This window comes from Misgurnus anguillicaudatus, chromosome 2 (genome assembly GCF_027580225.2).
Source record: "Misgurnus anguillicaudatus chromosome 2, ASM2758022v2, whole genome shotgun sequence".
Taxonomy (NCBI): Eukaryota; Metazoa; Chordata; class Actinopteri; order Cypriniformes; family Cobitidae; genus Misgurnus; species Misgurnus anguillicaudatus.
The window spans coordinates 15,141,381-15,429,738 of record NC_073338.2 but is presented as its reverse complement, the minus strand read 5'-3'; the positions used below and the strand labels follow the sequence as shown (position 1 = coordinate 15,429,738).

The following is a 288,358-nucleotide window of genomic DNA, read 5'->3' as shown; positions in this document are numbered from 1 at the left end:
GTCGCACCACGGTGCGCACCAACATATGTGAAAACACCCTTAGATGCAGAGTGTGTCTCCTCTGATTGATTGTGCTGAATAAGGGCATCTATATAATGTATTTAAGGCGGAGTACATGTCTGAGGGCATCACATGGCACACTGTTGACTATCCTGACAACATTGGCTGCATTAGTCTCTTCAGCAAGAAGCCCACTGGACTCTTTTATCTGCTGGATGAGGAAAGCAAGTAAGTTTGGGATGTATTATTATATGCTGTCCGTTTTCATCGATTGTGGGTAAAAGTTATTCATCAGATTGAGTTTTAATGGAAATGGGCTTGATGCAGCCAAAACTGCACTACACTGCAAAAATGACTTTCATACTTAGTATTTTTTCTTGTTTTTCATAAAATAATTTTCACACATTGTTGTTATTATTTAAATTCAATATTTTGCAAGGTTTACCTGGCAGTAAATATTAATATACATAACATATATATATTATGTTATGTGTATTAACATATATTAAATAATTACTTTTAAATCTTTAAAAAACTGAAAATTCTTCATAAGAAATAAACACAATAAAGTGTCTGAAAAATAACTGAAAATAAAAATGCTATCAAAATAAACAGACTATACCAGAACAGTCCTTAAATAGTAGCCAATCCTACTAAAGGTCAAATTAGTACTGGACCACATGTCTGTAGTGGCTGAAAAAAAAAATAATTCCTTACAGATCTTTAAGAATTGCATCCTTCACTTCCCTAAAAAATGAAATTGTGTTTGTAAATGTATGTTTTACCTGGCAGTTCATATTGAGGAGCACCATCTGATACTGTCCTATACAGGTGCTGCAGCTCCCCCTTGTGTTTTTTAGAGATGTGTGCAATCATTGCGGTGATCTGAAATAATTATGGTGATGTCAAACAATCACGATGAGACGATTATGTAATCATTGTGACAGCCCTAAGCCTATCGTGTGTTTTTTTTTTTAATATGTGTTCAGTGCGTCGATGGATCCTATGTGCGTCACGTGTCTTTCAAAATAAGTGCCTGCTGCTGACGCGTCGAAAGGTTTAATGATAAAAGAGACGCTCACGTTTGGCAGATACTCACATAATCTCATTCGTAATCAGAGTTTACTGTTAAGTTAGTGTCTTGCGTGTATTTTGTGAACGTGAGCGTCTCTTTAATCATAAACGGTTTTGACGCGTGTGCAGCAGGCACTTATTTTGACAAAACACGTGATGAACATGGTTCACATGACGCAACAAACACGAGCAACAGGCATTACACTCCAAACACATATTTTGAATTTGTGCCACTCGGAAGAGCAGTCATGAGCCGCCACTGAAAAAATATAAACTTTAAGTAAATTAATGCTTAAAACAAGCAAAAAAATTTTCTTGAAATAAGTTTACTTTTTTCATAAACGCTTAATTAAAGAAATTTTTTGCTTGTTTTAAGCACAAATTCGCTTACATTTAATTTATTTTTTGTCTAAAAACTAGACTTCTTTTCCTAGGTCATTTTGCTCATCAAGGAAATACATCTTAATTTAAGAATTCTTAGATATTTTTACTGAAAACAAGTAAAAGTAAAAAAATGATTGAGTCATTTTTTGCAGTTTAATAAACTGCATTAAAAAATTTTGAGCATGTCTGTTTAGGCAATGAAGTATATACTTCACTGGTAATAAAATAGCAACCAAACCTGTATGTTGGACACATTTGTGCATAATTGTATTATGACCCTACCAACCTACCTGTCAAATACTGTTTGCATGACCCTAAATCGTATTGTTACTTTCTTTTTAGGTTGATGTATTTAAAGATAATATCAAGATAAAGATAATTTACAAGATAATGGGTTTGTTCGACTTCATGCGTTGTTGCGCAGACCGATCGGCGGCTGACTTGAAGCAGTGCATTCCGGTTAGTAATTTTGTTCGATTTGTGCTGGCGCTGCAGGCATGTGACTGTGATGTATGGTTTTAAAGTACCGCGAGAGCGATTCGAGAGTAGCCTGCTTGCTCAGCCCATGCAGCCTCTCCAAAGCGGTTGCACAGAGTTGTGATGACGACACAGCTCTTCGTGATTGGTCGCCTCACTGATGACAACGATCACGTGCATTTCAAGTTTAATCCAACCTTCAGTTCCACTAATAAACATTATAAATTCATGTTTTTCTAACAGGTAAAACACGTTTATATGCATACATATGTTATATTGTGTCGTGTAATAAAATAAAAAGGACAATACCAAAGTCTATTGGTATTTTAATAATATAGGCTTGTTTCCCGTTATTTTCCGGGCATACAGTGTAAACAGCAATTAAAATATTTGATATAAAATGTTTCTGGTTGCAACTTTTTATTAAAAGGTTTGTTTTTTTAACAAATTCACCATCTAATTCACTTTGTTCGCAATAAAAAAAAAGGAAACACGGCGCACACATCACTACTGCAAGCTGCAAACTTCGCTGATCGGTCTGTGCAGCGTCGCATGAACTCGAACACACCTGTTATGTTAAGTAATATAAGTCTAAGGTGTGACTAGAATGTGTCTGCGGGGATTTCAAAATACCCCATAGATCATTTGTTATAGCATGTCCAAATCCCCCCTATTTGGGTGGGAGCAAAAAGTGCTATTTTGGGGGGTGTATCTTTTAAATCCCTTACCAACAGACAATGAGCGCTTTTGGTTAAAAACAGATTTGATTACTGCGAATGCAGCCTGTGACAATAGTATATTTAGTGGCGTTAATGCTACAGTTTGCTAAAAACACATTTAGAAAAGCTTTAGAGTAAAGTTAACCAGTCAGTCAGTGGATATGGGCGGGGCTTTATCAGTGTGACATCGCATTAGCAAGAGAATCAAAACAGAATGTCAAATGAGACTGCTCTGGTTTAACAGGGATTAAATAAGGAGGAGAGGGTGAATTTTTTTCCAGTGTAGGATGGTTGTGTTCACACATTGCCAACACGCACTTATATCCAAACACCTTGTAAAAGCGGATTTTGCATAATATGTGCCCTTTAATACTTGTAAAATGTTTTGAAATGTGGTAAGAGAACCGTCATCAACTTTTCCTTTGCATCGTAGCCAAAGTTATGGGCAATATTAGTCAAAAAGCAATGCATGGATGCAAATTTTGGAAATCCACCAGAAATCCTCTATCATCCTTTTTTCAGCAGACTAATTCTACACTTTAATACTTTATCTGTTATGAACATTTTCTGGGTTATGTAGTTTTCCTCAAGCCACAGATAGCACCCTACTGGAGAAATTTAAACAGCAGCACCAGGAAAACCCATTCTTCGTCCAGACCCCGGTGCGGGAGCCTGCCTTTGTGATTCTGCATTTTGCCGGCAAGGTCAAATACCAAATAAAGGTAAGAAGACGAACCCCAGAACAGAAATTATAACCAGTTGCACAAACAGTCCGAGTTAAAAAATTAGTCATCTGCGGTGGGAAATCAGTATTTAAGATGTTATTGCTTTACAGGACTTCAGGGAGAAGAACACGGACCACATGAGGCCGGATATTGTTGCCTTGCTGCGGAGCAGTGAGTGCAGTTACCTGAGGCAGCTGATCGGTACCGATCCAGTGGCTGTGTTCAGATGGGGTATACTCAGGGCCACCATACGCACTTTGGCCGTGTTTAATGAGGCCGGACGACGCTGGGCACAAAAACATCCAGGTAATGACTGATATTAACTCTTAATGTGCACAGAAGTGGATGTGCAGCCACTAATGATTGTTTTTTTTTAAATATCAGATCAGATCAAGCGCTACACCAGACGTTCACTTGGACAAATTAGAAAACCCAGCACGGCGGTAGAGATGCTGAAGACGTAAGTCAGATGGGTCGGTTCGAGAATCGTTTAAATGTAATTCGTACAAATAAGACTTTTAACTGCTTTTCTTCATCTAAACAGCCAAAAATCTGTGATTGAGTTTTCATTCGATCGATCTGAAGACGGTCCACTTGAAGTGTTTGAGGACATTTTTGCTTCATTTGAAAATAAGAAGTAAGCTTAGCTTTACCGTCGATGTAGCTCGGAGATCTTTGTGTTGCATAATTTGTGTCTTTGGGTTCCTCTTCATTTGATGATTTTTTTTCCTGTGAATTAACATGAGGTTCTTTTTCTGTGAATCGGTGATTGATTCATTTTAGCTGTGTACTTCATAATGTTATTGTATACATCTCTCCACACTTTTCTACATTTGGTGTTGGGTTGAATCAGGGAATTGCATGCCAAAGTCATCCACACCATTCAGCAATCTGGTGGTGAAGTTCCTCACAAGCTGCGTCTGTCCACAATTTCTTTGAGGAAGTCTCGTCTCTTCTGTCAGTGAGTGTTCTGTCACCAGCTTTGTGTGGCTGCGTCACTACTTTCTGTTTCACTTTGTGTTTGTTATCTGTAAATGAAAAATGAAACCTAACAGGTTATATTTGTTATTTTGCACAATGTTTCGTCCAGTCTTCTAACTTTTATCTTACCAATGTTTAGGAAGAACAGGCCAAACAAACACAAGCAACTAATTCCTAAGGTAAATACAAGCATCAGATTGTTGATTCAAAGGTGCAAGCCAAGGCAAACATTGTTACTATTGCTCAGATTTGGTTTAAACACATTGTCATGCAGTTTACATTTGCATACATGCTCTTATCCAAAGTGACTTCAAGCCTTCAAGGTACATTTTATCAGTATATGTGATACATTGGGACTGAACCCATAACCTTCAGGCTGCTAATGCAATGCTCTACAAAGAATTGCAACCGAAAGGAGCACCTTGGGAACCCCCTAATATTGTGCTAGCATAGAAATCTGCTATCAACCACTTTGAACACCTTAGGAACTGCATAGCAACGTGCTTTGCCATGTGCTAACAACCCCTTTTAAAAATCTTGGGAACCACATAGCAACATGTTAGCAACCGTTCGGAAATCCATGGGAACTACATAGCATTGTGCTAGCATAGCAGCGTGCTAATGACCACTCTAAACACCTAAGAAACCCCTTAACAATGTGTTATTAGCACGTCTGTGTGCTAACAACCACTTTAAACAACTTGGTATTGTGCTAGCATAGAAATCTGTTAACAACCACTTGGAACCACATAGAACCCAACCTTAGGAACTGCATAGCAACGTGCTAGCAACCGCCAGGAAGACACAGGGAACAATATAGCAGCATGCTAGCAACCATTTGGAACACCATAGAAACCGTGTTGCTTTGTGCTAACAACCCCTTTAAAAGTGTAGGGAACCACATAGAAACATGTTAGCAACCGTTCGGAAAACTATGGGAACTACATAGTATTGTGTTAGCATAGCAACGTGCTAATTACCACCCTAAACACCTAAGAAACCCCTTAGCAATGTGTTAACAACCCCTCTACCAAAGGTACCACATAGCAGCATGCTAACAACTGTTCAGAACACCTTGGGAATGGCATAGCAACGTTTTAGCAACCACTCGGAACACCTCGAGAACCACATAGTATTGTGCTAGCATAGAAATCTGTTAACCACTTGTAACACCTTAGGAACAGCATAGCAATGTGTTAACAACCCCTCTAAAAACCTAGGGAACCACATATCAGCATCCTAGCAACCGTTCAGAACACCTTGGGAACCGTATAGCAACATGTTAACAACCGCTCTAAAAACCTGAGTTACCACATAGCAGCAGATTTGCAACCATTTTGAACACTTTGGGAACTGCATGGCTGTGTGCTGACAACCACTTTGAACACCTTAGGAACTGCATAGCGACGTGCTTGCAACCGCCAGGAACACACAGGGAACGACATAGCAACATGTTAGCAACCATTTGGAACACCATAGGAACTGTTTTGTCATGTGCTAACAACTCCTTTAAATATCTAGGGAACCACATAGCAACATATTAGCAACCGTTCTGAAAACCATGGGAACTACATAGCATTGTGCTAGCATAGCAGCGTGGTAATGACCACTCTAAACACCTAAGAAACCCCTTAACAATGTGTTATTAGCACGTCTGTGTGTTAACAACCACTTTGAACAACTAAGGAAACCCATAGTATTGTGCTAGCAAAGAAATCTGTTAATCACTTTGAACACCTTAGGAACTGCATAGCGACGTGCTTGCAACCGCCAGGAACACACAGGGAACGACATAGCAACATGTTAGCAACCATTTGGAACACCATTGGAACCGTGTTGCCATGTGCTAACAACCCATTTAAAAGTGTAGGGAACCACATAGCAACACGTAAGAAAACCGTTCAGAAACCATGGGAACTACATAGCATTGTGGTAGCATAGCAACGTGCTAACGACCACTCTAAACACCTAAGAAACCCCTTAGCAATGTGTTAACAACCCCTCTAAAAACCTAAGGTACCACATAGCAGCATGCTAACAACTGTTCAGAACACCTTGGGAACCGCATAGCAACGTTTTAACAACCACTTGAAACACCTTAGGAACTGCATAGCAACGTGCTAGCAACTGTTCGAAACACCTTAAGGCCGGGGTATACCTTTTTTGCATCTTTCCGAGTGTACTCCCCATGGCTACATGCGGATGGCCGCGTTCGACACTATACGCAATACAAATGATTTCTTATTCAAATTATTAGTCTAACAGGCCGTCAGGGCAGCACTGATTTGGCAACATTTACATTACATTAAAACATTACGATAGGTGAAGAAAAGTAACTGATCCATCACTGCAACCAAGTTCAGAACAACCAACAAGACAAAAAAGAACAGGAATCAAACACCACGGTAACGGACATGCTCCACAGCTCTCCGTTCCCGGAAGAAGTAAAAATTAAAGAAAAACGATGGTGTGTGTGCAAATGCTGTCTATTTCCTTTGTAAAATTGTTTGTAGTGGAGTGTCCTGTCTAAATATTTTCACGCGCATGCGCCGTCGTATGCGGACTGTACGCGCACTGTCTGCGCGGTCTTAAATTTTGGGCTGCACGCGGACGGTCCGCGTGGCCGACCGCGAACCCTCCTGATGATGAAAATGATGTCATGCGGATGGGGCGCATACGCGGACGTCCCTAATATACTTTCGGCTTTAGGAACCACATTGCAACATGCTAACAACACTTCTGAAAACCTATGGAACCACATAGCAGCAGTTTAGCAACCACTCGGAACACTTTGAGAACCGCATAGTATTGTGCTAGCATAGCAATGTGCTAACAACCACTCTTAGGAACCCCATAGTATTTTGCTAGCAACGGCTCTGAGCACATTAGGCACTTTGTTGCAACATGTTAACAACCATTCTGAAAACTTAGGGAACCACATAGCAGTTCGCTACCAACCACTTGGAACACCTTGGGAACTGCATAGTATTGTACTAGCATAGCTGTGTGCTAACAACCACTCTGGTTGAACCCCTAAGCAACGTGCTAAGAACCACTCTGGTTGAACCACTAAGGAACATGCTAACAACCAATCAGAACACGTTAGGAAATCATTTAGCAACATGCTAACTGCCACTCTGTTTCGGAAACTGTGTAGCAACATGCTAATAATAATAACCAGTGAGAACACCGTAGGAACCATAAAGCAACATTGTCAACTACACAGAAAGCCCTAACATCATGTCAGCCAGCTATACACAAACAAGCACCATTCTCAGTCTCATTTGTATATTTTAAAATGTGCAGTTGCCCTAAATGTTACTCTTTTTCACTTTCTGAGCAGAATCTCGTAGATTCGCGATCTTTGAAGCTCATCATGGGCCTTACCCAGCACAATCGCGTGACCAGGTCCCTGCTTCACCTGCACACCAAGAAGAAACCTCCAAGCATCAGCGCCCAGTTCCAGGTTCAATATAATTTTCTTAAGTGTTGAAAACAAACGCTCACGCATCACTTGTTCCATCTCTGTGTGAAAGCCTCTTGCGGTGACTGTAAATGAGATAAAAGCTTGGAACCGTAAGCTGTGGGGAGGTTTTGATATGATTATAAGGGTTTAATGGACGCTGATGGACAAAACAATGAGTCACATCCTTTGATACAATTTGTGATGTACAGGCATCTCTAAGCAAGCTGTTGGAAACGCTCAGGAAAGCAGAACCGTTCTTTGTTCGCTGCATCAGATCTAATGCTGATAAGGTATAGCAGATAGGTGTTATAGTTTCAAATTATATTAATGTGTGGAAGGACAAGTGAATAATTTGGGTTGTCTTTTTGGTGGGTTTACTTGTGCTTGCAGAGGGAGATGCACTTTGATGATGCCCTGGTTCTGCAGCAGTTGAGGTACACAGGCATGTTACAAACAGTTCGGATACGGAGGTCTGGGTATGGAGCCAAATTCACCTTCAAGGTAATCAATAAATTATTTGATTGATTAAATTGAGCAATATTATAAAGTAATAATACAATTAATTTTGTATTAAGTGTATTCGTTTTTTTTTCTTGATTTCTAATCTTGCACAAAATTAAAAACAGCAATACACAATCCAACATGTCTTTCTAGTAAATATGCATTGTGATTGTCTTTTATTAGTAGATTTATAATAAATGTATTGGTTTGTCCTGTACATGAAGGAGTTTATAGATCAGTTCAGAGTGCTGCTGCCAAAGGAAATATCATCACCTCAGGAGGAAATCGCTAACCTGCTGAGAAAAATGGGATTACCAAGCTCCAGTTTTCAGATCGGCCAGACTAAGGTTTTCACTCTTCACTAAACAAGGACTCCAAATGTGTAATTCAGATGCAGTTTTCCATTAATAATACGAGTCTATCTGTCTGCACAGGTCTTCTTGAAAGAAACCGAGAGGCAAAAACTCCAGGAAACGCTTCATAAGGAAGTGATGCAACGCATTATCATTTTGCAAAGGTGGTTTCGTGCTTGTTTGACAAGGAAGCACTACCTGCAAGAGAGGAAAGGAATTATAACTATACAGGTAACTGATTTGGTTTGGCTGAATTTGGTTGGGGACTTTCCCCTTGTCATGCAATCAAATGCAACCTTTTGTGAAAGGAAATCAACAGTGTGTTCCAGTTTTAAATGTAATTTGAATTAAGGATTTAATGCTGATTTTTTTCAGTCAAATTTTATGATCAGAAGTTTAATTTAATATTGTAACATTGACTCCTCAAAATATGAAGAGCTCAGATGCAAAAACCCTTTTAAGTGCATCTGACATGTTTTTTTTTACATGATTAAGTATTTGATGCATGCCGAGAGCATTTGGTTAATATCATTGGGTCGCATTTACTAATAATTGTGTACGTTTTTCGTATTATACGCACACTTCTCACAAAAACTTTCTTCCTAATTCACAACACGTGCCTACGCACATGAATTTGTTCTTATACTTGTTCTTATGTTAGGTTGGTAATTGGCATAAATCACGCCCAAACCAGCTTAATATAAGGGTTTTGCGCAGCGCTGGTCCAAAGAAAATATTAGAGCAGTTTGTCATAGAAGCAAAAGAGCTTGAAAAGAAATCCATGATCATTATTATCGGTAAAGTTCTGTTTTGCATTACATTCTTTATTTGGGAGGTTTTGGAAGCCAGTGCTGTTCACCAACCGGAGTAACATTTAATAAGTATTGGATGCGTTAACAAATATGACATTTAATTAATATGACAGAGACGCGCAACTGTATCTGAAATAAAACAGACAGGCGATCAAGTGATTGATGTTTAGACTTCATTATATGAAAGTGTCTGCTTAATGTTTAGAGATTTAAAAAGTGAGGAAGAAAAGCGTGAAGATTTTTCATTACGTGCATCTTCTTTATATGTTCACAAAAAAAATAAGTAGGCTATAATAATGTATAATATAATGTATACATTAATAGATCAATACAGGAAATATTATTATAATATAAAATATAATCATGTAAATTTTATATATCAACATTATCATACACATTATAATTATAGTATTATAATTTTTTGCGTACATTTAGAAGACATTTTGATATGAAAGTTTTTGTTGTAGCACGATTTGCGTGAAAACATACGTAAGCACATCTCACGCACAAATTAGTGTTAATAAGTGAGACCCATTGTCTTATTTTTGACAGAGGTTGTGTTTAGCGGCCTTTGCATCTGAGCTTCTTGTATGATAATTGGTTTTATATCTGTCTTGCTGTAACTGTATCAATCTAAATTAGTTGGTCTCGCCTCCGAACTTATACCATTGGTTGTTATCAAACCGAACAATTAGGGCTGTGCAAAAATATTGATACAGCTAACTATCGTGATACATTTTTCCACGATAGTGTATCGATATTTCACTCTCTACTATCAATATTTTTTTTAAAAACATCAAATCCCTCTGTGTGCGTCAAACGACCTCTTCCGCCGCTGTAGTTGTCGCTGTCCAGTTGTCTATCATATATACGGCCATTTGGCCAATGTCTCAGAAGTTAACGGGAGTGAGAAAATGGCAGAAAATTTAAAAACACCTGCAGCTTTCAAAGCCGACATGTGGAAGCACTTTGGCTTTAAAAAAAAGTAAAAAAAATCAGCTCTATTGCAATGTATTGCAACATGCAATGTATACACATGATCCATGTATCATGCTATGTATCGTGAGGCCCTTGCCAATACCCAGCCCTACGAACAATGGGTCTCATTTACTAATAATTGCGTACGTTTTCACATTTCACGTTTCCATGATCATATTTATTATCGGTAATGTTCTGTTTTGTTTATATTTATTTTCAAGCGGTGGAGGAATCCAAATATGCTGTGTGTAACATTAGTTAAAAAGAAGTATGGGATGCGATAACAAAGACATTTAATATGACTTGACCAGAGATGTGCATCTGTATCATAAATAAAACAAACAGGACATTAAGTGATTGATGTTTGTACTTCTCATAACATTTACATAACGTTTACATTAGCATTAAGCAGACGCTTTCATATATAGAGATTTAAAAAGTGAGGAAGCAAAGCATGAAGATTTCTCATTACGCGCATCTTCTTTATATGTGTAGAAAAAATAATTAGGCTATAATAATGTATAATATACTGTATATAATAATATATATATGTAATAACAAAAATATTATAATATAAAATATAATAATGTATATTTTATATATCAACATTATAATTATAGCCTAGTATTTGATTATAGCGTACTTGATATTTGTATACATGTGGCATTATTTGTTCTTTTATACATTTAGAAGACATTTTAAAACAAAGATTTTGCTAAATCATTTGTTTGTGAAAACGTCCATCTCGCACACAAATCTGTGTTTACGCATGCTTAGTGAATGAGACCAAAGGCAGTTTCCCGGACAGGTTTTAGGTTAGTCCAGGACTAGGCCTTATTAATATTCGTCATTTAAGACGTTTTTATAAACAAATGTTATGAGCTGGGAAAGAAGAAAGTATTATATCAAAAAATGACACACTTTAGTAAAATGAAACATTTTTGTCCTTTTTTTAAGTTTACTTGTACATTTCTGTAAAGCTGTGTTGCAACAATGCTAAATTGTGAAAAGTGCTAAAATGTAATTGAATTTGTATGCCAATCGCATAAATCCGATGCATTTGCTTAGTTGGGAATCCCTGCATTAGCTCATATTCGATCTGAACAAATGTTTTACCCTCTTACCCCTCAGCGATCCTGGCGTAGTTTCCGGGACACGACCCGATGCAGGGCAGCTACTGTGATCCAGGCCGCATGGCGAAAGTCCCAAGAGAGAGCCGACTATCTGAAGAGGAGAGAAACACTCAAAGGACAGATGTGCGTCCAAGTTACAATCATTACTGACACTTGAATATGTTTATTTGCTTTAGGATAAAACAGTGGTATTGCTCTTAATTTCAGATCTTCTCAAGAAATTGGCCGTTTGAACAAGAAGGAAACGACCCAAGAGAAGACGAAAGAACCAGAACCAAGTCCCCAGAGAAGCAAGACTAAACCGCTGCCTCCACTGCCAGATGTAACCCGCACAACTCAAGGGGAGAAGGAACTGGTGCCGTCATTAAACACAGACACCAGGCCTAAGGTCACCATACAAATTAATCCTGACTGGGCAGAGCGACCCAACATCAACAATGAGGACCAGACGGGTCGACAGAACAGAGACAAGAGCGACAACAATAGTGAAAGTAAAGGATCTCATCCTGGCCTCTCTCGGCCTGTCTCGCTTCCACTGAACATGATCCAGAGTGGATCCAATGCTGCACAACTTCAGCGCCACAACAAGACAAACCGGTTAATAGAGAAGCCGGTCAAATGGAAGGAAATTAGCAGCGAAATACAGCTGGAGAAAATCGATTCTGAGATTATACGACTTCAGAATCAAAGGGCAATGGGATTACGGTAAGAGTTGGGTCTTTTCCAGATGTCCTTTGATCATTGTCTAAAATAAGGTGAAAGTATTGGTATCTTTTCCTAAGCCTCGTAATGCTTCGTTCTCACCAGCCGCGGTAGAGGCGTCAAGCGCGAGTGATTTCAATGTTAAGTCAATGTGCGGCGCGAATGAGGCGTTTAGCCCAATATGGTAGATGTGATTCCGCTTCATTCGCACGTCTAGTTTGCGCGAAAGGCGCGAAATGAGCGTTACCGCGGCAAACACGCGAGTTGGAAAATTTGAATTTTGGCAAAAAAATTCGCCACGTTAACCAATCAGGAGCTTGCTCTAGTAGTGGCGTGATTACAGGAAGCTAGTGGAGTCGCAGAAGCCCCTCCCATGATGCAAATTTCCTCATGAATACCTCGATGACTAGAATTTCACGCACGACTTTCACGCGCTAAAGAAGCGAGTAAACTCAAAATGTTCATGCGGCAAACTAGACGCGGTAGACGCGATTTTGACGCCTCAAACGCAGCTGGTGTGAACCCACGGTAAGAGACTTTTAAAAATTAAGGAGTGCAATTAAGATTTGTTTAGTACATGTATGAAGTCAAGTGTAGTTCATTTATTTAAATATAGGCGATGTTTAATGTTTGACAGCAGATTCCAGATAAATTGTTTGATGACATTTTACAATAAGGTTGTATTTGTAAATACATTAGATAACATGAACTAACAATGAACAATATATTTTTTAATCATTTATTAATCTTTGGTAATGTTAGTAATGTTATGTGCCAGTACAATTGTTCATGTTAGTTCATCGTGCATTAAAGGTATAGCGGAAGAATTTTAGAAAAGAACCACCCTCTCCACTTAAAAAAAAAAAAATGCGATTGCGCAACACTACCTGCTCCCAAGAGGGAACGCCTATTAAACGTGTGCACGAGCCTAGTTCTTCTTATGCACACTCTGTTTACAAGTTGCTGTCGGCATGGCTCATACATTGAGATGTTTACCGTGTCTGCGCGGTTCGTGACTTGTGCCAGGGCTAGAATCGCTAATCATAGCTTAAATCAACTTTTACTTGCAGTGATTTTAAATGGATTTCTCCAAATAGCATGACAAACTTTACCTGTCAACTGTGTCAAGTAGAAACTTCCCGACTGAGGCATCAGTGGGAAGCCCAACCTGTGCTTTTAGCGCACACCAGCGTGTGAAAAATTCCCCAAAAAAACACTCTGGTCTTGTTTCTTTCTTCAGAGGCCTTTCTGTTCTTGTCATGCAATTCGTAAACACTTTCTCTCTTGCTACCCTCAGACATTTTGAAAAAACACGGTGAGAACGGCACGCTTCAATGAGTGGCTGTAACCGTAGCCCACCACACCTATATACTAGGGCTGGGCAAAAAAATATATTTTTTATTAATCGTTTCTTTTCTGTGGTTGATTCAAAATCGATTCTCACAGGCCACGAATCAATTTTTTTCCCATTTTATTTCCGCAAACATTGAACGTAAGATTAACGTTAATCTAATTACTAGTCTTCTACACCTTTTTTTGCCAAGGAGCTAGAGGCGAGCCTGTCATTCATTCATTCAGTCTATATTCTAATATATTCTAATATAATATTCTATATAATCTATATTCATTGAGTTGAATCGAGAATCGGGTATAAAAATCAAGTCGAGAATCGGAATTGAAAATCAGATCGAGAATCGAAATTGAATCAATTTGATAGCTTGTGAATCGAAATCAAATCGATCTGAAACATCTGAATCGATACCCAGCCCTAATATACACCTCAAAGTGTGCATGTGCAGAAAGCGAACCTAGGGACGAGCACATATGACGCCCTTACGTAAACATATCACCAGAATGATTGACAACTAGGATGACCAAATAGTCTTGATGATCCACCCGGAAAAAGAAAATCCTCCGCAATACCTTTAACTAATGTTAACAGTTACTTTTGATTTTAAAAATGCATTAGTAAATGCTACATGAACCAAGATTAATATACGAGGAGTTCAGATGCGAAACCCTTGTCTTACATGTTTTCTTGAAAATGAGCATTTTTTATCAAGCTCTTTTGTTTAGGTTCAGTAATTTCACTTTTATGGCAATGACAAGGTTAATAGTCAGTAATTGACATACCTTATTTTCCCAAATGTCACTTTAGTCATTAAAGGCAGGGTGCATGATCTTTGAACGAAGCCAATGTTGATATTTGAAATCACCTAAACAAACATGCCCCTACCGCAATAGAATCTGGACCTACTTTTGATAGACCCGCCCCACACATACGCGTTGGCAACAATGTCGGTTAGTAGACATGCCCCTAACTGCTGACTCGACCCGACTCCCTTTTCCAAAGTGTTTTTCAAAAATCATCCACCCCGCCTTTAAATTTGACTCTTTCGCTTCAGAACCCTCTAAGTGCATGCAAGATCTGTTGGCAAAAACCAGCAACCTCTACAAAAATCCACTTTTTTGGACAAGACATAGTAAACAGGTGAAAAATCACTAAGGATGCAACTAGAAACATTGCAAATTATGAAATTTAGAATTTAAAAAGTAGAAACTGAATCGCACTTTAGGGTGTCACTGCCACATTTGGGTTGCATTCAGTTCTAATGGACACAAGTTTGAATGTGATCCACAGTTGTTTTGCGCGGCCATTGTTTATCCAATTTATCTTTTGTACACCCGTTGGGGGGTTAGCAGGTTATGCCAATGAAGCAGTATTTCTGAATGGCCTAAGGCCAGGATTAAGCGCTTTTGAAGGTATTTGATGAACGTATAATACGTGTTGAGTGCATTCTGTCAATATCATTATCTTAGTCTTGACAGAGGTGAAGTTTAATGACTTTTGCATCTGAGCTCCTTATTTGTAACATTTACTTCGTTTAATACTTTGTTTTATAATGCGCTTTAAAATGCGGCTTAAATGTCCGAATGCTTTCGGAGCCACTGGAGTTTTGTTGCTTAAATGATCTTTTATATTAATTTTCCTTACCTGTTTTATTAAATATTAGGAAAAGTGGCATGTCTCAGTCCTTGGAAAATGTCTACAGAATGAGTTCTTCAGAGTCGGACAGCTCCACGTCATCTTCCAGAAATGAGGTACCGTGTACAAAACCCAGCTGTAATCTGTCCGCTCATAAAATCACAAACGCCTCAAAAACGTCTGTTTACAAAAGCACACTTTTTTGTTCCCAGCAACAGATAATAAATTCATTAAATTGTACAGATTTTGTGGTGTCTATAGATAACTGGATCAACAGGTACAGGTTGAACTCTCTTTATCACCTAAACCGGTTCACGTATCGTAGGTTAATGATCGGGGCCGTAAGCGTTTCAGACACAAGCGCAGGCTAGCACGTCCCCGCAGCGGACTGCATCTGGAGCATCAGGATCTAGATGACATGGAGTTCTGGAGTTTTCCCTTACCTCCCATAAGTCCCTCAACGCCCATGTCCAGCATGAAACTGGAGCCTTTGGTAAAAGACCAAGCCGGTCAAAATCACAAGGTCCGTAAGAGCTGCAGTAGTGGGCCTTGCTTTTGCACGCGGCAGTCAATCAGAATCAGCTTCACGATTTATTTCGACCGTTTCAAAGACCTCTCTTTGGAAACCGAGCTGATCCTGTTTTCAGATGTTTCTGACTGGAAGCTGGTTTCTGACCTTTTTTGTTTGCTAATTTATTGTAACGGTGTACCGTACATACCGATGCTGTCGCTAGTAAGGGTAATGTTTTCTGAATGTTGATGTTTAAAGTCAGGCCACTGCAGTCAGTGGACACAGGTCTGGTTTAAATGTAGGACAGTTTATAACTAAAACCAATGCTTTTGATGTCTCTTCATAATATAACTAATGTAACTGTTTATGATTGTATAACTTGGGTCTAATTATCATGATCCTAATACTAGAATATAATAACCATATACACATCCTGTTTTATAATAACAACTTGGTAGTTTCTTGTTTATAACACTCACTCATAATTGGTTCCAGCTTTGAACAGCTGCAGTATCTGTTTTTTGTGAAGTATATTTCTTTTTTTAAACTCATGTGATTTCACATTGATAGATACTGTGGCTCCGAAAAGCTGTGCTATTTATCTTAGATTTAGAATTAGTTCACCCCCAAATGAAAATTTTGTCTTACTCGCCCTCATGTCGTTTCATACCCGTAAGACCTTTGTTCATCTTTGGAACGCAAATTAAGGCATTTTTGATTTTATTAATATATGTTCACATTTCGCATGTGCAGAAAACGTGACCGCGTGACACTAAAATAACAAGTTGCACAGCATTTGCATTGCTCCTCATTTGAACGCGCTCATTGAGCGTCTATTAGGGATGGGATGAAAATTTCATATCACGATTATAGTGACCGACGTTATCACGGTTATCAATATTATCATGGTTTTGTTAAAATGAGATGGAAATGTTCAAAAAGAACTTATACACACACTGAAAACATTTGAACAAGTTTTATTTTTGAAAATCAAAATTTAATATTTCACGTCCCTGAAATTATTTCTATGGTAAAAAATAAATAAATCTGCCTTAATAAGTTTACAATGAATGAATAAAATACATTATCCCTTAAATGCTTTCTTGTGCAAAAAACTATGTTGCATGTGCGCCTGCATCAAACTGATTCTGGCTGGACAGGATTTACCGCAAGTTTTCAAAATCACGGCAATCAAACATGGTTGTAATGATAATTAAATTTTAAACGATAATACTAACCGTCAGGACATTTTATCGTGATTAATCGTAAAACCGGTAATTGTCCCACCCCTAGCATCTATATTTCAAATAACGTACATACTTGGGTGATTCTCACGAAAACTTGGTTTTAAAAATGTCAAGCATGAAAATGTAAAAATTGCTTAAATTTACTTTTTTTCCCACCAGACATTGAAAAACAAAATCTGGAGTAAATGGGAGCATTAATTTAAAACTTTTACTTATCATTTAACACTTTTTGTAACATAATTAAAAAAATTTGTCCTAAAAAATCTCATTACCGCAACAGTCAGAAAACATCAACACTGACATATTTTCAAAATGACATGACAAACCTGAAAGAACATAATTTGGAGATTCTGCACATGCATTTAAAATCAAAGTATTATGCTTCTATTAATTAAATTAACATTTAATAAGCATCTGTTGCGGTAATGATAATCAAAATGTCGTGTAAGCATTCTGACAAGACAATATTTCAAATTAACTGTAAAAAAATGATCTTACCTGGTAGCCATCTTGAAGTAACTGGTCCATGTGCTTGGTCATTCAAAATCAAACTTTATTAAAATTCTGTATGTGTGCTTAAACTGTTCTCAAAAAGTGTTGCGGAGGATGAGAACATCAGGCATGGACACATCATTTTCCAAATTTTTCTTCATTATTATTATACATGAATATTCAGTAAATTTTTTCTGTCATCTAAAGTAGTCTAGCAAAACATCCATTAATTTTTTTTCTTAATATTTTTGTGTTAATTTGATTAAATTACAACATAACGCATGTTCAAACACAGCCAAACACATTGCGGTAATGAGAATTTCAGCAGAAAATGAGATAAAATGTACAATTATAAATTCTTATGTTGAAATCACACATTGTGCAAGGTAGAACACAGTATTGTGTTAATTCTGATGCTTTTTAATGTTACTATATTACACGTTTTAAAGCTAAAATCATTAGTGCCGTGGTGTTTCAATGGTTTCGTGAGAATCACCCACTTACGCAAAAGGCTCGAAATGTGTGAATGTCACCTTTTTGAGTACCAAAAAAAAATCTTGTCGCTTCTTGATAAGAAGATTGGACCACTGTATTGACATTGACTATTTTAATGATGCTTTTACTGCCTTTTTGAACCTTGAAAGTTGTGAGTTGCATTGCGTTGCTGTCTATGGGGCTCAGAAAGCTAGCAGATTTCATCTGAAATATCTTTTTGATAATTTCATCAGAAATATCGAATCATTTGTGTTGCGAAGATGAACGTAATGAGGGCAATTAATGACAAAGTGTTCATTACGCAGTGAACTAATGCTTTAAAATGAATTATTTAACGTTGCTCATTATTTAACATTATTTAATTATTGCTCACATTTTTTTCGTAACCCATAGCAAAAAAGGTCAACAGGGATTTTGTTACGCCATGTGGGCGAACTAATGATGGTGGTGGCACTAATTTAAAAAAATTATATGCGGAGCTTCTTTCTGATTTACTAATGAACTGTGACAAAAAGATCCTTTGCTACATGATTGTCATCCTCAGCTAACTAGTTGTTTTGTTTCTGCTTGACTATGGCCTTCTTCCTCCAGAGCTGTGTTTTGATTGGTTGGTTGGTTGCAGTGCATGCTGGGGCTGTTGGTACAGATTCATTATTGTTATGTACAGGTTTAATTGGACTGGATTTGGCCAAGTGAACTTCCCTTTTTATGTAATCCGATGATAATCCTCCTCTATTTTGTTGGTGTGACTTGAACACGCTTTGGGTTTTTCAGATTCACTCCCCTGTAGATGGGTCAGTTATAAGTACAAACAAGACACCAAGTGAGGAGATACCTGTACCAGCTACTACACAAGAAAGGTGATCATTCTTGCTATTACTTTATAATGTTTAAATAATGTGATTTTATAGGATGAATTCTTGCTAATTTATAACATATTTATACCACAATATATTCAAGCATCTAATCTGCTGGATTTTAAAAACAAATGGCAACAAATGGTTTTGTTAGTATCGCAAAGCGTGTTTACATTGTGATATATTTGTGTGCTCCAGACGAGGATTCCTACAACGTTTTAAGAGGCGTCTGTCGCCCCAGGATGGAAATGCTACTACCATGATAAAACCACAGGCAGAAAGAGAAGAACTAGGTGAATTTTACAAAGACGAACCCAAGATGTAATAGATCGAGGGGTTCAGCCTTAATAAAAAAATCCTTATATTCCATGAACAAATTTACATATATTGAATTTTGTGTTAAATCGCCCCCTCTTTTCTCTCTCTTACTCTCTCAATCCCTCTTTCTCTCTTTTGGCTAGTAGATAGTGGCACTCAGTCTTCTCCACGAGCCAAAGGCTCGGCAGCCACTGTACCTCCTGGAGCCCGTCGCAATCCCACCATTAAGATCAGCAGAGCCACTCGTGTTCAGGAGAAGTGGAACGCCTCACTTGACCGAGAGATCAATGACACTAATGAACTTCGTCATCTGGATGAGTTCTTGGGCAACCAGGTTTGTGTTGATCTTCATATTTCTCCATCATGTTTGAGGGACGCTTTCACATCCTGTACTTCTGAGCTCTAAGTCGCATTTTTAGTTATCACTGCGGTGATTCCTGTCCACTTGTATAGTTATTGATTTATACTTTTTCTGGGTCCAAGTCTCCACTCGTTTCAATCTCATTAGCTCTTTATAAGCCCAATTTTTTTCACATAACAGATGGAAGGGTGAATATATAATCGCCACATGTTTGATGTCCAAAGTTATTTAGGGCTGGCAAAACGTGTGATGTCACATGCTCCCGCACCACTGTCAGACAGCTCAGACACGCTTTCGCTTCATACAACGCCAGCTGTGCGATTATAATTAAAGTCAGGGGCTGCTTCTTCATTGCGCTTATATAAAAGCAAGGCAGTGTTGCCAGGTCCTCTGCCTTTCGGCGCAGTTTTGAATTGGGCTACTTTAAAACTGTTTCGGCAGGTTTATGTTTTTCTTTGGGTTAGAAATGAAAGGAATTGGTTCATTAGTTGTTGATATTTAGGCTTTGAATAGTCATCGAGATGCTTTTGGAATGGCCATTTGGCTGGTTTTGTTATGCAGATCTGGCAACCCTAATAGGACAATGATGAAAGCTAAAGTGCAAACGAACGCTGATTAATAAAGGTTTAATTTTGTCATTTAATATAGGTGAGTTTTTATTTGTTTAATTGTTGTTGGGTTTTCATAAAAATATGAACCACAAACTAAGCATCAGTTTTGAAGTAAGAGAAAACCAGGTTTTTATTACTGCAACATAGAGGTCTTCACGGGTCCACTTAGATCCAAAAACCCGAGGTCCGACCCGAGTCGCACACGGGTCAGGTACAAAAATAGCGGCATTGGGTCTCGGGTAATTTAAAATGAATGTGTTTTTGCCGAATGGACCCAAGAAGACCCAAACTCTCTTGCGTGTGTGCGTCAATGTCCTTTTCAAACCTCTCATCTGTTTGCCAAGAGCGCTTGTGACATTGTGTGGCTGGCGGTAGGTTAAGTTTTGTTTAGACAGACATGTCAGTCAATTTTAAATATACATTTTAGCGGTTACCTTGGTGTCGGCGTCAGATAACAAAGTAAAACAAATAGGGCAGCTCGACAAATTGGTTGCGAGGCCACCGGAGTCTCTTTCTGTCTGACTGCTGCGTGTGGGGCTGAAGAATGCACACACGTCAGTGCCGTTTACATTCAGGTCCAGTCGGGTAAAAAAGGCCACTAGTTCAGGTCGGACTCGGGTCTGATTTTCTCGGGTTTGTCTCGGGTTGGGTCTTTCTTTAAAAAAAAGATTTATGCACGTCGGGTTCGGGTATAAAGTGATTCGGGTAATTTCTATTACTTTTATATCATAATGGCTTATTTATTTAGTTAATTATGAAAAATGTTAATATTCATCAAGGTCTAAAGTTGAGATTAAAATGAGTTTATTAATCTGTGGCACAATTTCCTCATCTGCACCATCTGCACATCCTTGAAGACTCGATTTGTTTGGTTTATTTATATTTTGACATTTAAAGATGTTTTACTTCTAAAGCTGCACAAACTTTTTTAGAAGTCACAAACAAACTGATTAATCCAGGTGTGACTGACCTCAGTTATCACAACAGCAATAATCAGACACACCTGGATTAATCAGTTTGTCCAATAATGGCAGACAGGAAACAAGGAGCTGGCTGAGGTTCGGGAGGTGGTGCAGCTGGGCATAAAGCCTATTATATCAGTAAAACTCTATAGTAGTGTGTGGCTTTTGCACTTTTTAAAGTACACTTCTACATGTGAATACCCCAATTTAGTCCCTAATGGCTATGATAAGTAAAAAATGTATTGAGTAAATATTTCTGTTTTTAATCGAAAAATTAATCGCATGATTAATGAAAATTATCGTTAGTTGCCGTCTTATTTTTTACTCTACCTTGATGACAAAGTTTGACAGTGACAGAATTGAGACTAATTCAAACAACAGGAAATCATGATTTTCAGCTAAGACACTTTATACCAAATTAGCTTTTATAAACTTGCGGTGTACACCACAGCCTTGGGCGGCACAGTTGCTCAGTGGATAGCACTGTTGCCTCACAGCAAAGAAGGTCCCCCGTTCAAGCTTCGGCTAGGTCAAGTGGCCTTTCTTTGTGGAGTTCTTCCTGAGTAAGCGTGGGTTTACTCCGGGTACTCCGGTTTCCTCCCACAGGCCAAAACATGCAGGTTAGGTGAATTGGAGATGCCAAATTGCCCCTTTCACAGTGTGTGTATGAATTAACCGGTTCTCCCCATGAATAGAGTCTTAGATGCTGCAGTGGCGTTAAGAATGAAAAACAAACAAACAATTTTGGCTTAAAAGATCTTTCACTGTCTGACCATCTGGGATTTCAGTATGGAGATAAAAAGTAGGAATGTGATTTTTAAGTAGTTTTACAGCACACTGTTGAAGATATATTTATAACCTGGCTCTCTAAAATGCTAGTTTCTGATTTGCCAATCGCAACATTCCAAGGTTCGTTCTTTTCAGATAACTAGCCCTTAAAACTAACACATGGCAACCCGGATGCTGCAAATCATTTTGACGGGTACAGTTTATGTTACACAAAATTAAATATAAATTTGTCTTTTAATAACATATCGACATTATATTTAATAATGATTAATCCGAATTGCCTGTTTGTGACATTTTGTCTTATCTTAAAACAATATTTAATGTACCTTACCTTACTTATAAGGTAAATAGCTGTGTAATAAGTGGGATAATGTACAGGCAGCAGGTTGTTATCACGAAATAAGCCTCTTCAGTGTGATACAAGACCCTTTACTTCGGTGTGATTCAAGACCTAAAGCCAGATTTACTAACAGCTTGCGCCAGCGCAAACCATCATTTTGTTGTTAAGTAACGAATGTCGGGATTTACTAAAGACACGTAGTGGATAATAGCGCTGTAAAGGTGTGGTCTAGTTATTTTTTGCAACTGACCCTATTGCATATGCATTTCTAGGAGTTCACTTTCAGACGAAAAATTTATGGGATGATGTTATTTAAATGATTCACGCAACGTGATTTACTAATGTTTGTGCATGTGTTATGACTGATATTTGAACCATTATTTAATGCCGAAAAAAGCATGCCTTAAATCATTTTGAACTTGAAATGGCTGCAATTGTTGCTGATAAGAGGAGGCTTGGCAGACAGAGTACAAGGCAGAGGATTTTTTCACACGTAAGAATTTATTTGTACTGCCAGAACCTATTATTCAAATATTGTTTGCCAAGTCATGCTATTTTTTGAGTCACAGAAGAAGTCACACAATACCAGTTGTTTCAAAACTTCTTGTAAACCTTCATTTTTTTGTCCTTTGGTTCTTTTCTGTGTACTTTGGCATCATTGGCTGGGATTTCACACCTCGAATTTTCATCTGTGATATCCGTGGAGCTGAACTCAAGCGCATCAGACATTAGTAGATCACCTGCACCTCATCAGCTTTGCTTATTTGCGACCCTGAACTAATTTGCGCTGCTCTTAGTAGATTGCATTGGTCATTATCGAAATCAGCTGTTGTGCCTTTTTAGTAAATACCCCACATGTTCCCCGTTTAATGTTCCCCGTTTAGTAAATCTGGCCCCTAGATGCTCAAAGCAAACTTATTGTTGCTTTGGCTTCTAAAAGAGCCTTTAGACCCAGAAGTGCATGATGTTAGATGTTAGACAAGCTGATAGTTTCTGTTTGTTGAAATGAATCCTGCTTTGTACTTTTGAAATGCCTAATAAGTTGTTGTGATGCTGAATCCAGATGAATGATCTAAGCACGCGCTCCAAGGAACTCTCAGAGACTGAAAAGATTTTCTTCACGGCCACCACGCAGTTCAGAGACACCATCAAGAGCATGTACTCCATCTCAGTAAGTGTCATTATTGACCCTACCCAGGGACCAGCGGCGTGCCGTGACTTCTCTTTGGAGGAAGCAGGAATTCAAAATATGTGTTCAAGGTGTCACATGTGGCTTGTCATGTCAGAATATGTGTTTGTCGCGTCATTTGAACCATGTGCATCACGCGTCTTGTCAAAGTACATGCCTGCTGCAGGCGCGTCAAAAGGGTTTATGATAAAAGAGACGCTCGCGTTCATGCGATACTCGCCCGACACTCAAATCCAGATAATTTACTCACCACCATGTCATCCAAAATGTTGATGTCTTTCTTTGTTCAGTCAAGGAGAAATTATGTTTTTTGAGGAAAACATTGCAGGATTTTTCTCATTATAATGGACTTTAATAGACACCAACAATTAACACTTAACTCAACACTTAACAGTTTTTTTCAACGGAGTTTCAAAGGACTATAAACGATCCCAAACGAGGCATAAGGGTCTTATCTAGCGAAACGATTGTGATTTTTGACATGAAAAATAAAAAATATGCACTTTTAAACCACAACTTCTCGTCTAGATCCGGTCCAGCGCGACCTAACGCGTAGTGACGTAGGGAGGTCACGTGTTACATATATAAAACGCACATTTGCGGACCATTTTAAACAATTAACTGACACAAAGACATTAATTAGTATCAGTTGACACACAACAACGTAGGAACGGTCCTCTTTCAACACACTTGTAAACACTGGGGCGGAGTTTCGCGTTCGCCTTCTGTGACCTCTTAATGTGATGACGTATTGCGTGGGGTCGCGCTGGCACATCACGACCGGATCTAGACGAGAAGTTGTGCTTTAAAAGTGTATGTTTGTTATTTTTCTTGTCAAAAATGACAATCGTTTCGCTAGATAAGACCCTTATGCCTCGTTTGGGATCGTTTATAGTCCTTTGAAACTTCGTTGAAAAAAACTGTTACGTGTTGAGTTAAGTGTTAATTGTTGGTGTCTATTAAAGTCCATTAAAATGAGAAAAATCCTGCAATGTTTTCCTCAAAAAACATAATTTCTTCTCGACTGAACAAAAAAAGACATCGACATTTTGGAGGACATGGTGGTGGGTGACTTGTCTGGATTTTTCTTTTGGGAAAATGGAATATTCCTTTAACACTTAACTCTGATGAGTTTAAGCGAATATCTATAGCAAACGCAAGCGTCTTTTTTTACCGTAAAAAATGTTAACATGATGCAGCAAACACCTTTTCACATGACGGGCCACACACATGACAGGTTACATACATGTTTTGATGCGTTTTGCATTCCAGCCTCCTGGAAGAGCACATTACTGCCTGGGACCTGTCATCCCACATTTCACTGTAGTGTCATGTTACCTGGTTTTGAGAAAAATGTCTCAACCTGGCACCACTTTTTTGTTTTTATGCCCACCATAGTTCTACAAAGAGCTGTTTAAAGGTTAATAAACGGTATGTCATTTTTAGCAAAGGATTTTGTTGCATTGTTTTGTTGTAAAACTCAATATTTTGTGTGTCCAAAAGAATCCCAGTATTGGTTACAAGACACTGATGTCAGGCTATCAGGCGAAGGTGTCCAGTCTGGCAGGTATGAAGAAAGCCTCTGAGGTACCGCTGGTGGTAAATCTTTTCCAGTCGGTTCTGGATGGGTTTATCAGGGGTGAGCTCAAACGATTGGAAGGAGCTGACACTTGTAAGGTAACTAATGAAGCTAGTTTTTTGAAATGCAAGGCCCACGTGAAATTTTGTCAAACATTCAACCTGCAACGTTTTATACATCGCCTATCCTTTATATCTCTATAAATCCCAGTTATGTTTAACAAGTTGTCATATTTAAAATCCCATTATCCCTTTAAATGTCTTTATCAATAGCTCCATTTCCATTGCAGACTTGCGAAAACATTAGCGTTATTTTCAAAAGTCGACAAATGACTATTGAAAATGAGGGCGTTTCTATTAAAGGCGGGGTGCATGATTTTTGAAAAACGCTCTGGAAAAGGGAGTCGGGCCGAGTACAACACACTTGTAGCCAATCAGCAGTAAGGGGCGTGTCTACTAACCGATATCCTTGCCGGGTTGCGTATGTGTGGGGCGGGTCTATCAAAAGAAGGTCCAGATTCTATTGGGGTAGGGGCGTGTTTGTTTAGGTGATTTCAAATGTCTACATTGGCATTCAGAGATCATGCACCCCACCTTAAAACGATGATATACGCCTGAAACATTTTTTTTCTCACGACAAGTCATTACAAACATCACATCGACTGATCCATTGCACTAGGCCTTATTTTTAAGCGAAGGAGAAGTAACAGAATTATCCAAACATTAATACCTAAGAAAGCCCCTTATACTTAGGAGCCGCAATGTATAGGTTTTTCTTGGAGGTAATGGTGTATTATTTTAAATCAAAAGAGATGTAAAAGGAAAGCCTTTAATACTACACTTAGGAGCAGCCACGTATTGAGGTGTTCATCTTCAAATAATAATTATGTGACTTCAGTTGACCTGAAAATGCGAATAAACTGTTTCCATTCCAGCTTTGCGAAATACACCTTTTCTGCCCAAAAAGAAGTCCTCATGCGAGCGTAAAAACTTTTTGCGAAACCTTGCATATTTTCAATTCGCATTGGCAGTTTGCGCAATTTAAAGGTTAATGGAAACACAGCTTGTGACTAGTGTTGGGCGATGTGCCCCATTTTGAGATCGTCCTGTCGTCAGCCTGTGAAATTGCTGTTAAATCATTTATTTATGTGTTAATTTTTTACTCATTTATGACAAGTCACTCGATTAACGGACAAAAGAAGCAAGTACAACACTGTTATGATCGCAACCTGCTTAAAACTGATACCAATAATCAGAGCAAGGAAAGTCCAGGTGCTTTAAAATTTCCTGCCGTCCAGGGAGCGAGAACAAAACACTCGCTGGGTTTAACCCTCTGCACGCCTAACAACCTCTCTACTACAAGGAAATGTCAGAGCTGCGCGTATTACAAGCTCATGTGCGAGGAAGAGTCAGAATCATGCGCATTACAGAAGGAGTCCATGCCGTGCGCATTCAGATCTTAAAGGTGCAGTGTGTACATTTTAGCGGCATCTAGTGGTGAGGTAGCGAAGTGCAACCAACGGCTTAGTCCGCGGCTCACCCCCTCGCTTTTGAAACACATAGAGAAGCTACGGTAGCCGCCACCGGACAAACATGGCATCATCGGAGACAACTTAGTAAAAAAAATTGTCCGTTAAGGGCCTCCGTAGAAAAATGGCAGCACAAAATGGCGACTTCCATGTAAGGGGACCCTCTGTGTATGTAGATAAAAAGGTCTCGTTCTAAGGTAATAAACACGTAACGGTTCATTGTAAAAGGTCTTTTATACCCCTGATAATATAGTTTTGTATATTATTATTTTGCATTTCTGTCAAAAGATCCTTAATTACACACTGCAACTTTAAGTCCAGGTGTGTGCGAGAAGGAATCTGCGTGCGTTACAAGCTCTCTCGTGCAAAGTGAAGCCCATAAACCCTCTATCATGCGAGGAAAAGCATGTAATGTGCATGCTAATGTGAAACTAAGATGATAATAATAACAATTGCCATGAAAGCCTGCTATTGGTGATAAATCTGACGATCGTTGATAAACGATACTATCGTCTATCAGCACAACCCTACTAGTAACTCATGCGTTTGAATTTTTCAGATTAAGGAAAGAAGCCGAAGAAAATCTACTAAAGGAGATGGGAAATATGTAAGTTGTCTTAGTGATACTGCAAAACATACATTTATGATATATATTTATTGCACCTTTTTAATGAAAGTTGTTTTTGCTTTGTCTCTCTCTCTTAGCCTAACAGCCCACTGAATCACTTATTTAGCACATATCAAGTGACCATCATGCAGTCATGTGACCAGTGCACTTCATACATATGGGGAATGGAAAAAGCCTTCATGTGCAGCTGTAAGCATTCAACATGACCTCCTAAACAGTGCACTGCGCTGAGGAGTCAATGATAATTTGACTTATTTAAACAATTTTTTAGTTTCAAATAAGGTATTATGTATTTCTACCAGTTATTAAGTACATGTATGTGTATATAGTGTGACAAATGTGTGCTACATATGTGTCTATGATAAATGTCTGTTTAGGAAATTGACAATAAAGTGAAGTAAACAATTTTTCTGTTTCAGCTTGTAAAATGGTGTGTCATAAAAAGTGTATCAGCAAGATAACAATAAATTGCACATCTCCCTGTGGTAGGAAGGTGAGTACTGCTACACTGTACTACACTGTGTTGACCTTTGTCACATTATAGCTGTTTTTTAAACCATCTACAGTCAGTGAAACCCTCAATGTAGATATTGCATACAATATTATTTCATTAAAACCAAAAGAGTCCAGTCTGTACCATGAAAGTTGAAGTTGTTCATACAACTGAGCAATTACATCAATATAGTTTTATATGATCCCAGCAAACCAACATAATCGATGTTTCACTGTATGCTTGCATTCTTTAGAAAGAGGGTGACCAAAGCGCTCTTCACTTTGGTGTGCCTTTGTGCATACTGGTCCGCACCGCTGACTCCGTGCCTTTTGTCATGGACAAGATGCTGGTGCACGTTGAAATGAATGGACTGTACACGGAGGGCATCTACCGCAAGTCGGGTTTAGCCAGCAAAGCTAAAGAGCTTCACCAGATATTGGAAAAAGGTAATTGTTGTTAGCGTATGAACACCTCACGAGCAGAGATTGAAGGATACAATCATAGTGGCTGATTGACAAGTTGGTAGGCGGTACTTCACTGTAGTCCAAAATGTAACGCTACATGTGTAATTTGGTTGTGATGTGTTTTCTACTACCACACATTTGAAGTGGATCAAAAAAAGTTAATCATAGTTGTCTTAAGATGAGAATGGGTATTTTGTTTAAAATCTCAAGACAACTGTTATGAAAGGTTTTAAATATATTTTAAAGAGCATGTCTTATGCTATTGCGAAAATGACCTTTCATGCAGCGTGTCATGCGGTTCATTTTGACCTCCAGAGGAGGAGGCTGTGAACAATCAGTGGTTAAAAATCATCTACGTTACCACAACAGTCACTGATGACTGCTTCTCTAATCTGTAAGCCGGGTTAACCATGATGGATGGGTTAGTGCCTAGTTTATTTGGAACAGATTGCTCCTTCGAATCACAACATTACGATTAATAATTGTTGCTTTCAGGTTCTGTTAAGCGTGCTAAATATGTAGTTTTGTACATTTGTGTTGTGTGCAATCAAGCTAACCGGCTTACTCTGCCTTAAAGGAATATTCTCTGGATTTTTTTAAAAAGAAAAATCCAGATGGTTTGCTCACCACCATGTCATCCAAAGTGTTGATGTCTTCCTTTGTTCAGTCGTGAAGAAATAATGTTTTTTTTTTGAGGAGAGCATTGCAGGATTTTTCTCATTTTAATGGACTTTAATAGAGCCCGACAATTAATACTTAACTCAACACGTAACAGTTTTTTTCAAAGGACTATAAACAATCCCAAACGAGGCATAAGGGTCTTATCTAGCAAAACGATTGTCATTTTTGACAAGAAAAATAAAAAATATGCTCTTTTAAACCACAACTTTTCGTAAATGCGTAGGGACGTAGGGAGGTCACGTGTTACATATATAAAACGCACATTTGCGGACTATTGTAAACAATAAACTGACACAAAGACATTAATTAGTATCAGTTGACATACAACAAAGTAGGAACGGTCCTCTTTGAAGACGCTTGTAAACACTGGGGTGGAGTTTCGCGTTCGTCCTCTGTGACCTCTTGACGTCATGACGTATTGCGTGGGGTCAGCTGGCGCATCACGACCCAATGTAGACGAGAAGTTGTGCTTTAAAAGTGTATATTTTTTATTTTTCTTGTCAAAAATGACAATCGTTTCGCTAGATAAGACCCTTATGCCTCGTTTGGGATCGTTTATAGTCCTTTAAAAACGCAGTTGAAAAAAACTGTTAAGTGTTGAGTTAAGTATTAAATGTTGGGCTCTATTAAAGTCCATTAAAATGAGAAAAATCCTGGAATGTTTTCCTCAAAAAACATAATTTCTTCTCGACTGAACAAAGAAAGACATCAACCTTTTGGATGACATGGTGGTGAGTAAATTATCTGGATTTTTTTCTTTTAAGAAAATGGAATATTCCTTTAACCTAAGCCGTTAACTCACATTTAGGGGGCGTGCATACCAAAGCTTTTAAACGCAGCTGAAAACGGACGCTGACTCCTCTTTTTTTAGCCGACTGCCAGCTTTTTTCAGCTGAGCATTTTGGTTGCTGAAAGATCAGTCGTTGAACGATGTGCCGGTTGGTTGTTGTGATGTTTATCCCGACCTTCCTCCACTGTGATTGGACGGCCGTGTGAGACGTGATATTAAAGAGCCGAGCTTTTCACCCAAAGTTGAATATTTTTCAACTCTTAGGGGATGTGCACATAGATATGTATAACGGCTAGACGTGTTACGGTTAGTCTCTAACGTCCTCGCCCGGCGGCCACCTCACCACAGGCAGCTCGCCCACCCGCAGCCTGGAGCCCCAATGGTGCATGTACTTCCAACTGACCATAACTTGCTCAATTTTCTATCAAACGGTTTGGTTTCTTACAAACGTTATTAACATGGCTATAATTCTGGATGTTTTAACATGTTTCATGAAAAAAAATTTAGTATAAGTATGCAGTGTCATGAGTACATATTTGACGTTTATAACAAACCAAACCGTTTGAAAATCAGATTGTAAACAACTTCAAAAACATTGCAATAAATAAATTGTTTTATTTAAGAACAATATTAGGCTTTTTTGTCTACACATATCCCTAAAAGTACATTTTTGGCTGTATTATTTGTGTCTCCTTCAAAAATTGCTCTGGAGAAATGTCATGTTTATTGTCCCCCCACTATTAGATAAAATGTATGCCTGTGAATAAATACAACCACTTTATTCTAATTATTTTTCTACTTTTAAAATAAATAAAATAATTAAGTTTGAGTTAGTGAGTTAAATCTTGCATTATAATGACTCTTTAAGTTTTCTTTTTTTTTACTTGGCCCCAATCCTCCTTCATACAAATCAACTTAAACCTTTTTAATATTGCTAAAAAGTTATGTTGTTTGTTTTTCTCAGATCCACAGACTGTCGCTCTTGACAATTACCCCATCCACACCATCACCGGTCTGGTCAAACAGTGGTTACGGGAGCTACCTGACCCGCTCATGACATACAGTCTCTACAATGACTTCCTATATGCTGCTGGTGGGTTATTAACTATAGTATGAAATACACTAAAATCCAGAGCCTTTGTTGCTGTGACAAACTATTAGTTGAAAAACGCAGACTATTGCTAAGTGACGACATCTATTTGATTATACCCATCTTCTTTTTCAAAGGCTAAACATTTGTATAACATATCTTATATCTTTGCTTTCAGATTTGCCAGAACAATCCGAGCGGTTACGTGCCGTCTACAAAAAGTTAGATGAACTACCTCCCTCAAATTTCTCCCTTCTCGAAAGGCTTATTTTTCATCTTGTGAAGTAAGAACTCAAAAAGGATCAATTGCATATGACTGTGTTGAATATTTGACATTGCCTCACCATTGCCCCATTTCTTTTAGAGTGGCAAAAGAGGAAGCCCACAATCGGATGTCAGCCAACTCTCTGGCTATCGTCTTTGCACCCTGCATTTTACGCTGCCCAGATTCATCTGATCCTCTCCTCAGTATGAGAGATATAAACAAGACCACCCTGTGAGAATCATTGCTTTCTTGATTTCCTCGTGACTTACGATTAGCTTGTTATTCTGGTTTTTCTTAATACTAGTGATTGATAGTCGAGAAAGGATGTAAAGATAACTTTTGTTTCGCAAGTATGATTTTGTATGAGCATTGCTGATAACATCAGAATACAAGACAAACATTTTGGCAGTTTTATTCTATTGCATTTGTGTACACGTGGATCTCAAAGCCAGCGTTTATGTGTACAGCTGTGTGGAGATTCTGATTAATGAGCAAACAAGGCGATACAATCAGATAATGGAAGAAATTCAGCAGCTGGAAAATGTAGAAGCTATGGCCGTTAAACAGCTCAAGCTCAGGAGACAAAACACGGTAAGAGAGTCTTTATGTAAGCAATAAGGTACGAGAGGCTGTGCTGTATCGTGAATAAGTAACGGCTGAGGGGCGTTGTTAGGCACGACGCGAAGCGGAGTGCCTGCAACCCCTTCGGCCGTTACTTATTCACAATACAGCACTTGCCTCGAGTACCTTATTGCTTTTATAAAACGGTTACCACACAATATTAAAGTAAAAAAAATATTAGTGCAACTTTAATGAAGTTAAATCAATAAAAGCATTCCTTCCGCTAGAAAAAATAGTCCCTGACTGCGAACAACAACATGAAAGCTCAAATAAAAACAACAAACTGTTCTCAGACTTTGTCTCATTATATGTTTATGTGTTGCTAAGGGTGTTGCTAAGGGCGCAGTGATATTAAATAGAACTGTTGGGTAAAGCGGTCATAGCAGTGTTTTATCGTGAATAAAGCACACCTGTTGACCAATCAGAATCAAGGATTGGAACTAGCCGTTTTATAAAAACTGGGTTAAAATAAATGTTTCACCCATGCTTACATCTACTACAAAAGTAGTTACAGCTATGACAAGAAACATTGGTACGTATGTCTAGCTACGGTGGTGTAATCTTCTTGGCAAAATTTATGTTGGAGGCCCCTCGCACCCCTCTTATTTTCAGAATAATGTAAGAATAATTATTTTTTTATCAAGTTAACCAATGGATTAAATTTATGTTAATTAGAAATTATGCAAAAAAAAATTTTGCTTTTTGACTTTAAATACAAACTTTTTTAACTTTACTATTTTGGTAGTCAGCTCCCCACGCGATGCGAACAGTCTAAACAGAGTCAACATCACTCAAATTTGATCCGTCCTGAAATGATGTTGATACACAGAACAAAGCCAAGTTTATTTTTTACAATGCATTACAATAATTTTAAAATACCTGCATCATGTCTTTGCATACCAGCTTCGCGTAGCAGGAAACAAAGGACCGCTTTCAGCGTGACTTAAATATCGGTCAGCTGCAGTGTTTTGAATGATGTTCATCATATATTTTAACTAGACTTCCATCTGGTAGACTCTGTGTAATACAAGCCAGCACAAATAGACTAAAACACAGCTTTTTTCGCAATGGCGGTGAAGGGACTGCTGAACCATGAACATACACTACAAAAAATGATTTTCAAGAAAAAAATTCAAAGTATTTTGTCTGGTTTTCAGTAAAAAATCTAAAAATTCTTAAATTAGGATGCTTTTTCTTGTTGAGCAAAACGACCCAAGAAAATAAGTCTAGTTTTTAGACCAAAAATATTTAATTTAAGTGATTTTGTGCATAAAACAAGCAAAAAAAGAATTTGGCAAATTTTTTGCTTGTTTTATGCACAAAATCAGTTAAATTAAATATTTTTGGTCTAAAAACTAGACTTATTTTCTTAGGTAATATTGCTCATGAAGAAAATACATCTTTATTTAAGAATTTTTAGATATTTCTACTATAAACAAGACAAAAATACTAAGTTAGAAAGTCATATTTTACAGTGTAGGCATTTGGCGACTCTGCCTATAGGTAGCACTGGAGATAATTCAGCGCAGCATCCATTATTGGATGTGACTTTATTGGCAGCATACCATGGCCTTTTATATTATTTAGCTGTTTTGGTGCTGTGAAATGCTTATGCTTCCTATTTTACGTGATTTTCATCAGGTATTTGATGGGGGGAAATTGAAATCCTCTTCGATGGAGACTGCTGAACTTAAAATTGAAAATGACCTGCTTGAGCGGATAAGGTCCATAAAGAAGGATAAGTGAGTAGAAATGCATGCTTAACATTTTATGTCTTTATTCATTAATTCTTACTTCAGTAAAAGGTTGAATTTTATTTCCCCCAAAATGATAATGGACTTGTTTTCCTTTTTTTGGGAACCAATCCTTTAACAAAAACGTGACCCTATCTCTAAAAGCTCAGCTAAAGTCATTTTTTGTGGTTTTACTGTTTTCTACATAACATCATCCTACATAATGTAAAGAACATTATGTAAAATATAACCTTAATATTTTTAATATTGACTGTGTAAGGTCATCATACTTTGATGCTCCTAATCTGATCATGTAATTTGATTGCGAAACTTTAGCCTCAATTAATAATGTTTTTAGTTAACCTTTGAATTTTGCTTAGATCTGTTTAAACCTCAACCAATTGTCCCCAAGGGGTGGTTTCCCGGACAGGGATTAGCTTAAACCAGGACTAGGCCTTAGTTTAATTGGGAAATATAACTAGTTTTAACAAACATGCCTACTAAAAACATTACTTGTGGGCATTTTAAGGCAAAACAAAGGGCACTGATGTGTTTGAAGATGTCAGTGCAAGTTGTTTTTAGTTTGGACAGCTCTTAAATTTATTTTAGTCTAGGACTAGTCTAATCCCTGTCCGGAAAACCGCCCCAAGAGTTTGTGTATGTCTCAATGACAGCATTGTTCAGTTCATAACTCGTCCTGTTTATGGTTCAGGAGTGATTTGGCCTGCAGACTGCCTGAGCTCTTCCAGGACAGCTCGGATGGTGAGAACCTTGACAGCGAGTCATTGGTCAGTTCAGAGAGTCTTCTGGAAGATCATTTTGTGAGTTTGGACTCGGAAGGTCAGTACTGAGGTATAGACCCTTTAAAATACCTTGCAAGTCTTGCATGCTGTGCTTCAGAAGGCTTGGATCTGCTGGTCTTGCAAGTTTATTGCTAAAGCAGCCATCTCTCTAACCATGTGTGCACTTGCCTGCTTTAACATTTGAATATATTAACATTCATTTAAAATTAAAGTCCCCCTGTAGTCGATAATCTTATCCCTTAAAACTCATCTTTGAGCATCAAAATGGCATATGTAATGCATATTTCTTTTAAATAGTGTGAATTTAGCTCTACATCCTTGCCTCATTTAGTACGCGTATCTATGAATATGCAAATGAGTTCCAAGTCGCTAAGCCTTGTTTCACACCATGCACATGTGAATTGCGTGTTTGCAGCATTAAAATGAGCATCGCAGACGTAGAGCTGAAGCAGCTGTTATGCTATCGTTTTAGCGCTGTGTCAATTCAGCATCCATACATAATATTTATATGGCTCGAACTTGGTTGACGTGATTGGTTTGTGATGTAGGAAACCGACTCTCTTTTGGAAAATAATGTTTCATCTGAAAGCATATTAAAAACGACACGGGGGACTTTTATGTTTTTAGATGCTGTTGTTGACAAGCAGTAAAAGCATACACTCACCTAAAGAATTATTAGGAACACCTGTTCAATTTCTCATTGGTGTAATGGTGTGGGGGATGTTTTCTTGGCACACTTAAGGCCCCTTAGTGCCAATTGGGCATCGTTTAAATGCCACGTCCTACCTGAGCATTGTTTCTGACCATGTCCTTCCCTTTATGACCACCATGTCCCCATCCTCTGATGGCTACTTCCAGCAGGATAATGCACCATGTCACAAAGCTCGAATCATTTCAAATTTGTTTCTTGGACATGATAATGAGTTCACTGTACTAAATTGCCCCCACAGTCACCAGATCTCAACCCAATAGAGCATCTTCGGGATGTGGTGGAACGGGAGCTGCGTGCCCTGGATGTGCATCCCACAAATCTCCATCAACTGCAAGATGCTATCCTATCAATATGGGCCAACATTTCTAAAGAATGCTTTCAGCACCTTGTTGAATCAATGCCACGTAAAATTAAGACAGTTCTGAAGGCGAAAGGGGGTCAAACACAGTATTAGTATGGTGTTCCTAATAATCCTTTAGGTGAGTGTAGGTTGTCCACCTGTTTTGGGGGTCACCAGTTGCTAATTCGATGCATCTATTTCAGTGAGCACTGCCTTGAAGACCTCAAGCAGGCCAGGAGAACCTGCCAAACCTCCTGTTCCAACACATCCTCCTCCAGCTGGGAACTGGAACCAAAACCACTCTGCCTCACGCCGAGATGGAGTCCAGTCCATGTGTATCATTGGAAACCAAGATCTCTCAAAATCCCCCTCACCAGGCAGTCAGGCCAAAAGAAGATTTTCTGAACTTGACATTCCTTTTATAGATGAGGAGGACATTTAGTTATTAGTCTTTCCGGTTGCCGTTCAAGCAAAAGTCAGTATCCGTTCAGATCATATGAACACTCGTTGTTTTGAGTAATAAATTAAATGCTAGATTAATTCTGTCCAAAAACTGCTGTTGACCTTTGTGTTTATAAAATACTTTTGTAAAACATTTGAATGCTTTAAAAAAAAACTTTAAAGCCATTGTGAATTGTGTATAGTACTGTTCTATGTTTATTTAAAATGTTCTCCTGATCTTGGACTTTTAAATATTTTAACAGCATTTCTACTCGCATGCTTTTGTTTTTTGTCTACTGCAACTTTTCTATGAACGATATGCAATCATTTAGACCTGGTTAATATTACTGTCTGCTGCAGCAGCTTGAGGAAATCAAATTATCATTGATCTTATTTTCTCAAACCAGAAATCTGATTTTTTTACATGATAAACGCATGCATTTGCTGACTATCACAAGCATCATTCCCTTCATGTATTTTTTAGTCAAATTTCTGTATAGTAAATGCAAAGTAAAAAAATATATAATTTGACAACTGTTTAGGATTCACACAATGTGTGAATATTTATATATTTGTTTTAAAGAATATTATTTTAAGCCGGTTGGAGGTTTTTACATAATTGTTTTGCTTGTATGTTTGAAGTAAACTGTGAAGCTGCTGCAAGGTACATTTATGTCAAACAGTCTTTGATTTAAAAAGCAGGTCTCGTAAATCACCATTATCAAAAGCAGATTCCATAATATGTTATATCATCAAATTTACATGCAAAGCTTTATATACAGATATTGATGTTTTTTTGTTTTTTTTAGAGAGGGAGATCGGTAACACTTAACGTTATAGGGTTCATTAGTTAACATTAATGTATTAACTAACATGAGCAAACCATGAGCAGTACACTTGTTACAGTATTTATTAACCTTTGTTGATGTTAGTTAATAGAAATAAAGCTTTTAATTGTTTGTTCATGTTAGTTCACAGTGCATTAACTAACATTATCAAGATTTTAATAATTGTTGACATTAACAAAGATTAATAAATGCTGTATAAGTGCAGTTCATGTTAACTAATGAACCTTATTCTGTGAAATCTGTGATAACATGTCAGTGTCATATAACAGTAACATTAGAAAGACACTTCAGATATGTTTTACTGTAGAAAGGAGACATTGTTACAGCAGGTGTATTGTATATCATTACTAAATATTGTAAAGCTGCCGATTATAAACTAGTTATAAGAAATAAAACGCACATGTTGTGCATGAATTCTGTACATGTTGACTGATCTCTACCTGAAAGACCCGTTTTCGTGAAATTTTAATATGATTTTTTGCTGTTGTCATTCCCTGCTTGAATCATTTCTTCATGTAAAGTTTTTTTTCCACTTGGATAACACAATAAAAACAACACAACTGTCAGCGCTTTGACAGGATTCCTCATTGTTTTGTGTACCCGATTATGGTAATCACGTCGGGCATGCTCACACGGATAATGTACTCGGCCAATCAAATCACGAGGCAGGCCGCTCCCTTACGCGTTTGACCAATCAGCCGCCTGTTTGGGCGGGAATACTGCCTCGAAGAGGGCGGTTATTACCGAAGAGGGTTGACAGGAAGTGTCGGTCGCGTAGCTTAGCGTGGATGCTAACGGTAAACTGTAAGATTTAGCCACACCTCGCAGGTCCAGCTCACACAAACAAGAATGGATATAAGTTAACAATGACTGGAGAGAAGAAGAAGAAAAAGCGGCTGAACCGCAGCATTCTTCTGGCTAAGAAAATCATCATTAAAGATGGAGGCACTGTGAGTAAAGCATTTCAACATTAGCAATATGCTAATCAATGCTAGCAAGCGTAAACATTATTTTTTACACGTTGAGCTTTTAAGAACTGTAAAATATGCTTAATTTTAGACCGGTCTTGATTATATTATCTGTTGGGTGATTTTTAACTATTCACTAGGAGGGATTTGAATTAACAGTGGTTTATGAAAGGCAACAGTTGCATTAGACAGCCAACAGTAATAACAAGGCAGCTGGTGAGAAATCCAACCAGATCGATCAATTTTTGCGTTATTTTACATACAGCAAAATTAGAAAAGTTGGGAATATGGAAAGCATTGCTATAAATCGCTGATGTTTAATGTCAGATGTTATCACGTGTAACATATGTTCATGAAAGTGGATGCTTCAACCAGAAATAGATGTATGTCCTGACATATGTTCAGTCTGACGTGTGTGTTAAAATAATGTGTTCTCAATAAAGATCCAGTTTGGTCCTAACATGTAGTTTTGGTTGTGGGCTACTTAAAAAGCTTAAATTATGTCAAACAGCTGCTTAACAGGCTGTCAGATGAAACTTTTAGCATATGTGTTCACATACACAGATGTACAGTGTGTGCGAGTCTATGGCATCAGTATGTATTTAGGAAAAAAAGCATTGTGGTCAATGTACAAAATTCTCAGTGGTCAGTTGCTTTGCATACAAGCTCCAAAGGTTAACGTAACAGGAAGAATAAGGACATTGCATTGCACTTGTCATATTTTGATATTCCCTTTTTCTATCTACAATTCATTATAATTTATGTGATTTTTGATATAAAAGGTTTATTTACAAAATAGCCAAAATTAACCGTTGTCTTCTGGTGTCAACAGCAGCTTCTGAATTTTACATTTTATAATATTAAAGTGAACATTTTACAAGACTTTTTCTAGCTCAAAATATCATATAGATAATTTATTATAGCATGTAAAAATTGCCCACTTTGTAGGTGTGAGCAAAAATGTGTCGTTTTAGGGTGTGTCATTTAAAATCCAAATGAGCTGATCTCTGCACTAAATGGCAGTGCCGTGGTTGGATACTGCAGATTATAGGTCAGTATTCTCCCCTTCTGACATCACAGGGGGAGCCAAATTTCAGTGACCTATTTTTGACCTAGTTTACCAAAACTTAGTTACTGAGTTGATATTTCTCACATTTTCTAGGTTGATAGAAGCACTGGGGACCCATTTATAGCACTTAAAGATGGAAAAAGTCTGATTTTCATGATATGTCCCCTTTAAGTATTTTCAGCTTAATATGGGAAGACCTGTAATAACCTTTCATGTTTGTTTAACCTGCCAAGCTCTCTCTGGCTTGTTTGTTCTTTCTCTACAAAGCTGTACTGCACAGTTAACCAATTAAACACAGGCCAGCAGTCTTTCTCTATTCATTACCAATGGTCCATAGTAGTGAGCTCAGTCCGTTGGCTGTTAAACACGAGTGAGGGTCTGTCTGCAAATTGGCGTTCATAATACAAACCCATCACAGGCTCATAGTTGTAATCGTGAGTTAACGCATCAATCTGCAAAACATCAGTTTTAGGCTACAAATTTTTTCCATTGCGCTTTGGAAAAATATCATGTACACACAGTGACACGGTTATTAAAAAGATCTGCGTTTACACAGATCCACGAAATGACTAAAAAACGCGTATTTAACGTGCTGTGCCAGTAGATGGCCTTGAATTTTGTAAAGACACACTACGCATCTTTGCACACATTCATTTTTCTTTACAAAGCGATAAATACAAACAATCAAGTTGGCAAAAGCATCAAACAGTTTTGATTCGACAGAAAATAGCTTTTTTACTAAGTGACTAAAGCGCTAATAAATTCTTGAGTAGCACAAGCACAGTTCACAACAATAACAATAATGGTGTCCTACTGTCCTTATTGTTATTGTTGTGAAGTGTGTGCGCATGCGTGTAGACTAAACACGTAGTAGGTTTTTTTTAAAACTTGCAAACTTTTAAAAATGGGTTTCAAAGTGCATTTTCAGGACATGAAATTACAATTTTTATTTAAACGGACTGCCAAAATTCACACAAACTTTCTATTTTTTGGTTAAAAATAGTAATGACCCGAAATGAAAATTCTTGGCCGAAACCAAGGCCGAAAACCCGAAACCGAAACACCGAAATAAATTATTATGCCAATTATTAGTACAAATGCATTTATGGCTATCACTGTGTACTAACTTTACTAGGCGTGTGTGACGGATCACAAAACTCACGGTTTGGATCACATTATAGTTTTTGAGGCACGGATTGGATTATTTTTCAAATCAGCAAAAAGGGGGTGGGGAAAATCTAATAACAAATAAAGACATTGCAAACATTTATAAAAAAGAACAAAGTTGCACATTAATAAGGGCTAACATTAGCATTAGGTACAGAAATCGAATTAAATGAATCATAACACGTCTTTATTGTATAAATTAAATATATGATTATTTTTAGAGCTACAGAAGTGATTTTCTCTTTGTTTGATTAACAATGATGACACAGACTTAAGGAGGTTAATTGAGGTTACTGTCCCTTTAAGACCAATTGGGGCAGAGACTGGTTTCTGACTGTAATCTATACATACTCTTAAGGCATTAACAAATGTTTTTATTATAAAAAGAATACTGTGGAGATAATTTTGTTTATATGTGTCCTGTCAATAATAGAAAGATTTTATGTTCGCTTGTTTGCGTCTCACTCGTGTGTGCACTATTGAGGGCACTTAAACAGAGACCGATGGCGAATTTCAAACAGCCCAGCATGAAAACGTTACGTTGTTTTTCATTGCTGTATTCGGCAAATGTATGTTAATGGACTACAGTATGAGACACATTTGTACGACACACCAAGAGTTCTGATGTTTGAAAGGCATACCGTGATGATCACGTCTGGACCAGACACAGTCAACCGCATGTATCTCTGTGCGTACAGACAACTGCTCACTTAGCGCCTTTTGTGGATACCGCATACATGTTGCTTCAGACAAGCACGTGCAGGTCGCGGTTTCTGTTTGCGTCATCACAACATATCGGCCGTATTGTTTCGTGATAAATGTATTTCGGCCGAAAATTTTCGGTGGCCGAGTATTCGGTGCATCCCTAGTTAAAAACAATGTTGTGTAAACGGACCCTTAATGTGAAAGCTTATGCAGTTCAATAGATGTAAAAGAAAGCAGTCAGGCCTGTAGATAAGCCTGGGTGCATATTATATACTTTGTACCCTGTTATTGCACAGTATTATGCTGTTTATCTAATGATAATAAAACATGAGGTCTGAATATTGATATTTGTCTTTTTGGCTATAGGGTGTGTTGTGTGTGCTCTCATTTGTCTTGTCTAATCATCCACCATATTGCTTCCGTGGTTCATGCTGATACTTCCTGTAATTGGTTTGTTTATGGTAGCATTATTTGTAATGTAATTTCTCCTCTATTAGCCACAGGGGATTGGGGACCCCAGTGTTTACCATGCCGTGGTGGTTATCTTCCTGGAGTTCTTCGCCTGGGGACTACTCACCACTCCGATGCTTACGGTAAACCAGTTTTACATCTCCACCCTCTTTTAAATTGTTACATATAAACAAATTATGGAAAGCTTCAGACATGAATGTTTGGGTTTATCCAGACGCCCTCTTTTTTCCCTTCCTTTTGAGCTTATAACAAAGAGTGACATTTCCTATTGACTGGACTCAAGCAGGCTGCATGCATTTATTAATAAATTAATCCTGATCAAATAGAAAGGCCAGGATGACGCACTCTGTCTTGGGTGATGAGTGATGAATTGTGTTGGCAAAGGCCTTGAAGATGGATAATGGAGTGTTACATTAACACAACATCAAATAGCGTCTTGCTAAAAATGATCTTTATCAATTCTAAACGCTAACTGAAGGGTTTGCCAGGCCGCACGGTTGCAAATGAGGCTAAACCTGGGATTTTGTTTGTAGTTTGGTCCTTTGTCATGTCCTTATTTGTTTTATTGTTGACACTGTATCCAGTATAGTCACATGATAAATCTAAATTTTAAGTCAACTGTGGTTCTGAGAGTAACCAGCATCTACTTAAGATGAGGTTGTAACATGCAAAGTGGCATTGCATTTTCTTTGTTTGAATAATTCATGAATTGAAAGCAATGTGACAACTGTTGGTTTTGGCGTTCACTGCAGGTCAGCCGCCCCTCAGAGCTGTTTTAGATAAATCAGGTTCTTGTGTTTTTGATTCTGAGAATCGTTTACTCATTTACAGACTGGTTTGTGTTCATGAAAGAGCTAAGAACAAACGTTAAATGAATGCAGTAGCAGCTAGTTTACTAAATTTTGTTTGATGGGTTCTTTCTAACGAAATTCCCCTTAACTGCGTTTTGTTAGTCTTACAACAAATGGAATTGGCTTTGGAAAATGGAAATGTTGGTAGTTGTTGGACCGTTGTGAATTGGCCATAACACTTCAAAATGCTTCCACACTGCCTTCATGTTGGCTGCATTTATAAAGCTTTTAAAATATGTTTTGCAAAATGTATTCAGTCTTTTCACTTTATTTGGCCGAAACCCAAAATGCTTTTTTTAGATTCAGCTGCCGAACATGTGGTGCATTCCTAAAACATTGTAAAATGTGTTAAAGGGATAGTTCACCCAAAAATGAAAATTCTGTCATCATTTACTCTCTCCTGTTGTTACAAACCTGCATACATTTCTTTTTTTTTTTGATAAACACAAAAGAAGGTATGTTTGTAACCAAACCGTTTGTGGACCCCATTCACCTCCATACTAGGCAAAAATAATACTATGAAAGTGAATGGGGTCCACGAACGGTTTGGTTACAAACATTTCTCAAAATATCTCCCTTTGTGTTCATCAGAACAAATGTTTCCGGGTTTGTAAGAACATGAGAGAGTAAATGATGACAGAATTTGCATTTTTGGGTGAACTGTCCCTTTAAGCTGAGTTTACAGGACTCAGCTTACAGGAATTACATTACTAATAATGCTACCATAAACAAACCAATAGGAAGATATAGGAAAATACTAATAACATAATAATTGTTACCACCATCTCTTTTGCAAGGTTAAAATATTACTGAATCTGTGATTTTTCTCTTTGCTGGTTGAAAACCATTATCAAACTAGAGTTTATGAACCCCTTGTACATTTTGGAAGGAGTCTGATGAGTGGAATCAGGTGTTTCATATCAGGTGATATCTAAAACATTCTGGGAGGGGGGCCCGAGGGCTGGAGTTGAGAACCACTGCTCTAGACAATGGCTTAATATCCCGAGTATGGTATGTTATTAACACAGCAGGTGTGAATGATGCTTGTTCACTTACCTCCTTCATTTCCCAAAAGACCCAGAGAACAACCTGTTTACAGCATTCGGGTAGGTTAGATAGTGGGTATAGGCTAACTATCTTGTACCGTGGATAGTCGCATGCGGGCAAATTGTTGTGCAAATAGTATTCTGTTCAAAATTCACCCACAGATTGGTCAAACATTTTAAGAAGGAAAAACACTTCATTTTCTTAATGTAGCTACTAGATCTCGCTTCTGGTTCCTCTTTTTATTTATTTCAGTTAAACCGTTTCTTCATGGGAATGTTATGGGCTGTTTATATTCCCATGGTGATAACAGTGAGAGATAGTGGTGTTATAGTGTCAGGTTTTCTTTTTTACACACTGCTGCTGTTATAATCATGGGACAGTTGAGTAAAGGTAGGTTAAATCATTTACAGTAAGTTTAATGAGGTTTAGTTTAACGGGAGTGAGTGGGAACTGAATACAGAATGAGCCCACGCAATCTGCTGGACTTCAGTCCTTTGTGTATTGTTGACCTCTTGAAGCTGAAACCTTTGACTTTGTTATGCACCTGTCCTGGATGTTTTTGGGTTTGTACTAGGGGTGGAACGGTTCACATTTCTCATGGTTCGGTTCGTATCACGTTTTTATGGTCACGGTTTTGGTGCGGTTCGGTAAACAGACAAAATTATTTTTCCACAGGCAAAATTATAAAGTATGTGATGTATTGTACTGTATGTTTCTAATCCATGCGTCATGTTTTAAACCAATTTGAGATATTTTAATAGGAATAAAACTGAAACTCACCATTTTGTTTTTGAAAATATGTTGAACTGCGTTTGCCTTGAAACATATTTATACCCTTTTATTTATTTTTTTAATAGCCAGCATGCAGCATAGATTCAAAGCGGCTTCTTTCATGAGTATTGCCACATAGTAAATCTACAAAATGCAGATAATCATTAACCATACAGTGGTAATACTGTAACTGTACCTGGCCTGGAGATTATCTGTTTACAGTCTGCAATGATGGTTCATTTGTTTTTTCTGCCAGGTTTTACGTGAGACATTCCCACAGCACACATTCCTGATGAACGGCCTCATTCATGGGGTCAAGGTAAGAAGAGTACTCTTTACTCTCCTCCCTCTCTAATGTGAGATAACACCTGACTATGGCTTGCTGCTCCTCCGGTTGCCATGTTTATTCACGAAAACACCCCACTTTGATACCCTTAAATAAAGTAAACAGGGAACAAAACGTACCCTTTTGTACCATGCTGTGTGGCTTGCAAGGGCATTGAACCAAAACGTGTTCCTTACTGATAAACAAGCAAATCAATTTGACCCAACTAGTACGGTCATTGAGAGTTTGCCTGGTCACACTGAGACCTCCATAATCCCACTGTTGGAGGGCTGTTGCATGCCTTCGATCCAACCCAAATGAAACGCGCCTAAACCAGCTGATCAAGGTCTTCAGGATGACTTGAATATTACAGGCAGGTGTGTTTGATTGGGTTGGATCTAAACTCCAGGATCTTCGGGAGCAGGATTGAAGAGATCTAGTCTGTGGGTCTGTTTTAGTAACTGTTCAAGAAGTTTATTTTGGTCATTCTTGTCATTTCAGGGTCTGCTGTCTTTCCTGAGCGCTCCATTAATCGGTGCTCTGTCAGATGTGTGGGGCCGAAAGTCTTTCCTGCTGCTCACTGTGTTCTTCACATGCGCACCCATACCTCTCATGAAGATCAGCCCATGGTACGTCATCTGCGTGAATGAAGATCCACAACCATTAAATGTGCCACTTTGATTTAACTTTGTTGTTATTCTGCAGGTGGTACTTTGCAGTGATCTCCATGTCTGGTGTCTTTGCGGTCACCTTTTCTGTGATATTTGCATACGTGGCTGATATCACCCAGGAGCATGAGAGGAGCACAGCATATGGCCTGGTGAGCATTAGACATGACTCGAAACTTCCTCTTGATGTTGTGCTGTTGCATATTGCAACTCTGAAATCTGGTTTCCTGTACTTTTGACAACTTCCTGCGGCCCTACATGAATATGTTGATTGTCTCATTTTCCTTTGTGGTCACCATAGCCTGTGAATCACAGGACTGCTACAGATATTTCAGATGTGTTATGTTGCCTAACTCGAGTCATCTTCTGTGCTGAAGGTGTCAGCCACTTTCGCGGCCAGTCTGGTGACGAGCCCAGCGATTGGTGCGTACTTGTCCCAGGCGTATGGAGATACTCTGGTGGTGATCCTTGCCACGGCCATAGCCCTTCTGGACATCTGTTTCATCCTGGTGGCGGTTCCCGAATCCTTGCCTGAGAAGATGAGACCGGCTTCCTGGGGCGCCCCCATATCCTGGGAGCAGGCGGATCCTTTTGCTGTAAGTCACTGATGACAATGCAAACGCAAGGTCATGTGATGCCACTTGTCTCATTTAACGCCCAAAATACACTGCAGGATTTTTGCACTCCTATAAGATCGTTACCTCATCACACTTTGCGACATGGGTCGTTTAAACTTGGATATGACAAGGATGTAGACTGTACGACTATTCACCAGCATGTGCTAGTGGTAAACAAATACCGGTACGCAGGTCATAGCAGCAAACACACTGTGCATTGATCTTTGGATGCAAAACGACTGTCTTTGAACCTCTCTCACTGTACGACATAGGACCACCGATTAAGAGCCATGATCACAGAAATTGCGACCATTGTTTCACGATGGCAATCTTTCATCTGGGACAGCCAAAAATCGTGCAGTGTATCTCGGGCTTAAGATGAATCATGAGAACCGGATGACAGTTGGATAGTTGATCATTGTACAATAATGCACGACACTGAAGGTCACCACCTACTCGACTGCTTTATTCAACTGTCTTAGGTTGTGTGTGAGCGTTGCTGTTTGCATTCCCGTTAGTAAAAAATGCTTTTTTGTAAAAGATAAAAAGAATCACTTTAAATGAGTTGGCGTTTTTGGAATTTGAAGAATGGCTGCAGTGCCGCCCACTTTGTCCTTTCAATGTCATTGCATCACACTCTCTTTTTGTATCTCTTTTAAACACGCAGTCCCTGCGGAAGGTGGGTCAAGACTCCACAGTCCTCCTGATCTGCATCACAGTCTTCCTGTCGTACCTGCCTGAGGCTGGCCAGTACTCCAGCTTCTTCCTGTATCTCAGACAGGTACACTAAACACCTACATATCGCCATTCAACCATTGCATGACAGGTCTGAGCTTTCGGATGCTAACTTTGATGCCAGGATGTTTATCCAAAAAGGGATTTTTTTGTGGTAGCTTAAGTGAGTCATGCTTTACGTATGTCTGTTTACGTCCTCTTGAGTAAACTGAAATAAACGTGGCACACTACATCATATGAAAGCAAAGTGCAGATTTGTGGATTTCCTTTTGCAACATATTTTGAATGTGTGGTTTTGTGTTATGCATGCTTACTTTGCAACAGGTCTGCTATATCCCTTCTACTGTCAGACTGAAAGTAATTGTGTGACACAGTATGAACAGCATTGTATGCTGAAAATGTTAATGGCTTTTATTGAGGAACATGAAAGATTCAGTACAGATGTGATTAGGTTTCAATTATGATTCCTAAAATGCGTTTACATTTATTTATTTAGAAGACACTTTTATCCAAAGCAATACAACAAGCTTAAAAATGCAAAAAAATACGAGAGGGGCCAATAATACAGCGTTTCAGTCACAATGTTCAGAGTGTCAGCCAGTACACGGAGAGATTAACTCTTTCCCCACAACTTTTTTTTTTTAAACAATTTGCCAGCCAGCGTCAGCATTTTTGATTTTCACAAAAATTTAATGGCTCCCAAAAAACTTTTATTTTTTAAATATATAAACATATAATATATCAAATGAAATAACAGACCCTCTGCTTACAAAACAAAACCTTTATCCTATCTTTATTTCAACTTTTTATCACCTCTCAAATGTGGATAGGTTTCTATAAAAATATTTTTTTTTTAGCAAAAAGCTGAGATAATTGCCTTTTTATGAAGGACTTTGATCAAACAATGATCAGAACTTACACAGACTTTTTGCTGTTTTGGATCAGTGGATGCTTCAATGTTTTATAAGTTGGATAAGAGCACCATCTAGTGGATAGTAGTGGAAAAAAACTCTTCATTGACAGGGAAGTGTTTTCTCTTAAAGAGCACCTATTGTCCGATTCACGTTTTTACATTTCCTTTGTGTATGTGTGTATTAGTCATAGACTGTAAAAAAAAGATGGACGTTGTGTCCGTGACATCACCCATTGGTTTTTGAAGATTAAAGTAGGCGTTGCCTGCCATTGCCATCTTGGCCGTGCGTGGGTAAAGAGGCGGGACGTGGGTGAAGCTGAGGTGTCTGGCTGCTGAAACCACGCCCACATAGCTCGATTCTAGTGACCGCAGTGGCTGTTCACCCCTCACTCAATTAGCCACGCCCTTAATTATGCAGAACTTTAAGGCTTAATATAATTTAAACGGAGGAGTTTAGGAGTTTAATTTCACCCCCCTCACAGTTGTCATGAAGGGCAAACTTAGCTATACAGACCATAAACTGTTTTTGTACCAGGCTGTTTACGTTATTTTCTGCTGTAAAGTTGGGCATTTTAACATGGGGGTATATGGGAATTGACTTCCTTTTTGAGACTGCCTCTAGCGGCCAGTCGATGAATTGCAGTTTAAGTCACTTTTGTAATGGCTTTATCAGAGAGATTGAAAGGTTGCCCCTCGGTATTAGTTCATGTTAAAGATATGCAAAAGGTACATACCCCAAAGAAAACGATGACGTAAGTTATCGTCTCCAACGTAAATCTCTTTTCTTGGACTACAATAAACACACAGATTGTAGGCAACAGTTTATTTCCTGGGATTGGTGATGTAGTAAAGACTGACATTATCATAATACCTCTTGCATCGGAGTCAGTCTGTAAGTTAACTCCTGTTAGCATTGCGTTGTGAGCGAATCTTTCAAACATGGTAAGGAGCGTCACATTTCCTGCTGAGGTAGTCGACCAATCACAACGTACAGATTAGCTTGCCAATCAGGGACACAGTGCGTTTCAAATCTGTGCGTTTCAGGAAGAGAGTGAAATTTAGAGCTACAAAAATGTACAGTATGTGAAAAATAATGTTATATATTATAATAATTAAAATAATTCCTTACATTTATATAGCGCTTTTCTCAGTACTCAAAGCGCTTTACATATGAACGGGGGAATCTCCTCAACCACCACCAATGTACAGCATCCAACTGGATGATGCAACGGCAGCCATATTGCGCCAGAACGCCCACCACACACCAGCTTATTAGTGGAGAGGAGACAGAGTGATGTAGCCAATTAGTATGAGGGGATGATTAGTAGGACAATGGGCAAGTTTGGCCAGAATGCCGGGGCACACCCCTACTCTTTTTCGAAGGACATCCTGGGATTTTTAATGACCACATAGAGTCAGGACCTCGGTTTAACGTCTCATCCGAAGGACTATACTGGGGTGTTAGGACCCCCTGCTGGTCTCACTAACACCACTACCAGCAGCAACCTGGTTTTTCCCTGGTGGTCTCCCATCCAAGTACTGACCAGGCTCAGCCCTGCTTAGCTTCAGTGGGCAAGCTGTCTTGGGCTACAGGGTGATTTTTTTTATTATCATAAACCACATAAACGCGTTGTATTATACCAAATACACAAAATAATGTTGTTTAGCAATGAAATGGGTGCACTTTAATTGACAAGATGACTCTGACAAGGAAAGAGACATAATCTCTCCAAAGAAGGAGAGGCGTGGTCATATTAAAAAATATCGGAACATGGTGGTGCGGCTCTGTAAAAACACAAGGGAAACGGCTGCTCAATGTGGTAAAATTACACTTTTTAAAGGGGCCTTGGCATGAAAATTTGACTTTCCATGTTTAAGTGCTATAATTGGGTCCACAGTGCTTCTATCAACCTAGAAAATGTGAAAAAGATCAACCCAGTAATTTAGTTTTGGTAAACCATTTTCTACAAGCACATGAAAAAATAGGTTGTTGCAATTTGGCTCTCCTTATGATGTCATAAGGAGCTCTTATTATAATAATACCACCCCTTAATATGCACTATCCAACCACAGCACTACCATTTAGTGCAGAGGAAAGCACATTTGAGTTTTAATTGTAACAAACCACCATCATTGTGATCAGTGTTTGAATTTCATCAGCTCATTTGCATTTTAAAGGACACACCCAAAACGGCACATTTTGCACACCTACAAAGTGTCAATCTAACATGTTGTAATAAATTATCTATATGGTATTTTGAGCCAAAACTTCACATATGTGTTCTGGGGACACTAAAGATTTATTTGACATCTTAAAGTCTTGTGACATGGCCCCTTTAAACAAAATCTAAAGCTGGGCTCACACAACAGGATTATCAATCCAGAATGTACCCCAATTTTCACCTGTGATGACCCCCCCATTTTTTGCAGTCCTGTGAGCAGAAATATGTACAGATTTTTGTCACATGCCTTGTGTCTTCTCGAGTAGATACAGATTAACTTTTGTCTTGTCAACCCTCAGGTCATTGGTTTCACATCAGAAACAGTTGCTGCTTTTATTGCAGTGGTGGGAATCCTCTCCATCTTGGCTCAGGTTTGTTTTTCCTTCCTGCTCACTGTGAGTTTGTGTCATCTGACTCCGAGCAGCACAGCATGTGTCTGCTCGATACACATCAGGTGTTGTAGATCGATTAATGCTTCGTCTCTCTGTGCAGACGGTTGTCCTGGGAATCCTGATGCGGTCGATAGGGAATAAGAACACTATCTTATTAGGCCTCGGCTTTCAGATCCTGCAGCTGGCTTGGTACGGCTTTGGCTCCCAGCCTTGGTGAGTATTCATTTTATGTCAGTAGGAGGCAGCAAAGTCTTCATTAGATATGGTGTGTTTGTGATTCATTTCTCTCTTAGTCACCATGTTTTGTTCAATGCATATGAATGAGATGCTTTACAAGTGTTTTCGAAAAATAGATAAAGAGGATTTCACACTTATGTAAGCTTTTATATCCTGCGTTTGTAAAATGTTCACATCACTGGTCGCATGACGTTATCTTGTGTTTCTTGGCTGTGCTCTCGTGTGTGTGTTATAGATCAGTGTTGTGCCATCACTTTAAGATACAGACTGAGAGAGACCATGATAAAATAAAGAGTAACAGATACCCATCTATGAAGATTAATACTGAACAGACGTTTATGTTTTAGTGGATAAATATCCTGGAAAACCCATTACAGCTGACTTTAAAGCGTAGGAATACCTGTGTGTGTGAATTTAATGTTTAATTCTTCTTTAAGGATGATGTGGGCCGCTGGAGCTGTGGCTGCCATGTCCAGCATCACCTTCCCAGCGATAAGTGCCATAGTGTCCCGCAACGCAGACCCCGACCAACAGGGTGAGACACATAGCTTCACATTACTTAGTACTTAATTTTAGCACTTTTTATGTATCGTTCGGTATGTGTTTTTAAAGTAGACATATCACGAAAATTTAGAAAACATGAAAGAGATCAACCCAGTAACTTAGTTTTGGTAAACCATTCTCTGCAAGCATGTGAAAAAATAGCTAATAAAAATTTCACTCCCCTTATCTTATTAGAATAATACCGCCCCTTAATCTGCACTATCCAATCACAGCACTGCCATTTAGTGCAGAGAGAGAGAAATAATAAGTTACTGCACAATTAAGTTTCAATTTCAACAAACACCATTATGGTGATCAGTGTTTGCATTTCATCAGCTCATTTGCATTTTAAAGGACACACCCAAGAACGGCACATTTTTGCTCACACCTACAAAGTGTCAGTTTTAACATGTTATAATAAATTATCTGTGGGGTATTATGAGCTAAAACTTCACATATGTTCTTTGGGGACAACTAAGATTTATTTGACATCTTAAAAAATCTTGTGAATGTCCCCTTTAAGGCTAAACCATGAATATGGAGATCTCGTCTGGTGTCAGTCAGTGTTTGCATTATTCTCCAATCACTTTGTGTGTTTGTGTATCAGGTGTGGTGCAGGGGATGATCACAGGAATCAGAGGATTGTGTAACGGTCTCGGTCCAGCACTCTATGGCTTTGTCTTCTACCTGTTTCACGTGGAGCTCAATGAAATGGACCCTGCAGATAACCCAGTAAAGGGTGCCAAACTCAACATGGCCAACCCCACTGATGAGGTAATGATTTAAAGTCTTATTGGCTCTGTTCAGAAACCTTGTAAGATGTCTGTTCATTCCCTACGGCAGAATGAAACTAGAAAAAGTGACTGATGTGGACGCTGTGCGTTGGTCAGTGCATCACAGGGGACTCTTAGTTAATGATAAAGCAATGATGTGATACACCGTGCATAAACTTAAAAAAATGTGCATGTTTTGGGTTAATAGATTTTAGTTTATATAAACATCATATTATACGTCTCATTAGAATGCTTGATTCTGTTTGGCCAGTCGGAACATTTGCAAGTTGTTTTATTCCCAGACAACAACCACTTAAAACTAATAACACACGATAAACTGGACACCGCAAATCATTTTGACGGGTACAGTTTAATATTACACAAAAATTAAATAGAAATATGTCTTTTAATGACATATATGACATTATATTTAAACCCCAAATAGTGTTTTTGTGACATTTGAATGTTTTGAGTTATCTTAAAACCAAAAGTAAGCCTGTGTTCCTCGTGGAAGGTTTGCATTCATAAAAAATTAGAAAATAAAATATTTAAATTAATATTTAATGTTCCCACCCTAGGTAAATAGCTTTGTAATAAGCGGTATAATGTACAGGGAGCAGGTGGTTAATGCGAAATAAGCCCCTTCAACGTGACCCTCCCAATCACACTGTCTGGTCTTATTTCTGCCATTAACAGATGGCTACCCATACATTATTCCTTACTTGGTATTCAATAAATATATAATACACTTGTCATTTTGTTTGAAAATATCAGCCAAATTGGATATATATTACAGACAGCTTTTGCATTACAGTCTGGGATTGGATTTGCTGCAGAAAGTCCTATGCGATGCCCTGTAAGTCCATATCAAAAACAAGCTATCTTAGGAAGCAGAATAATAAAGATTCGTACCTTTTTGTGCATGTCTGTGATCGCTTATAGGCTGTGAATTAGAGGTCTTCACAGGTCCACTTAAATCCAAAAACCTGAGGTTGGGTAAACATAAAATTGCCCTTGGGTTCGTCTTTGGTCTTTCTAAATAAAAAAATGCATGTCAGGTTTAAGTAAAAAGTGATTCAGGTCGGGAACATTTCTTTAGACTTCTGCTGTGAACGGAGGCAGCTTGCTAGGTTTTGGAACAGGAACATTCTTGCACATGTCTGTTAATAAATTTGTCTTTATCTGTTTGATCAGAGTGCCATCATCCCCGGTCCTCCTTTCTTGTTCGGAGCGTGTTCAGTGCTGCTGTCCCTTCTGGTTGCTCTCTTCATACCGGAGCACAACGCCCTCAACATGCGACCCGGCAGCTACAAAAAGCACAACAATGGCGCGCAGAGCCACTCGCACAGCTCGCAGGGCGGACCCTGTGAGGGCAAAGAGCCTCTCCTGGAGGACAGCAGCGTATAACCCTACCGACGAGGGGGTCTGGCAAAGACCCCAAACCCCCTCGCGCTCACTAACCCCACCTCCCCAGGCGCACGCGAGCAGTGCACCTTTTGCAGAGTCTTAAGGAAGATGACATCTTGTTCCCCGCAGCTCGGCGAAGGCCTGCCGGATCGGCTTCAGGCAGAACAGTGCGGGCACGTGAGGAACCGGTGTGGAGCTAAGGACGTTTTCCATGCTCGTGCGAGGAGAACGCAAGCAGACGCAGCTCTGTGCCGACAAGGCAGTTTTTTTCTTGTTACATAGTCTTTGTGTTTCTTTCAATAGTCCTCGTCCAAAGAAACCTGGTAACTGTAACAGTAGAGATATATATCTGTTGTGAGATGTTACAGGGTAAGTTTCCATGTGCTGCTTTCTACTGGTTGTTGTGGGTTTTGTATTTAACCGGGGTGAAAGATGCTTTGGGAGAGAGCCTTTCCAGCACCTCAGACTGCCTCCTGTAACCAAGAAACGGAGGTCATCATCATCACTGAATCACCTGCAGTTCTGAAATTGTTCATGCTTCTTGACTTTTACTATAAAGAGGAATTAAAAAGTGACTTTTCATTGCTGTTAGCAAACCCACATGAAGACAACGCTCTGAGAAGGGTCAGTAATCGCATTGCTCCCGTGTGAGGCCGTGCATGTTAGGTTTTGTTTGTTGTCCGCTTCACCTCCAGACCTCTCTGTGAAAATCAGCACTGCCACATTACACCAGGCCAGCAGGGGTCTTACTGACAACATTCACTCGCATACTTGGTTTTTCTATTACTGCAAGCACCGATGTGGGGGAATAGCTTAAATGTGATTGGATGATCCAGTGAATTAATATCTCACATGCTGCTATTTTAGGAAGTCCTGTGGTATAATACTAGACTCTAAATGTGGTATTATAATTAGAACTGAGAGTATGTTATTGTCATTTAAGACCCTGATTTTCCTCTTTCTATTTGTGGTGCATTTTTTATCAGTTCTCAACAGGTGTTATTTTTTGCGTAAACCTTAAGTGCATTCAGATCACTTATTTAATTTAGAAACTATTTTTAATTAAGCTCTGGGTTTTTTTTGTTTCGTTTTAGGTGCCATACCTATAACTATTTCTGTTTTTAAGTTTAAATGCGTGTTTCACTTTTTCTGGTATTTGTAGTTTTTTTTTTTTAAAGATAAATCTACAAGAGTATCTACAGGCTTTGTCGTTATAACAGATTTTTAATGTTTTGGACCATTTCTGTTTAAATGTCGTCACTGCTGATCTGTATGACCAAACTTGAATTTATGATCTTTTTAAAATATCCCAATAATGGTTATCGTGCTGTTTCGTACCTGCATAATGACTCTTACTAGCCACTAATCTGTAAAGAAATCTGGTGTTTGCCTCAGAAAAAAAGCCAATTAATTTGTGCCTAAAATGTGCTTGAAATGAATACAAACAGTGTGTGTGTGGATTGTGAGCTGGCTGTAAATATTAGGAACTAATGAGACCCTATTTATTAAAAGTTTATTGATATTGAAGTCACTGTGTCTGTCTTTACTTAGATTATGCTTAAAGAAGATATATTTACTTCTGTCTTGTAGGGAGATTTTAAAAATGTGCTCACACATTTACCCAAAATACGGAGCCCCTAAAGGGACATGGAGAAAAAATAAAGTTTTTAAATTCTGAACGCGAAGGTTTATTGTATGTATGGCGGAAGAGCACTTAGTTTGCAGCACTTCGACCTCGGTGCGCAGTAACATCCTCACTCCTGACTAGTCCCCCTTTCGCTCAAACCTCCATTAATAAAGCAATAAGCCCCAAGAAGCAGTGGGTTACCAGTGCATTTTATAACGGCTAAGGGGCGTTGTTAGGCACGACGCGAAGCGGAGTGCCTAAAACCCCCTTAGCCGTTACAAAATGCACCGGCAACCCACCGCTTCGCGGGGCCCACTGCGTTTATAAAACGGTTGCTTCAAATTATGTATAGCAGGATTTCATATAATAAAACACAGCAAATAAGTTGTAATTATATTAGTACAGATATTAGTCTTCCGCCAAACAAAGTAGTTCCTCAGACTCAAGTGTGTCTGCAACAGAGCGGTTCCCAAGCAAAACAGACGGAGCAAAGACACAATGAAAATATGATTCATTAAGACTGTGGTGTTTATTTTCATAAATTAACATTCATCTAATTTATACATTAACATTTATACCGTGCAACTGTTGACGTGTGGATCAAATGTGCTTGGAAGCATGCTTAACACTTTCCCTGCCAGCGTTTTTAAAAGAGTTGCCACCCAGCTTTAGTTAAACATTAATGCCTTTCAGAAAAATGTTCTTCTTTAGATATATAAACATACAATATATCAAATGAAAGAACAGACCCTCTGCTTTCAAACAACAAAATAAAAACGTTTCACCCTACCTTCAATTGTTCTTTTATCCTCTCAAATTTTGAGCAAAATGTTGGGATAATTCCATTTCTGTGAATGACTTTTGTTAGAGATCCGATTCAGATCGCTGATCAAAAAAGACACTTGAGTTTTAAAGTGTTGAGTGAAAGCATCAGTGTTTATGTTGTGTAAGATCGCCACCACTGATCAGTGATCGCCACCCAGTGGATAATATACGGTACAACTAAAGTTACTCCTCACGGAAGCATTAACAAGAAAACTCAACAATATTTATTGACACTTATCTGGATATCGCCATTAATTGTTCAATTGTTGAGGATTATAATTAATACAATATAATATAATTAGCCCACCCAATAAATCAAAATTGACAACAAAATCCGACATTTTGACAGTTATTTTCTACAGTACACAACAACAGTGGCGCAGTGATACAAGCTATGTAATACGGTTTGAGCCGTGGGTTTACCGGTGAGTTTTATCACAGCTGAGAACGCGTTTCAACCAATCAGAATGAAGAACCAGAACTGGCCGTTTTATAATATTAATTACCTATGTGTACGCTCACCTAAAGGATTATTAGGAACACCATACTAATACTGTGTTTGACCTCCCCCCCATTTCGCCTTCAGAACTGCCTTAATTCTATGTGGCATTGATTTAATAAGGTGCTGAAAGCATTCTTATTGATAGGATAGCATCTTGCAGGAGATTTGTGGAATGCACATCCAGGGCATGAAGCTCCCATTCCACCACATCCAAAAGATGCTCTATTGGGTTAAGATCTGGTGACTCTGGGGGCCATTTTAGTACAGTGAACTCAGTGGCTATGTTTACATGCACAACATTTTGTCAATCCGACTGTATGTAATACGATTGAAGGTTATGACGATAGAGTTTACATGCACCCTAAACATTGCGATCTGATTAAAATGTACATGTAAACAAACATTCTATGGAATCCGAACCGAACATTTGCGAAAGCGCACAGACAGGGTTGCCAGATTCGCATATCACAACCATCTTAATGGACATTCAAAACTAGCCCAAAAGCATCTCAATGACTATTCACAGACGAAATATTAATAACTAATCAACAAAACATTTAATCTTTAACCCGAAGAAAAACAACAACTGGTGGAAACAGTTTAAACAGAAGCCCAAATCTAATCTCAAAAAAACAACGCTATGCTGCGGACAGCATCTCTCCTCAAGTTAACGTTTTATCTCTGTATAAAAGTCAAAACTGAGTTGCAGAAAGTTGTTCTTAAGTTTTCAGCTATAAGTAATGAAAACACACTTTTCAAAAAGCACAACGCTATTTTATTGCTTTAAGAAGCCTAATATTTTGAAAGTACACATAAACGCTGCAGACATCACGTGTACATGACCCCATAACATTACCTTAATAATGCGTGTTACTATTGCATGTTCCTGTAATGAGAATCATGTGATATAAGAGGTAATTATAAGATGTGAAGCTGAGCACAAATGTTCTGCGCATGTGCACAATGTATTTTTGCATCTGATTTAGAAAATACTACGATTGAGGCGTTTACATGCATACTTTTCTCCTGCTGATCGGATCACACATCAGAGTACACCACCCCCTTCAATACGATCCAAATTTGCATCCGATCGTCCTCAATCGTGTTGATTAAGGTGTTTATATGAAGGCTTTTCAATATGATTGAGCCATCAATACGATTACAAACTGATTATTTAGTTGCATGTAAAGTACCTACTGTAATGTTCAAGAACCAATTTGAAATAATTCTCGCTTTGTGACATGGTGCATTATCCTGCTGGAAGTAGCCATCAGAGGATGGGTACATGGTGGTCATAAAGGGATGGACATGGTCAGAAACAATGCTCAGGTAGGCCGTGGCATTTAAACGATGCCCAATTGGCACTAAGGGGCCTAAAGTGTGCCAAGAAAACATCCCCCACACCATTAAACCACCACCACCAGCCTGCACAGTGGTAACAAGGCATGATGGATCCATGTTCTCATTCTGTTTACGCCAAATTCTGACTCTACCATCTGAATGTCTCAACAGAAATTGAGACTCATCAGACCAGGCAACATTTTTCCAGTTTTCAACTGTCCAATTTTGGTGAGCTCGTGTAAACTGTAGCCTCTTTTATCTATTTGTAGTGGAGATGAGAGGTACCCGGTGGGGTCTTCTGCTGTTGTTGCCCATCCACCTCAAGGTTGTGCGTGTTGTGGCTTCACAAATGCTTTGCTGCATACCTCGGTTGTAACGAGTGGTTATTTCAGTCAAAGTTGCTCTTCTATCAGCTTGAATCATTCTCCTCTGACCTCTAGCATCAACAAGGCTTTTTTCGCCCACTGGACTGTAGCATACTGGATGTTTTTCCCTTTTCACACAATTCTTTGTAAACCCTAAAAATTGGTTGTGCGTGAAAATCCCAGTAACTGAGCAGATTGTGAAATACTCAGACCGGCCCGTCTGGCACCAACAACCATGCCACACTCAAAATGGCTTAAATCACCTTCCTTTCCCATTCTGACATTCAGTTTGGAGTTCAGGAGATTGTCTTGACCAGGACCACACCCCTAAATGCATTGAAGCAACTGCCATGTGATTGGTTGATTAGATAATTGCATTAATGAGAAATTGAACTAGTGTTCCTAATAATCCTTTAGGCGAGTGTATATATTGCCCTAGTGTTTCAGTTGTCTTTTTTCAGTTGTTGTTGGATGTGCTTTCTCTGTTCTGTCTTGTTAAGTGTTATGTTACATAAATTAACTGCGTTTGGATCCTCTGCTTTCCAACAAGTAAAGTTTGTTGGAGCTTAACATTTACTTTCATTTTTAGATACTTGCATTTTTATAAAGTTTTAATGTACAAGTTATAATAGTCATGTTCAAATGACTTCAAATAAACTTCAAGTGTGAACCCAGCATCAGCCCATCTGGGCTAGCACATGTGGGGCCACGATGGAAACTAAGGACAAAATGAGCTGGGTCTCAGTTGAGTAGCCCATGTGGGCCCCACATATCAGCTCAGGTGCAACCCCCTTTGGCCCAAACATGGGAGTGTTGGCTGGGACACGACCTTTAAGTGTTTGTCCAAAAAAACAGTAGGTAAATTTTACGCGGTTGGTCGGAGAAAAACACTGAAATTCTTGATTCAGGCAGCAATATCACTGACTGCCCTCTGTAAATGATGAAAATACCCACATTAAATGCATTGAAAAAGATGAGACATGCTTAATCTAATTTAGACTAATATTTAGGTTTTTTTTATTCTTTGAAGCTCAAAACAATGTAGGCTACAGCCCAGCTAACAATTTTTGGTTCTCAAAACGTTCCTCTAACGTTAGCTTTTGGTTTTCAAAACCTTATTTTGGTTTTGGTTAGCCAGGAAAGTTTTCTTTACTAAAACAGAACGTTATTTTTAGGTTAATTTAACGTTCACCGTTACGTTAGAATAACGTTCTCCTAACGTTAAAATAACCTTCACCAAAGTTAGAATAACTTTTTATAGGTTAGTTCAACCATATTCTAATGTTAGGGAACATTAAGCTAATCAAAAAAAAAACGTTATATTTTCGTGAAAAAATCTTTCCTGGCTAACCAAAAACAAACCGTGGAAATACGTACGTTCTGGAAACCAAAAATCTCATGCGTAATCAGAGTTTAGTGTTAAGTGAGTGTCTTGTGTGTATTTTGTGAATGTGAGCGTCTCTTTTATCATAAGCGGTTTTGACGTGTGTGCAGCAGGCACTTATTTTGACAAAACACGTGATGCACATGGTTCACATGACGCAGGAAACACACATTTTGAAAACGCAAGCAACACACATGACACTCCGAACACTTATTTTGAATTTGCGCCCCTCGGATGAGCAGTCACGAGCCACCACTGCTTTTACTGTTTGTACACAATGATGACGTGGCAGCGTATGCGCGCGCATTTAGGCAACGGAAGTATGGCTAGAATAAGCAGTGAAGCAACACAGACAGAGAAAGTTATAAAGTTGACTTTATCAACTTTTTCAACACAGCTACCAGATCCGTGTACTATAGTGGATAGAAGAGGTTAGCAGATGGCCAAATACAAAGTTGCCAGATACATATATACGTATATTAGTATATTATATTAGTGCAACCAAACGCAACAACCAGACATTTTGATGCTGGGAAACCGTTTTAATCAACTTTCTGAGTTGATAACACGTTAGAACCAATGGGGAATAACACCACTTCTGTTGCCAAAATGCACACGCAGGCTATTTCATCAAGTGAGCTGTAAAAATAGAATTGCTGAGATATAGATTTAATATTGATCACAATAATTGTACTTTCTGTGATTCTGAGATTGAAACAACAGTACATTTGTTTTATATTTGTTCACATAGTAGTGTTTTTTGGATTGCCATGTATGAGTGGCTTAAACGAACGATTGCTCCCATATCTCAATTTTCTAAAAATGATATTATTTTTGGTACATTAATGAAAGATAATCAAATTCAATTTCTAGTGAACAATTTGTTTATAATGGGAAAATTTTACATTCATAAATGTAAATATATGAAAATGAAGCCTTCCTTTTCTGTTTTTCAAAAAGAATTTTGGATTTACTGCAAATCTTTAAAAAGAGTAAAACTGAAAAGTGGAATAAGATTACTTAACCTGTTGAAGGACTTTAAACTTTTAGAAGACCCTGATGTCTGAGCTTTTATTTATTAATTTATTTTATTTTATTTTTTTAGTATTTTATTTTTTATCTGTCTTTTAGTTATTTATTTTAAATTATGTGCTTGGTTTGTTGAGAATGTTAATGTACAATATATGTTTGCCTTATTGTAATTGTATGTTAATGCAGAATAAATAAAAAAACGTGAGCTGTAAAATGAGGCCTACTGATAATATGCGAATTGCGACGCCTGTACCCGGATGTGTACGTCATGTAAACATTCAGATATGGTCCCTGTAACATCGGTGAAAGATGAAACTATAGAATAATAGAGAAGACTGCTTTTGTGATGTTTTAGCATCATTCATCCACTAGAGGGCAGCAGTGTAACATTATTCACTACTCAACTAACAGCTCCATAGCACAACGTTCATACATTTAAAACTGTTATAAAGCTGCTTTTATACCAAAGTACTTTGATACCAATAAAAAATAAAAAAAACATTTGTAATCGTTAAGTAATTTTCATTTGTCACACTGTATTGTCTCTAATAAAACAAAACACAAAATGACTTATTTTCAAAATTAAAAGTGATTGTGGAATGTGGACTAGATTTTTTTTAACCTTTTATCACAGTCTTGGGCATGTCAAAGATTAGTAACAACATTGGCTTTGATGCATTGTTATTTTTTGCAGCGTCAGATTTTTTTTTTTCTCCCTCATTTACTGTTCGTGGTGATTGATCAGGTTTTGATTTTTTATCTGTTGGTATTTCATAGAATCCATGATGCCATGGATCTGATCAAGATGTCCAGAAAAATAGGCCCAAAGTAATGTTGAGTGTTTGCTGCTAAAAAGCAATTTTTTTGCTTAATCATAACATTTGAAAAGTAACTTCACTACTGGAACTTCAAACAGGACGGGTTATATGGTCAAATGAAACAAAAAAAAATGCTTTTTAGAAATCATATAATGGGCCATGGTTTGATCTTCCATCAGGGCAATGATCCAACAAACAAACATCAAAAATGAGTCACTGAGCACAAAATGAAGCTTTAGCCATGACAATCCCAGTCCCCTGACCTGAACCCTAAAGAAAATTAATGGGATGAACTGAAGAGAAGAAGCACCAACATGAAGCTGGAATCTGAAGGATCTGGAGAGATTCTGCATGAAGGAATTCTCCAAACTCATCAGGTATTATATGTGAAGACTCAGAGCTGTTCTCTTGGGAAAAGGAGGTTGCCTAAAAGTATTGAATAAAAGGGTATGATTAATTGTGAGCAGTGTGTATTAGAAAAAAATATTTCTCTCATAATGAGATTTTCCCCCATTTAAAATTATTATTCTCCAATGAAAGGTTGGATTTTTGTAGATTTTTTAAATAAAAGATCAAAGTATTAACGATGCAGATTTATTTTCACAGCCTTCTTTGGTCATATTTACAAAGGGTATGAATAATTTTGAGCTCGACTGTATATACTGTGAGATATAAAGTAGCAGCCTCAGCACATGTATTCCTATTAGTCCAATTACACTGTAAAAAGTAAAGATTGGATCAACTTAATAAGTTTAATAAACATTTTTCGCTTAAAGTAACACATTTTTAGGCATTACCAATTGATGTAATTTTTTAAACTGGATCCAACTTTTAATTTTTACAGTGTAGAGGGCTAAGCGGGTTAGAAAAAGGATACATTCTGTTTTCAGGACGACACTGCTGTAATACATACATATATATATTAAAGATATAGTAACTTATGGAGGACCTTAAGTGTGAATTTCCAGTTTGGGACTCTGCCCTTTGTCTCCTTCTGTTCTGTGTCCTTTCCTGTTCTTTTAGCAGATATGTATAGATTTCTACCCTTTCCCTTTAGTTGACCATTAACCCTTGATTGTCTGCTTGACAGTGGAAGTCAGAGCTCATGAGACTGTTCTTTTAGGTCATGTTTGGGTCTCCATCTGCTTTATAAATTGTTCACTAATTTGATTTATGTGGATTGAAATTTCTTCACTTTGCATGTTTTGAAATACATTTGCATTCATGCATTTGACAGATGTATCCAAAGCAATATCAGTATGTGTGTTTTCTGGGTTCGAACCAATGAGCTTTGCATTGCTAATGCAATGGGTTATTTAATGGATGCCAAGTTAAACAATCATGAAATGTAAAAAAAGACATATAGAACAGAATGAATTAACAATAAGTTGAATATTAAAAAAGTCGAAGAGTGAGGTGTGCAGCGTTTCAAATATTCTAACAACATGACTGACAGGTTATGTGAGCAAGATCCTTTGAATTTAAATTTGGGACTTACATTTGTGTAAAATAATATATATATATATTAAAAAAAGTGATAACTTGCATTAAATGTATGTTTACAGTAGTACTTTTGTTGTAGGTAATTATTATATAATACAACTGTTGACTCTCCTCAATACATCCTGGTGTAGTTTTATTTTGCTTACCACTTCTATTAAAATATTATTACAATAAGACAATGTTAAGACGGAAACTGCATTTTTAAAGGGATAGTTCACCCAAAAATTTAAATTCTGTCATCATTTTCTCAATCTCATGTTGTTACAAACCTGTATAAATGTCTTTGTTCTGATGAACACAAAAGAAGATATTTTGAGGAATGCTTGAAACCAAACCAATCATGAGCCCCATTCACTTCCAAAGTATAGGAAAAATAATACTATGGAAGTGAATAGGGCTCATGATCCGGGTGAACTATCCCTTTAAAACAAATTAACTGCCAGAGAAAACAAGTATTTATGCTATAGTGTACTTCTGATATATGGCCCCTCGTGACAACTCTCTGTTGATCTGTTTCTGTATATCACTGATAATGTTATGAATTAAGGTCTGAGAGATCTTGTTCATCTATTAAAACTTAGATCTGAATTCAGGCATGTAAAAGTTTAAATGTCAAAAAATACATTTTACATTTATATATCATTTAGGCATTTAGCAGACACTTTTATCCAAAGCGACTTACAACGATTAGGAAACAATTAAACAATTCGTTATATGGAGGCAATAAGAGGTTATACCAAGTTACACGTTTTCACTATTCCGAAAACAATTCCTGTTGAGAGAGAAAGAGAGAGTTCGTTTAAAAAAAAAAAGATAGAACAGATAGAAATTGCAATCAATATCTATGTCAAGTAGAGATGGTTTTTTTTTTTATTGTTTTTTGATTGTTGCAAGAGACCGAATTGCAATAGGAAGATTATTCCACCAGCTGGAAGAAGTGAAGAAAAATAAGCAAGAACGTGATTTACTGTAGGTAACACAAGGCGCCACTCATTTGGTGGATGTAAGGTTCTGGTGTAAGAATGTATGAAGGTGTGAAAGTATGCAGTGTGCAGTGCCAGGTGTAAGTGAGTAGTAGTGACTTATATACCTGACACGCGCTTCAATTGGTAGCCAGTGGAGAGATATAAAGAGCAGGGTTACATAAGTCCTTTTGGACTCCTGAAAGATGAGCCGAGCTGCTGCGTTCTGAACCAATTGGAGTGGTTTAATAGACCGTACCAGAGGGCCAGCAATGAGAGCATTGCAGTCCAGCCTAGAAACTACAAAAACCTGGATCAGGAGTTGTGCAGCATGCTCAGCGAGGTAAGGCCGTATCTTCCTAATATTGTACTGAATAATCGTCATAATCACGCTGATAATTTTGCAATGTTATCAGTGAAGGACGGTTCGTCATCAGTGAGGTTTCTGGCAGTTTTGGAAGGACTAATAGTTGTGTTGCCCAGCTGAATGGATAGGTCATGCCGGAAATACAAGCAGGTTTGTCCTCGCTAGGTTCAACTGGAGGTGATGCAATTCTTCATCCAAACTGAGATGTCGGCTCAGCAGACTGTAATGCGTGCTGCTATGGTGGGATTATCTGGGTAAAATGAGAAGAAGATCTGGGTGTCATCAGCATAGGAGTGGTAGGAGAAGCCTTGTGCCTGTATGATAGGTCCTTAGAATGTTGTGTAAGTGGAGAACAGGAGTGGACCAAGCACTGATCCCTGAGGGACCCCAGTGACCAACTTGTGAGGTGTGGACAGCGCACCCTTCCACGACACCCTAAAGAATCTATCTGAGAGATTTAAATCATTTAAGAGGAGTACCTGTGATCCCTAGCGACGATAGGGTGGCTAGTAGGATCTGAAGATTGACTTTGTCAAAGGCTGATGACAGGTCTAGCAGAATCAGAACAGAGGATTTGAATTCTGCCTTAGCTAGCCGTAATGCAGTGACCAATAGCAGTGAGTGGTTGCATTTGAAGCCTGAATGCTTGTCATCTAGTAGATTGTTCATAGATAAAAAATAAGATACCTCCCTTCAGTGTTTGGAAAGAAGTTTAATAACATCAGTGTCAGTCAGCAGAAAGAAAGAGAAGAAATGGATGTCGGATGTAAAAGTAGTGTATCCTGGGGTTTGTGGTGAAGACCATTGGTTGCTGATGGATGATGTTTTCGATGTTTTTTTTAAACATGAATGATTCTTCTTAATATCATTTTGATAATATTTAATGTTCTCTTTTCAACCAGAAAAGTAAAAAGGAAGAAATTTAATAAAGCATAATAAAAAATGACCAGAGAAACAACATCCTTTCCTATTTGAGGTTCATTTATAGACCAATCCCAAAATGTATTTTCACCAACCCTTGCCTGCACATGTTCAACATCATTTATTCATCCCACCAACCCTCCAAAAGTAGCCGGACACAAATTTGTTGCCATGGAGACAATACACCAGATATACCAAATAGACGATTAGTCAGCTTTAGCTATTTAATTTCACTATTCTTCTCTATGCTTTTTTGCTTCTAACATAAATGTTTATAAGAGAGAGTCATTTAAGAGGAAATGATGATTTTAAACCTTATATAATAACTTGGCTGGCAAACACTATACACAATCCAATAACTGTCCACCAATTCTTGTATGATGTTCAACAAGAATTTGTCACAAGACCACGGTCATCGTAATGACTCTGGTGCATTGTGTCTTACCGGCAAATTCATTACGCTCCTAAAGGCACATATTATGCCCATTTTTACAAATTGTAATATGAGTCTCAGGTGTGCCCAGCATGTGTCTGTGAAGTTATATCTCAAAATATCCCACAGATCATTTGTTATAGCATGTCCAAAATGCCCCTATTTAGGTGGGAGCAAAAAAGCACTGTTTTCGTGTGTGTGTGTGTGTGTGTGTGTGTGTGTGTGTGTGTGTGTGTGTGTACCTTTAAAGACAAATAAAACAAAAATAAGACAAATGTCTCCCTTACCGAAGAGACATTGAGAGCTTACAGTTAAAATAGATCTGATTTCTGTGAATACAGTCTGAGACAACACCATCTCATTATTGAGAAATGGCAGACAGTGCACAACTTGCTGAGGGCGAAAATTATGGTAATGCAGGAATTTCCGTAAGTGGTCATGGGCGGGGCTTTATCAGTGTGACGTCACATAATGAGCCTGCATTGGTTTAATGGGGATTAAAAACAGAATAGTGTGGTTGTGTTCACACACTGACAACACACATCTATGTTCAAACACCTTGTAAAAATGAATTTTGTAAGAGGGACCCTTTAAACAATAATCACAATAATTACAAATATTGATTGGTCAGCAGAGTGTTAATTATGTCATGCAAGCAGCTTTTCCACAGCATCATCATTAGTACACCGGACTATGGATCCTTGGATCCTTATATACGTAATAAGAGCTCCTGTTATGGGCTTAGAGACACAGTCATCATCCCACCCTGTCTGCAAGATCTATTAATATCATAAATTAAATAGCTTGAATGATTTCCTGAATAACAATTTGATTATTTCAATTTTCAGTAAATACATTTTCCATTTCATGCTGGACGTTGACCGAATCGAATAATTCACTTGTATTTCAAACCATTATATCCTACAATTTCTGAAAGCCTTCATTGGTTCAGATGTAATGGCCTTGTCTTTTTTCCACTACAGCCGGTGACGAAGATAGGTGTTTTTTTCTGCCGTGTACCTGACATTTGGTAAGGCTTAACACGCTGTTCCCACACATAATGGTGTGCATTCTAAGAACAGAGGATGTAAACAGGTTGTAGGGCAGAGAGGATTGGGGTTGTTATTGTCCTTCTACACAGCATCATGTTCATTACGAAGGGAAGACATCAGCCAGTAGAATGTGTCATTTCTTTTTTTGCAGATCTTGTACGCAGAAATGATAACAACTTGATCTTCGATGCCTGAACAGGATGTTATTTTTAAAGCAAAATTGCAAAGATTCAAATTTACTGAGGTTACATATGTTTACATGACCTACAAGACTGAATTATAAGACTTTTAAAGAGCACCTATTGTCCGATTCACGTTTTTACATTTCCTTTGATGTGTATGTGTGTATTAGTACATGTTAATGATATGCAAAAGGTACAAATCCCAAAGTAAACGATGACGCGAGTAATCATCTCCAACATAAATCTCTTTTCTTGGACTACAACAAACACACGGATTAGGCAACAATTTACTTCCTGTGATTGGTGATGAAGAGAAGACCGACATTATCATAATTCCTCCCGCTTTGGATTTACTGTCTGTAAGTTAACTCCTGTTAGCATTGCATTGTGAGCGAATCATTCAAACATGGTGCGTCACATTTCCGGCTGACGTCAGAGGTATTCAGAGCAATCACAACGTACAGATTAGCTGGCCAATCAGAGACAGAGCTTTTTAAATCTGTGCGTTTCAGGAAGAGAGTGAAATCTGGAGCTACAAAAATGTACGGTGTGTGAAAAATAATGTGTTTTTTTTAAACCATAAACCACGCAAACACATTGCATTTTACCAAATATACAAAATAACATTGTTTTTTTTAGCAATGAAATAGGTGCTCTTTAAAGACCCTAGGACACCCAGACTCTTGATTTAAACTTTTTAGTGTTCTTAATTAATATAACATTTATAATTAGAATTAATAAACAGAATTAATTCATTAATATAATTCTGAATTACCAGTAACAGCATGAAGTTAAAACAGCTTGGTTATGCAAGTCGATTCAACCCACTATTTTAAGTTTTGACTTCTGATAAGTTGACATAAAAATGCTGCATTTTATTGTAAAACAATTACAATATACAATTGCTAAGATATGATGCTCATTCAAACATTTTAAAAATGTAATTTAAAAATGATACGTTTATATATGCCACTGACCATCTGGACCTCAGGCATTTTTGGCTATAGGAAAAAAATATGTGCTTGAAGGAACCCAGATAGCATGCAACCATTGAAATAATGTTAAAAATTGTTGATTTGTCAATGTTAATACAATTGAATCAATATCACGTTTGCACCCTCCATTAATATTAAAAAAATAGTGAAATTTCAACAAATCACCATTATCGTGATCAGTGTTTGCTTTAGTTGGGCCCTTTACTCTTGTGTTTTAATGGTAAGTTTTCATTGGCTGCTGAAGCAGTGTTTTAAAATACATCTGCTATTGCAAAGAAAACAAAGATCTAATGTTATCAAGTAGATATACCTAAATAATATTAATGAAATACTGTTAAAGTTATGCAAAAAACAAGATTTTACAGTACTAGTTGGAAACAGTGTCAGGTCCGTTATTTTGAGGATTACAAAAACACATTTAAAAAGTTAAACTACTGAATCTATCTCTGACATCATGAATCGGTCTATGAATCTCATCAATGGTGACGATCAACAAAAGAAAGCTTCACGCTGCAATGCATGCTGGGTATCATCATAGTACTAAACTAATTTATAACTCCCAGCATGCATTGCAGTTGATCGTTTAATCTGAATTTGTTTGATGATTGTCACCATTGTTGAGATTTGTAGGATGAATAATGATGTCTGAATGTGTCAGCAATTTTTCTGTTTGTCTTGTATTTCAACCAAAACAATTATAAATGTCAAAAAATGGATCAACATCATCACATAAAGCAGCTTAATTTTATATCATCTTGACATCTTCATAAAAAGAAATATTTTTCAACGTAACTTTGAAACACATTTTTCTTTTCCAATGCACATGCGTTTGTACATAAACACATACAAACACTAAAAAAAGTAAAAGAAAGATTTAACTTAGTGAATAAGAGTCCGGGACCAAAGCAAACACTGATCACAATAATGGTGGTTTGTTGAAATCTCAATATTTTTTCAATATTAATGGAGGGTGCAAACCTGATATTGATTCAATGCAGTTAACATTGACAAATCAACTGTTTTTAACATTGTTTCAATGGTTTGCATGCTATTTGGGAAATAGAGACAGAAAAAACAATGCTTTCCTAGAAATCCTTGGTGCAAATTTACAGCAATTGTTTAGACTATCTACACACACTATTCACACTATAACGGCACAGTGATACAGACAATAAATAAACACAGTGGACACAAAATACAGACAATAGCGATAATAGATAAGAGCAAGACAACATCATGTACAAATGGTGTGTCTGTGACTGACAAATTACTATGATGTGATGATTTGTGTATGCCGTGCCCGTGATTAACTGAATGACTGATCAAATTTGTTAATATTCATGTATGATTATCTACATGGACCACAGGTTCACAGAACACCATACACCAATTATTGTACCAAAATGTATAGCACTTAAATAAATACCATTGTACTTTGTTAATGTTCATTTATCTTGAAGAGATAAACTAACTAATGTCCTATCATTTACGTCGGGACATACTTGTGGGTCGCACATTGGGGCATGTAGGGCCGTGCAAAGTCATTTTGCTGTTGTGATAATTGACATAAACTAGTTTAGCTCCATGACGAGGTTTAATATCCATTTATAAAATGACAAGAAAAATAAAAACTACTCAACTAAAAGAGAACGAATGTGCATATTCTCCACAATGTTTACATTTAATTTGTTTGATGTTGGTAAAGGTTATACCTGTCTAAGTGGGTCCTGAGATGAAAAGCTTTGGGAACCTCTGACTTTTCGATTGTATTTATTGTTTGTCTTAAATTTTTAAGATTCTAAATGAAAAAGAACTGTATTATTTAAAATGTTTTATAATTTAAAAAGTCATCAGGGCATGTAGTTCACCCAAAAATTTAAATTCTGTCATCATTAACTCTCATATGAAGGAGGATTAGGGCCAAGCTAAAATAAAATAATAAAACCATCTCGGAATTAAAATCATTAAAATGCGAGAATAAAGTCATTATTTAACGAAAAAAAAGTCAGAATAAATTTTCACAGAAACTAGGCAAAATCACGTTCATAATCGTAGAAGATCGTCTTCGATTATGAACGCGATTTTAGCTTCTTGGTGAAATACAGCTCTGTGTAATATATGCTGCTCCATCTGAAAGCAGCTGAGGGCGATTTACTACTAATCACCGAACCGGCTTTACTGATGAGACGCGCATGAGAATCGCAGGCGATTTTTTTTGCCAGCTCTACTATAATACACCCATTGTAGAGGTAGGAGGTGATAGAACAAACAACCGAAAATTCTCGGGCCAGCATCATATGTCCAAATTTCAGTTAAAACTGTTCTATTTCAACATAAACAATCTGAAAACAGGGCTTTAAGTGTAAAATACCGAACTTGTCCTTTAAATAGCCTTTCTAAGCGCATCTCGCTCATATTGTTTTATTAATAAGACAGCTATGTAATTTGGTATCTGCTTTGCAGATATGCTTGTTCACATCACTCCACACACATTAATGTAAAAATATGACATTATTATCAAAATATTACAACTTTATTCTCGTTATATTATGACTTTTCTCTTGTTTAATAACGACTTTATTCTGAAAATTATATTTATTCTGACTTTTTTCTCATTAAATAATTACTTTATTCTCGCATTTTAATGACTTTAATCTCGAGATTTTTTTTGGCCTGGCCCTAATCTTCATTCGTACTCTCATGTTGTTACAAACCAGTATAAATGTATTTGTTCTCATAAACACGAAGGAAGATATTTTGAGGAATGTTTGTAACCAAACCGTTTGTGAGCCCCATTCACTTCAATGGTATTTTTTTTTCTTACTATGGAAGGCAATGTTAATGGGGATCATGAACGGTTTGGTTACAAACATTCCTAAAAATATCTTCTTTCGTGTTCATTAGAACAAAGAAATTTATACAGATTTGTAACAACACGAGAGTCAATAAACGATGCCAGAATTTCATTTTTGGACGAACTATCCCTTTAATCTTTTTACAGATCGCGCCAACAGTATGTAAAAGTTCAATCCGCTGTTCCAGTCCACGTTTCGGTGCGCGCTCTCTATCAGCTCTTGTTTACTGGCGCGCGCACACACACAGGATCCTCACAGAGACGGGAATATATCTATTGAGTAGCTAGCTACAACCATCGTCAGAAAAACTTTTTTCTTGCATTTTACTTGTACGTTCCCCGCAGTGATCCACGAGTAACCGAATATTGAAGACGAGCGAGTGACTTGTGCTGAATCAGCGAGACTCAACACAACTGTTTGAGCCAGCTCAGAAAGACCCGCGTGTCTGTGGAGTACCTGGACTGAAATCTCGCCTAAATCTCAGTGTCTGGCTGCAGTTTTTTTAGGAGACGCCTCCATAACCTCAGACGTCTCGGAAGTTGTTGTACAAATGACTCAACTGTTGTTAGGATCCAAAACGTGTGACCGAAAGGAAACAACTTGCGCGTGAAGAAGCCAGGTGACCCGTAAACGGCAAAAGCTCGCTGTCAGCAGGGACATAGCAGAGTAAATTCAGCCCAAAGTGCGAGACCGCTATTTTGGCAAAGCACAATTCTTTAAGCAGTTGTTTAGAAAAGAGGAGAAGCACTAAAAAAGTTCCCGAAGCTTTTGTGCAAGCGCTCAGTAGAGTATTTCGGCCTGCGCTTGTGCGCGCGGCCGTGCTTCTCCAGTTTTTCCTTTTTTCAACGCTTAACGCAATCTGCGCAAGGCTTTCCGAATCTATGCAATCGATCGGAAATGAAGATTCGTCTGCACGTCGTACGCGATGCTATGTGCATACATTGTTGCTCTTGTAGACTGTTTTACTTTGAATGAAAGTCGCGACACGCGCTGTCTTTAGCTCGGTGCGCGTTCATAGCATAGTAGCATCGATTGGCAGCAGCGTTCTGTGCGCGCGGCCGCAGCGCAGCAGCTCGAGCGGATTGAACACGTTGGACTTTCCTCTCCGCCCATTTTTCAAAGGGGGTGACAGAAGGATTTTTCCCTTTTCTTTTTTAATTGTATCTTTCAAAACAACACCGGTGTATTTAAACCGATCGTTCCCCGAACGGAGACGCATTTGTAGGGGACTTTGGACGGATTTTGCCTTCCCCTGAGGTCAAAATGCGGCTGCGGACTTTGATTGTTTTGGTCGCGTCTGTCTACACTGTTTGCAACTGTCAACAAACAAATGGAGAAAGTGAGTGTAACTTAACTGCTTTGTTTTCTGTCTCATGTGCATGCGGATTTAATATTGTTGAAGTGTTTTTTTCTGCAGTGTAAATGATCAAAATTGGGTAGTGTGAAATGGAAATAAGATCGCAGATCTTGACCACTGTGACACATTTGGTAAAACAGCGAGGCAGAACAGAAGGACATTGCAGGGCAAGGGCCGAATGAATCAAACATCGGGTCGTTTTGATTCAGATAAATCGATAGAGATAGGCTGTAATGGCACAGAGTGTGTGCCTTGTACCCCAAAGGCAGATAAGCGATCGTTTGTGAACAGTATTGATCCATTTGTAGCTCAAACTGCTAGTGAGGCTCGGTAATGGTTTTCAAGTTCAGCCAGGCCCGTTTGATGCAGCCATTTGCAGCGTTGACATAAGCACACGAGTGTTTTAGTCACAATTACATTCATCCAAACCTGTAAGTGTGTTTATTGATAAAGGAAGCAATGAAAGCTACATCATGCTGACCGGAAACCAGCTATCCGATCTTTATTGGCTGAAAAACTTTATTACTTTGGCAAAGAAACTAGTCGTGGAAGACTTGCGTGTCCTTTTAAAGTTTTGCATCCAGCACAGTAAACCTATTGTGTTTTTTTTTTAATATCACCAGGTCACAACTTGTGGCAGATTTACAAATGAGTCAAAAATATTTTACACGTGTCATTTATTTTATGTAAAGGTGTTAATGCAGTTTGCTTCTTATTTTAAATGCAAAATTTACCCTTTATGACAGTTTATTACCTTTTTTACTGTTTGGCTGTTTTGAATTTATGACGCATACATCCTGGTTATTTGTTGGTTTTAATTAGTTAGTTAGTAATTTACATGCTTGTGCAATCAAGTAGCACTTGTTTTGTTTCTTGGTGGTCTTGGAAGATTTCCTTCAACAGCTAAATAAATACAACCTTGCTTTTGACACACTTGGCTGTGTCGAACTCCAAACAAAACATTGGGTTTAGTCCAGTTTAAAATCAATTTGAAACCTTTTTCGACGGTTGAGAAATGCCGTAGTATTTTTGGAACCATTTTGTAAAATATAAACAAGAAATTCACAAAGTCGTATGCTATTATAAGAATTGTTTCACGTGATTGTGGGACTTATTTGTTGACAAGGGAACTATGTTAAAGACCAAGCACAGTTTGCTTATCTTGTTGCTTTGCAGACTGCTAAATATAGCCTTGGTTTGGATGAAATTTATGCATTCAAAGTTCTGCCAGTTTCCATTTTGGGACTCTGTTACATGTGTCTGAAGGTTGGGCTACTGTATGATACAGTTTGCAATAATGCAAAGCACTACGTAAGGTCTTACAGATATTTGGTGGGGGGGACTGAAAAAAATAATAATAAAAGTTTCAAGTGATTAGTTTGTATTAATTTGGTGTTTATGCAATTAGCAGATATGTTACTTGAATATTTTTTTAACACATTTAAGCGACAATATATGCACAAGTTGTTTCCAACTGTCCAGAACTTATACCGAGCAGCATGTCACTATACTTTGTCGTTACAGCGTAGTTTATTAACAGATAGCAGACACCTGATGGGGGAACGTATGGCAGCTTTTATTGAAACTGGAAAAAAAAGATTGAGTAATAATGTTAAACCAGTCTGTGCGAGATTCAGAGGGCTTATTGAACATAAACAAGTTGTGTAATTGCTAAGTTGGCCCCCTTCTTGTTCCTCTCTGACTTGTAGTGCAGGGAAGAGTGAAACTATTTTGGGTCTTCTATTCAGCCTTGTAAGTACTCCGAATGTTTATTAACACAGAGCTCAATAATTTCCAAGAAATAAAACCTATTTTTGATTATTGCTTTAAATGTAGCTCTTTAAGTACTTCAATTATTTTATGTGCTTTTAGTGAATCACGGTGTAAAATGGCCCATAAATACTCTCTTAAGCATTGCTAAGCTCAGGAAGTTTGGTAATATTCAAAGTTGAAAAGTTAAGGAATTAAAGCAAACTGTTTGTGAATTTTAAGAAATTTATGCAAACCGTATCACATTCAAACATAAGCTTCCTCGACATCAGACTCCTCTTCATACGTGTGCCACAATTCCCATTACTGTAAAAAATGTGCAGGTTTATTTTTGTCAAATAAACACAAATTTAATTATTTCTTTAACTTAAAAAATGAAGTTAAACAATTTCAACTTGAATTTATAAGCCTAAAAGTAAAATAGTAAGTTGAATTGACTTGCAAAACCAAGTTGTTTTAACTTCGTGCTGCTTTTTTTTACAGTGCATCCTGTGTAATTTTGATGGAAATATCCATAATTCCCAGAATTTTGCAACTCTTAACTAACAAAACGAATTGTCTAGTCATGCTATCAGTACAATTATTCACTATTTAACCTTTTATCCTATTTAACTATTTTATTTATCTACTTATTTAACTTTATATTCAACAAGTCCAGTTTATCAATAACCCATTTTACACATTGCGTTGATCCCAAAAAAATTGCCTTTTGTGTGAATGCAAAAACATCCTAATTCTGTGATCACTACTGTGAAGGGGACCTGGTAACATCGCTGTAACACTTCCATAGGTCTGTGAGGTATATACATTTCCACAATATCACAAATGTGCATAGCAATACACATTTGCAGATTTGCAGTAACTGAATAAAATGTATGTTTTGGCAAAGTTTTGGGTCGATGCAGATTTATTTTAAGTTTTTTAATATGTTAGCTATTTAGATTGATTTTGCAAACTTAAAGGAACAGTATGTAGGATTGTGGCCAAAACTGGTATTGCAATCAGAAAACTTGTGGCTAAAACTGGTACTGCAATCACACAACTGGTGGCCAATACACTACATGACAACATAAACATCAGTTGAGGGCTGCAACTCCACTTTTTAAATGACAATATCCTGGCCAGACCACTTTTGTCAGTGATATAAGTATTTGAAATGAAAATGATTTCTTAATGTCTAGGGACATATCAGGGCCATTTTATGATTAATTGATATAAATTTCTTACATACTGTTCCTTTAAAGGTGCAGTGTGTAAATTTTAGCGACATCTAGTGGTGAGGTTGTGAATTGGAACCAACGGCTCAGTCCACTGCTTACCCCTCGCTTTTGAAACACATAGAGAAGCTACTGTAGCCACCACTGGACAAACATGGCATCATCGGAGAAAACTTAGTAAAAAAAGTTTGTCCGTTAAGGGCTTCTGTAGAAACATGGCGGCACAAAATGACGACATCCATTTAAGGGGACCCTCGGTGTATGTAGATAAAAAGTCTCATTCTAAGGTAATAAACACATAAAGGTTCATTATGAAAGGTCTTTATACACCCCTGATAATATAGTTTTATATATTATTTTGCATTTCTGTCAAAAAGATCTTTCTAAAAATTACACACTGCATCTTTAAAGCATTATCGCATATTTTATATTCATTATTTAGAAAGTTTTTGCATTTTTCCTTTAAGATCATGGCACACTAATTGCCGCAACACATTCTGTTGTGTGAAAAAAACGGGAAAAGTAAACTGGAATAAAGCAAAGATCGGGGAGTTCCTTACTATCCATCTGAAACTGAGATCGTTGGCCAGCATAAAAAAAAACAGTAAGCCATACGTTAGTTTATGATCAAATCACGTTAAAAAAAATTGCACAAATACATTGCACGTCACATCACATATCTTTACGGGATGTGTGTGAAAATCATTGACTGTGTGAATGAACCAAAATCACCCGGACACATTTTCTGTGTATTTTCCGTAATCTCTGTTTGAAAAGGGCTAATGCAGCGTCATTCGATTAAACCAACAAAGCGACTCTTGCCTTTAACATTCATTTGTCACTCTTGTACGCAGACAGCACGACAACATAATTTCTACCTTTGCAGACTAAACTATTTGTCTCAATCACCAGCCCTGTTATACTGTTAATATCCGAAAGCAGGTTGTACATAATTTAGTAATTGCTACTTTCCATTTCAAGTCCTGGTTGACACGAGCATTACAACTGTGAGAAATCGTTTCATATGCATCTTCCACACCCTGTAGCTACAACACTGCGTGCGACACATTGTCGCAGATCGCGCCCCATTTGGATTCATTCAGAATTATGATTATAACCTTGCCTTCAAAAGCAGTCGTCAGTTTAAAGTACACCTGTTATTTGTACTGCTTTGAAGTCTGACACGACTATTCAGGTGGTCTGATTGTCCGTGTAAAGGTTACTAAGTCATGCATACAGGTTTTGCTTTGTCATTGTGATTGTTTTACAGGATATTTCTTAACAATGAATACCGCATCCATATAATCGTATGTGTGTTTTGGTTATGACGCTTTTGCTTTTAAAATAATTATTGATGTTCACTCATACTTAAATATGATTAAGAATCTGTTACAGGTTTTGTTGTCTCTGTATTACGTTAATATATTGTCTCTCTTAGAGCAGTCGTGCATATAAGTTTGTCGTTTTTATCGCATTAATGCAAGCTCATCAGATCAAATCAGGTTACACCTACAAGCGAGTGTGATTTCACACATTTGATTTGTCTCTCAAGTTTAAAAATAAATGCAGTCTCAAATCAAAACTTTATCTACTCGAGCAAATTTTTGTGCAGTGTCCATTTGCATGTTTTCTGCTGATTTCATGTGTGTGGGCACATAAGAGGTAAAAACCCCAGCAGTAACATTTTTCCCCCTTCTGTGAGAGCAGCTGGTGTGCAGGTGAATCTTTAAATCATCCTATGTCTAGACTCTCCACCGACTGTTATTGGTTGCCCAATATTATCCTGTGTGCTAAATTTATTCCCTGTAACCCCTGCTGCCATTTTTCCTGAAGGGGAGGGGAAGGAAGTTGTCAACTCGTCACTATGGTGTCACTTATATGCCCCGAAAGTAAAACCCATATATCAAGAAAATTTGCTTTTGAGTGGTCTTATAAAATTGGATTATAGTCATGCTTTGGTCCAATGTGCAAAGCTTTTCAGGTAGAAATGCAATTATTATTGAAGTTTACGAGCTTGTTGTATCTTCTTGTATATGTAAGTTACAAACGATTGCTTAATCAGCCTTATTGATCCATTACAATTCGGTTTAATTATTATGAAAAAAAATTATACAAACTGAAGTCTCAAAGAGGAAGTGGGGAAAGATGTGTGTAGACACCCCCCCTCTGAAGACTTCTGTTTTTATGTGCTCACACACACTTTTCCCTGTGTCCGGTTGCAAATGTTTGTTATCAATCAGATTGCACAATTTGTGTGGCTTGACCTTTAGTCACGTTTAATTTTTCCATCCAGCAACATTTACATTACAAATCTTGCGACACAAGATTTATATTGATATTTTCTCATGGTTGCGCACCATCATGCTCACACTGAATACAGATTTCAATCGATACATTTGTCTAAATACTATTTGTCAGGTCTGTAATGAAATAGGATTATCGGATTAAACTGTGCAGAGATGGGCTGTAGAGATGTTATAGCATTATTGCAAGAAATCATTACTCTAATTGTAAACCATTTGTGACACTGGACCACAAAACCAGTCACGAGGGTCAATTTTTTAAATTGAGATTTATAGGTTTCATCGGACGCACGTGCATTATTGCGACTAAGCGCCAAAGTGAACTTGAATTTGTATTTATTTATCGCCTTGGCCTAGTGGCTAAACTGATCTCTGAAACAAAAACCCTTTTGAAAATAAAATGTTTTGGTTTGCTAAAGATGAGGGGAGCCGGCAATCACGTGCAGTTTATCGTGCAGCATTACTTAGTGTGTTTACTTGCGGGTTGTGAATTTAAGGTCGGAGCCAACAAAGTAAAGACTGCAACCAGCATTGAACTGCCACACTGAAGCAGTCACTTGAGAAATGTTTAAAACAGACGGTTAAAGACAAACTAATTGTTGAGGAATTTCGGAATAAATGAACATTGTATATAAATGTTTTTCAGAAGTAGGTATCGACCGATATGGATTTTTTTTAGTGCCGATGCTGATACCGATTTTTGTTTCCTCAGCCTTAGCCGATGACCGATACAGGCTGACGATTTTATTGAGCCGATATTTGGAGCCGATACTGGTTTTGCTCACTCAATTTATATCATAAAAATGACACAATGATGCCAAATGTTACAAGTCTCAAGTAACATTTATTGAACTTAAAAAAACTATATTTAACAAACAGTGCTATGGAACCATGAACTGCACTCTCCACAATGACGAGGAACTATCAGCAAAAATATTGATTTCTAGCACTTTACTACTACAAATATATATATATAGAGATGAGAAAAAAACGCTTTTTGCCGCTATGATCAGCTGTTAGGCCGAGATTTCGATGTTGTCATGGAAAGGTTGGTTGTTTTTAGTCACATGGCCTGCAATCGCTTGCGGCTTCCAGCACTCTGTCTCTAAATAATGACGGAAAAAATTGGCGAACACAGCAGCCACATATCGGCCGAGGCCGATACACATAAAACTCGCAAAAATCAGCCCGATATGTCGGCCGGACGATATATCGGTCTATCACTATTCAGAAGCCTGTGCAATGATTTAGTTTCCTGACATCCATCGATTAAACATCTTTTTCTTACATGGTGTGATATTCCTTTAGGGGTTTGTTTGGCAAAAAGGGGGTGGGGCGGTGGATGGTGACAATGCTCGGGGGGGGGGGGGGGGGGGGGTGGGGGGTAGACTGGAGGAGGCGACTGTGTATTCCTGACATCACGATTTTACGGAAGTACAAACAAACCGTTTCAGATCACAGCTACTTCAAGCAGGCTGTGTGCATTTGATTGTTAAATGACTGTTTTGAAACTTATATTGTACTTGCATTGCCCCTAGACCTTAGTTATCATGAAAAAGCCACAAAATTTCAGTTTTGACAATATGTAACCTTTAAAGATGTCCAAATAGTTGTCCCGCTACTGCATATACATAAAGTTTTGAGATATTTATGTTAGGAAATGTATAAAATATCTTGATGGGAAATTATCTTAATATCCTAATGATTTTTGGCATAAAAGAGAAATCGATAATTTTGACCGATACAATGTATTGTTGGCTATTGCTACAAATATGCAAGTGCTTTTTTGGTTTTGTGGTAGGGTTGCCGCGGTGACAGAATTTTCCCACCGGTTAATCGGCGCGTCACAAACCCGGTGATCCATCAAACCCAGCCTGCCTCGCACACTTAGAAATAAATGAAATCTGACACCTGCTGCTCTGTGACATGACGCGTGTTCAGCTCCGCTGAATTCAGGCAGCAGACACATTCAGTTGTGTGTTTGCTCTCTCTAACAAAACTAAATGATTTAATTACACGAAAATATCAAAACAACGGTGAAAGACGGTGTCGCGGTGGGCAAGTGATCTAACAGGTGAGAGGCTGAAGCACCGGTTATCACCGTTTCACTGACTATCGCGGCAAGCCTATTTTGTGGTCCAGGGTCACATTGAGTAAAAATGTTACGATTTGAAGTAAACAAATTTGTGCCCACTTATTATTTTTACACAATAGATCAGCTTTCTAGAAAAATGTCAGTTTCATTAAAAAAAAATATATATACATATATATACCCCTTTTTGTATATAAATAGTTTTGTGATGATCTCTGCAGATGAATCTTGCATGGATGTTTTATGAACATCTAAGAACAGCAACCCCTAAATTTAATGCTTACTTTCATTACACATCATTATGGTGTGTGCACCAAAAGCGAATTTGTGCGAGCAAAAACAAAGTCAATGCAAACTGCAAGGATGTGATTGCCCGCAAATTTTTGCCAGGCAACGTGAATCAAGCATATTAGGCAATGCAATTGCTGCAAACATGCACTACCTTTTTATCACGTATTCCACGCAACGTTACAGTGCAAGACAATCAGCAAAGAGCTTATTGAGATGCCTGATTTGTATCCGAAAATGGAGAAAAGCATTGTTTTTATTTACACAAATGAAGCAAAAAAACAAGCGCGAGTAATGCGATAAGCATATTTGCTTCGCTTTTGGTGTGCACACACTATTAGATGTTCAGGGTTGAACAGTGGCTCCAGTGTCATTCAAGGATTCCTGTAGTTCCTGTTGCTTAATTAGCAGAGCATTCCGTTAGCAGCGCAAATGGTTGTGGGTTTGATTTCCAGGGAACACACGCTGGTAAAATGCATAGCTCATATGCACAATATGTCACTTTGGATATGCCAAATGCATAAGTGTCACTATACACCGCTGCAGCCTTACTGCACCGTTCTAGTTTGTAAGTTGCAGGGAAGTCATTTCATACATGGTGTATTGGTTTCTCGATTGCGAGTGCTCAGTGCTAAAAATAAGGTTGTGGCTGAAAGCGGTGAGGTATCGCAGATTGGATTTGTGTGATGGGGTTCACAAACACACACAAGTCAGTAGGTTTACACTACATGGTTTAGCTTCCTCATGCTCCAAAACCTGCCACATGTATGATTCCCTGTGGTGGGGCTGAGTGTGTTAGAACGAGAGTAAACTTGTATTCAGCACAGCGGACTTTCAACCTTTCTGGTTCCTCTTGTTGGTATGCATCGGCTGCTTTTAGTCTAACAGATCTCTGGGGATCGCATCAGAGTGCACGTATGCATGTAATTCATGAATCCCGTCGTGGTCATGTGCAGCAGGGGCCATTTTCCATTTAAAGGGAACGCATGCACTCACAAGAGAACGAGTGCAGTTGTTCAGAAGACATTCAGCAGAAATATAATAATAATAATAGTAGTAGTAGTAGAAAGGATAATTTAACTTAAAAATGTTTTACTGATTATGTTGCCTTTGCTCTAGTTAAGGGATCATACATATTTTGTTATTTATTTACATTAACTCATTCCCAACAAGCCTTTTTTCTTTTAAGTTGGCCGCCAGCATTTTTGGTGATTTTCACAAAATACCTTCCAGGAAAATTTTCTTCTATAAATATATAAACATACAAATATATAAAAAACAGAACAGACCCCAAACAAATTGGGGAATAAAAACGTTTCATCCTATCTTTGGCTCCCCTTGTGATACCCAAAACGGCACATTTTTGCACACATCTACAAAGTGGCAATTTCAACATGCTATAATAAATTATTTATATGGTATTTTGAGCTAAAATTTCACATATGTGCTCTGGGGACGGCAAAGATTTCTTTGACATCTTAAAAAAATCTTGTGACATGGCCCCTTTAATTGACGAGATAACTCATCAATGGCAGGGAAAGAGTTAATAAGAATGCATATTAAAGAGAGAGTTAACCCAAAAATGAAAAATCTGTCATCATTCGCTCACTCTTATGTTGTTTCAAACCTGTATGAGTTTCTTCATTCTGTTAAACACATGAGAGGATATTTTGATAAATGATGGTAAGCACACAGTTGACGGTAGGGCTGTCACAATTATAAAATTTGGCTGACGGTTAATTGTTTAATAAATTGTGACAATTATCAGGGGTGCAAACTTGTCACCTTTCGGCGAAATTCGCCGTTTTTTGATACGAAATAGGTCATTCTTGTGATTCGTCTAGATCCGATGAGTTTTTGAAAATGAGGGGTGAGGGGGGTCTGCGACATGGTAGCAGTAAATGAAATTATGAAAATCATGTCCAGCTATTGTGGTAACGATGTCAAATTACTAGCCAGTTTGGCGGGTTATGTTTTACAATTTATAGCCACCTCATTTGCTGCCGAAGTTTAAGCAGTCTGCAGATTGAGTGCACATACTTAACTCGTAGTATTTTCTCATTTGAGGTTACGCGCCCACGTCACGTTGCTGTGCGCGTGGTCATAAAGCTTAACATTTGTTCACGCACCGCAGTTTTAAGTTAAGTGATTTTAAGCCGTTGACAACAGTGCTATATGCGCTATATACCTGTTTCTGTTTAAGAGGAGCGTGCAAGCCGCGTATCCGCTTATATAAGAGTGCTTGTGTCTTGTCACCTTTTTCACCCCTGATGAGTTTGCACCCCTGAATTATGACGATTAATTGCCTGTTTATTGCTTTGACATTTAATTCTCATACATTTTTTTTGTTTATGATATAATTTCCACAGATGGTTGTGGTTATTTAAATCTTTTGCAAGGTTTATCTGGCAGTAAATATTTATACACGTAACACATTTTTAAAAGTAATCTGATACTGTCTCGTTTATACAGGCGCTGCAGCCCCCCTTGTGTTTTTTAGAGAGATGGGCAATCATTGCGGTGATCTGAAATCATTGCAATGAGGTCAAACAATTGCGATGAGACAATTATTTAATTATTATGACAGCCCTAGGTAACTGTACCATAGACTGTAAAAAATATGGACGTAGCGTCCATGACGTTACCCATAGGTTTGTGAAGAGCTTTTTTGAAGCCAGTAGTTGGGAGGTTTGCTGTCGCCATCTTGATATTGCATCATTCGCGGATAAACTGGGTAAAGAGGCGGGACGTGGGTAAAGCTAAAGTGGCTGGTTGCCGAAACCACACCCTTCTAGCTCGATGGTAGTGGCAGTTCAGTGACTTTGGATAAAAGCATCTATAATAACTGTGAAAAAGACGGGACTGTTTAAGCCAAAATAGATATAATGAAGAGTGAATCTTGATATTCACAGGCCTTGCCTTATACTTTAGACACAGCATTTCTCCCTTCTCACGTCTCTTGATAGTTATGTTTTGGTTTTCCTCTCGGCGATAGGCAAACTCAGACAGCATCTGGCCAGCTGAAGTACTTTTGCTCTTGTAAACCAGGACTGAAATGCCAAAAGCTGCAGGAAGAGTTTTTATTGTCTTCATTAGCCATGTAATGTCATATGGAAGACATCATCTTAAAGAGTGAAAACAGCGCAACTCTGAACTTTTACTTTATATAGTTCTTATATATATTTTTTATTTCTGTATATGTTCTACTTTATTGTTTTTTATAGAATACATATTTGCATTTGTTTGTTTTATGTTTGTTACAGCCTAAACTATGAATCTTAATTTAAAGGTCATCATCTGTAAACAATCTGTAACGTTTTGTGATCTTTTTTCTCAATTCTAGTTTGCTCGAGTAAAAACATCAAAAATAATGTGACCAACCTGCGGGTGCTGGAGAACTGCACCGTGATCGAAGGCCACCTAAAGATCCTGCTCATGTTCAGCACTAAACCGGACGATTTCCGCGGCCTGTCTTTTCCCAAACTGACGGTGGTGACGGACTACCTGCTCCTTTTCCGTGTCTACGGGCTGGAGAGCCTCAGCGACCTGTTTCCTAATCTCGCTGTGATCCGGGGCAACAACCTCTTCTTCAACTACGCCCTGGTGCTGTTCGAGATGCTCCAGCTGAAGGAGATAGGCCTTCACAGCCTGATGAACGTCACACGAGGAGCCGTGCGTGTAGAGAAGAACCCCGACCTCTGCTACCTCTCCACCCTCGACTGGTCCAAGATCCTTGACTCCATGGAGGACAACTACATCGAGGCCAATAAAAACGACAGGGAGTGTGGAGACGTCTGTCCCGGCACAGCTCAGGGCAAGACTACCTGCCCCCTCACCACCATCAATGGGGACTTTGGCGAGCGTTGCTGGAACCAGAAGCACTGCCAGAGAAGTACGTAATGTGAAGTGCTTTGTTGTTTTTTGTTATTTTAGCTGTGCTTCTTTAAGGCATAACACAGAATGACGTCACACCCTATGGGTATCATTTCGAATCTCCGTTTTCACATTAGGGCATTAGGTTAATATATACATTACCGTAGAGCCCGGATATGTTTTGAGAAGTAAAGTGGAAAGTTGTCAGGGTCGTGTGTCGTGAATATTGGCAGCACTTTCACTGGGTTCCTTTAGCAATAGGAGCGAGCTACGTCAATCAAGCTGGAAGCAAACAGTTGATCCTCTGCGGTTACGTAAGCCAATTTTCTGTGTCAAAGCTTGAACCGTGCTCCAGAGTGTATGACGCAATAGTCCTGTTTGTGCAGTTGTTGGAGGTGGGCGTTTGTGTGCGACCGTGTTTTTATGTTTTTACCTGACTAATATAGCTGGAGTCAGGTGGTCATGCAGCTGAATAGCCACCATGATGAGGCCGTCTGTGCAAGTCGGCTGTAAAATTACAAATGCATAAAAGTCGTTGAGCATATGGAAGAATTTTGCATATTAGCGCAAAGCCCTAGAGCACAATTACGCAATGCATGGTATGCATGTAGCTTCTGTTTTTTGAACCAATCATATGGCTTCATGTGTGTGTGTGGAGTTGGATAGTGTCCTTTCTTCATCCCCTTTTTAAAAAGAAGTAGTTTATTAGATTTCTCATATTTGGGTATGTAAACAAACCCCTAACCCAAAGCATTCAATTCCGTTGCTTTGCACGGCGTGATCATAAGTGTCTCTCAAGAGCGAAGATTATTCACAGCTTCTTGATTTCTACATCTAACGCTATTAATTTCTAAATTAAATATATACGTATCAGCTTTCAGCAACAGCAGCAGTTGCTTTTCATAATGTTTTTGAAATCTATTTATAGGCAGTTAAGAGGTAAAATCTCCTAGAGCTGATTACTGTATGTAGGAAGAAGCCCTTGCTAAGCGTCTTGATGAAATCCTCGTTCTGGCCATGTTTGGTAGGTAGCAATAGAGAATGAGGATTGAGTTTTTGACCAGAGGCAGAAATGAAAAATTCATTACCAGCGATTGAATCAGCCATGGCCTGGTATTGGTTTTTTGGTAAAAGACTTGTGGTTTGGGGTCAAATGTTGCTGAGAGTTTGCAGCAAGTTAGGAAACCGCAGAGCACGTGTTTAGAGATACTGCAAGTTTTTATCAAACAGCTTTAATGTGTACATGTTGTGAAGACCTAGTTTTGTTTACAGTTGAAAATACATTCTTGATAGGGATGCACCGAAATGGAAATTTTGCCCGATACCGATAGCCGATAACTCTTTATATTTGGGGGCTGATAACCGATATATGTAGGCCGATAAATATTCATATTATTTTCACAATGAAAAACTCCCAGGCCGCGGACATCTTGTCTTTGCGCTAGACTAGCATACTCTTCTTGAGCCCGCAACACGTGTCATCTTCGTGCTATGTCACAGAAAGCACCAATCAATACTCCACATGGCCAGCAATGAGCAAGTGAAGTGTTTCAACAAACCAAAATAATCCATCATTTATCGGCTTTCATTTATCGGCCTAATTTTGCTAACAGACCGATAACCGATAATATTAAAATAAGCAGTTATCGGCCGATAACGATATGTCGATGTGATGCATAAACGGAAATTATTTTGCGCAGATTTGTTTAGGAGTTTTTATATTATTTGATGAAATCAGTCTTGTTGAAATCCTGTTTAAGTATTGTATTTAGGCCTTTTTTGTTTTTTCCTTAGAGATACCTAAATGTTTGATGTTACCTTGTAGGGATACTTATTTTGAATCTATTTCATGACCCACTGCCGACGTTCATTAATCGATCATTAAAGAAAAACACCACAGTTTTTCAATATTTTATTATGTTCTTACCTCAACTTAGACGAATTAATACATTCCAGGGATCCAGACTAACTTTTTTCACTAGGAGCACAGTAGCCCCCAACTGAAAATTTTTAGGGACGCAACCAGAAAATTTAGAGGCACACACCGTAAATCAACATGCTAACCAAATATTCACATTTTTACTAATTTACACTGTATTACTAATAAATACTTTGATGATGGATGCAGAAAGTACAACGTGCTGTTTAAAATTCAGTGTCACATCACAAAAAAAGGTCAAATTTACTAAAATTCAGTGGCACACTCTCAAATTTTGGGGGCAAAATGCCACCATTTGGTGACAGTCTGGAGCCCTATCATTTTTCAATGCGTGCACTTTGTACAGCGCGTCATGAGTGTGTTAGCATTTAGCCTAGCCCCATTCATTCCTTGGGATCCAAACAGGGATGAATTTAGAAGCCACCAAACACTTCCATGTTTTCCCCATTTAAATACTGTTACATGAGTAGTTACACGAGTAAGTATGGTGCCACAAAATAAAACATGACGAATTTTTTAAGCGGATAAAAAAATGAGAACTATATTGTAATCATACTATAATTTTACATCATAATTACAAATAGCAGTATAAACAACAACAGAACCATCGGTGCGAACTGTACGTCACTTCAAGGTCCCTACTGGCAGTGCGAATGCAAACAGAAAAACATTCATGTATTTATATATCTATGGTTATATCTTCTAATACTTTAATAAAGCAACAAACATGCGTTGCTTGCGATGCTGCTTTCACGAGGAAACTGGATCTGTTCTTCACCTCTCGCTATTTCTGTTTAGTTCATGTTTGCTGTTGACCCCTGGCTGATGCAGCCAACATAACAGGCTTATTTGAACAACAGTAGTTGATATGTGTGCTTTACATGCTTATTTTAATGAATTTATTAAATGGCCGGTTAAAATTTTAGCTGACAGTATTAATCAAATCAAATTTCACACTAATGGTTTAAAAGTTTATGATGTTCATACCTATTACTCTATTTTTTTTTTTTAACTATTGCTGTTATTAGTCAACCATTGCAAAATATTAAAAAAAAACTTTGAAATTGCTAAAACAGTTTCTTATACCATCTAATGGAAAATTAAACTCCTGTTAATGTGGATATTTGTCATTACCTTTCATTGCTTGTACAGTAAGTGTTAGCATGTTTGCTGTGCAATTATTTAGTCAGGCAGGCCTCTAATGATGCTAATACTGTTGCCAGGTGTTGTCATTTGCTCATTTAATCAAGTCAACATGTGATACGTAATCCGGCTCAAATAATACTCTTCAGTTTTTTTCAGAGTTTTAGTCACGTTACTCAGAGCAGCACTTTATAGGTTAACTCTTGAACTTTTGCATTTAATGTCCAATTAACAGATGGAGCATATATTGTGTAGACAGAATCAACCTTAGGTTTGCTATGGTTTGTCATTATTGTGAGCTTTCCACGTAAAAGGGTTAGTTCATCCAAAATTGAAAATGTCAAAATTATTTACTCACAGGTGTGTCATTCAAATATTAAAATATTCAATATTTGATGTCAGTCTTGACTTTTTGCTCTTTTCGAGGCCTGACATGCATAGTCATTGCAGTTTAGGAAGTTTGCATTCAAATAATGTGGAAGTTGACATAAACACTATCCACAATACGAGAATAGAGGAGTAAAGTGCGTTGCTTGCATGGATCACAAGGCTTTTACAAAATGTTATTGTTGTTTAATATTATTGATTATATTATGTGTATGCCTTCAGAACAGTTGGAAAAAATGTCACAACGGTCCGTGGAGTCATTTAATGAAGATTTTGTGTTCTTTTGAAGCTTTAAAAAAGGAAATACCAAAATGGTTTTAGTTCTAAAGAACAAAGGAAGACATTGAGGATTTGAATGACCTAAGGCTGCACAGTTATTTAAAAAACTAATTGGGATTACGAGGATGTTACTTAGGCCACTTCCGCAAGAGGCCAGAGCTCTACCTATCCAATCTTTTTTCCTCATTCTAAAAAAGTCTTTAAACACGATGTTGTCTCAAGAAATATTTGCGCACACACAAAACCACTGAAATCGATTCGAATCAGTGTAGTAAATATGCCACACCAGTATGTGGCGCTGTAATTTTGCCACTGACACTAAAAACTCTTAAGATGACTTGGAGCATGTGCCTAAACGATTAATCGCGATTAATTTATAGCAGAATAATTGTTTACACAATATGTGTGTGTGTGAACTGTGTATAATAATCATGTATAAATAAATTCACACGCATGCATGTGTACATTTAAGAAATGTTTACATGTGTATATACATTTGTATATTTATGTATACTTTATATTATATATAAATATAAATACTTAATATATAAATATATTATTTTCTTGCATGTATGTGTATTTATATATACATAATTATTATACACAGTTCACACACACACACACACATATATATATATATGATGTAAACAAAAACTTTTATTCTACTATAGATTACAGGGTTCCCATGGGTCCTTGAAATCCTTGAAAGTTTGTGAATCCAGGGAAAAATTCAAGGCCCTGGGAAGTTTTTGAAAATATACATACTGACCAAATGCCATAGTATACGCACAAGCTGTGCATGAAACAAAGAATCGCAGCCTTGCGATTCAGAATCGATTTCAGACAGACATTTTTAATGGGACACACGGTTGAATCGTTACATCCCTAATACATACATAGATACAGGTCATTGAAAGTGCTTGAATCTATTTTGAAACCATATTATTCCCTGTGTAGTGTAGAATAATATCATAAAAATTCTAGACTTTTTAAGCACACGTGCTAAACTGTTTGCTTTAAATGCTTATATCTTCTGTAAGCGAATGTTGATTCATACAAAAATGCTGTAGTTGCGTTTGACACATGAAAACGTCTCTGGTTACGTATGTAACTGTTGTTCCCTGAGAAGGGAACGAGACGCTGCATCTCCCCTGCCGTACTCCTGCATCCCTGTAACAACGTCTTTGGCAATATTTCAGATAGCGATATACTTCCTGGCTCCCGTATCACCCTGTCTTTGTCGTTAAGCCTCACCATTGGTTGAATTAGATATACAGATTCAGACGCACTTATCCCTGGAGGCGTCTTCAAAGTGTCACCGCAGTGACTCAGCGTGAGTTCCCTCAAAAGGGAACTGTAACAATGTATCTCAAAAGGGAACACAATGTTACCTTGCTGTCACTTGAAATGTGTCCCAACATTTAGTCCTTGAATTTTAGTGTATTGGACCTGGAAAGTCCTTGAAAGTTTCTTGAAGTTGAAGTTAACAAAGGGGTTGGAACCCTGAGATTAATCGTGAATAATCGTTATGCATCCCTATCCTAACCCTTGCATTAGTAAAGCGAATAAGTTAATTGCTTTCAGCCCCGCGAACACAAGCATGTAGTCAGCCATTTTTGTTGTTGTTGCTGTTACGTGACTATTTATTTTAATTGTAAGTGGAAATACCAAAACAGTTTTAGTTCTGAACAACAAAGGAAGACATTGAGGATTTGAATGACCTAGGGCAGCACACTTAATCGAAAAACTAATCAGGATTACTAATATGGGTGAAACAATTTCATAATCACCAAAAGCCTGATTTACAGCTGTCTATTTGTGTATTTCGCCAGTATGTTTGGGCACCAAATACAGTGGCGAATCAGAGATTTTAAAATTGATAAGTTGACATGTCCTTTAGTCGTTTTGTACTAACAACATAACTCCCATAATTATTAATTATTTGCATTATATTATTTAGTTTTGAATGTTTAGAATTTGCCATGCAGCTGCTTCACAGAAAGTTATAAAACATTTCAAAAGTCTATTAATCGTCAATAATAATCCCAATTACAATATCAAGGTAAACAACAGACAATTATGATTATGAATCGTGCAGCTCTAGAATGGCCCAAGTGTGAGTAAATAATGGGGGAAAAAAAAATATATTATTGGGTGAAATACCCCTTTAAGAAACTTACATGAGATTTACTGAAAGTGTGAGTTTGATGAACACTAATCCCTGTGAGAATAAACTGTTAGTGAAGTTTGTGTTATCACTCCCTCTGCATGGAGAATATCACACAATCTGCCTGTATCTTTTGATGTTTTCTTTTACTTAACATGCATGCTTGGTTATGTCTGTCCAGCTGTTGTATTTTAACAGGGATCCAAGCTGTCCCCCACCCTCCTGATCCACATTGAGGAAGTTGCAGGGTTGTTTAATTCTGTCTCTAGGTGATCAGTTTGTGAGCGGTCGGCCACAGCCCTGATCCAGAAAGAGAGGAAAGTTACCGAGTGCAGTCAGATCAGCAGGCCTTTCAGAAAGAGCAGCTGCCAAAGAGAGCAGATAGCGAGGAAAATAAGCCTAACTGCACAGAGAAACACTGCCAAAATCTCTTTCGCAGATTTCCGTGGTTTAATTGGCAGCTGTACAAAAGAGGTTTTGTTTCATATTTGGAATACTTTCGGAAGTATTGGCACAGTTTTTTTCTAAGCAGATTGCGCAGGAAGCCTGTTATGGCCAATGGAAAGGGTAACACTCATTTAAAATCATCACCGTTGAAGAATTAATCTGTTGATCAGGTCCTTTTTTGGTATTTTTTTGATGTATGATGTTCACTCATCCCAACTCATCTGACTGAATAACTGAGCTCCGTCCTGTACAGTGACGCAGAGATGCGCCTGAATTCTTGGCACTCCCCAGCTGCCCTGTTGGGAACTGAGGCATTAAATAAGGAAATAGTAGGTAACGCTGATATTTAAAGGCGCTTGTATCGTACGCTTGCATAACAAGCAGAACATCGCTACTCTGGGAACAGTTTCTCCCAGCTTCCTCTTGACCTGTGAAGTCTCCTGTCAGTGTAAAGTCCATGTTTTGTGTTAAATCTGTTAGCAGAGCTTCTGGGCTTCCCTAGGCTCAAAGTATTTTACAAACCATATAAAATGAACTTCGTCATCTGTCATCAGAAGGGGGTTAGAAACACAGCTTAGGTGGAGAAGGAGCATTTTGACTGAGCAGAGATGGTGAGTGTGTCTGGACATGACAAGCATTGAAAAAATGTTACAGAATAAGACTTAATATTCACCTTATTGACATATACTGTATAGCACTTTGTGCTCCTCGTATATCATGGATGGAGCTCAGTGTGGGTTTCTGCATACATTGCAGTAATGGGAAAGTCATTTAAAAACTCATTAATTAAAATGGTTATGCACTTACACTACAGTTGCTTTAAAAAGTAGTTCACTACAGTACAGTACGCTACACTACAAGCTACTAACAAAAAGTAGCTAAAACCATTGTTGCTACACTGTAAAAAATTCCTGGTTTCCTTAAGCCTCATTCACATTAGCAGTGACTAGCAATAGCAGAGCGACGTCATCTCATTGATTTCAATAATAGCTTGGCAACTTCCGGCGACAGTGACCATTGGCGACCGGATGGGATGTGTCCAGTCGCTCAACAAAGTTAAGGAAAGTTTAAAATTATGCAAATGATAAGCAACTTTATGGAGCGACTACCAATGAGAGTGAAGCAGTGGCGTTCACGTCATCCATCTCATGTCCGTTACAGGAGTGGACGTTAGATTTAGAAATGCCTCGTAACCATCTCTTTGAAAGAGACGAGCGACAAACAGTGGCAAAGTCGCTTGTAATGTGAATGTAACTTTAAGCCACATTCAGACCACCGGCAACTAGCAATAGCAGACCGACGTGATCTTTTTCTTTTAAATGGAAGCTTGCCGACTTTCGGCGACACGAGTGAAAGTAACCGTTGGCGATCGAATGGGCATGTCCAGCGTTGTGAGAAAGATGAGCGATTTTGGGACCGACTACCAATGAGAGCTGATTTAGAAATGGCTTATTGAGAGAGATGAGGGCGATACACAGCGAGAACAAGGGGAAAGGCCACATCCACAAAATGCCAAATCTACTGAAATTGACTCAAATCAATACAGTATACGTGCCACACCAGTATGTGGTGCTGTAATTTTGCCACAGAGATGCACTTAAAACTCAGAAAAATGGCGCTTTTCCATTGCATAGTACCCCACGGTTTGGTTTGGGTCAGGTCGGGTCAGCTCACCACACTTTAGCTTGGTTAGCTTTTCCATCGAGTTTAGTAACACTTTGAAATGGAAGGGATTATAGGCGTGTCGTTATATTTGTGCTTCCTACTGCTGTGACATCATACAAGTGAGAGCGTACATTCATTTATTTCTCAGTCCACCACAAAATTTCACGTTTATCACTACCTCTCTGTCACCTTTCTGTCAGTCGACGCGCTTCGCTGAGCCTCATTTAAGTTGCAGATACACACATAATGCACACGTGCGTTGCGAATGTGCCGCTACAAACTGCAAGTCTGGAAAAAAACTGGTATTGTGTTCCTGGTTCACAACCTGTGGATGTTTTTCATCACAAACAATGGAGTTTGGGGAACTTATAGCAGAGCATAGATGACAACAGGTTTACTCGAGACAGCGCAAGCTAGAATGAGAGTAAAGCTAATCTTTTACATTATAGCGATGACACTGGTAGTGATGATTCTTTCAGACCAATCAGTGATCTACAGTGTTTTCGCGTCCAGTTTGGTATTAGCTCTGATCGCTTGGAACCCCAACCGAGGTTGTACTAAAAAAAGTATTGGGTGCTATGCACCCAATGGAAAAGCTCCCAAAAGTTAGCTGACCCAAACTAAACCAAACGGTGGGGTACTATGCAATGGAAAAGCGCCAAAATATTGCAAAGGGACCATGGGTTTAAACCTTGTTGTTGGACCTAATCATTTGTTGCCTACCGTAGTATCAAAGCAGAAGATTTAGCTTTAGTTAAGCTAATTGCTTCACTATCTTCTGCAACACAAGCGTGTAGTCCACCATTGTTGTTGCTGTTAAGTGACATAGTGATGTCTGACTAGGGTCGAGATATGGGGTGATGACATCATCGTATCACAAAAAAATACAGATTGGCTGTACATCTGAAACCGCAAGGGTTGTCGTATTAAGATTTATTCACTTTGGGACCAGTTAAAAAAAAATCTTTCAGCCTTCTAAAACGCAGAATCCGTTTGGATGAAATGCCTGTACAGTACAAAATTTTTACGTGTACCGCTAAGCACGTCTCTGCGTTGACAGGCTTTTAAAGTTTTACATTTTTCAACTTGGATTTACAATTAATTTCTACTTCCTATTTTGTATATATTCCTTATTAATGATTAGTCAATGTAATTTAAAAAATAAATTTGAACTTGCTTAACTTATTTTAACTTTACTACAGTACAGCAATTACCTTCTGGTCAAGATAAAAAATAGTATGTTGACATGACTTAAAATCCATGTTGATTAAAATAAAAAGCAATCAGGATTTTTTTTTACTGTGCAAAGCTAACAGATGATAAATATATTTTAAATTCTGCTATAGTAGCAGTGTTTATATGGCACAAAACATTACAAGTAATTTAATGTCAGCATGAAATGTAACAATGTCGACCACAGTGGTCAATATTTATGACGTAAAAGACAACTCATGGAGTTGAATCTATGAATTGTTTGTTTGAACTGATTTATTTACATAAACCATTTAAACAAATCGATTCACCAAATTGATTCAAACTTCTCAGCATTACCAAAGGGAGAGAGACAAATTAGTTATTTCTAGTGAGTAACTGTTGCTAATTTTGCGAGTGTTGTCTAAAGGGTAAAAGCAAGACAAACTCATCATCACGTGACGTCTTTCACTGTGAGAACAAGTTAAATGTATTAATAGCTTGAGAAACAATGATAGAGGAAGTGTTTTAATGGAGCTGTTTATTTTTATCGCTGTTTATTAAGTGTAGACCTTGAGGAACATTCTTCCAGTGTTTTCCATGTGAGACGTCTCCAAATTTACACACGTCTACATCCTTCATGTCTCTATCCGTTTCAATCTCTAAGGGGCAATTTTGTCACCCGATAGCTAGACGCCAAACACGGAAGTTGAAAATAATTCACACAATCTTTTGTTGTATGCTATGGAAAGTATATGTTCGGAAATATAGTTTATAAAGTACAGTATGTATTTATATTCTCAGTGTGGTTGGGTGGTGTAAGTAACTCAGGGGTGAAAGTGTATTTAAAGTGACACAGGGGTGTATTTCAGAGGAAGGACAGGACGTTGCAGGATGGTCCACTATCAACTCCCCCGTTTCCCCCTCCGTAGCCCGACAGTCCGGTACTACAGGATACACTGGCGCCAATTCAATCTCAGCATGGAACAATAGATGTCACTGAACTTCACAGAATGTTCGGCCCAATTGTTTCCGGCCATTGTTAGATGGTTTCCTACTGGGAGGTTATGAATGGTCCCAAGGGCAGAACTCCCAAAACTTCTGACCTTAACACCACTGCTATTAGACAGGAACCACGGCAGCTGACCTGGAGACGCTCTGTATAATGTAAACAAAAACATTCAGATCTTTCCAGCCAAATGCTCCATCATAGGGTGGATGAGATTGTTTTCTCCTGTTTCCAATTGAGATTAAGGCACGTGTTAGAATATGTACTTATGGAAATGTGATTTATATATGTAGAGTTGGTGTAGTCCATTTATTTCATGAGTTTCCATCTGTGTTGAAGATTTTACCTCATTTATTTTGTCTACTGATCAATCAGACGGTTATTTGTTCTCATACAAATAGTATAACATACATTAATTGCCAAAAGTGATGTATTTGGGGGTGTGTGTACAATATTTGTTTTCAGTGCCCTCTTAAAGGTGCAGTGTGTAACTTTTAGAAGGATCTAAAGACAGAAATGCAATATAATATACATAACTATATTATCAGTGGTGTATAAAGACCTTACAAAATGAACTGTTATGTGTTTATTTCCTTTCAGTGAGCCATTTTTATCTACATATACTGCGGGTCCCCTTACATGGAAGTCGCCATTTTGTGCCACCGTGTTTCTAGTAGCCCTAAACGGACAAACTGTTGTACAGAGCGCGTTTTATCACTACTGTACAACAGCATGTTTGTCCTTTGGCGGCTACTGTAGCTGCTTTATGCGTTTTGGTGAATGGTGGACTGAGCCGTTGGTTGCAATTCACAATCTCACTGCTAGATGCCGCTAAAATCTACACACTGCACCTTTAAAGTTAGATTAAACCTTAAAACACGAGGTGTAGGGTACAAAACACTGAACTTTTAATGTATTTGTTGGACGAAATAATTTTGCAAAAAGGCAAAACCACGGCATACTAGAGAATATGGGTTGTATTTGAACATAAAAAAAATGCATCAAAAAATAAAGGTCACGGGTAATAAGCATACATTGACTACAATTTTATCTGTTATTAATATTTATTTATCCTCTTTTGTGGTAATATTGCGTAGTCGTTGTTAGGGGTGTAAATCGGAGAGTTCATTACGATTTGATCCAAAATCGATTTTCTCTCCAGCGATGTTTTTTTTTTTCCGATACATCGCCCGTTTCTTTGGTGCAATTACGATCTGATTTGATTCATTTACCGATATTTTTATATTAGGTGCCTGATTAAGAAGTTACATTTCTACTTACAAATGCAACCAAAATATATTACATGAACATTTAATTAAACTCTTTGAAAATGCCACAATCTCTGTCCCAATTGGAACATTTACAATAACAAACTAACAAAAAATACACTTTTTTTAATAATAAAAAAAAAGAATAATGAGTGGGCAAAATGTTACATAAAATCAAGATTATGATTGCAACAGCCAAAGTCTTTCGATATTTTGTGCCAAAATGTGCAATAGTGACAAACACTGAGGTAGTTTTAGAAAAAATATTAAATAAAAAAAATAAATGAATATAAAAAATAAAGCTGTTAAACTTAAGCATTTTATCTGTCACACAACATGAGATCTAACAGTCAAACAAGTGCTGCAGTGATCTCTCTTGAGAAATTTGTCTTTAAAAAATGAACTGATCAACATGTTTAGGAAAGAGGACAATGTGTTTTGCATGGACAATATCACCTGTGGTGCTAAACACACATTCATCTTCTGTCTCGTTCTTTGTGTTTTTGCTGCTACAACCACTTTGTTGTTGCATTGCATTCACTTGCTGACGCTAGCAGATGAAAATAAACATGCACACTTTGGCGGAAATGCGTAGATGGACGTTACGTCAAGGACGTGGGTAGTGTCAAAATAAAGGTACCTCAAATCGATTTTTTACGTGTAGCATCGAGGCGACGGATAGTTAGAATTAAAATTGATCTATTGTTACACCCCTAGTCATTTTCTTGGGCTATGTCTTTATAAACTTTGCACGTGTTGCGTGTCATTTTTTGCAAAGCCTCCTTACATACTCAGTGCTTCAGATTATACTCAATACACCAATGCAATATGCATGCTAAATGTTTAATACATCTTTAATAAAACACTTGAATATAGAGCAAAGATGTCAGTTGATTAAAGTTGTACATCACTTTTGGCAATTGATACCTTTGAAATAAGAATTTCATACGTTTTTTGTCTTCTACAGCAGTGGTTCCCAAACTTTTTCAGCGTGCGGCCCTCTTGTGTACAGTGCATTTTTTCGCGGCCCCCCGAAAGAAAATTTATGACAAAAACAGTTTTAAAATGTAATATTTTAATTAAACAAAACATATAAAATTATACCTAGTAGTGCTGTTGGTTACTTGGCTTATTATTTTTTAGGTTTAATTACACAGAATTCATGATAATGAATGTATTTTATAAAATGTCATAAAACTGGGCCCCCCCGGCACCATCTCGCGGCCCCCAGTTTGAAAACCACTGGTCTACAGTACGTACTACTTTGATAGTAAAATGCTGTAAAATACTTTGTCCTAATTTTTTGGTATTAAAGTTGTTTTTAAAGTGCATTCAACATGCAGAACTTCGGCACACGCCAGTTTCCATAGCCTTGTGTAACAAGTTAAACCGTGTATCCTCTCAAAACACAACACGTGTCAGAGCGCTCAGCCAGATGAACTTCAATGCCACTAAATGATTCACTTTTTCTCTTTATCTGTCTTTCTTCAGCTTCAGTCTTTTACCCACTAAAATATTTTTCTCCTTTGTGAATATCACATCGATCCTCTTTAAAGTGCTTGAACGTGGCTTTCGAGTAAACTTCCCTAGAAGTGCCTCCTAAAAATAGTCTTTCTGTATCATCACTGGATTAATCATGCTAGATGTCCAGAATTAATGCACTGTAATTAAATGGGCCGTGAATGGTTTTGTGGACGAAAGTAAGGTGGAGCCCTCGTTTGAGCAGAAACCCCAAAACCCATTTAGAAGGTTTTATCTTCCTACTTATTATTAGGTCACTAAGTTTTTGAACAGAGGCGGAGGGGGGGGGGTTCTTATGTTCTCACAAGCTAATAATCAAGTCTGTATACTCTAGCGGAGCCCCTCCTTTTGGGTTGAGACAAGCCCACCAAGTGCCAAAGGTATTAACTCAGTCTAAAGCTGAACTGCTCGAGTCCGTCTTCTGGAATCTCAGATATCTGAAGCATTCATTAAACCTCCGCAGACAACCATTTCATCACTGTTTCTTATTCGGAGCTCTTTTGTAAAGAGACCTTTGACTGGGCTTCTTAAATCCCTTTTATACAGAATGAATAGTGTTTAAACTTAATTGTGGCAGTCAGATTTGGTTTGTTGAGTTTTGGGAAAGATTGGCGAAGGGAGTAGGCAGTGTTTTTGCATGTTTTGTACGTTCCTACCTAAGAGCGTGGAAAAAAAGTGATACGTGGTTGTAATCCCATCTCTTCCAGAATAAATGCGGTATCTCTAGGTTTTCAGGAGAGATCAAAGCCTTCGCAGAAAGGTATTTGTATCTGCAGCTTCTGCTGGGTTGTTGAGGTTAACTACGGGGTGGATGAGTTTACAATATCTCCGGTTTAGTAACTTAAAAAAAGATTAAATGCAAAACAGCAGTAACCAAATTCTTTTGCACTAACCAAATATTTCTGCTTCCTCTCTCGTCTATAAATGTACCAGCGCTCTATCACATGTGGATCTTGTCTTTGTATCACATGCATGATCGCTTATAGTAAATGCTTTAGTTGTATACTAACAGTGTTACTGTTTGTTCTTCATGCAATTGCACAAATTGTGGTGTAATATCTGCAGAATTTAAATACAGTAAACCCAAAATGAAAAATGTGTTATTGTGCACTTGCATGTCATTCCAAGCCCATGTGAACTTCTTTCTTCCCGTAGGCTGGAACGGGATGAACAGATGAAATGTTGAATTGTACTGAAGGGGCTGGGGAATTTTATGAATGACAGGCGTTCAAAAGCATGGAAATCTGCAGAGCTTCCTAAAGACTTCTGCGGATGCAGATACTGTGATGTTTTAGTTGTTGTAAATATAACTTCTTCTGTATCCAATCATTTCCTAAACTAGCCCCCTAGCCTCTCTTGGCTCTCTTTGTACCAATGAAAGTATATTTTACTAGTTCAGATCATTGGTGCACACTTAGGGAGAGTGCTATTGTTTCAGTAGCCTTAGGGGAGTGTTGTCCCAACTGATCTGCACGCTGGATTTTGGGGTGTGGTAGACATGGTCGATGTAACATTCCTTTCCGCCGTTTAAAAAAAAAAGAGAAACTGATGCCTCACATGCAGTGATAAGGTTTCCCGTTTATCAATTATTTTCGTGTTTTTGCACACGCAATACATCAAGGACACAGAATAAATAAATAAATAAATAAATAATCATTCATCAGGAAGTCAGTACGGAGGACGCAGTGCTGTTTATCATCCTCGCGTCATGTCATGCCTTAATTTGATTTCCCGTCAATCATCGCAGGCCTCGACTAGGTGGCAATGAAATAAAGTGAGCGTGGGAGATCGTGATATTGGACTGTTTGTCCTCCATTACAAGTGGCTGGCTGCCTAATGAAACTGTTTACATCGTCTGTCTCTACTCACCCCTTTGCCACCGCTAACAAGCGTTAGTCCACCGGTGGCGTACCACGGCGCTCTTCAAACCATCATTAACACCAAAACACGAATTGATGGCCATCCTTCCAGCATCTCATTACTGTCTTGTTCATCCAGTCATAGCAGGAGCTCTTGTCTCTGATTTGATACATTAACAGATCTCTGATTTGGCCTTCCGGTCACCCAAACATGCTCTTACGTGCTCATCGAATGCGTTGCTTTGTTTTGCCCTTGACCTGCAGTCCACCGGTGACGTTGACATTAACAGGGGTTTGATTTATAAGTGAATTACAAGTAAAGACACGGAGCATACTGTCAGGTGTGTGTGTGTGATAAGACCAAGAGACCTGACTGACCAATTAGTAAGTTAACCAGATGTGTCATGCCCTGACGCTTAGTTTAAGGTTATTTCACTATTAAGCTTGCAGTGTTGCTGAACACATCAGATATGTAGAACATCGGCTGTGGCTCATTACAAACCGACACCAGGCTTGTTTGATCTTGTATGTTGACAATATGTCAGGGATGGGTTTCTCTTAAATAGACTAAAGTTCCCTATCAAGTGAATTTACTGCTCTTTATTATATGGGTGCACCGATATATCAGCCGATGATGCTTGCTATGCTCCTCAATGAATTACGGTGAAAAAAGCCAGAGGGCGCTCCCGTGCAGAAACTCAATATGCGCTGCAGACGAAGAACTATACACCCGCAGCTTTGACCGTGGATATGTATAGTAAAGGCTAGATGTGTTACGGCGGAGTCTCTGACGTCATCACCTGGCGGCCATCTTACCACAGGCAGCTCGCTCACTCTCGTAGCATTGAGTTTTAATGGTGCAGGTACTTTTAAATAACCATAACTTGCTCAATTTTCTACCAATTTTCAAACGATTTGCTTTCTTACAAACGTTACTAATGTGGCTATATTTCTGGATGCTTTAACATCTTTTATGAATTTTTTTAGTATAAGTATGCAGTGTCATAGGTACATCTTTGACGTTTATAACAAACCAAACCGTTCGGTAGAAAATGAAGCAAATGATGGTCATTTGAAAGTAGCTGCACCATTAAAACTCAATACTACGAGTGAGCGCTGCCTGTGGTAAGATGGCCGCCAAATGCGGACGTTCCACTCCATTGGCCAGCAGCACAGGCGAGACATCTAGCCTTTATACATGTCTATGGCTATGACACGCAGCTCCAGGAAATGGCTTGAGGATATATTTATATTGCTGTTCTTCAAACTATTTCAGGTATTTTCATGATATTAAAGAATATGTATAATGATTATGTTTGACGAGGGTTGCTTTTCCAATAAATGACTCAAACTAACAGGGATTTTAGATCGATAAGGACTTATTGATCAAAAGCCATAGTATATAAAATAGCTGTGAATAATATAAAATCAGCTGTGCAATTCAGAAGAGTAATCGGCCACGCATTATTAGTAGGAATGTTACGATACTTCGCCGTACGATACTTCGCAAAACAAACAAGAAAATGCCACGATGTTGCATCAAAGCATGATGGGGATATTTTTACAATGACGTTCTTTTAATTTTATTCGTTGATCTACTCTGCGCCAGCGTCACTAAGTCAGCAACATGACTTCGTTATATACATTATTTTACAAAAGTAAGTAAATACATTTCTTAATCATATCTTTAATAACTAAGGTCTACTAAAACCTTGCACTAAACTAGCAAAGTAAATTTCTGTATACATTTATAAACCCTTTGGTTATTTTCAATAGCAGGGGACTATTTTCGGGCAGTGCGTAATATCACTACGCCTGCTGCAGCAATGTTACGGCAGCAAAGTCCTTGATTATTACGCCAGAATGAGAGTATACTTTTAATTTTCCGTCAGTCTTCGTACACGATGTAACTACAGAAGAGTCCAGTTTTTAAGAGTCCAGTTCCCAAGATCATTTGAAGCTGTTCTCATACAGTGGTAAAAGGATCCAAATTAGTTTTTCTTTTAAAATAGATGTTCTGTGATGTATCTACTGCAGAGGCGCACATTGTGATGCTGAAATAATAGTGCAGCTCCAATTTAAACATATGCACATTTTATTTACGGTTTGCTCAGTCATCCAAACACTACTGTAATTCCTCTTTACTGTCTTTTTAAAACATTTAAATGAGTCTCTTCATCGGACAGCCGAGGAAATATTACAGCCAAAGAAGTACAGAACATCCACTGTGATCCAACGCCTTACTCTGGAATTATAGATTATTTGGACAGGAGGTGTTCTTCAGTCTCGGGTTGCTATGACAGTGAGGCCCATAAGAAAGGAATTAGTCTTGTTGACACATGTGAGGTATACTCCAGGTCTGTGTTTACTGTATATATGCGTGAGTGCTGTAATTCACCTTACATGAAAAAGCCCCTTGCATTCCTTAAACAATTTAGGAGAACTGCATTTGATCTTGCATCATTTGCATAAATCACATGAGCAGAGGGGAGTTACCCATCTTTGTTAAAGTGACCATAAACATCGGTGGGAGGGAGACACTGACATGGTTGATGTTGTGAAGAGGTCAATTGCAATACATCTTTCTCTATGTTTAGACTTACTCTGTGAACAGATAGCTTTATATATATCGACCAGGGCCATTAATCAGCCATTAATGAGATTATATGCAGTGGCTTATGTCTGCACCTGATTGGCCCATTAACACAAGTTGTGTTTTCCCTCGAGTTAGTTTTATTATAAAAATGAAGGGGGGGGGTATTTATTTTAAGAAATTGTGTAAAATAAGACATGAATTACGTGCATGAGAGAGAGCCACCAAGATGCAGCGGGTTATATTTTAAACAAAAGGTATAGTTTGCCTCAGCTCGCATGAAACGCATAAAACTGAACAAATACGTAAGGATTATTACTTTAGTTTATGTTTAGACTTTGGACAGATGCGAGAGCGCGTGCACCTGAGACAGAGAGAAGCGCAGCTGCTTATGACGCACCGGTTTTATTTCAGATAATAGGAGTCCAAGACGCGCGCACTAAGTCTATCTGCGTGCAAGAAGGAATTCTCTCTCTACAAGCTCTCTCGCGTAAAGTAAAGCCCACAAACCCCCATGCGAGGAAAGCACGCAATGTGCATGTTAATGTGAAACTATAATAATTATAATAATAATAATAAAGGCATATAATTTTTTGTCTTAAAAAATTATTTTAAAAATCGAGAATCGAATTGAATCGTGACATCAGAATCGAAAATGTAATCGATTCGAGGATTTGGAGAATCGTGACACCCCTACTATGCATGCTTTTATATTTTATAATATAAGCTAAAGGTGTCACGATTCGATTTTAAATTAAGCCACACCCTCGGACTTCGAATTAAAAATGGGATTGTCGATGCTGTCACGTCTGGTTGGCTTGCCAAGCGGGCAAAAAAACTCACAGAGATTTATATTTTAAGCACGAGGGATGTATTGCTACAACTCCTTGAAATGCATATCATAAACAGGATTACTACCAAGTGATTTAAATAATAATAAATAATAATAGCATAGCATTTTTTGTCTTAAAAAAAAGTGAAAATCGAGAATCGAACTGAACCGTGACATTAGAATCGAAAATTTAATCGAACCCCTACGTGACACCCCTACTATAAGCATCCATGTTGCCGGCTAACGATTACTCGCGATTAATCTATAGCAGAATAAAAAAAAAATTCACAAATCATATACGTGTGTGAACTGTGTGTATAATACTTGTGTATATATAAATATGCACACATGCATGAATAATTTTAGGAAAACATATGTATTTTTATAATAAGTATTTATATATAATATGAATTATTAACTCTTTCCCCGCCAGCGTTTTTTAAAAAAAGTTGCCAGCCAGCGCCAGCATTTTTCATGATTTTCACAAAAGTTTAATGCCTTCCAGAAAATGTTCTTCTTTAAATATATAAACAAACAATATATCAGATGAAAGAACAGACCCTCTGCTTTCAATCAAAAAAAATGTTTCATCCTACCTTCATTAGTTCTCTTGTAATCACCTCTCAAACATGGGTAGGTTTCTTCAAAAATACCCAATTTTGAGCAAAAAGCTGAGATAATTCAATTTTTGCGAAGGACTTTTGATAGAGATCAGATGCAGAGCGATCTTTAAAACATATACGGAGTTCTTTCACGTGAGGCGCTACTTCCGGGTTGTATAAGTTGCGGAAGTGCGCCACCTGGTGGATAATAGCGGTATTGCGGAAAGACGGAAAATCTCTTCATTGGCGGGGAAGCGTTTTCTCTAAATTGACAAGATATCTCGTCAATGGCGGCGAAAGAGTTAAATAAATATATAAATGTATATACACATGTAAACATTTCTTAAATATGTACATGCATGTGTGTGCATTTATCTATACAAAGTTATTATTCATAGTTCACACACACACATATGAATAAACAAAATCATTTATTCTGCTATAGATTAATCGTTAGCCATCCCTAGTTTTTACTTGCTTTTTTTTGCTGTTATAAGTTATTGACAATAGTTGTAATTCCATTACCCATTATATTGTGCAAATTTTATATTGCGAATTGAAAATACGGTCAATGGAAACTTCGCAAATGGTCAATTTCGCAAATAATCCCTTATATCGCAAAATATCACGTTTTTATGCTTGCATGAGGTGTTTTTTTAGCCAATTTGTATTTTGCAAAACTTGCATTTTCAGGTCACCTGATACAAGTCACATAATCATTATTTGAAGATGACGTGGTACGTAATAAAACTTGATATAAACACCTCAATACGCATCTGCTCCCAAGTATAAGAGGCTTTTCTTGCCAATAATGTTAGGATAACACTCCTACATCTCTTTTGATTTAAAATAATGTAGTATTACCTCCAAGAAACACCTATACGTTGCTATAACAAGTTCACAATGTTATGTTACTTTCATAAAAGGAGCTTTTTGCGTCATTTACATGTTATTGATAACATGTAAAGTGTGGGTTTGTTTAAACCAACCAGTGCAAACATCACTGAATATTATTCTTGTTGGATAACATGTATCTCACACATTAGCCTATGGCCCACTTTAGCTACAAATAATTTTGAGATTAGCTTGTTTGTTTTTCCTTCAGGAGTTGTTAAGGTGTCTGTTTCCCTTGTTTTAATGTTTTCCTGTGCCTAATTTTCCTCTGCGCCTAGTAGAGAAAAAAATTGACGTCTGGTTTGCAGCACATTTCCTATCCAAATCTGTTGTTTCTGACTAATGACAGAGAACAAGGTGTGAAAGAAGTACATTCCCATTTCGCTGTTGTTTTTGTGGTTTACCCAAGGCAAATATGTAGGGTGCGTACTGTAATCTGCCTTAGTTTTGAATAACCAGATGGCAATAAGGAGATCGTGAGAGTGACAATAGCTGAACCCTTTATTATGGCATATCCTTCCTGCAATACAGTTGTGTGTTTTTACACCGATCTCTACGTGACCCGTGTCCAACGAGAGGATGTTGCATTTGCTTGAGGTCAGATTTTGTATCTCGGCGCCGAAGGTAAATGCTTGCTTCCTTTCACACACCTTTCCCTCTTTCACACACAAACATGCATCACGCGCAGGTTTCCCGCGTGGAAGCTGATCTTCTCGTGTCAGGTGTTGTAAGCTTTAATACAGTGAATCTGCTCGTGTTGAACTAAACTCCTGTTTAGTGTGCCGATTTCTGATTAATGAGTCACGTGCGACCTGATGTTGAAATGTGACCCAGATCCTGCAGAACATGAATGAATGAAAGCTAATGAGCAGTGAGTCACTTGTGTACCAGTCCTACACATAAAAAGATGGGACATCAACAAAACTAGATTTGTACGTTTACTGAATTAACAACAAGCTATTTATAGACCCATATATTGGCCAGACTGATTAATCTACTGATGTGTGACCCAGTCTGTGAAAAAAAACATAGTCATTGTTTGTGATTTGCTACATAAAATCATCCTATATAGAAAATTCTGTGAAAATATTACATTGATATCTTTAATATTGACTGATTACGGGATTCGTTTTATGGGGGTAGATGGCGTAATGTAAGTGTACCACAGGACGTCTATAATATCAATTCGGATGGGATTAGAAATCTCAGTAAAACATTTAGAAGTGGGAGGGGTAACTGGATTGCGCAGCGCGTCACCTCTCGTTGTCACGTCCACATTACCTTGCTTCCTGATATCACATGTGCAAACAATATGACACAGACGAGGAAAACTTGAAACGTTGTTTAATTTCAGTTTGTGGAGAACGTCAGTTTCAGAAACAGTTCCGTGCCTCTGAGAAGTAAATTGTACTTTTTTTTTAAGTTTGTGTCGTGTTATTCAGGAACTGACTTGGCACTGACTTGTTTTTTCTGCCTAGAATGCAAAATTAACAAGAAATGACACAATTTGCGTGTATATTTGGACTTGATTAGTATTACCTTAGGTAATTTTTGCGGACCTTTTTAAAGAAGGTAAAAGTCGGCGTAATCTTTACTGACATTGTCCGTAATGATTACTGGCATGGAGCATTCGGACGGGACTAAAATCACTGAGAAGCTCTGATAAAAATTGCTTTAGCCACCTCCCTATGTAAAACTAATCCCGTCCGAATAGTACTATAGTTCATATTGTTGATCTTATAGTCCCTCGGAAAAACACAAAATCATTTCCCAAGTAATTTTTCTTTTTTTCTGCCGTTTTCTGTTCGTGGGTGTGGTGTGTGTTCCTTCACATGCGTCCCCCGCTCTTGACAGACATGAGGAAAAAGCGAGACCGGCACGTGCGTGTCCTCCGCAATACAAATTGCAAACAGCGCTTTTCTCGGCTAAAGTAAAAATCGGCTAAAGTATTAAAAATTAATATGAGGTTAATTTTACAAGCCGTACACACGCCGCAATCAAATGTGCTGCTACATCATGCACTGAAAGCTCATGCAAATTAAATTTGTGGGCACTGAAGACTGGTTTTGAAAAGCAAGTGATATACTCGAATTTGCACATCGTTAAAATGACAACAGCAATATTATCGGAAAGATATATCGCGCACCCCCCCAGTTTAGAACAATTTGCAAGATTGACATTGCAGAGACTTTAAAAACCGATTATATGACTTCAGCCTGGATTTCACAGACATCATTCAACTAGTGTCAGATTTAACATCTGTTGAAAGCCTTCTGTAGATTTTTACGTTTATGCAAAAATATATATATCTTTTAGTAATCTTTTGTGACTATGGTATTAAATAGGTGTTTATATCAATGCAGTTTATTTCCAAGTAATATAATATATTTGCGTTATACGCAATATGCTTAGATTGGTTAGCTGACCCAGTGTGTTTTCACGTGGGTTAATGGGCGTTTGTCAGTATGAATTAGCATTTAGTTAACTGGCTAGAGGAGCCAAACAGCATTGTCGTTTGTTTACATTTTTGCTACAACATAAAAATCCACCCCCTTTGTTGTGTGTTCATGGGAGGATTTGTGTAAATTTTGGGGTATCACTAACCCAGGAAGAAGCTCACAGTAGTTTATCCAGTTGTTTGTTTGAACATTATAAAAAGTGATTTTCTGTTAAAGAAAATATCTCTCATTGCACTGAACTTTAAGCGTTGTAACTTTGCAGATGTTGCTTATGCTCAAGCAGAAACATTACACACTAACTGAAGTTAATAAAGTGAAATCATAATCAAGGACACCTTTAAAAAAGCCACTTGAAAAACTATATGAGAGGTTTGTAATGTACTGCTATGCGGTTGCTAGGTTGTTCTGGGTTGTTGTTTGTATATTGCTACTTGGTTGCTTACTGGGCTAAGTCTAAAGAGCCCACCCCAAAGCTTCAGTGATATTCTGGTCACTAAATGTGGCTCTGGTCTATCTTTCAAAGCAAATTTGCATTCATATAGATAGTGCTGCTAGAAACAGAGCATTTAAGCACTCATTTTATTGTCCACATTTTTATATAACTCAGTTTTACATTGCATTGTTTGAAAACAGCTTTAAATTTGATATAATTGATATAATAAATGTTTTATGAGATATTAATATGAGTTTTTGTAGCTCAGTTGGCAGTGCAAAAGGTCTCTCTTTCTCTCTCTCTCTCTCTCTCTCTCTCTCTCTCTCTCTCTCTCTCTCTCTCTCTCTCTCTCTCTCTCTCTACGCGTGCAGAGGTGTCTCAAGACTGTTAATAACACTGTTTGCAACACTGTTTGCAAAGACCACAAACAAAAAAAGCGAAAAAGAGTTAAACTGCCCAACTAAAGGAAACACTGATCATCATAATGGGGACCAAACACTTTTAACTTTTAATTCTGGAAAAACATAGACAAATGTTGACAAATCAAGGTTTTTCCTAATTCAAAATGATGTGGAGGTGGTGCTATACTGATGCACACATATACTGTTATTGTGTACTGTGGCTCAACCACTCATTTTACATGCAACATATTTTTTGTTTAATAATAAAATGATTTAAAAACACTCTTTTATTTTATATACCAATAGCAGCAGTGTGCATTTACAGTCAGCAAACAGCAAAGCTGTTTAAAATCAAATGAAATATAACTTTTGCAATGTTTTGCAGTCTTTGGTGATTGCTGATTTGTACATGGTCATAAACATCATCTGTCACCTCTGTCATCCTTTACTCTTAACAAAGGAATTTTTTTCTGCCTTCATTGCTTATATATATATATATATATATATATATATATATATATATATATAAAGTTAAGATCCTAATCTAAAGCTCTTTCACGTCTTCTGTTATGCGTTCCACTCACTGATCTCTGATTGATTCGCTTGGCGACTGAATTATTTCAATTGTTCATTAAAACGAATCAGTTTAAAAGAATTTACATTTAGGAACCATTACTGCATCAGCTTGTGTCTGTACTGATTCACATGCAAAACATGAACGCGCAAGTTGAAAAATTTCCAATCAGGAGCTTGCTCTAGTAGTGACGTGATTACAGGAAGCGACCAGAGTCACAGAAGCCTCTCCGGTGATGTGAATTTTCACGTGAATGTCTCGATGACTAGAATTTCACGCTTGAATGAAGCGAGTAAACTCAAAATGTTCAATCGGCAAACTAGACACGAATTTGAACCAATAGTGATCGAGTCAAAGTAAGATTATTATTTAGTAACTTCCTTTTAGTTTTGTTATGTTTTCATGAGATAACTCAATCGCATGCAGTGTTTCCCACAGGATTTTGAGAGACTGTGGTGGTGATGACGTCACCCGCTAATTAGCATATATGTGACGTCATCATGTCGTGTTTGCGTTTGATTTAGTTCTGGCACCTGAAATATGTTTCACTTCTACTCTTTGATCTGTATCTGTATTTGATCTGTATTATATATCAAATTATATTTTAAGCCGAATTAAGCTGTTTTAAATAGTGAAATAAAAATGTAAATGGTAATCATGAAAATTCTCTTTGTGGGGGCCAGTGTTGATTCTGTGGTGGGCCACCACAAATAAATCAATGTATGGGAAACACTGGCATGGCGTCACCTGGACGTTTTGCGCGGCTGAACTCACAAAGCGCGAGGACATGGATTTGTCCTTGCATGCGTCTGTGCGACTGAATATAAGATTCCTAATTCCCTTCAGATCCCCATCGAAAACCAAAATGCTGCCAGACTTAAAAGGTGACGGGGCATCATCTATTTTAATTTTTGTTTCTCCAGTTCAAGCTGCTGGTGATTCAAGCGATGTCTGCGGTGAAGCACAGGTGACGCTGGCGCAGAGTAGATCGCATGTTGACGGTCAATGAATAAAATTAACAGAACGGCATATCGTATAAATATCCCCATCATGCTACGATACACATCGTGTCATTTTTGTATCACGAACTATCATACTGCGAACTATCGTTACATCCCTATAATCCACTGAGTGCAGGATGTTGGTGTCCGTGAAGACACATAACAGAGAAACCTGTCAAAAGAGCCGGAGGCGGCACAAAATTGGTCAAGGTCCAAAATCTCTATTCAGGAAAAACCTGAATTTATTTAATATAGTTTTTTTATTGCTTATCTAAGGCAGTGGCTAAAAGTCAGTTGCAATTCTTGTGTTTCTCTTTCATTCAGGGATTCTGCTCATCTTCGTCATCATCAGGTGTCTTTAATAATCAAATAATCCTCACTTAATTAATCACTTAAGTAACACTGCTTTAGTGTTACGTTTAACACCCTGCTGGTATTTCCCATATGAACACCAAGCAGTGTTAATTTAACACAGGGGACTTTACTGAGAGCATGTGTGGTACTTAACAACTTTATATGATATGAAGTATTACTCATTGAGTTACAAAACGAGTTATAGGGTTTGATTTACACTAATAATAGTGAAACGGAAGCACTCCAATCTTCAAAGGACACATTTACATTTATTCTTACAGCAGACACTTTTATCCAAAGTGACTTACAAATGAGAAAGCATTCATACATTTTGTTATATTTCAAAGTGACGGTGCAAGAGCTCGTTTTTCTGATTGTTGTAGCTGTGCTACCTCTCCTTTCCTTGTCTTTCTGCCAAAGGTTGCAGACACCAGAGCATTAAAGGGTTAACACACACAGTGACTCTGCCTCACAGACGGTAAAGGCCATTGAATGGTTACCTTCCACAGGCAGCAAACACATTGGTTAATGTCGAGGGTGGATCTCCGGTTAGGGCTGTAAAGCGAAACGGACTCTCTGGATCAGGACTCTACACACGCGGCACGCACGTATTCGCTCACGTCCACGTTCAGCAGAAAAGCGAGAGAGAGGGAGAGTGAGGCGCAGGGGCGGTAGGGGTTTTTGAAGAATTCGAGGAAAATGGATTTTCATGGAAAGAGATTTTCAAAGTCAACATGATTTGTTTTTTGTTCAATAGATGAGGTTTCTCTCTTTTGTGTTTGTTGTACTGACAATAGACAAGATTTACAGCATGTGGCTTGTTTTTCACTTGAACACCTCCATTGTTATCGAACCCACACCCCTTCTCTCGTTTGGTCATGGGCGGTCAGGTGGCCCTGCCTGAATTGTGCTTTAGAAAGGGACAGAGGGTAATGTTGTTTTTGCTCTTGAGCAAAACAACAACAGTTATTCACCCACCTGATGACCAGTGCTTTGTGGTTACGTGCAATAACATTCACGGGACCGTTTGAGTTCAAGGTTGTCTTGTGTGAAGAGCAATTTTGTTTTTACACCTTTTATCATTTCAGAGAAATGCATTGAGCAGCTGCAGTGGAAAAACAAAGTTCTTCTGAACCTGCGTATGATTTGAGTTTGAGCTCGGTTCACCGCCAGCATTCCCTTTTTTCAAGACAGCTTTTTCTCTGTTTTCCTTTCGTATTTGAAGTCTCTTCATTTTTCAGAAGCTCGACATAAATTCATGTCTTCGGTTTCGCACAATCCCTGGTTTTGTCAGAGCTTGTCAGGGTGCTTTGGAAATTTAAGCAAAGCCTTTCAGAACCTTCTTTACATGGATCTGAACATTTGTCAGAGCATTGTTAAAAAACAACTGTTCGTGTTTTTTCTGTCAGATGAGGACTTGATTGTTATGCAGAAGTTTGGAGATGTCATGATAGTGTCGGCATTGAGGCAGAAGTGGGTTTTGTGGGCCAAATTAACTCCAGGATTGTGAATATTCCTGTAAGAGATGGACTGGATTGTCCCCTGGGCAATTTAATATTAGTTCTGATAACATCTCTTGTTTACGCCTGTGTCTGTTTTTGTCTGGACATAGACTGGCATTGCAGTAATATTGCATTGGTAAATTACTGCGATACCTTAAGATATAGATTTTTTGAACACTCATATACATTGAAATACTAAATTAATAAAGAAACCGGTTATCTAAATATTTCTGTAACAAGAATAAATGAAACCTCTGTTATTAGATCTTTTATTAAAAAAAACACAACTGCTACCTGAAATGTTTAAAGTAAACAGCATTTGATTTTGATGATTATCAGTCATGTCATTCCAGTTGCCTGACGCCATCTTGAGTACCTTCCGAGTACTGTCTATAGCTAGCTTGCTACGATTACATCATATTTCCTGCCACATATCTTATTTTCTTGCTTTTAGTTTGTATATTCTATGCATTAGATTCATATAACCATAAATATGATGCATTTACATGTCATGTCATAGAAAAATGAGCCCACGTGTCTCGTGTCTTAGTCATCTCCACTGTTATTTTATAATCAAAAACAGCTAACATGAAAAAACTGTAAATATATGATGAACATAACAATACAAATTTACCAGGGCTTGACATTAACTTTTTGAGCAACTTGTCCTTCGGACAAGTAAATTTGTGTTTCACTTGTCCATGCACAAAAGTCACTTGTCTGGGTAAAGTTTTATAATATAATGTATTTTTTGTGTTTTGCTAATCAGTGGCGGAGCAAGGGATTTTTCATAGGGGTGGCCAGGCAGGGGCCAGCAGTTACTCTGGGGTGGCACATAAAATCTCTATCATCCAACCTTAAAATACTTTTTTAACTATTATAGGTGCGTTAAACACAATGATGTATAACATATAATTGCTTCAATACTTTAATTTTAATTCGTTACGGCAGACCTACAATCCAATCAGAGCCAGCTATGCTGCAGTATTTACGACAGTGGTAATGAACAATTACACTTCTAACCTGTAGGGGGAGCAAAGAGCAATAAGTCTTTAGTGTTGCTTTAAACAAGATTTTAAGCCCATTATGTGTTTTTACCGAACTTTAGAAGAGGAAAAAATACAGCTTAAAATAAGACTTAAATCGGCTTTTTTGACAAACAGTGATGAAAACGTGGTTGAAGTGCCTGTCATTTATATATTCACGCCTGAGCCTGAAGAAACATCACTCTCCACTCCATGCCGTCCTGCCCCTCCGTGTTTGGCAATCAGGTTTCATGCACGCGCAGCTTGTTTAGTAACAATAAACAGTAAGGTGTAAACCTGTGTGTGTGTGTGTCGGTGCGCTGCGCTCTCTGTTCAATATTCCGCTCGGTGTTTGCGCTACGGGTTCGTTAACAGCACATAACCTTAAGTAACATTGTTTGAAATTTAAGTTCAAGTTGTTGCCCAGCATAAGACTTTTGCAGAGTACTGCATATTGCTTTATATCAGCTGTATCAGCTTATATCTGATGTGACATCTATTTACAGAAAATAAAACTCTTAAAATTATTTTGAAACAGATTTTACTTGTTTATCTTAAATTTGGGACCTGATTTTGTTGGCTTTATATCATAGTTAGGCAAAATTATAATAAAATCAAATGTGCTGTCTTTGGTACAGAGCTGTTGCTAAAAATAATATTTTATATAAAAATATAACATTTATATTTCACCTTGGTACTGTACAAAAGTGAAGCGGAGAGAGATAAAATACAGGATATCTTTATAATACATCATAGAAGTCCAGGCTAAAGTCTGTAATTGAGTAATGGGATTTGGATGGAAGTAGTCAGGAAGTTGGGTTCCTGAACACTGATCCCTACTCAGTTAATATTAAAGATTTTAAGTTTATATTTTCACAGATTTTTTTTTTTTACATGATTTAGGATGATTTTATGTAGTAAACAGTAAATCACACAAAAAAACTGACTTTAGGAAAAGTCTGGGAAAGTTATGATAATGTGATGCATCGCAATGTATAGTATTGTGACACTCTGTATTGTCAATTGTATGTATTATGTCATCAGATGCCTTGTGGACGCAAGCCCGTCTTCCTCTCTTTGAAGTGATTTATTCTGGTTTTGACCACATCTAATGCTTCAGAGAGGAACTAATATGGGGATCCTAAAGCCAGCAACAAAACCACCACAACCAGGCTTACTTTGCAATTGAACTTTACTAATCTGTGTGTATTTGTATGAGGGATGTTGTTCGCGTGTTCAAATCAAGCTCATTCATATGTGCATTGAGGGACGCGTATGCTTCGTGGTTTATTTTTAACAGACTGTCTCAGAGACTCGCTCGCGGGTCACGTTGTTAGAAAGAGGCCAGTGAAGTCAGAAGAACTCATGTTGTTTACACGGTGGCTGTTCGACAGATGAAGGTCACAATATATATATTCTCTTCCCTTTGCCACATTTGTCTACATAAGGACTTCTGTGACCTCCTGATCTCGCTGTATTTATCTGTAGGGTTTTTTGCTTTGTGTATCGTATGTCACATATGGCCTTCTTCACGTCCGCCTTTTCGTAGGGGTGTTGGGATAAAGAAATATGTAAACACTTGTGAGTTTTCCTGACTTCAGTGGGAGAGAAAGACTTACAAGACTCTTGTCAAACAACTGGAAGCCGTGTCCTGCTCGCTGTACATTTTGTGGGTTTATAGGTTTTTGTGTGGGAACGTAAGTGAGAGAGCGCGCATTAAAGGCAGAGGAATGTGGTTACACCATTTTAGGAGCTGCTTATCAAGAGTAAGCCATTTTGTCAAAGTTTTAAGGTTTAGAAATGTATACTGGTGTTTCTAGCAGGTATAAAAACAGTGGTTGCTGTTGTGGGACCATACAGGCAATGCGTGTCTAAAGTTACTTTGAACGGAAAGCACTTGTTATATGATATTCGTGTTACAATTACATTTGAGGAGCTCGGATACAAAAGCCTTTTAAATGTCTCCCTTGTCAAAAATGAGATAATGATATTAACCGAATCCTTTCGCCGCATAATATTCATTCATTAAATACTTTTGCTTCACATCCGCTTAATCACGGCCTCAGGCGTTTTAGGCAGAGTCCATTAAGAGTCTGATAAAAAAAAAATTATTTACAGGAAAGCATTTTAGATGGACTAAGAGGTTTTTGCATATGAGCTCTTTATTTTATTTATTTATCAGATACTCTGATCCCCAGCGGGTGTAAAATACTATAACACAAGCCATTGGAGAAGTTAAAACTTAAGGAATATTTCAGCCAAATATGAAAATTCTCTTATTTACTGTATGTATATGACTCTTTTCTTCAGTTGAACAAATTTTTTAATTAAAATTCTGGTATGTTTTTCAATTTGGGCTCAACATGGCAAAGTTTGGTTTTCAAATGCATTTTTTTCTGCTTTTTCGATTTTTATTTTTTAAATTGTTGTCTTTGTCATTGTCACAAGAAAAGTGTCATTCGCACATGATTAGTCACAACTAGTCTGGGGTCACAACTAATTGTTTGCAGAATATATGTAGGTGTACTGTGTATAATAATTATGTTTATATAAATACACACACATACATGTATAATTTGAATAGAAAAAATTATATAATCAATATTTATATATAAAAACATGTATATACACATGCAAATATTTATATACGCGCGTGTGTGTGTGTGTGTCTGTGTGTGTGTGTCTGTGTGTGTGTGTGTGTGTGTGTGTGTGTGTGTGTGTGTGTGTGAGTGTGTGTGTGCGTTTACTAGACCTGGGCATAGATTAATCTAAATTAATCTCATACAAAATAAAAGTATTTTTTGCATAATATATGAGTTTGTGATGTGTGTAAATATTATGTATATTTAAACACACACACACACACACACACACACACACACACACACACACACACACACACACACACACACACACACACACACACACACACACACACACACACACACACACACACACACACACACACACATACATATATATATATATATATATATATGAAGAGTTTAGTTGCAAACCATTTTTTAACATTTTTCTCAAAACATGTTTATTATTACGTTATCATGTTATTATTTTGTTTTATGGTGCTTCTTAGCTGTATTTATTAAGTTATGAAGGTTTAAATCAAAACAAACCAACTGCAGTTGCATTGAAATTAATTGGAATGCACAACCAAAAAACGAGATTTCTGAACAATTAAAAAAACGGTGGTTATCTGGTTTTGCAACGAAACTCTTCATATATAAGAGATGTTTTATTTAAATATCGTTTTTATTTATATATAATTTAGAATATATAAAAATATAAATAAATATATACACATGTTAATGTTTCTTAAATACATACATAAATGTGTGTGTATTTATATATACATAATAATTAATATGTATATATAAATAAATTATATACAAATATTAATAAAAATTCATATTTATGTATGCAAAAAATTACTTTTATTTTGTATGAGATTAATCTATGCCCAGCCCTAGTTTTTACATAATTTTTATACACCATACATTGTTATTTTAACAAAGACTTTATTTTTATTCAAAGACTTTATGCCTACTAATCCCTAGGCATACCTAATCTGGGGGCATTCTGTGATTTACAAATTACCCCCACATCAAAATTGTTCTGTGAATTATGGTAGGTCATTGGCGGGGAACTTTTACTTTACAAATTACAGACATTGCTGATTCACACGGGATTACGACCGCAGCCTCCACGATTATTACAAAGGACTAGAGGTCACAAGTAGAGATGCATCGATATTAGGGGTGTCACGATTCTCCAAATCCTCGATTTCGATTACATTATGCTTCGATTCTATTCTCGATTTTTACTTTTTTTGAAAGCACAAAAAATGCTATGGCATTTATAGACTAGATTTTATGAAATATAATATCTGACCTTGAACCCAGAGATGCCCTGCCATGTAAGTTGTGCTGCCAGTGGAAAAATATGGTACACTCATATACCTGATAAAATTAAACTTCCTGTCAGTACTTTGCACCTTGTCATTTAAACGTGAGTGGGAGTAATGCCGACTTTACAATTGATGAAATAAGATTGCGCAACTTTCACACGCTTGCAAAATGAAACTGCGGAGATTAGCCGCTTTAGTTTTATCAATGAAAGCTAAAAATAAAGCTGTACACCGTGTGTTCACACCAGAAGTCAGAAAAGACGTAAAACTTTGTTTGGGTTTCCAATAATGTTCGTTTGGGAAATCAAATCGTATAAAGTCTGAGACGCGTTGTGATTGTCTGTTGATCATACATGTTTAGTGTCTCAGTCAGGAGATTAAACCCTTATCTGAGTTTACATGATTTAATGTGCATGCTCTTGCTCAAGAATGACAGTGGGTGTATCATTTCTAGTGTAAAGAATTGGACAAATATTAAAGATTCAAATGAATTTACACGTTGGCTAAAAATAAGCATTTCTCCATCTAAAGTGAAAGTGTAGATGACATCTGCGAGACGAGTCCTCTAGCACCCTCTGCAGGCATTTGTTATAATACATAATGCTGGTTTATTACACAGCAGGGGGGTAGGCAGAAATTGTCAAATGAAATGAAAATAGCTAAAGTTCTCCCATTATATAAAGAAGGTGATAAGCATTTGTTTTCTAATTATAGACCCATTTCTTTGCTTTCTCAATTCTCTAAAATATTAGAAAAGTTATTTGTTAAAAGGATGGATAACTATATAGAATTAAACAACATTTTAACGGAACAACAATTTGGTTTTAGAGAAAATAGGTCCACAACAATGGCAGTTATTAATTTAGTTGAAAATATTACACAAGCAATGAATAAAAAAACAGTATACAGTTGGAATTTTTTTAGATTTACAGAAAGCTTTTGACACAATAGACCATAACATCTTATTATATAAATTGCAAAAGTATGGTTTCAGGGGGATAGCACAGTCTTGGGTTGAAAATTATCTAACAAATAGGCTTCAGTACGTACACATAAATGGTGTAGATTCTAATTTGCAGAGAATAAGTTGTGGAGTTCCCCAAGGCTCGGTGTTGGGACCTAAGTTATTTTTGCTTTATATTAATGATATTTGTAAGGTGTCTGATGTACTCAATTATGTTTTATTTGCTGATGACACCAATGTTTATTGCTCGGGTCAAAATCTGGAAGAGTTGGTAATGGTAGTGGAGAGGGAACTGTACAAATTAAAGAGTTGGTTTGACTTAAATAAATTATCTTTGAATTTATCTAAAACAAAATTTATGGTATTTAATAATAAATTGATAGAAAATGATATTAATATTAAAATTGAAAATCATTTGTTAGAAAGAGTTAATTACATTAAGTTTTTAGGAGTGATTATTGATCATAAAATGGCATGGACATACCATATACAAAATGTTCAAAAGAAAATATCAAAAATAATTGCTATTTTATATAAATTGCAATATATTTTGAATAAAAGTGCATTATATATATTGTACAGTTCTCTCATCACTCCATATTTAACATATGGAATAGAAATCTGGGGGAATACTTATAAAGTTAGAACTACTCCAGTTTTTCTACTACAAAAAAAGGCTATCAGAATAATTACACATTCTTCATATAATACTCCAACGAATTCTTTGTTTATTCAGTTAAAAACATTAAAATTCTATGATTTGGTAGATTTGTATACAGCTAAATTTGTGTATAAGGCAAGACAACATACTCTCCCTCAGTCCTTGCAAGCTATGTTTAGCTTGAGAGACAGTATTTATGATCTAAGAGGGGCTTATATGTTTAATATACCGTATTGTAGAACAAATTTAAGAAGACACTGTCCATCAAATAAAGGTGTTCAGCTTTGGAATAGCTTCCCAGATGAGTTAAAAAAGGTCAGGTCATTAATACAATTTAAAATACTTTATAAAGGATTGGTATTAAAAAGATATATTGAATAGCAATGATAAAATTAATAGTGAAAATAATAACAATAATAATAATGCATGTACTTCTAAATATATATTGAAAATATTTTATTTCGCCATATTAAATAATGAAAATTACTGCTGCTTGTATGGAGTTAAGGGTGGGCTTAATAAGCTTTTGCTTCAGCCTACACCTTTTGGTCAATAAAAGTGTAATGGAATTTTTATTTTTATTTTTTATTTTTATTAATATTCTTCTTTTTTTTCTCTTTTTGAATGATTTTGTATGTGTATATCCATAACTGTATGTACTTACACGTTTTTATGTTTCATGTGCAAAATGATGCAAATGGAATTTTCTTTTGTTGACCAAAAAAAATCTAATAAATAAAATAAATAAAAAAATATTTTGGGCGGGCCGGGGCAAAAGTGAGTGGGCCAATAGTTTATTCTAGAATAAAATGACTTAAATAATAATAAAACCTTAGAGTAGAAAAAAGAATAGACAATCTGCAAAAACAGTGACATCTTTCCTTTGCAATCATCAGCCTGGTGGAAATTAAGCTTTTGTGCCAAAAAATAGCAACTCGTTTAAATAAACAATGTAACTTAACCTATAAGGCATACATCTATACACAACACAACACTTAGTTAAATCACTTCCCGAGCAAAAATTGAGGAAATGAGTTAAACAACATGCTTACCTTTGTTGTTTTCATTCTACAAAACAAGACGTAAACGCCTGGGTTTAATGTTGAAAACAGAAATGATATCATTATAGTCCAAAGAGTCACAGAGTTATTTTTCAAAAAACAAAAGGCACAGGTTTTTGAGGCGAGTAGTACTCATGGATTCAAATTGGGTTGTACGTGGTTCATCAATTGCCGTTAGATCGGCGGGTTAACCTGTGTCAGTCTGACCGGAGAGCGCACTGGAACTGCCGCCAGGGAGCAAGCGGCAACCGGCGTCACCAGCGCGCCTGACTAGCCGCCTTGTGGGTTGATGAGTCTGAAGAACTGGGCTGGTATGACTCGGCAGATGGAGGCAGTGGCGTATCGTCTTCCTCAATTCTTGCTTTTTTAAATAACACATTAAAGAAACTTTAGCCATTATTGTGGCAATTTTAATATTAGCTAAAAAAGCAGTTAGCAAAGTTAGCTGGCTGGCTGCCAGAGCCCGTCGCTCCCCACAGAGTCTACCTGTCAGAACCCCTAGCAACCAATTACGTTCCGGACCGGAGGCTTCCTGCAACTTGCTTTAACAACTCCATTTTATTTAGAAAGCAAATTATACACACACCGGTCAACAATAAATCAGGATTATATTAATATATTTTCTTAAATACATTTGAATAATAAAAATAAACAAAAAAATTATTTTGATTAAACTTGCCTGGGCGGGCCAGGGAGTTATGTGGGCGGGCCAGTGCCGCCCTGGCCCATTACTGGCTACGCCCCTGTTACACAGGCTACATATAAATGTGATGTGTTTGTTATTGTAATGTTGTTTAATGTAACTTTATTTGCAATTATTATTGGATCGTAATTATTATGTCATTTTAAAGGTTATTGCTCACTTGAGTCTATTTTTATTACCAAAAATATCAAATTACTTCACTATCAATTAGCAAAATAATTGTCAGTGACATAGCTTTATATGCACAAAGTGATTGATTTTGTTCAGTCTGATGGTTTACTTTGGGGCATATAGTAAATGATGATAAAAAAGTTAAACAATTTTTGTGTTTGCACCATATTTTAGTGAAATATATTTTGAGTAACCTTTCTTTTGTATTGGTGTTTCAAATAGCCCATCATAATCTGTAGTTTAAGCTTGTCAAGTGTTAATGGCAGATACGTTACTAGGTAGTTTCAACAATGTTTTCAACAATGCGTCCGCCCCTGGAAAAAGTTCAGGCTCAGGATTTTTTTTGCTTTAACCCCTGTGGAAGTCATACAGAGAAACACAGGTTAATGGTTAATGTACCTGCAATTATATAATCACCCACATCCATCTTTTATCCATCATAAGACCAATGCGGTTGATGCAACAAACAAAAATATGCCCTGATGTATGATTACTGCTTAAAAACCTCTACTTATCTTGTATGCAATGCTTTCATTGTAAGTAGGCATGCCTTTTTGTAAGTGTACTTATGTTGAGTCAACATTATTTTATGATGTCATTGATAGCACTTGATAAGTGATAATGCTTTTTGCGAGATGTAAGCAAAACTGGTCCAGAAGCACTTTTAACACTACATAGATGTTTGGATAAAATATTCAATATAATTAAATAAATTAAATATTCAGCTTGGATAAGTAATCGTTTTTCTCTCCCCTACAGTGTGTCCGTCCTCATGCAAGCACCGTTCCTGCACTAAAGACAACCGCTGCTGTCATGAACAGTGTCTGGGTGGCTGCTTGGAGCCAAACTCCACTAGCAAATGCGTGGCCTGTCGCAACTACATGCACAATAACACGTGCGTTGAGAGATGCCCGCCTGGCTTCTTCACCTTCAAGGGCTGGCGCTGCGTCAACTTCAGCTTTTGCCAGGAGCTCCACAACAAGTGCAAGCAGAGCAAAGGTGACTGCCACGAGTACGTCATCCACGACGGTGCCTGCATCCCAGAGTGTCCTTCAGGGTACACCACTGTAAACTCTACCACGTAAGTAACCTACTAACGTACGCTTTTACATCAATGCATTGCACATCTCACCGACGTGTCTTGAATGATACTTCTCTGTGCAAGGCCTAACAGCGAAGTAGTGCGTAAGAAAAGCTTTTGTGTATTCGGCGTGACTTGTCAAAAGAAAGATGCTCAAGCGGTTGTGCGTCATGTTGGGTTGATGGAGCTTTAATGGTTATGCTAAATAAATAATTTTACGACACAACAGACAACACAAGAATTTCCTGACAAATCATGCCCGCCTCTGCGATAGCCCTGTAAATAGCAAAAAAGGCTGCGCTTTTTAGGCACATGGCGTCTCGACTTTTGGAAAGAGGGTGTGCGGTTAGCAAAATGGCAGAATGGTTGAAATCACTTACATGACCTTTATTTACTTAAGTATATCTCTTCGTTAAATGTTTCTTTAGATTCAGGCTTACAGTGTTTACAGTTTCTATATAAAATGCAGCAAGACCAGAGGCTTGGCATCTCTCTCTCTCTCTCTCAGATTTACAGCTAAGTGGAAATAACTGAGAAAACATGTTTATAACAAGCTTAGACGATGCTGAGGATGGTTGATGGTTGTTCGGCTCAAGTGATGCATTCTTACTGTTTGTATTGTACCACTTTGTGAACAAGTGAAGATGGCTTAGGGTGATCAGGGTGCCACCGACCGCAAAAAATTGGTTGGACACTCAAAAGATCACTTTGGAGAAAGAAATCTATTGTATGATGATGAGTTTAAGTGTGGGTATGTGTTTTAAAGTGCTGACCCAATGTAAGGTTTGGCAGTGGACCTTAAGTCTATTTAAAGAAGATCAAGAGGAATTGGACTTTCACAGACCGCCTCTATTTTATAGATTTTTCAGGACACTGTTTTGTATTGTTTGTTTGTGGTAGAAATACAGGATGACCAATGTCTCGTTCTTGCTATTTCTATACCCACATGCATATCTGTATGCGGAAGGACGATTGGCCACATAAGTGTTGGGTTTCTCAGATTCATCGACATAATGGTCACTATGATTTCCAGACATTGCTTTGGTCCAGATGTGGGCAGACACCAGCAAAACCCTTTAAAGAAAAAGCAAAGCATACAATCGAGATATTTAGATATAATATAAATATCTTATTTGATATGTGACCCTGGACCACAAAACCAGTTTTAAGTTACACTGGTGTATTTGTAGCAATAGCAATAACATTGTATGGGTCAAAATTATTTATTTTTATGTTATGCCTAAAATCATTAGTATATTATGTAAAGATGATGTTTGGTGAAGATCTTTTGAGAATTTCCTACTGTAAATATATTACAAACTTTGTTTTTGTGAGTGTATGCAGTTGCTAAGGACTTCATTTGGACAACTTTAAAAGCAGTTTTCTCAATATTGTCCTATCCTAACAAACCATACATCAATCAAAAGCTTATTTATTCAACTTTCAATTGATGTAGAAGTCTAAATTTAAACAAAAATGACCCTTATAACTGATTTTGTAGTCCAGGTTCACACACATCATGGATGGATGGATGAATATATGCATGGATGAATATATGCATGGATGATATATGGATAGATATATGGATGGATGGTTGGCACAGAGGCTGGACAGACATTGCACAGATATATGGATGGATATATAGATAGATAGATGGATGGATATATAGATAGATGGAGTGATATATGGATGGATGTGTGGATAATGAATGGATTGATGGATGGATGAATATATGCATGGATGATATATGGATGAATAGTTGGCACAGAGGCTGGACAGACATTGCACAGATATATGGATAGATGGATGGACATATAGATAGATGGAGGGATATATGGATGGATGTGTGGATGATGAATGGATTGATGGATGGATGAATATGGGTGATTCTCACAAAAACTTTGTTTTAAACATGTCAAGCATGAAAATGTAAAAATTGCTTAAATTTACTTTTTTCCCACCAGACATTGAAAAACAAAGTCTGGAGTAAATGGGAACATTAATTTAAAAACTTTTACTTATCATTTAACACTTTTTGTAACATAATTTAAAAAATTACCGCAACAGGCAGAAAACATCAACACTGACATATTTTCAAAATGACATGACAAACCTGAAAGAACATAATTTGGAGATTCTGCACATGCATTTAAAATCAAAGTATTATGCTTCTATTAATTAAATTAACATTTAATAAGCATCTGTTGCGGTAATGATAATCAAAATGTCGTGTAAGCATTCTGACAAGACAATATTTCAAATTAACTGTAAAAAAATGATCTTACCTGGTAGCCATCTTGAAGTAACTGGTCCATGTGCTTGGTCACTCAAAATCAAACTTTATTAAAATTCTGTATGTGTGCTTAAACTGTTCTCAAAAAGTGTTGCGGAGGATGAGAACACCAGGCATGGACACATCATTTTCCTAATTTTTCTTCATTATTATTATACATGAATATTCAGTAAACATTTTTTCTGTCATCTAAAGTAGTCTAGCAAAACATCCATTTATTTTTTTTCTTAATATTTTTATGTTAATTTGATTAAATTACAACATAACGCATGTTCAAACACAGCCGGACACATTGCGGTAATGAGAATTTCAGCAGAAAATTAGATAAAATTTACAATTATAAATTCTTATGTTGAAATCACACATTGTGCAAAGTAGAACACAGTATTGTGTTAATTCTGATGCTTTTTAATGTTACTATATTACACATTTTAAAGCTAAAATCATTAGTGCCGTGGTGTTTCAATGGTTTCGTGAGAATCACCCATATATGCATGGATGATATATGGATGGATATATGGATGGATGGTTGGCACAGAGACTGGACAGACATTGCACAGATATATGGATAAATGGATGTATGGATATAAAGATAGATGGATGGATATATAGATTGATGGATGGATGAATATATGCATGGATGATATATGGATTGATATATGGATGGATGATTGGCACAGAGCCTGGACAGACATTGCACAGATTAGGGCTGCACGATAATGAGAAAATATGCGATAGTTCTGTTGGTGGGTGCGATGGCGATATGCCTTGCGATATGTCTTACTTAGAGAAATTCTTTTTTTATTTGCTTTTATTTTAGCATTTAGATATGTAATGAAATAAAGAGGTAATGCATATTCTAAAGATGTAATTAAAATATGCTATACATGTGACAAAAAACTAGTAATGTGTGACCATAATGCAATACTTTGATTTATTGAATATTTATATTAATTTCATAAATCCAACCACTCCAAACTCTCTTTCCTTTCTCTTTGACATGAACAAAGCTGAATGAACTTGTGGATATGACCCCCTTTAAATGGATTTATTAACATTGTGAAAGGTGTAGAAAGACTAACTTTATACAATAAAATGTATAGTACAGTGTTTCCTCTAGGATATTTTCCAGCTGTGGCGGCAGGGGGCGCCCATGATGATTATAAATGTACATTTTTTTTTAATGTAGAATATAGGCTACAGTAAACTAACATGTATTTTTTTATAATTTTCATGCTGTCATTTACTTTTCCTTATATTTATAGCATATTGCTTTTCTATGTTTAATCTAAACTGTATTTTCTTAAAAAATACGTAAGTTTTATATTTTATAGCTTCATACGGATCTTTCATTGTAGTTTTAATGTGTGCAAGTTCGTGCTCATGTTTAGCGTTACAGAGCTGTTGCAAAGTCACGCACAGTCCTGTTTGATAATTCGCACCGCTGTGATTTGACAGAACACCTGACCAGTTATCCGACATCAGCAGCAATTTATTCCAGCATTCCACACTCGGCCTGTTTGACATAAAGAGCCCGACCCGGTCACACCGCAAATCGCGCAGCTAAATATAAACCTTTAACGTTCTTCAGACAGAGCTTAAACACAAATAAGCCATTTAAAAACTGCTACCTATCGGAATCGAGTCGAATTTTGGTCTTGGATGTTAGACCTGCAGTTTAGCATACTCTTTATTGAGTCCCGACCTGCATCTACAACGCAAATGACACTTTAATATTATTACACCCGTTACATCAAATATTATGCGGTTCACCCGCGGGTACCCCGATCCTGTTGTCTGAAAACATATATGAAACCGTCTCACCGTCTGCCTCAAGTTTTTATTACCAACGTCCGTCTCGTCCACGGGAATAATGTAAGTTTCCTTCCAAACAGATTTGACTATTAATGTCTTGCAGTCCCATAAGTAGTATTCAGTGTTTAGCCTTTTGTTTTTGGACAAACATCTTATCATTTAATGTGAAACTTTGTGAGGGTCGATCTGAAGCTCAGAAGATTGACTGACAGCTGAGTGGTCAGCAGCGCGCTGCGCTTATAGTCTATATTCTGAATAACTAATGGCCTGATAAGTTGATAATATGAGTACAGTGATTACAAATGAATGTCCAAAAAACTTGTAATATGTTAAATCGAAAGTTTAATCATGTCTTTTCTCGCAGCCCAGCGCTGAGTCCGTGTATATGCGCATGTGAAAAGCATACGCGTGATGACCTTGCAACTTAAATTACCCTTAATTTATTGCCATACAGATAAAAGTAAAATAACATTCGAAACTAAAAATTGTTTTTTTTTTATTTGTGTAAACTCACAATAAGGAGAAAACCTTGTGCTTATTTAAAATCATTAAAAACATGACGTGCTTTCTGCTGCTTTGGTTTAACAGCGCTTCACAAAAAAAGAACAGCAACTCTTAAAATACTTTTTTATTCGTTTTGTCAATCTGATAATTATAACATATTTCGTGTAGGCTTATTTATTTTATTATTATTTTTCAAAACAGAGACGTAGCCTAATCATCATCTGTTGATTTAAATCTATTTGTTCATGAAACTAAACCCATGGGGGAAATGATGATATTTTAGGAGATTTATTTATTATAAATGAGTGAACAACGCAAATCCAGAAAGGAATTTATTTCTTTAAAACAGCCAGTCTGGCAGGGCGGACATTTCGGTAACTTTATTTATTTTGCGAGCTGCCGCCGTGGGTTTTGTCTAGAAGGTATACAGAAAATGCAGAAAAGTTTAGGATTAGATTTGGAGGTAGGATTTTTAGGATGAAAACAGCGGCTCTGCCTAAATGAGAGACAAATACATTCTACAATCCTGTAAAATTTTGTGTTTAGAGTTGGGTTTGGGTGAAGGATTAGGAAAAAACAGTGCTCATCCGGCGAGATTTCGTTTGCTGTATCCCTTCTATCCTCAACCACAGACGTGGCGGGGATGTTTTAGGCGTGGCGGCCCGCCACGATTGAATGTATATAGCGGAAACACTGTAGTATATTAATGATAGACAATGCAGGTCTATGGATTATAAATAGGTCTAAAGATTATAAAGTTGATAGGTTTGTGTAGAAGCAGTAAAACTGCCTCTCTTTCTATTCCTCTGTTGCAGATTAAAAGAGCTTAATCCTTAATTATTTTAGATTCAAAAGTATACTCTATATAAAGTATGTAGATTCAGCTTACATAATGACTGTTTGACAGTTTGAGCTGCTCGTTCAGTACATGGGCTTGGCATTAACATTGGTTATTTGCTACCATCTTTGTAGCAAACCTTTTAGATATAAAAAGACGGTTCATTGATAATAATACTATAAACATGGGAGAAAGAAAGTGCAGCGTGTGGCCGTGACTTTATATAAACAAGAGTCAGTTTGCATCGCCATAGAAACCGGAGGTACGCTTGACACTGCACATGCGCTATAGTGCGTTAGCGCTGACTGACTCTTCACGGCCGTCTCTGATCGACTTGGGTTGAAACAGACCCGGTACCTGAAGTAATTAAAACGGGACCGACTCGGACCCAACTGACCTTTCAAAATATAGACTCGTGTCCTTCCGTGAAGACCTCTAATGGATACAACTATGATCAAGTTCAGGAACATGGAAGGATACAATGATTCAATGTGACACTAAGCTTTGCGTCGCACCTAATTCATCGAGAAACAGAAAGCACGCGAACGCACAGCGAACTCATCAGAAAAGTCACGACGTGCTCGCACGCATAATGTCATTATCACGGACAAAAAAAGACAAAATTTGATGCTAAATATACGTGGGCAGTTGTTAATATACTTGAGAGAGCCGCCCAAGTAAAGTAAGTGTGTGGGAACCACCTTCTGATAGGTGTAATTTGGACGATCTAAGCATGCAACACCCAAATGATAGACACGTAAAATAAATGCAAGTTATCGCAGCTCCCTGCGATACGCATATCGCATATACAGTTATCGCGATGGCGATACATTTTCGATATATCGTGCAGCCCTAGCACAGATATATGGATGGATGGATGGATGGATATATAGATAGATGGATGGGTATATAGATAGATGGAGGGATATATGGATGGATATATGGATGGATGAATATATGCATGGATGGTATATGGATGGATGGTTGACACAGAGACTGGACAGACATTGCACAGATATATGGATAGATGGATGGATATAAAGATAGATGGAGGGGTATATGGATGGAAGTGTGGATGATGAATGGATTGGATGGATGGATGGATAAATGAATGAATATATGCCTGTGTGATATATGGATGGATATACGGATAGATGGAGGGGTATATGGATGGATGTGTGGATGATGAATTGATATATGGATGGATGAATATATGCATGAGTGATATGTGGACGGATATATGGATGGCACAAAGACTGGACAGACATTGGGCAGATATATGGATTGATGGATGGATTTATAGATGGATGGATGCGTGGATGATAAATGAATGGATGGATGCGTGGATTAGTGATGGGTCGTTCGCGAACGAGCTGGCTCTAGGAGCTGATTCTTTGTAGTGAACGAGCAGAGCCGAATCTTCAGACGCAGGCAGGGGTGGGACCGTAAGAGCCGGCTCTTCTAAGGGAGCCGAGCAAGAAGAGCCGAATCTATGAAAAGAGCCAAACTGCCATCACTAAAATGTAGAGCCGGAGCTTGAGCCGAAAGATCCGAATCTATGGAAAGAGCCGGACTGCCCATCACTAGCGTGGATGATAAATGGATGAATGGATGGATGGATGGATTGATATAGATGGGTAGGTAGATAGATGGTAGGTAGATGGGTAGATAAGTAGATGGGTAGATGGATGGATGGATGGATATGTGCATGCATATATGGATGAATGAATGCGCAGAAGCTGGACAGACATTGGGCAGATATGGATGGATGGATGCGTGGATGATGAATGCATGGAGGATGGATATTAATATGGATGGATGGATGAATGGATATAATATATATGGATGGATGTTTTTTTATTCTGCACCCTATTTATGACCTCTGGGTTGGGCAGAGAGGGAGTGAAGTCTGCAGGCACAAATCACAGAGACTGGACAGACTGCGCAGAGGTCACGTCTCTCGTCCCGTGCTGACACCCGAGGTTACCGTATCTGTGTGTTAGCTAATCTCCAATGCGATATCATGAGTTTCAACACTCCATTCCCTTTTGTTTCCCCCGCTGCCTGTCTCTCCCTGTCTGTTAGCTGCGTAGACAGGGAGCGCCGTCTGGCCACTGACAGATAAACGACTCTGAGTTGCATCCTTGCTGCGGGGAGACACGGCACTCTGGACTCTGATGTGTCTGCAATACGAATTTCACCCACGCACCAGCTTTTCTTCAGATTAGCTGGATATGGCTCAGCACATTCTGTCCTTTTTGGCAGGTGTCACAAACTAGGAAAAGACAGCAAATCACTGCGACAAAGGAATTAACAATATTGGCCAATGGATGTTTTCTGCCACATTCTTGGCACGGATACAAATTTGATAAAAGCGTTCGTTTCTGTTTTGACACTGGTTTGGTTATAAACAGCACCTGTAGGTATAGGTTAACGCTTACTGCAGTCAAAGAAATATGCAAAAAACTTCACAGGAACCGGTGGTGCGGGAAGCACAGAGCACAAATTCTTCCTCGGCCAGTCCCGGCGCATTCACAAAAACAATGGGTCATTAAGTTGTGTCTCTGGCACGTCTGAGAGAATGTCTCATTCGTCTTTGATTTCACCCTCGCCCTGCCCCGCGAGGTCACTGCTGCAAAACAGCACTGGCATTTGCGCAACAGGATCCGCGTCCTTGACAGGAACCGTTCATTATTGTCCTAATTCCACAAATCTGCCTACACGTCAGCGAAAATAGAAACACTCCATCATATTTGAATTTCTTTGTTTGTTTCCACATTCTGTTGGCATTGTGACTAATTGATTCCTATATATTGTATGGGTTGGTGTACATGTGACCTTTTGTCCTGTGCCACAGGTTAAACTGCTCGCCCTGCGCTGGCCTCTGCCCTAAAGTGTGTATGGGACAGAAGACGGTGGACTCGGTCACAGCGGCTCAGGCTCTGAGAGGATGCACCGTGCTTAACGGCAGTTTGCTGATTAACGTCCGCGGAGGGACTAAGAACATTTTTTTTTCGATTCTGATTGGTTGACTGTTGTTACAAGGTGTCCTGGGATTGTTGACAGTATTGCACTTAATATCAGTAGCTTTGGTTGTTTTAAACAAAATATAAAAAGTTGTCACATGCAAAATTTTATCAGATGGACCATGCTTATGCAGAATGATAGACTTTGGACAGTAAAAATAACAAAAAAAATTGTGACCCAAATCAGATTTTAAATAAATCAATGAACAGTCTATCATCTCTTATTTAATGTGTAACAAATTGAAAAATAAATAATAAAGAGCATAGAATATATTTTATTAGTGCATATTGTATTTATATAATGTAATTAACATATAGCTATTGCAGTATACTGAGCAGATAGTTACAAGCCACACATAAATTGTGACAATCCAGATTTTACGCAAAACTAAAGCTTAGTTTCCTCCTCCTCTTCTCAGATAACATAGCAGCAGAGCTGGAAGCCAACCTGGGTCAACTGGAGGAGATCACAGGTTACCTTACAGTGCGACGCTCCTACGCCCTTGTCTCGCTCTCCTTCCTCCGCAAGCTCCGGATCATCCGCGGAGAGACACGGGAATCCACGTATGAGTCTCATTATAAAATAATAAAATGTTGGTTGGATTTTATTCGAGTTTTCTAATCAACATCCAACCCTCTCCTCATTTTCTCATCTTTCACATCAGGAATTATTCGTTCTACGCCTTTGATAACCAGAACTTGCGTCAGCTGTGGGACTGGTCCAAACACAACCTGACCATCCTGCAGGGTCGCATGTTCTTCCAACACAACTCCAAGCTCTGCATGTCCGAGATCCTGAAAATGGAAGAGGTGACGGGCACCAAGGGCCGGCAGATAAACACTGACATCACTTCTAAAACCAATGGAGATCAGGCATCATGTGAGGAAACTAAAAACATTTGACATCATGCGCTGTAAAATATGATTTGTTGTTTCTACTTAAAATAAGTTACCTGGTTGCCTTAAAATTTGAGCTGATTAAAAAAAAATATTGTCAACTTATATTTTTGTGTTGAAATAACTCAGAATTGTAAGGAAACCAGGTAACAAAATTTTTTTTACAGTGTACCTTACATGTTGATGACGACAGTTCCTAGACTATTGTTTGTTTTTTCTAGGTGAGAGCAAGGTGTTGAATTTCACTCAGATTCGCACCCTTTCAGACAAGATCATGATTAAATGGGAGCCTTTCTGGCCGCCAGATTTTCGGGACCTGCTGGGGTTCATGGTTTTGTATAAGGAGGCGTAAGTTTAATCTCTCACACACAGGTCACTTCGGTCTTGATCAAACACATGGTAGTGTGAACGACTGCAGTGGCGTTTGCATTTTCGTTTTTATTTACGCAGACAGCTTTTTTATAATATCAAACTTCCAGTTTGAGTCAACTGCATTTGTAGCGTAATGGTTCTTGTTAAAGGAATATTCCATTTTCTTAAAAGAAAAATCCAGATCATTTACTCACCACCATGTCATCCAAAATGTTGATGTCTTTCTTTGTTCAGTCGAGAAGAAATTATGTTTTTTGAGGAAAACATTGCAGGATTTTTCTCATTTTAATGGACTTAAATAGAGCCCAACATTTAATACTTAACTCAACACTTTTTTTTGAGTTTCAAAGGACTATAAACAATCCCAAACGAGGCATAAGGGTCTTATCTAGTGAAACGATTGTCATTTTTGACAGGAAAGGTAAAGGATGTGCACTTTTAAACCACAATTTCTCGTCTAGATCCGGTCCAGCGTGACCTAACGTAAATGCGTAGTGATGTAGGGAGGTCACGTGTTACATATATGAAACGCACATTTGCGGAGCATTGTAAACAATAAACTGACACAAAGACATTAATTAGTATCATTTGACATACAACAACGTCGGAACGGTCCTCTTTCAACACACTTGTAAACGCTGGGGCGGAGTTTCACGTTCGTCCTCTGTGACCTCTTGACGTCATGACATATTGTGCGGGGTCACGCTGGCGCATCACGACCGGATCTAGGCGAGAAGTTGTGCTTTAAAAGTGGATATTTTTTATTTTCCTTGTCAAAAATGACAATCGTTTCGCTAGATAAGACCCTTATGCCTCGTTTGGGATCGTTTATAGTCCTTTGAAACTCCGTTGAAAAAACTGTTACGTGTTGAGTTAAGTATTAATTGTTGGTGTCTATTAAAGTCCATTAAAATGAGAAAAATCCTGCAATGTTTTCCTCAAAAAACATAATTTCTTCTCGATGGATCAAAGAAAGACATAAACATTTTGGATGACATGGTGGTGAGTAAATTATCTGGATTTTTCTTTTAAGAAAATTGAATATTCCTTTAAGTTTCTCATATAGGGCCAGTACATAGATGTTAAAATAAACTTTAAATATATAGACAGACACAAGATGTAAACATTTCACATACGATTCTAATGTTGTTCATGTAGTGCTTAATCTAACCTGCTGTTATAATTTTACTAACTTCACTGTGGCTAAATTTCTGTGTAGTTATATCCAATATCTCTGTTGTCATGACAACATAACATTGGTCAGCCAATACATGATATAACTTCACAAACATATGGTTAGGAAGTAATTTGATCAAACGAAAGATGCGTCAACACATTTGTGTCTTTTGGCTGTACACCTGATTTAATCTTTATGAATTTACTTTCCTTGTAAGTGTCCTCCTGTAAGCGTAATTTTAAATAAATAAGGGGCATCAAAGTACAAATGCTGATATTTGAGCTTAACTTTAAATCAAAGGAACATGCCTGATTCAATAATTCAAAGGAATAGTAAAATAATCATGGCAGTCTGTTTGTCATGACGCATATGATGAATAGTCACGAGAACCGCGAGATCCATTGATCGTCTTACATACCGATGTTAAGCCTGTATGCCGCCAGTTTAGATCATACACAACTTACAGTGTAGTTTACATTAAAACGCAACTTATTGATTTCTAAATAAGCTAATAGCTTTTTCTCCCAAAACCTAATGTTTCACTTTAAAAGGCATATAAAACAACTGGAGTCCTTTTGCTAATGGGTTACAAAGCTTAGAAAAGTCAGGATAACATTTGCTTGTTAAAGGGATAGTTCGGCCAAAAACGATATTAAACCCATGATTTACTCACCCCCAAGCTGTCCAAGTTGCATATGTCCATCGTTTTTCAGAAAAACACATTTTCTGATATTTTAGAAAATATTTTTGATCTTTCTGTTGATTAAATGTAATGTTACGGGGTCCAGCAATAGTCCACGACCTTCAAGTCCAAATAAAAAGGGCGTCCATCCTTCACAAATTAAATCCAAACGGCTCCAGGATGATAAACAAAGGTCTTCTGAGGGTAATCCATGCGGTGTTGTTGTAGAAATATCCATATTTAAAATGTTATTAACGTTATTAACTACCTTCCGGTAGCGGAAATATGGATATTTCTACAACAACACCGCACGAATTACCCTCAGAAGACCTTTGTTTATCATCCTGGAGCCGTTTGGATTTAATTTGTGAAGGATGGACGCACTTTTTTTGGACTTGAAGGTCGTGGACTATTGCTGGACCCCGTAACATTACATTTAATCAACAGAAAGATCTAAAATATTTTCTAAAATATCCGAAAATGTGTTTGTCTGAAAAACGATGGACATATGCAACTCGGACAGCTTGGGGGTGAGTAAATCATGGGTTTAATATCGTTTTTGGCCGAACTATCCCTTTAAGTCTGACGTCACACGGCACTGCTTCCGGATCCAAGTGCTCTATCACGTGCTTAAGCAAACAACCAAAAATACTGATATTCACTCACACGGTGCTTTAAAATTATGAAAAAAAAATCCTGATCTCCAATTCCATGCTGAAATCCCAGATGACCAGACAGCGGTTCGTCTTTTCTGAATTTGTAAAATATTAAAGTCCGGGATGACGGGTGCATGGAGAATGTTGTGCCCCTGTGAGTTTATAAAGCTTAGCTTAAAAAAAAAAAAAGAGTAAACGGTGCTCATAAATGGCTGTTGAGATGTCGTGCTTAAAATAAGCCAAGGCTTTAACCCAGAAACGGTACTCCTTAACAAGTGGATATAAAAATAAATGTGTTTGGATGAAGAAAAGAGGTCATATACTGCTAGTAAAGGTGACTAAATTATGCACTGAGTGTGCAACGCATTGAAATGTTGTACCTTTTGGGGTAAAATGTAATAGCCTAAGGACCAATTGTGTACCTTGAGGAACAATTTTGTACCAATTAAATTGTAGGGGTAGTAAAAAGTAAACTGTACCTACTACAATAGACGGTAAAGTAATGTCTCCGAAAAGACACAACATTGTATTATGTTTTGTATACATGTAAGGGTACGAAACAGAACCTTATGGCGCTTTTCCATTGCATAGTACCCCACGGTTTGGTTTGGGTCAGGTCATGTCAGCTCACCTCACTTTGGCGTGGTTAGCTTTTCCATCGAGTTTACTAACACTTCTGAGTGGGAAGGATTTTATAGGCGTGCTGTTATATTTGCGCTGCCTACTGCTGTGACATCATACAAGTGAGAGCGTCCTTGTACATTCCCATACATTTATTTATTTCTCAGTCCGCCACAAAATTAAAAATGACCACCACAAATAGATGTTTGCACATCGCGTTTACGCATTTTTGTACAAATACCCGTGGTGTCAGTTGACCTGCTCTGCTGAGCCTTATTTAAGTTGCATTTAAGCATATTTGCGGACGTGCGCGTCGCAAATGTGCCGCCACAAACTGCAAGTCTGGGAAAAAAATTTGTATGGTGTTCTTGATTCTCAACTTGTGGATTTTTTTAATCGCTAAAAGGGAGTTTGGGAACTTGTAGCAGAGCACAGATGACAACATGTTTGCTCGATAGAGCACAAGCTAGCATGAGGGTAAAGCTAATCTTTACATTATAGCGATGACGCTGGTAGTCATGATTCTCTCAGACCAATCAGTGATTTACAGTATTTTCATGTTTTGGTATCAACTTGGGTTGCTTGGAACCCTGAACCCTGACAAAAAAAGTTTTGGGTACTACGTACTGCACCCAGTGGAAAAGCTCCCAAAAGTAAGCTGACCCAAACCGTGGGGTACTATGCAATGGAAAAGCGCCATAAGGGTACCACACCAGAGACAGAAAGGGTACAGTTTTGTACCTTCTTCTGACAGTGTGTTCTTTAACTGTTGGAACTTTTAAATGCACACGTAAGTAAATACATAATAAAAATCATGATCTAAAGTGCTTATGTAGTATGGTGTAAAATCATACACTGATAAATGAATGTATTGGCACAGCTTTACTGTCAGTTTATCTTATCATTAGTGTATTTTGTCTCTGTACAACAATTTCTGTGTATTAAATTCGTATCTGCTGCCATCTCTTCTTTTCTAGGCCATACAAGAACGTGACCGAGTTTGACGGTCAGGACGCGTGTGGCACTAACAGTTGGGTCATAGCAGACGTGGATCCTCCGTCTCGCGCCACGGACGGAAAGGATCAGCAGGAGCCCGGACACCTCATCTTCCCTCTAAAGCCGTGGACGCAGTACGCCATCATGGTGAAGACCCAGCTGTCTGCTTCTGACGAGCATCAGGTCCACGGAGCGAAGAGCGAGATCATCTACGTCCGCACCAATGCTACCAGTAAGAGTCTCAGAACAGGGGCAACCAAGAGGGGGGCATGGGTTACCCAACTCTCAAAATATATGGGTATACCAACAAAAAGATTATTGCACTATTACTGCAGTATGACTTATCCATGGTGGCACCTGATTTACATGAGGATTACTGATGGGAAATATAATTATATTGTTGCCTACAGCAGGCAAAGTAAATCAATTTTCTTCATTTGAATACTGTTTTTATTAGAAGTTGGTGTGGAAAGAGTACTTGAGTTGTATTAATACGTGATGTGGCATTCTTCCATTAGTCTTGACTAACAGATTGTAAGACAAATGTTGACAAGGAGGATAGCCATAGATTTTGGTTTATGAATGGTTGTTTATTGTGTCAGAGCCTCAATCTACGTTCAGCTTAAGCCTCATTTCTTCGTGAGTGTATTTCTGTTCCAGTGTTTCCTATGCAGGATCGGCCCAGGAGATGAATAAGTAAGGGTGGAAGGCTGCTAAAATAGGTCACTGGTCAGTCCCTCCAAAAAAAAAAACGCGATTATGCAATCGCATGATTCAATGCATAATCAGCCAAAGTCTGCATATTTATGTGGGGGGGGGCATTTTTTTTAAATACGACGCACTTTTGCTGCATAAAATATGCGGGGCTTACATGATTTCATAATGCCCGCATTTTCATAGCAAAAAGTCACATGTCTTAGCAGAAAGTTGAAACCGTTGCATTTACTTCACACAAGTGCAGCCATGTCCCTGTTGCTATGGGAACGTTATGAAGTGACGCAATTATGCGACATTAACATCATTGAAAAGCTGCCGCAACCGCAGTTTTTTTGAGTTCTTGCCGTTTTTGCGAGTTCCCGGCTGTTCTGCGGGTTCCCGGCAGTTTTTGCGAGTTCCCGGCAGTTTTTGCGAGTTCGTGCAGTTTTGCAAGTTCCCGAAAGTTTTTGTGAGTTCCCGGCAGTTTTTGTGAGTTCTCTGCAGTTTTTGTGAGTTCCCGGCAGTGTTCGCGAGTTCCCGGCAGTTTTTGCGAGTTCTTGCAGTTTTGCGAGTTCTTAATGTTTTTGCGGGATCTCTACATTTTTGCGAGTTCCCGGCAGTGTTTGCGAGTTCCCGGCAGTGTTTGCGAGTTCCCGGCAGTGTTTGCGAGTTCCCGGCAGTGTTTGCGAGTTCCCGGCAGTGTTTGCGAGTTCCCGGCAGTGTTTGCGAGTTCCCGGCAGTGTTTGCGAGTTCCCGGCAGTGTTTGCGAGTTCCCGGCAGTGTTTGCGAGTTCCCGGCAGTGTTTGCGAGTTCCCGGCAGTGTTTGCGAGTTCCCGGCAGTGTTTGCGAGTTCTTGATGTTTTTGCGGGATCTCTACGTTTTTGCGAGTTCCCGACATTTTTGCGAGTTCCCAACGTTTTTGCGAGTTCCCAACAGTTTTTGGGAGTTTTTGCAGTTGACATTTTTGTGAGTTCCCAACAGTTTTTGTGAGTTCCCGGCAGTTTTTGAGAGTTCCCGGCAGTTTTTGCGAGTTCTTAATGTTTTCGCGGGATCTCTACGTTTTTGCGAGTTCCCGACAGTTTTAGCGAGTTCTCAACAATTTTTGCGAGTTCCCAACGTTTTTGCGAGTTCTTGACAGTTTTGCGAGTTTTTGCAATTTACGTTTTGCGAGTTCCCGACAGTTTTGCGAGTTCCCGGCAGTTTTTGCGAGTTCTTGATGTTTTTGCGGGATCTCTACGTTTTAGCGAGTTCCCGACAGTTTTAGCGAGTTCCCGACAGTTTTAGCGAGTTCCCGACAGTTTTAGCGAGTTCCCGACAGTTTTAGCGAGTTCCCGACAGTTTTTGCGAGTTCCCGACAGTTTTTGCGAGTTCCCGACAGTTTTTGCGAGTTCTCGACAATTTTTGCGAGTTCCCAACAATTTTGCGAGTTCCCAACAGTTTTGGGGAGTTTTTGCAATTCCATCACATAAAATTGCATAAATATCCCGCATATTCCATCACATTTTTTAAGAAAACATGCCACAATCACAAAAAAACATTTCATCCAGCCTTGAGCTGCAGGTCAAATTGTGATTGTGGTTTAGTGTCAGTCCAGGTGCGCGTCTATCCTCGTTTAGAGCTTGTTTTGTCTTTCCTTCCTGATAAACCACACAAGCGTTCACTAAACTGAGACGTTGTTCGGCAGCTGGTTGGCAAGGCCTGAAAGCAACGCTTTAGGGTTTTGCTTTTTCATTCTGGTTTGGCAGAGGGTTGGGTTCGCACGCTGTGACATCGGTGCCCTACACTCCTTCGCTGACAGGAGGAAGCTGTCATTATCCCTGTCGTCTCATCTGTGACCCGGTCTGACAATGTGGTCTAACCAGAACTGTGTTCATGTGCATATTTCTACACAAATAATTAAAGGGGCCCGTAGACATGAGAACTTGTTTTTCACTTTGTTCTATTTTTTCACAGGAATTATTTCCTTCATGTACTTTGTATTTATTTTGCGTGTTTGATTTTTCTATCCAGAACCCTCTGTGCCCTTGGACCCCATATCTTCATCTAACTCCTCATCTCAGATCATACTCAAGTGGAAGCCCCCTAATGACCCAAACGGAAACATCACACACTATCTGGTCTTCTGCCAGCAGAAACCCGAGGCCAGCGAGCTTTATAAGTTCGACTACTGCCAGAAAGGTTCGGAAACGCACCCGAGTGCACATACACATGCTCTCACATTTATCAATTTTAAAGCACAAAATGTGGTGATCGGTCTGTCAGGACTTCATCACTTACAGTAGGTCTGAGTATCATCAACTACCATAATAAATACATCTCAATGCATAAGAAAATACCATAAACTTGCTTTACTGGCAGTGCATGACACTAGTCAATGAATGCATGTATAGGTTGAATGCATGTTGGATAAAAGCATCTGCTAGATGCATAAGTAAGGTGTAATGTACACTGTAAAAAACTTACAGTATTACTGGGTATTACTGGCAACTAACTGCCAGTAACTTACTGTAGATTTTACATTTATGTTACTTACTGGCAACAGTTTGTTCAAAGTTAACTGAACATGAAATGTTTCAGTATTTATCCTCTACAGTAAGTTACTGGCAACCAGCTGCATAATTACAGAAAATGTTTTACAGTGTATAGGCAGCAAAGGGTCTTGAATCACACAAGAGGGGGTTATTTCACGATAACAACCTGCTTGCCTGTACATTATCACGCTTATTACACGGCTATTTACCTCATAAGGTATATTGTTTTTTAAACGAAACGAAAAACACGCTTACTTTCGGTTTTAAGACAAGTGAAGACGTTCAAATGTCACGAACATGGTACTTGGTTTAATCACTGGTAAATATAAGGTCATATGTTATTTAAAGACATATTTATATTTAATTTTTGCGTAATATTAAACTATACCTGTTAAAATAATTAGCAGCATCCAGTTTACCATGTGTTATTCGTTTTAAGCGCTAGTTATCTGAAAAAGACACACCTTGGAATGTTGCGACTGGCCAATCAGAATCCAGCATTTCAACATCCGTGTAATCAATGTAAATAACTGTTTGCAATCGAGATGTTGTGATTTGTAGGCAGCTCACTAGTTTTTATACACACAGCAGTAATGATGCCAAGATGCCAGAATAAAATAAAGCTGTATGTCGTATTGTTTAGGTATGAAGCTGCCCACCAGAGCCCCTACACAGTTGGATAATGAAGAGGAACAGAAGTGGAACCAGACGGAGGAGCAGGGTCAGGCCAAACTCTGCTGCGCGTGTCCCAAAACAGAGAAACAGCTGAAGAAAGAGGCGGAGGAGTCTGAATACCGCAAAACCTTTGAAAACTACCTTCATAATGAAGTGTTTGAGCTCAGGTAACTTCATAGTTCCTTTATAGTGTAGATTACTAAACACACATGCTTTTCATCTGAAATATTTGAGAATCAGCTGTCACATTCTTCACCTGACATGACCCTCTAGGTGGGGATTCTCAAGTGTTTTTCACCTCAGCTCAGGGTTGAATGTCTCAGCAGCGGTCAAGCCGCGGGTTGTTTTTGACTCCGCCAAGACCTTGAGAGCATGTTTTTCATAGGTGCGTTTCCACTGTTTTTTGTTTCGTTGGCCTTCAGAAACTCACAGCTAGTTCTTAGATCCCATTCCACTCCTACACGCATCCACACAAATGCTCTTGTACCTTTCACAGACCTTGGATTAGTCTATGTTTTGGGGGGAGATGTTGTTTGCTTTGGTGTTGACAAGTGCCTTTCCGAGGATGTACAGACTTTTACATGGACCGTTTGTCTTCCTACCCGTTATTGTTCTAAATATTATTGTCGCAGCTGCTTCGGCAGTTTTTATTTGAGATGGTGAAGTTCACATGAGGATATTAAAGTTTGGCTTTAGTGTATAGCAGGAGTGCTGAATCTTGTGTGCTCTTACATTTGAGGAAATAACTGAACGCTGTGCTCCTCTGGTGGTGGTTTACCACTGGAATGGTTATAATCAACCGCACAAATGCTCTTCTGCTCCCTCTTGTGATGACTTTAGTAATGACATTGCTAAAAAATGAAGTTGTTTAGTGGTGTAGTCACTTTTATTCCATTAGACTTGAAATATTTCCTAAACCATAATTTGCCACAGTTATGCAATCATTTGTGGTCTCTGTACCACAATGTGATGTTGGGAAATGTTCATTTTCTGAGTAGTAGTTAGTTTACACTTCAGTCACAAAACCAATGAAGAAGAAAAGCCTGTTACGTTAGCCACTGATGTCATATCCGTTTTGATTGCAAAATTGAGAGATTGAAAACTTTAACTCTTTTCCACCAGCGTTTAAAAAAAATTGCCAGCCAGCCAGCACAAGCATTTATTTTATGATTTTCACAACAGTGTAATGCCTTCGAGGAAAAGTTATTCTACAAATGAAGAGTTTCGTTGCAAAACGAGATAATGTTTTTTTATTTTTCAGATCTCGTTTTTTGGTTGTGAATTCCAATTAATATCAATTTTACTGCAGTTGGTTTGTTTTGATTTAAACCTTCATAACTTAAAAAATACAGCTAAGTAGCACCATAAAACAAAATAATAACATGATAACATAATAATAAACATGTTTCGACAAAAATGTTAAAAACTCAGTAATCTCGTTTTGCAACGAAACTCTTCAAATATATATAAAAACATTTTAACAAAATTTATTTTAACACCACCAATTTTATTAGCCTGGCATATATATAAAAATCACATGATCATTCTTTAAAGATGTGAAATTGCGCAATGCTTGGATGACACATCTGTATCTCCTTTGATTAAAAATTATTGCTAGTGCGGTGGCTATGAAATATGTAAACTAGGGATGTTAACGATTACTCGATCAATTAATTGTCGATGAGAAATCTATAAAACGATTGTCGAAAAAGCAAGCACGTGTGTGCAGCGCCTGCGCAAAGCACATACAGCCGGTGAAAAAAAAGAAAGAAGCGCGCAGAAGTTAAACATGATCACAATGATGCTCAATGCCAAACACACACCTGGGCTTTTTAACGTCATGCGAGACAAGACTGGCTGCTAACGCAACAAAATGGCATTCACAGTGGATCTGTGAAAATGCAAATACGGTTAGGTTACTGAAGGCAAAGACCCTCTTCAGGGAAGCCTGTAAGATTAGCATAGCAATGCTGCTAACGCTGCTATACACAGGGAAGGAGACCAGATGCCGTCTTTAATGAACAGATTAAAATGCAATCTTAAATTTTGGCAAGAAACTGGAACCAATTTGCGTGTTTTGTAGTGGACGGTTGAAATCTTCATAATATAAGCATCTTTGCTGAAAGTACGCCACAGGTCTAAGCAGAGGTGACAACGTAAAAAGTGCCCTTCGTGTGCTTCTTGGATATAATTGTAACAAGAAATGTATCAACGACTCAGAATGCGAGGTGAATAACTAGAAAAATAACACTTGATGATAATTAAACTTTTTTTTGTCATGGACGCACAGACTTTCATGACGACTCAGCAGATATGAGGCGGAGTTATACACTGTGTCTATTAGTCATTATATTTCATTACGAGATTAGTTTAAATTGATGATTTTATCAAAACACCAACTACATTAACTCATTTTACATTTCCACTAGCATGTTATTTAGACAAAATCTAATCTTTTAATTCGCGTGAGGAAGCTGGCGTTTTTATACACACTTTTATGTCATTGGCTATATGCCACTGTAGTAAGGCTAAGTTATTGCACTATTACTTTTAACGATTATTCGATTGATTGATCGTTAATTTAAACGATCATTGAATCATTGCATAAATTGACATCCCTAATGTAAACCTTTCAACCTCTGTCGGCATGATTATTGAAATGAACCATTCTATCAAAAGGGGAAAGATTGTTTTACTTGCATAACAGCTGTCATTTTGCGATATTTTTTATTCGATATTAGAAATTATTGCAAAGGTTTTGTGCATAATAGAAACCTCATTTCATGTTGTTTGATCTTTGCATGATGCTGATCATGTCATCTGGTATCGCAACAAATGCACGCTTGCACGACTAGTTTTTAAACACCTAATATAAACACAGAAACCGAAGCGAAGAACAGTGAGACAAATAACCAGTGAGTGGTCACATGCTTTAATTCAAGATCAAGGAAACTCTCAGTTTGCTTTCGGATAAATTGTGTCCCTGGTGTGTTTCTCCATGCTTAAAAGAGCACATATATACATGGCAAGTCATTACTCTGTATATGAATAGGACCAATTGTCTCTCTCTGTCTTTGCGCAGACCATCAAGACAACGCAGATCTCTAGTGGGCGTGGCCAATAAGACTTCCTCTCTTTTCACCACGCCCTCTTCGCTGCCCAATGGCTCGGCCACACGTAGCCCAGAGGAGGAAGCGGAGGCCAACAAGATCTCGTTTAGGGTCATCGGGAAGGAGTCCACTGTCATCTCCAATCTGCGGCATTTCACCAGCTACAAGATAGAAATCCACGCCTGTAACCATCCGACTGAGCCCACTCGCTGCAGCATGGCGGCATACGTCAGCGCCCGCACCATGCCTGAAGGTATGACATTGTTTTGTGTCTTTATTAGGTGTTGGATTTGGCAGCCGTCGTGTCGCGATTAAAGGGCTCGTTATAGTCGTGCGTAGGTCCTACTGCGTAGGTTCCGCGTCAGTTTTCATTTATACTTTTGCGTCGACGTGCAAACACACGCGCAGACCGCTGGTAGGCAGTATCCACGCGTGTAACCACAGTAGCAGCGCGACCGTGAGAGAAGAAGAAGCTTAGCAAGTTAACCCACAAACGAAGAAGAAATAGCAACTTGTTGTGTATGATTTGAGAAGACCAGCAATGATGCAAGTAAATAGACAGCGACTTTTGATGCAGTTTGAGTTAAATCACTCCTCAACTTTGCTCATCTTTGTTTTCACCGTCGCAAACGGAAATACCTATGACGCAGCTTTTTTACCTGACGGGAGGGGTTCTGGTGGACCAATTACAGCGCTTGCGGTCCGCGTAGATCTGACGCGCTGTTAACATTTTTGCGAGGTGCACGTCAGGCTACGGCTACGGATAGCCTACGCCGTAGCAACGGCGTAGAACTTACGCACGACTATAAATCGCCCTTAACTCATTCACCGCCAGCCTTTTTGAGAAAAGTTGCCCATCTGCATTTTTGTGATTTTAACAAAATTTTCACGAAATTCCTTGCAGGAAAAATTATTTTCTATAAATATATAAACATACAAATTATATCAAATTAAAGAACACACCCTCTGCTTTCAAACAAACAATAAACAAACAAACAAAATGGGGAAAAAACGTTTCATTATATATTTACTTTTTCTACTTAATTTAACCACTGAAATATGGATATTTCTCTTCAAAAATACAAAATTTTGAGCAAAAAGCTTGAAAAATTGCGTTTTTGTAAAGGAATTTATGTTAGAGATCAGACTCAGAATGACTATCAAACATAAAGGCAGTTAAAATAAATCATTAAATCTTTTTAACTTCCGTTTTTGATCAATTCGGTTTGGCCATCTGGTGGATAAAAGCGGTATTACACTTTCACTTTGAAATTCGTCCAGAAAGGCATATTTATTAGTTAAATATGAACTCATAAATGACGAGATAACTCGTCAATGGCGGTGAATGAGTTAATAACTTTGCCATTCATGCCTTCGGTTTGGTGTTTTACAGAAAAGGCAGATGATATCGTGGAGCCGATAACATATGAAGTGTCCGAATACTCCGTACACATCAGGTGGAAAGAACCTAACGATCCCAACGGCCTGATCATCCTTTATGAAGTCCACTACAAGAGACTGGGAGATACAGAGGTGAGACAACACGCGGTCGCTTTCCTCCAGTGAACGCTGGCTGCACTTCAAATCAGATTTCTATCAATCCTGCTGAAATCAACATGTGTTAGCGCTAAATCAACAAGCTTTTTTAGCATCATTGCCTCATTGTGCGTTGTGTTTCCGTAACCATGGAGAAATCCTCCTGGAGACAGCGAAAATGTCCCTGATGTTGTTTTTGAAAAGCCTCCGATAAACAAGGGTTGATTATATAAAGGTTGATATAAGCAAAACATGATGTTTTTGCACTCTTAGTTTCATTAAAGCCTGATGAGTAATGTTTAGGTGTATTTGTTCAAGATGGATTTTGTGCAACATAATAACACGATAAAAGCCACTGTCTAATGGATGTCTATTTCGCATATTCTGCCTTGGACATTGCGTACAACAACAGCGTTTCTCTGTGTCTTAGGAGCTGCACCATTGCGTGTCCAGGAAGAATTACATTGCAGACGGAGGCTGCAAGCTGAGAGTGGTGCATCCTGGGAATTACACGGTGCGAATCCGAGCCACCTCTCTGGCGGGCAATGGATCGTGGACGGAGCAAACACACTTCTACGTGCAGGACCTACGTAAGGCACATTGCACACGAACACGTCCTTCATGCTTGTGAACTTAATTTTCAGTTTTCCAGTTCCTCAGTTAATGCATAAAGTCAAACAAGTCAGACTTTGACATCATAGGCTGTAAGTAGTTTTTGTGGAACGTGTCATTTGATCCTTAATAATTTATTTCATCGCTAAATAATTGCAAAAATTAAAACAGTCGCATTATTTTTATCTAATATTCTGTCATGATACAGAGTGGACAACTTGGTGAACATTTCTGGTTTTATTTTACTAACGGACATAAACAGTTTCTCTCTCCATCACGCTGCACACATATCACTACATTATCTCTTCTTTAATACTAAAGTTTTTATTTGTAAGCTAGTTTAATTCATTATTTTCATGAGGATCTACAGTACTGTGCAAAAGTCTTAAGCCACCGTGTTACCATTAGATTTGTTGTTTTTGCAATTCTATAGTGATCATATATAATTATTTCTCAGTCTCTTTATTAGAATACAACCAGAAAATACAGGAAATGTGTGTGCAGTATTAAAAACCGTGTAAAAGTATAAGCTGAAGTGTCAAAGTATTTAGGATAAACTCCACTTGAGCAATAGACCATTTCAAAAGATGTAAACAACACTGGTCCAGAAACACTTCCTGTTTCAGTTTGTGACTGTTTTTTATTCATTTCACATATATCATTATCTTTAAGATGTCTGTTTAACTTTTTGCTTCATTTCTATATGTTCTGTTGGTTGTATTTTATCCCAACATTTATCTAGTGTTAAAAACTGAAACAGGAAGTGCTTCTGGACCAGTGTTGTTTACATCTTGTGAAATGGTCTATAGCAGGCAGCTGCAGGATCTCTTAAACCTAAATGAAATTAAATCCTAATGTCTAATTCTAATCAAATGACTTCAGTCTCCTCAAAAAAGCTCAAGATGTGTTTCGTGCCAAGAGAGGTCACACTAAATACAGACTGATGCCTGAAGAAGACATTTAGTTCTGAAAATTTATTTGTTTTTAATTTTGTATACATATTTCCTGTATTTTCTGTTTGTATCTTTAAAAAAGAGTAATAGTTATGGCTGGACATTGGAGCTTTGCTAAAACAACAAAGCTGGTGATGGTGGCCTAAGACTTTTGCACAGTACTGAATACGTGAAGGTCTGTGTGAAACCTGCTGTCTCACATAAATGCGATATGACATTGCTTCCGCCGGTTTTTGGCATTACAATTTACTGTTTTGTAGTCCTTATATCAAATTGTTGTGAACTTGGGACACAAAAGAAAGGTATCTGTCCACAATCATCTCAGCGTGAACAAACGTGCGCTTGCCGCCTGTAAGCGCGTGAGGATCGAATTGTTCTCCTTTTTGGACTTTGCACTTGAACGCTCACATACATGCATAATAATAACACACAAGTAAACGCACAGTTTAGGGAAAAGGTAGTTTTGGTCTTGTGGCTATTGTGCATTATTGTAGGTTAGTCATTTTCAAACTTTTAAAAAGCGACCCTACAAAAAAACAAGATTACACAATGCACTTCTCTCAGTGTTGGCAATCAGGATGGATTCATATGTTCTTATTAATATCAAACATTTATGCGGCAATTAAGTGGTTAATTATTTTAATAACGTTTGCAGTATAAAAGTTTTTGTTTACATTGTATGTTTGTGTGTGTGTACTGTGTATTGTGTATCTTGTACAATAATTATGCAATTATAAATGCACACAGATGCAAGAATATATTTAAGAAATATTTACGTGTGTGTGTGTTTACATATATATATATATATATATATATATATATATATATATATATATATATAACGCACAAACACACACACATAAATTATGCGAAAAAAATATTTTATATGCAGTTTATCAGCATGCATGATGTAAACAAAAACTTTTATTCGTTGTACAGCCCTACAAAAAACAAAGAGTGTATATGTAGTTGTATTTATTTGTCATATTTACTTAATTATTTAATTACTTGAGAACTTTTAATAATAATTTAATATATTTTTAATAATTAGAGGGAAAAAAAATCATATGTTTTGGACAAATTTCACAGAATCACAAAAATGTTTTTTCCAAAACACAATACACTGAACTAAATTGAATTGAATTAACAGAAGTCTGTGATTTGATTTTTTTTAAGGTGTGGACCCGTCAAACATGCTGAAAATTGTGATTGGCCCAGTAATCTGTGTGTTCCTGCTGCTGCTAATGGGAGGGGCGGGCTTTTTCATGTTCAAAAAGAAGCAAGTTTCAACTTGGCTGAATATCCTTCAAAGCACTCTCTATGGATTTTATTTAGTTTGTTCGTTCATCTAAACAGGCAAACAGAGGGGCCGACAGGACGCCTTTACACCTCACCCAATCCTGAATATTTCAGCCCAGATGAGGGTGAGCTTTTCTGTTATTTTCCTGTGTGCTAGAAAAGGCTGCAATCGATGAAGAATTGATTCAGTTTGTTTGAATATAACTATAATTAGCTTGGTCATAGCAAGCAAAATTTATCACATTGACAGCCATATCGATTCGGGAAGATGATAACATTTAAAAAGACTTTCTCAAGTTCTGCTCAATCTCAAATGAGACTGTGTAACAATATTATAATAGTATTAAGGATGTAAATTATACCCGTGTGTCGTGTTTGTGCAGTGTATGAGCCAGATGAATGGGAAGTGCCTCGTGAAAAGATCAATCTGTTGCGTGAGCTGGGCCAGGGATCTTTCGGCATGGTGTACGAGGGCATCGGAAAAGACATAGTTAAAGGTGAACCGCAGACCAGCGTGGCGGTGAAGACCGTTAATGAGTCGGCCAGCCTCAGGGAGAGGATCGAGTTCCTCAATGAAGCTTCTGTGATGAAGGCTTTCAGCTGCCATCATGTGGTGAGACACAACTCATACAGGATTTCATAGGAGAAAAATATTGTACTGACACACTTTAAAATAAGACAGAGACGTTTTATATCAAGATACATACCAGTAACGTCGTTTTTAAGCAGATTAAAGGTGCAGTGTGTAATTTTTTGAAGGATCTCTTGACAGAAATGCAAAGTAATATACAAAACTATATTATCAGGGGTGTAAGACATTTCATAATGAACCGTTATGTGTTTATTACCTTATAATGAGATGTTTTTATCTACATACACCGAGGGTCCCCTTACATGGAAGCCGCCATTTTGGGCAGCCATGTTTCTACAGAAGCCCTTAACGGACAAACTTTTTTCACTAAGTTGTCTCCGACGATGACCTGTTTGTCCGGTGGTGGCTACAGTAGCTTCTCTATTTGTTTCAAAAGCGAGGGGTGAACAGTGGACTGAGCCATTAGTTGCAATTCACAACCTCACTATTAGATGCCGCTAAAATTTACACACTGCACCTTTAATAAAAGATGCTTAATCATCTTAATTTAACTGAGGCATAGTCCTGGCTTTAGCTAAGCCTTGACAGTGAAACCAGGATTTAAAGAAAAACAAATCTATAAGCATTTTTACTCTATAGCTATCACAAGCCCTTTCTTTTTTGTAAATTTAATCGTGAAATTAATATATTAACGTAAGGATACAATCACTAGCGGCATAGGAAATTTGTCAGACTTTTGAGCTAAAATTATTTCCTCAAATTTTATGAATATTTAATTTTGAATCAACATTTTGTCCAGCTATTATTGTCTATATGCATTAAAGTACTTGTATATGCATTAAATCATGTACCTAACGTAATGTTGTTGGTTAGGTGAGGCTGCTGGGTGTGGTTTCTAAAGGCCAGCCCACACTGGTGGTGATGGAGCTCATGACACATGGAGATTTAAAGAGTTACCTGCGTTCCCTCAGACCAGACTCAGAGGTAACAAAGCATACAAAAGAGTCAATGTGAACATCCCTACTAGACGGCTAGATTTAGTTGACATTACTTACATTGTTGAAAAATACCTTCTTTAAAATTCTAGTTTCTGCTCTTACGGGTTTGTGTTTATTTGTGGTGTTGTTGGCTTTGTTGCAGAATAACCCAGGTCGGCCTCCTCCGACACTGAAGGAGATGATTCAGATGGCAGCGGAGATAGCAGATGGCATCGCTTACTTGAACGCTAAGAAGTTTGTGCACCGAGACCTCGCTGCCAGGAACTGCATGGTGGCCGAAGACCTTACTGTAAAAATCGGAGGTATTATACTGTGATATACAGTAGGGGAGAGCGGGGCACAACCTAACACTTTTTGGCTTAATCATTCCAAAAATATTTGAGTTTGATTAATTATATTTTTACACGAGCAACACACACATCTCTGCTACAAATGAATACTTAACGTTTGTTTCTAGTACTTACCATTCTTGGACAATTACACCAAACGGGACAGAAGTGCAAACGTTACAACTTACCCCATAGGTGGGGTTAATTGTAACAGGCAGGGGGTTAGTTGGAACACTTGCTAAAAATTAAGTTTGCAGGCAAATATTTCAATACTATTTTGTCTATATACTTGAAGTGGATATTGTTTATAGATGGATTTCAGTCATGTGACCTTTTACGTCATGCCGCCATCCTGAGGACCTACTGAGTACCAGTAGGCTATTGACAAGCATTGGCTACCTTGCTACGATTCACGGATTTCTTATCTTTTAGTGTCTATGATTCTTACGGATACAGTAAATGGCTACGAAAGAAAACATGTCGCACCTCGACTATCATGAAAAGAAACGCTACTTAAAAATTATATATCTTGGTTAGGGTGTGATGCCTACTCTATCACTGATGCATTCTTCCAGCCGCTGTTCACTGCTACCGAACTACCAATATTTTACAACATAAGAAGGCGTGACACAACATAAAAAACTTTGCTCGAAGAATCACCTGGATCTCTACACAGTTTACTAAAAAGAAAGGTTTTGTACAACTGACTTTGGCAGTTATGGTGTCCGCTCGTCATCTCTGCCAGACGTAAATAATCGATTTCCGAATGCGAATGAATGAATCTCATATGAGGCTCCTTTTTCAACGAGAAGGTCAATATTGTTTTTCACTGATTAATGTGACATAGCATTGGATTTGGTATCTTACACACCAACTTAGAAACCGAAAAAAAAACCATGATGAAATTATAATTACTTGCATGCCACCAAAACACTCCTTCATCAATAACTCTCTGGAAAAACATTATACACTTCCAAAAATTTGGGAGATCGTCTTTTGGCAGTGTGAAAAAAACACCGGAAAAACAAAACACTCAACCTTGTGCAACAATGTAAACAGTCCGTGTTACAACTAACCCTGCATTAGTTTTTGCCCCGCGCACCCCTACTAGAGTCTATAACAGTCAAAGAGATTTAATATCACCAAGATCCATCACTGGTGTTGGTATGAATGGAGGAGATTGCAGCGATCAGTATGGCCGCTCTAGTCCCGCCTGCCAATAAAAAGAGCCAATCGTTAAACGTTTAGTTAAGAAATTAACTGCATTTCATTTAGCAAGTGCCTGCATGTTATCCAAAACATCACGGTTTTAGTGAGCGACCAAAAGGTCAAGCTGCTAAAACATTGTTGTGATAAAAAATGTGAAAGTGTTCGTGAAGTACAGGATGGGCTGTAGTCCATCATGAAGCGATTGTGTAATCTGTTATTGTAAGAGCCTTGATGATGTTTTCTTTCCTGTGTTCCTTGGCAGATTTTGGCATGACAAGAGACATTTACGAGACCGATTACTACAGGAAGGGCGGGAAGGGTCTGCTTCCTGTGAGATGGATGGCCCCCGAGTCGCTGAAGGACGGGGTGTTCACAGTTCACTCGGACTGCTGGTGAGCCGACCGTGCGCATAGACATAAACAACGCACGCGCAGACATGTGCCGTTGTTTAAGGATTCGTTGCCAAATTGATGTGGAGATTTCAACAGCTTGTCCGAATTGCTCATGGCCCGTGCTGTGTCTTCGTTTAGGTCGTTTGGAGTGGTGTTGTGGGAGATCAGTACTCTGGCTGAGCAGCCCTACCAGGGGCTGTCCAATGAGCAGGTCCTAAAGTTCGTGATGGATGGTGGATACCTTGACAGACCAGACAACTGCGCAGACAGATTGTGAGTATATCACTTGCAATATCCCTGATCTGGAAGTTGGGGTTGTTTACTACAATGTAGATTGGGAGCATTTGCCTCCAAAAATTAGTAATGGATAAAGGTACAACGTGTACCCAAATGATGATTCGATCGATTTCTTTGTCTTCCAGGCATACTCTGATGCAAATGTGCTGGCATTACAATCCCAAAATGAGGCCCAGTTTCCAGGAAATCATCGAGATGCTCCGTGATGATCTGCATCCCTCGTTTCAGGAGGTCTCTTTCTACTACAGCGAGGAGAACAAACCGCCCGAGACCGAAGAGTTTGACATGGACATGGAGAACATGGAAAGCATCCCATTGGACCCGTCCTCATACTCTCAAAGGGAGAGCTGTCTAGACGGTGACGAGGGCTCCTCCGTGGGCTTGCGAGGGAGTTACGAGGAGCACGTGCCGTACACGCACATGAACGGCAAGAAAAACGGACGCATCTTATCGTTACCCCGATCTAACCCCTCCTAATATTACCTTGAACCCCTGCAAGCAAGATTAGATTTTTGTTCAAACGTTTATACCGTAGACTCATTTTTATCATGCTCTAGATCAGAAGCCCCTCAGAAAGCAAACTCAGGACTTCGGTTTTCTTCTGGCCGCCTCCGTGCGACGACGATACGGGGTGCAGGCGTCGATTTGTATTTAAAGAAGAAAACGTACTTCATCTGCTTCTTTTCTGTCATCTTTTTTACTTGTTTGTAATTGCCAAGTTTCAATGACTGGTCAAATGGAACAAACTGTGAAATTAACCTCATACAACCAGAAGGCTGCTTGTTATCTCCTCACCCGCCAACCAGTTCTCTGACTCTCTCCAATAACCTAGAAGAAATTAAGAAAAAAAAGTGACCTTACTTGGTTTTTGGCCTGTGTCAGTACAACGTGGAGTCATGTCCGAGTCTATGGGCGTTTGTGGCAAAACTTGGGAACTGTAGGATGACCCGGATTGTCCTTCCAAGAACAAACTCTCTATAGGGGAGGACACTGCTTTTCTACCTGCTACTCAGTATTCTTGACTGCACACAGATTTTTGGACTCATTTTTTTATTTATTTGCTTACCTGTGCTTTGTTTTCCTCTTTTTGTTTTACACATTTACAGCTGAAGGATATTTAAACTGTTTCAGGACTAAAAAGAGAGTTCCTCAGATTGACCAATAGTTGCTGCTTTGATATATTTTAGTGGGTATAGATGATGATGAGGAGGAGGATGATAAAAGTATATATATATATAAATATATTAATGTTTTTGTACATAGCTGTCATTCGAGAGTTATTGCTGGTTGTAGAAATGTTTTTACATGTTTGTCTTGAATCTTTATTTTTTCTAATCCAAAAAAATCATACTAATCCTGGACCTCTGATCAGCCAGCAGCTCCTAGGTGCACAGGAGTATTGTAGATGTTATGGGCTTCAGATGTCAAATCTTGATATCGATTGAAATAGCTGCTGTAAATAAAGCAGTGAGGTGCATTCAACGAATGGACAGATGTGTTTCTCTGTCGTTTTTTTTATTATTGGTCCGTCACGCGGCAAAACAGAGACTCTTAAGTGACGTTTCTTTGGGAAGTATTTGCGGGAGTGCACGGGTGTCGACACTAGCAGTCATTAAAATATCACAGCACAGTTGTCAGGAACTGACCGGGAAATGTACAATATTTACTGTATATGGATCACAAAAGATGACTTTATCATAGATAAAGTGTTTCACATGCATTGCATTTACACAACATTTGTGGTGATAAACTGTACAGATACATAGCAAAAATACTGTACCTGCAATTCCAGCATTACTAATGTGACGGTTTCAGTCAAAATTAAAACTTTATATTTTCCTGAACCCTTAAAGAGTCCAGACGTCAGAAGAATATCAGTCTGTACTCGTGTTTTCTGTTTTAGACAAGGGAAATATATACATGTGTTATGTATGTGCCAAATAAAGGACACGTTTTTTTTTTTTTGGAGACAACTTTGTAGGAATTCTGTGAATTAAAGGTGCCAAAGAATGCATGGGTACGATATGTTAAATTGCTCTCTGATATCTGGGTATATAACTTTTACAACCCTAGGATTTTTCCCCAAAATGAAATGTTCTACTATTACCTTATTTGGAAAGGTTGTGAATATTAATGTTGAGCTCTGCTCTGATTGGCTGTTTCTCAGAGCAGCTCATTTCAGTAGCTCTGTGTGTACAAACATATGTTTGAGCCTGTCTCAGACGAAGATACGGATTTTAAAGGAAAATCAATTATTCCAAGATTGTTAAAGGATGTTTCTAAGTGGCAAGTTTTTTCAGTATGGCCCTGCAAAACATAACTGTAACGTCAATAGTAGAACTTCAGCCTAAACATTAGCATATAGACCGTTTCAGCAGTAACAACATAAACAAGCGGCTGTCGCGGTCCACACGTAACTTCCGGTAAACTCTGCAAAGAATAAATAATAACAAAGTTCTTTAAACGTAGTTTATTTATATAACAAGCAAAAAACAACACATAGATTACCTAGAAAACCAAAACATTTGTTATTTTCGACGAGGCATGTGTTCAAGAGATCAGTTTAGCAACTAGTCAGACCATTAAAATAAACAAAACCGGAAGTAAGGTTCGGATCCAGACGTGTATCACGTGCGTCCGATGAAACCGTCTATAGCATCAACTAGCATAAAGTTCTAACTCAGCAGTCACAACTGTGTTTGTAGCATACCAACATTGTTTTGATTTTAAGGAACAACCAATTGTTCGGAGATTGGAAATCTAAGTGGCAGGTTTATTTGTGTTTTTTTTATGTATGAATTTGCAAAACGTAACTTCAGCCTAAATGTTAGCATATATCTCAGCAGTCACAACTCAAACAACAAATTATATTTTAATTTTTGTGTGTGATGAAGAAACCGTTCTGAAAGCTGCATTTACTTAACTTTTTTTAAACTTAAACTTTATTTAAAAAAAAAGCAGCTTGATAAAATGACAAGAGTAGGGGAGAGCGGGGCACAACCTAACGCTTTTTGACTTTGGCTCTATCATTAAAAAATATTTAAGTTAGATTAATCATCTTTTTTACACATATTCACACATTCATCCATTCATGATCCTTCATCTAACCATCCTTGTATTATGCATCAATGCATACAAATAGATTTTTTTGAAAGGGCTTCACAATTAAGACAAAAAAATGAAAATTGTGAGTTATTTCCCCTGATATTGTATTAACCTTTTGATTAATAGTATTTAAATTGTTTTCATTTAATTATCATGACATATGTATACTGTATACTGGAGGATTAATTGTAACACTGTGTTACAACTAACCCCACTGTGTAAAAATGTTTTCAATCCCAGCTATCAGTTAGGAGTTGTTGACATGTTTCAAAATAGTGTTATGTTTTAGGTAACAAGACAGTGATTAAAATAATATAAGGTTGGATTTGGTGACTTACACACCCAACTCAGAAATCCAAAACTCCAAAACACACTTTGTTCAATATCTTAACCAAAACTTTTCACAAATTCACTGGAGATCATCTTCTGATAGTAAAAGAAAAAGACCAAAAGCACAGATTGCTCGGCCTTGTATAAATATGTAAAGTAGCTGCGTTACAATTAACCCCGCGTTAGTTTGTGCCCCGCTCACCCCTACATTTCTGCAAAGGTTTAACGTAAATTAACTTTACGTTAATTTGCTGTTTCTCAATGGTCGCATTTTTCAATTCAATTTTATTTTTATACCGCTTTTCACAATTGTTTAATTGTTTCAAAACAGCTTTACATTAAAAGATGCAGGAGAAAAACTGGTGGACAACATAAGAAGCAGAGTACAGCGGCAAAGATTAAACTAATAGCGAGAGTAGTAATAAGGTAACATTAAGGGGTGGTTTCCCGGACAGGGATTAGACTAGTCCAAGACTAAAATAAATCTAAGAGCCGTCCAAACTGAAAACAACTTGCACTGACATATCTTAAAATACATCAGTGCCCTTTGTTTTGCTTCAAAATGCACACAAGTAATGTTTTTATTAAGGCATGTTTGTTAAAACTAGTTATATTTTCTAATTAAACTAAGGCCTAGTCTTGGCTTAAACTAATCTCTGTCCGGGAACCTACCCTTATAGAAGAGGGTGCTAAATTAAGCCAATGTCAGATGACTACCTTAAGGGTTGAAAAAACTCTTAGAAGAAAAAACCCTAATTTAATCAGGAGGAAAAAGTCCTATGAAGAAAAAACCCTTTGAGAGAGAGAAAGAAAGCTGATTATATATTGGATATACTATATTTTAGATACTATAATCTAAAATTGTATGTGAATTAAAACATTTAATATATAGATTAGATCCCGGTAGATTAAATGGGAGGCGGTCGGTGTGCGTGGGTCAGACATCGACTGGGCATAACGTTGCAGGAATGCCAGTAGATCAGTGGTGTGATGAGCTTCACGGGTTTGAGGACGATACAGGGAAAAAGAAACAAAATCCTAAGGACCGTTCCCATGTAATGCAAGTGACATCACATTAACAAGAGATTCAGAAGAGCATGTCTATTGAGACTGCACTGATTTAATGAGGATTTAAAATGGAGGAGAGCTGTATTTATTTTTATTTTTCATTGTAAGATGGTTGTGTTAGGGTTTTCTGATAAGATTAAGGCAAAACAAAAGCAAAGGTGTTCACATTACCTTCACATGAACTTTAAAAGCAAAAGTGCTGACAAGTATTATAAAGGAGTGTTGAAGGTTCAAGTGAATGTAAAATGTACACAGTAAAACTTGTTCTTCAGCTAAATGTAAAGCCAGTTTGAGCTGTTGTTGTCATATTGGCATGACATGACTTAAAGGATGAAGGAGGACTTACTGTACAATATGTGGTAGTTCTTTTTTGTGTGTGTTTTACCCTTAACACATTTATTGATGTACTGAACAAGAAAAACATACAAATGACTCTAAACACAAAAGAACATGTAGATCTCGTCTGATTTAAATACTTAACAGAAAGATACTGTAAATCCAAAATTAAGAAAGAAATCATACTGTACACGTTCAAATCAAGATTCATTATATGCAGACGGTCATACTGCAGATGTTAGCAGCTTACGAGGAGAGCCAGGAACGCCAGGAATGCTTTTCGACTGAGATCACAGCTCATTGACCAGTTTATTAACCTCAATCATTAAACCAAAAGAAATTTGAAACTATTAACCCAACATTTTTTGAGCATTTTAAAGGTGGTGCAAATGGATATCATGAATCAAGAGTGTTCACAATCTTCAATTCCACAGTCCGTGGTAGTTCTTAAAGGGATAGTTCCACAAAAATCTGTCGTAATTTACCCACCCTTATGTTGTTCTATACCTGTACGAGTTTCTTTAGTCTGTTGAACACGAAATAATTTGATAAATAAGCACACATTTGACGGTACACAGTGACTTCTGTAGTAGGATAAACAAATACCATAAGTCAATGGGTACTGTCAACTGTGCTTAACATCATTTATCAATCTTCTATTGTTACAGGTTTAGAACATGAGGGAGGGTTAAGGATGACAGAATTTTCATTTTTTGGGTGAACTATCCCTAAATTCATTTTAGAATTATTAATAATACAGAAATCCTATTAATCCTAATTGGGGTTTATAGGAAAACTGAAGAAAACTGAGCGTCTGCTGCCATCTGCTGTGCAATATCGACAGAAAACCTTTTACACTTAATTGTTTTGCAATATGTAGCATTTTGAAGAAAGTTAAAGCTTGAATCTTCCTTTAAACAGAAACGTAACTGTTCAGTAAAAAAGCGCAATGACGTCATCGCAATGTTTACATATTACACTTCGACTGACGTCCTCTGACTGTGGGCTATGATGACGCTAAAACCTACAGTGTTTGACTTTAACAATCTCTCTCTCTCTCTCTCTCTCTCTCTCTCTCTCTCTCTCTCTCTCTCTCTCCCTCTCTCTCTCTCCCTCTCTCTCTCTCTCTCTCTCTCTCACTCTCTCTCTATCTATCTTTCTCTCCTTAAAGGGGCCATTTCACAAGACTTCTCTAAAGATGTCAAATATCCCAGAGTACGCATGTGACGTTTTAGCTCAAAATACCATATAGATCATTTATGGAAGTTTGTAGGTGTGAACAAATTTTTTTGCCATTTTGGGTGTGTCGTTTTAAATGCAAATGAGCTGATCTCTGCACTAAATGACAGTGCCGTGGTTGGATAGTGGAGATTAAGGGGCGGTATTATCCCCTTCTGACATCACAATAGGAGCCAAATTTCAAGGACCTTTTTTCACATGCTTGCAGAGATTGTTTTACCAAAACTAAGTTCCTGGGTTGATCTTTTTCACATTTTCTAGATTGATAGAAGCACCGCGGACCCGATTATAGCACTTAAACATAGAAAAAAAATCTGATTTTCATGATATGATTTATGTTTAATTTAAATACACCTTGTACTCTTGTACATATATCAGTGCCATTGATTTGCCTCAAGATGCACACCAGTATTATTTTTGGGTAAGGTTTGTTTGTAAAAACTGCTTAAATGTCCTAATATAACTAACTATAACTAACATGTTCATGAATGCTGTAAAAGCTCTTATTTTTGTAAGATATTGTTAGCCTTTTTATTGTATGTTACGTATTGTAATGTGTAACTAACTCTGTGCTGTTGAAGTTCTTGATAGTGTTGTTCCCTATGCCTCCACGGGGACGCGCACAGGACTGCTTCACTCTCAGCACCCGTGTGCACGGGGACGCGCGCACTCAAGACTTCTACACTTTCAGCACCCGCGTCTGTGTGTGTGCACTTGTTGTTACCGGTGTGTTGCGGATGCTAATTTAAACAAACTCTGTCGAAAAAGCTGGCCTGTATTGTGACAATTAGATCTCAAACGGTCTGAAGCTTGAATAATGTGATTTATCTTCAAACCGGTGAGTAGAAACGCTAGAGCTGAAGTTTGTGGGAATGTGCTTTGTGTTTAAACTTTCTCATCGAGGCCTTGTGTTATTTCATCTAACGTTGTATAGCTCTTTATAACTTACTAAACGTTGGTAAACATTCCAATTTTTATGTCGTTCAGAGACAAACTATGTCTTTTATTGGCTACTTTGGGAGTTTTTTTGTTTCGTATCATTCATTCATCGCTGCGGGTGATACGAAGTGTGACGTATGAGGTAAGTAACTGGGAAGGTTTCGCTAGGATTGAGTTCAACGTAGCATAACTAATGACGATTTTTAAACAACCGCAACTATTTTGTGGTTTTGTTTGTGTCGGTGGCCAGTGTTTGAATATATTTTATATCCGTTCGGTGTATTTATTTACACTTGTCCTCTGGTGTCACGCTGAGGAATGCGGGCTGGTTTATCGCGTGGCCGTTGCATTCCTCGCATTCTGTCTTTGATTTATGTCTGATTCACGGGCGATCGGATGTAATGCGTATCTTTTAAGTTTCGCTGCTCTCAGATAAGAGTCGGTTGTGGTTGGTTTGTGTTAAATATGAGTTTAATACTTGCTGGAGGTCATGACTTGGTTTCACAGCTAAGTTTCTAGAAACTGGGACCAGTTTCAAAGCCATTAAAGTTAAGAAAAACACTAGTTTTACAAAGATATGTTGAGCCCAATCTTATCTACTGCATTCACGCAACGTGTTTAAAGGGATAGTTCACCCAAAAATTACAATTCTGTCAACATTTTCTCATCTTCATGTTGTTGTAAACCTGTATGATTTTCTTTTTCTGATGAACACAAAAGAAGATATTTTGATAAATGATGGTAAGCGCACAGCTGATTGTAACCATAGTAGGAAAACAAATGCTATGGAATTCAATGGGTACCGTCAACTGTTAGCTTACCATCATTTATCAATATATCTTCTTCATCATTTATCACAATACTTCCATAATATTTATTTTCCTTTCAATGGTTACAATAAAAGAAGAAATTCATACAGATTTAGACAAACTGAAGATGCAAAAATGATAACAAAATGTAATTTTTTGGGTGAACTATCCCTTTAAAAGCGTACTGCTACTGTACTGCTTCATACAAATATTCTTGTTGTTGCAGTGGGCCCCTAATTAAGTTAAAACCCTTCAAGAGCCTATCAAAATCTTAAACCTACAGATGGACCAATACAAAATGTCTGTGCCGACACCAATATTTAGTTACATAAAAAGACATCTACCAATGCAGGTTATAGGCTATACATTGGTGCATCCCTACTTAAATCGATAGTTCACTCCAGAATGAAAATTTAATCATAGATCCAATCATAAATCCGAAGACGATCGAAGGACTAACTGCGGGTTCAAACCAGACGCGAGTTCAAAGGTTTGCATGAGTAGATGCAAAGACGTGTGGGACGATGCGAATGACGCTATATGGGCAGCATGTTTGCCACGAAAACACGCGCTATTCGCCTCAAACGTGTCTTCGCCCAAGTTGAAAATATTCAACTTGAGTGAAAAATTTGCATGACACGAGTTAAATCACACGAGTAATTTAGAGCGAGTAACGTGATGCCCCGCGTTTGGTGTGTACGTAGCATAACGGGTTCCAAACATGGAAGTCCTTCGATTGTCTTCGGAATACATTTTTAGATATTATTGATGAAAACCGGGAGGCTTGTGACTTGTCCCGTAGACAAAGTGTTTTTTGTCGCTTCATATTATTCTATATTATATTTTTAGTGACTTTCTTCCATTTCTTGCAGTTTACAGAAGTGGTTCTCAAACCGGGGGCCGAGATTGTGTTGGGGGCCCACAGTCTTAAGACATTTTATAAAATACATTATTTATCATAAATTCTGTGCAATTAAACCGCAGCAAATAAGACTACTAGGGCTGGGATAAACGATTATTTTTTTAAACGATTAATCTAGCGATTATTTTTCCGATGCATCAATTAATCTAATGATTCATTTTATCAGTCCGATCTGACTTCTTTTCGATTCTCGATTATCTCCCCATTAATTAACTTAATAGCAATTTATACACGTTGATTTACATATCTGAATGGAAACATTTCAATATATGTTTATTGCTCTTAAAGCAACACTATGTAGTTTTTTTACCTTTAGATAATGTCTCTAAAATTATTTCAGTGATAGAACAACTTTTAACTAGACAAATTGTACTGTTGCTGCAACCTGAGCAGCCTCCTAGCAGCTACAAGCGCACACTGAAAGTGGCGGTGGAGGGTAGGAAACACAGCCCTGCCCCTCCCCCTGCCTGCAGAAGAGTGTCTGATACCAGCCACTGTTGCGCTTTTCAACCACATGGGGGAGCTGTAAGTCATTTTTACATGGAAACTACATAGTGTTTCTTTAAAATTTCAAAATAAAAAACGACTATACAAGTGCAAAATAATGCATTCTTAGTCAGAGGTAGCATTCTTTAAAGCGTTTGCAGAGCTTGAGCTGCTCATGCGGCGGGGTGCATGCTTGTTAACATGCACATGCGCCGCTTACGCACTGCTCACACTTGCTGTGTGAAACCGGCGTGGACTGGAGGCACTTGCGTTGTTACTACGGCTCCGCCATTTCGGGACAAATCAATGCACATAATTTGCGTCTACGTATTTTTTCCGTTGACATTGTCGATGATGTCGACGCGTTGTCCCAACGCTAAAGGCTACTAATCAGCATCACTGCATTGTATTATTTAATGTTTTGTTTCATTCAAATCAAGTTTTTGATTATTTTATGTGATACATTTTCTTTGGGGGGCCACATAGAGATGCACTTAACACAAAGGGGGCCGTACCTCGAAAAAGTTTTGAGAACCACTGGTCTACGGGACAGTCATAAACCTCACGGTTTTTATCAAAAACATCAAAAAATGTATTTTGAAGATGATCGAAGGGTTTGGAACGTCATAAGTGATAAGTATATGATTTATGATAAAGTTTTCATTTTCGAGTGAACTACCCCTTTAAATTCGAAGGAAATTAGAGTATCACAAAATCTTGTTTTAGACTGCAACAGCTACTTTTTAGTAGACGTGTAATCTTATCTAATCTTTTTAAGAAAAAGGGAGGTTTTCTGTGTATTATCTTCAGTGTTGATGTGAAAGAGGGGGAGGTATCATGGTCACAGGCAGTCTGCAAGCCAGGAGTGTATTTACACCATAACAGGACTAGTAAATCAGTTACAGCATGTGTAAACAAAACTTTCACATCGTACAGCCATTCTGCTTCATTATTGTGCAAGTAAACCAGCACAAACCAGTATAACGTAATGCGACCAATGCCCTTCGTCCGGGTGTGTTTTAACTGCAGAATGGAGGTTTTTAGTTTATAAGAAACACAAAGGTGGACGGAGAATCACATTTAATGTGTCTTATGTTTAGCGTCGCATGTCCAGGGGAAGCAGGGCGTCTGTTTTTCTACCCTGTGCTTCTGACTGGTGCAGCCTGCTTTTCTTGTTTGGCTGATAAGTGTGAATCATAGCTACACTACGTATATGTTCGTCTTGATCCATCGTGGGAAGGTGCAGCCTTGAGCCAAAACTGTCACAGAGTAAGAACCACCTGTAGGAAGCATTACATAACCTCGCATTGGGTAGGTCTGACTATCAAGCAGTGGTGCTTTAAATTGCTTTATTTTTGCCATTTATGAGAGGATTTGGGTATGAAATGTGCATCCTAGTCTGTATCCTCCTCATAACACACCACAAGCCATTTGTTTACATAGCGTGTGATAGGTTTACTCTGGTTTGTCTGCTATTTATATACAGACCTTTATGTCCCCTTTTATGTTGTCATCTTAATGAATGAATGCTTTATGAATGTTTGGATAGCAGGGCACATGTTGTACTGTTTAGCAGTGTTTGTGTAGAGGCAAGGTGTAATGAAGGGCAGACTGTAACAGATGAGTTGTTTGTGTCATACACCTGTATTGGGGTATATAAAAAGTTTGCATAGTAACAAAAATAGCACCAAGATAAATACTTTTATCCATCCACTCACAGTCATTCTACACAACAAACATTACTATACACTATTTGGCAGTATATACAATTAGACATTTTTAAAGGTATAGTTCACCTAAAAACCTAAAGTTGTAACAGACCTGTATAAATGTCTTCGTTTTGCTAAACGCAAAGGAAGATGTTAGTAATCATGCAGGAAGCAAGAGCACCACTGACTTTAACAGTAGGCAAAAATAATACATGTCAATGTGTTAAAAAACGGTTTGGTTACTAATATCTTCCTTTGTGTTCAGCAAAACAAAGAAATGTAGGTCTGTAACAACACATGTTGTAATGTTGCATGTAAGTAACTATTCTAGGCCGTGCTGCACGTAAATCTTCTTGCATGTCAATGATAGTTTGCGGGTGTTTTTTTACTGTTCAATTAAGTACAGTTATAGCTTTAGGATATTTTTTGATAGACCTGTTGTGTTTTCCAGACGACAACAGTTTAAACAGGTGATGGGCAGGGTAAGATATGGGTCCTTCAAAGGAGGTCAACCAAGCAGGAAGCTGTTGGTTTGTGATGTCTAAGGGCGCACTTATACTATCCCAAACAAACCGCACCCATGCCCATTTGACCTCCAAAGCCTGGTTGGTTTGACTAGGCCTGGCCCGGTTTGGTTAATGGCGCACTGGCCTGGATTGGTTAATGGTGCCGTGGCCCGGTTTGGTTAATGGCGCTCTGGCCCGGTTTGTTTAATGGCGCCCTGGCCCGGTTTGGTTAATGGCGCCCTGGCCCAGTTTGGTTAATGGCGCACTGGCTCGGTTTGGTTAATTGCGCCATGGCCCGGTTTGGTTAATGTATCCCTAACAATCGTATCCTAGTGACAAAAGTGTGCTCGGATCGATAAAAGTACAGTGTGAGTGCAACCTTTGGGGTAGTGGAGACAATTGTGCTCGGGCACAGTTCAAGGCAATCGTGCCTAATATGAGTGCGCCATAATACATAACAAAGTTGAATGTATTGTTACGCCACATTTAAATGTTTTTATCAAATCATCCTATTGGCCAGCGAGGTTTGTGAGACTATGGGGGCTTAATGTACTTTCCTCTAGGGGGGTCCGAAGAAAATTTTGCATATTTTAATGGGTAAATGCTGCAATCTGGAGCATTTAAGAGAAAAAATAAACGAAATTAATCTATACAGAATACAGTAGCTATAGTAGTAATTTAATCATCAGCTACATAGATATAAATGATGATAATAGAGCACAACACGCAATAAATGGGAGTTCACAGTCAAAACATATAGAGCATGAGATTGATGTTGAAACAACCCAGCAGTTGGGTTAAAATAACCCAGCAGTTGGGTCATTTTAACCTGGCAGTGTGTTCTGTCCAATACCCAGCCCTGGGCTAAAAACAACCCAGCATTTTTTAGAGTGTACAGTGCCGAATGATCATCATTTTAATGTCATGGATGGGTCGTGCGTAGTTGCGTACAGCTCTATTGTGTAGATGACTAGACGTGCTGCTCACTTTAATTGACAGAAATGGTCAAATGTCCCTAATGCAGATTGCTATTTTAGCTGGAACATAATGATGAATAAGCTGAATAAGATTAGGTAATGCCATCAGTTTGCTCTATTGTACAGTGCATCCTTTGGAGGTCGCATTTGTAGACTGCATACTTCATAAAGACTGTTTATTACAGAATATATAGTTTAATTAGTTAATCGTAAATTGTTGTAATATGCTTATGACTTGCGAATGTGATGCTCAGTTAACTGAAATAAACCAGGCTTGATGACGTATGCAGCCTGCACATGCGACCTCCGGAGGATGCAGCTTTCTGTTTGAGAAACGGCCACTGTCCTAATATCAGCATAAAGTTTCTGGCTAAACCTTTTACAGTGCAATGTGCACGCATTATATTCTGTCTTTAACTGCGTGTGATTTTTGTTTTTGTTTGTTTGGGTTTCCAATAATGTTCGTCATGCGTTGCGATTGTCTGTTGATCAGTGTCAGATGTGAAGTGTCTCAGCAGATTAAACCCTGACTCTCTTACATGATTTTATCTTTGCACGTTCTTGCTCAAGAATGACAGTGGCTGTATCATTTCTATTGTAAAGAATTGGACAAATCTTAAAGATTTAAATGGATTAAAACGTTGTTTGGCTAAAAGTAAGCTTCTAAAGTGAAAGTAACATGGGCCTCATTAATAAAGCGTGAGTACGCACAAAACGGGTCTGGAAACGTGTGTACGCTAGTTCCCACGCAAAGGTTGTGATCTATAAAAAACAAACTAGACGGGAAAATGGGCTTGCGGGGTGGCATCTGTGTATGCACACTTCCAGGTGATCTGTGATTTATAAAGGGAACATTACTTTGTTTTATAAGTCTTAATATTTTTTGGTGTATGCTATTTTTGGCTTTCGTGCATACATAGACTTTTAGTAAGGATCCTACGCACAATTTTATAAATGAGCCCCCCGATGCGGGTCCGTTAGCACCCCTGCAGGCATTTGTTGATATACATAATGCTGGTTTTTATTACAAAGGCTACTTATCACTGTAATGTGTTTACTTGGTTTTGACAATTTTTACCAATTATTATTGCATCGTCATCGTCATTATTATGTAATTTTAAAGGGTATTGCTCACTTGGGTCTATTTTTATTACCAAACAATATCAAAATACTTTATCATCAATCAGCAAAATAATTGTTAGGGCTGGGCTCGAAATTGCGACCATTTTGGTCGCATATGCGACCGAAATTTAATCTGTGCGACCTTAAAATATATTTGGGAGCATTTGTGCGACTGCCCATTTTGTTGTGACACGAATTGATTGTGATCCTGCGTGCTGGCGATGCCCCAGGTTCAGTGTTCTCTCCAACGATACATAACCAATCAAATTACACCATTAAGTTCTTGCGTTTAATGAAGACCGCAGATTGGCTAATATGAGCGTCAGTCATTCCTTGTTGCCGTGAAGCGCGGAAATGTGAAAAGACGAACGCGTCGCAAGCATGACGAGAGCGAGCCTATTACAGCTAAGGTTATTACTGTATTTTTACGACGATCCGGATTCAATTGTAACTCCACCACCGGAAAATACGAGTTGACGTTAAACCTTTTAGAGAGAGTGGCTTAAAGATTTCGAGTGTCTCCGCTATGAAAATGTAACTTACTGTGTTTACTGTAAATCCTGTAAAACGGCGTTAATGGCGGAATCAAAACATTTTAAGCGCCAGACGTACCTTGCTTAAACATGGCGAAAGTGCCAAAAACATAAGACGTGTCATGACAAATGTGTTTATTATTAATGGAGACACCGAGCTGTCTGTCAAAGTGTGTTTGATGGTGTATGTGCGCATGCGCTGGTGAATGGACATTCGACAAACATCCTTGTGGTCCATGTTGACGTGGAATACGACAATGCTGATGGTATGTTTTTGTTGTATTTTTTAAAACATTGCCTATTTAGTAGTAAAAGCATCCTGGTAATGCAGTTATCAATACCAATATATATTAGCCTTCTATATTAGGGTCACTTTTTTGTAATGTCACAATTAATCAGTGTTTTACTTGTTTGCTAGATTTTCTATGTAATCTTAATCATGTTACCTGTAATTGTTAAAGTATTATTGCTGCTATACTATTTCAACAGCATTTGGGTATTCATTTAGGAATTTATGCAGCAAAAAATAAAATAAAATAAAATAGAAGACCAACTTTTAAATGCTGGCCATAGGATGTGTAAAGCCCGGCGGTGGAGTTTTATTTTTAATAAAATAAATCTATTAACATTTACATTGTAGTTGTGGTGCTTTTTAATTTTTGGATGTATGGCCTAAATTTTTGCTGGTGCTCCTAACTCTTTAAAGTTGGGAGCGCCAGTGCTCCCAAATAAAAAAGTTAATTTTGAGCCCTGTAGGGACAGTCCTAGATTAGTTAAAACATTTCAAAAGAATGTTATTTCAGTTTCCCATTCCCAAGGCAAGAATGTTTATGTAACGTGCAACTTATGCCGAGTAAGAAAGAGTCTCTCCACGTCTGTAATTCTGATCTAATAAAGCAAAAAAAGTTACTTTGCCTGGTAATTAGTTACTTTTATAATGATGTAACACAGGTACTAACTCAGTTACTTAATTTGAGAAGTAACTACAACTAATAACTTTTTTAAAGTAACATTGCCAACATTGGTGGTGGACAATAAATCACCTGTGATTCTCATGTGTCAGTAAAGCCGGTTTCGTGATTAGTAGTAAATTGCCATCACCTGCTTTCAAATGAAGCAGGCGCGGGAAGCTATTTTCGGTAGGGGGTGCTGGGGTGCGGATGCGGCGGGCGCGGGGTGGTGTGTGTATAGAGTTATAGAATTCTAAAGTTGTTCACAAGCTTTTTATTCTGCAGACCACTCTACCTATGTTTTCTTTTAAAAACTCACTCGCACCTCACATCCATAATGTACAGCTGAGCTGACGGTGCATACAAACTATAGCCTATTCAACATAGTAGAGTTTAGATTCTCTGCCAGGGTCGTTATTTTCTGCTACTATCCTCTAGCCGGGCCGGACCGTTGATTAAGCATATTTTTTTATCATTACTTTATTAGCCTCATTGGGTCGGGAGAAAACTATGCCATATAATCAGAAATATTATATATAGACTATATTTAGGCCAAAGTAGCAAATGTGTCCAAAAAGTTGATTTGTAAAAGTTACAAAATGCAACGCGAGTCATATGCGGAGTCTCCTCTGGCACCCATCACGCACGGGTTTGCTGTTTTGTATGATGAAGCTTAAGTGCAACATGGAGTTTGAAGATGTAAAGAAAAAAAGAAAAACAGGAGAATTAACTTTTAAGCAAGTTTGGAGGAAACTCGGAGGAATACAGTTATACATTCTCACTCGTGCCAGTAGCCTACGCCGCCTTTGTTTTCCTTTGCTTTTTTAAGTTTTAATATTTATGCATTTTAACATGGACACTTTATTGACATCACTCGAGTTAAGGCGATTAGTTGACCTTTCAATTCACGGGTTTCATTTAATTCTATTTTTTAAACGTAAATGTAATATTTTTGTTTCGGTTTGCCATGCCTCCTGCACAGCGGTGTAAAAATAGGATATTTTTCGACTTTAAAATAAAAACATCATATCCTAAATTGTTAGAATATATTCCATATGTATTAATTTGGATTTATAGATGTTTAACATTAAAATCGATGCATGGGAATAATTTATATTAGTTTTTTAAATACCCAACACTCTTAAATGCGCATGTTCCTTATTGTACATAGAGGCTTTACAATTTAGTTCCTTTCATGTCGTTTTAATAATTTAATTCAATCTTTTTTACTTTAAATGTTTACTTTAAATGTTCTGTTACATTTACATGTACGTTAAACACCGCGAAACAATTTGGCTATATTTTTAAATAGTTTTTGAAAAGATTACCTTTTTCTGATATGCAGGATAAGGAGTCATTTGGAGAAATAACGCTAGTCCTCGGGACTTTTGGGCTGTGTGATTGAAAAATACAAAAATTCTCTTCTGAGACATGAGGCATTGCGAAGCTGATAGATAGGCTACAGATAGCCTAGTAATTCGTTTTATGTGGCTGTGAGTGTGCATGCTTGTGTGTTATGCTTATACGTAGCTTATCAGCTGAATCGCAATCACGTCGTCAAAAAAAATCTGATTGGCTAATACACACTGAAATAAATTAAATCATTTTAAAATTACTAAATTAATAATTCTCTCTTCATCACACAGCCCAAACATGACATACAAAATGTCTTGGAACAGTAACAAAAAACAATCAAAGATATTTATAAGCTATCATTTTATGGTCATTGCAGTTTTAAATCTTTGCCAGCAGGGCTGCAGCACCCCCACTTCCCGCGCCCATGTGCAGCCCTATGGAACGGCATTTACTACACAGACCCGTATTTCACAGAGAAGCCTGGCAAAATCGCATTCATAATCATGGACAAATCACCTCTGATAATATATGCAATTTTGCAGACAAGAGCAGGTGTGAGGAAAATGAAAGTTTAAACTGTCAAAACGTTAAAACGCATGCAAATAATAAACTTTCGACATGAGGATGCAATTGTTTTTCCGATTAGTTGACTACTCTAACGATTATTTTTTATTATTAATATAGTGTTCTTTTTTTGATTAGCCATTTAATCTGTTGGATAATCTGTTTTTCTACTCTCTGTCTGATCTGACAGTCATTGTTTGTTTTATTGTATTTTAACACAACTGAATGCTATTTTCACATTATCTGTTCTGTTGTCAGACATAAAGACTATTAAAGTAGTGACTAGACATGACCCAATAACCTTGTGTTTAATCCAAGTTGTTACGAAGCTTCGAATATTCGATTTGATTTCTACTAGAGCTTCGAAGCTCAAAAAATGGTATTCGGCACAGCCCTAGTTCACAGTGCATTAACTAAAGTGTTACCTTTGCGATTAATTGTCCAGCACTAATGGTGCATTAACACCAACCGCGTCTACCATGCCTAGTTTGCCGCTTGTACAGTTTGATTGCATTCGTGCGTGTAGGGCAGAGTAGACGCGCGGAACAAGCAAGCATTTGACGCGCGTCAGAGGCAAAATCCGCTTCTTGTGGGAGGGGGAAGTGCTATGCGGTTGTCTGTTTGAAAGATGGCTTATGTTGATTGTGCATTTATCTAGAGCGTTACCGTTTTGTATTTTGTCACCTTACTATAGGGGGAAAATAAACGGCGCGGGTCGATAAACGTCACGTGACTCAAAAGTGAAATGTGTATTACAACTTACCAGGTTGCCCTCACTGAAACTCTTCCAAGCGAGGTCCTTTTTATTCCTGTCTCTATAGAAATAAGAACTTGTGTCGTATAGCTCCATGTGACTGCTTCGGACAATATCAAGCGTTCCTTCAGGTTGAATGAGTGACTCCGGGCAGGGCTGCCTCCAGCAAGCAGGGTCCTGATTGGTTAACGCTAGGGGTGGAACAATACATGTATTCGTTTCGAACCGAATCGGTACGAGGGTCACGGTTCGGTGCATGAATTTAAACGGAGAATACACGGTATGAAAATAAAAAAACTTGCGTGCAAAATAATTAATGTAATGCGGAACTACTGTTAGATACGCGGGTTCTTTATGGACAGCTAATCTGCTGCCCCGCTTTAGCTCTGAAGCTCTGATTGGCGCCGATGCATCCGAGCTCCGCCTATGTATGCGCTCTATCAGAGCCCGTCTACATTCTGGCACTCTGCAGTTTTTTGTCACGTCAACGCCGGTCCAGTCAGTTAGTGAGCAGAGATAGCGAGGATGGCAAGTGGTGTTCCACAAGACGCTCCGCCAGCCATCGCAAGTTTGGCAAAACTTCAGTTTTCCAGTCAGTTACAATAGTAAAGGCGAGAGAGTGGTGGAAAAGACGGGGACTTTGCATCGGCGTTGTTCAGCAATTGTTAGGTATGTGAGTGGAAATACATCTAATCAGGGCTCTCAATTCTCATGCATTCACCTTGACACACACGCATTTCAGTCAGTTCAAATGCCACACTTTGTATTTCTCACGCTGAGAAGTAGGAGATAAATTGTCCTGCTATATACAACAGGCATACGCAGGGCAGTTCTGTCGAGTTCAGCTGCTTTCAGTTTTTTAAGTGTGCTAAACTTTATGCAGCGCCATCAGCGTCAGAGTACCGCGAGAAATCGTGCGGAGGAGGCTGAAATCAAATCGCTCTCGCGTTACTCTGACGTCATCCACTTGTCATTTCTTGCAGCGCCTCGTGAAGTCGTACACACCTATTAATTCATTCTAAGAGCCTTTTTTTGTTCTTTAGTACATTAATATGAAATAAGGCCAAAATGTAATTTTAAAATGTATTTAGGTAACACTTGTAATACAATTGAACCCATATTTGTATGAAAGATGAGTACAAGATTACTTAAAGTGGTATACATTTATGAAATACGAGATAGTATGTTAAATGCATTTCAGTTCATATTCATGACATCTCAAAATAACACTGATAAGGACACCTATGTTTTTAAGATTAGCTTAAGTACTAAAAAAAATCTTTAATTTTTGTTTTGCTTTTCCCTCCATTGTACCGAAAGTGAATCGAACCGTGGCGCCTGAACCGAGGTACGAACCGAACCGGGACTTCTGTGTACCGTTCCACTCCTAGTTAACGCGGCACGAAATTCCGCCAAAGTTAAAATTTTTCAACTCGGGCATCAGCCGGCAATTCACGTCAAACACAAAATGCACAGAACAGAAGCACCATTCGCACGTACCGTGCACAGCGCTCAATTTGCGCCTTTCGAGCGAGCTAGACGCGCGAATGAGGCAGAAATGTGTCTTCCGCGCCGCGGGACCTCCAGACGTGCGTCAACGCGTCTTCACATTGACTTTACATTGAAATCACTTGCGCTTCACGCCTCTACTGCGGTTGGTGTACGCAGCATAATAATAATAAACAAGTGTGACTGGCTTACTTAAGTAATAAGTCATGAAACACACATGCATATTAAAGTGATTAATATTAGCTAACATTTTATTTCCTCCATATTAAATTTCTTTGTTGTAAACCTACTAATATAAACAGCTCAGCTTGAACTTGAACCTATGAGCGTGAATCCAGCAATCCATCATGAGAGTCAAGCTCTTTAACAAGGAGCCTAAATGCCACTGGTGTCAAAAGCAGCTTAATATAATGGAGATGATGTTTACTTACTGCACCTTTATACTGTACACTAGCTGCCCTCTGTTACACAACCGAATAATTTCCTCTACCATATCACACTTTTATATTTTTTATATATTGTGTTTATGGCTGCAAGGTGCTAAAAAGATTAACAGACTGATAATAAGTGAATGGTTACCTCATGAGTCGGGTAGAATAATTGATATCAAAGCTTGTCATATTTTTCTCAAGAAGGTGTTCTAAAGTAAATATTTTACTATTCATCTATTAAACATCCTCCACAGCCTATTAATATTTGCACTGAAGCTATAATAGTGAAGCCTGATTTCTGTGAAGTCATGTGTCTTCCGCTCTTTAACCTCGTCTGACAAGAGCTTAGGAATCTGACAAACCTAAACCAGTTTGCTGTTTGAGAGAAGAAACAGATTTGTTTCATTTTTCATGTTTTCAGTATAGAGATATGAGCCGGTACAGTAACACCACCCGCATTATTGAGTGTGTTTAGTATCACTGTGTTGATCGGTCCATCACCGCAGTATAGGAGTGTTTGGTGACTGAGACAAACCAAAACACTTCATGAGAAGTGTAACGTGAGTGATTCATTTCAAAAACGCATACAGAACATTCACCTGCATACCTATAACAAGGATCAGCTTACTGTAAAAAAAAGTTTAAAGCATCATGATATCTTGTGGTAGTCTGGAAGATCTTGGATTGTATTTAATCCTGAATATTTTTTTCCCAACAGATACCATCTATCTCATCTAATGCTCAGGTCTGACAGAGACTTCAATTCATCCGACGTGTGGCTGATGCATCGTTGAAGCATATATCAGACATGACCTTCTCACAGCAGAGATAAACCTGCCTCATCCAGCCTTTAACCTTTTCTGGTTATCACTACAGCAACAGGTCAGTGCTCTGGCATTCTGGGAGGGAATGGTGAAAGTAAAGAATTTGACATTTACTCTGTTAAAATACTTTCTCCTGTTTGACAGTCCTGACCTGGTCACACAGTGACATTGGCTCAACCAAACCATGTGCATTTCGGGGGCTATTTAACCAATGAAATATAACAGAAGTGCTAGAGAAACCTGTTTGAAAACAAAATACTTTTTAAATTTTGTACGTACACTGTAAAAAGTAAACAAATTTTATCAACTTAAACAATTACTTCAGTTGGTAACACCTAAAAATGTAACATTTTCAACAAAGCATTTTTCACTTAAACATCAACGTTAGTTGTTACCAATTGAAGTTGATCTAACTTTTCACTTTTTACATTATGTATACTGTAAAGAAAAATGTAGCCATTACAGACGTTTTACAATGCAGGAGGTAACTTAGGGGTCGTGTGAGAACTGACATTGACGAGCGGAGCTTTTCACCCAAAATTAAAAATTAAAAAACCGTGAGCGCTGGTTTTCAGCGCAGAAGAAAACCGCTAGCTGCTGGCTTATTTGAAAAATGCAGAGCTTCCATTGGAAACAATTGAAAACATGTGCCGGCCGCGGGTGTAAAAGCTTTGGTGTGCACGCCCCCTTACAAGCTTTTGTCTACACAAATACACATACACCAACACGTGACGAGGAACTGTGAGGTTGGCAACAGATTTGCATATTAGAAGTTAATAGGACAGGTACTCTCAAGTAAACACACGCAGAGCGTATTCAGAACCATACATTACCAATTTATTATTTTCTTTTAACAAACTATATTATAAATGCATAATCGAATCAAACACGGTGCACTGCGGTGCACGTGCATGCCGAACCGTGGGATGATAACGTGGCGATTTGATTCTTTACAGAGAAACGTTACACCCTAGCCTGGTTGCCAGCCGATCTTAGCCGCGCCTACAACATTTTGAGAACGGGAAGATCGGTCTGGGGTTTCTCCGTTGAGGAGCTACTATGCTAGACCCAAAGCTGGTCGAACCAATCAAATTGTCAGGGCGGGCTTTATACAATGATGGACAGATGATCAACAGTAACGTAATGAACCACGTCACCAAAGAGCGCGTGTGTTGAATCTGTTTACAACGAAATGCCTGCAGCTGTAGAATTCAGATGTGTGGATTCTGACATTGAGTCTGTTCTAAAAGATATCGACAGAGCATTGATTTTTAAAGAGGAACAGAGAAACGCGAGCAAGGCATTTGTTGATGTTTTTGCCGTCCTTCCTACGGGATTCGGCAAAAGTTGGTCGCAACTGAAATTGGTATCACGGCGATGCAACTCGGCGTGCATGACGAGATGGATATAATTGGCGGCCGTTGCCAGCTTCTTTTCGGAAGCCCGGAATATATGAAGCCTAGGTAAGACAACCTAATTGATAAAGGACTTAAATCAGTGGTGCTGGACATGGATATAAGGAATAGGCATAGACAAACAGCATTTTAGTAGTAAGAAATTAAGAGAACCAGCCAGGTGTTTGATGCTTTGACAAAACTGCCCGTTTCAAATCAGGCTTACTAGTAATGTAAATAACAGATTTCTCGTCGAGGTGAAATGCTGTCTCACGATATCAATATAAAGTTGCGTTTTTGTCGAAAAGTTTGCTTGCTTTATATTATTCTGTAATCACTTACGTTAACGCACGCGCCGCATATACGTGAATCAGATCCAACATCATCCTGACGAACAAACGCATACGTTTGCTCCTCTGAATGGTTTGTAAATCTGGCACTGGCAGTAACGCTTGCGATTACAGAATAATATAATGACAAACACCCACATTCGTGGATTTGGTTTGTGAAACCTGTAGCTCTTGACTGTTAGATGCTTTGCCAAAAGAACTATGCAAAAGACAAATGCACTTGAATTAAGTAACAAATGTTGTAATCAATAATTAATCTGTATTAAATGTAGGGCTGAAACGATTAATCGAGTTACTCGATTTACTCAATTCAAAAAATTCCTTGAGGCAAAAATTCTGCCTCGAAGCCTCGTTAAATTCCTATGACGCGCACTACACGCGCCGAGATCTGATTCACATGGACCGTTGTTCAGTGTTCAGCAAGCGCATCATAGCGCGTGATACATTTTGAATTTAGTTGGCGCGATGGCGGAGCGACTATGTCCATAAACGGCAGAGAGAGAGAGAATGTCTAAAGTTTGGGATCATTACATTATCATTACATTCAGCATCTGAACCGAAAACATCCACTGCTGTTTCACCAAGCGAGCGTCGATGAAACAAGGTAACATAGCTTCCGCTGATTTTAATCTCATACTGTATTTGTAGCGATGTCGTCATGCGGTTTGACTAGATATGATGTTTAGCTTTGATGTTTTCGTATTCACGTTCAATTGCAGGAGAGTATAGCTTAAAAAAGAATCCCTTCACACACACGCATGCACTTTACAGGTGTGTGTACCAAAAAACGGCACCACAGTGCAATCATATATGGGCAACTTGTAATAATCTCTGTCTTATTGGAGTTTAGCATAAGGAAGTTATTCTCTCTCACGCGAGTCAGACCGATCACGCAATGCATCACATATGCTTAAACTTTTATGTAACCATGCAACAATAATTTCAGCATGCATTCACTGTATACAGCGGGACATGATGTTGTGATTTTTCGAACGTTCTTAACCTAAAATGCACCGCAATGCAAGTGATGCAAACCAAATGCAGCGTTCTATTAAAAAGGAATGTATGTAATTCTGCCGTACCAAAATGCAATGAAGCAACTGAACGTCTGACTGGGGTGTCACTATTCCTCACACACAAACACAGGTGCACGTGCGCGCACACACACACACACACACAGGTTGTTACCATAGCAAATAGGCTCACCCCAGAAATGATATATGTTAGTAGCCTAATGGTAAATGCTGCAGGTGTAGAAAAGTACATAAACCAGATATTTACTTTGATGTCAGGGCTAGATTACAGCATGAAACCTGTTGTGCATATTAATAAATTAAAGTGTTTAATTGTTGGCACTGGCACTTATAAACACTAAATGGGTAAAATGGGTGAAAATAAATAAGCTTATTTTGTGTAGCCAAATACCTGTTTTTTTTAGAAATAAAAGCCAAATGCTTGAACTTTTATAGCCCCGTCATTTTTGTTATGCATTATTTGTTTTGGTTGTTTAAAAACACACACAACATTTTTAACGATTACTCGATTAATCGATCGATTCAGTGTTAGATTAATCGATTACAAAAAGAATCGATAGCTGCAGCCCTAATTAAATGCCCCCACTAATTATATAAACATTCAACATGTTTTGACCAATGATGAATTTCATTTATCAAGTTGTGTATGTGGCTAAAAATGCACCACATTGATGTATTTACCTTTTAAATGCACAAAATGATTTTGTTCAGTCTGATGCAGTGGCAAAGCTACATAATGGTCAGGGTGGCACTTGCCCACGGAGATTGACGATTGGCCACTCAGATCGATAAATTTTAAGCCCAAATTATATTTAAACTGTATTTCATTTTGTGTGTGCGTGCGTGCGTGTGCGCGCATGCGTGCATATGTATGTCGCCACGTCATGGTATGTGTGCCATATATTTTCCTGCTTTTTGTCTTTTGCCAATCACACCTATGTTTAATAATAAGCACCAGTAAATCCACAGTGGGTCTCTCTCTCTCTCTCTCTCTCTCTCTCTCTCTCTCTCATGCCATTGCTCATAGCACAAACACCTTTGATGAGAAAGATGAGAGAGACGCAATGATTAAGGTCTAACGTTAATAAAACGTTCGTGGACCCCATTCACTTCTATAGTACGAAAAAAAGAATACCATGGACATAAATGGGGTCCACGAATGGTTTTGTTACAAACATTTCTCAAAATATCTTAATTTGTAATTATCAGAACAAAGAAATTGATACAGGTTTGTAACAACATGAGAATGAGTAAATGATGGCAGATTTTTTATTTTTTATTTCTTTAACACTAACTTTAACTTGGTGAGCACCTGGTGAGCATTCGGTTAAGCTATAGTGAGTTTCTGCAAATTTTTACATTTCAAAAACACAACTAAAAAAAACATACTGTGAAATATACATTTACAATGAAATAAAATGACTCATTCCTTGAAATCCCCCATCACTATGTCTGATGATAACCAATCTAAAAATGTATCTTGATAGTTTGTGTGTTTCGTTTTGTTTCAGAATAAATGATGGATGAACTTGACTCTGTCCGTGTCAAGGTTGTGCCGGAGGACTTGAACTCTCAGTCTGCATATTCCACTGACACCATTAATATTGATGGTACAGTGTTTAACCTGCTGTGTTAGCCATGTGATTACTGTGTCATCACAGTTCTTCGTTGATCTTTTTTAATGTTAAGCGTGTCATGTATTTTCTTGCTTTTCAACACAGATGGACGTTACAATGCACTACGTGAAGATCTGGAGGCAGATACACGAGACTTTGAAGCTCCAACATGGAGTTTTGCTGTTGACCAGCAATATTTAAAAACCTTTTCCAAAGAGGTGACTAAAAGACAAGACGTAATTCACGGTAGGTGGTATAATCTGTTTTTGTTTGTTTGGTTTTGGTCTGTTTTATTGTGCCAAAATTTATATTGTGAGTTTTTAAAATAATTTTGAACTAGGGATGAACATAAATAACTGCTTCACCATTAATCATGAGTATGAATTATGGTATTAGTGATGCTTTGCAAACACTTTTAATTTAAGTTCATTTTAATGTAACGTCTTATCGGTTAACAGTTAATGATCACCATAACAGGGCCCTTGCTAAACAAACATATGATTTTTCTAACAGAACTGATTCAGACGGAGATAAACCACGTGCGGACGCTTAAGCTGGTTTTGGGCGTTTACGTACGGGAGCTGCGTGAGACCCTGCAGATGGATGAGATGCGACTGGTGAGACTCTTCCCACAGGTGGACAGCCTTCTGCAGATTCACCAGGTCTTCCTCAATCGCCTTAAACAACGACGAATCGACTCCATGGAAGAAGGCAGCAGTCAGAATTACTGCATTCAAAGAATCGGAGACATCCTCATCGCACAGGTGTGTCATATAGCAGCAAGTTCATATGAATCATCTGATTGTGTTTGATTTCTGTGTTTAAGTGTTTAAATGATTTCTTGTTGGTTTTTTTTGATCTTGGGTTTTGTTGGACATATCGACTGAGTTATAATGTTTTGATTTATAGTAGGGCTGTTCATTTAACGCATTAATTAGATTAATTGTTATGGGGGAAATTAATGCATTTGACGCACCCGAACAAGCCAGTGCTGCATAGTCATAAACGTGTATCATTTCACATGCTTTCAGGCCTTGCCAATTTAAATATTTACACACAAGACACAAATCAAATCTCAATGCGGTGCTCACACGCTGTTCAAGATGTTTTTTGTGTGTGTCCAGCACCCAGAAATCCTCCAAGGCTTCAGACAGCGCACAAATGCTTTTTTGTACTCCGTTGCCTTTTAATTAAACAATTGCTTTTATAGCTTAAAAGTTTAGTTACCCTGGCATGTTGTGTCGTGGGAGTACAGAGAGGTGAAAGTAGTAAAAACACGAAATGGAGTTTAAATTATATGGACTCCGAATGAGTCCAGTATTTAAGGCTGTAGCTGAAATGTGAAATGGAGTTTAGGTTATAAGGGCATTCCTCAAGTGGAATGGATTTCATAAGAGTCATGAACGTGCCAAGTTACCCCCACTCCCAAATCCTTGTCATTTATTGGCTGGAACACTTCATTATGTTTCGTGGTGGTAGGTTTGACCACTTTGTTCAGGGTTCCCACGGGTCCTTGAAATTCTTGAAAGTTTGTGAATCTGGGGGAAATAATTCAAGGCCATGGGAAGTTTTTGAAAACATACATGCATAGATACAGGTCATTGAAAGAGACGTTTTCTGGAAACAAATGCTATTTCATGCATTCTGATTTATTAACACAGTTAAAGAGTTGTAGTCCTCATGGTAAACATAAGCAATATGTCAAAAAAGCAGTTGAGCGTTTGACGGAGTATTTGGTGGCCTAACTCACGCCACCTTTTTCCTACAAGTTTTGGAAAGTTTTTTCTTCGAACATGGGTACACTTAATGTACCACGGGTACCCGTTACACATCATATTCCTTTTATGGGCACTTCCCCTGAAAAAGCTCACCCACACATTAATCAACATTCAAGTATCAAGAATAACAGCAAGAACGACGCTCATTAGCATTGTACCTTCGAGTAGAAGTCACAGACATCACTGTGCGCGACAGCTTTGTTTTATATTAAGACTCAACAATGGCTCAAAAGAAAAAGTGTGTTTATGGATGTAAGGAGAAGAAAGCCTTGTTCAGCTTTCCAAGAAAGCCAACATTATGGAAACAATGGATATAGTTTGTTTATGCTGGGTAGCAGCAAAGTTTTGAGTGTGTGTTTGTTTAACACTGGATTTCGTTTAAAAGTCCCAACCGGGTCATGAGTTGCAGGCGGTAAGACAGACTCATGTGTTGTGTTGGGAACTGCCGCATAAGTGCATATAATGTAAACGACACAAACATGTAGTGAATCATAATATATCCAGAGATAGTGGGATAGTGTTTTGTGTGTGTTGCCTGCTTGTGAATCGCCCCTCTCTCGGTACGCCTCGAGGGGTCATGTTTTTCTGGAAACATTCGCTAGAGCTGATCTGTCGTTAATAAATCTGATAAAAAACAAAGACTCTTCAGAGATATGAAGGATGTAATACTACTCTGTAGGTACTCCAGATTAACGTGAGATAAGCAGAAACAGCGTGTGAAACGAGAGCTTTAAACCACAGTACATCATGAAAACATGGTTTATTCTGTTCAATTTGAGGGTAATTTTACCATTTACATGCCAATATTTATGTGCGCTTAATTAAATGTATTAATCAACACATCATGTAATTAATTACATTAACCATTAACATTTTAATCGTTTGATAGCCCTAATTAATATATAAATGGGTGATTCTCACGAAATCCAGACTTAAAAGGTGTCCAGCATCAGATTTTTTTAAAAAGCCCTTGAAGCCAATTTTTTTGCACATTTAAGACAGAATCAGGAAAAAAACTATTTACTACAAAACTGGTACTATGACAAACAAAGACACATTTACATTCCTTATTATTGTCTCTTACCAATGATTACCAAATACTACATTTACTGTAAATGTTTATAGTTTAACATGCACTGAAGCTTTTTATTTTTTTAGATTTTTTAATTATAAATATTTCCATGTCAAAGAACCCAAATCCAGTCATGGACTCGTTGCGCTAATGAAAATGTTCCCCTTAAATGTGGAAAAAACAACAAAATTGGTTTGTATGATGTCATTTGAAATAATGTGCAAAATAGTACGTGAAGAGATTGTAACTAGGGATGCACGATATATCGGCCGACATATCATTATCGGCCGATAACTGCTTATTTTTAATATTATCGGTTATCGGTCTGATAGCAAAATTAGGCCGATAAATAAAAGCCGATAAATTATGGATTATTTTGGTTTGTTGAACTGCTTCACTTGCTCATTGCTGGCCATGTGGAGTTTTGTTTGGTGCTTTCTGTGACATAGCACGAAGATGACACATGTTGCGGGCTTAAGAAGAGTATGCTAGTCTAGCGCAAAGACAAGATGTCCGCGGTCTGGGAGTTTTCCATTGTAAAATTAATATGAATATTTATCAGCCTATATATATCGGTTATCTGCCCCCAAATATAAGGAGCTATCGGTTATCGGTATCGGCCAAAATTTCCATATCGGTGCATCCCTAATTGTAACTGTATGCTTCTTGTTTTGATACTCTTACTTTACTTTTTTATCAAAATGTTTCATGACACCTCATAAGTCTAATTTCGTGGGAATCACCCATAATACTCAATACTATTGTCTGTTTTTTATGTGTACGCAAGCATATGTGCACGCCTGCACGGTCGAATGCACAGCCTTGCAAAGTATAGTTTATTTGATTTGTACGTGTACAGTACACAGATGTTCAAAGCATGCACATTGTGACAAAATGCATTGCATCTCCGGGGCTACTATATTCTCTTGTAGGTACAGTACGCGTGCACTCTCCGGATGACAAAAATAGCGGCATGCGCACTGTACGCAGACCCTCGCGTACACATAAAAAATGGACTAGACTTTGCCTAAACACTTCTTATTAAACTTGTGGTACTGTTTTAAAATGTTTAGTGGCCTTATAATGTGTGTATGTGTTTAGTTCTCAGGTAGTTTGAGAGAACAGCTGCAATACTGTTATGGAGTATTTTGCAGTCACCACACTGATGCAGTCAACTATTACAAAGACCTAATGGCAAACAACAAGAAGTTTCAGAGTGTTATCAAAGCAAGTATCAACTTCTTGCTAGAAAATAAAACATGCTGAAGTTGGAATTGTGTTTGTTTGTTAATTTCTTAGCACTGCGTTCTTTCTGTTCTCAGAAATTATCTCAGCTATCCATTCTGCGACGATTAGGAATACCAGAAAGCATTCTCCTTATAACACAACGCATCACCAAGTATCCAGTTCTAATTGAACGTATTATTAAAAATACAGAAGGTATGCATTTTTTAACTCCCTTTTTTTTTGGAACAAATCCTGATTTATTTCTTTGACTTAAATTAATTTTTTTTTTACTTTCAAACATAACATAGTTATTATAATAGTCATAAACACAGTTTTAATTAGTCACATACAAGCAAAATTTCTTATAGTGCATGGCAGAAGATTAAATGCAGTGCTGGCTTTATGTTTTGCACAGTCATGACGAACGCTTGTTGTGTAGAAGCACGTCCACAGATCACCTGCTTTGAGGTGCTGTGAGTTTGATATGCCTGATTTGCTCTCCACCTGTTGACAGTTGACTCAGAGGAGCACAGGGACCTCGTACAAGGTCTGGAGCTGCTTAAAGAAACCATAACTCAGGTAAATACTTGCGTGGACGAATTTGAGAAAGCAGCGAGACTGAGGGATCTGAGCAGTAAACTAGAGCCCAAGTCCCAGGTGAAGATGGCCCACGGTCGAGTGTTTCGCAGAGAGGACATGGTTGTTGGCGAGAGGAGGCTGCTGTATGAGGGGATGCTCAACTGGAGATCAACATCTAACAAAAGCAAAGGTCATCACTGTAAAACTGACATCTATTAGCAGTTGACTGTCTGACCTTTTTTATTAAGTCCCAATTTTTTAAAACTGTTCCGACTAATTTGATTTTGGGAAGTTGAGTTTTACACTTTTAAAGGCACAATATGGATTTTTTTTTTTGAAAAATGCTTATTTTCCAGCTCCGCTAGTGTTAAACATTTGATTCTTACCGTTTTGAAATCCATTCAGCTGATCTCCGGGTCTGGCGCTAGCACTTTTAGCATAGCTTAGCACAATCCATTGAATCTGATTAGACCATTAGCATCACGCTAAAAAATAACCAAAGAGTTTCAATATTCAATAATCTAGAACTTTGCTGATGTAACATGGCTGCAGCAGTTGTAGTAATATTATGCACTGCCTGAAAATAGTCTCCTTGGTTACTTTAAATGGCAGGGGACTATTTTTTAGAGCTGCATAATATCTTTATGCCTGCTGCAGCCATGTTACATCAGCAAAGTCCTTGATTATTACACCAGAATGAGAGTATAGTTCCTAGCCATATCTGCTTAGAAAATCACAACTTTTAATTTTCGTCGGTCTAAGTACATGATGTAACTACTGAAGAGTCAAGTTTAAAATAGGGCTTATTCGCAAACACCGGAAGTCGCTAGCCGCGGCCATCTTGTTGACATAACATCTGTCCTGCCCCTAGCCGCACGTACATTTGAGTCGAGGGGAGCAGTAGCCTAATGGCTTAATCTCGTCTGTATTAAGAGAAGATGAGCTTGATTATTGTGGAACAATATCAAATAGACCCAATAGCCTTAAGTAAAGAGCCGTCCTTATTGCCAGCCGTGACTTATCCGGATATTTATAACTATATCGTTCATACAGTATCCGCATTCATCATACGAGCACTGAAGGGCCGTTCACATTATAACTATAACGATAACTATATCATCGTCCACATCACCAAACAATACGTTTATGCTAATTCACTCACAGCACTCGCGCAAATCACTTGCCTTTAATATTGCTTGTAATAAAAACTTTTGCAGATGTCCTCAACACGCTGCGTTTCGCGTAACTCTAAACAGTGAATCTAATTTGTGTAATTTGTGTTTGTGTTATCTCTTACATAACAGTTAGTTAATGTAATAGATTAAAAAGCATTACGTAGTCAATTTTCACAGCAACTGGAGGTAATCTAATGTTATAGACCTCAGCAATGAGCTTCACTGTCATTTGAAGTGCTTGTGCACTTGAAGTTCAAATAGATTTTAATGCTATCAATGGTTTATCCTTCATCAGGTGGGAAAATCGCTCAGAAAGTGATCCCAATGATGTCGTTCATTGTATCTGTATCGTTATAGTTTTGGTGTGAGCTCCGCTATTCTGTTTAATATAAAACGAGTTTCAAAACTATGTGAACGGCCCTTAATTCCCTACCTAGTATCAATGCCAGACCTATTATTATGTTCATATAGTTATTAATACTCATTTAATAACAGTCTCAATTTATGGCAACTTATTTGAAAGAGCAGTTTCAGCCACTGCTTAGCTAACCATATGTGATCAAATTATGGGGACAGACTTTGCTGTGAGCATATATCCCTAACGTTACCTGTGGTAAAATGATGGGGACAGACTTTGCTGTTGGGAGTCTCTCCTTCGCTGGTTCAACTCCTCTGTCTCCTGCCTTTCATGTTTTCTGACAGTCGGTATCGCATAAAAACTAATTCCGGGGTTCTTTTTGCTGTTGTTAGAACATCCGTGTATTACACCACACACCATCGCGCGGTTTTAAAAAAAATTACACCGATAATACCATGCATAATACCCACGCTGCCTCGCTTGTCAATTAACAGACTGACAGTTTTATGTCAACAATATGGCCGCCGTGAACATTGATGACGTAGATCGAATAAGCCCTATAGGAAGAATATCAAAACTTATCGAAATTTTCTTAGCGCGATGTTAATGGTCTATGCTAAAAGCTAAGCTATGCTAAAAGTGCTAGCGCCAGACCCGGAGATCAGCTGAATGGATTCCAAAATGGTAAGAATCAAATGTTCAGCTCTCGGGGAGCTGAAAATGAGCATATTTTCAAAAAAAGTGTCCCTTTTAATATCCAAAAACCACTAGCACATGTGTACTACTCACACTATCGAAATGTTTTGAACAATGTTAGAATCCAAAAAATGTACAGTTCTAAAAAACGCTCCGCCCCTTTTGATAGGGTCACTTGTCAATGACACGTCCAAATTATCCTCTGTTTCGGCTTCTGCTGTTATAGAAACCATACATGTGTTTGACTTCACATGGCACTGCACAGATTGACCAGCGAATGACATTACATTATCGAGAAAGTATTGCTTTAAATAGCTAATTTGACGATCGATCTGCACAGTAGCACTAGCAGTTTGCATGCGGATGTAGTAACGTTGAGCGCATGTTGCTCTGTTTTGGGGTTTACATTAAAATGTAAGGGTCATGAAGCTGTATTTCAATAAATCATGTATAAAAATGATTTGTGAGTCCTGGCAGATCGATTCCTATCGACGTTGAAGGTGACGACTACAACTCCCATCATTCCACGCTCTTTAACAGAGTCATCAAGCTGCTGCTGCTGCTGTTGTTTTGAGTGACATCTAGTGGTGAAAATTATATATTGTGCCTTTAATTGTGTTACTTACACATGATTTTAAAAAACACTTTGAAAAAGGGAGTCGGGCCGAGTACCAAAACACACTTGTAGCCAATCAGCAACAAGGGGCGTGTCTACTAATTGACATCATTGCCTGGGTTGCAAATGTGTGGGGTGGGTTTATCAAAAGAAGGTCCAGATTCTATTGGGGTAGGGGTGTGTTTGTTTAGATGATTTCAAATGTCAACATTGGCTTTCAAAGATCATGCACCCCGCCTTTAAATCTCTTAGAACATAGGTCTCCACCCCGGTTCCTGGAAGGCACCTGTCCTGTCCTGCATATTTTAGTTCCAACCCTTCTCCAACACACCTGTCTCTAATTTTTAGGTAGAGATTGCCCTCCAGGAACAGGGTTGGAGACCCATATCTTAGAACATGCTTAATTTTTAAGTAGTTTTCAGCTTATTTCTGTGCATGTAAAGTTCAGTATTTAAAAAAGAAATGCATATAATGTTTTTTTTTAAACTTCATTCCAGTCCATTAGCCCATATTAGTAAGGAATAATTGACGACGGACTGTTGAATTATTCAGAAATAATGCACACCCAAGGTGGTAATTCTGCCGCCGTTACACCGCGGGTGTGCATTATTTTAAATTATACCACAGTCCCGGTATATGCTTTATTCTGATTGGTTGAGAAATGATCCACAGGTATGCATTATTTATATGTAAATGCTCATCTAACCTGTCACAAAATAACCATCAGAGCAATGTTTGTTGTATCTGTGGTAGAAGTGGAATAGTTGACTCCAGTCCTTTAAATTATTTGAAAAAACTATATAATTTAACGGATCTCTGTCAATTATTTTTTACATAATTCAAAAGATTGGAGCCAATTATTACGCTGTTACCACAAACATTGCTAAGACATTGCTCTGGTGGATATTTTGATATATTTTTTTGGGAGGGGGGGCGTTTGCACCATATATCGGAGCGCTGCCCACTACACCATCGGCTCCGACGCTGGTGGATATTTTAAGACATATGCGTTATCAAAAAAGAATAATTTCTCAACCAATCAGAATAAAGCATTTAACAGCCCGGTGGTATAACTTACAGTAATGTCCAAACAGTGTTTAGTTATTTATCAGCATGTTTTACTTTAAACTACACTGTTCACAGAAATCTCCCAGAAAATCATTCCCATGAAAGGTCTGAGATTAGCAAAGGGTCCGTTTTCATGTGGGCTGAAATTTGAATCTTTCGTATTCTTTCAGATGTCCTTGTCCTGCTGTTATCAGATGTCTTGCTGCTTTTACTTGAAAAAGATCAGAGGCTTACATTTGCTTCTCTGGTGAGATTTGACAAATGTCTGTTGAATGTGATCCGTCACACTATCCTATATCTATATATTCCCTGTATTTGTTGTTATCATGCCACTTTATCATGTAGATTAAGCTGTCCAACATGTGTTCCTGCAGGACGGTAAACCTGCGGTGATCCCACTCCAGAAGCTCATAGTACGGGAGGTGGCTCACGACGAAAAGGCTCTGTTTCTGATCACGGCCTCGTCCGACCCTCCAGAGATGTACCAGTTTCACACTTCCTCCGGAGAGGTGCGCAGGGCTTGGAGAGACCAAATCTGGAAGGCTGTGGAGTGGTGCGTTGCATACAGAACAATACTGTAAAAATCTAGCATTACATTGTGATTGTGCCCAATTTCATTTTGTGTTTCAGCTGTCCAGAAGAAGCGGTAGAGGAACCAGAAGAACTCTCAGAGAGAATCAAGGACTTTGCAAGTATAACGCAAACTTTCAAGTCAAAGTCTATCAGTTCAGTCTGCTTGCCCCAGCATAATTTAACCGTGTTTTTCTCGATCAAATTGTGTGTTTTCTGCACAGGAAGTCTGTGTATGATGGATGCTTATATAGAGTATCACCTCACAGAGAAGCACAGGTTATTTGCCAGCATTGCAGCCAATGTGACCGGTGTTGATGACGGCTCATCATTTGAGCGCCACCTGCTGTGTGGTAATGCAGCAGAGCCGCTACAGGGGCAGCAGCTCCTCATCGGAGCATTAAAGGATGGTGAGACTCGTACTGTAGAAAAAAGATTTCATAGTGTGTTATGGCAACATTGTTGAATAATGAAAAATGTTTTTAGTGTTCCGTGCCAGGCCAATATTGCACATGTTTATATATTAAACTGTAGCGAGTCATCTTGTACATTTATGCTTTGGAAATACGTTATGCCTCAATCATTTAGTTTTTTTTTTTTTAAGAAAAAAGCTTTCTTGCATTTTTTGCCTAACAAACAATGAAATGGGAACAGAATACAATATAGAATAGAAATGGGGGGGGGGTCTTTTCACTGAGCCCATGTGCAATACCCTAACAACCAATCATAAAGACCATACAGCCACAAATGTACAGTTTTTTTAAATTTTCAAGGATGTGCTCAAGAACTTGCAGATTTTTAGGTAAATACAGTGTTGTGAAAAAGTGTTTGCCCCCTCCCTTTTTTTTATGTTTGTCACAATGTTTTAGATCATCAAACAAATGTAAGTATTAATCAAAGATAACACAATTAAACACAAAATGCCATTTTTAAATGAATATTTTTATTATAAAGGAAAACAAAATCCAAACCCATATGGCTCTGTGTGAAAAAGTGTTTACCCCCTAAACCTAATAACTGGTTGGGCCACCCTTAGCAGCAACAACTGCAATCAAGCGTTTGCGAGAACTTGCAATGAGTCTGTTACAGCGCTGTGGAGGAATTTTGGCCCACTCTCATCCTTGCAGAATTGTTGCAATTCAGCCACGTTGGAGGGTTTTTGTGCATGAACTGCCTTTTAAAGGTCAGGACTTTGACTAGGCCACTCAAAGGTCTTCATTTAGTTTTTCTTCAGCCATTCAGTGGTGGACTTGCTGGTGTGTTTTGGATCATTGTCCCACTGCAGAACCCAAGTTCGCTTCAGCTTGAGTTCATGAACAGATGGCCGGACATTGTCCTTTAGGATTTTTTGGTAGACAGCAGAATTCAGGGTTTCATTTATCACAGCAAATCTTCCAAGTCCAGAAGCAGCAAAACCATCACACTACCACCACCATATGTTACAATTGTATGATGTTCTTTTGCTGAAATGCGGTGTTACTTTTATACCAGACATAATGGGACACACACCTTTGAAAAAGTTCACCTTTTGTCTCGTCAGTCCATAGAGTATTTACCCAAAAGTCTTGAGGATCATCAAGACTTAATGTAAAAGAAAGAGCCTTTATGTTCTTTTTGCTCAGCAGCGATTTTCGTCTTGCATTTCTGCCATGCAGGCCATTTTTGCCCAGTCTCTTTCTTATGGTGGAGTCATGAACACTGACCTTAACTGAGGCAAGTGAGGCCTGCAGTTCTTTGGATGTTGTTGTGGGGTTTTTTGTGACCTCTTGGATGAGTCTTTGCTGAGCTCTTGGGCTAAATTTGCACTTTTTTGACACAGGTCATGTGGGTTTGGATTTTGGTTTCCCTTCATAATAAAAACCACATTTAACTGCATGCTGTGTTATTTTTGATTAAAATTTAGATTTGTTTGATGATGTGAAACATTAAACATCATTAAGGGGGCTATATTGAGATTGTTTTGGTTAATGAAATGTGTTTGAATGATAAAGTATTGTATAGTGTGTCCTGAAATCTTTATCTGGTGTTTTCCTATTCCTCAGTGGAGATTTTACAGAGGTTGTTGGTAGGTTGTGAGTTGAACCAAACTCCGTTCACCGCTGAGGGATTGGATTTGGTGCCAGTGCCCTTTACGGGTTTTGAAAGTGACACCTGCGTGCTACCCGAAAGTAAGAGCAAATCTACAGTGTATATACTATACTGCTATCTTTATATATGAAGAGTTTGGTTCCAAAACGCAATAAATCCATTTTGAATAATTTCTGTAAAAACATGTTTTCCATACCAAGAAAGTGACGAGATGAAAACCACTATTTTCTGTTACAAACTTTCACATAGCATCTTTAGGTTATAATAGCATTAAAAATTCTAATACATCATTTGATTTTCAAAGATTTATTGTAAAAACTGATTTTTTTCCAAAATGCAATAAATCTATTGAATCAGTATATAAATGTGCATTCATCTTTGCCATGTTATATTCATTTAATTGACTAGTGGTATTTAAAAAAAAAAAAAAACAATGCCATTACTCAAAACGATGGCTTATGTTTTTTTCTTTGCCACAGAAAACCACCACATGTTTATCAATGCCATAAAATTATTATTTTGGTTTTGTTTGTTTGTTGATCACAAAGTTCAAGATGAGGAAAACTAAGATTCTGTGTGTAATAATCAAAGCCCCGCCATTGTTGTTTACAATGCGTTGAATGGTGCGCTGTGATTGGTTGAGCGGATTTATTGCATTCTGCAGAGAAGTAGGACTAGCTTTTATTGAGTTTTGGGAAAAAGGGAGAAAAGATGACAGAATAACACAGTGGATATCTGATTTTGCGTAAAATTAAGAATTTACTTTTTAATACTGACCTGATAAAATACTGATTTTGGTGTTAACTCAAATTCTTTTTTAAAATGCCGTTTATCGCGTTTTGGAACCAATCTCTCTCTCTCTCATATATATATATATATATATATATATATATATATATATATATATAAATAAACTGGTGTTGTAATTGTGACACATGTACTGGTGGACTGTTAGCAGATGGTGCTGGGAGTTTATTGGAGAGTCTGGAGCTGTCGGTGAGCATATCACATTTATTGATACCGTACGGTTTACTCTACTGTTACTTGTGTTGGTAATCCTGGTTTTTGCTTTTGACCTGTTAGGCAGATGAGGAGATGACCTTAGAGAGCAGGATAGTCAGCTTTCCTAAGGCCGAGGTGAAATTTGCAGTTTTGCTCTGTGATGTTCTGTATTTTTCTTCATTTAAAAATGTTCAGCCTTTTTAACATGTACATTTGTCTCTGCAGCTTTATGAAACTGTAACTAGACTGTCACAGAAGCTTTGCAGCCTGCAGGTAATCCAAATATTCATTTATTTTTTGCCACTTTATTAATGAAACGTTTTGACCAAGATGTACAACAGACAATCTTCTTTTCCTTGTTGCTTCATGTAGGGGTAAATTAACATAGTATAGTTCATAACATAATAGTTCATTGTCTGTTTAAAGGCGGAGGGCACAATGTTTGAAAGCCAATGTTGATATTAGAAATCACCTATGCACACACGCCCCTACCCCAATAGAATCTGGACCTTCTTTTGATAGACCCGCCCCACACATACGTAACTCCGGCAAGGATGTTGGTTAGTAGACCCTTACTGCTGATTGGCTACAAGTGTGTTTTGGTAATCGGCCCGACTCCCTTTTCCAAAGCGTTTTTCAAACATTGTCCACTCCGCCTTTAATCGACACATTCATTTAATCCATAACCAGCTGTATAAAAAAGTATTTGATGAAAGTATAATGCGTGCCAAGAGCATTCGGTTAATATTATCATCTCATTTTTGACAGAGGTGGCGTTTAGAGACTTTATTATCTGAGCTCATCATAATTGTTCTGAAGTCATACAAAGGTGTTTGGTGACAATATATGTATATATATGTATATAATCTATTATTTTAGTAAAATGGCTGGGCGAGAGTGTACGCAAACAATGCTGTTCAGGAAGCTTGTGTGCAACTAGAGTTTGTGTCTACTCTCATGCATGCAAGGCATACTGTATACCTTCAGAAAATTATATATATATATGTCATATCATTTCAGTTAATCGTACGTTTATTTTTTATTGACAAATGTGCACACTATTGAGCTAAACTTTGTAATATTTATAACTGCTCAATAGCCTCAGTTATAACATCAGAGTATTACTTTAGTTTACATTATTACTAAAAATTTACGTCAGCGCACAGTAAACTCAAAGTCCATCTCTAAACAAAAACACAAAACTCTGAGAGTACATGTTTACTACACTTTTAAAACGATTTACTTAGATGACAAAGATGAATAACAAGAGCTCTGCACATGGTAATGACATATCGTGAGCCTTAACACTATTGTTTCCTCCTTATGTAAACCTTGTGCATGCAAAAGACATTGTGATGTTACAGTTGAGCTGTACGCCCCAACATTAAATTAAACATTAAATTAAGCACAATGTTGTTACAATGCTAAACACAAAGTTGTGACTGTTGAGTTAGAGCTATATGCTAGCGTTAAGGCTGAAGTTCTACTATTGACTTTACAGTTACGTTTAGCAGGTCCATACTGAAAAAAACCCCAAACTTACCACTCAGAAACGTCCATTAACAATCTCCAAACAATCTATTATTCCTCAAATTCTATACAGGCTTAAACATAAGATCTGTGTGTACACACACCGAGCTACTGAACTGAGCTGCTCTGACAAACAGCCAATCAGAGCAGAGCTCAACATTATTATTCATGACCCTTTCAAATAAGTTAATAACTGATCATTTTATTCTAAAGGCAAATCCTAGGGTTGTAAATAAATAATTTTTGCAATTAATAAAGCCAAATACCTTCTATGTAGATATCAGAGAACAATTTAACAAATCGTATCAATGCATTCTTTGGCACCTTTAAAATATAATGAAGCCACCGTTAATTTTCCTAACAAATAAGAGAAACATTAAATTTTTGCAATATTTATAAATTTACACGCACGCAATATTAATCAGCCAGAAGTGAAATTCACATCTTGCCACAGACTCAGACAAGGTCCACCTTTGACCTTTATCACGCCACAAGTAGGGATGTGAGGGTTATTATATAACCATGAGACCGACGGTTATAGTTGAACACCGTCATTAGAACTTTATAACCGCCAAAACCGCGTTATTAAAATATATTTTTTAAAACATTTATAATCATAGAGAATGTTTAAATACCGGTTAAAACAATTGTTAACAGTGTTATTAATGGTCTACGTCGTTCCCAACTGTATTTGATTCTTTGGAAAAAAGCATAATTGAGATGTGCAGATGACTCATGAACATGGAGAATATATCAGGTCAATTGACCGTTCGCAAAGACCCGACCCTCTTAGTTACTGTTGCTGTGTCCGACAAGATATGCCGCTCTCACGCCCCATCATGTTCTCACGCAGTGAAAAATGCAGAGCAGAGAGGACACTGACAACGCGCTGACACACAGGACAGACCAGGTTACTTTTTGGTTACGTTTGATATTAAACATATTAAAGGTACAGTGTGTAAATTTTAGCAGCATCTATTGGTGAGGTTGCGAATTGCAACCAACGACACAGTCCACTGCTCACCCCTTGCTTTTAAAACGCATAGAGAAGCTACGGTAGCCACCACCGGGAAAACATGTCATCGTCGGAGACAACTTAGTAAAAAAGTTTGTCCGTTAAGGGCTTCTGTAGAAACATGGCGGCACAAAATGGCGACTTCCATGTAATATGTAAATAGATAAAAATGTCTCATTCTAAGGTAATAAAAACATAACGGTTTATTATAAAAAGGTCTTTATATACACCCCTGATAATATAGTTTTGTATATTATTTTGCATTTCTGTCAAGAGATCCTTCTAAAAATTACGAACCGTCACACCAATTCTGAAACCGGCACACCCCTAGCCACAAGCCCTAGCTGGCCCGCTTGCGGCCCGACAATTAAGCCGCAACTACTGACTTCACTATGTGCTCTGTTTTTCAGTCTGTCTTCTTGCAGTTAAAAAGCCACACAGAGGTGCAGCGCGCCACTATCGATGAGCTGATGTCCCGACCCAAGGGCAACACTCTCTTGGAACAGGAAAAGTATCGAAACTTGGAAAAGCAGCGGGAAGAGCTGGCTAACTTCCAGCGTCTTCAGGACCAGCACAGGCAGGAGCAGATGCAGTGGGAGCAGGAGCGAGAGAGGCAGAGACGGCAGGCAGAGATCAGTGAGAAAGAGCTGACGGAGAGAGAACTGGAGTGCAGCAAACAGGAGCAGCAGCTGGCAGAGGAAAAACAGCAACTGGAGCGGTGCAGACAGGAATACCAGCAGGATCTGGAGAGACTCCGAGACTCCATGCGCACTGTGGAAAAAGAGAAAGAAAAGCTGGAGCAGCTGCAGAAGAAGTTAAAGAAGAATGAGAACGGGTTCAACACTGGAAACCTTCCTCTGAATATTGAACAGATACAGGTTTGTGATTGAAAACTGAACTGGTCTTCTGCTGCTGCAGAGGTTTTACACGACTAGTTATTTTGTTGGTCAGTGGTGAAGATGAAACTTTGATGGTCCTAATATCATAATTCGATTATGAGACTTTAGCCTGGATTTCACATTTTATGTACACATTTAGTATTTCATACATCTGATGTATATTTTTCTTCTGGTTTCCTCTTCAGATAGCTTCTCCTTACCCTATAGTGAACGTGGTTTCTCCCAGCTTTGAAGAGAGGCCACCACTGATACCACCACGCAGGGAGAGCATCACTTCTCTGCCTGTCAAGACAGATGTACCCATCCACCTCATCAGCACCACCAACCAATCACAGAAAGTCAGTACAATTCAACAGAAGATCCCAACCAAACTGGCTGCCCAGGGAAAGAGCAAAGAGAAACACAGCAAACACAGGAACTCACATCACCGTAACAACAGTGCAGGTATGAAGATCTCCATCTTTGTGTACATATGCATGTGTATTTGTATTTTAATGAATGATGTTTGATGATTGTCAGCATGACTAAGGTTTGTGTGTTCAGTATTGATGTTTAGGTACATTTTAAATGTCTAAATGTACTTTCACACTTTTAGCTGGCATAGAGGTGTCTCAAGTAGTTCCCATCAGAGTTACTGGAAAAGAGGGAGGCAGTTTAAGAGCCATGAGATCCAAAAGTCCCCAACGGCTCGCTCCAGGTAAAAGCTACTGATTCTGTGTGCTAATGTCTTTCTTCATAAGCGAAAAGACCTCTGTAAATCTACCTGCCTTGTTTTGGTTCAAGAGACATGCACGTTGATTTTTTTATTGAATTTTATTACAAGAACTAACTACAATTGTGAGTGAACTGAAACACACACGCACAGGTTCTCATATTACATCAAAGCTATAATAGCTTCAATATGTAATGTTGTGTTACATTAGCTGGGTTTCCATCAAACTTGCCAAATTTCGAATAAAAATCCCTTAATTTGCAAACAAGTTTTTATGCTCGCTTGAGCTGGTTTTTCACTTATGCAAAAAAGAGTAAATGCGATACTTTCGTGACTGATAGTCAATAGTCCTGCCTCATGATTCACGAGTCGCAACTAATCGTTTGCAGAATAAACACAAACGTAGAGATAAAGAAATAACAGAAATCTAAATAAAATTCCAGTTGAAATTATGACACAATATAATGAAAATGAAATTGTATGTGTATATATATTTGATATTTTGCAAGTTCTCCCACTTAGAAATCACGAAGGGGTCTGAAATTGTCATCGTAGGTGCATGTCCACTCTGAGAGACGTAATCTAAAAAAAATCCAGAAATCACAATATATAATTTTCTAACTATTTATTTGTATGATACAGCTGCAAATAAGTATTTGAACACCTTAGAAAGTCAATGTTAATATTTGGTACAGTAGCCTTTGTTTGTAATTACAGAGGTCAAACGTTTCCTGTAGTTTTTCACCAGGTTTGCACACACTGCAGAAGGGATTTTGGCCCACTCCTCCACACAGATCTTCTCTATATCAGTCAGGTTTCTGGCCTGTCACTGAGAAACACGAAGTTTGAGCTGCCTCCAAAGATTCTCTATTGGGTTTAGGTCTGGAGACTGGCTAGGCCACGCCAGAACCTTGATATGCTTCTTACAGAGCCACTGCTTGGTTATCCTGGCTGTGGTCATTGTCATGTTGGAAGACCCAGCCTCGACCCATCTTCAATGCTCTAACTGGGGAAGGAGGTTGTTCCCCAAAATCTCTCAATACATGGCCCCGGTCATCCTCTCCTTAATACAGTGCAGTCGCCCTTTCCCATGTGCAGAAAAACACCCCCAAGCATGATGCTACCACCCCTATGCTTCACAGTAGGGATGGTGTTCTTGGGTACTCATCGTTCTTCTTCCTCCAAACACGTTTAGTGGAATTACGACAAAAAGTTCTATTTTGGTCTCATCTGACCACATGACTTTCTCCCATGACTCCTCTGGGTCATCTAAATGGTCATTGGCAAATTTAAGACAGACCTGGGCATGTGCTGGTTTAAGCAGGGGAACCTTCCGAGCCATGCATGATTTATGACGTCTTAGTGTATTACCAACAGTAACCTTGGAAACGGTGGTCTCAGCTCTTTTCAGGTCATTGACCAGCTCCTCCCGTGTAGTTCGGGCTGATTTCTCACCTTTCTTAGGATCACGAGGTGAGATCTTGCATGGAGCCTCAGTCCGAGGGAGATTGACAGTCATGTTTAGCTGCTTCCATTTTCTAATGATTGCTCCAACAGTGGACTTTTTTCACCAAGCTGCTTGGCCATTTCCCCGTAGCCCTTTACAGTCTTGTGGAGGTGTACAATTTTGTCTCTAGTGTCTTTGGACATCTCTTTGGTCTTGGCCATGTTAGTAGTTGGATTCTTACTGATTGTATGGGGTGGACAGGTGTCTTTATGCAGCTAACCACCTCAAACAGGTGCATCTAATTTAGGATAATAAATGGAGTGGAGGTACACATTTTAAAGACAGAGTAACAGGTCTTAGTCAGAATTCTTTCTGATAGACAGGTGTTCAAATACTTATTTGCAGCCGTATCAAACAAATAAATAGTTAAAAAACATATATTGTGATTTCTAGAGTTTTTTTTAGATTATGTCCCTTAATGTATCATACTTAAAGTGTTTCTGCTAATGTAAGTAAATGCATTGCTGTAATGTCTTTGCAGATATGTTCATTCATCCGGAGAAGTCACCCAGCCCTGTCCCCTCTCATTCAAACACAAGCAGAAAGCACAACAACCCCACACACACTACACAGACAGGACACCGTAAAACCAAAGACCATGAAAATACAGATCACATTGTTTACTTTTAATGCCCCTTATCATCTGCAATCTGCAGGTTCGATACACAGTGATTGTTTTCCCAATCATGATCTAAACATTTATGTTGTGGGATACTGCATAACTTATGAAATCATTCAGATTTTAGTCATAATTTTTTAGACTTGTTTTGTTTTTACTGTGATTTTATTGTTTTAATTGAAAAAAAAATTTCAGGTATAGAAGAAAAATAAGGAAGAATTGATTGAATTACTGAATGTTGATGTGTACAGCAGTCTCAGTGTGTTATATTTTGCAAATCATTGCTGAAAGAATGTGTGTCTTCACAACCAGGACTCGCTGTACATTTTAAAATCTGTCCAGTTATTCATTACAGACGAGTCTGTGTCTTATTAAACAGTCATTCCTGTATATAGCTGTTTTATTAGTTATTTATTGTGATTTAGATTCAGGAATATTTGGCCCAAAAAACATTACACTGGAAAGTCTTCATGTTTTTCTTGGACTGGGAAGTGATGTTATTAATTGTTATTAACAAATGTTACAATTTTAGTAAAATGTTAATTTTCTGTCCTATTTCGGCACAGATGGAAAGATTTTTTACATGCATTGTTTTGCTTTTGTCAACTGGAAAATAATGTTTGAGTAAAGGGTAAATGTTTTATATACATCGCTTCTTAAAAAAAAATGAACTTGCTTTTCTTTGATATCTGGGTATAAAGCTCTTAATTCAGGATTCTGTAAAGTTAATAATTCATTTCTTTTTAGTTTATGTCTTAAATGTAAATATAAAATGGCACATCTCTAAAGGAGCATCTTAGAGTTTATTCATCTGCTTCTGACAAAATGCAGTTAATGCTGTCTTAAATTCAAACTGTACATATAGCAGATTCTGCTGGAAAATAAGAAAGTAAACTTACTCAGTGCTTGTTTTTTGCTTGTAAAAATTTGTTTTGCTTTTTACAGAGTCTTTTGTTTTTTTAAAGACAAACTGGAGTCCACCTATTCCCAGAATAAATTGCTGAAAGAGAGAGAGCTGCTTTGACCCTTTTTATGGGACAGAAATGTTTTTATATTTAGTCTTGTGATCAGGGAAACATCCATGAACCTTGTTGGGAAAAAATGACATGAACCCATCTTGCTTGTAAATTCTCCAAACCCCTTTAAATTAGTTCTGCGAATCAATTATGAGGTGTTTAGAGTCGAGAATCGTTTTGAAAGTTTTGAATTGTTCCATTGAATCAAAGTGAATCAATTTCTAATTAGAGCTCATTTAAAGGGGCCATGGCATGAAAATCTGACTTTTTTCATGTTTAAGTGCGATAATTGGGTCTGTAGTGCTTCTATCAACCTAGAAAATGTGAAAAAGATCAACCCAGTAACTTGGTTTTGGCAAACCATTCTCTGCAAGCACTTGAAAAATTAGGTCATTGAAATTTGGCTCTCCTTATGATGTCATAAGGAGCTCTTATTATAATAATACCACCCCTTAATCTGCATTATCCAACCACAGCACTGCCATTTAGTGCAGAGAAAAAGAGAGAGAAAAAATAATTGACAGCACAATTGAGTTTCAATTGCATCAAACCACCATCATTGCGAATTTCATCAGCTCATTTGCATTTTAAAGTACCCACCCAAAATGGACACATTTTTGCACACACCTACAAAGTGTCAATTTTAACATGATGTAATAAATTATCTATATGATATTTTGAGCCAAAACTTCGCATATGTGCTCTGAGGACACCAAAGATTTATTTGACATTTAAAAAAATTATTGTAACATGTCCCCTTTAAGTAAGCAGAAACATTTTATGGGTCAACTCGGTCACATATTACCCCTGTCAAGAGTGGGTGACTGTAGACCTTAAACTCACAGCTAACATACTGATGTCATGTATAAATTAGCCATGGTCCGGTAACCGGTTTCAATGTACTAAGGTTTTAAAACCACCAACCATTTCCAAGGTTTGCATTTAATATATATTAAAGAATATTATAATTTAAGTGCTTTATTTTAACCTGGCATACATTTTGTATGTTGCTTTAAAATGAAATGTATTGTGTCCAGTTGAAAAGTTGTTTGTATACGCAGGCGTTTGAAAATAACACATTTTAGTGTTGCAATGGCAATACAGCAACACTGTGAAACTGGTATTTTGCTTAAGGTTATCATACCCTCAAAATCTTATACGGGCCCATGCCTGGTATAGACAACAACTTACAACTCACTTCTTAAAAAGAAGAGGAGATGCCACACCATGGTAAACATGCCCCTGTGACAGTCACAACTATTTTGGGCTCATTTCAAATTTGATGACTCATATAGGTCTCATTTAGTGGATTAAAGTGTAAACTTTACAAGGAATGGATACTGTAATAATTCCTGTGCTTCATTGGCTAGGAGACGACTCTCCTGCATGAGCTTGTCCTCTGCACACTGTTTGTGCCACTATGCTACAGTTTATGTAACAACAGGTGCTTCAGACTCTTCTGGTAAAAATGTGCGTCACTGTTGGTCGGAGCAACGGGAGTGCTGAAAGGTTTCACATTGGTCCAAGGTGCTTGCCAATCAGATTATCTGATTGGCCAACAGAGTTGCCAGCAAGAAGACATATGTCATTATATTTAGATTGGGAACATGGAGGTGATATGTATATAGTTAATGTGGGGTGGCAGTGGTTCATGGAGGTTGTCTGCAAATTGAAAGGTTGGTGGTTCAATCCCCGGCTCCACCTGACCATGTGTCGAGGTGTCCTTGAGCAAGACACCTAACCCCAGCTGCTCCCAATGAGCTGGATGTACAACCCCAAAACAGAAAAAGTTGGGACACTGTAGAAATTGTGGGTAAAACAGGAATGGACTAATTTACAAATCTCATAAACTTATATTTTATTCACAATAGAATATAGATAACATATCAAATGTTGAAAGTAAGATATTTTGAAATGTCATGCCAAATATTGGCTCATTTTGGATTTCATGAGAGCTACACATTCCAAAAAAAGTTGGGACAGGTAGCAATAAGAGGCCAGAAAAATTAAATGTACATATAAGGAACAGCTGGAGGAGGACCAATGTTTAGGAATAGGAATGTTTTCCTATTCTTGTCTAATACAGACTTCTAGTTGCTTATCTGTCTTAGGTCTTCTTTGTCGCATCTTCCTCTTTATGATGCACCAAATCTTTTCTATGGATGAAAGATCTGGACTGCAGGCTGGCCATTTCAGTACTCATATCTTTCTTCTACGCAGTCTTGATGTTGTAATTGATGCAGTATGTGGTCTGGCATTGTCATGTTGGAAAATACAAGGTCATCCCTGAAAGAGACGACGTCTGAATGGGATCATATGCATCTAGAACTTGGATAAACCTTTCAGCATTGATGGTGCCTTTCCAGATGTGTAAGCTGCTCATGACACACGCACTCATGCAACCCCAAACCATCAGAGATGCAAGTTTCTGAAAAGGTCGCTAATAACAACTTGGGTTGTCATTGTCCTCTTTAGTCCGGATGAAATGGCATCCCAGTTTTTCAAAAAGAACTTCATATTTTGATTGGTTGGACCACAGAACAGTTTTCCACTTTGCCAAAGTCCATTTTAAATGAGCCTTGGCCAGGGAAAACGCCTGTGCTTCTGGATCATGTTTAGATATGGCTTCTTTTTTGACCTACAGAGTTTTAGCTGGCAACAACGAATGACACGGTGGATTGTGTTCACTGACAATGTTTTCTGGAAGTATTCCTGAGTCCATGTTGTGATTTCCATTACAGTAGCATTCCTGTATGTGATGCAGTGCCGTCTAAGGGCCCGAAGATCATGGGCATCCAGTATGGTTTTCCGACCTTGACCCTTACGCACAGAGATTGTTCCAGATTCTCTGAATCTTTGAATGATATTATGCACTGTAGATGATGATAACTTCAATCTCATTGCAATTTTTCTCTGAGAAACTAAGAAAACTATTGTTCGCTGCAGCATTTGGGGAATTGGTGATTCTCTGCCCATCTTGACTTCTGACAGACACTGACACTCTGAGAGGCTCTTTTTATACCCAATCATGTTGCCAATTGACCTAATAAGTTGCAAATTGGTCTTTCAGCTGTTCCTTGTGTGTACATTTGGATTTTCTGGCCTCTTGTTGCTACCTGTCCCAATTTTTTTTGGAATGTGTAGCTCTCATGAAATCCAAAATGAGCCAATATTTGGCATGACATTTCAAAATATCTTACTTTCAACATTTGATATGTTATCTATATTCTACTGTGAATAAAATATAAGTTTATGAGATTTGTAAATTATTCCATTCCTTTTTTACTCACAATTTCTACAGTGTCCCAACTTTTTCTGTTTTGGGGTTGTATGAATGTGTGAGTGAATGGGTAAATGTGAGGCAATATATGTAAAGCGCTTTGGATGGCCATTTTTTTCTATGAAAGCGCTGTATAAATGCTGTCCGTTTACCATAGTTAAAATACAAACTTGTGAACGCAACCTTTTGACAACTGAATAGAGTTTTTACTGGATAAAAGTGTGTTTGCAAAACTGCTTTATAATCAGACAAAACTGATGCTTTTTGTTAATGTACTCGCAGTGAAATCATCGGAAAAACATACTACTGTAATTATAATTATATTACAACTTAAATAGTAAATTACTATAAATAAAGCCAACTTATGAATAGCTAGTGCGACTCTAACAGTGCTTTAAAGAGACATTTGGTAGCACTTTATTTTACAGTTTGTGCACTTACCTTATACATATATGGTAAATAAGTTGTACTTACTGACAAATGTGTGGTACTTACTTTTAGGTATCTACATGGTAATTAACTGGTATCATTACTGTACTTACCAGTGGTACATACTTGGTAGTTATTATGTAACTCTAGATAAGTACTGGGTATAACAGATACATGTCAGGATTTGAGACGGGGAACAAGAGAACCCAAGCGCAGGCGATGTCAGGGAGTGAACAAAGAACATTTATTGACACGACAAGAAAACAAAAGCCCACGAGGGGGCAAAACTCAACATTAAACATTGATATATCAAATACATACACAACTTGATTAACAAGACTAAACTAAACTGAAGAACAACATGACAAACAGCAAACAGGGCACGAATGAACACAATGAACCAGCACAAGACAAGAGGAGATTAAATAGGGAAACTTAACGAGGGCAACACAGGTGCAAGGGATGAACTAATAATGAATAATTAACAGAGAGAACAAGGAGGCGGGGACTAGAGACGAGACACCAGAGGCACATGCCACAATAAACAAGGCATGGCCTCTGCATAAAACAAGAGACTGTCAGGACTCTGCCATCACAATAAAACATAAATATAAAACCAAACTCTCGTGGCAGAATCCTGACAGTACCCTCCCCCTAAGGAGCAACTACCAGACGCTCCTCAGGGGAACACACAAGACAAAACCAAAACACTAGACAAAACAGACATGAGTCCATGGGTACACAAAACAAAGTGCATGAAACAAAGTCTGTAGTCACAGCTCCGCGGGACAAGTCGACCGCGAGAGCTGTGCGGGACGGGACAACTGCACAGGCTTCGGCAGCTCCGGCCGCGCAGGACGCGCTGGCTTGGGCGGCTCCGGGCGCGCTGACATGGGCGGCTCCAGCCGCACTGAACTGCGCTGGCTTGAGCGGCTCCAGCCGCACTGGACGCGCTGGCTTGGGCGGCTCCGGCCGTGCTGAACACGCTGACTTCGGCGTATGGCGTTTAATCAGACCCAAAAGTCGCGCGCACAAAAACCACGCGCAAGCGCGAGATACGAGGGCACAGAACACTATTCGCGCGCGGACAAGCGTCCTCGCGAGCGCGCAGAACACTATCCGCGCGCGGAAAAGCGTCCCCGCGAGCGCGCAGAACACAATTCACGCGCGGAAAAGCGTTCTTGCGAGAGCGCACCTCCACTCAGCACGCCACAAATGCAGTTACGCGAGCAAAGGCTTGGATGAGCTCTCGCTCGACGTAATTTTAATGATTGCAAAACCAAACAACATTGCCAATTTTATTATATATTATGTTTACTGTTTATCATCTTGCATATATACTGTAGGCTACTGACATTGTCAGGTCACATAGTTGGTTCGCATTAGCAAACTTTAGTATAGTCCTGTACAAAACTTTATAAAAAAAGGTGATATTATCTAACAATTGTAATTTTAGTGTACCTTATCAGCATGACAAAGACTGTACATGTATAGCATTTTCAGTTGGGCTGTGTACAAATAAAATAAGAAGAAATAAATGTAAGATAGTTAAAAATGTCAAATGGAACAGTAAGATTTTTTTAAAATATACAAAACAAAATAGTATAGTGTAAAGAATATGTTGTGTAAACAAAGATTACCAGAAATGATACATACAAACACCAACTCACTATAAAGAAATTATGGACTGCTGTGTTGGTGTGTATAAATGTGTATGTGTATATGTATATATAAAAAAACAAAAAAACTAGATACTAGTTTTTTTAATATATTAGTTTTATTCTGTATCTTCTCAGGGTCAAAATAGCATTAAATTTTACTTTGTTGTTGTATTTGAGTTTCCCAATGAGTTTCATTTGCCATAATATGGTTGTTAAATTATCTACATATTAACCAACAAACAAAATGAATACCTTAAAATGAGCATTATTGTTTGGTTATGTTTGGACCCTTAATAAAATTAACCATAGTTTTATTGTGGTAAAAGTGTAGTAACCATGTTTTTTGGTGTATTGATTACTATCAGCAACCCCATGGTTTTACTACACTTACCATGGTTTAACTATGGTTTTTAAAAACCATGGTTATCAAAACCATGATTATTTTGTGGTTACCATGGTTTTACTACAGTAACCATGTTTTTTTTGGTTTTAACTGTAGTAAAACCATGGTTCATTTTTGTAAGGGGAGCTTATTGCATGGTTTAAACAAGACTAATGTTTTAACATAAATTACCTACTCCGACATAATGGTCATATTAAAACATGTTTTCTCTACCTAGATTGACTGGATACGGATAGTGGAACAAGAGATCATGCGTGTCACTAATCAAATCAAACAACCAATCACAGAAGTGGAGACATCAGTCAATGTCCCGCCCCCAAAGTCCCAAAAGTCATCTTGATCGAGCAAGCGCGTGTGGTGCAGTTGTGAGAGCATAGAGAGAGTCGAGCGAGAGCTCATCCAAGCCTTTGCTCACGTGACTACATTTGTGTGCGCTGAGCGGAGGTGCCCTCTCGCGAGGACGCTTTTCCGCGCGCGAATTGTATTCTGCGCGCTCACGGGGACGCTTTTCCACACGCGGATAGTGTTGTGTGCGCTCGTATCTCGCGCTCGCGCGTGGTTTTTGTGCGCGCGACTTTTGGGTCTGATTAAACGCCATATCGGCGGCTCTGGTCGCGCTAAACGCGCTGGCATCGGCAGCGCTGAACGCGCTGGCATCGATGGCTCCGGCGGCGCTGAACGCGCTGACACCGACGGCTCCGGCGGCGCTGAACACGCTAGCTTCGGCAGCTCCAGATGCGGTAAATGCGCTGACTTCCCCGACATCGCTGCTGGGTTCAGTGTTGGCTGGTTCATTCTGTCAGGATTTGAGACGGGGAACAAGAGAACCCAAGCGCAGGCGATGTCAGGGAGTGAACAAAGAACATTTATTGACACGACAAGAAAGCAAAAGCCCACAAGGGGGCAAAACTCAACATTAAACATATGTCAAATACATACACAACTTGATTAACAAGACTAGACTAAACTGAAGAACAAGATGACAAACAGCAACAGGGCACGAATGAACACAATGAACCAGCACAAGACAATGTCTAATAATGAATAATTAACAGAGAGAACAAGGGGGCGGGGACTAGAGACGAGACACCAGAGGCACATGCCACAATAAACAAGGCATGGCCTCCACATGAAACAAGAGACTGTCAGGACTCTGCCATCACAATAAAACATATATATAAAACCAAACTCTCGTGGCAGAATCCTGACAGGCCCACGCATACTCGTAAGCACACATTAGACTTAATTCTGTCACTCGGACTCAATATTAATAACATCGAAATATCACCCCAGAGCGATGCCGTTTCAGACCATTGCCTTGTGTCATACACTGTACTTCTAGATAGGACCGCTCAGTCTACAATATGCTACAGATTAGCTAGAACAATAATTTCCACCACTAAAGATAGCTTTATTAGCACTCTTCCAGACCTGTCTCAAATAAAACATGTAGCAGATGACCGTGAAGATCTGTATATTATAATAGAAAACCTGAACAACTTTTGCACTAGTACATTGGATGCCTTTGCTTCCATTTGAAAAAAAGAGAATCAAAGAAAAAACGCCAGCTCCATGGTATGACCATCATACTGCAGCCCTTAAAATAGAAACTAGAAAAATGGAAAGAAACTACCGAAGCACAAAGTTAGAGGTATGGCGTTCAGCATGGAAAGAGAGTGTTCAACACTACAGACAGGCAATTAAAACCGCCAGATCTACCTATCTTAGTACGCTTATTAAAGAAAATCATAACAACCCTTGTTTCCTATTTAGCACAGTTGCGAAACTGACTAGAAACAAAGAACAAACAGAAACCAATAGTAAACTCCAACACAATAGTAATGACTTCATGAACTTCTTTACTAACAAAATTATATTTATTAGGGAAAACATAGAAACTACGCAAGTAGCCACCACTCTACCCAATAGTACATTTTCCACTAGATTACCATACGAACATCTTGAGTCATTTAAACCTACTACAATAGAAGAGCTCTCTAAATTAGTAACGTCATCCAAATCATCGTCTTGTATACTAGACCCCGTTCCCACAAAATTACTAAAAGAGGTATTCCATGTAGTGTCAGACATGGTACTAAATATCTTTAACTCATCTCTAGAATTAGGATACGTTCCAACAGCTTTCAAACTAGCAGTTATTAGACCGCTCATTAAAAAACCAAATCTCGACCAGGGAGATCTTAATAACTTTAGACCAATCTCAAATCTACCTTTTCTTTCTAAAATATTAGAAAAAGTAGTGGCAAGCCAGCTACGCACATTCATAGCGAATAATAATACATATGAAAAGTTCCAATCAGGATTCAGGCCAAATAATGTTCGAGTATCAGACACAGTCGATCAATTTAAATCTAAACTTAAGACATTCTTCTTTAACAAAGCATTCACATAAAACGTCCAGTAAATGTACTTTTCCCGCAGTAGTTATTTTGTCTAGAACAAAGCACTCACATACCTCATAAGGGTAATATACTATTGCCGCAATAGTTAGCCTGTCTGGAACCGAGTTGACTTAAACCACTATAATGTATGACACTTGCATTACATGTAAACGGCCCCTAACGACCCTGAGGACAATGAGACAAACAGACCCAGTTCCTGTTGCTGTGAAGGTCATCGCACCACTGATCTACTGGCTGTCTTTCAACGTGATGCCTAGCCGATGCGCGACCAACGACCACCGGCTGAACCAGTTTAATCCGCTTACCCGCTTCCTATCCCTACCGTTTCTACAAATATGAATATATTAATTTCTCCCAAGGGTTTTTTTCCTTCTAGGAGTTTTTCCCACTGGGTTTTCTCCTAGGGTTTTTTTTGTCCCAGGGAGAGTCAGCCAACTTTGGCTTAACTAGCACTTCACTGTATACATTACATTATTAATTCGCTTGCTTGTACGGTTTAACCTTAGCCGCTATATTCTACATCTTATATTATCTATTGATTGTGTTCTCCTCTACATCTACTCATGTAAAGCTGCTTTGCAACAATTAACAATTGTGACAAGCGCTATATAAATAAAATTGAATTGAATTGAACGTAACGTTACCACATTTATTCATTCATTTATTATGTTGCGAGTACACTACAGTTCTGTAAGTGGAAAAGTAATTCATATTTGTGTGTTTTCTCCCAGGTTAGCACACATGCGTCCAGCATACTTTTGGATCTTTACCATTGAGTAGGCTGACTGACTGATCTACCAACCGTCATTAACAGAACAAAAACTAAAGAAATGTTACTACAAGTGGACCTATTTAGTTACTCATCATGCTGTGAGTACACCACAGTTTTGTTAATGAAACGATAATATATAGGTTTTCTTACTGCTTGGGGTAGACACATGTGACCCTGTGTAATTTGTAAATTTCGTGGGAAAAGTGTACTCCTTAAAAATATTTAAATGTCGTTTGAATTAAGGAACAGTACACTGATTTTGTTTTAAAATATTCCTGTTTGGACAGTCTATTTGGACAGTCTATAAGTCATAAAGGAACACTTGATATATTTCATAAGGAAAGTGTAAATCTAATATTAGTTTTAATGTGAATTTGGACTGAACAGGACACTTTTGTATTATGTCTAAAACAATTTTTTTTAATAAATGATTTTTCAATAAACTGTAATAATTTTACCCTTTTCTGTTATCATTTTTTATATTATTGTTTTTCTGATCTTATGTAACTTAATTCATTTGAGTTAAATCAACTTAAACCATTTAAGGCAATCGGTTTCCTCAAACCATTTGAGTAGCTATATAGTTGTGTGAACTAAATAAAATTTATTAAGTGAACTAAAACCATTTGAGTGGTTTGAACTTAAGCAACCTAATATATTTGAGTAAAGGTAACTCAAACATTTTTAGTCATATGCACTTATAATTTACAGTTTACAGTACTTGTATGTATGAGTTTTAAAACCTTGGTTTAAGGCAATCAGTTTCCTCAAACGGTTTAAGTTAACTTATTGGGTTTTACACTGTGGAACTCATGGACAAAAACCCACACCTCAAGCCCATATTATGCATACATTGGCCCCACCAAAAAATGAAAGCTGGGATATTATGAAAGAAAGGAATTGGGCTAAGTAATGTAAGCCAACAGTGTTTACGCTTATGGCCCTCCTTATGTGGAGGTTACTGTAGTATCTATTTATCTATCACACAGATTTGAGCCAAGGGGAATACAGCAGAAGCCTGTATGAAAACAACTTATTTCTCATTTTCTGCACAATGTAAAACAATAATTTGGACATTACAATTTTTTGTAGTTTATTTTATCATCTCTTTGTCTAATGATAACTGATCCAAAAAAATGTTTCTTTGCAGTGATTATCTTTTGTATTTCAGGACTAAAGATGAAACAGACTCTCTGCGTGTCGAGCCCGTGTCAGAGGACTCGACCTTCCTGTCTGCATATTCCTCTGAAACCATCAATATTGACGGTACAGTGTTTAACCTGCTTACTTAACCAGGTGATTACTCTATCATCAGAGGTTTTGTTTGTTGACGTTAAGCGTGGAGTATATTTGCTGCTTTTCAACACATATGGTCATTATAATGCACTGCGTGGAACTCTGGAAAGCAGATACACGAGACTTTGAAGCTCCCACCTGGAGTTAACAGAAATAATTCACGGTATGGGATGTTATTATTTTGTTATTGAATTTAATACCTCTGAGAGTATCTACATGAGATTTTGAACAATTGTGTTTATGAAATCAATAGTACAGCCAGAACTAAACAAACATGGATGAGATGCAGCTGGAGAGACTCTTCCCACAGGTGGACAGCTTGCTGGAGATGGCTCAGCTCTTAAACTCCCTTAAACAACGAGGATTCGACTCCATGGAAGAAGGCAGCAGTCAGAGTTACTGCATTCACAGAATTGGAGACATCTTCATCGCACAGGTGTGTCATTTATTTGCTGCAGGTTGTGCATGAATTATTTGTTTATTACTTTTTGTATTTGAACATTGACTTTCCAGCCCTAAATATATTTAAGTATAATTTGCTTCAGATTTCCCCCTGCTTACAGGATCTGCTTTGATTTTAGTTTCTCTTCCTGCTTGTGTGTGTGTTTAGTTCTCAGGTGAATTGAGAGATAAACTGCAGTACTGCTATGGAGTTTTCTGCAGTCACCACACTGATGCAGTCCACTGGTACAGATACCTACTGCTAAACAGCAAGAAGTTTCAGAGTTTCATAAGAGTAAGAATGAACGCAACCTTTTTGTTGTCAAATTTTGAGAAACCTTGTTGAAATGTAATGTGCTGGAGTCAGCTAACAAAAATAAGATCTAAGAAAGTTATTTAAGTCTGAGCACACGTGCACAGAAGTGTGTAATTTGGGATGCGCCTAGTTTATATTTTTCCCATAAGAAAAACAGTATGTGAAATGGGATTCAAGGCTCGATTGGGTGTTTCAGGTCAGGTGTTATTAATTAGGGTTGGAACTGAATTGCAGGTCTGTGGACCTCATTGGAGACCTCTTTTCTAAAACATCTGGGGCCTCATTTATAAACGTTGCGTAAGCACAAAAGAAGGCGTACGCCACTCTCTACGCAGTACTTATTTATAAAAAGCAAACTTGACGGGAAAACGTGCTGTCCGTCACGCAAGCTCTGACCCAGGCGTACGCACAAAAACGGGTGAAATGAGAAATGACGACACCATCGGCAGATGGAAGAAACACGTAAAAGTGAAAATGACAACACTGCCTCTGATAAATAACATGAAGACTTCACAAAGCAAGTCTTACAATTAACAGCCTACACGAACACCCGTTTGATCGATCAGCAGTGAAACAAAAAATAATCAATCGAAAATTAAAACAGAAATTCAAATGAACACATATTTGCTAAAAGAAAAGTGAAATATGTTCTGCAATAATATTGGCATGTTGTGCAATTCATCCTCATAAAGAAACAGAACAAAATAATGTACAAAACTGATATTCTCGTCAATGTGTCTGTCTTGCGGAGCAGATATAGATGCAATTACATAGACAGATAGATAGATAATTAAGGAGATATATAGATAGATAGATAGATAGATAGATAGATAGATAGATAGATAGATAGATAGATAGATAGATAGATAGATAGATAGATAGATAGATAGATAGATAGATAGATAGATTTGATTTCCTCTCTGTGTTTGCCATGATTTCGCAATCAATGCATATTAACTTGTGGGCGTTTCACGGACTATTTATGGGCAACTATGAGCGTGTCATGAAGCCACAAAAGCTGCGCTACATTTTGAATTGATTGTGATTTATTAAGGGAAAAATGCGTAGGATGTGCGTGCGCACGGTTTTATAAATCCGAATATTTCTGTGCGTACGCGCGTCCTATGTCTCATCCGTACGCCACTTCTGACGCAAATCCTACGCAAACTTTTATAAATAAGGCCCCTGGTGTTTGTAGGGGCAAATGTAACATTTAAACATTTTCTTCATTATTGACAGACTTAGCCACACCTGTATTAGCATATATTCATTTTTATCCATAGCTTATAGATAACATGTATAAATAAAGTTTAAATATAGGGTGACCAGATTTCTCAGAGTGGAATACGGGACAGACACAGGACCCACAACTCCCAATGAACACAAACAAGTAGTTACACTTGATAATATTTTTAACTATGTAAAAAAATATGTAGACTTACATAAAATTGCAGATCAGTGGGAATTTTGTATTTTTCACTAGAACCAATTTCACCAGAATTTTTTTGGATCAAACCATTTCTTAATGAATTTTGCAGTGCAGTCAGCTGACTGAAAATTGTGCCCATGAATAACAGAATGATATGCAAAAAGTCCTTCACTTGCATGCTCTTTATCAGATTCGCCACTTTGCTTCACAAAAAAATTCACTGACACTTGGAGTAGCACACTTACTTTTAGCAGCGTCCATGTTTTTTTTGTGTGTGCATATGCTGCGTAATGTCGGCGCGGCCTCCGTGAGCAATGGAAAAGCGAGCCCCCAAATGTCACATCTTAATTTGCTTGCATCTGATAGTGACTCTCTTTTAAGAAATTTAAACTCTTTTTAAAAGTAAAGAGCCAAGCTCCTTCGTGTGCTCTGTACTTCACTTAACTGCAGGTGACGTCGGATTCCTCTCACCAACATCAAGTTGATTCAGGGAATTGTGATTGGATGGTACTTTTGTTCTCTAAAATATACTACACACCTCCAAATCACTGTTTTGTTGATTACGATTAAGAATTGGAGGCTGAGTGGAGGAATTTAATTGTATTTCTTATCACTGCATTCTTTCTGTTTTCAGAAAATATGCCGGCTGTCCATCATAAAAAGATTGGGAATACCAGAGATTATTCTACTTATAACACATTGCATCACTAACTATCAAGTGCTTGTTGAACGTGTCATTACATACAGTCAAGGTATGTTTATGTCCTGTTTTATTTTAACTTTTATTTTGTTTGTTTTTTTAGACAGTTTGACCTTCCAAATGAGCAAGTCCTGTTTTTATTTTATGTAATATATTTTCTTATTTTCTTTAAAGCAACACTATGTAGTTTCCATGTAAAATGACATACAGCTCCCCCATGTGGTTGAAAAGTGCAACAGTGCCTGGTATCAGACATTCTTCTGCAGGCAGGGGGAGGGGCGGGGCTGTGTTTCCTACCCTCCACCGCCACTTTCAGAGTGTGCTTGTAGCAGCTAGGAGGCTGCGTGGGTTGCAGCAACAGTACACTTTGTCCAGTTAAAAGTTGTTCTATCACTGAAATAATTTTAGAGACATTATTTAAAGGTAAAAAACTACATAGTGTTGCTTTAAGGCAAATTGTAGGTACTTTCTTTTATTCATTCAAATGATGTATGTAATCACAAATAGACTACATTTATGAAAAACATGGAAACGTCTTGATTACTGATGTAACCTCTATTGCCTGATGGAAAGATTGAGATGCTGTCTCAGTTTAGTGATTTTAGGGATAAGCCCAATCACCTCTGATCTTTCAGAAAAAGCTAATAAAATTGACAAATGGTATTTGTAAGACACTCTCCTGGACCTATGAGTATATACAGGTGCTGGTCATATAATTAGGATATCGTCAAAAAGTTGATTTATTTCACTAATTCCATTCAAGAAGTGAAACTTGTATATTATATTCATTCATAATAACACACAAACTGATATATTACAAATGTTTATTTCTTTTACTTTTGATTTAACTGACAACTTAGGAAAATCCCAAATTCAGTATCTCAAAAAATTAGAATATTACTCCAAGTAAGTCCAATACAAAGAAAGGATTTTTAGAAATCGTGGCCAACTAAAAAGTATGAGCATGTACAGCACTCAATACTTAGTTGGGGCTCCTTTTGCCTGAATTACTGTAGCAATGTGGCGTGGCATGGAGTCTGTGGCACTGCTCGAGTGTTATGAAAGCCCAGGTTGCTCTGATAGTGGCCTTCTGCTCTTCTGCATTGTTGGGTCTGGCATATCCCATCTTCCTCTTCACAATACCCCATAGATTTTCTATGAGGTTAAGCTCAGGCGAGTTTGCTGGCCAATGAAAACAGGGATACCATAGTCCTTAAACCACTGGTAGCTTTGGCATTGTGTGCAGGCGCCAAGAAAATGAAATCTGCATCTCCATAAAGTTGGTCCTTGTGTCAAGCCACTCTTGAACAACAGACGGCGTCAGAAGCGTTTCGCTTCTGGTCTGCTGCTGAGTGGTCCAAAGTTATGTTCTCTGATGAAAGAAAATTAGCATTTCCTTTGGAAATCAGAGTCTGGAGAAAGAGAGGAGAGGCATTTTCTTGTAATATTTTAATTTTCTGAGATACTGAATTTGGGATTTTTCTTAGTTGTCAGTTATAATCATCAAAATTTAATTAAATAAACATTTGAAATATATCAGTCTGTGTGTAATGAATGAATATAATATACAAGTTTCACTTTTCGAATGGAATTAGTGAAATAAATCAACTTTTTGATGATATCCTAATTATATGATTATAATTATATAATGTATTTGTTGTAAGGAGCCTAGACGGTGTTCAGGCCAATTTAGCAAGCAGTTCAGCTGTGTCCAAGGAGAGACACAAGGTCTTGTTTTCTCCATCAGGGAATGGAGGTTCATCCTAAAGAGGCCTCTATCTATGGAGTATTTATATTTACATATATATGCATTTGTGTGGGCATGCAAATTCCACTCACCAATTCTCACGTGACTGGCCTCTTTGGGGTAAACCCCTAATGTCACATTGACATAGCGTTGAGTATGTGACAGATAACAAACTCATATTTACACATGAAAACGTTTTATTTAATAATGTCATGTTTTATCAAAAGTGTCAAGATGCACTTCAACCTTAAACTAATGAGCCATTACATTATAGGACCACCTGCTTAATAATCTATAATACTACCACAAAAGAGGCGCACTTATTCAATGTGGTGGCGAGAAGGGGTAATGTTCGATTGGGCTCATGTGAGGTGAATTTGGAGGCTAAGACATTAACAGAAATGAACCATTATGTTCCTCAAACCGCTCCTTGACAATTCTGGCAGCGTAGAATGGCACATTATCATGATGGTAACGACCATCACCAGCATGAAACGCAGTTCTGAGGCGCCCTGCACAATTTGTCTTTTATTAAAAAAGGGTCTGTACCACTGTTTGGTTGCCAGATGCGCTCATTGCTGTAAGTTGGGGGTGATAATAATGTAATGGCTTATAAGTGTATGTTTACTGTCTTTACTTTCTTGGATGACAGAAGATTAAACAGAATTTTGTACTCCTTTTACGCCTTATTACTCACCCGTTGACAGCTGACTCAGAGAAGCACAGGGAACTGGTGCAAGGTCTGGAGCTGCTTAAAGACACCATAGCTAAAGTAAATATCCCTGTGGACGAGTTTGAGAACGCAGCAAGACTGAGGGACCTGGGCAATAAACTAGAGCCCAAGTCCCAGGTGAAGATGGCCAACGGTCGAGTGTTTCGCAGAGAGGACATGTTGCAGGGCGAGAGGAGGCTGCTTTATGAGGGGATGCTCAACTGGAGATCAACATCTAACAAAAGCAAAGGTTATCACCCTAGCACTGTATCTGTTCCTAGACTGACCTTTTACTAAGCGTTAATTTTAAAGGGGTCCTATTATGCCCAATATGTAATATAGGTCTCAGTTGTAACCAAAATTGCTGCGAAGTTTTAGCTCAAAACACCTCAAATAATTTATTATAGCCTGCCCAAATTGTTCTTTTGAGTATAGCAAAACCACACTGTTTCATGTGTGTACCTTTAAAGGGGCCATGGCATGAAAATCTGACTTTTTCCATGTTTAAGTGCTATAATTGGGTCTGCAGTGCTTCTATCAACCTATAAAATGAAAAAGATCAACCCAGTAACTTAGTTTTGGTAAACCATTCTCTACAAGCATGTGAAAAATTAGGTCATTGAAATTTGGCTAAGGAGATCTTATTATAATAATACCACCATTTAATCTGCACTATCCTACCACGGCACTGTCAGAGATCAGCTCATTTGCATCCAGGACACACCCAAAACGGCACATTTTTGCTCACACATACAAAGTGGCAATTTTAACATGTTATAATGAAACTTCATATGTGCTTTGGGGACACCAAAGATTTATTTTACATCTTAAAAAAGTCTCGTGACATGGCCCCTTTAAATGCAAATGAGCTTCTGCTCCTCATTCACTTACCAGAAGCTGCATTTCTTTTTTTATACAGATGGTGAGCATTTTCCATCACCAAAGAATGTTTGCCCACAAGTCCTCCACCATTAACTGTGAACGATGAAATTCCCCTCCATGATTTCTCAATAATTGTGTACCCCAAGCTGTGCAGCACACAGTTTCTTGCAGACCATCAATAATAGTTGATAAATTAAACTTTTCCTAAAACCTTTTTATAACAAACACTCTTCTTGTTCGGGCTTCAGATGGCAAATGCCGGTTCTCCACTAAAGAGCGAATAGCCTTCTGTGTTTCCATGTCCGCTGTAAACTACGATTACGCGTCACGGCTCTCAGCCCGCCCTCTGTTCCTTGATTGGGCCGTTGGTTTTGAAGCCGGAGGAAAACGGTTAAAATTAAAGATATCTCAGACTTTGTACTTCCGCTAAATTTCATTACGCTTCTGTACTAAGTCTGACGTAGTCAGGCTAGTTTTTCATCGCTAAAAGTGAGTTTGGGAACTTATAGCAGAGCACAGATGACAACAGGTTCACTCGAGCATGAGGGCAAAGCTAATCTTTTACATTATAGCGATGACGCTGGTAGTGATGATTTTCTCAGACCAATCAGTGATCTACAGTGTTTTCACGTTTTGGTATCAGCTTGGGTCACTTGGAACCCCGACCGAGGTGGTTCTAAAAAAGTATTGGGTACTGCGTACTGCACCCATTGGAAAACCCCCAAAAGTAACCTGACCAAAACCAATCTGTGGGTACTATGCAATGGAAAAGCACCAATAGTGGATTTAGAATAAAAATAAAATAAACAACGTCTCTTCAACACGGTGACAACACACCAATAAAGCAATGTTTGTCGTCTTCTCTAAAGCAGGTTAACAAGGCCTCGACCCATTTTTAGCATATTCCCATAGGTTTATGATGTCATGAACCCTGGCTGAAGTTTGTTGTAGCTCTTTTGAGCCGATTGAACATTGTAACTTTTTGCAATTATATTTTACACTCAAACATCAACATTACACACTAACTGAAGTTGAAAAAGTGAAAAAGCATAATAGGACCCTTTTAAATAACTATCAGGGTTGCAAAGCCTGCAGTTTTACTGCACAATTGGGCTTCTTTTAAACTGTTGTCACAGTTGTTTTATCTTTGGTTTGAAGAGAAAACATGCATCTTAAGGCATGATGATTTTTGGGGTGTGTTTATGGTTGATTCTATACAGTAATTTTTCAAGAAGATATTGTGGGGAATGACTGTAAAATGTGTATTTTATATATGGGAGTGGCATATTTTGAGTTTTGGTGTATGGGATAGGGCCACTGGACTAGTTTTGTTGTTTACTGGCCATTGAGCTGGTTTTGTTACGCAGACCTAGCAATCCTGGTTAACATTTCAGATGTAATTTTTGTCCATTTGAGAACAGTTTTAAACATTTTATAGGCACATTTGACTGAAAACTACATTGTCTCCAGTTCATTCTCTGAGAGGTTCTGTAACAGCGCATTCAGACATCGCTGTGTATTGCCCGTCTCTTTCAATAAGGCGTTTCTAAATCTGCTTGTCATAAACAAATGAGTACCATCCATACCAGTAAATGACGAGAGAAGGATGCCGTGAACTCCACTGCTTCGTTTTCATTGGTAGTCGCTCCCAAAATTCGCTCGACATTTGCATAAAGTTAAACTTTTCTTAACTTTCTTGCGTCGCTGGACACGCCCATACGGTCGCCAACGGTCACTTTCACTCGTGCCGCCGGAAGTCGCCCAGTTACCATTAAAATGAATGAGATTGCGTCGCTCTGCTACTGCTGGTCGCTGGCTGTCTGAGTGGAGCGTCAACTGTGTCTGTATTCGCAACAGTAACAGAGGGAGACAGAAATTAACAAAGGGTCGGTTATCAGGTAGTGTATTTTTATATTGACTGACATTTGAATACTTCATTTTCTCTCAGATGTCCTTGTCCTGCTGTTATCAGATGTTTTGCTGCTGTTACTTGAGAAAGATCAGCGACTTACCTTTGCTTCACTGGTGAGATTTGACAAATATCTGTTTTACGTACAGCACATACTATATGTGGTTATGCCTTTCGTTGTAACAGTCAGGTTCTGCTGTGATACGTGTTCCCGTAGGACAGTCAACCTCCAGTGATACCACTCCAGAAGCTCACAGTGCATGAGGTGGCTCATGACGAAAAGGCTCTGTTTTTGTTCACGGCCTCCTCCGACCCTCCAGAGATGTACGAGTTTTGCACTCCCTCCGGAGAGGTGCGCAGAGCTTGGAGAGACCAAATCTGGAAGGCGGTGGTGTGGTGCGTTCCATAGAGTCAATACTGTAAATTACTGTAAAAATTTTGTTTTTACAGTAAAAGATTATAATTGTTCCACCACTAGCACCATCAAATGAAACTGAAAAAGATTCAAACATCAAACCGCCACACAAATCCAACACCCCACTGCTCAAACTAGCATTTTGACCCATGTGCTGTTTAAATAAACACGTAGGAATTCTATACACTTAAACAAATCACCAAACATTTACAGTACATTAGATTACTAACATCTCCTGACAGTATATTGATCTGTACCATTTTAAAGTCAGTTCTTAGTAAAGGGTAAACGGCTTAATACAGATAATATTTCCCAGGCACTCACCCCAAACTTGCCATTGGCTGAGCAAAAATATCCTATCTCTCTTTGTTTTGAATATATCTTAAAATGTATTATATAATTCTTTCATTAAAGAATGTATGATTTTCCTTGCTAAAAGCGCGTTAAAAATAATAATAACACTGACTGGTTGTGTTTCAGCTGTCCAGAAGAAGTGGAAGAGGAACCAGAAGAACTTTCTGAGAGAATCAGGAACTTTGCAAGTATATAATGCAAACTTGTGCTGTGTCTGAAATTGCATACTGTCTTGAAGAGGTACTTATTTGAATCAGTAAATACTTAACGAGCTTATAATATAGTGTGGACGAGTAGTATGAATGAAATCCAAACATACTACATTTGCCATATTGTCATTGTCATGTGACCTACCAGCTTCAGTTGCGTTGCATCATTTCCATTCACACATCTCTCTAATAGGGATAGAAAAGTGTTCATTGAATGCACACTTCTGAATCCAGCTGGAAGTAGTAGGTCATCCGGGTAGTTTTCGCTTACCCTTTTATGAGTACTGATTCAGACATACTACTATTGTCACATACTGTTTCTCACATACTACTGTTTATAGTAAGAAAGTATGCGGTTTATGGCGCATCCACAATCTATCGGTTCAGTCTGCTTTTTTAGCAAAGAGCAAGTGTCATATTTAATTGTTTTTTCTTGTTTGAATCGTGTTTTTTTTTCTGAGCAGGTAATCTGTGTATGAGAGATGCCTTTATAGAGCACCACCTCACAGAGAATCACAGGTTATTTGCCAACATTGCAGCCTATGTGACAGGCGCTGATGACTGCTCACCATCTGAGCACAATGCAGTTGAGTCCCTGCAAGGGGATCAGATTCTCACTGGTGCATTAAAGGACGGTAAGAATTGTGCTATAGAAGGAAAGTCATTTAAATGTATTATTCGCATTATGTGGTTTAAGAACATTACGTTTTCAGTTCTATTTGCTAAGCAAAAATAGCTATTACTCTTGCTCATACAGTATGTGGGATTATGTAGTAATATATGCCTAACAAATCTTGTACATTTGTGCTATGGAATTGATTTATCCTCAAATCATGAAATTTTTGCCATGTAAACAAATAATATATGACTTTTTTTTGAAGGTTCATGTGACCAGAATACATAATAGAGATTTGGGCTGTTCTGACTGGACCAGTAAGCAAACACCTAGCAATGCCGTTAAACGCACAATTTATACGTCTTGTGTCGATTGTGCACCGTAGCCTGCTGATACTTCTCCAACAACGTACACAGCAAGCTACATCTTCTTCTGCTTTTGCCTTGATACTGTAACATCCCCATAGACGGTGCCTACTAGCGATCTTCATGCGTAATTGCACATCAGTGCCGACAACAACTCATAAGTCTAAATGAAAACTGATGCATAGAAGCTACAGCATAGGTCCTATGCAGAAGTGTAAATCGCACTTAACTGTGGCAGGAGGTTAAAGTTGTATTTGATAGTATGCTTGAATAGCAAATGGGCATCGCAGACCTTGTGATTGGTATGCCGATGTTATGGGATACACAAAACAAAGAGCTGCTCTTCTTCCATCCTGACTTTACACAACATCTGTATAAAACAAGGCTCACTGGGAAACACACTTTTGCATAGACCCCGAGGCAAGGCAGGTGTGTTAAGAGTTGAGTGACATGAACGTACACAGCTTTGGCAATTTATTTACCCAGCTGTGCCCAATCCTGCTCCTGGAGGTCAACTGTCCTGCAGAGTTCAGTTCTGACCATAATCAAACACACAGTATTTGGCATCCCTGATGTATGCCAGAGATGTTTACTGCATTTGGCGTGATTGCAATGAGTCAATATCCGAAGCCTCCACAGCAACACTGCCAGCAACTTGAGGTAGCTGATATGACACTGCAGATGTGGTGCTGTTACCTATTCTAGGGAAACCCCTACTCATGACCATGAGCTGAAAGTGCAATGACATTCTTCTGACATGAAGAATATGCCATCCCATAGAACTGAATACATAAAATTATGAAAGTTGACACTTAGATAGAGGATTAGAGGGATAGAGGAAACTCTGCCATGCTAGCAGTGCCAAGGGTATTTTTATTTTTGCCAACAAAAATACAAGTTTTTCACTGTTTAGACAATGAACCGTTAACATCTTAGTCAGAAGTTAACCTTAATTAAAAAAAATGTATTGTCAGTACTGAAATCCTTATGTGGTGATGTTGTTTTACAGTGGAGCATTTACAGAGGTTGTTGGTAGCATGTGAGTTAGACCAGACTCCCTCCACTGGTGAGGGAATGGATCTGGTGCCAGTGTCCAAGAGTCCTCGTATCTTCACAGGTTTCGACAATGATGACTACACGTTACCCAAAAGTTAGTACAAATCTACATTCATCCTTTGTATAGTATACTTTTTTTCTAACTTATGTTGTAATGAGAATGTAGTGCTGTTAACTTGTGGACTGTTTGCAGATGGTACTGGGAGTTTATTGGAAAGAATGAGAGATGGAAACCAGCGGGCTAACTCAAATTCTCAGCTCAGAGAGCTTTGTACTGAAGAGAGTCTGGAGCTGTCGGTGAGCATAGCACATTCATTGATACCACACGTTTTCCTCTGCTGTTACTTGCGCTTGTGAAATCCTGCTTTGCTTGACCCATTAGGCAGATGGGGAGATAATTCTAGAGAGCTGGAAAGTCAGTTTTCCTAAAGCAGCGGTGAGAGTTACTGTATTGTTCTGTTCTTCACTTCATTAAAACACATTTGGTATTTTTAACATTATTTGTTTTATTTCCTCAGCTTTATGAAACTGTAATTAGACTGTCACAGAAGCTTTGCAGCCTTCAGGTAATCCAAAATGCATTTCTTTTTTTTCCCCACTTTATTTATGGTGTAGAGATGAGAAAATTTCACCTTATTATTTTCACCCACTCAAACTAGTAGAGACCTTCTGACCATTTACAATGACAACTATGTTTTTATCCAAAAGGTGTAGATTTAATATTATGATATTCTTAGATAGAATACTCACCTACATATTAATGGTATGGTTGTTGTTCTACCTCTGACCCTTTTGAGAACTGCACCTGATATGGCTGTGCACAGTAAAAGCTAATTTTATGTGCAGTGTTTAATAAAGTTAAGGTATGCTGTCAAGTATGCTGGCGTAAACCATACATTCTATAAGAGCATAGAATAGAAGGAAACAAGGTGGCAGCTGTGCTTTCTGAACAGTAGGGGCGCTTTACAATACAGTCATCTGTGCAACACAAGTGATGGGTGAGTTGATGGAGAAGAGGTTGGGACTGAGACAACCACTAGCTCTTGGACTGGCAACATTTTGGAAAATTTCAACCTGGCATGTAAATCTCTTGTCTGGTATTCATCTTTTGATGTCGAACCCAAATGTTTTCAGTCTAAAGCAAAAATAAAGAAATTGGCCACACTGTCCCGATAATTTTGAAGGGGATCGTATGCAGAAATGCCTAAGGCTGATTTGAAAACTTAAACAAGAGTTTTAACAAACCTCTTCCATGACCTATGGGACCAAATCTTTATTATAAAATGGGCAGTTCTGGTTCTTCATTCTGATTGGTTGAAACATGTTCTAAGCCGTGATAAAATACCCCGGTAACCCCACGGTTCAGACCAGATTACATAAGTATCACTGCGCCACTGTTGCTGCGTACTGATTTATGAAAATAAACACCACAGTCTTTATTCATATTTTCAAATTTTCTACAATTGCACAATTAATGGCGATATCCAAATAAATATCAATAAATATTGTTGAGTCATCTCGTCGATAAAAAGAAAACGTTGTCTGAGGAGTTTCTAACTCAAGTTCATACGTCTGCTATTATCCACTAGATGGCGATCTTACACAACTTAAACACTGACGCATTCACTCAACACTGAAAACACAGCGTGTAAGTTTTGATGGCTTTGAATCTGATCTCTTACAAAAGTTCTTCACAAAAATGGAATTATCTCCGCTTTTAGCTAAAGAATTTGAGAGGTGATAAGAGAACAAATGAAGGTAGGATGAAACGTTTTTTTTATTTTTTTTAAGCGGATGGTCCGTTCTTTCATTTGATATTTTATATTTATTTAAAAAAGATAATTTTTCTGCAAGGCATTAAACTAAAACTGGATGTAAAACATCCAAGCATACTATCAAAACGCTGACGGGGAAAGAGTTCAGCATGCTTCCAAGCACTTCGACAGTTGCATGATATAAATGTTAATGTATAAATTAGATGAATGTTGATTTATAAAATAAACACCACAGTCTTAAATCATATTTTCATTGTGTCTTTGCTGCGTCTGTGTTGGTTGGGAACTGCGCTCTGTTTCAGTCACACTTGATTCTGAGGAACTACTTTGTTTGGCGGAAGAGTAATATTTGTACTAATAATTACAACTTATTTGTGTTTTATTTTATAAAATCCCGCTAACGTTATGCATATGAAGTAACCGTTTTATAAACGCAATAACCCCCGCGAAGCAGTGAGGTTACAGTGCATTTTATAACAGCTAAGGGGGTTTAGGCACTCCGCTTCGGGTCGTGCCTAACAACGCCCCTTAGCTGTTATAAAATGCACTGGTAACCCACTGCTTCTTGGGGTTTATTGCTTTATTTCATATGACTGGTCCAAAGGATTAATTTTGAAGCTCCCTATGAAAGGTAACCTCCAGGTCTGTGATAGCCAGCGATGCATCACACTGTTGTCTTGAATGGATCAACCCCATTTATAGTAACTTCATCGACTTTAAAAAGGCATTCGATGGTTTATATTGTGACACCCTACGGAAGATCCTAAGTTCCTACAGAGTTTCTTCAAAGATGGTGACCTTGATAGGGTTGTTTTACCAACATTTTGAATGCTGTGTTATACTCGATGGGAAACGCTCAGGGTGGTTGGGCTGTATAACAACAATGTAAAGTCAATCTGACTGTATGACTCTGAATGCTGGTGAGTGGTGCTGAATAATATGAGAAAGCTGGATGTCTTACGAAACTCTTGCTTGAGAAAAACATGTGGTATCTACTGACCAGAAAGAAACAGAGAGCTATACAGAAGAAAAAATGTCACAGTGTGGTGGTTTAAATCAAATGTAGATGGTTGAGATGGCTTGGGCATGTATTAAGAAGGGACATGCAATGCATCCCAGAAATGGCACTTACATGGACACCACTTGGCAAATAAGATCAAAGATCACCTAGAGGAGAACAGTGACATCATAGCTGGCAGAAGCTATGGGGAGGCACAACATGTGGCCATGAATAAAGACTGGCAGATGATAACGCCTTATGTCCCACTGGGATGAAGAGGATTAAGTAATCTGCATGCTATTAGTATTCGTGCGTTATTGCAAGCCTTGAGATGTGGTTTTCTAGTTACGCTCTTCGGATGTGCACACACACAAAACCTCTCAAACAGCGTGTGAGTGCCGCATTAATATCTATTTTGGGTTATCTTTAAATATTTACATTGGCAAGGCCTAAAGGGTGCAGCTTACTTTTGTGACAACTGTCCCAAGCACCGCTCGCGCTGGCTCCAAACCATTGAGCAGTCCCTATTGTTGTGCACTGGTAGTAATTATTTAAATGGCCATAATTTACCTTATTGTTAATATACAGTTCTTTGACATAGATAAGGTAACTGGTTTAGTGTGACAGCAAGAAATAACGATGCCTATATTTTCATTTTTGGTTGAACTGTTTGATACTCATGTCTTGCTCACTTGTCACTGAAATGCACAGACAAGTGTTTTTACTTATTTTTCTGTTCTGTTCTCTCCTCAGCCTGTAGTCTCAAATTTAGAAACCCACATTGAGGTTCAACGCGCCACCATTGATGAGTTGATGTCCCAACACCGGGGCAGCACTCTCATGGAACAAGAAAAGCATCGAAATTTGGAAAAGCAGCGGGAAGAACTGGTCAACTTCCAGCGTCTGCAGGAGCAGCGCAGACAGGAGCAGATGCAGTGGGAGCAGGAGCAAGAGAAACAGAGAGTGCAAACAGAGATGAGGGAGAAAGAGCTGAGAGAGAGAGAAATGAAGTGCAGCAAGCAGAAGGAGCAGCTGGCGAAGGAGAGATGTCAGCTGGAGAGGTGCAGAGAGGAATACCAGCAGGATCTGGAGAGACTCAGAGGCTCCATGCGCGCCGTGGAGAAGGAAAAAGAAAAGCTGGAGCAGTTGCAGAAGAAGTTAAAGAAGAACGAGAACGTGTCCAACACTGGAAACCTTTCTCTGAAGAATGAAGAGATACAGGTTTGTTATTAAACTGGTCTTCTACTTATTTAATTTATTATCAGCTACTTGCAGCTGTTGTTGTTTCCTTTAATATATACAAGGATCTTACGTTTTGATGTTTTCCTTAAAACGTTCTGGCCAATTTCACAAAATTGTTTTGATTGTGCTTTTTTGTTTTCTCTTCAGATACCTCATCCTTACCCCATACCGAATGTCCCCAGCTTTGAAGAGAGGCCACCACTGGTGCCACCACATGGGAAGAGCATTAGTGCTATGCCCGTCAAGACAGATGTACCCATCCACCTCTTTAGCACCACCAACCAATCACACAAAGTCATTGCAATTAAACAGCAGATCCCAACCGAACTGACCAGCCAACCGAAGGGCAAAGAGAAACACCGCAAACACCACTCACATCACCATACCAACTGTGCAGGTAAGAGCTGCTATAAGATCTCCATCTGTGTGTGAATACGCAAGTAAAGTTCTGAGGTCATGTTGTCTTGTATGTTTTACTGGGGCGTTTTCTTAGTCATTGTCTAAATGTACTTTCACACTTTTAGCTGGCATAGAGGTGTCTCAAGTACTGCCCATCAAAGTTACTGGAAAAGAGGGAGCCAGGAATCGAGCCATGAGATCTAACAGTCCTCAACAGCTCCATCCAGGTAAATTAATTAGGGATGATCCCTGTAACACACTGCAAATCTTATCAGTGTAATTTTTCGTTTTTGGCATTGTCAGTCGAAAATATTGAGCATCCCTAGTGCTAATGTATATACAGTTTTTCCTGTTGATTTGTAAGTTCTACACTGTAAAAAAATCTGTAGTTTTTACAAAGAAATACTGGCAGCTGTGGTTACCAGAAAAGTTCTGTAAAAAATACAACTTAAAGGATTAGTCAATTTTCTTAAAAAAAATCCAGATAATTTACTCGCCACCATGTCATCCAAAATGTTAATGTCTTTCTTTGTTCAGTTGAGAAGAAATTATGATTATTGAGGAAAACATTCCAGGATTTTTCTCATTTTAATGGACTTTAATGGCCCCAACACTTAACACTTAAACAACACTATGTAGTTTCCATGTAAAAATGACTTACAGCTCCCCCATGTGGTTGAAAAGCGCAACAGTGCCTGGGATCAGACACTCTTCTGCATGCAGGGGGAGGGGCGGGGCTGTGTTTCCTACCCTCCACCGCCACTTTCAGAGAGTGCTTGTTGCAGCTAGGAGGCTACTCAGGTTGCAACAACAGTACAATTTGTCCAGTTAAAAGTTGTTCTATCACTGAAATAACTTTAGAGACATTATTTAAAGGTAAAAAAACTACATAGTGTTGCTTTAACTCAACACTTAACAGTTGTTTTAAAAGACAGAGTTTTAAACCACAATTTCTCGTCTATCTCCGGTCCTGTGATGCGCCAGCCTGACCTCACGCAATACGTCATCACGTCAAGAGGTCACGGAGGACGAATGCTAAACTACGCCCCAGTGTTTACAAGTGTGGAGAAAGAGGACCATTTTGACGTTGTTGTATGTGGAATGATACTAATTAATGTCTTGGTGTCAGTTTATTGTTTAAAATGATTCCCCAATTGTGCGTTTCATATATGTAACACGTGACCTTTCTACGTCACTACCAGGGCCTGAAATTAACACCCGACCACGCGCCAAATGCGGGTGGATTATGCAATTGGCGGGTAACACTGTCAATCTACCGGCCACATTGGCGTGTAGCCAGTGCGAATCAGTGACGCGCTAGTCAAACTCGCTCCCGACCGAAATATTCAACTAACCCACCCGCAATTGTTTAAAATAGTTAAATGGCATCTTAATTTCAAAGGACCCGGCCGACCGCGGCCTGAGTATCATTCAAAGATTTTTGGATGACTCGTAGCGGCGGGTGTAGTGCTGTGACGGATCAGAACTCTTGATGTGTAAACTTTAGAGAGAGTTGCGCTACTGTGTCTAGTATATTAACATACATTTTGCGAATAGAGTAATGAGAAACAAAGTATGTGGGGCGTTTATGTGCGCAGTTTGGAATTCCCCCTCCGTCTGTGTGTGTGCGCGCGTGGGTTTAAGGGCACTCAATAGGGCACATCGGAGAGACGCGTTCCTAAAAGCAAGCATAAATAAAATCTTTCTGTTCTTGCAGGCACATAAAAAAAGATCTTCACAGTATTCTTCTTTTTCTAATAAAAACATTTCTTTATGTTTTAAATGTATGTGTAGAGAGTCAAAAACCAGTCTGTGCTTATTTGGTCTTAAAGAGACAGTAACCTCAATTAACATACTTAAGTCTGTGTTAATCAAACAACCTAAAAAGAAAATCACTTTTGTAGCTCTAAAAATATATATATATTTAATTCATACAATAAAGAAAATGTTATCATTCACTATTCAGGCAAAAAAAAAACTGGCTGGTAAAAAGTCACAGTGGCAGTTGGTCAAAAAAGTTAACTTCAGGTCCTGGTCACCACGCAATTACGTGAGGTCGCGCTGGCGCTTCACATGACCGAGACAGAAGAGGAGTGGTGGTTTAAAAGTGCATATTTTTTATTTTTTCTTATCAAAAATGACAATCGTTTTACTAGATAAGACCCCTTATGCCTCATTTGGGATCATTTAGAGTTCTTTGAAACTCCGTTGAAAACAACTGTTAAGTGTTGAGTTAAGTGTTAAGTGTTGGGTTCCATTAAAGTCCATCAAAATGAGAAAAATCCTGGAATGTTTTCCTCAAAAAACATAATTTCTTCTCAACTGAACAAAGAAAGACATCAACATTTTGAATGACATTGTGGTGAGTAAATTATCTGGATTTTTTTTTAAGAAAATGGACTAATCCTTTAAAACAGTAAACAACAACAACAACAACAAAGTTGTATGCATTACATCAAATTTTTGTAAATTTTACAAATCTTACCTGTATACAGAATTGTTTTGATTTATTGACTGTTTAGAAACTCTTGTTACTCCTATGGCCATCCAAAGTGCTTTAAAATTTGCCTCACATTCACACATTCACCCATTCACTAACTCATTCATACACCGACGGCAGTGTCAGCCAACTGTTCCCGCCATCCAGCTCGTCAGGAGCAGTTTAAAGAACATATTTTGTAACATGACATGATTGAATTTATAAATGACTATAGTTTTGAGTGAATTTAATCACTTGAAGAACAATTAAATTAACCAACTTGTTCTCATAAAACCTTAAATTAATAAATGAAGAGTTTCGTTGCAAAACGTTTTAAATTGTTCAGAAATCTTGTTTTTTGGTTGTGCATTCCAATTAATATCAATTCAACTGCAGTTGGTTTGTTTTGATTTAAACCTTCATACCTTAAAAAATACAGCTAAGAAGCACCATAAAACAAAATAATAACATGATAACATAAATCCATTTTTTAACATTTTTGTCCAAACATGTTTATTATTATCTCGTTTTGCAACAAAACTCTTCAAATATAGGCTAATAAATTCAACATGTAATGTTGTAACACTGAGTAGTGTTTCTTTGTAAAACAAAAATGCAGTATAAAGTTAAAACAAGTCAACTCTACTATTTTAAGTATTGGCTTGTGATAAGTTGACAAAACTTATCAAATAAAGTTGAATTTTTTAAACTATATTGTGTTTAAAAAAAGGTTGCAGTTAATCCCTGTCTTCACAGCTATTATAATTTGCACGATTACTCCCAACAGTTTAAGCATCTCTCATTAGTTAATTAGTTAAGGTAGAGATTACATCAATAACCAAAATCAATATAAAAATTACATTTTAATTTAGACTGTTTCAGACAAAAACAATTTTTGCAATAATTCTCACGTGATGGCACAGAGAGAACGTCACTAAGTGTGCTGAATAACTGCCATTATTTGTTTGAGATTTAAGAAATATCTTACAGTTGCCCCTGGTCTCTATTAATGTATCATACTTGAAGTGTTTCTGCTAATGTAAATGCATTGCTGTAATGTCTTTGCAGATACCCTCATTCATCCAGAAGAGTTATCCAGCGCTGTCCCCTCTCATTCAAACACAAGCCGAAAGCACCATAACAACACCACACACATTACACAGACAGGACACCGTAAAACCAAAGACCATTAAAATACAGATCACAGTTTAATTTTAATGCCCCTTATCATCTGCAATCTACAGGTTTGATACACAGTGATTGTTTTTTGCCTTTCATGATTTAAATAGTTATGTTGTGGGATATTATATTTGTAGTTATGAAACCATTTAGATTTTGGTCATAATTTTAAATGCTTGTTTTGTTTTTACTTTGTTTTTTTTTTGTTTTTTTTTTTAATTGAAAACACATTTACAGGTATAGATAAAAAATAAGGAAGAATTGTTTTAATTACTTAAAGGGGACATTTCACAAGACTTTTTTAAGATGTCAAATAAATTTTTGGTGTCTCCAGAGTACATATGTGAAGTTTTAGCTCAAAATATCATATAGATAATTTATTATAGCATGCTAAAATGGTCACTTTGTATGTGCAAGCAATAATGTGCCCTTTTGGGTGTGTCCTTTAAAATGCAAATGAGTTGATATCTGCACTAAATGGCAGTGCCGGGGTTGGATAGTGCAGATTCAGGGGCGGGATTATCCCCTTCTGACATCACAAGGAGAGCCGAATTTCAATGACCTATTTTTTTCACATGCTTGCAGATAATGGTTTACCAAAACTATGTGTTTTTTTTTTCAAATTTTCTAGGTTGATAGACACACTGGGGACCCAATTATAGCACTTAAACATGGAAAAAGTCAGATTTTCATGATATGTCCCCTTTAATGTTGACCTCTTATGTGTTCAGCTGTCAATGTGTTATATTTGGCAAATCATTGCTGAAAGAATTTGTCTCTTACGGGCGAAGTGCATGATTTCTGAAAAACACTTTGGAAAAGGGAGTCGGGCCGACTACCAAAACCCACTTGTTGCCAATTAGCAGTAAGGGGCATGTCTACTAACCAACATCGTTGCCTGGGTTGCGTATGTGTGGGGCGGGTCTTTCAAAAGAAGGTCCAGATTCTATTGGGGTAGGGGTGTGTTTGTTTAGGTGATTTCAAATGTCAACATTGTCTTTCAGAGGTCATGCACCCCGCCTTTAACAACCAAATATAACATGTTATTGAGAAATGATAAAATTTTAGTGAAATGTTAATTTACTTTCAAAGTTTTCTGTCTAGTTTCTGCACAGATGGAAAGATTTTTTTACATGCATTGTTTAGATTTTGTAAACTGGAAAATAATGCTTGTGTAAGGGGCAAATATTTATATAATGCTTCTTTAAACATATTAACCTGTTTTTCTTTAATATCTGGGGATAAAGCTCCTAATATATCCATGATCCTATATTGTAAAGAATTCATTTAATTTTAGCTATGCCATACAATATATATGTAAATAAATGAGTCACAGATCAAATACTGATGTCATACTAACAATTTTTAGTTTTTGTTTAGGGAGAAGCTTAATTTTTAGGCAACATCCCAATCAGCTAATATCAAATGAGGGTTTTTACTTGGTTAGATCACTTTGAAAGCTTATTTCTGATATGAACTAAAATTCACAGTAGTTGTAGAACACTACCTGTGTATTATGTATCATGTTATGTATCGGTTCCTACTCCTCCACAGGTGGAAGTAAACTATTACACACACGTACTACAGCCAAAACCATTTTACTGTCAGAAGACTATAAATCACATTAGAAGTGAAAAATACCATATAACAAATCTGACATTATTTAATAGATTCAATTTTGTCTTACTCTGAACTTACTTTACATCAAGTTCATTGGTTCAAGAACTTCCCAAGTAAAGTGATTTTTGACAGTTTTATTCTGAATTTCTTTTTTTAAGCTACTGTAAACAGACTGAAAAGGGGATTTATTTTAAAAACAGTTAGTGTGGATGGATTTGCACATGAAAATAAATGTGTTTCTCTCAGTGATTTAATTGACTTAGCACAAATCATGACTAAATAAGTGAGATGACATATGTTAGCAGGCACGTGCAGAGGGGGGGGGGGGGGCGGGGGCGGCGGGTGCCCAAGCACCTGCCCCTTTACCCCTGGATGACCAAAATGCCCGCCCTTTTGTGAAGGCCTGCCCAATGTAACTATTAGTAAAATTAATAAAAAATAATTTAGCCGTAAATAAAATTAGTCACATGATGAAGTATTGACCTTTCATTGGCCAATCTCTTTAGGGACGATCACTAGTTCACAGCGCTAGCGGCGCGCCCACACATGACCGACACTGTGCGCAGAACAGGGAGGATCCCCCTCGAGCCGGCATTGAACCGAAGCGGTATGCTTAATGTTAACCTTACTTATTATTATTATTTTACAAGAAAGACGTGAGGAGAGCATGCACAGCTTTTGTTTATTGCTGTCTATGTGTATTAACATCTCTAGAACGTTAGATGCAAACAGGGCTCTCAAGTCTCATGCTTTCGGCGTGAGACACACGCATTTCAGCCAGTTCACACGCCACACCTTGTATTTCTCACACTGAAAATAAAACATTCTTCCCATATAAAAACAATGGATGAGGCAAAGGCAGGGACGTTCTCTCAACTTCACGCAGCAATGCAAGAACCGAAACGCACATGACATCAAAGTACCGCGAGAAATATTCGGGAAATCATATGGAGGAGTTTGATTTCAAAACGCTCTCGCGCTGTTCTAATGTCATCCACCTATCACGCGGAGTTTGTTGGAAGAGCAAGATCCGATAAATACGGTAAAAAACACTTAATTTTTGTATCATATTGAATTTACTATTCCTGGACTCGCCTTTGATAATATGTGAGCTGATGTTGGGTAATATAGCCATACTCGTGCTAAATTATTAACTCAGTCAAAAACTCTCCAGCTTTGCAACCAGTTAGTTTACCTGAAAATAAAGTAAAGTACTAGAGGCTTCATGAAATGAATAAAAGGAGAGATGAATGTCATTATTTTATTTCCCTGTCATCAAGGCATCAAAGTGTGCAAAAACACAACACAAACACCATTCAAAACTAAAATATGTAGGCTACTCTCTTTGTATACAAATTTCGAACAGGATTAGAATATAATTATATTTTAAATATGACAACAAAAACACAAGCCTGTAAACGTAATAATATCCTAACTGCATATGTTGACACACACAAACACAAAAAGTAATGCACTGTAAGTCGCTTTGGATAAAAGCGGTTGCCAAATGCATAAACATATAAAACTCTGCATATATAGATTTTTCTGTCTCACTCTATTTGCAAGGAAAATAAAAAAAACATTAGACTTAAAATCGTCTTTCTATTCTGTATTACTTTATTATTTGTTTCAGTTGTGTGCTTGCGTGTCAGCGAGCAAAGTGCCCTTTTTATTCTTTGAGCACCTGCCCCTCCAATGGTCTCTGCACGGCCCTGTATGTTAGTAAATAATTATGTTGGACAGGACTATTTTACTCATCTGAACAACACATGCAAATGATGAAAAACAACAAAAGCATTTAATCACAGAGAGTATTGCTGCTCACAATGCTTATTCAGACAGCATCATAACAAATAAGTAGATTGAAACCCATGACTCTCCCAGTCAGAACAATGCTTATCAAATGAAGCTAAAAAAGACGTGAACACTGCAAGACAGCGCTGAAGCAGCTTCACAAATCTGTCCAACACACAACGCCAAGTCCGAGGTTTATAGCAAAACATAACGCTGTAATATTATTTTGTCAAAGCAGTGAATTAGCCACGCGAGCAGGCAGGGCGTTGCTATGGTTACTTCATGGCGTTACGGGAGTGAGTTTTGTTCCGTACAGACATGAAACGGTCATTTCGTGGATTCACTCACGCATTTATATGCGGTTGTCACTTCCGAAAGTTTGCAGTGTGTAACGTTCCGAGAGTGGTGGAAGAAACGGAAGAGAATTAATATCAGCTGTGTGTAGTGAAAGAAACGCTGATAGCTGTGTACGCAGTCGTTTAATCGTTCGGCAGAGAATTTAGAAATACTGTAAAAGGTGAGGAAAAATTAACTGTCACTGATGCAGAATCCAGAGACAAGCGTTTTTAAAGAGTTATATATTCAGTCAGTTGGTTATTTTGCCAATCGCGTCTGCTGACACTGCAAATATGCAATAAGTTAACCCACAGTTTAGTGATGTAAAATATATGCATTGTGAAACGTGAAACAGGTAGGCTACAGGTAACCAAGGATTCAGTTAACCCGAGGTTTACCTGTATTGCAGCATCATGGTACTTAATAAATAATAACAATATTAATAATAATAATAATAATAATAATAATAATAACAATAATAATAATACTTATTATTATAAAAACAATAATACAGTTGATGAAATAGTTTTCTCCCAGACAAATAAATACCATGTAAATCTAAATGTAAAATGGCATATATATATATATATATATATATATATATATATATATATATATATATATATATATATATATATATATATATATATATATATATATATATATATTATTTGTATTATGCTGAACCGCTTTGAACCAGATTTTGTTTCTTTTTTTTCTGTCGCTATGAAACAGTTGACATATTAGAACGCGTGACGTCACAGAGAACGCTTCTCTCATAAAGCGCTGTCTGCAGTGTGTTTGGTCATTCTATGGTGAGGCTCAGAACAGTAAGGTTGACAACTCTCAGGAAGGCGCTGCAAGGGAGGTAGGAAAGAAAACCTTACCAAGCATTACAACAAAAACGGGTTAGACACCAACTGCTTTGGCTAATATAACAATTAGTCCAAATGTTTTTGTTAGAGTTTATATTAATTGACCCAAAAGAACAGATGAAAAGGCCAAATTTAGAAACACTATAAGTGATTGGGAATATTGAGTACTGCACTATATTCTCAACATGTCATATGCTGTAACTTCACTTTAATATTCATTAAAATATCAGTAAGGAAACCTTACAAAACATTACAATAGAAACTTGTGTTAGATAAAAACTTCTGTGGCTAAAATAATAATAATTGACCCAAAAAGTAGATGTAAAGGCCAACCATTTTTCAAAATGCTAACCAAAAATACTGAATACTCTAGTATATACTGTATATAATACTTTTCAGCATGTCTAAACATGTCATATAATGTTACTTTACTTGCATATTCATAAAAGTTGATGTAAATGGACCCCAAAAGCAGATGTAAAGACCAACAATTTTTAATAACTTTAATAACAAATGTCATTAGAAATACTGAGTATTTTGTGTGTGTGTGTGTGTGTGTATAAACATATTGAGACTATATTAAATTTTATATATTGTTGATATATTGATATACTGTATACTGTGGATGCTTGTGCTTAATTGGATTTTTTTGTGTGGGGGTACAACAAAGTCTTTAGTTTTACATTCAGATAACTGAACACATACTGTACAGAACGGTTGGCAGAGGTTTGCTGTCCTTATGTAATTCAGCCTGAGGGTGCCGCTGTATTATTGATTGGCATGTTTTACATTCATATTGTAGAGATCAGTCCTGTCTTGTGTTTCCCCTGTCCATGGCTGAATCCGAAATCGAAATCCTGCATTTCACTGAGTACCTACTTAACGTGCGCTAAGACAGTACGTACGTTTGCGTTAGTATGGACCGCATCCACCATGTTGACGTTATCATATGGAGGGATTTTCGCGTCAGATTATAAACTAAGTCTAAAACTAAAAGTCTTAAGCGAAAACTAGAAGTCTAAATTTGAAGCTAAAAGTCTAAGTCGAAAACTAAAAGTCTAAGTTGAAAATGAATTTGGTATTTAGGATTGGGCATTTTGTATTTGGGATTGGGCAATTAGTCATTCAGCTATTGAGGATTTAGGATTGGGCATTTAGGGATTTAGGATTGGGCATTTAATCATTTAGCCATTTAGGATTGGGCATTTGAGGATTGAGGAGTGTATGCAAATAAGGAGGCATGGCCCAGATACTGGAGGCTGGGTTTGAAATGGCTGGTGCGCAGAGGCACCTTATGGACAGCAGAGGGAACTCCCAGTACTATATCTAGTACACTGTAATGAAACCAAACAGCGAGTGAGCAGGGCGGAGCGAGGACTGTACTTTATAATGTGATAACTTCAACTTAATGACAGCATTGTAACATTTATAATGTGATACGACCGATATATCGGCCGGCCGATACATCGGGCCGATTTTAGCAGGTTTTAGGTGTATCGGCATCGGCCGATACGCGGCTTGCGTTCGCCGATAGTTTTTCCCCGGCATTAATTACAGACAGGCGTCCACAGGCAGCTCTGTGTTGCTGGAGACGCTGCTTGCAGCCCGTGCATTGCCCCTCCCCCCACTAGCAGAGCGGAGCACTCCAAGCCTGCTCTGGTAAGTTTTAAACTTCAAAGCATCTTTTAACTGTTTGACTGAAATATTGTCATATACTTTGAAAGTGTAAACACGTTGCTCTATTTGTGCGTGCAACCATAGCTAAGAAAGTTTGGTGGTCCAAATGGAAAACGCGAATGCCTATAAAACTGCTTGCCATTGTATTTAGGGAGCTTCAAATAGCTTTTAGGCTAACCGTATGCAAACGGCAGCTGTTACGAACACTGGTCATAGGATTAAATAATGCTGACGTTGTTCCGTGATTCCGTGGGATTTGTAGGAGTTTTATTCAGCGACCACCAGTTTGGACGTTTGGACGCGTGCTCATAATGCCACAAGCGAACGCAGGTCATGTGATCATAGCCGAACAGCTGATCATAGCTGGACAGGTTGGGTTTTTAATTTTCATCTCCATATGTAGTAGTAAAATGCTAAAAATCAATATCTATTGCTGATAGTTTCTCGTCATTGTGGATAGCGCAGTTCATGGTTGCATACGTTTATGGTTGTTAATGCGGAATTTTGCGGAATTTTCGTCAGTGAAAACAATTAAGAAATTCGACGCTAAGCACTTAGTTCCGAGCAGTTCCCACATTACTTTTATGTGACCGGAGAAGTGTTATTTTGTAAGTTTTGTCAACATTCCATTCACTGGGAGCACAAAGATACATGCACTCTCTCATCTGTCTCTCTCACTGCACCTCTCTCACATGCACCCGCTCTACTATCTGACCGAAGTCCGTACACAAATCCTCATGTATTTTTTCAGTTTTATGCGTTTCAAGTGAGCTGAGGCTAACTAACTATTCCTCGCATTTATTACAGTACCCTAGGGTGTGTGAGGTACAGAAGTGGGTTATTCAGAATTCTTTTTAAGTTGTTTTTTGATCAGTATTGCTGTTTACATTTTCCTTGTTAAGTGCACCAAAACTTAGACCTAAGCATTAAATAGGTTGTAAATAGTTGGTTACTTTCAAGGAAAAAGTACAGTGTTCCCCTTGTTATGTTGGTTGGTTGCTGCTACTGTGTGCAATGGTATAATTATTTTATTTATGCTTAGTATGTTCAGCAGCACTGAATTTTCTTACTTGTTCTACCTCACCTGTTTTCACTATTTGTTAAATATAGTTCAATACATGTCCCTTTTTTAAATTAAGAGTTGTAACATTTGGTTTTATCATTGTGTCATTTTTATGATGTAAACTGAATGAGCAAAAGCAGTATCGGCTCCAAATATCGGCTAAAAAAACCCCGGCAGCCTGTATCGGTTATCGGCTAAGACTGATGGGAAAAATCGGCATCGGCACAAAAAAATCCATATCGGTCGATCCCTAGTGATAACTTCAACTTAATGACAGCATTGTAACATTTATAATGTGATAACTTCAACTTAATGACAGCATTGTAACATTTATGTGGCCCCACACACAAAGTCACCAGTGAAAGGAGTGCTATCGGTCTGACAACAAGAAAGCAGCAGGTACACTCTTAGAAAGTATGTGTTAATTTTTTACACATCTTTTTGTGTTAAGCTTTTAACACATTATGCGTAATTTTAACACATTATGTGTCATTTTGTGTTGATTTTGTGTTAAAATAAAACACAAGTTGTGTAACACAAGTAACACAAAATGTGTTGTTTCAATAATAACACAGAGATGGGTGGATTCTGGGACAACACACTAAATGGGATAGAAGTGTCCATGCGATGCATGCTTCAGAATCTGGGCGGACTCAGTAGGGCATCTGGGGATTTCTCGCCTACTGATTTTATGGATACTGAGGATTCGGACATACTACTCTGTTTTCCCCACTACATTTTCAGTAAGTAGGCGGTTTCGGACGATACTTAAGTACACGTGCCTCTGAATCTCGTGAGAAATAGTCTAAAATCCCGGTAATTCTTGCATACCCTTTTACGTATACTGAGGTTTCGGACATACTACTCGTTCGCCTACTGCTTTTTGCCTACTATATAGTATGGCAGTATGCGGTTTCGGATTCAGCCCGAGTCTTTTATTTTGAAGTTCTGTTTAGTCACCCATGTTTTCTGTGTAGTTCTTTTGTTTCATTGGTCCATGTTCTTGATTGTTTCCCAGGTGTGTGTTGTTATCGTGTTTTCCCCTCAGTATATATTGCCCAGTGTCTCGGTTGTCTTTTGTCAGTCGTTGAAAGTCTATGTAATGTGTTGGTTTCTGGTACTTTGGATTATTATTATTTTTTTTTGTGTGTGATCTACTTTGATTTATTTAATAAAACCTTGCGTTTGGATCCTCAGCCTGCCTTCCTGCCAGCATAACACATATATAGAAAGAGTTATTGTACTTTAATATTTTAAATATTGATTTAAAATGTTATGAATTGTGGAAAATTCTGGAGAGGAAAACAAAGTTGCATAGAACAATTAATCAAGTAACTGTGTGAATTGGGAGCTGGGTTAATCATGTAAAATATTTTTATGAATTTCTTTTTTATGAATTGTTTCTGTTTATGGTATGTAAGTACTTTTATATTCTCATTCTGTAATGCTTTATTTTACGGTGCCCATGATACAGAGAACTTACCCAATTCTGCACTCTTAAGAAAAAAGGTTCTTCAAAGGTTCTGAAACGATGGTAAAGGTTCTATATAGAACCATAGCTTACTGAAGAACCATTTTTTGCTGAAATGGTTCTTTGTCTTGGCAAAATGGTTCTTTATTTCCCTCCTTTTTTGATTTTAAATTTAGTCAGTTATTTTCAAGCTGCCTCCTGATTATTTTCACCTGTAAAAGCTCTGAATCATCAGTCCTGCTGAACTGCCTGCAGACTAACATCCCAAACAGGTAAGAGAGGAAAATAATCATCATTTACTGTTAAAAACATTTTGAAAATTGAAGTTTTGTGTGTTCTTATTGTAATTTATTTATTTTATAACAGGTAAACTTTATACTGTAAGCTTCATTCCCTTTAAAGCAGGTAATCTTCATATTGTTTTAAATGATAGGAGACTCTGCTGTAACAATGACTTAATGATTTGTTAAAGTGTTAAAAAGCATATACATGTATATTTTACATTAAGTTTATTAAACTAATTATGAAAAGAATGTGGTACAACATGTGTTTAGTTTTTTTTATTGATATTTCAGAGTTTTTGTATGTGAGGTAATCTTACTGGGAGTGAAGGCAGTGCGTATGACAGCTTAATATGAGACACATCCTGTATTTAAAGGTGATGTATGCATGCTACTTTCAATGCTGACATTAAAATAAGAGTTATTTACTGTTAAAAACATTTTGAAAATTGAAGTTTTGTGTGTTCTTATTGTACTTTATATCGTTTATAACAGGTCAACTTTATACTGTAAGCTTCATTCCATTTATAACAGGTAAGCTTCATACTGTTTAAATTATATATTTAGGGGACTCTACTTTAACAATGACTTAGGATAATGATTTGTTAAAGTGTTATAAAGCATATACATGTATATTGTACATTAAGTTTATTAAACTAATTATCAGAAGTATGTGGTACAACATGTGCTTACGTTTTTTTATTGATATTTCAGAGTTTTCATATGTGAGGTAATCTTACTGGGAGTGATGGCAATGCGTATGACCGCTTGATATGAGAGACACATCCTGTATTTAAAGGTGATGTATGCATGTTACTTTCAATCCTGGCATTAAAATAATAATATTTACTGTTTAAACATTCTGTAAATTGAGGTTTTGTGTGTTTTTGATGTACTTTATTTCTTTTATAACAGGTCAACATACTGTAAGCTTCATTCCCTTTAAAGCAGGTAATCTTCATATTGTTTTAAATGATATATTTCAGAGACTCTGCTTTAACAATGACTTAGGATAATGATTTGTTATAGTGTTTGTTATAAAGCATATACATGTATTTTTTACATTAAGTTTATTAAACTAATTATGAAAAGAATGTGGTACAACATGTGTTTAGTTTTTTTTATTGATATTTCAGAGTTTTCGTATGTGAGGTAATCTTGCTGAGAGTGAAGGCAGTGCGTATGACCGCTTGATATGAAAGACACATCCTGTTTTTAAAGGTGATGTATGCATGTTACTTTCAATGCTGGCATTAAAATAATAGTTATTTACTGTTTAAACATTTTGGAGATTGTGTGTGTGATCTTGTGGCACATTTACTTGTGATAACAGAATAATTTTTCTCTATCTGTTGTAGGTGGATCATGAGTGAAGCTCTGCAGGTCTGCCATTTCCCTTTCTTATCTTACTCTTATCTGACTAAATGTTCAGCATCATTGCAACAAAACAAAGAACATTGGATGGAGTATTGGAGTATTGGATGATCCCGTAAAGAAAATAATATGGACTTTTTTGGTGAGATTCTACAAAGATTGACATAATCCTATTGACTTTTATTTTTACAGTTAATAATGCATTATAAACATCCCATTCATTTGTATTCTATGTCATCGATCTGTTTGTGCTAAAATGTATACATCTGAATGTAATGTCAATAATATGTTAATATTCAGGATTTATTATCATTTGCATGTTTTGATGTTGCATGTCATGATTTTATTGATTTCATGTAATTGTTGTCTATTTAAAATGATTTTAATTGCCAAATTTGATTGTTAATTTATTTAATATTGAAGCTGTTATTTAACATCCATATCTTATTTGAGTAGTGATTTGTTATTTTGCCTAATAATTAATATATTTATTCTGATTTTAATGCACATATTTATTATTGTATGATATCTCATGTAATGAAAAAGTGAAAATAAAAGTATGCTCTGATGTCTTGCAATTCTGTTTTTAAACTGTTAAACCTTATAAAGTGCTATAAATAAGAAAAAACAAATAAATAATCCTCCTGACTGCTGATAAATGAAAGGGTTCTTTATAGCACCACTGAGGTTCTATTTAGCACTTTTTCAAGGCAAGGTTCTATATAGAACCATCTAAAAAAGGGTTCTATATAGTACCAGAAAGGGTGCTGCTATTGTTACAAGCTGAAGAACCCTTATTTGGTACTATATAGAACCATTTTTCTTAAGAGTGTGTTGTGTTACTTTTGACCCACCTTTGTGTTACTGTTGTCCCAGCTGACAGGGTCGAACGTAACAATGTGCTGCTTATGTTCAAAGTGAAATTATACTGAAGTCGTTTTACATTTGTTCAAAATCCAACCTGGGGCCTCATTTATAAAGCGTTTTTACGCACAGATTTGATCTTAGACCGTGCGTACGCTCAAATCCACTCAAACGCTCAGATTTATAAAACTTGACTTTGACGTGGATAAGTACTTACCTCCACGTCAGGTTCCGACTTGACGTACGCACGTTTCCTTGTGGCAATATTGCAGTACTGCAGGTAGGCATATTCGAAACTTTTTGTTTTGTACCTTTTGTGGTCAACATACAGAAACATTTTTTCATTTGTTTTGGAGTTGTCCTTATTCAAAAAAAAATTTGGTTAGATTTGTGCTCTTTTGTTAGAATTCATATATTTTGCTTAAGACTTTGTTTGGAAAATATTTAATTCGGTTTTTCTCTTATGATATCTTATTACATAAAAAATATGATTTGATTAATGTGTTACTTTTGTTTGCAACGTTTATTATAAATAAATGTAAATATGGTGATTATAAACCATTATTCCGTATTTCTTTATTAGAAGTTAAGCAATAGACTAGCTAAAATCTATTAATAATCTGATAAACTACAAAGCTGCTAAATGTATTAATGTATGTCAGCATTTCCATGTTTTTATTTAATTATTTTTCTCTTTCATCCCCTATCTAATGTAAAAAAGTGTTGAATATGTTTGATAAAAAATAAATAAATATTCGAAACTTTTACAGCGTCAACATCATCTGTATTAGAGCTTAGGCCTGGCACAAAAAAACATAACCGAAGCTCCTGCACGTTGTGTCCGAGCCTGGCTCGACCGACACATTACCGACAATGTTTTAATAGTGCGCCGTGACGTTCTCAACTACAATTCAGAGTTGTTTGAATTACAGAAATCTGTTTAGAATAATCTTAATGAACTAATGCAACAAGGACGAAGCATGTAAACTGCGCTGTTTGTTTATTCAGAATAGAAACCTAAAAACATGCAACCATGATGCACATAGAAAATGCGGAAAGGCATTCTACTCCAAAATAATTTAACCAGGTTTTAGAATATATTTTAAAACAAAATATGTTGGCCTATTTTGATATTTTAAAATGTATGCCTATTCTAATGCAAAAAGATGGCGCCCACGCTATATGTTCATGAAACAATTTTCTAGTTCGTCATCTTTTCAAAAAATATTTAAAAATATAGCAAAATTGTTTCGCGGTGTTTAACGCACATGTAAATGTTACAGAACATGTGCTTTATTGAATGAAAGTAAAACCGATCGAATTTAATGATTAAAACGACGTGAAATGAACTTAATTGTGAAGCCTCGATATATCCTACAATAAGGGACATGCGACATTTAAGAGTGATGGGTATTTTAAAAAATTTATATAAATTATTCCCATGCATCGATTTTAATGTTAAACATCTGTAAATCCAAATGAATCCATATGGAATATATTCCGACAGTTTAAGATACGATCTTTGAATTTTAAAGCCGAAAATATCTTATTTTAACACCGCCGCGCAGGAGGCATGGCAAACTGAAACCAAACTTTAAAGACACAAATATTACGTGTAAAATATTTAATTGAAACTCGTGAACGGAAGATCCACTAATAATCGCCTTAACTTGAGTGATGTCAATAAGGTTTCCATGTTATAATTTAGAAATATTAAAAACTTAAGCAAACGACAACAAATATGTTTTCTTACCACTCGCCATTGTAGCAGTCAGAGAATTTGGCCTTTGAAAATGTAATATTTATATGCTAATGAATTAAATTAGGGGCGTTTAGAAGGCGGAGTTCTAAGAGCATTCAGCTGCGCACAACTTTAAGATCATTTGTGATTTATAAACCGCACATCTGGAAAAGAGGCGTACGCACGGTTTTTTGTGCGTAAGCTCCTTTTCAATGAATCACACTTACGATCATTTCAGAAATGGTCTAAGATGAAATGTAGGATAGTTCCTACGTCGCACTTTTATAAATGAGGCCCCAGATATTGATAGACCACACTTGTGAGTTATTGACCAAAGCAAAAATATATCTGTCTAAAACATTATTTATTAAAATTTCATTTTCTCAAAATATTGTATTTTTGCCCCTGCTCCCCCCTATGTGTTATTGACTTGATACAATGTATAAGAAAGTACTTAGTACTACCTTAAATTTTTCCGCTGTGATGTCCGTGGTGCTAAACTCAAGATCAGTTCTGCTTATTTGCGACCCTGAACTAATTTGTGCTGCTCTTAGTAGCTTTGGTCATTATGAAAATCTGCTGTTGCGCCTGTATCATTTAATTAGCTTTTTTAGTAAATAACCTACAGATATTACCACTTCCATTGGTGCTTTTTTGTAATTGCGCTCTCATGCTAGTTAAATCTGGCCTTATATCTGTTGTATTACAAAAATGTATACCACTTGTAGTAAACTTGTAAAGTTCCCCATCTGTCATACAAAGAAAGGTTCAAATTTACTACAAGTGGTACCTAAATAAATTTTTTTAAAATACATTTTAGCATTTTAGTTCATATTCATGTACCAAAGAATAATTTTTTGTAGACTATATTTAGTACAAAATTTGTACAATAGAGCACTTAAGGTCCGCGTAATACTTCACAATTCAATTTTCAGACCATACAATGTAAATGCAAACAAAAAATTGAAACTAAGAGTTAATTTTTCAATTTTTCTGGATAAACTTGTAATTGAATAATTGTCATTTTTTTCTCCTTTATTTGTTTTACTTTTACTAAATTGTAATTTAAGAAATTAAAAATGTAAACAAATGAAAACTAGGCGATTTTTTTTGTATTTTTCATTTATCTGTTTGCTGTGGGCCGTACATTAGCGAGGGTATGACGCACAATTTTTTTGGTGATATTTTACCGTAATGATTGTAATAAGAATAAATATGAATGGTACACGGCTGTTAGTTTTGGGATTGATCCTGATCACTCTTTTAAAACATGTCCAGGATCAGTGTTGATTAATCTTGATTAATCAGAACAATGTAGTGCAGTACTGACAGGGAGACGATCACATGCATTTCCTATGATATATTTAATGTACCTTGGCTGTTACTAGACATGTTTTAAAAGAGTGATCTAGATCAATCGCAATACTGACGGGTTGTGGATACTTTATATGTGCGCTTATAACTATCATTACGATAAAATATCACAGAAAGATTGTGAGTCCTACCCCAGGTAATGTACGACCCACAGCAAACAGATAAATGAAAATTACCAAAAAAGAAAATCGCCTAGTTTTCATTTGTAATAGGGATGTTAACAATTAATCGATCTTTGATTAATTGTCGATAAGAATTAAATCGATAAAAATTAACGATTGTCGACAAAGCAAGCACGTGTGTTCGGCGCCTGCGCAAAGCACATACACAGCTGGGGCACGTTCAATCTCACACCGGTGCACAACGTTCTGCTACGGTTTCCGGGTTGAACGACATGTTCCCTGGAAACGGTGTGCAACGGAATGCAACAGGTTTTAGAAGCGTTTTCTCTTGTTTGGTGGGTGTGTCAGAAATGTCGGCCCAATCAGCGGCAAGATGTATAAAACCACGCGGTAGTAAAGAGACAGCTCGCTCAATGGGTTCAAGTTGGAATGTTGTCGTTCATTCTGGACGGCAAGGTCAGTGACTATAACATTGAGGGTCTTTTACAGTATTAAACACACATTTATAACGATTTCATCAGGCTTCAGAAACATTTAAAAAAGAACACAAAGAATGGCCTCTCAGCTACCGTAGTTGCAACTCTTGCGTCATCACAACAGGGCGTTCAACACATCGCCGTTTCTGTTTAATAAACATTGTGCAACGTTGTGCAACGTTTTGTCGGGGCTGAACGCAGCCCTGGTGAAAAAATTAAACAAGCGCGAATAAGTTAAACTAGCCATGATCACAACGATGCTTGATGCCAAACACTCACTTGGGCTTTATAACCTCATTCGAGACGAGGCTGGCTGCTAACGCAACAAAATGGCATCCGCAGTGGATCTGAGAGGTTCCGATGCCGAAAATCTAAACACAGTTAGGATACTGAAAGCAAAGACCCTCTTCAGGGAAGCCTGCAAGATTAGCATAGCAACGCTGCTAACGCTGCTTCACACAGGGAAGGAGACCAGAAGCCGTTTTTAATAAACAGATTAAAATGTAAAACTTACATTCTGGCAAGAAACTGTTAAATATAAACTGTAACTGACTGTCGTTACACTCTGAACGCCCGCAACATATATCATTGATCATCATCATTACTGGCTGAGGCGCTACACGCTAAACGGATTTTCTAATGGAAGCTTGAAATCTTCATAATAAAAGCATCTTTGCTGAAAGTACGGCGCAGGTCTAAAGCTGAGGTGACGACGGGAAAAGTGCCCTTTGTGTGCTTCTTGGATATAATTACAACAAGCGATGACTCAGAAAGCAAGGTGAACAACTAAAAAAATAACACTTGATGATAATGAAAACTTATTTTGTCATGGACGCACGGACTTTCATCCGACTGTGCGGAGTCGGAGTGCCCGTTATGAGGCGGAGTTTACTGTGTCTATTAGTCATTATATTTCATTACGAGATTCAATTGATGATTTTTATCAAAACACCAACTACATTGACTCATTTTACAATCCCAGTAGCATGTTATTTAGACAAAATAAAAACTTTTAATTTGCGTGAGGAAGCTGGCATTTTTACGCACACTTTTATGTCATTGGCTATATGTCACTGCTGTAATCCCAGCCAACATTGCAAGGTGGGGCCCATGTGGGCCCCATATGGGCTTCCTATGTGGGCCCTATATGGGTTTGTCCATGGGTTCCACTATGGCCCCACGTGGGTTGCCCACATGAATTTGATATAGAAACTGAGTGGGGCTTATGTGGGCCCCAGCTGGGCAACACACATGGGGCCCATGTGGGCCCTATATGGGCCCCATATGGGCTTCCAATGTGGGCTGTACATGGGTTTGTCCATGGGTTCCACTGTGGCCCCACCTGGGTTGCCCACATGAATTTGATATAGAAACTGAGTGGGGCCTGAGTGGGGCCTATGTGGGGCCCACGTGGGCAACACACATAGGGCCCATATTGCACCCATGTAATGAAGCCCACGTTACATATCAGCGCCCAGAATGGATTTTTAATGGGTACTGGACTGGTCCCTTATTATGAAATAAGTATACTTTTAATGCTTAATTGTAATTTACTTTAAATTGAAAACCGATAAAAGCAAATCATTTCAGTTCGGTAAATATCAGATTTCAGCATAAATATTCAAGAGTTCATTCATCTGTAACATCACAAAACATGAAGGAGGTGCAATATCAGAAATCAAATAAAAAAACTGTAAAGGTTCAATATATCAAAATACTTTATTGTCAATTTATAACAATACAATGCTAAAATAATCATGAACATTTCAAAACTGCTAAGGCAGGTAATGACTAACAATTTAACATAACACTTAAAATAAGCATTAAAAGAAGTCAAACTCTTAAAATACTTCGAACTCAAAAAAAAAAACACAAACATTGCTCACTGTTCTGGAGATGGTCTTCTGATCATCAATTAATCTTTGCTCAAACGTTTTATGAAGAACTTCCAAAGCATCCACAGCCAAACTCATTAAATGTCCTTGCACATTTGCTTTGATTCATCCCTGTGCAGTCCGTGAACTTGTACCGTAGTATTACATTTTCTAAAAACACAACTCAGGATAAATTACAAGTGTAACAGTTGTGAGAGACTCCTGCTGCTCCGATAGAAACCCTATCCTTGCGCCTGAGCGGAAATTCTTGTAGTTTAAATGTTTATCATCTTTATAGTTGTAATTTTAAAAGTCTGCCTATTTTAGCAAAGATTATTTAAAATATGATATTTTATTATGTGATAAAAATCACAATTAAAAACATTTGAAGCAGGACTACTTTGTCAAGCGTAATGTGTCGTTGCAGTGAGCAGATCGTAATGAGGTCTCCTTATATGAAACACCTGACTCCACTAATCAGACTCCTTTCAGAATGTTTGAAACATTTCTTTAATTAACACACTTATCAAACTGATGAACTTTCTGACATTTCTTATTTTCACTCATGCTCAGCTGTGCAAATTAAAATTAATAATTGGCAGGTAAACATTACAAATATCACAAATAAATGTTAACAATAATGCATTTTTATTTAAAATGTTTTATACTGATGATATCCTATCTGTGATATTATTTGCTCTTTGTATAAAAGTGACTATAAACCAAAAGTAATAATTTTAAGAGTTTAAATGTATATAAAATGTATTTTAAGCATAAAATGTTTTGCCCACATAGGTACCATGAGGGCCCCACATTATTATCCCACATGGGCAAACCTATATGGGGCCCACATAGGGAAACCCACATGGGACCCACATAGTCAACCCACAAGGGACCCATATATATTGCCCATGTTAAGCCCATGGCCACATGAAACCCATGTTGCCCATATGGGACCCATGTGGGGCCCACATATCAATGTTAATTAAATGTAAAAAATAATGCATTTTTATTTAAAATGTTTTATACTGATAAAATCATATCTGTTATATTATTAGCTATTTGTTTAAAAGTGACAATCAACCAAAAGTTATTATTTTAAGATTGTAAATGTATAAAGATGTATTTCAAGCATAAAAATGTTTTGCCCACATAGGTGCCATGAGGGGCCCACATTATTATCCCACATGGGCAAACCCATATGGGGCCCACATAGGAAACCCACATGGGACCCACATATATTGCCCATGTGAAGCCTATGCCCACATGTAACCCATGCTGCCCAGATGGGACCCACGTGGGGCCCACATGTCAATGTTGGCTGGGAATGGCTTATTGCACTATTACTCTTAACGATTATTCGATTGATTGATCGTTAATTTAAATGATCATCGAATATGGGAAATTGCATATTTTGACATCCCTAATTTGTATACAAAAAAGGAGAGAAAATGTAACTTTTAGTTTCATTTTTTTATTTCTGCATTTACGTGGTATGGTCTGAAAATTGAATTGTGAAGTGTTACACAAACCACTTTACGTATTAAGTATTATTTAAGAATTTGGCTTTATTCCCCTAACATGTGCTTTCAGTGTTTTCATCCAGGAATCATACAATCAAAATGCTTTTAAAAAAGGGTAAAATCTACCACATTCATCGGATCTTGCTCTTCCAACTACCGCAAGACCCATTTGAAATTAGCCTCCTCCGTAAGATTTCTCGCAGGAACTCTGATGTTGGCTGTTGTTGGAAAAAACTGAACTTGACAAAACTACCCTGCATAAGCTTGTGCCTCATCCATTAATTGCATATAGCAGGAAAGGTTCTCTCGTACTGTACTTCTCAGCATGAGAAATACAAGGTGTGGCATGTAAGCGTGTGAACCAGCTGAAATGTTTGTGTCTCACAGTGAATTTGAGATATTTTGAGAAATAATATCAGAATGCAATCCATCGCATACGCTGCAGTTGCATAATTCTGGTCACTTAATTAACCCTAGAATACCAAAAGTGTCTAAATGTGGTAAATGCATTTTTTTACTTGGTCCCCAAGCTCTGGAAGGATTTTTTCCCCAAAAATGGAGAAACAGACACAGTCTATAAATTTAAATCTAAACTAAAGACATTTCTCTTTAACAAATCTCTTTTACGCATGAAAAGAGTATGCTTGTACGGAACTGAGCACACTTTCATCCATGATACTGTATTTTAAGTGAGTGGCCCCTACGCTAATAGGATTTTGTTTCTCTCTCCCTGTCTAGTCCTCGAACCTGAGACTAACAGATCCAGTTCCTGCTGCCGTGAAGCTCTTCAAACCATCATCGTGATGTCCAGCCGATATCTGACCAGTGTCCACTGACCACCTTCCTTTTTTTTGATGCCCAGGCAACGTCTGACCAGTGACCACAGAGCGCTTCCTTTTATTTCTATATTTTATATGCTTAATAAATCTTGAAGTATTTAATTGTTTTTAATGGATCACTCAACGACAACAAACCACTTCCTTTAACTTTCCATTTCATTTATTAAAATTATTTAATAATTCTGCTTTTGAAACACAAAAGTGTGTAATGATAAGCCCCTTGTTTTACATTCGCGCTTTCACTAATTATGTGGTGAAACGGCATGGCTTTTCTTTTAGAGATTGTTATACTTTGTCTAAGAGGCACCCGAAAAAAATAACCATTAGGCCGCACTCTTTCTTTTAAAAACGAAGTGCTGAGACATTTGAGGAGAAGGTGGCTGGTTGGGCGATACATGTCTTTGGAATGTTGCCCATCTCTGGACAAACCACTGTGTTTTTATAACAGGGAGCCGGATTGCGCGGCTGAGACGCTGCGCGGCAGAGAATCTGATGAACAAAGACTCCCGAGGGGCTCCTCGCCTGCCAGGACACAGTGATGAGGCTGAAGACACATGGCCCGCCGTGAGTGGTTCCACGTCGTCGGCGCACGAGAGATGGGCATAGTTCCATGATAATGTAGCCCGTTTTTTAAATACCCTAAAACTGCTCCGGGCACTGACCGCCGTTGTGCCCATAAGGCCCTCGGGTTTAGGTCGCTCCCGAGTGCTGCCATTAGATTTGCTTGTTTTCTAGCTCGGGATGCAGCGCCCTGGCCGGGACTAGCGGCGTTGGAGGGCAGGCAGGGGTCGCAGTTCCCCCAGGGTCCTTCATCCTGAGCTAAGAAACAAGCAAATCTAATGGCAGCACCCAGGAGCACACGGCTTACACATTTAATGACAGGGTGGTTGGTTGGTCGGGCCATATATGTCTTTGGAATTTTGTCCATCTCTGGACATACCACTGCCTCGTGATGTCGATGTATCGACACCATGACGCAGCGTCTTGTTTATTTCACAGGGAGCCGGGTTGCGTGCTGAGACGCTGCGCGGCGGAGGATCCAACAAACAAAGACTCCTGCGGGGCTCCTCGCATGCCAGGACCCATTGATGACGCTGAAGACGCACTGCACACCGTGAGTAGTTCCACTTTTAAGTCGTCTGCGCATAAGAGATGGCCATAGTTCCATGACAATGTAGCCCGTTTTTAAATACCCTAAAACCTCTCCGGCGTTCAATGGCAAAGGTGAGCCTTACACTGACCGCCGTTGTGCCCATAAGGACCTCGGGTTTAGGTCACTCCCGGGTGCTGCCATTAGATTGGCTTGTTTCCTAGCTCAGGATGCAGCGCCCTGGCCGGGACTAGCGGCGTTGGAGGGCAGGCAGGGGCCGAAGTTCCCCCCAGGGTCCTGCATCCCGAGCTAGGAAACAAGCAAATATATTGGCAGCACTCGGCTTACACATTTAATGACAGGCTGGTTGGTTGGTCGGGCCATACATGTCTTTGGAATTTTGCCCATCTCTGGACACACCACTGCGTCGTGGTGTCGATGTATTGACACCATGACGCAGCGCCTTTTTTCTTTCACAGGGAGCCGGGTTGCGTGCTGAGACACTGCGAGGCGGAGGATCCCACGAAGAAAGACTCCCACGGAGCTCCTCGCCTGCTAGGACCCAGTTATGACGGTGAAGATGCACCGCCCGCCGTGAGTAGTTCTTCTTTTAAGTCGTCAGCACACGAGAGATGGGCATGGTTCCATAACAGTATAGCCCCAGAAGTTAAGGGCAAAGGTGAGCCTTACACTGATCGCCGTTGTGCCCATAAGGCCCTCGGGTTTAGGTCGCTTCCCGGTGCTGCCATTAGATTTCCTTGTTTCCTAGCTCGGGATGCAGCGCCCTGGCTGGGACTAGCGAAGTTGGAGGGCAGGCAGGGGTCGCAGTTCCCCCCAGGGTCCTTCATCCTGAGCTAGGAAACAAGCAAATCTAATGGCAGCACCCAGGAACACCCGGCTTACACATTTAATGACAGGGTGGTTGGTTGGTCGGGCCATACATGTATTTGGAATTTTGCCCATCTCTGGACATACCACTGCGTTGTGGTGTCGATGTATCGACACCATGACGCAGCACCTTGTTTCTTTCACAGGGAGCCGGGTTGCGTGCTGGGACACTGCGCGGCGGAGGATCCCATGAACAAAGACTACCGCAGGGCTCCTCGCCTGCCAGGACCAAGTTATGACGCTGAAGACGCACCGCCCGCTGTGAGTAATTCCACTTTTAAGTCGTCGGCGCACGAGAGATGGGCATAGTTCTATAACAATGTAGCCCGTTTTGAAATACCCTAAAACTGCTCCGGCAGTCAAGAGCAAAGGTGAGCCTAACACTGACCGCTGTTTTGCCCATAAGGCCCTCGGGTTTAGGTCGCTCCCGGGTGCGGCCATTAGATTTGCTTGTTTCCTAGCTCGGGATGCAGCGCCCTGGGCGGAACTAGGAGTGTTGGAGGGGAGGCAGGGGCCGCAGTTCCCCCCAGGGTCCTGCATCTTGAGCTAGGAAACAATCAAATCTAATGGCAGCACCCAGGAGCACCCGGCTTACACATTTAATGACAGGGTGGTTGGTTGGTCAGGCCATACATGTCTTTGGAATTTTGCCCATCTCTGGACGTACCACTGCGTCGACACCACGACGCAGCACATTGTTTCTTTCACAGGGAGTCGGGTTGCTCTGCTGAGACGCTGCACGGCGGAGGATCCAACGAACAAAGACTCCCGCGGGGCACCTCGCATGTCAGGACCCATTGATGACGCTGAAGACGCACCGCCCGCCGTGAGTAGTTCCACTTTTAAGTCATCGGCGTACGAGAGATGGGCATAGTTCCATAGCAGTGTAGCCCCAGCAGTCAAGGGCAAAGGTGAGCCTTACACTGACCGCCGTTGTGCCCATAAGGCCCTCGGGTTTAGGTTGCTCCCGGGTGCTGCCATTAGATTTGCTTGTTTCCTAGCTTGGGATGCAGCGCCCTGGCCGGGACTAGCGACGTGGATGGCAGGCAGGGGCCGCAGTTCCCCCCAGGGTCCTGCATCCCGAGCTAGGAAACAAGCAAATCTAATGGCAGCACCCGGGAGTACCCGGCTTACACATTTAATGACAGGCTGGTTGGTCGGGCCATACATGTCTTTGGAATTTTGCCCAGTAAAATTCCGCGGGGCTCCTCGCCTGCCAGGACCCAGTTATGGCAGTCTACATACAAGGCCACCTGAATGTGGCAGATGCCCCTTCGAGACAACAGACATCTCTGGTGGGAGTGGAAACTTCTGGAAAAGGTTAGGACGCGCAGAGGTAGATCTGTTTGCATCCCAGGACACCACACTTTGCCCACTGTGGTTTTCCATGGTACAGGCGTGGCCGAGGCTACGTCTGTATGCTTTCCCCCGTGGTTGTGTCTATCCCTCCACGGGGAAACTTTATTCCCTTAAGTGGGAAATGTTCAGCTCATCTGACAGACCCTGTTATAACTGCCTGTCGACGTAGTGCTGAGGTTTCTGCCGGAGCGTTTCTCTGATGAGTTTACTCCTTTCACCAAGGTTAAACAGCAGTAGTTTCTGCCTACCATACTTCGGTGGAAGGCTCATCACTGGGTAGACACCCGTTACTGGCTCGCTTTCTTTGTGGCACTCGCAGGTTGCGACGTGTTAGCTGCACAAGGGTGCCATCTTGGGACCTACCAGTCATGCTGGAATGGCTCTCGTCTGCTCCATTCGAGACTTTGCCAGATAGGTTTCTGGCCTTTTAGACTGTGTTCCTTCTGCTATTACCTCTTTAAAGCGAGTGGGGGACCTTCAGGCCCTGTCAGTATCCCCATCATGTCTGGAGTTTGCACCTTGGATGGCTAAGGCTTTTTTACACCCGAAGCCAGGTTATATTCCCAAGGTGCTGAACAATGTGCCGAGGCCCATTGTTCTACAGGCCCTTTGTCCTCCCCCCTTCAGGAGCGCAGACCAAGAAAAGCTGAATTTGGTGTGTCCCGTGCGAGCACTGGACACATACGTTCACAGGACTGCTCAGCGGAGGAAGTCCGAGCAGCTATTTGTGTGCTTTGGTTCACCAAGAAAAGGTTTACCGGCGACCAAGCAGACTTTGAGCAGATGGATAGTAGATGCTATCTCACTGGCTTATGAACATCAGGGCTTACCCTCACCTGTCGCTGTGAGGGCCCACTCTACCCGGGGTATGGCTGCCTCTAAGGCCTAAGGTTAAGGGCGCCTCTCTTCAGGACGTGTGTAATGCGGCCGGTTGGTCTTCGCCGCTCTGCGTCTCCATGCCATACTCCCTGCATTCCTGTAGGCACTTGCTTCGGCACTGGTAGCGAGTGTGTTTGTGTGGAATGCCGCCTTATACCCTTGGTCCGCACTGCATCCAGCCTATATCCAATCATCAAATTATTGATTGTGTGTTACACGTGCTTCAGATCAGTCATGCCGAGGCGTTCCCCAAAGCGTTGCTATGGCGACGCAGCGTCTCGTTCCCTTCTCAGGGAACCAGGGTTACCTACGTAACCCGAGACGTTATGTAGTGTTGTGATGCAACTTTTTTTGTTCAAATCTTACAAAATGTTTACTTTATGTTTATAATCAGCGAGTACTCATTAATCAATCTTTCAAGCCGTGTTTTTTCTGATCCTGAATTACCATAGTATACCTATAATAAGTGTTTATTTTCGGACTATTTTAGTCCGCCGGATCGCCGCAGCTGCGGAGTAGCACAGTACCTGGGTGACTCGTCCATAGACTTAAACGGAGAGAAGTAGCGCCGGTTACAATGTTCTTCCCCAAGACGCACACAGTTTTTAGCATCCCAGTGTGTAGTTGTGTACAGTACGTGTGTCTCTGTTGTTAAAGTTTATCGTATGGTTTATTGTTAATTTGAGACTCATTTTAACAATCCGGAGTCATGTAAACATGACGTCACGTGCGTCTTTTCTGGTCTGTCGTCATAAAAACATGGCGTTTGAACCAGAGTGAAAACAAACGACATATTACTGTATACTACCAGTACCGGTAAGTTATGTGTAATCACTAACAAATTGTGGCTTTTTAAATGAATTGTTATTCATTCCTAGATTTATATCTGCTATTTTTCAGTTGTGTCTGAGTATCAAACTAGACAATAAATATTTTTTTTGTTTGTCACACATAGATGAATATGAAGTGGATAACGTTTTTAACCCTTAGTGTAGGAGTCACAAGTGTTTTGTTATAGACATATAGTAAAGGTAATGAATCGGTTCAATTAAAGGACTGTTAAAAGAAAAGCTGTAAATTAACAAACTATTAATAAACCTACCATATGTTGTAGGCGTAAAAGTTATAAATTAGGAGATCTGTCATTTTGACAAAGGCTTAAAACGATAACCTGTATATTCACATAAAACCATACCCGCACTGCTGCTGTAGCCCACCTTTTGTCCTGAGACTCCAATATGGCATTAATTTAAAAAAAGTGCTAGCTCGCCATTAATCTGAAAGAAAATAGTTGGCAAAAAATGCATCTCAAAACTCATCAGATTGATGCTTAAAAATATGTAATTTTAACATTTTTCTTACGGGGGAGCATGCCCCCAGACCCACTAGGTAATATCCTCCTCGTGTTTTTCATGCCTGAGAGGTCTCAAAAAAAAAAATCTGGATTTTGGAGTTAGTTGAACCAATGTTAAAATGATAGTTATTTTTCAATATACATTATTGGTTTTTGTGTTAAAAAAGGGTGGGTGGTGGCAGCAGAGCCCTAAAGCTCTAACCCTAGAATCGCCTCTGCGCAAATGGGTTAAAAATGAAAGGCTTACATGTTGGATGATAGGGTGGGTGATTGGTTGGGACACACGTCTTTGGAATGTTGCCCATCTCTACATATACCACTACGTTGTATGACACAGCATCTCTTTTCTTTCACATGAACAGTTTGTCTTTCTGAAGAATTTTGAAGCACTGACACTTAAAATTATTCACTGTATAATGTAGACACACAAACATCAAGAATCCAAGTATGAATTGCAACAATGGTGACAATAAAATGAAACGCTTTATGCTGCAATGCATGCTGGGTATCAACAAATTACAATTCTCATCCAGGACTCCCAGAATGCACTGCGTCATGAGTAAATTATGAAAATATGTATTTTCTTTCTCACCATTGATGAGATTCATACTCTGATTCATGATGTTTGTGTTTTTAATTTACAGACCTTCTACTGTAGTATTTTATAATAAACAGAAATTGATACTTTAGCTAAGTATTTAATAAATACTCAAAATAAAATTAACAAACCATTTCTAAAAGCTTTATATTTGATGATGTTGGATATTATGTACAAGCCACCACCATAGAGTTGCACTATTGTCTTTTCTCTGTCATAACCAACATGTCTTAAACACACAAGTTATATCAGTCAAAAAACTCAACAAGGTAAGAGGCAAGAGTCAAGTTCAAATTAAACAAACACTGATCACAATAATGGTGACTTTACATGAAACAAAATCTAAACCTAAAGTACAAAAAGGACTCTACAAGTAAGATGTAAAAATCCAATTTTAGGTTTAAGACAGAGAAGGTGCCTGTGCAGCCCTAAATGGGCCCATAAAGGGCCATCGTATGCTTGCTTGCAGGGATAATGCCGTTTATAAAAACTGTGAGATACTTTAGGTAGGGATATATCACCCTTTGGTGTTTACCATAGGTTTACTTCACTTGAGTGCAGCAACTCAGGCAATCAATATGATCAGTGACACCTGTTGTGGGTGTTCAGAGTGTTGCTATGGTCAATTACAGTTTACATTTAACAGCATTGTGTTGCATTTTAATCTGTTAATTGAAATGAAATGGCGTCTTTCCTTGCGTTTTTGTGCTAAGCATGCGGCCTTTCCTAAATAAGGGACTTTGGCAAATATACCTTCTGTGAGAGTTGCTCGCGATGCGGCTGGTCAAACAACACACCTACCGTACACTTGTGTGAGAACGAGTAGCAGATGAGAAAGAGCAGAATATCAGTAAATGGAAAGATCATGGGAAACCGTTAAATGGCCTGAAAAGATTGCGGACAGAGTAAATGTATTAAATTCACAAATAAGCAGAGAGGAAGCGAGCGGTTTGACATCTGATTTTGTGTAGTACGAGTTACAATCGCTTTTGAAACACGTTTGGTTTGCACTAAAAGCAAGTGAATGTCAGCATCAGCATCTGCAAACGCAAGAGAGGTTGAGTAGGGAATTGCAATCCAGTTCCAATCTCTTCCAAAAATACCTCACATAGACACTGACCGCATTTCTTTCTCTTGTCCCTTACAGAAAACAAAACTAACTCGTTCTTTTTCTCTCAACAGGTATTGTTTCGAAATAGTGAAAACTTGTATCTTTTTATAAGCACCTTTTCTACTATTATCTGCTTATGACAAATCGCTTTTATTATTTCCTAATCTTTGTAATTCGCTTTGGACAAAAGCATCTGCTAAATACCTAAATGTAAATATCCTAAAACTGTTTCGGCAGTGAAGCGTGAAGATGGTTCTTTTCAAAATGTGCCCACTTTACACTGTTGTGTCCTGAAGGCCCTCAGGTTTAGGTCGCTCCAAAGTGCTGCCATTAGGTTTGCTTGTTTCTTAGCTCGGGATGTGGCGCCCTGTTTGCTGTGCCCTGTACCCCACATGGATTGCAGTGCAGGGCGGGTCTGGGCTGCAGGGTCTCATTTAAGAGTTAGAAGCAGGGCCTTTATTTATTCAGGATAGGCTCGGATAGTCGATATTCCTGTCTGTAAGAAGTACAATAATCACTATATCCCCATCTATCTGGCAAACTTACACTCACAGCAATCGGTCAGGAGACTTCCTCCATGGGTCATTCATTACAGCTAAGGTTCTAGTAGAAGCAAGCAGACCTTTTCTTGTCATTTATCAATTTTAGTAATACAATTTAGTGATAGTACAAAAATAAGTTTTGTAAAATTTAAAGTACAAAGTCTAATACCCTATATCAAAGTAAAATGCTTCAGACTTTCAGAGACCGGAGAAGTGGAGGTTGCGTCCAGTTTCTGTCGGACTCGTCAAAACTTCATCATTTTATAGACAAGTTGCCAAGTCCAAATTCCCCTTCGGTGACGTCACAAGGGAACCCCTTTAAAAGAAATGCATAAATATGACAGTATTCCTTTCTTCTCCGTCTTCAGGCTCACCTTCACTATATTCTTCTCCAACATGTCTGCAAGATATCCCATCTGATGGTAAGTCACTCTTTGTTCATTTGTTTATCTTTTATACGTTAAATGCATTATTCTTTCCATACATGTTCTTTTCTCTATTTCAATAAACAGTTAATACAAAATGATTGTCTTTCTTAAAACATGCAACATGTAATTTATCATGCATATATTTTTCAAACTCAGTGGTTACAATAACACTTGGGGTACATAATAAAAATAACAAACTACAAGTTACAAAAGTTTATAAGAGTTTCTAATGGTTATATAGTAAAATAGCGTTATGCATATTATAAAAGGTAGGACAGTTTTTCATTTTACTCAGCAGTCTCCCTTTTGCCACGAAAACAGTTGTGAAGGCATGACTCCACTAAACCTCTGAAGGTGTGCTGTGGTGACGTTAGCAGCAGATCCTGCTGAACATTTTATGCAGCCTTTAAAGCTTTAAAGGTCACATAAGATTGGCAGAAACTGTGTGTGTTAAGTTAATCTTGGGTACCTGTAATGTATTAATGAAGGGAGACTGTATGTGGTTGAACTGAACTGGCTTTTACTCATGTCTGCCTATATAATATGGTAACGCCTCTCAGCGTTCACTCAATTACATTATAACATGCACACATACATTACTTATCCCCTTTATTTATTTCTTTTTTAAACATTACTAGAGAAAAAAGTGACCTTAACATGACTTGTACTTAACAAAAAATTTGTTCCTTGTAATGTATTGTAAGTCGCTTTGGATAAAAGTGTATGCCAAATGCATAAATGTAAATGTATTACTTCTGGTACCTACCACTGTTAAAAATAAAGTTGCTTCACAATGCCATAGAACAGCGGTGTCCAATCCTGCTCCTGGAGGGCCGGTGTCCTGCAGAGTTTAGTTTCAACTATAATGAAACACACACGAAGCAGCTAATTAAGGTCTTACTATGAATACTAGAAACAACCTGTCAGGTGTATTGAGGCAAGTTGGAGCTAAACTCTGCAGGACACCGGCCCTCCTGGACCGAGTTTACACACCTGCCATAGAAAAACCTTTTCTGTCTAAGTATGTTTAACATCTGGAACACGTTTCTGTCTCACAAAAGGTTTTTTCAGGTGAAAAAAGGTTCTTCAAATTATAAAAATGTATGAAGGAAAAAAGGTTCTTTTATGGCATCGCTGTGAAGAACCTTTTAAGCACCTTTATTCTTAAGATTTTAGCGTACGCACACTTTACAATAAAATCTGTGCGTATGTATGTTTTATAAACGAGGCCCCAGGCCTTTAGAGTCCGTTCAGTTTAAACTCTACTTAAACTCTCAAGACGAACACACAACATGTTGGTCCATGTTGTCAGTATTTTACAATAATTCAGTGTAAGTGATGTAAAAATACAGTAACACTGTACAGAAAATGATAGAAACAACAAGAAATGTGAAGCCGGCCATGAAGAGGCTTTTATTTTGTTTGACTATTATAAAAAATCTCTTTAATTAAACTGTGACACAATTTCATAATGAATAATATTGAGTTATTACTTGTTAATAATTATTGTTATTATTATACATACTGATTTAACTGTAATGTTATTCATGGTAGAATAGTAGACCGACAGACAGACTGGCTGTTTATGAAATCCAGGAAGACCGACATAATTTGTGCAGTTAGGGGTTGCCATAGTTAATACAAACGCATTTATTAAACATTAAACATTTATTTTAACCCCATGCACAAGAGCTGAACATGTATGTGGTGCGCCGCTACAAGATGACACGAGATGGCGCTGTACTGGCTGGTGCCGGAGAAAGTCCCTGGCTGTTGGAGATGCCGCCGGAAGTGCTGTTGCGAGATGACGCTGCCGCATTTTGCGCCAGCCCTTGCTGCAGCACATAGATATGTACAATAGATGTCGCCTTGGCTACGGCAGTTCATTGGACCGAATGCGTCAAACAGAGCCGCCATCTTGAAACAGGGGAATTCAGCGTCATTGTAGGCAATGGTGGAACAGAAATAAAATCACCATAAATCACCATAAAATCCTTTAAATGCCTGTTTGTTTACATTAACCATTGGTTTTTTAACAGAAAAAAAAATTGAACTCCCATGTGAGATTATTATTATTAGACCCTGGAATGAGTCAAAGATTGGTAGCAACATTGATTTTGATGCATTGCTATTTTTTGAACAAGGTCAGATTTGATAAAAAACTCACACTTGTGATCCTAAAGCCACATCCTAAAATGTATCCAACAGCTTTAAGAGCACGTAGCGATCACTTCAATGATTAGTGACTCCAGATTATGAGCATTTACTACAAACAACATCATGTTTAATACAAATCAGACTTTATTGATGAACTAAACACATTCTACTCTAAACATACAAACATGCACACATACATACATACAGTTTAGCATTAGAAGGTGGTTATGGTTGAAGTAGAGAAAAAAATAAAGCATAAGTAGTAACTAGTAAGCTGCAAATATGGTTTGAGAAAAAAAAACTAACAAAAGGTTTCTTGGTTGTACTACAGTAGTATCAGAAGTACTTAAAAACATACTAAAAGTTTACCAAAGTTTGACTACAAGAAAGGCCCCATTTTCAAAATGGCGGCCGTCAGGTCCTTAAAATGACCATTACTCCATTATATTCCCCCTAAACCATGAATACTGGTGCCGGATAAATGTTTTGACCATGTAATATTCTAATAAGCATATTTGAATAATAGATGAGTGATTTCAAGTACAATTATATATAAAATAAATTGGTTATAAAAAAAACAAGTACAAGTAATTGCATATTTCTCCTTTCCCATATTGTTTCCCTACTGTTGGTGGTTTCTGTAGTTCATAACCATTCTTTTGATTCCAATAAAAAATAAATTCATTAGAACTGTGTGGTACTGTAAAATTAGTCAGAAGAGGGCTGCCATGTGAAGGCTCAGTAACGTTAACCCCTTTTATTTATTTATTAAGTTTTATAATGTGTTTTTGGGGCTTTTTTAATACTTTTCTTATTTATAAATATCTTTTCTATTTTCTTAAGTTGTTTTCTCTTATTTATTTTGTATACTTTTTTGCACTGTGACCTTCACTAGATTTACCATTAGTCATCACACTCTTTCTCCCATAGAGGTTGATTATAGTGATTCTCACAATTCCCAACTTGACATGGTCCACAAGTAGTCCATATGCCCTCCAACTGCACTGTTGTGTTCGGCAGACAGTTGTGCAATTGCAGTGGATCATCTGCAGGAGGCTTTCTGGGGCAGCGGTCTTTCCACTGCATAGACCCCACAGGTCGGGTCGTGCCAGCTCACTTTACTTTGACTTGGTTAGCTTTTCTATTAAGGTTAGAACCACTTCAGAGTGGGTTTGACTGTGCTGGCTGGGAGGCCAGCCAGTAGCACATTGCAGTAGTCCAGTCGGGACAGGACAAGAGCCTGAGACTAGAACTTGTGTAGCATGCTCAGATAGAAAAGGTCTAATTTTACTAATGTTGTAGAGCAGTGGTTCTCAATCCTGGTCCTGGAGGCCGACTGCTCTGCACATTTTGTATGTCTCTGAAGGTTTCTGGCTGTCCTGAAAGGCATAATGGTCAAAGAACCAAGTTAAATGAAAAAATTGTGGTGAATCTTAGGGCCAGATTATATGGCAAGCAGTTTTGTCTTTGCGAAGTTCAGCTGGAGATGATAATTCTTCATCCAGAGTATGGAACCACAAAAGGGTAAATAAGTAAAGACAGAAAATGTATTATTTGGTGAACTACTCCTTTGATGTTCCAAGGGTTTTTATGCGGTATGTTTTTTTTATATTGATTGTCAGTCTTTTTGGTCTCATAGATCATCATATAGAACTTTGGTCAATCCTGGGTTGGTTTTAAATGTGCTTTATAAATAAACAATGAATGAATTAAACATCTGGCTGTATGTTCTATTCTCTGATCACGTAAACTTTGTTATTTTCTCTTATTATAATCTGTTTTGGGCTGTGGTATTCATCTAAACTCTCAATAGCATCTTGTTTCGTATATTGTCTCCATTCAAATGGAATCTCACCATCGCCCTGAAATGTTTTCCCATGGTACATTTCCAGATCTTCCTGAAATTTGCACACAAACCACTTCCAGTAGGGCAGCTCAGAGAGGTCAGGATTGATACTCCACTTTGCATAAACTCCTCCTGCTCTTCTGTAGTCATTAAATGCAATCCACTTATTTGATGACTTAAACCGTTCAGAATTCAACACTAGAGTTGAGCAAAAATCTGTACAAAGATTGGTTGTTTTTTCATTATAGAATCCATTAATTCCATTCACTCGATGAAAAGGAACGCTGTGATCATTATCATGTTTATCTATTGCGTTGGTACAGATGGCTTTACAGAACGGACACTGAACCCAGCAGCACTGACATAAATGATCAATCAGAATCTCATCTGTTCTGCTGTTAACATCCAGTTTTATATCAAATGTTTCTGCGCTGAACTCTTTGCTGATTAAAGACATTACAGATGGAAGTTCTGTTCTTATCACGTCTTCAAGGAGTTTAAAATCAACAACATCAAGTGTCACTCCGCTTAAGTCATTCACTGAGAATATCAGAACATCTGAGAGCTTCTCCACGAAAGACTTCAACCACAAATCAACATCTCCTCTGTTCACTTGAACAAGTTCAGTAGATTCATGTGCAGCTGCCATGATCGTCTGCTGAAGAACTTTTAGGTTTTCGTCCAATTTTGGTTGAACACTGATACCGAACTCATCTCTGATGTACTGAGAAACTTCATCTCTGATGAAATCCTTGAAATGATCTCTGGGATTGTAAATGTAGTCAATGAATGCAGAAAAGTTCTCCTCTTCTGCTAGTCTCTTCATGATGTGTTTCTCCATATTTGATCTGTTTTCGTTCAGCGACGGACAGTTTATTCTTATTTCATCTGCTAAATCTCTGGCGGTGTGTTTGTAAACACTCCGTTCAATGGGTTCTTTCAGTTTCTGACAAATGATCTCAGCAAAAATAGCTGTTGATGTCGCACCTTGACAGTATTTCTGGAAAATACTATAGTATTCTCCCCTCTTCTTCATCAAATAGAGAACAGGATCATTGGCTTCTATGAACATTCTGTGTTGGTCAGTGAATAACTTGTTTGCTCTCTTAAATATAGACAATACCAGATCTATGAAGAATTCATTCTTGAACACATATTTCACCGGGCCTTTCTCATATTCTGTTATTCTCGTCTTGACGTAATCTATGAGGTGTTGGATGCAGCTGATGGTGTAGCCCATCTTTGAAATGTTAAGTGACCTAATCATCTTCTCTGTTTGCTGAATGACATCTGTGAATAAGTCTCCTATTTGGGCTTCATCCTCCTTAGATAGAATTGACCCAAACTTCTCTTTAGCTGCTGTGCATACATTTTTAACTGTATTTCCACTGGATTTTTTCAGCTTGACATAACAAGAATAAGTTGGAACGAAGAAAACGTTGTTACTGTTCTCTATGCAGGCCTTTACAGTGACACTTTCATATATCTGACTAAGGATCTCGTTCACATCTCTCAGTATGTCAATGTCTTTGATTGGTAGAGAATCTCTGCTAATCTTCTTCACACATTCTTCCCAAAACAAATCAAACTCTGGCTTCAGAGTTTCTTCATCACTCGTTCTATCTCTGAGCTTTATTGCAAGTTCTTTGCTCTTTTCTAACAGAGTGTTTTCGTGATGTGTTTTCTGAGCATCTATCTTTTTCTTCAAGTCTCGTTGATGAAAAATCTGATTTAATTTCCTCATTGTTTCTCTCAAAATGCTCTCCTGAAGCTCTTTGATTTTTATGTCAAACGACTCTTTCCACTGAATCATTATATCTCTATCTGTGTCTTTCCCAAAGAATTCTGACATTGACTTCTTCACTTCCTCACCTGTCACGTTCAATTCCCTTTGAAGATCTCTTTGCTCAGGCTCATGTGTTGCTTCATTTTCTATTTGGTTTTGTAGCTTGTTTTCAATTTTCATCATGGCACTGCGAAGAATCCAGGTCCACTTGCTGTATTCGGCCTCCAGTCTCCTGTAAGTTGAAATCTCCAGAGAATTTTTGAAGCTGAAGACAAATCGTTCATTCAGTAAAGCCTCCCAGAGATCATGAATTCGCTCACGTAGATGTATCAGACTCATTCCATTTGATTTTAAGGCTTGTGAGATAATGGCTTCCTTTAGTTCTTGAATGTTTTCACAGTAGGTTGGGTTTGGAGGTGACATGGGTGGGTTGCCCTCCCATAGATGTGCAAAATACTTCACATCATTACGTACATCGAAATTAATGACATCCCTGAAACACTCTGCATCGTTAACTTCCTCTTTGGCTGCGAGTTTTGTCATCTCATCCAGTTTCTGCAGCAGTCTTCTCCTTCCCTCCATGTTTTTCTCTCCAGCTGTAACGTCTGAAACGTTCTGATGTACAAACATGCATCTGGGATTCAGTTTGACCATCTTCATCCTCAGAAAGGCTTGAACGACAATCTGAAGAATATCCTGTATCTCAGATGAGTTCTCTCCAAAGATGTTGATCAATGTCAGATTACCAAGACCCACAACAAATGTGGCCAATTCATTGTCATGATGTCTTGTGGATCTTTCAGCCAGTTCTGCATCGCGTAGACCCTCAGTATCAACAACCAGAATATAATCAAAGTGTTTTTTCATTTCTTCTGACACTCTGACCAGCTGCATGAAAGCTCCTCTGGTACACCGGCCAGCGCTGACTGCAAACTGAAGCCCAAACATGGCATTCAGCAAGGTGGATTTCCCCGAGCTTTGAATTCCTAAAACTGACATCACAAAAACTCTCCGGTCTCCCAGTTTCTGAATGAGTTCATCTAGAACCGCAGTAATCCACGTGACAGGAACATGAGCGGCATCTCCATCCATCAGCTCCAGTGGAAATCCAGAGATCATCATCTCTGCTGCAAGACCTGGGAGAGAAGGCTGAATACCTTCCTTGTTCTCCTTTACAGATGCCCATGATTCATATATCTGACCGATCTCTCTCATGATGTGCTCCAATCCAAATGTTGCAGATTGAAGTTCCTTAGATATTCTATCAAGTTCTGTTTGTGCATCTTTGAGTTTCTCAGATTCATCTTTTCCTTTCAGTTCCAAGACTGCTGACCACTTTTCATCATACTTGTGATGTAGGGCAGAAAGATCAGCTGATGTATATTCATCCAAGTGGATACTAAGCCATTTCAGAAAATACACATTCAAATTAGCATCACATGAGTTTATTTGTTTCATAAAGAGCCCTATAAAATCACTTATAGGAATTCCATGCTGCTCTTCTCGAGTTTTCTTCATTTCTGTTCGTTTTCTACTTATTACTAGTTCTGTCTCCTTCCCTTCAGGTCGATGAAGTTCTTTGTTCTTCTGACACCACTGATGCCACAGTTTCCCCTGATGGGGCAGAAATGATTTTTTGAATTCTGTCAGAGGTTTTTTCTTAAGTATTTTCATCATCTCCTGCGCTACTTCTTTTCCTCTTTTACAATCTTCATCATCTTCCTCATCTACTCTGATATTTGAGTGTTTTGACAAATCTTCAAGTCTGAACATAGCGGATGCTGCATATGGGAGACAATCATTTATAGCTCTTTTGAGTTCCTCAGATACATCTGACTGATTTCTGTCTTTCAAACCAATCTTGTATTTTCCTTTCCTCATCTGACTAACAGCAGAGTCATCCTCATTAAAAAGGAAAATAAGTGGCTTGTCGTCCCTGTACAGCTTCTGAATTGTGGTTGCGCTTCTGTCATTCTTGTCAAGCTGTTGTAGAAGAACGACATTAACTGAAGACATTTTAGTGATGATCTCCAGTTGTTCCTCGTTGGCTCCTGCATCACCATGAAGATTACAGAATGCAACACATACATTAAATGTATCTGTATTTTTTCCAGAGGGGCAGAACCAGGCAATCTCCACCACTCCATCCATCAGCAGTCTGGCTTTGCTGCTGCATTGACAGTTCCTGTTGAAGAACGTGTTGTGTTTCTCATTGATCAGACTATTCATCAGCTGAGACTTGGATGAAGACACAGAACCAAACCTGAAGAATGACACCATTGGAGTTTTTGCTTTGCACACTGGCTGGACTTTGCTGATGATTTCATTGTCGGGATTTCTCATCTTCCAACTCTTGTTGATTTGTCTGAATGTCCAGAGAGGACACAGAATCTTTTGTGAGAATGGATCAGGAACAAGCAGAGGAAGAGCAAACTGACACTGCGAGAGTTTAGTGACCATCAACTGCTTGAGGAAACTATCAGCACAATGAAACACAGCCATCTGAACATCCATCGGGTGAACAGGGTCTGATTTACTTGTTCCTTTATTAGACAAATTCATTTCTTTGAACATATCAAAAAAATCCCCCTCATCTTCAAGTGAGTCATTGTTTGCTGGTTGTGTGTGATGCTGTTTTTTGTTTTCTTGTCTTTTAATGTATCTTGCTCTGTAGTTCATCATCATTAGTTTCTGTAGATAATTCTTGACCAGTTCTTCTTCGGCACAAGACTCATCAGACTCCAATACATGTTCAGTTACCTGAAGAACATCTGCACTTCTCAGTTTACTGTCATACATATGAAGCCTGTTAAAGACTGGATGAATGAAGGAAACAGAAGAAGTAACATACCAGAATGTTATTGTTTCTTTGGTTAGTTTCTAATGTATTTTTTTAATAATGCAAGTACTTCTGGGATATAATATTTCCAAAGAATCTACTGTATACACACTGGGAAAAGTTATTCAAAGTTATTTATCTGCTACAAGTGTAATGTCAGTTTCTTGGTGTAACTAGATATTTTCAACAAGACTAGTGAGTAATTCAATTAGGTTTGTAATTTAATAACAGTGGGTGTATCACCAAAAGGTCAGTTTACACAAAAAAAAGTTGTACTAAAGTTGTCACTGGGAAGGTACCTTTTTAAATGGTCCTAATATGTACTATTTTGGTAAAGATATGTACATTTAACTCTTTCCCCGCCATTGACAAGTTATCTCGTCATTAATAGAAAACATTTGCATGAATAAAACGTGTTTACTGTGAGTTTTTATGGTTATATGCAATACCGCGATTATCCACTAGATAATTTACCCAATTTATAAAAAAAAAAGCTGAAGTAAAAAATATGTATTAATTTTACACTCATTCAAATTATTTATATGTATACGCACAACCGGCGCAACGTCATAGAATGTCTCTGAACAGGTTTACATGCCTGCCATAGAGCGCGAAAGATACATTAACACATTTAATTTGGTCAATATAAAAACATGTCCCTTTCATTCTCAGAGCGTCAAGTTTGTGTAACAACGCTCCCTATTGGCCAGAGGTGGCTTACCCGGACATTTACTCATACCTCATCGAGTCAACAGTGAAGCAAGTGAATGATTTTACTTCGTATTTGAAAGTTACTTCGTATTTATATATTATGTCTTTATATTTAGAGTAATGAGTGCACTTTTCCATCGAGCCATACAACTAACTGGCTTAGCGATATTTCCAGCAATCACTGGATGGCGTTGTTACACAAATTTGACGCTGTGAGAATGAAAGGGGCATTATTATTTTATATTGACCAAATTAAATGTGTTGGTGTGTCTTTCGCGCTCTGTGGCGGGCAGGGTGGACGGATAGTTGCTCAACATGTTTAATCTGAGTGATTTCATAAGTTATTTACGCGGCCTGCCGGCTGTGTAAAAACGTTGCTTTGTTCCGCTATTTTGAATGGAAGTCAATGGAAGGTCTGTTTTTTCCCCAAAAAAGGGGCGGTGACGAAATTTATAGTCAAGTTCCTGGATGTGCCGTTAGTCCGTATATGGTTTATGAGGACACAAATGTGTATGACATGGGTATTACAATGAGACTCAGATGGCACTTTTCCATTGCATAGTACCCCACGGTTTGGTTTAGTTTGGGCCGGTCAGCTTACTTTTGGGAGCTTTTCCATTGGGATCACTTCGTAGTACCCGATACTTTTTTTCGTACCACCTCGGTTGGGGTTCCAAGCGACCCGAGCTGATACCAAACGTGACGAGTAACCATTGGAGTTCACTGATTGGTCTGAGAGAATCGTCATCGGCGCCGTCATCCTATTATGTAAAATATTAGCTTTAGCTTAAGGCTTGCTGCTAGCTTGCGCTGTCTCGAGCAAACATGTTGTCATCTGTGCTCTGTTTTAAGTTTCCAAACACCCTTTTAGCGATTAAAAACATCCACAGGTTGTGAATCAGGAACACATAAAAAGTTTTTTCCAGACTTGCAGTTTGTGGCGGCACATTCGCGACGTGCACGTCAGTATTATTTATGCTTTAATGCAACTTCATTGAGGCTCAGCGGAGCGCCGTCGACAGACGCCACGGGTGTTTGAACAGAAACTGTTATGTGAGACAGAGGTAGTTATAAACGCGATGTGCAAAGTAAACTTCTATTTGTGGTGGCCAATTTTAATTTTGTGGCGGCACATTCGCGACGTGCACGTCAGTATTATTTATGCTTTAATGCAACTTCATTGAGGCTCAGCGGAGCCGTCGACTGACGCCACGGGTGTTTGAACAGAAACTGTCATGTGAGACATAGGTAGTTATAAACGCGATGTGCAAAGTAAACATCTATTTGTGGTGGCCAATTTTAATTTTGTGGCGGACTGATAAATAAATAAATGTTTGGGAATGTACAAGGACGCTCTCTCTTGTATGATGTCACAGCCGTATGCAGCGCAAATATAACGACACGCCTATAATTCCTCCCACTGCGAAGTGATACTAAACTCAATGGAAAAGCTAACCACGCCAAAGTGAGGTGAGCTGACCCGACCCAAACTAAACTAAACCGTGGGGTACTATGCAATGGAAAAGCGCCAAGAGACTCAGCTGAGCGCGTCGACTGATGCAATGGGTGTTTGTACAGAAACAGTCATGTGAGACAGAGGTAATGATAAATGCGATGTGCAAATATCTATTTGTGGCGGACTGACAAATAAATGAATGTATGGAAAATACTGCTCCCTCTTTTGCTCACTTACACTTTTTGTATGATGTCACAGTTGTAGGCAGCGCCAATATGATGACATGCCTATAATCCCTCCCATTCTGAAGTGGTACTAAACTCAATGGAAAAGCTAACCACGACCTGACTCGTGGGGTACTATGCAATGGAAAAGCGCCATAAGGCACCAATGCATACTTTTGAGGTACCAATATGCACCCTTTAGGTACAACTGTATACTTTTTGAAAAGGTACTGCCCTAGTGACAACCTTTATACCTTTTTTCTGAGAGTGTTATATTAAAATTGTATCCACAGTGGTATAATTAGTCAACTTTAAATCAAAGTGTTAAAAAAAACGTTAGAGGAGAAACTAGTCAAACATCAGAGAAGAAAATGTTTGGTTTGACCACTCTGATACTCACCCTTTCTCAGGTTTTCCCTACTTTGGCCAAGTGTGTTAAACATCTCTTCAGTGTAGCATTGCTCTTTATTCCCATTAAACAGACTTTCAGTTTTGCTTACGAGTCCTCTCATCTCTGATTGGTTGTTCATGGTTTTGTTGCAGGTGTGATATCTTCCTCCACATTTCTTCACCAGTTGGTTCCCCTTCAGATCATCTATTATAGTGTCAGACTCTTCCTCTCTCTCATAGGTGAAAAGAATAATCACAAACTGAAAAACTCTGTCACCAAATACTTTCTGTAGCCATTCAAGACCCATCTTATCAGCATCTGTTAACTGGCCCAGTCGTACAACGTAGATGAAGACAGAGATTTCATTTTCATGCATTAGTTGACCAATGAGATAATCCACAGAGCCCATGGGAAGTTTGGTGAAGTCAATCATGTTGATGACTGAGATGTGATGGTCCGATATCTTAATCTTTAAAGGTTTGATCAGTTCTACATCTTTAAGAGGTGGTTCTTCTCCCAGTAAAATATTATCATTACCAAACTGAACTGATGTAGAGTTTCCAAAGAGAGCAAAGGTCTTATTGGAAACCTTCTGATCTGTAATAAACACAAAAGAACTGTTCTCAAACTTCTTAAAACACCACAACTTCAATATTATTATTATGAATACACAAAAACTCTGATGTTGTTTTATTACCCATGTGGGAAGAATCAACAGAGCCAGACAGTTCAGAATCTACATTCATGTTTGCAGTTTTTGAGCTTCTCCCTTTTCTGTTCATTGCCTGAATAAAGAAAATTGATTATTGTCTTTACCTATTAAGGTCTTTTGAGCGTGAAAGAGTATACAACATTGTCTATAGTTTTTCTTAGTAGAAAATCACTGTATATTTAGCATTCTGTAATATTTATGTTGGGTCTGGTTGATAACAACTTTATCTTATAACAGGAAGAAAGTAAATATCAGCACAGCAACTTTAACGTCACAACATTAAATGTATGCACATTTGGCAGATGTTTTCCACAAAGCAACTATCAGGGCATACTGTGCACATTTGTATCTGGCCATTTGATCTCTGGTAATCAGTCATGACACTGACATTGCTATGTTGGTTTAATTAAGTACAACTCCTTCCTAGTTCACTATACAGATTAACTTTCTAACAGATCTTTTGCCAAAACAACTGTAACATTCATTTTACAGGGTCAAAACTTCTTTATTAAACACCAAAGCAGTAGACAGAATCAGGCAAGACTTTGATGTCAATTGAGAGGTGCAGATCCAGTTTAGCAGGTTTTGAAGTTTGCATAAATAAACAGCCCTGGTTTATTTTAAACCACGTGATATTTAACTCTTTCGCCGCCATTGACGAGATCTCTAGTCAATCAAGAAAAAACGCTTCCCCGCCAATGGCCCTGTCCCAAATGGCGCACTTCATGTGGACTTTCGGTCTTGTGGCCTTAAATTGCGCGTTCTCGCTTAGTCCACGAGTCCGTAGGGTGTCCCATCTGTCATTTTTACGCTTTGAAGTGTGCTCATCAGCGCTTCCTTTGCCCCCTTGATGCGGTCTTCAGCGAAGCCCGCATTGCAGCAGGCTTCGCGCACTTTGCCAACCCAGAAGTCCTTGCGAAAGTGCAATCAGACCAATCAGGCGACGGAAGGGAGGAGTTCACACCGACGGGCAACTTCTCTACCTATTTCCGGTGTGATGCTCGAGTCTGTCCCAAAATACAACTCCGGTGCACCCACGTGGCCTCGCATCAAGGGTCCCTAAAGTCTGGACTACGTGATGTCATCAAAGTGTGGACTCTGAGGAGGACCAAAAGTCCGGAGTGTGCCATTTGGGACAGGGCCAATGACGAGTATTTCCGTATTTCCGCAATACCGCTATTATCCACTAGGTGGCGCCCTTCCGCAACTTTTTTAACCCGGAAGTATTGCCCTTTGGCAAGCAGCTGCATGCATAGATATGTAAAGGCTAGATGGCTCAAGGCGGAGTCCCTAACGGCATCACCTGGCGGCCATCTTAGGACAGGGCGCGTAGCAGTTAGTTTAATGGTGCAGGTACTTTTAAATGACCATAACTTGCTCAATTTTCTACCGATTTTCAAACGGTTTGGGTTTTTACAAACGTTATTAACGTGGCTATAATTCTGGATGCTTTAACATGTTTCATGAATTTATTTTTTATTTTTAGTATAGGTATGCAGTGTCATAGGTACATCTTTGACGTTTATAACAAACCAAACCGTTTGAAAATCGGTAAAAAATTAAGCAAGTTATGGTCATTTAAAAGTACCTGCATCATTAAAACTCAATGCTACGAGTGAGCGAGCGCCCTGTCCTAAGATGGCCGCCAAAATGCGGACGTTGCACTCAATTGGCCAGCAGCGCGGACGAGCCATCTAGCCTTTATATCTATGGCTGCATGTCCGTGTCTGTTTTAAAGATCGCTTTGAATGGGAACTCTATGAAAAGTCCGTCACAAACATGGAATTATCTCTGCTTTTTGCTCAAAATGTGGTGTTTTTGCAGAAACCTACCCATATTCAAAAGCTGATTACAAAAGAACCACTGAAGGTAGGATGAATCTTTTTTTTTTTTTTTTTTGAAAGCAGAGGGTCTGTTCTTTCATTTGATATATTGTATGTTTATATATTTAAAGAAGAACATTTTCTGGAAGGCATTAAACTTTTGAAAATCATGAAAAACGCTGGCGCTGGCTGGCAACTTTTTTAAAAACGCTGGTGGCGAACGACTTATAGGAAAAAGTGCATTTAACTCAGTTGCAAGCCATGATAAATCATATCATAAAAGTTTTTAAGATACTTTAAGTCCTATTATGCAGTCAGAGCCGATTGGCCCTATGTGTACTACGCAGACCCCTATAGGGCCCCGCAAATTACGTAAGGCCCGCCTCCTCCTGCCTCGTTTCATAGCGCATGTTACCGTTTACTGAGATGACAATATGAAGCGGAGCTATCCATCTGGCCATGAAAAAAGAAAAAGGAAATAAAATGAGAGTTAAACGCGAGAACAGCAATCAGGTAAACTTGTGATCTCTTCAAGTTTGATGTCATGTCAGCAAGAGCAAACAGTAAAGTTAAGTTGATGTGATTCTGTCTCTCTCTATCTGACTTGCTAAATTAGCTGTGTAGTGTTGCCAGTGCATCTCTTAGCCTGTCTGTTACACAACAATTTATTGCGCGAATATTCACGTCAAAAAACGCCCAAGGGCAACAGGGTATAAACGGCAGCGCGATAACCGAAATGACACGCGCGGTTTCCAGCAGCAACATCTGTGTGGGGACCATAACAAAAATAGCATGATAATGGATTTACATTGGAATGGGTATAATGTCAATGATAAGGTCAAAATGAATGCACATCCCTCAGTAAATATTAATAACCATCAGGGATCAAGTATTGCTCTTATGCATACTATAAACAGTTATACGGTATGGCAAGCCATTTTAGCTTTTATACATTCACATGATATGGTATAAATATTAAGAGTGTGATTTATAGTAGTACAGAGGTGGGCACAAATACATCAAAAACTATTTTGTTACAAACTACAAATACTGGCTCAAGAAATGTAACAAAATAAAATACAAAATACTGATGTGAAAACTGTATTTAAATAAAATACAAGTAATCCGTATTTTTTTTGATAGAGTGAGTCACTCTGAAGGGGATAATACTGGTCTGACAGTTTCCTTTGACAGTGCTCCGGTCAGAGAGAAGGGCACGGAGAGATAATTTCAGAAAACTTTATTATTGAAGTTTGAGTACAGGCATTGATGTACGAATAGGTATGTACGTATGTGGTTGTGTTATAGGTGTGTGGGGATGTATGTGTGTGTTCTATAAAAGAAACAAAGAATACAATATTATCAATCACAATGTACAAAGTATAATAAAAATGTGCAAATATATATAGTAATATCCAATACAATAATAAACATTGAATCAGAATACTGAAATAGAATTATTTAGCCAAATAACCTGGAAAGAGTAATAAACAACTAATATACAGGCATACAAAGGGTAATAAAGCAAAGTACTAAAGGGATTTGGTGGTCTTTGCCTCCCTCTAGTGGAAGTGGATGCAACTGCACCCCATACATCGTGTGAGGGCGCGTGACCAAGACGTGCTGAACTACACACTAAATGTGTCTAAGTGACACAGATATTAAATAGGATTTAGCAGTAAGACTACAGGGTACAAAAACTAAAAATATAGCACTCGTGAATACAGCGTAAAGTTGACATAATCTAAAGGAAATAATCTCCAGTCTAACTATGGCTTAATAACATAGTCACGTGACACCTATTAACTAAAGAAATACACGCAAAAGTATTAAACCATGCGCATAATATACTTAACAGTAAAACAGGTGAACGTAAACAACATCTAAACAAGTCCTATAGAACATTTCAAAAGATGTAAACAACACTGGTCCAGAAGCACTTTCTGTTTCAGTTTTTAACACTAGATAAACGTTGGGATAAAATAAAACAAACAGAACATATAGAACTGAATCAAAAAGTTAAACAAACATCTTAAAGATAATGATATATGTGAAATAAAAAAAAAAAAAACAGTTACAAACTGAAACAGAAAGTGTCTCTGGACCAGTAGTGTTTACATCTCCTGAAATGGTCCATAGCAATATTGCATCTTAGTTCGAAATAAAACTTACTTTCACTTAGATTACGCACACGAGAGCCACCATCCCACAGAATGCAGAGTCGTGAATGAAGATGTGACGCGCTCGGAAAGGAAATAATATTAATGCGATTTCAAAATAAAACTACAGGAAATAAAAGACTTTCTGACAATAGGGGATTATCACGCATCGGTTTTCGTGGGTGGGACTTGTCAACTTTGTGCACGGCCACTTCCGGCACAGTTCAACAGTGGCTGAAACGAAGCTGCTAGATGTCACTGCTTTGTTGTAAGCGGTTGTAAGTCAAACAAACAACACCAATGCCGACTAGAAGTGGATGATGTGGCACTTTTTTTACAACACTGCAGTGTTAAAAAGCAGCTTTACAAGAGAAGAAACCATAGAAAATGGGGGACTTATTTATATATAGAATATAAAGCAATAAAATAGAATTGAATATATGGTATTTCTGCAAAGTTTTGTGTTCTCACAAAAAAAAAAAAACGGTATTAACTAATAAAATGGTATTAACTTTCCTTCGAGTATTAAGATGTCAATGATTATGACCGGCATATTTATTTAGTGTGTAAATGATTGTGTACTACTATTAGAGGATGGATACCCGACTCGAGTCTGACGGGACCCGACGGTACTCGACGGGCCGGGCCGCATTCGGATAGATATTTAGAAATTATGTTCGGGTTTGGCGTAATAAGGCATTGAACATTTGAAATTTAAAACAGCTTATTATAATATGTAGGTAGCCAAAGATAGTTCATCTTAAAATGAAACATGCACGTTCACATCACCTTCTTATTCATCTAATGTTTAGTAGTGGGTTGCGAAACAACTTCATAGGTCCATACTGCCACCTACTGTATCAGGTGCATAGCATGAGGGCGTATACGGGGCTCCCGTTTCTCTGTGGATAGTGTTGTATTAGAGGTAAAAATTATATAAATAATGTTCAGTTTCCGAACAAACCGATCGTTTCGTGTCAGGACATCGATGTGTCGTCACGAGCCGCAGGGTTTAATTTGGATTTGTCTGTGCATGTTTTTTTCTCTATCGGATTTTTGTTTACATCCACTTCCATTATACAACTGACAGACTGAAACGATTGGAGTTAAAAATCTACATTTGTGTTCTACTGAAGAAACAAAGTCACCTATCTCTTGGATGGCCTGAGGGTTAGATGATAAACATAAAAGTTTCATTTTAAGATGAGACGGAAATGTGTTTATGTTGCTGTGACAATGCGATTTTTAACTGTTTCAGGCTCGTGTCGGGCTCGGACATATCTTAATGCCTGTCGGGTTACGGTCAGGATCGGTTACTGCCCTTTCGGGCGCGGGCCGGGCTCGGACAGAAAAATGCGGCCCCAATCCGCACTCTAACTACTATAATCACGGCATTTTGAGATAATTTTGTGTTAAAATGTTATGCAAGAAAAAATAAACTCAGTTGTCATTTGCGTGCTGTCTTTACTATTTGGTTGTACTGCATGCTGTCTGAAGCCTTAATTTGCGTGTTGGGCTTGCGGTTGAGGGGTGCGAACAAACAAAACTTATCAAACAACGCGTGAGCAATCTGTTTTGCGTTTTTGTGCTTGAATATTTTAATTGGGCCAGTGACTGTTGCATTGCTGCTAACACCACATTTATTTTAACACGTTTGTAATTATCTTACCAATGATAGAGAAATAAATCAACTTTTTGATGATATTGTAATTATATGACCAGCACCTGTATATAAAAGGAATAAAATAAAATTGAATATATAGTATTACTATAAACTTTTGTGTCTCACAAATAATTTAATAACAGAATGGTATTAACTAATAAAATGGTAATAACTTTCCTTTGAGTATAATGTTTAGTCAATATGATTAATGATTAAGGCATTATATTTAATTAGACATGCCTTTCCATCTTATGTGAAAATGGCCCCTAACAAACGAATTACGTTTTTATATTACATAAAGAATTTGCAATAACAGCATTGCAAAAACATCATTAGGTGCATCTCAGCACCATACGCTTACAAAAGTGAACTAGTGACGTCTATAGCAATAAAAGCTATATTAACAGAAATTACTAAACCCTAAATGTATCTGTATTTCTTCAATTGAGTTATTCACCGGAAGAGGCCGCACAAAGATCGCTGAAAGCGGAAGTTCTACGTATCAGCGTGAAAATTCCCTATTTTGAAAAAACAGAAATACTCCAACAATAATCTTAAGTCTTTTTTATAACGTTACTGTAGAAAATGTTATAGGCTATAGGCTAATCCAAGGGGAAAAAATAGCAGACCAAAGTTTTCGTCACAAAATCAAAATTCCATTTTAATCATAATATATACGATTAATCATATTAATCAAAATGTGTTTGGGTTTGTTTTACACACAAGACTCTACTGCCCTGACCTTAGTACTGCCTTTTCCTTAGTAGAATCACGCTGCATTGAAAAACAATAAGATTGATGATTATTTTATACAAAATACGGAATATCAATATTTCTCATATGTAATACGTTTAAAAATTTGTAAAAACTGCAGATGGATGTTATATTGTGAAAGCTTGCTTAGCATGGAGATTTAAGTGGAGTTACGACAGACGCGCTGTTTCATATGTTCCTTTTATGATCAACACAATGCATTGACCTCATAAGGCACAGTTATTTTCTCTATAATGCCGTTCAGTGTGCAATATGTGTGTGTAGACTGTATATTTTTCCACAAAACACTTTACCTTAATGCCGTTTTTAAGAGAAGCAGTGCAACCACTTCTACTGTGTTAAAAACATTCACTTCTTCGAGGGAGCCCGGTCTACAGGATGTCACGTGATTTCCGTGCATCTAACCTGGGCATTGCCATTGCCAACATGAGACCGAAATCATTAACTATAAGCATATGGTGATTTTTCTTCAGTATTTAAGTATTTGAAATACTCTAAATACACTCCCTCAAAATATGTTACAAACTACATTTTATTTTTTCCACACCTGCAAAATACAAATTACAAAATACACTAAAGTAATTAAATACGTATTTAAAATACATTGAATTGAAATAGTGCCCATGTCTGTGTAATGAGAGCAGTGGGGTGTCAAGTGTGAATGTGTGGCAAAGCTCACGGGTCATGGCTCACGGCCCGGTTCAGGTACCATGGCTCACGTGTCAGGTAGGAGGGCCCCTTAGCAGAATTTTGCTTATAGGGCCCCAGGGAGGTCAGGATCGTCTCTGTATGCAGTTCACAATTTAAAGCATTTCATTACTTGATACATAACCTCTCATTCTGTCCTGAGGTCAATGTTATAATAATTTGCTTTCTATTGTCATACTTTTTATTTTTGTTGGTCAAATGCACACAATCCCACTGTCTTTAGTCCTAAATACAAATATTATGTCATGTAATATCCCATGTTACTGGCAGACAAAATACTTTTGTGTACTAAATTTTGTGCATATATTGAAATGTTGTAATCTACTCTTGAACTTTACAGTAATGTTCTTTTCCTGATAGTAATGGCAAACAATTTATTAAAATAGATTAATATAATTTATCACCTATTAGAATATTTTAAGGCACCAAATAAATTAATTCAAAGTACTATTGATTCTTAGAAACCTGAAGAAAGCCAAACCTGAGCTTGGAGGTCAGTGTGTCCGTCATCTGTTCATCTCCTGAATTACTTCTTGATTGTCTGCTAGACTTGGTTAACACCTGTGTGATAGACTTCCCCTATGCACCTGTCTGACTAAAGTTAACAGAGGCGTCTATTAATCGACACACACACACACACACACACACACACACACACACACACACACACACACACACACACACAGGTAGGGGTGTGCCGGTTTCAGAATTGGTGATGACGGTTATGACGTGAGTCAAATGTCACATAACCGTCTGGGGGGGGGGGGGGGCGTGGGTTGCTCGTGGATTGACGCGAAAGTGTCATTTTACCATAAAATCATGAATGTGATGCCAAGTGTGTTTTAAACAGTAATGACTTTGAGAAATTTTACAGAAAGCAATTAAATATTTAAAAAACACACTGTTGCCAGAAGACTGCACTGTCACTCTCTGCCCAGCATAAATTAAATCCTCTATCTATCATCTTAATAATCTTCAGAGAAACAGATTTGTGCCATGGGCTTTTAATGTCTATAATTGTGTCTATAGGCCTATCTGTCATTACACGGACCAGAACAGCACGAAAACAATGTGGATTAAAACGCGTCTTGAAGAGGTTTTGGTTATAAATGCATGTAAAATAAAGTAATGTGAACTTGATATTGTTATACTGTTATTAAACTGCGCCATATGCGCTGAAAACGCAGCCGGTGTAAAAGCACAATGGCCACGCGCGGCAAACGTTCTCCGCATACGCGCTGCTCAGTGCTCATGCTTGCTTGTGAAACCAGCATTTGAATAAACGAAACACTGATTAGCTACTTGCTTTACGTTTATTTACAATTAACAGCAAGACAACTAGCAGTGAATGTGCTTTCAGGAGAGTTAGTAGATACACATGGGAGGATTTGAACTTGAAAAGCGGTGCGGAGCCTTTCCGCGGTTAAAACATCTTATGGTCGTTCATGTTTATTTGATTCTATAAAATAAATAGAAGGAAGAGATGATTTGAAAGGTGAGACTTTATTTAATATGTTTAATCTCAAAAGTAACCAAAAAGTGCCCTGGTCTCTCTTGTATGTCAGGGCGTTGTCAGTGTCTGCTCCGCTCTGTATTTTTCATTGCGTGACGTGATAACATTGTGGGGCGTGTAACACAGACTGTTGAAAATTGTTTTTAATTAGTATTTAAACATTCTTTATGATATATATTTTTTAATATTTTAATAACACGGTTTTGTCGGTTATAGAGTTCTAATGACGGTGTTCAACTATAGGGAATGTGGAGTTGACGTCACGCGGTGTTGCATTATGGGTAATCCGCCATATCTGCAGGCACGCGTCCTATCCCGCTGTATTAGATTTCATGTGTTGGAGGTTGTTTTTGTATTTTCTGTCGAGATTTTAATAAACTTCGATATGTTTGGTCAGTACTGCTCGATCAAGCAGGTCACGCGATCGTTCAGGGAGGAAACTGGACAACGGAAAACTTTTTTTCAGCTTTTATTCGTGGAAAAAACAAGGGAAGCCGGTGCAGGAGCTGACGAAAAGACGCTGGATCGCGTGGTTTGCTTGCTGCAATCAGGAGAAAAACGTCTACTTTTCAAAAAAATCCATACATCAGCGAGAGTGTGTTTTCAGTCATTCAGTAATTTGTGACTAATAAAAGCAGAACTACTTAAATTGTCTTGTTTTTATGCTAACACTGTCAAACTAACTTGTAAATGTAAGTTATTGATAGATTGGTTCATTCATTTCTGATCACCCTAACCACATGAGTTATAAAAAGAAATATTTTTTTTTAATTTTGACGATTGTAACAAATATTTTTTATTAAATGCAACTGCTCAAACCCACTGCTTGTGAGTCTTTAAATAGCATAACGTTAGTTAAATATTTAGCATTTTGTTTGTTTTAATAACTTGGACAAAACAGAAGTGCCATCTTATGAACATGTGTTTATTCATTGCACAGAATACAACGGAGAAGTTTTTTTTATAGAATCATTAAGATACGTAACGTTAGGTATTAACACATTGTCAGTAAATAGCTGGTTTTCCAACCGTCATAAGACTTCAAAAGAAGAAGTGTCATCTTACTTTAAGCTTGAAGAGATTTATAGCTCTTAAACTCCTGCAAAGTGTAAATAAAGTCCTGCAAAAACAAGGTAATTTATCAGATATGTAAGCGGAGGTAGTGCGTCTGGATCTGTAATCCAGTCTTGGGCTGCTAAATCATGGATCTATGTTGTTTATTTGTCCAAATAAAAGTTTTTTGGCAGTAGCATTTAGTTTCTCCCGATAGGGTCCATTCTCTTTTTCTTTCAACTTCTCGATTTCTTCCGTTCTTCTTCAATTTTACCTAGTTTTTAACTGAACACACGCACAATTAAATGGCATAGCGGTCGGCGGTGCCTCTAAACATGGCGCCCACGTCCCATAATGCAACACTGCGGTGACGTACATTAACATTCCCTATAACCGTCGGTCTCACGGTTATATAATAACCGTCACACCCCTACACACAGGCGGGTTTACTAGGGAGGACATTCAAAAGTAATCATCATCAAAAAAAAAAAAAAATGCAACCGTTTAGAATAGGTGCATGACGTAAAGTAATTTTCTCGTAGATGATTGGTTCTTCACATTTGCAATGTTACCACCAAGTAACACCAGGTAATTTTACGGGGTTACTAAATTTAGACTGTCTAGTAATTATTACAACATACTAATTTTGGCTAAAATGTCAATTCTTTTGTGTGAATTTAAATTTAGAAAATGTAGTGAATAAGAGTCACATTTTAAATTTGACAGATAATATTTTCCAGTGAATGTCTTGTATAGTGTTTGATAATACTTTCAGACATTTAATACATTTTTTCATTTTGAATAATCCAATTTGCTGTGTTTTTATTTTTACCTGGGAGACCTGCATTTCCTTTTTCTCCTTTAGGGCCTGCAGGTCCCATTATGCTGGAGGTCCCTGTACATTAATTCCTGCAGAGAGAGAGAGAGCGATGATTAAAGCTCATTTCTCTAATCTGACACTTACATTTTAGAACATAGACTGCTCCAGCATCATGCCATTAATCAGAAAAGATACAAAATAAGCACATGAAGATGATAAAAGGCATACACCAGGATCTCCTTTCTCCCTTTCTAACATTTATTTAGATCAGAATATTATTAGTCTCAGTTCCAGTAAGGTCAGCGTGAGAACATTCAGAACAATGTAACACTTTATTGATACAAATGTAGTACGCTGATTTTGAAAGTAGATGATGTGGGTCGGTAAACATTTACTAACAAAGACATCTGACTAAAAGGAAAACACAGTTTTTCTATATTTTACTTTGTTCTTAGTTCTTACCTCAACCCTGTGTAAGCATTTAGCCTAGCCCCATTCATTCCTTAGGATCCAAACAGGGATGAATTTAGAAGCCACCAAACACTTCCATGTTTTTCCTATTTAAAGACTGTTACATGAGTAGGTACACGAGTAAGTATGGTGGCACAAAATTAAATGTGTTGATTTTCTAAGCGGATAAAAAATGAGAACTATATTGTATGGCGAAAGAGCACTTAGTTTGCAGCATTTAGACCTTGGCACGCAGTAACATCATCACTCCTGACTACTCCCCCTCTCTCGCTCACCTGTCAATATTACTGCGCCTGAGGTCGAAGTGCTGCAAACTAAGTGTGTCACGTGTTGCAACTCGTTCGCCATCTCCTCCTGTGGAGTCAGAAGCATCTGAGGTTGCTTTATACTGTTCTCACCCTGGACACGTTCAACCATGTGGCCGACAAGCTGTCGTGGGGAGCATGTCCGGGAGAATGGCGACTACACCCCCCAGGTGGTCCAGCTGACTTATAGACAGTTCAGAGTGAAGAAAACTAGAAACCTCTAGAAACCTCTCATTGCCACCATTGTTACTCCCTGATCAAGGGAACACTCGTCAGGAAGGCACTGGTGGACAGCTGGCCACTGGGTCCCCCAGTGAACCTACTTGCACAGACACTGTGCAAAGTCAGGGAGGATAAGGAGCAGGTCTTACTAGTGGCACCTAACCAACAGGACATGGTTCCCAGAACTTGTGCTCATTGAGACAGCCTATCCTTAGCAGATTTCCCTGATGAAAAACATTTCTCATTGACGGGGCACAATATGGCACCTGAGTCCAGACCTGTGGAAATTCCCAGTAGGTAGTGCACACAATCACTTCGGCATGAGCACCGTTTGCGAGACAAGCTTACGCCTTGAAGTGGAACCTGTTCAACGAGCGGTGGTGGTGTCAGTGAGAAGACCCCAGGAAATGCCTGATCAGCGTCATGCAATCTCTTTTGCAGCATCGGTTGGAGCGGAGGCTGTCCGCCTCCACCATTTAAGTATATCGCTGCAATCTCCGTCCACCATGACCCTATAGCAGGTAGGTCAATTCGGTCAGCCCAACCTGGTCATCTGGTTTTTTTTAGGGGGGCAAGGGGCTATAATCCACTCGGCCCCCCTCTATACCCTCTTGAGACTTGTCCTTGGTGCTGAAACCACTCTAAGACCTCCCCTTCAGACACTGCAGTCAGTCATGCCCAAGTTTTAGTCCATGAAAACTATAAACCTGGTTGCATTGGCTTCAATAAGAGGGCAAGGGACCTGCACACGCTTTCAGTCGACAACTCGTGGCTAGACTTCGGGCCTGTTGACTCTAGTGTAACACTGAGACCCTGGTCCGGCTACGTGCCCAAGGTTCAAGGCTCTCCCTTCAAGGCTCCCTACATTAGTGCCAAAAATCCTATTGTAGAATTTGGTAACGCCCTTGGCAATCAGAGGTGGCGGAGCATCTGGTGCCAGCCTTTCATTAGCTGGATTCTTGAAAACCTATGCTAAGGCTTGGCGACCATATGAGTGACCCCTAGGGGATTCAATATGTGTAATGTCTGTGGAGTAAAAACGAAGCCCACGTTTTTCCCTCAGCAGAGTTAACTCTGTGATCTCTGTACCGGTGCAATCTCATTAGAAAGCCACCCCAGAAACCTTCATATACAGTAAAACCCCCTGCGGTTATTTCATATTGTAATCGCCACCACCTAAAAAAACTTTAAGAGATGTGGCTCTGCAGTGTTCCCAGCTACTGCCAAAACAAGTCAGCTTCACAGTGTTGTCTAAGGTTTCCAAGTGGGTTGTTTAGGAATAAGCAGTGACCGACCTCCTTTGCATAAGGCCCTGTCCAGCCTACCCTAAAAACAAGGGGCGGGAGGCTTAAGCAGGGTACTTAAAGGGGTAGCTACTGTGTCGCTTTTGTAGAATTCCCAATAAAATTGACAAATTGCGTCAAATCCAGAAGATGTGATAATAAAGATGATGATAATCTTGTGAGGTCATTTTATTATGGTGGCTTAAGATTTACAACATATCATTATAAAAATGATTAAATTTCATAAGAAAACCAATAGGTGTGCCTTCAATGTTTTTGTTACTAAATTATTAAGAGGAAATTAGATTAATCGCAATTTCAAAATCTGACTGGTAACGTATTCATAGTTCACACACCACATTTGCCTCAAAAGTACACCTTATGTCATTCCATACACCACTTTTTTCAGCAATTGTACAGTCCTCATTCCCATTATAATCATTTGGCTCATTTTTTTTCCATTTTGTAAAAGTTAGCGGCTGGTTATCAATATCTACAAAAAGTCCTTCTTTCTCTTTATCTGTTGCACCGATGTATATAAATGAAGATTTAAGTGTATCGTTCATTGACACCAGCACTTTATTTTCATCTTCATTTCTCGGCAGGGCAATTTTAGCCCCAGTGTCGGAGCATAAGCTTTGTGCCTTTTCAAAATTTGCCACCAGCCCATCAGAAACAAAATATTTCTTTCCAACTTTCTTGAAGGTCTGAAATCCTAGGACTAAACAAGAAAAAAAATGCTTATAAGCTTCAGAAATTCCATGTCAATTCTTTTCACTTGATTGAACATATTTACTTGATCTACCTTTTTCTACCACAGTGAGTCTCTCTGTAAGGTATTTGACATCTGACTGTTGTGCAGTTAATGTGCTTTGAACATCACCACCTGTAAAAGATGCAATTTAGCAGCTGTTAGAAACAAACAGTGAAGAAGGGGTCGTGAACACCAAAGCATTTATGCCTGTGGCTGGCGTAAGTTTTCAATTGTTTTTCATGGAAGCGCTGTGCTTTTCAAAAACGCCAGCAGCTGGCGTTTTTTTTTCCACGACCAGCGCTGAGCACCCAGATTTTGAAAAACGCTTAGCTCGTCAATGTCACTTTCAGTCAGCCGTCCAATCACAGAGCAGGAGGGGCAGGACAAATACCACAACAACGAACCAACAACGACGCTCAGCTGAAGGAACGCTGGCAAGCGCCCACAGTTGGCATGCGCCTGGCGTTTCAGCCATGTTAAAACGCTTTGCTCTAAGGGCTCGATTAACTAAACAGGGCAAAATAGCGTGAGAACACACTTATAAAAAATCAACAATAGAAGTGGAAATTCACTATAGGTGAGAGAACACAGGTGCATAAATCTCATTGCCATAATGACCAACACAGTTTACCAAGAGAAGTGCAAATTAGCATAGGGTTTAAGATATGCATTTTTTAGGGGTTAAGTAAAAGGTACAATTTACAAAAGCTGTTGCTGGGGTGGCACCCTTACAAAAAAATACAACATTGTACTAAAAGGTTGCATATTAGTTCCTTTTGCACGCATTTTGGGAAATCGCCCCAGGACTCACTCATGTAAATTAGTACTCGAATTAAGCAGTTTGAAAGCGGCTATATGGACCTTTTAAAAGAGTATCGCCCTAGTCATTTTTTTCTGAGAATGCAGGAGTTTGTATCTACTGTCAAAAATTAATTTAGTGTATATTTTATATGATACCACGGGCCTGTTGAATGCTTTGTTCTGATTGGTTAGATAGAAATGTTCCACAGGTGTTGATTTTTTTCTGTAAACCTCACACCTAACCTGTCAAATGTCTTAAAATAACCACTAGAGTAATGTTTGTGTTAACCGTGGTATAAATAGAATAATTGGCTCCGGTCCATTGAATTATTTAAAAATTATGCACACACGCGGTGTAACAGGATTCCACTTCACGTCATGCCACATTACCACCTTGGGTGTGCATTATTTTCGATTATACCACGGGTCTGTTGAATGCTGCATTCTGATTAGCTGAGAAATTTTCTATGGGTGTTGATTATTTTTCTGTAAACCGCACACCTAACTTTTCAAATGTCTTAAAAATAGGCACCAGAGCAATGTTTATGGTAACCGTGGTATAAGCGGAATAATTGACTCCGGTCCTTTGAATTATTTGAAAATAATGCACACCTGCGGTGTAACGGCACTCCGCTTTGCGTCGTGCCGCATTACCACCTTGGTGTGCATTATTTTCTTATAATTCAATGGCCCGTCGTCAATTATTCCTTACATAATTCAAGGGCCTGTCGTCAATTTTTCCTTACTTATACAACAGTTCTAGTTCTCGAATCTGGTTCACACATAAGCATTATTTGCATTATATTATCTCTTGGGCTACATACTACATTCTCCAAGTGCAATGCGCAACCTACGAGTACACTGTAAAAAAAATCCGTAGAAATTACAATGTTATTGCAGCTGGGTTGCCGGTAATTTAAGAGTTTGTTCAAAGTTAAATAAATTTGAAATATTAACAAGTCTTTATCTTTACAGAATAAAACTATACAATAACAGCCTCAAGCAAAGCATTCTGGGAACCAGAAATCATCATCAACCTTTTTCTGTTTTTTGCTTCAGATTTGGTTTCCCAGAATGCTTTGCCTGATGCTGTCTTCCAGTTCTACTCTGCAAAGACAAAGACCCGCAAACGTTTAACGTTTATTTAACCCTGAACAAAATGTTGCCAGCAAAAAACATAAATTTAAATTTACGGTAATTACCGGCAACCCAGCTGCAATTTCTACGGAATTTTTTTACTCGCACATTCACCTGCACAAATGTTTTTTTTAAACACATTTTGTTTAAAAAGACACTTAAAACAAGGACTATGATAGACTAGAACATATACATCAATTATAAGTGATAGCCAACACCGCTTTCCTCTGTTGTTTCGATTGTTTAAGTGACAGTACTTCATTTTATAGTCGGTTTCTTCGGACGCATGTGCGGTGACGCAATTACACATCTGGTCGGTAGTTTACTTCTGGTTTCTGTTTGTTTAATGTTTGATTAGTTGCTGAAACTGAACTCTTGAACAAATACCTCGTCGAAAAAAAATTGGTTTCCTAGGTAATCTACGTGCTGTTTATTTTGCTTGTTATATAAATAAACTACTTTAAAAGGACTTTGTTATTTATTCTTAGTGGAATTTACCGGAAAGTTACATGTGTTCCACGAAAGCCGCTTGTTTTTTTTGTTACTGCTGAAACTGTCTATAGGCACCACAGCCTTGTGCCTCTGTTCCAATCACAGTCACGCAGATAAATCACACTCCTACTCAAGCAATATTGCTTTAATATAATATACAATGTAATATAGTTTAATATAGATGTTAGAGTTGTCATATTCTTCATTTAATATTATATTTGTTTTTATTTAAATTTGTATAAATATAGTGAATAAGTGACATTACAAACATAAAAGTGTCTTTGTCCAGTTATTGTCTATTGTCTTTGATAATGCTTACAATGGCAGGCATAATAATATTTTTTCATTTTGAATAATTCTGCCGTGTTTTTATTTTACCTGGTGGACCTGCATTTCCTTTTTCTCCTTTAGAGCCTATTAAACCCGCAGGTCCCATTTTGCCTGGAGGACCCTGCGCACCAATTCCTGCAGTGCAGAGAGTGATGACTAAAGCATTAGAACTAAATCATTAAAGCATTAAACTAAATTATACACAATAAACAAACAAACGTATAGCATAAACCTGGATCTCCTTTCTCCCCTTTTTGCCCAGGAAAACCATCTCTTCCATCTCTACCATCCCTACCAGGGCTGCCGTTGTGTCCAGGTGTACCAGGCACCCCAGCGAAGGCCGGACAGCTGCTGTCCGAGGCAGCCAATAGATCCGGCACAAACTGTATTAGGATCAGTGCTGCACAAAGATAATGCTTTAACACCGCCATCTGCTGTTTGACATGGAAACATATGAATATTTTAAATGATGATGTTTTAACATTTTATTTTGTTTCAAATAATGAGTAAATGTAACATTTTCTTTATTGAATGCTAAACAACTTCCAGCAATCCCTTACATTTGAGTCGTAAGGTTAAAGCTTACAGACAAAAACAGAAAGTTATGGAAATGTACGGCCTTTAAGGCATATGAGTCTTACCAACAGATCAGTCCTGTAGATCACCAGTTAATTTCTGTAGACACAAAGACTTTCCACAGACTTTCAAATTTCAATGAAATATTACACAATTACACTCATGTGCAACAGAACAAAATACTACTAAATACTTTATCATTTAATTCATGTCAGTCTCAGAACGGAGGACAGATTTGTAACAAAAAGCAGACACTGTGACTCATGCCCTTATCGTGGGTTACTCAAACTTTAAACTGATTAAAGGTTTTATTTGCAAACAGGTCCTCAGTGTTTGTCTAATGCTACTGAACTTTGAACTGGAAATATTTAAAAGGAACCTTTATGGAGAGAAACATAACATGATCTGTGAAAAACATGAGGGTGAGTATGGTAAATGACGACAGATTTTTCATTTGTGAACTATTCCTTTAAACATCTTCAGGTGTGGTAAGGGGCCATTATGAAATTTAAACATGTTTTTTTGTGTGGTAAAAGTGTAGTAGCCATGTTTTTGGTGTATTAGCAAAACCATGGTTTTACCACAGTAACCCTGGTTTAACTGTTTTGGAAAAAATAATTTTCGTAAGGGGAGGGGGCTGGGGGGATCCAGGACCAGTACATTTTGTGAATGAATTATTTACAGTAATAAATGTGAAGTTGGCCATGTTGTGTCTCTGGCAGGGGGCGTAGCCGGCATCTTACAAGTGGGGGGGCCGGGCTGAGTCACACCGATCAGCCATAACATTATGACCACCTCCCTAATATTGTATAGATCCCCCTTTTGTCACCAAAACAGCCCTGACCCGTCGAGGCATAAACTCCACTAGACCTTTCTATCAGAACCAGCATTCACTTTTTTAGCAATTTCAGCTACAGCAGCTCGTCTGTTGGATCGGAGCACACGGGCCAGTCTTCGCTCCCCACGTACGTGCATCACTGAGCCTTGGCCACCCAGGACCCTGTCGCCGGTTCAATGCTTTTCCTTGGACCATTTTTGATAGGTACTGGCCACTGCAGACCGGGAACACCCCACATGAGCTGCAGTTTTGAAGATGCTCTGTCGTCTAGCCATCACAATTTGGGCCTTGTCAAAGTCGCTCAGATCCTCACACTTGCATATTTTACTTGCTTCTAACAGATCAACTTTGAGGAAAAGTGTTTGTCCGCAATTTCGGACAAATGGGCAACTTTGACAAAGGCCAAATTGTTGAAATTGCTAAAAGAGTGAATGCTGGTTTTGATAAAAAGGTCTAGTGGAGTCCATGTCTCGACAGGTCAGGGCTGTTTTGATGGCAAAAGGGCAAGAAAATATGAACATAAGAAAATATGAACTCAGTTAGCACTCTGAAGTCTTGAGATGCAGCATCACGGCCACACACATAATTTTAAACAGCATGTGAGTAAATTTGTTTCACGTCGTCTTGTGCTTAAATATTTAAATTGGCAATACCTGAAGCATGTGAAATGATCGCTTGTGTAGACACAGTGACAGATTTGCGCTGTTCCCGCTCTCATCCTTTGAACTTTGAAGCTCATTCAGACGTGTGTGCGTAAAAGATGATTCGCTTTATAACGCTCACTTGTGATTGGGTAAATGTTACTTTACTCAAATCTATTTAAGAAACAAAAACAAAGCATGGGCAGGAATGGTGGTGGCGGATTGAAGGCTAGAAAGGATACAACTGCGTGCAAAATCTGAAATCTCGCCAGACGAGCACTGTTTTCATTCTAATTCTACCCCTAAACCCAACAGTTCACGGGATTTAGGCCGTAGCTGTACGGTTCCTATCAAGCCAGACCGCTGTTTTTCATCCTAATTCTACACCCAAACCTAACCCTATTAACTTCCACCAATCCCACACAGTAGAGTCGTAAGATTAATATAATAAAAAACTAACAGAAAAAACTGAAAGTTACGAATATGTACGTGCTTTAAGGCATGAGTCTTACTAACAGATCAGTGCTGGAGATCATCAGTTAATCTCTGAAGACGCAAATAGAACGGAGGACAGATATGTAACAAAAAGACAGTGTGACTCATGCCCTTATCATGGGTTACTTCATCTTAAAACAGATTAAAGGTTTTATTTGCAACCAGGTCCTCAGTGTTTGTCTAATGTTAGTGTACTTTGATTGAACATATTTGCTCGGAGCTGGAAATATTTTAAAGTAACCTTTATGGAGAGAAAAATAACATGATCTTTGAAAAACATGAGGGTGAGTACGGTCTTAGTGGGGTCGCTCACAGGGCTGGCTCTAAGCATTGCAAATGTCTGCCCACCTAATCAGAATTTAGTCGAAGACATCATTCATATTTTATTTTACTACAATTTGTACATTGGTTAAAAGCAATCTAAGGCAAGCTATATCTTTCAATAGAGGGTATGCACGTGATGTCACCTTTGGCGAAAGTGCCTGTGGTTATGCCCACTGAGTGGGAAAAGACAGAGCGGCAGCATTTGTGTACAATGTACATAGTGTGAAATCAGGAGGGAAACACAGAAGAAACGCATCTAAATTGGAACAAGCTGTTGTGCGATAGACTGTACTAACAGATTTAACAAAAATTCGGATCTATCGTTTTACAGACTGCCATAAAACACCGAAAGGTGAAGTAAATGGACGTCCACTGACCACAGGTGGGTTGACAAGTTGCTAGGGTCACCATCAAGTGCAAATAAATTAAACTTTTGCTGATAATTGTCAGTTATACTGACATTTTTGTGTCCGCCGCTAGAACAACCAGACATTTTGTTGAATGTTTTGCCACTCAAAGGGGAAGTAAATCAGTAGCAGTAGCCATGTGATAAAAACTATAAAAATACACCAATAAATACACTTATTCTGCGTAATTGCAAAGTTTGCAGTGAGCCTTCATTTAAAAACATCCATTATGATGAGCCTTGTGTTTTACAAAGGTAGGATATTTTAAAAGTGTTAGACAAGACAAACATATATGTCAGGAAAAGCAATGTCTGGCCATATGCCAATGTCTACAGACTACTGGTTGTTTGGCAAGTTGTTAAAGTCACGGTTAAGGCCAACTAAATTAAATTTAAAGGTGCAGTGTGTAAATTTTAGCGGCATCTAGTGGTGAGGTTGCAAATTGCAACCAACGGCTCAGTCCACTGCTCACCCCTCGCTTTTGAAACACATAGAGAAGCTACCAGAAAAACATGTCATCGTCGGAGACAACTTAGTAAAATAGTTTGTCCATTAAGGGCTTCTGTAGAAACATGGCGTCACAAAATGGCGACTTCCACATAAGGGGACCCTCAGTGTATGTAGATAAAAATGTCTCATTCTAAGGTAATAAAAGCATAACGATTCATTATAAAAGGTCTTTATACACCCCTGATTATGTAGTTTTGTACATTATTTTGCATTTCTGTCAAGAGATTTTTCTAAAAATTGCACCTTTAAGCTGATAATAGTCAGTTTTACTAGCGTTTTTCGCAGCAGCTGCTATTAAAACCAACTATTTTGTCGAATGTTTGCCACTCAACAGGGCGAGCTCCGGCGTGGTCATGTGGAAAAGTGAAGTCAGTGCATACCCTCTATAGCTCTAGTTTGAGGGAGGGCTTTAGACGGTCCTAACCAATCAACACCAGTAAATGTCAGTATTTGTTTGATTTTATTGGCTGAAAGCAACGTCACTCTACACTCACAACTCATGAGGCAGCCTTTGTCTGTAGCAGAGAATCTCAACTTTCCACAGCTCCAGTTTCAAAAAATTTATTGGTCTCTCTCCACCTCAATAGCTAAGTTACAGGACTTGATTTAAATGCAAAGTCCTAGTCATTTGAGTACATTAAGTAGTCATTTAATGTTGGATAGTCTGTTCATGGAGGAAAATTACTGAGGGCTTTGGGCAAATTCAGGGCCGGAGTGGGACTGATTTTCAAAAAACAGACCAGCCCACCGGGAATTCTCCCGGTCCTCTCTATGGCCAATCCGGGCCTGCAGCTGAGCCACATGTGGGTGTCCAAATTTAATGTGCTCCATGCAGGGCGGAAAAAACTGAGTGCCGTATGACGTCAAAGCAACGCGAGAGGGGGTCGAGAAACAATACGGAGGCTAATGTCTATTCATTCTCGCGGTATTTGACGTCATCCGGCACTCAGTTTTTTCCGCGCCGCACAAAGTCGAATCGTCTAGGTCGGTCTCAGTTTTTTGGCAAGTATCCGTACCGTAATTTCACGAAACGTGCATCACAGTTTATGCGGCGGCTGGCTTTACCGTGCTTCTGCAGATGACGGCTCACTTGACGAGTTGGCGTTTTGTTTTAGTAGAGCTGCTAACTTAAGGGGATACTCCACTTTTTTCAAAAATATGCTCATGTTTTGAAAGAAATAAGTTATTATTTATTTTTCATTTTTACCTGAAAGTTACAAAAGTGAAATTTCTGCTTTTTTATTTGATGTCAGCTCAAAAAATATGCGGTTTGCTCTTTGAACTTAAGAGAATTGTGCCTGAAAAGTCCTGGAAAAGACAGATTTTTATTTGATGATTGAGATTAAGAAGATAATGGGAACCCTGATTATGCTTTACTATAAGAAAGCCACAATAACATTCACAATCAAAGTTCTAACAGCTTGCTTTAAAAAAAAAACTTTTTACTTTTACTTTAAATACTTAAGTACATTAAATATCAGAAAATTACTTTTGATACTCAAGTACAGTACATATCAGATACTTTAAGACTTTTACTTGAGTAATATTTTAAAAGATAACTTTCACTTCTACCAAAGTCTTTTTCTAGTACAATACTTTTACTCAAGTATTGCTTTCTAGTACTTTATACAACACTGTCTGTTTCTCATGCACTATTTGTATGTATCCTCCTCACTGAATTTCCCAATCAGCAATCGCCACACTCAATGATGCACCTGTTTCTCAAAAAACACACACGAATCCAAAGCAATTCACACATGAAAAAGATGATTCATACATTCACAGTCATGATAAACTCAAAATTTAAAACTTTTCGTACACGGACATTTATGAATTGTTTTTTTTTGTGAAATGTATTTAATGAATATGAATTTTTATTTTGTGTATGTGAATGGTTTTTTGTAAATATATATATTTTTTCGTGTATGTGAATTAGTTTTCATGCGTGTGAGTTTTGCTACACGTGTGTGCATCATGTTTTTTGCGTGAATTATTATTGAGTTTATTCTGCTTCCATAGATTCGCGATCGTTATATCAACATAAAGGTAAGAAGTTACGTTTATATTTTGCATGTTGTCATCTGGACTTATGTCACAAAGTATAACATTTATGATGCTAGAGCATCTGTATCTCAAAACAGAGACCATACACTGATGCTAAACCCGTAAGTTATACCTTTTAAACGATGTATAGTAATGCTAATATTATTCATGTTTGTAGACAGTAGGCTACATAGATATTATTAGCAGAAAAAAACTGACATCATCCCGCCCATGAATTGGTGCATGTCGAGTGGGTGAACTTGTGTGTGTGTGTTTTAGCAGTCATTTGCCATTGAGAACGACGAGGTGGCTAACCGCTATGCTAGTTAGTATGCAGTATGCAGCGTGCTTTTCGAAAGTTTAAAGAAATATTTAACTGCTTTGTTTTACAATTCTACATGAACTTACAAAGTAATAGTGTTTTGCCAAACTTACCAAGACCGGCCTTACCGACCCGGCTTTTCCGACGAAGCTAACGTACCCCCAAGTCTCCTATCACTTTCTCAAGATACGGTCCGGACCTACCGCTAGCTTCTAGCAATTAGCATGCTGTCCACAAGCAGTATACATCCCCCACTAGGTCTTAATTTCTGTAATTTGCAAAAATAATGCATTTGAAAATGTTTTATAATGGGAATATGTTAGCATTGTCCAGGGATGATGTATTGTTGAGACTGCTACATCACAATTTACTCTCAAATCATTATATCTCATGAGTTTCTTCTCCTGGAATGTACTTATTCTCTCTAAGTCTTTACTGCTTAATGAAAATAAGACTGAAATTATTTTATTTGGTGTTAAAACATATGATGACTATGCCCCTCACTTTGGCCATCTCGCTTCTCACTTGACCCCTGTAGTTAATAATTTGGGTGTCTACATTGATAAAAACCTTGACTTTGATAAACAAATCAGTGTAGTTGTGAAATCCTGTTTGCAAGAGTGTTGTCAGGTAGACGTAAGTTCGATCACATTTCTCCAATCTTAATCTCTTTAAATTGGCTACCAATTATTTCACGAATTAGTTATAAAATCCTTATTTTTGTTTATAAAGCCCTTCACAACCAAGCAGGCACGTGCAGGGGGGGGGGGGGGGGGGCGGTGGGTGCCCAAGCACCTGCCCCTTTACCCCTGGATGACCAAAGTGCCCTTTTTGTCAAGGCATTTTTTTGTAATTAAATGCCCTTTTGTGAAGGCCTGCCCAATCTAACTATTATTAAAATTAATAAAAAAAATAATTTAGCCGCAAATAAAATTAGTCACATGATGACGTATTGACCTTTCATTGGACAATCTCTTTAGGGACGATCACTGGCTCACAGTCACAGTCCTAGCAGCGCCAACACGTGCACGACACGGTGCGCAGTACAGGGAGGATCCCCCTCGAGCATTGGCCGGCATTGAACCGAAGCGGTATGCTTGTTATATTATTATTATTATTTTACAAGAACAAACTTGTGCTGATACTGATGTCCCACTACGTCAGAGTGAGAGTCAGAGTGAGCGTCGTGCATCAGAGCTCCGTCGAGTTTATCATCCAAATCCTATTTTCTGACTACCTTCCTATTTATATAATATAACATATTCGTTTATCTCAAGAATACTTTACCGTGACGACTATTGAGCAGTACTACCACGTGAAACGATTTATCACTGCTAAACACCCAGTGTTAGCATATAGCCCGCTAGCATCAACAAACATGTGCCGGTTTTAGTTACCATTTTCCCGATCTAATGGCGGACTCATCCACTGTATGCTATTCAGACCTGTCCTCACCTGAGCAGGAAGCTGTGGAGCAGTTGATACCCGGTTATCGCAGATCCTACGCGAAGTACAGCGCCCAGTTCACCCAGGCTCCAGACATCCACAAGCGACCGAGAAGTGCAAAAAGCGAACACCCCTCGCGGTGCAGCTTCACGGACCGTGCTCGAGGGAACGGAGACGCCATCGCCCAGAATGAAAGCGATCGGGAAGCCGTGGAGGAGCCGCTGCCCGGCCGTCGCAGATTCAGCTTGCCTCACATCACACTGGCTACAGACGTCCGCAGGCGATCGGGGCGTGCTGCGAGTGAGCTTCCCTCGCGATGTAGCTTCACGGGCCGCGTCCAGGTGACCAAAGACGCCATCACCCAACATGAAAGCGGTAAGACTCCGCTTGTTATTGTAACCTGCATTACTTGCCACATGTACAGTTTAGCTTCTTCCATCAGCACAGAGGGGTTTACTTGTGCTAAGTGTATTGAAGTAGTAAGGCTGACGGAGAAGATTGCAGAACTAGAAGCGCGCATCCAAACGCTAGTTGATGACAGCAATACCGCTAATGCTACAAACGCTAATACCGCTAATGTTACAAACGCTAATACCGCTAATGCTACAAACGTTAATACCGCTAATGCTACAAACGCTAATACCGCTAATGCTACAAACACTGTTTCGGGTGCGCCTAGTGTTAAACGTAATACACATAGCTCGGTTCCATCATCTGAGTCAAGGGGGCCGACTAACTGGGTGACTGTCAGGCGGCAAAGTCGTTTCCGGTGCCCACCCAAGACCCCCCTGGTAATTTCAAACAGGTTCGATATTCTAAGCAACACACCGACGTCTGTTAAAAGTGCCTTGGTCATTGGAGATTCGATACTTAGGAACGCGAACATTGAGGCACCAGCCACCATAGTCGATTGTATACCGGGAGCCAGGTCTTCAGACATTAGATCAAAACTTAACGTGCTGGCTAATGCTAAGCGTAAGTTTTCTAAAATTGTTATTCACGTCGGCACGAATGACACCAGACTCCGCCAGTCGGAGATCACCAAAAATAATATTAAAGAGATATGTGAAATTGCTAAAACAATGTCAGACAATGTAATATGCTCTGGTCCCCTCCCCGCCTACCGGGGGGATGAAACTTACAGTAGATTATTGTCTCTTCACGACTGGATGTCAAAATGGTGCCCTCAGCATAACGTAGGGTTTATAGACAATTGGAAGCATTTTCGGGGGAGACCTGACCTGCTAAAGAGAGATGGCCTCCATCCATCTCAGGAAGGAAGTGCTATACTCTCTAGAAATCTGACCAATAGTCTTACTTCGAATACAGTCTGACTATCCAGGGTACAAGTCAGACAACAGACGGATCGGCTTAACCGTCCATCTGTTAGCTGCCGTGATATGTCAAGATCACTTATATCCCAGCACTTCGAGTCAATCTTACCAGAATATCAACACATTTCAACTGTATCTGTTCCCCGAACAAATAAATACAGAGCACCGCTTGCCACATCTGGTACAAATCTGATTAATATAAAATTAGAAAACAATACTTTAACAGATGAACCTCGAATGTTAAAATTCGGCCTTCTTAACATTAGATCGCTTACCAATAAAGAACCTATTGTCAATGAAATAGTTACAGACCAAAACTTAGATGCACTCTGTTTAACAGAAACCTGGCTTAAAGCAGACAACTACATTAGTTTAAACGAATCCACCCCACAAGACTATTATTATAAACACGAACCTCGATTAAAGGGGAGAGGGGGTGGTGTAGCTACAATATACAACAACATTTTTAAAGTAAACCAAAAATCTGAAGTAAAATTTATATCATTCGAACTAATGTTGTTAAATATGGAAATAACCGATCGTAACCACAAACAGCTCTCTTTTGCCTTAGCTACAATCTATAGACCTCCGGGCCACCATGCAGATTTCCTTAAAGAAATAGCAGATTTCCTGTCTGAGCTTGTAGTCACTGTAGATAAAGCTCTTATCGTTGGTGATTTTAATATTCATGTGGATAACCCACAAAATGCACTAGGACGTGCGTTTATGGATGTTCTAAATTCTCTCAATATTAGACAAAACGTGACAGGGCCAACGCATACTCGTAAGCACACATTAGACTTAATTCTGTCACTCGGGCTCAATATTAATGACATCAAAATATCACCTCAGAGTGATGCAGTTTCTGACCATTACCTTGTGTCATACACTGTACTTCTAGATAGGATCACTCAATCCACAACATGCTACAGATTAGCCAGAACAATTATTTCCACCACTAAAGATAGATTTATTAGCACTCTTCCAGATCTGTCCCAAATTAAACATGTAGCAGATAACTCTGACGATCTAGATATTGTAATAGAAAACCTAAACAATGTCTGTTCTAACACATTGGATGCCGTTGCTCCCATTCGAAAAAAGAGAATCAAAGAAAAACCGCCAGCTCCATGGTATGATCATCACACCGCAGCACTCAAAAAGGCAACTAGGAAAATGGAAAGAAATTATAGAAGCACAAAGTTAGAGGTATGGCGTGCAGCATGGAAAGAGAGTGTTAAACAATACAGACAGGCTATTAAAACCGCCAGATCTACCTATCTTAGCAAGCTTATAAATGAGAATCATAATAACCCTCGTTTCCTCTTCAGCACCGTTGCAAAACTGACTAGAAATAAAGAACAAACAGAAACCAATAGTAAACTTCAACACAATAGTAACGACTTCATGAACTTCTTTTCTAACAAAATTACGGCTATAAGGGAAAACATCGTAGCTACCCAGGCAGCCACCACTCAACCCGTTAGTTCACTTAACACTAGACTACCATACGAACATCTTGATTCATTTAAACCTACTACAATAGATGAGCTCTCTAGACTAGTTACATCATCCAAATCATCATCCTGTATATTAGACCCCGTTCCCACAAAACTGTTTAAAGAGGTATTCCCTGTAGTGTCAACCCCGGTTCTAAATATCTTTAACTCATCGCTAGAAATAGGATACGTTCCAACAGCTTTCAAACTAGCAGTTATTAAACCGCTGATTAAAAAACCGCAGCTTGATCAGGGAAAGCTTAATAACTTTAGACCAATCTCAAATCTCCCTTTTCTTTCGAAAATATTAGAAAAGGTAGTGGCAAGCCAGTTACGCACATTCTTGACAAATAATAGTACATATGAAAAGTTCCAATCAGGATTCAGGCCCCACCATAGCACAGAGACAGCGTTGCTTAG

General features: G+C 38.3%; 7 protein-coding genes and 1 long non-coding RNA gene across 22 annotated transcripts in view; 6 read left to right on the top strand and 2 right to left on the bottom strand.

Annotated features, from left to right (window-relative positions):
- Window positions 1–36,900, top strand: part of LOC129441879 (myosin IXb) — a 76,392-nt gene extending 39,492 nt beyond the window's left edge. Inside the window, exons 11-42 of one of the 7 annotated variants that reach the window (XM_055201613.2) lie at window positions 107–228; window positions 3,235–3,376; window positions 3,490–3,685; window positions 3,764–3,839; window positions 3,924–4,016; window positions 4,233–4,340; window positions 4,500–4,539; window positions 7,704–7,826; window positions 8,036–8,116; window positions 8,217–8,327; window positions 8,552–8,674; window positions 8,762–8,911; window positions 11,602–11,726; window positions 11,811–12,308; window positions 15,320–15,407; window positions 15,617–15,814; window positions 18,811–18,896; window positions 19,092–19,186; window positions 19,355–19,545; window positions 23,338–23,445; window positions 24,967–25,140; window positions 27,130–27,177; window positions 27,276–27,387; window positions 27,618–27,691; window positions 27,945–28,137; window positions 30,591–30,719; window positions 30,895–31,000; window positions 31,081–31,212; window positions 31,449–31,572; window positions 33,244–33,344; window positions 34,048–34,175; window positions 35,406–36,900. In XM_055201613.2, the coding sequence (XP_055057588.2) occupies window positions 107–228; window positions 3,235–3,376; window positions 3,490–3,685; window positions 3,764–3,839; window positions 3,924–4,016; window positions 4,233–4,340; window positions 4,500–4,539; window positions 7,704–7,826; window positions 8,036–8,116; window positions 8,217–8,327; window positions 8,552–8,674; window positions 8,762–8,911; window positions 11,602–11,726; window positions 11,811–12,308; window positions 15,320–15,407; window positions 15,617–15,814; window positions 18,811–18,896; window positions 19,092–19,186; window positions 19,355–19,545; window positions 23,338–23,445; window positions 24,967–25,140; window positions 27,130–27,177; window positions 27,276–27,387; window positions 27,618–27,691; window positions 27,945–28,137; window positions 30,591–30,719; window positions 30,895–31,000; window positions 31,081–31,212; window positions 31,449–31,572; window positions 33,244–33,344; window positions 34,048–34,175; window positions 35,406–35,632 (4,302 nt within the window). In that variant the 3' untranslated portion in view covers window positions 35,633–36,900. Of the gene's footprint in view, window positions 1–106; window positions 229–3,234; window positions 3,377–3,489; window positions 3,686–3,763; window positions 3,840–3,923; window positions 4,017–4,232; window positions 4,341–4,499; window positions 4,540–7,703; window positions 7,827–8,035; window positions 8,117–8,216; window positions 8,328–8,551; window positions 8,675–8,761; window positions 8,912–11,601; window positions 11,727–11,810; window positions 12,309–15,319; window positions 15,408–15,616; window positions 15,815–18,810; window positions 18,897–19,091; window positions 19,187–19,354; window positions 19,546–23,337; window positions 23,446–24,966; window positions 25,141–27,129; window positions 27,178–27,275; window positions 27,388–27,617; window positions 27,692–27,944; window positions 28,138–30,590; window positions 30,720–30,894; window positions 31,001–31,080; window positions 31,213–31,448; window positions 31,573–33,243; window positions 33,345–34,047; window positions 34,188–35,393 lie in introns of all 7 variants that reach the window. The other 6 variants (XM_055201611.2, XM_055201610.2, XM_055201612.2 and 3 more) reach the window with 6 other exon arrangements.
- A 312-nt stretch (window positions 36,901–37,212) lies between these two features.
- On the top strand, window positions 37,213–53,887 carry mfsd14a2 (major facilitator superfamily domain containing 14A2). Of its 3 annotated transcripts, none has more exons than XM_055201659.2 (12): window positions 37,213–37,429; window positions 40,892–40,981; window positions 43,785–43,847; window positions 44,355–44,482; window positions 44,559–44,673; window positions 44,899–45,117; window positions 45,806–45,919; window positions 49,308–49,379; window positions 49,501–49,613; window positions 50,075–50,172; window positions 50,788–50,954; window positions 52,148–53,887. In XM_055201659.2, exons 1-12 carry the CDS (start codon window positions 37,346–37,348, stop codon window positions 52,358–52,360), a joined length of 1,476 nt encoding a protein of 491 aa, XP_055057634.1. In that variant the 5' UTR covers window positions 37,213–37,345; the 3' UTR covers window positions 52,361–53,887. The 3 variants fall into 3 exon arrangements, with proteins under 3 accessions (XP_055057634.1, XP_055057633.1, XP_055057635.1); XM_055201658.2 differs by having other exon boundaries at window positions 37,214–37,429; window positions 40,886–40,981; XM_055201660.2 differs by lacking the exons at window positions 37,213–37,429; window positions 40,892–40,981 and adding an exon at window positions 42,685–42,816.
- A 15,848-nt stretch (window positions 53,888–69,735) lies between these two features.
- On the top strand, window positions 69,736–149,604 carry insra (insulin receptor a). Its single transcript, XM_055201609.2, has 21 exons — window positions 69,736–70,863; window positions 81,895–82,443; window positions 118,214–118,535; window positions 126,843–126,982; window positions 127,431–127,575; window positions 127,677–127,891; window positions 128,130–128,256; window positions 132,394–132,644; window positions 135,119–135,286; window positions 136,283–136,481; window positions 139,397–139,677; window positions 140,818–140,957; window positions 141,391–141,550; window positions 143,702–143,804; window positions 143,882–143,949; window positions 144,208–144,437; window positions 145,290–145,400; window positions 145,557–145,716; window positions 147,215–147,344; window positions 147,483–147,617; window positions 147,767–149,604. Exons 1-21 carry the CDS (start codon window positions 70,788–70,790, stop codon window positions 148,116–148,118), a joined length of 4,062 nt encoding a protein of 1,353 aa, XP_055057584.2. The 5' UTR covers window positions 69,736–70,787; the 3' UTR covers window positions 148,119–149,604.
- A 4,735-nt stretch (window positions 149,605–154,339) lies between these two features.
- On the top strand, window positions 154,340–192,025 carry arhgef18a (rho/rac guanine nucleotide exchange factor (GEF) 18a). 3 transcript variants are annotated; one of them, XM_055201608.2, is made up of 20 exons: window positions 154,340–154,557; window positions 168,005–168,168; window positions 172,400–172,498; window positions 172,610–172,750; window positions 173,018–173,268; window positions 176,456–176,581; window positions 176,677–176,794; window positions 177,096–177,350; window positions 181,244–181,320; window positions 181,448–181,626; window positions 181,704–181,765; window positions 181,868–182,053; window positions 183,686–183,811; window positions 184,690–184,727; window positions 184,815–184,868; window positions 184,959–185,006; window positions 187,689–188,156; window positions 188,363–188,621; window positions 188,773–188,874; window positions 190,878–192,025. In XM_055201608.2, the coding sequence occupies exons 3-20, from the start codon at window positions 172,405–172,407 to the stop codon at window positions 191,024–191,026; spliced, it is 2,733 nt and encodes a 910-aa protein (XP_055057583.2). In that variant the 5' UTR covers window positions 154,340–154,557; window positions 168,005–168,168; window positions 172,400–172,404; the 3' UTR covers window positions 191,027–192,025. The 3 variants fall into 3 exon arrangements, with proteins under 3 accessions (XP_055057583.2, XP_055057581.2, XP_055057582.2); XM_055201606.2 differs by having other exon boundaries at window positions 184,687–184,727; XM_055201607.2 differs by lacking the exon at window positions 154,340–154,557 and adding an exon at window positions 158,127–158,186 and having other exon boundaries at window positions 184,687–184,727.
- Window positions 192,026–202,178: 10,153 nt separating this feature from the next.
- Window positions 202,179–223,137, top strand: LOC129441876 (rho guanine nucleotide exchange factor 18-like). 2 transcript variants are annotated; one of them, XM_073873338.1, is made up of 17 exons: window positions 202,179–202,458; window positions 202,549–202,731; window positions 202,906–203,031; window positions 205,116–205,233; window positions 207,636–207,890; window positions 210,471–210,547; window positions 210,649–210,827; window positions 211,327–211,388; window positions 211,874–212,044; window positions 213,400–213,540; window positions 213,640–213,743; window positions 213,829–213,882; window positions 213,965–214,012; window positions 216,975–217,442; window positions 217,611–217,860; window positions 217,988–218,089; window positions 221,410–223,137. In XM_073873338.1, exons 2-17 carry the CDS (start codon window positions 202,570–202,572, stop codon window positions 221,532–221,534), a joined length of 2,442 nt encoding a protein of 813 aa, XP_073729439.1. In that variant the 5' UTR covers window positions 202,179–202,458; window positions 202,549–202,569; the 3' UTR covers window positions 221,535–223,137. The 2 variants fall into 2 exon arrangements, with proteins under 2 accessions (XP_073729439.1, XP_073729447.1); XM_073873346.1 differs by lacking the exon at window positions 202,179–202,458 and having other exon boundaries at window positions 202,486–202,731.
- A 7,235-nt stretch (window positions 223,138–230,372) lies between these two features.
- Window positions 230,373–232,458, top strand: LOC129436690 (uncharacterized). 3 transcript variants are annotated; one of them, XR_012371083.1, is made up of 3 exons: window positions 230,373–230,761; window positions 230,932–231,014; window positions 231,996–232,458. It is a non-coding gene; the product is annotated as an uncharacterized lncRNA (long non-coding RNA). The 3 variants fall into 3 exon arrangements; XR_012371082.1 differs by lacking the exon at window positions 231,996–232,458 and adding an exon at window positions 231,133–231,171; XR_012371084.1 differs by lacking the exons at window positions 230,373–230,761; window positions 230,932–231,014 and adding exons at window positions 231,522–231,588; window positions 231,774–231,858.
- Window positions 232,459–251,142: 18,684 nt separating this feature from the next.
- On the bottom strand, window positions 251,143–265,628 carry LOC129441856 (interferon-induced very large GTPase 1). Its single transcript, XM_055201583.2, has 4 exons — window positions 265,191–265,628; window positions 261,181–261,268; window positions 260,493–261,080; window positions 251,143–257,678 (listed from the first exon to the last, which is right to left on the bottom strand). Exons 2-4 carry the CDS (start codon window positions 261,263–261,265, stop codon window positions 252,961–252,963), a joined length of 5,391 nt encoding a protein of 1,796 aa, XP_055057558.2. The 5' UTR covers window positions 261,266–261,268; window positions 265,191–265,628; the 3' UTR covers window positions 251,143–252,960.
- Window positions 265,629–274,163: 8,535 nt separating this feature from the next.
- LOC129441862 (mannose-binding protein) lies at window positions 274,164–278,308 on the bottom strand. Of its 2 annotated transcripts, none has more exons than XM_073873319.1 (5): window positions 278,145–278,308; window positions 277,736–277,937; window positions 277,552–277,638; window positions 274,795–274,875; window positions 274,164–274,710 (listed from the first exon to the last, which is right to left on the bottom strand). In XM_073873319.1, the coding sequence occupies exons 2-5, from the start codon at window positions 277,932–277,934 to the stop codon at window positions 274,331–274,333; spliced, it is 747 nt and encodes a 248-aa protein (XP_073729420.1). In that variant the 5' UTR covers window positions 277,935–277,937; window positions 278,145–278,308; the 3' UTR covers window positions 274,164–274,330. The 2 variants fall into 2 exon arrangements, with proteins under 2 accessions (XP_073729420.1, XP_073729429.1); XM_073873328.1 differs by having other exon boundaries at window positions 277,736–277,934; window positions 278,145–278,302.
- Between the last annotated feature and the right edge of the window lie 10,050 nt (window positions 278,309–288,358).

Bases quoted from the DNA above. Each gene is read 5' to 3' on its own strand.
- insra (XM_055201609.2), top strand. From the start codon at position 70,788: ATGCGGCTGCGGACTTTGATTGTTTTGGTCGCGTCTGTCTACACTGTT. The intron at 82,444-118,213 runs GTACGTAATGTG...TCTCCCCTACAG, and splicing joins CCAGAAGCACTGCCAGAGAA to TGTGTCCGTCCTCATGCAAG. The intron at 127,576-127,676 runs GTATGAGTCTCA...CTTTCACATCAG, and splicing joins GGAGAGACACGGGAATCCAC to GAATTATTCGTTCTACGCCT.
- mfsd14a2 (XM_055201658.2), top strand. From the start codon at position 37,346: ATGACTGGAGAGAAGAAGAAGAAAAAGCGGCTGAACCGCAGCATTCTT. The intron at 44,674-44,898 runs GTGAGCATTAGA...TCTGTGCTGAAG, and splicing joins GGAGCACAGCATATGGCCTG to GTGTCAGCCACTTTCGCGGC. The intron at 49,614-50,074 runs GTGAGTATTCAT...TTCTTCTTTAAG, and splicing joins GGCTTTGGCTCCCAGCCTTG to GATGATGTGGGCCGCTGGAG.
- arhgef18a (XM_055201606.2), top strand. From the start codon at position 172,405: ATGATGGATGAACTTGACTCTGTCCGTGTCAAGGTTGTGCCGGAGGAC. The intron at 176,582-176,676 runs GCAAGTATCAAC...TTCTGTTCTCAG, and splicing joins AGTTTCAGAGTGTTATCAAA to AAATTATCTCAGCTATCCAT. The intron at 177,351-181,243 runs GTCATCACTGTA...GTATTCTTTCAG, and splicing joins AACATCTAACAAAAGCAAAG to ATGTCCTTGTCCTGCTGTTA.
- LOC129441876 (XM_073873338.1), top strand. From the start codon at position 202,570: ATGGATGAGATGCAGCTGGAGAGACTCTTCCCACAGGTGGACAGCTTG. The intron at 202,732-202,905 runs GTGTGTCATTTA...GTGTGTGTTTAG, and splicing joins GAGACATCTTCATCGCACAG to TTCTCAGGTGAATTGAGAGA. The intron at 207,891-210,470 runs GTTATCACCCTA...ATTTTCTCTCAG, and splicing joins AACATCTAACAAAAGCAAAG to ATGTCCTTGTCCTGCTGTTA.
- LOC129441856 (XM_055201583.2), bottom strand. From the start codon at position 261,265: ATGAACAGAAAAGGGAGAAGCTCAAAAACTGCAAACATGAATGTAGAT. The intron at 261,081-261,180 runs GTAATAAAACAA...TGTTTATTACAG, and splicing joins TGTTGATTCTTCCCACATGG to ATCAGAAGGTTTCCAATAAG. The intron at 257,679-260,492 runs GTGAGTATCAGA...TCATTCATCCAG, and splicing joins TAGGGAAAACCTGAGAAAGG to TCTTTAACAGGCTTCATATG.
- LOC129441862 (XM_073873319.1), bottom strand. From the start codon at position 277,934: ATGGCGGTGTTAAAGCATTATCTTTGTGCAGCACTGATCCTAATACAG. The intron at 274,876-277,551 runs GTAAAATAAAAA...CATCTTTTACAG, and splicing joins AGGAAATGCAGGTCCACCAG to GTGGTGATGTTCAAAGCACA. The intron at 274,711-274,794 runs GTAGATCAAGTA...TTTCTTGTTTAG, and splicing joins ACTCACTGTGGTAGAAAAAG to TCCTAGGATTTCAGACCTTC.